This window comes from Ursus arctos, unplaced genomic scaffold, assembly GCF_023065955.2.
Source record: "Ursus arctos isolate Adak ecotype North America unplaced genomic scaffold, UrsArc2.0 scaffold_32, whole genome shotgun sequence".
In the NCBI taxonomy this organism is placed as follows: domain Eukaryota; kingdom Metazoa; phylum Chordata; class Mammalia; order Carnivora; family Ursidae; genus Ursus; species Ursus arctos.
This window is the reverse complement of record NW_026623008.1, coordinates 6,623,277-6,875,528: the sequence shown is the minus strand read 5'-3', so window position 1 is coordinate 6,875,528 and position 252,252 is coordinate 6,623,277. Positions and strand designations below refer to the sequence as shown.

The following is a 252,252-nucleotide window of genomic DNA, read 5'->3' as shown; positions in this document are numbered from 1 at the left end:
TAGCCTTTGCTCGAATACCCTCTCGGACAGGGGACTCGCTACCTCACAAGTCAGCCCATTCCACCTTCAGGTAACTTACGTTCATCTTTACATTGAGTTGACCTGCCTTTCTCTGTAACTTCTATTTCCAGGAAGGACTTTATGGTTCTTGAGAAACAGACCAAAAAAAAAAAAAAAAAAAAAGACAGTTATGTTAGTCAAACATCACAGAGACACACCAAGGGCTTGTGTTAGGTAAATTATTTGTGTTCTGAGTTGCACGGTCGGGGAGTTGACCTCGGAGCCAATCTGCTCTTCTAAGCTGAACCACAGAGCAGAGGGAAGGGCTGGCTGGCCCTGGTGCCACTGCCCAGCCCCCAGCAGCGAGCCTGGAATTGGAGCCAGGAGGGAGGGAGGCAGGCATCCGCTGGGGTTGTCTAACTAATGGGAATTAGGCCACCAGGAAAGAGGAGTCGGGACACCTCAGCAGGCCAAGGGAAAACACTGGGGGCAGCACGGAGTCTGCACTGAGTCTGGGAGGGTCCCTCATCCCGCACAGCAGGCAACCTTCTGGGTTTACCTTCCCAAGTACAGGTGCATGCAGCCAGAACTGACTACAACAGGTGGGACTGGGACTGCCGGGGCCTGAGACCAGCTGGGGGCCAGGCTGAGTCTGGGGGAGGCCAGGGATGGGCTGAGAAGGGGGGCAGGGCACCCTGCCTTCTGTTGGTGTTTCCCAGCCCTGGGGGGAGGGTGGTTGAGAATGAAGGGCAGCTTTTGCCTGATCCTGCAGGTGCGTAGCAGCTGGGAGAATCCAGGCTGCTCCAGCCTTTGAACGGGACCCTTTGTAGCAGGGAAACTGATCCCTCCATGGCACCTGGTTCGGTGGGGGGATAGGAGCCAGCTTCCAGGGCCGGGAGCTCGGGGGTTCCAGGGGACCCCACCACTACCCACCTGCCTTGCCTGCCCTGGGCACTCTCTCAGTTTGCCTGTTGCCCATGGCACCCACCCCTTTCCCAGAAGATGAAATAGTCCCAGACGGACCTGAGGCCATGCTTAGGAAACACTTCTGTGTCCAAGGAAGGAACTGACTTTTCTTGGGCAATAACTGTGTGTTTAGAAGATTGGAGGGGAGGGCTTGGGGGTGACTGTGGCTGCTAGTCCTGATTTAAAGAAAGGCCTCATAGGATAAGGGCAGTGAAATGCTTGTTGAATATCAGCCAGTGCTTTGCCTTCATTTTCCTCCTTGACCTTGGAACTGCTCCCTCATGGATGGTTTCCCACAGGGACCTGCCAGTCCTGCCAAGCGGGCAGGCCAGGGGAGCTGCTGACAGGAGCTAAGCCACACCCTGCCCTGCCTGGGCGTCTTCCTGAGTCCCCAGGGAAGGAGCAGGGTGTGCAACAGGTGGCCTCCCTGTTTGCACACCTGTGGGAGCCCTACCCCACATACACGGCCCCAGGAGGTGATTTCAGACCCAGAACCTTTGAGAGTTTCCACCTCCTTGAAGAGTTTGGGTTTTCACAAACATCTTTTATGCAGGTAACTGCCTTGTCCCCGTCTTAATAACACAAGGAATGTTGGGGCACCTGAGTGGCTGGGTCGTTAAGCGTCTGCCTTCGGCTCAGGTCATGATCCCGGGGTCCTGGGATCCAGCCCCGAGTCGGGCTCCCTGCTCAGCGGGAAGCCTGCTTCTCCCTCTCCCTCTGCTTGTGTTTCCATCTCTCTCACTCTCTCTCTCTCTGTCTGTCTAATAAATAAATAAAATTTTAAAAATATACTAACACAAGGACTGTGTGTTTGAGTACCACCTGTGTGCGGAGCACACTGCATACACACCAACTTCAGTTGTGTGTGAGGTAAGCATGGTATTATCCGCATTTTTCAGATGAGGGAATGGGGGTTACATAGTTTGCTAATGGTCAGCGTGGTACAGTCAGAACTTGGACCCAGGTTGCCTAACCCCAGACTCCATGCTTGAAGCCACTACTTTGGGGCGGGGGAGGCAGGAAGAGCGGGGTGGGGGTAGAGTAAACGCTACATCACCTGGTTGCCCGGTGCCCTCTCTGTGACCCCAAGACCAATCTGGGGTTTGTCCTTGTTCTCCTGTCGTGTCCGGCTCTTGTAGGTTGTTAAATATTTGTCAGGTGCTGGGTCCTCAGGCCAGTCCTCACCCTCCAGGGCGAAGCCGCTGCCTTTGCAGCCTGGGTGTGAAGCTGGCCTCCCACCAACTCACGGTGCCCCAGCAGCTGCCCGCAGCTGGCCATCGAAACTGCTGCCCTTCACCTTTCACCCACTCTGATGCCTCACATGGGGACATGGCAGTTCTCCAGACAAAGCTGGTTTTTCTAGAATAGGTTCCTCTTCCACTTCTCCCTGCCCCTTCCTGTTCACAGCCCGTGGCCCGCATCTGGCAGTCCAGCCTCAAAGCATACCTGTCCCCATGGGCGGTCAGTGAAAGAGCTCCGAGTTGGGGGACTGCAGGCGAGGCTAGGAGCCCTGCCACCCTACTGTGAGCTCTGGACTCTTGGGCAGGTCTCAGCCTTAATTAATGGGAAAATAAAACCAATTGTACCTTTAACAGATTCTGCACAAAAAATGCTTTGAATCCAATAAAACCCTAGATAAGCATGATTCTCTCTTGACCTTGGTTTATACTGTTTAGTCCCACAGTATAAATCTTTATGTCCATGTGGTTGGGGGCTGGGGAGACAGTGAGACCTCTGGAGGCCAGCTGGTGGGATTGAGAACTGGCCCTGCCACTCGGCAGCTGCGTGACTTGGGGCAAATTATCCAATTTATTGGAAAAATGGGAACAATGAGAGCATCTATGCCATAAGGCTGTTGCTGAGAATTATGATATAATGCAAATGACAAGTTTAGCAGAGACCTGCCCACAGTGGGTGGTCGGGACATATGGGCATCGTTAAGTCACATGATGGTGTCTCCCACCCCCATCCTCTCTACTTAGAAGTCATTCAGAGCAAGGCCTGCGTGCAGCTCCTGGAGGGGAGGAATGTGGTCCCAGGTCCAGGCAGGTGCTTGTTAAATGGTGGGTTTTTTTTAAGATTTATTTATTTATTTGAGAGAGAAAGAGAGAGCGAGCGAGAGAGCACGTGCGCCGGCAAACAGGGGGGAGGGGCAGAGAGGGAGAGAGAGGATCCCAAGCAGACTCCCTGCTGAGCACAGAGCCCAACGTTGGGCTTGACCCCACGACCCTGAGATCATGACCTGAGCTGAAATCAAGAGCTCGATGATTAGCCAACCGAGTCACCCAGGCGCCCCTGTTAAACACTTTTTTGTTGAGTAAGAAAGAGCTGAGATGATCCCTTGATCGAGGCTGAGGGAAGAGCTGCTCCCCTCCCCACCCCAACTCTCCCTCTGCTCAGCAGCTTTGTGAGGGGGGAGGGCGTGGATTGGAGCAGTCCCTCAGCCTTCGCTCAAGCCTGCAGGGCTGAGGGGGTCCCCCAGATCAACCTTGTCTTATCTGGACGGGCAAGGAGGGGCCTTGCTGAGCCAGAGGGTGGGAGTCCTGTCTTCCAGGGACCCTTCTGCTCACTAGCTCGTGCTTAAACTCCAAATAGAATCAGAGCCAGCCAGAGAAGGGGATAAAATTAAATCCTTGATCATGATCAAGTGGTTAAAAAAAACCCACCACAGCCAGAGGCTCCTTCCCACTGCAGCCGGCTCTGCTTCCGAGCAACCAGGAGGAGGAGGACGACAGGGGAGCTGCTGTGCCCTGAGGCCTGAGCTCCCAGCACCCTGCCCTCCCTGCCCTCCTTCAGCCCCTCCCAGGTCACAGATCTCAGCCCCCAGGGCCTCAAGTTACCCTTCCCGCACTGAACCCCAAGGAGTGGGATGAAGCCGCTACAGGCCTCAGGCAGTGGCTGCTGTCAGGGGAGGCCCTCCTGGGCTCTGGGCTCAGCTGCACACACCTGCGTTCCAATTCAGGCTCTGACAGTTATAAGCTCTGTGTGTGTGTGTGTGTGTGTGTGTGTGTGTGTGTGTGTGTGAGACAAGGCCCATCTGGGGGACCCGCTCAGCTCTGTGGTTGCTGGAGGGCTGAGGGACTGCTCCAGTTAATGCCCTTCCCCCTTGCAAACCTCAAGTTTCTCTCCTGTGTGGAATCCAACTCCAGGCTCCATGTCGACCCCGAGATCAAGACCCAAGCTGAGATCGAGAGTCAGATGCTTGACCGACGGAACCACCGAGGCGCCCCTAGTTCAAGCTGTTGGATGGGGACACAGCAGTCAACACCGTCAAGCCTGCTTCCCAATCTGGAACATGGGAGTAGTAACGTCAGTACCTCACGGTTGCTGCCTGGAGTGGGCACGTGAGCAGCCGGGGTGCCTGCCCCCCCTCCGCCCCCCAGCATCGTCAGGCAATAGGGGGTGCATTGGCTGGGGAGAATTTCACAGCCACAGGACTATCGGCAGGCCAGGCTCCTCCTTTCCGTCTCCAGGAACCAGCCGCTCGAACCCTGGGGGCTGAGGGAGGGGGGCGGCCCCAATTTCATCCTCCCCTGAGGCAGGGGCCGGGCTGCTCGAGGGGTTTCCTCTGAACAGGCCGTGGTGGGTTGAAACAGCCAGGTGTCGGGGGAAGACAGGCTGAGATGCCCTCCGTGGCCATGGGCGGGCCCCCAGGCCTGGCTCGGGCGCCCTCTGGGCCCCTTCCCGGCCTCAGGCCCCCTCCGCAGCCGGGCCGCCCGAGGGAGAGCCTGGTGGCCGCGCTGTGGGCGCCGGCGGGGAGAGCGGTGGTGGCCGGGCAGGCCCCGGAGCCGGGGAGGCTGCGAGGAGGGAGGACTGAGGTGGCCCTCGGCCTGGGAGCTAGGAGCCGAGAGCGGAAACAATGAGGCGGTCAAAATAGCTTTGGTCACCGCAGGCCGCACATCCTCGTGTGTGCTTGTGTTTGTGTGAAGGAAAAACACCGACCACCGCGGGGAGCCGGGGCAGCACACCCCGGGCCCGGGCGTGCTGGGGGGCTCAGCTGTGAGTGGAGAGGGGGCCTGGCTGAGGGGACAGCGAGACAGGTCCCCGGGGGGCCAGCCTCGCCCTCGGCTGTTCCCACACACGCTCCCACCGCCACAGTGCTCAGGCTCGAAATGGCCTCGCGGGCCTCGCGGGCCTCGCGGGCCTCCATGGGCCGCTCCTGACGCAGCTGCCTCCGCGCTCCCTCCGCAACACCCTGTCAGCCCGCTGCTCCTGCTGGCTGGGCCCTCGGGAACCGGTCTGGGTGTGGTGGTCCAGCATCCCCGGAGAAGGTGGTCTGTGGACTTTCCTCCGGCTGAATCACCCCCACACCCCAGCCGGAGCTGCCATTCCCTGGGAGGGGCAGCCTGGACTCTGGTCCCTCCAGGTTTCTATCCGGAACCTTCCTTCTTTGTAGCTCCCACAGATCCTCCCAGCTCACGCGGCTTGCTCCAGAGGTGGGCGAACCCTGAGCCATCTGGATGACCCCCAGACTTCTCCAGACTCCGGGGAGTGAACCCGGCCCAGCTGCACCGCTGAGCCAGTGAGGAGCTGCTGAGCAAGGACCCGCCGTGTGCGAGCTGAGGGGGCAGGGACGAGAGGGTGCAGCCTGGCCCTGTGGTGTCCGAGGCCGCCGGGGCTGACTGACCTGGAAACAGGCTGCAACAGAACAGCGTCCCGCGGAGAAGGAAAACCCTGGTCACTGAGGAGGCGGAGCAGGGCTGGCACCCCCAGGCTTGTCCGCAGGGAGCTGAGGTCGTCAGGAGGGCCCCTCAGAACTCCTGCACCTGCCCGTGGGCCATCCTTCTCCGGGCCATGCCGTGCGGCTCATGCTGCGGTCAGGGCCAGGTGGTGGCAGAGGCCTGTGTGTGCCCTGGCTGGTCCCTCGCTCCTCCCCAGTAGCCAGACCGAGAGAGGGCAGCCGCAGAGGCCCCTGAAGCTGCTTCAGCAGGAGAAAACATTTGGAGCGATGTGTCAGGGCGAGTCCCGGATTCAGGCTGGAGCCTGGGGTGGTGGGAAAACCAGCCACACGCCATGACCCGCCTGGCCTGGGGCGTTCCTGCTGGTGCCGGGTGGGCCTGCTCTTGCCACCCCCCTCCCTCCCCAGGCTGTGCGATCTCCTCAGGGCCCCGAGCATTTGTCCCTGGGGGAAGGAAAGACAAAAGGGGTGTCTTAGTACCCTGTCCCCCTCTGAGACGCCAGCAGGACAAGCTTGGGTGTGGAAGGCAGAGAGGCTTAGGAGATTAAGGTCCTCAAGGTCATTAGCCAGCAGAGGAGGCCGGGGCGCTGGGGGCGTGAGGAGGGGGTGGGGCCCTGCAGACAGAGCGCCGGGCCACCCTCAGTCCCCTGATCTTGGTTGATTCTATTCCATGTGTCCGAGCCTCAGTTTCCCAGCTGTAAAACAGGGTTGTGGGAGTCAGTGCTGCTCCTTGGATCCTCCTGGCTCCCTACCTTCCAGGCACGTGGAAGGGTTGTGTCCCCCTCTCCCTTTTTTTATAAGGACTGGCCTTAGCTAATGAAGTAAGGGTGGAAGTGATGGGTCATTGCAGGTAGAAGCTTGAAGAGCCGCTTGGGAATATTCCAGAGGCTGCTGCCCATCCTCCTGGGTCCTGGCCAAGCCCCAGCCAGTCCAGTGAGCCCCAGCCAGTGAGCAAGGAAGTGTGTGGTTTTGTGCCATGGGGGTCTTGGGTCTGCCTGTGTCTGCACCATCGGCCGGCCTCCCCTGACCACTACGTGGCCTCAGGGATCTCAAGCTTCTGAAGCTATGTGGCTTCTGACTCTTGTTGTACCTGAGAATACTCTGGTCCACTCCCAGCCCCACGGCTTCCCTGAAAGGTTGTGTCTGGGAGCTGCCGCTCTCTTTCTGGGATGTGAGAAAACACCAGTAACACCTCCTGCCCCAGTCCCCACCCTGGAGTCTGCCCTTTGCACTCAGGATACAAACCTCCCCTTCCTATCGTGGGCGGCCGTGGGGCCTCAGGGCCCTGGCTCCTGGGGATCTCTGACCTCCTCTCCCACCGCTGTCCCCTCGTCCTCACTCCCAGCCTCACGTCCCTCAGACACGCGAGCCTGCCCCACCTCAGAGCTCATGTGCGTGTCCTCCCGCTGCCTGCGCTGCTCTTCCCACACCCCTGAATCCTCAGCTTCTAGTTGTCAGCTTAAATGTCACCCCCTGCCTCAGACTCCTCGGGCTGCTCTGACAAAATCCCACACTCTGGGCGGCTCATAAGCAAGAGGAATTCATTCCTCGCAGTTCGGAGGCTGGAGGTCCAAGATTAGGGTGTCAGCGTGGTCGGGTTCTGGTGAGACCCACCTTCCAGGTTCTGTCTTCCCTCTGTGTCCTCCCGTGATGCGAGGGCCAAGCGAGCCCTGTGGGCTCTCTTTCACGAGGGCACCAACCCCACCCATGGGGCTCCAACCCTGTGACCTAATCCCCTCCCCAAGGTCCACCTCCTAAGACCGCCACATCAGGGGTTAGGATTTCTACAGGTGAATTTTGGGGGGGGGGGGGACACGAACATTCAGACCATAACACCCCCACAGAGGATTTTTTAAAAAGATTTTAGGTATTTATTTGAGAGAGAGAGCATGTGTGTGTGAGCAGGGGGGAGGGGAAAAGCAATGGGGAGAAGCAGACTCCCCGCTGAGCAGGAACCCAGTTGGGGGACTCGATCCCAGGACCCTGAGATCACAACCTGAGCCAAAGGCAGACGCTTAACCAACTGAGCCGCCCAGGCGCCCCAACCGCTCAGAGGATCTTAACTGACCCGCCCTATTTTGCTTTCTAGTCTCTGACTGCTCTGTTTTCTTTATCTGAAACATCTGCTTGTTTCTCTCTCGTTCCACCAGAAGGTAAGCTCGCGGGCGCAGGCCACCAGAGCCACGTGCAGGGGGCAGCAGCGGTCCCAGGGGAAGAATGCTGGGTGGTCGGGGACAAGCTGTCCACTATGGGGCTCTGGTGCTGGCTGAAACTCTGTGTCAGGAAACCCCGCGGTGACACCAACCCTGGTGCTCAGCCAGCCCGCCATGGGGGAGAGGAAGAGCAGGGGGAGGAAGGGGACCCTCCCGTGGAGCCTGAGATCAGAGCTTTCTTCTTCCCCATTCGGACCTGGTTATGCCATCCGAGAGCAGGGCTGTGGTGTCACGCAGCCCTGTCTGAAACGGCAGGTGTCCCACAAAAGTAAAAGAAGGCTGGAAGATGTTGCACGCTGTACAAGTTCATTTGGAGAGTCACAATATAGTGAAGGTTCTGAGAAGTCCTGCAACGAAGACATCCATTTCGTTTAGCTTCTACCTTACCTATTAGACCGCAGAACTCTTAAGTTTCTTAGGTATTCCATAGAATATTCCATAAGAACTGCTCTTGTAAGAGTACAAGGTGTAAAATCAGAACTCAAGTTCCGAGTCCTGCTCGTTACAGGTTGTGTGTGGCTTCTCTAAGCCTCAGCCTCCCCATCTGTAAAATAAGGGGTAATACCAACCCCCGCAGGGTTGTTGCAAGTGTGGAACAAGAACAGGCCTTTGGTAAGTGTCTCCCAGGCTGCGAAGCACTGTGCGGCTACCTGACCGTTATAACTGGCTTAACCTGGAAAATAGCATACACTACCTTGCAAGGTAAGGAGATGCCAAAGGGAAAGGAAGTGATTCATCCAAGATTGGCCAAGCGGGTGCCTGGTTAGAGATGCGCTCCGAGGGAAGGAGGAGCTCTAGCAACAGGACTGTAAAGAATGAAGGCCCAGGGGCCAGGAGGACAGAGATGACATTGATGGGTGGCAAGCCCTGGGAACAGGTGCCTGGTGGGAGGGAGGTGCTGACTATCTCTACTGATCCCTTCTTGAGACTTCTGAGCAGACAGCAATGCTGGTGTCCCCTCTCCTTGTCACCCTCCTGCCCCAGGGCGGGGACTCTGCCTGGAACAGAGTGGGTCTATGAGTTTGCTCGGGCTGCCTCAGTGAAACCCTGTAGGTACTTAACCAACAGAAACAAACCATCTCACGTTCTGGAAGCCAGAAACCCGAAATCAGGTGGGAGTCGGGTTAGCTCCTTCCGAGGGCCGTGCAGGAGAACGTGCTCTAGGCCTCTCTGCTCGGCTTCTCCCTTGTCTCTTCATACTATCTTCCCTCTCTGTGGCTCAATTTCCCCTTTTTATGAGGACTCCAGTCATATTGGATTAGGCCCACCCCAGTGACCTCATTTTAACTCAGATGATGTCTGTAAAGATCCTTCCTCCAAGAAGGTCACATTCCGAGGTACTGGGGGTTAGGACTTCAGCATACGGTTTTTGCGGGGAGGGGGGGCTCGCCATCCAACCCATAACAGTGGGCACTTTCCCCAGTGGGCACCCCCTCCATCTCACCAGCCCAGTTCCTTGGCCGAAAGCATGTGGATTCTGGCCTGCCGGAAGAGAGAGCCCATAATTGTGTTAATTGCCACAATACTAGATCTGCAATTAATATGCCTTGGGAACAAAGAGCAAATGCACTAATAGCACATAATTGGACCTAAACTACACCCTCGGCAGAGCAGTGCGACTGAGCTCTGCTGTTTATGCTCCTTTTCAAATTAGCAAAGATGAGCAAATTAACATCCGCCTCCTCTTCACCCTGCTCCGAGGGGAGCTATGGGGGGAACCTCGGGGATGGGGAATGGTTCGTGGGGCACCCCGGTCAGATCCTGTCCAGAGCCAAGCACCCGGGCCTTTTAGAACTGGAGGCAAGTGAGGACTTTGAAGGAGTGAGGGATCCAGACATGTCCTCAAGTTCTGACATCACGACAACCTGTCTGGGCCTCGGCAGATGCCCGGCCCCGGGGTGGCAGGGATTGCTGAGATTGGGGCGTGTGGAGTGACTCACAGAACACTGCAATTCTTTGGGGCCCTGGGGCAGGTTTGAGTCCATTTGGAGGCTTGAGGCTTAAGTGCTGCAACGTCTCCTCCTCCGTTCCTGGGGTGGCGGTCAGGTCCGGAGGCAGGGGGCAGACCCCCCTCAGAAGGGCCGATAAATGCTCTTGGCCTCTCTGCCCTCTCAGCGTGCAGGCCTGACTGCCCTGTGTCTCTGTGGCTCCGGGGACGGGCTGTCTGGGGCCTGCCCTGCCCACGCTTGCCTCCTTCGGCTGGAAGGCGCCCTGCTCAGGCCTGGAGGCGGCCGGCAAGAGCTATAGTCTCAGCTCGTCCCATTGTCTACCCAGCTAGTGCCAGGCAGAGCCTCCCCGCCCCCCACCGCGTGTCTGGGCCTCCTTGTCCTTGGTCTCCCCGTCTTCCTCTTCCCTCTTCCTCCAGCTCCCAGGCCTGCCACCGCGGATGCAGCGTGGTCTCAGCCTGCAGCCTGCAGGTCAAGCCCCCTTTCCTCATCCACCCATCACTGCGCCTTGCAGGGCCTGTGAAGCCAGGGGGCCCGGTGGCAGTAGGATTAAGACTCCTCTGCTGGTCCCTTCCCCTCCCCTCTAGGCCACCAGGTCGCCCCTGCCTCCCTGGACCTGGGCAGAGGGTGACGGCACTATTTGCTTGGCGCTTTCCTGCAATTTGCCTCCTTGCCCTTCCCGGGCTGTGCTGGCCTCCTCCCTGGCTCCTGCCAAGCCAGCCACAGCAAGGCTCACTGAGAATTCTCTGAGTCCTATCTGCCAGCCTCGAGAAGACTCTCTTCCTCCAGCAGACAGCCTCCTCATTTGCATCCCCGAAATCAATGCCCTCAGCTGATCAAAGCCCAGCACTGCTTGGCTTGGGAGGGGAGAAGAGGCAGGACTCCCCTCCCCCTCTCCTGCTGCCCCTTGAGCCCAAGGGGAACTGGAAATAGGAGGCTCTTGGGAGTGCAAAAAGGGGCAGGAGCAGAAGTCCTTCTCTAGGTAAGGTTCTCTTCCCCTGCTGTGATGTTCTGGGCCCTGAACGTGACTGGGCCCCTGAGTCAGGACTAGAGGGAAGGGAGGCTCTGGGAGGAAGCCACCTAGCAATTCCTGCCTGGTCAGACATGCAAGAGCTGAGGCCTCAGGGCCCTTAAAGAACCAGCAGGACTCGGGGAGGCAGAGGGAAGAGGGTTAATTCCCCTCCACACTCTTCCCCATCCATGTGTGACCAAAAACATCCTCACTGGTATGATAGCGAACATCGATTGAGCACTGACTACGTGCCGGGCACAGTGCTGAGTCCTTTCTGTGCATTATCTCATTTAATCCACACAGCATGTGTCATTCTGATCCTCATTTTATAAATAACAAATCAGAGGAGAGGCCACCAAACCAGGAAGTGGCAGACTTTGGGTTTAAATGAGAGAAGGTCCAAGAAAGGCGGAGTAATCTGAAAAGAGATATAGGTAGGAGAGCGGGCCCTGGCTGCAGGTGTGTGAGGGTGGGAGCCCGCCTGGGATGATAAGGACAGGACTGTCCTTACACAGAGGGGACATCTTGGCTGCCCTTTGCGATGGAGCAGGAGGCCTAGTCCTTGGTCAGGGCATCTGCTTCTCCTCATGGCCCACCGAACTTCTTGGCTCCCTCCTGACTACCCACCACACCATGAGCGAGATGGGGATCAGCCAAGCAATTCTCCCATCTTGATGTCTTCTGACCTTCCAGGGCCATGCAGAAACTTCCGCCATCAGACAGCTTCTGCGAGATAGTAACGTCATGGGTAAGAGCCTCTGTTTTGGAGCCAGAAAGATCTAGGTTCAAATCCTGACTCTCCCACTCAACTGTGTGGCCTTGGCAAATCACTTAATCTCTCTCAGCCCCTGTGTTGTGCTGTGTAAAGGAAGGATAATAACAGTGGTCATTGCTGTGAGCACGGAATCAGACCACGCACGCAGAAGGCTTCGGGCAGGGCCGGCCCACAGTAGACACTCCCTGTGTGAGTCCTGGTGTCTAGGGGCCGTTAATCCCTGCTACCCAGATGAGGAAGGAGGAAAAGGAGAAGAAATCCTGAGCAAGTAAATGAGCTAGAGGCTTGAAAGGACCAGAAAGTCTGAACTCTTGACTTTCATCGGTGCTTGCTGGCCCGGGGAGTTTGAGGGGCAAGGAAAAAGCACAAAAAGCCAGAGGAGCCTCACCTGAGGCCAGCCGAACTACTCCACTGACAAGTCACTTAACCCCTCTGAACTCCTGCTTCCCATCAGTTAAATAGGGATGAGTGAACACCTGTACCAGGAAGATTCCCGTGAGGCCCCAGAGCATATAGATGCCCTTCCAAAAAAAAAAGGAGGGGTGCCTGGGTGGCTCAGTCATTAAGCGTCTGCCAGAGTCCTGGGATCGAGCCCCACATCAGGCTCCTCCGCTGGGAGCCTGCTTCTTCCTCTCCCACTCCCCCTGCTTGTGTTCCCTCTCTCGCTGGCTGTCTCTCTCTCTCTGTCAAATAAATAAATAAAATCTTAAAAAAAAAAAAAAGGAGTATGCTGAAAAAATGCAAACTGTAAAGTGCTGTGTGAACGCAGTTTTTTGTTTTTTTTTTATTTTTATTTTTTTAGAGAGTGAGAGGGTCAGGGGGAGGGAGAGGCAGAGGGAGAGAGAAAATCTTAGGCAGGCTCCACACCCAGCTTGGAGCACAATCGGGGCTTCATCTCACAACCCTGAGATCATGACCTGAGCCAAAGGCAGGTGCTTGAGTGACTTAAGTGACACAGGCACCCCTGTGAAAGCAGTTATGACCATTATCATCTCCTCAGACTTTTCAAAGCATATTCACACATATTGTCATCATGGTGAGAAGAGTTACTGCTAATTGAGCACCTACTATGTGCCACACACAGAGCTAAACCCTTGATACGCCTCCTCTCATTCAATCTTCCCAATAATGCAAAGGCGGTATTATTACTGTATGCCCATTTTACAGATTACAAAACTGAAGCTCAGTGTAATTACGTTGTCCGGTCTTTTCTGCTAATAACTGGAACCCAGGTCTGTCTGAATCCAGACGATGTGAGTAAGACATTTCTCCTATATTTTTAAAACCACTTTATCCTACCACCACCAGTTCTCCCGTCCAGTTTCGGGAAATCTGATGGAACGATGGCTAGAACCCTAGGATTGGTGCTGCTTCCACGGAGCCCGAGCAATGGCCGCTCTCCGTCAGTGGTGCCGGGGAAGCAGTGCTCTTTCTGCCCCTGCCTTTCTCTCCTCCCTTGCTCCTCCCCAGACACCTAGCCCAGTCCTGTCCATTGGGATGTTGCGTGCAGACAGGGCACATCACGTTGGGCTTGTGCATCCACAGAGGGGCCATGCTTGCCCATGTGTTGTGTGTGGGTAGTGCACTGGGTGTATAATTCATGCTGCAGAATGACAGAGCCACCCCTCCCCTCCACCACACAGAAGAGTGAGGAGTAGGTCCTGTGCCTTTCCCAGCTGCCCATCCAAAGACAGTAGGGGACTATGCTTTGTGTTACCTTTGGGAAAAGCGTAAGTAGGAAACCCCAATCCTTGTCTCACCTTTTGAGGGTGCAAAAGCGAGCGGCCTGGCTTCTATGGGAAAGTGAGATTTTCCTTCTTTGGAAATTCTCAGCAGCTAGGGATAGCTGATGTTGCCTGCGTGGGAATGCCTACTTCCTTTGCAAATGGAGAGCCATAGAAAGCATCAGAGGGAGGCTGAAACAAACCGTCAGGCCTCAACCTGACTCCCTGGAGACCACAGGGATGTCCCTTCCTAAGTCAGGGTTTCTGCCCCTGCCAGAAAGGCACGACGCTCTGAGCCATGGACAGTAATGAACAATAATGATAGCAACTGCTGTGTGTTGGTTCATCTATTCCTCACCACCCCCCAGTGAGGCAGGCACCGACTTATCTGTTTTACAGATGAGATACTGAGATTGGAGAGATGAAGTGCCTTACCCAAGAGGTAGAAATCCACACAGTTAGCAAGAATCACAAAAAGGCTCCCTGCAGCTCTCTTTGTAAAAGCAAAAGACTGGAAACAGCGCATTAGTGTGGGAGAAAGAGTCAGGGCTGATTCAGTCAATTCCGGTATGTCCCCATGAAGGAAAACATGACATGTACACATGTTGGACGTATCAACATTATACGTATGTCACACTTCTGACACCACGTGTGTGGGGTTTCCACACCAAGCAATTCTCTGATTCTCTGCAGACACTGACTAGGAGTGCTACAATTAAATTCAGTTCCGACACTAACTACCTAGAGTTAACACAAACCCCACGGGTTAAGGGCTCAGTCTCCCCCTGCCCCCACTGCAGAAGCCAGTTGTAAGCAGCAGGCTCCCAGGTGACCTCCACTTCTGTCTAACTTGGCCACTTTTCCAGGGATCCCATGACCCCTCCTCAGGTTCACTATTTTGCCATAAGGGCTCACAAAACTCAGGGAAACGCTTTACTTAACATTTACCAGTTTATGCTAAAGACGATTATAAAAGATACAAGGGAACAGCCAGATGGGGAGCACCTAGGGTAAGGTGTGTGGAAGGGTCCCGGGCACAGGAGCAACGTTCCTGTGGAGTTAGGGTGCCCCACCCTCCCGGCACATGGATGTGTTCACCAGCCCAGAGGTCTCTGCACCCCTGTAGCTCAGGGATTTTGGGGAGGCTTCACACATTGGCATGATTGATCACTAAGTTGGTCTTCAACCGCCCCCGCTCCCCCAAATTGGTGGGGGTGGGGGCTGAAAGTTCCAAGCTTCTAATCGTGGCTTGGTTATTCTGGTGGCCAGCCCCCAACCAGGGGCCACCCAGGAACCTGCCTAGAGTTGTCTCATGCAACAAAAGATGCTCCTCTCGCCCAGGAAATTCCAAGGGATTTAGCAGCTCTGTGCTAGGGATTGGAGACGAAGACCAACTGTCTATTTCTTATCATATCAGAATATCACACCGCATAAGGGAGTGCGATGCAGCTCTGAAAGGGATACTGACATGGAGCCATCTCCAGGATAGTTTATTAATTGAAAAAAAGCAAGATGTGGATGTGATATGCTTCTTTTTACCTAAGAAAGAGGAGAGAAGTATATTGGAATACTTGCTTGTATTTTAAAAACCCACAGTGGAAGGATAAGCCAAAAACAGACAGAACGGTAATTTTAAAGGCAGGAAGGGACAGGGAGGAGCAGACAGGAATGGAACTAGACTTTTCCGAGCACCTTGTTTTCTGGATTTGCCTTTGGAGCCTTGTAAGTCTTTAATGCGGCTGTAAAAGAGAATTAAGTGGAAATTCTGCAAAAGGAAAGGAAATGGATAGGGATGGGTTTGAGCCCGGAGGGGCCAAGTGAAGGCCCGGCGGCTCTTGCCCCTCATAAACTATCCCTTCTCACAGCCATGGAGATACCTGGCCAGGCCACCAGAAGGCAGAGACGGGGCCAGATCTTGAACCTTCTGGGGCTCCAGAGGGAGCTGGGGGCTGTGGTTTTAGTATTTTGGAGGCATTTGATTGCTGGCTCTCATCAAGATTCCCACAGCCGCCTTCTGCTGCGTCCCTAAAGTGGGTTAACTTCCAAGCATATCATTCCTAGTGGCCACAATGAGTGCTTACTGCCTCTAACTCGGTCCCACCAACACTGGCCACACTGTGCTAACAGTCCTAACGCGCCACCTGACAGGGCTCAGCTTCCCGGCAAAGAGTTTTCCTTCATGCGACCATGTTTCCTCCTCTCGGCAGCTCTGGACCTGGGGATGACAGTCTTGGTGAGAAACCCAGGCTGGATAAGGATGCCTCCCATGTCTTCAGAAGAGCTGCCAGGTGGAGCCAACCCCCCCCCCCCCCCCGCCCCGACTGTGGTGGACCAGGCTGATGACTCCACGCTGCGGGATCCTGGATAGGGCTTCCCCCCCGCCTTTGGTATTTGAGGTGTCATTTCACATAGGGGCTGAGGCATTGTTTGGGGCTCAGACCTACATGACATTGAATCCCAGGTGTCCTGCTTTCTAGCAACGGGCTCTTCATCAAATGTTACATTTTTTCTCATCTAGCACAATCAGAGTACCTTCTGGAAAGGTTGCTGGAGGCATAAATGAAACGTCCCCAGTAAAGAGCTCAGTGGAGACTGTCACTACTAGCAAGAATCATTACAAAAGATGCAGCACCCTGGAAATTCCGTGTTCTTCGACCTATCTCACAGACAGGTCGACTACATGCCCAAGCGCTCAAGACTTCTTGGCCTGGTCACCAAAGCCTCCTCCTTGTCCTCCCACGCCTGACCCTGACTAGGACAAGCCTGGGGTGCTGCCTCATTTCCCACTGCTCTGGGACCCCTGGTGCTCTCTCAGCGGCTGGCTTAGCTCAGGAGAGGCCCCTCTCTGCTAACTGTTAAGGCTGGATCGATCCCCGTCTCAGGGCCATTTTGAGGATTAACTAATCCATCACGTGGAGACCTTTGAAAAGTGCCAATATGGCCGAGGCTATTGTCAGGCAGACTGCAAACTGAGTTCACTGCTTTCCCTGGCTTCCAAGACAGTCAAGCTGAGCCTTGCAGCTGGACGAACTCTCCTGTGGGCAGAATCTCAGCGTGTGCAGTTGCTCTGAGCTCACTGGCCGTCTGTCTGCCCACCTGCCGCTGAACCTTTTTGATCTGCCTCTTTGTTTCTTTAAGGGACTGTGAGGGTAAGAAGATAAAGGGATCAGGATTCCAGACACCAAAGCGCTTTTGTTTGTGTTTTTAATAGAACCGAATACATTACCTGTTCTCTCTTGGCATCAGCCTATTGACTCAAGACATAGTTCTGAGATTTATACCTTTCCGATTCTATGTTTTGTTAATGTCCCTGGAAACCTACAGGGTATGTTTTTTTATTCTCTGAGGTGTGATCTCCACAATATAAAAATGAATACAGGAAGTCATTGAGCTCGTCGCGGAGTATTTATTGAGTGCCTACTGTATGTTCGGCAGTACACAAGCAGCCCAGAAGGTTCCCAAGGGAAAAGGAGAAATTCCTATGTGTTTAGACCTACCACATATTAGGCTCTGGGAGGCACATTCATTGCATCATCTTATTTAATTCTGACAACTCCAGGAAATAGGTATTGCTATCCCATCTCACAGGTGAGGAAAGAGACCCAAAGTTCTGTGACTTGTCGAGATCATTCATAGTAGAAGCAGCCAGAGTTCCTGTCTGGTGCTGTCTGACTGTACTGTCTGGGTCCCTCCCCCTAGAACACAGTGGGGAGCAGAGAAGGACACACATGGGTTAGTTAGTCAATGGCACAAAGTAGCAGATTATCGATCCTGGACTGCCAGGTTCAGAGCAGGTGGCGATGGGGGAGGGACGGCCTGATGGTCAGGAGGACTTCCTGCAGGAGCTAGCCCAGGTGTGACTCAGAGCAAAGGTGGGGGAGGATATGCTATGTAGCGCTGGCCCCGGGTAGACATGACCTTGAGCACAGACTCTGTCGAGAGAGCAGGCCCTGAGGTCAGCAGGGTGGGACCCGAGGGAGAGAGGTGGGAAGCCTGGCAGAGCTGTCTGGACCAGATAAAGTGGCAACAAGGAGCTAGCAGAAGCCGGAGGGGGAGGGAAGCAAAAGGAGTGCCTGGAGAGGATGACTCTGCAGTGCTGGCTGGGAGGCGTGGCGTGGTGAGGCCTGGAGATGGTAGGGGCCAGGCAGGTACCTGGGAGGGGTCCACCCAAGGGGAATCCAGTCCTCCTGGACCCAGGGAAGGGGGGTGGCAGGGGAAGGACAGATGGAGTCTGCAGGCTTTGGTAGAGGATGCCTTTGAGGGACGAAGGACAGGGAGGAGCATATCCCATCACAGGATGTTCTGACACCCCCATCAGGTCACATTATGCCTCTGTTCACTGCTGTTTGAGGTCCTCCTGTGGCCACTTAAGGAACCTCACACTCTGGCCTGAGTCTACTTTTTGGGCTCTTCACCCACTACCCTCCTAAATAAGTCCTCTGCTCTCCTCTTACTTCTCGCAGCCTCCAAAGGGGTGCATCTCCTGAACCCCACCCCAAGCTGGCCTCCACAAAGCCCACCAGCCTGCCCTACCCTCTTAGCTCTCATGGCTATGACAATCACAGCGTTCCAATCACCTTCCACAGCTCTTCCAACACAGTCTTGAATAATTCACGTTTTATTGTTATCTAGCTTTTGCTGTTGGGGTCTCCCTAACGTCACCTCCCTGTCCTTGAGGGCTGAGTGTTCTTTTCATTGCAGTTGTCACAACTGGGGCTGTCATTTTGCCTTTTAGTCTTTGTTCCTTCATCTGCAAAATGGGGACAATAATGTCTCATAGCGCCAGGCACAGGAGCCCATCCATGACTGTGCCAGCCCTTTCCTGTAGTGTGGGGTGGTCCCAGGGGCCGAGGGAAGGCGGGGGACAAAAAGGGAGGGCTCAAGCCCCTGGGAGAAACCCTTCTTTATCCAGTTGGATCTCTGCATTTCTAAGGGACCATTGGCATCGCACTAAGATCATCCACAAAGGGCACGCACAAGCCGCCTTTAACAAGCCATCACAGATTTCTCCAGCAAAAGAAGGAATTCGGACTTAGAAATTCAGGACGGACTCCCTGGGGCAGCTAATGCCCCCTCCCGGGATTGAACCTTGGCAGCACGTGCTGCGCGGTCATTGACTGTTTACAAAGTGCGTTTCGCTGACCTCCATCTCCTTGAAAACCTTTCACGACCCCGCAGGCTCCCTGTCATCACCTCTATTTGGCAGAAGAGGACACCAAGACTCTGGGAGGCGACGTGCCTTGCCCGAAGCGGCCCGGCGTGTTGGCGCTCAGGCGCCCCGGGCTGCCCCCTCCAGCGGGGTCTGCACTCCGCGGGGCTGCGGTGCGAAGGGCTGAAAGGCCGGCGCCGGCCCCAGGGTGCCGCTCGCTTGGCTCCCGAGCCTGGGGCGCGCGGGAATGAGGGGTTGATGCTTTCGGCGGCAGCGCGGGCAGGGGGTGCAGCCCCCAGACACCTCGCCGCTGCTCGGGAGGTACCCCAGGCGCGGCTCCGCGGGCGCGCTCCGGGCTCCGCCGGCGACTCGAGGCGCGCGCCCCGCCCCCGCCCTCCCGCGCGCGCGCCTCTCTCCGCCTCTCCCGCGCGCGCGCGCCCCTCCCGCCGCCACCCCGCCCCCGCCGGTACCCTCGCCGGACCCGAGAGAGCGCGCCGCCGCCATCTTAGTTGCTGCCGCCGCCTCCAGCCAAGCGCTACCTCGGCGGAGGGGAGGGCGCCCGCGGCCCGAGCGCGCGGCCCAGCGTCGCGGCGGCGGCTCGTCGGACCCCAGACTCGCCGCGGCGCGAAGCAGCTGGTCCCGGGCCGCGAGAGCCCTGCTCGGCGCCCCGCGCGCGTGCCTGCCGCTCCCGCCTCGGGCCGGCCGCGGCGCCGGGAGCCGGAGCGATGCTGCGCCGCCCTGCGCCCGCGCTGGCCCCGGCCGCCTGGCTGCTGCTGGCCGGGCTGCTGAGCGGCGGCGGGGTCTGGGCCTCGCGAGGTAAGCGGCGGGCCGCGGCGGGCGCGGGGGACTCGGGGCGGGCGCGGGCGGCCGGGGAGGCCGGGCTCCGTCCCCGGGCGGGGCGCCGGACCCCCGGGTGGAGGCTGCGCGGGTCTAGGGGAACGTGCAGACGGGCCCAAGGGTCGGTCCCCTTTCCTCCGCAGCGCCCGCAGGCGGGGGTGCACCCCGGTGAGAGGCCGTGTACGTGTGTTGTGTGCTCAGATGTGCATCAGGCTGGGGTGCACGCACAGTTTTTGGTGTGTGCTTACATAAGAGCCCACTCCTCCGCATCCTTTTCCAGGATCCCGGTTTTCTGCTGCTGCACCGCGGACACCGCATCCTCGCCCCTTTCCGCCTCCTCCCGGGGTCCTTTAAATCTTGTCTGTTTTCAAAGGAGCAGAAGCTGAAACTTCTCTCGCTCCCCTCCCACGTTTCATCCAAAGGTGAAATTGTGACGAGGTTTACGATCGCGGTCTCACCCCGCGTTAGAAACCTGCATCTCCTCCACTCCCGACACCTTGGTGCAGTTTTTCTGACGGTAATTTAGATCGTTCGAGGGGCTTACATATCCTCAACAGAAACCTCTCTGATCCTTCAGGGCCGACATTATTGTACGGTTACTTGGCAAAAAAAAAAAAATAATAATAGTGAATTGATTGTTTTGTTGTTGTTTTAACCTTCATCCACTTAACCTTTTAAACAGTACCCGCTTTCTGATATTGACTGATCTTGCCAACGAAAAGCTTACGCATTGCAGATACATGCTTCCGAATGGATCTTGGAATCGTAAACCTTTTCCTTGGCCTTGGAGCAAAGTAATCTAGGTGTAGTCTATGGAAGACTTAGGTCTATTCTTCTGATTTTTGATTTTTAATAAAAAATCTTGGGGGGAGAGAGCTGATGAAAGTCTAGATGAAACGGTCATCCTATTAGCTGGCTTTAAAAAAATCCTCATTTTCTCTTCCTTGGCATGACAGACGGAGAGAAGTATGGTGCTTACAAATTAAAGGGCAGAAGAGGCAAATGCATCTTTTGTTTCATGTTCCTTTCTTCACATTGGGGATGATAAACTTTGAATACTTCATTTCTAACATTCTGTTGACTGTCATAGTCAAGTATCAGTCACTAAGTATCTATTGCTCTCTGTTTGAATTTTAAAAGTTACATCAAGCTGAGTTTGAAATGTTCTTTCCAGATGTGGAATGGAGGTCTGAAAGTCTAATATATCCAAGAGAAAATGTCAAAGTTCTGCTTCTCTTGGGGAAAACCCACACATTTCAAAAATATGTGCTTGGATTGAGTATTTTGGGAACAGCTCAAATATATTTAGTCAGTGATAACATTTCTTGTTCAAATCCGTATTTTCTTGTTTGTCCATTCACCTCTATTTGCTATTCATTATTGAATTACTTGGGTTATTCAACAAATATAAATTTCAGCTGTCAAGTATCTTCATTGTGGTGGACTAACATTAATCTTATGTGAAAGATGTGTTGAGTGCTGAGTCCTTTGTAATTTGCTGACTTTCTAAGCTTTTCTTGGTGCGTTTATAGTACTTAAGAATAATTAGTCTTCAAAATAAAAACACATTCTAAACATCATTCCGTTGCTTTTTTTTCTTTTCCCCAGCCTGCAAGGTAGAAAATGTCTTGTGAATATTACAAGAAATGCTAATAAAATGGTTTCATTTTGAGGGGTTATAAGTGGATTTTATGTGTAAATATGCAGTTTGTAGAAACACTTTCTGTGGGCTTATTTTAGAAGGTGATCATTTCAACTAATAATCTGACTTTTTTTAAATTGCTGTGAGACAGTATGACGTGAACTGCTGGCCATACTCTAGCTATCTCTAATAATTATTCATGGAATAAGTATCACATATAAATTGATGGAGAGACTGTTAGGTTTTGTAATATAAATTGCATTTTGACTTTTAATTGTTTAATAGAGAACTCCGAATTTCACTTTAATTTGTAGCTGTAGTTCTTAAACAACACCGAGTAAATAAAAATATTAGGCATATCCTTGGCATGCCCTAGGCTGCCTGCTTTCTCTCCAGTCAGTCAATGATCAGGAAACAGTAAATTGAAATAGAGCATATAGAAAACATACATATATATATATATATATATATGTATATATATATACATATATATATATATATGTATATATATATTTTTAATGCAAGCACAGACTGCATTTCTAAGCCAAAGAAATAATTTTCATTGTTATTTTCCTGTTCGCACACAGACTTCTCGGTGGGGCCTCTCCATACCGTCCTATGGGCAATTTCATCTCTCTCTGACCCCCTGAATCCTCCCTTCCCTGCCTCACTTTTTCTCTTTTCTCTTTCCATAGCACTTAATCCCATTCAAACAGCCTCATTTTGTTTATTGTCTGTCTCCCCTCCCTAGGACATAGGCCCCAAGATGGAAAGGTGTTTGGTCTGTTTGGTTCGCATGTGAATGCTAGCACGCCCACACAGTACCAGTAGGTATCTGTTGAGTGATTGAATGGATGGACAACTGTATCTCAGCTTCCACAGCATAGTATTATGTCCTAATTTTCATCTGGCAGATAAACGTTATATACTGAAAAAGGCATTACAGACTATAAAACAAACCTAAATTCTGCATTATGATATAGAAATTCATTAGCAGATAATTTTTCAAGGGTGTGTTCTGTTGATTGCAGTGTTGGGGATATTAGACCATAAAAATCCGTAGCATTGTGTGAAGGCTGTAGCGCTCTGGCTACCACTCTGAGTCTCATTGTTAAATATCCTGTCATTCTCTGCTTTTTTGGACGGTGGTTTCTTAATTTGTTACCTTGTTTTTCAGAAGTAACTTTGAGGAAAAGTCCTTTGACTATTAATCTAACAGTTGTATTGCTGGGAGTAAATGTCATTTATTTCATATAGGAGACCTATAATTACTAAAGAAATAAAAAAAATATATTTTTTAAATAATTTATTTTATTTTTTAAATTTTAATTTTTTTTCTTTTTGATTTTATTCTCGAGAGGGAGAGAAAGAGTGCAGGAGCAGAGGAGAGGGGCAGGGGGAGAGCAAGAGGGAGAAACAGACTCCCGGCTGAGCAGGGAGCCCGACGTGGGCTTGATCCCAGGACCCTGGGATCATGATCTGAGCTGAAGGCAGACGCTTAACTGACTGAGCCACTCAGGCACCCCAGAAATGATAAAATATTAATAATTCTGAATGTATTCCAGTTTAAGAGCTCTAACTCAGTTAACTGGTACCTTCAATTAACTAGAGTTCATCTTCTGACTGCAGACCCCTTTTAGGAGGAAAAGCATAAAACCAAGCAGTTTCATGGGAATTCTTTTGCAGAAGGAAGTTTGAGGAGTTCATGTCATACATTATCTATGTCAGTACTATTTGATTTTTTTAAACCAAAAAAAGCAATTAATATTTTGGTTTTAGATATGGAGAATATGACCCATAAATGAAATTTTAATGAAATATAACATTTTTTGCATTCAAGTTAGAAAATGCTCTAATTCCATGATACTGGTTTCAGGACTGGGCCGTTTATTAAACCACTTCTTAATGTCTAACGTGAGGATGTTAAAGTTTTAAGACATTTTAAAAAAGGATTGAGTTATTTTTATTATTGCTTCCTAAGGCAGGAAAATATAAATTCAGGGGCAAAGATAAAGTTTTCACTTGTAAGAGTTGAAACAAAATAGGAGGTCTGATTATCCTGGAAATCACCAAGAGTCTATTTCTCACATATTTTGGTTAACTGAGGTTTGGGATTATTATGCTTTTAAAAAAATGTATCTTGCTTTTTCTGTGGTCTTGATCTGGTAAGAGCAGAGGCATTTGAAGAAATGTGTCTTTTATAAACGGAATTTAAGATAATTGATTTGTTATAAAATACAGAGTTTGATACAGCTTCAGAAATAGGGATTCAAGATTGGGGGAAATGATTTATGCGGCGCTGTGTTCTAGCACTGTGAAAAACCAAACCAAAACAAAAGTGACATTTTGATAGCACTAGAGACTGTGCAAAAGCCAGAGATGGGAACCCTCAAACTGGCGATGTTCCCGTACCTGCTGTCAGGCTGGTGACGTGCCCTGGCCATCCGTTCGCAGGGCCGCCACCACCTCGCAATGGGGATACTGCATTTATTTGTCCCCGATTATAGAGATTCTTTCTTCTCTGTGTTTTAGGCATATTTTTGTTCATTTTCTCCTTTAGCTGCAGGATGATATCGTTATTCAAGTTTTTCACAAGATGTGTTGCTAAGGCTTTTTCATTTTTAAAGTTTAAATGAAAATTCATTTACTTTAAAGTAACCAAATTGAGGGGCGCCTGGGTGGCACAGCGGTTAAGCGTCTGCCTTCGGCTCAGGGCATGATCCCGGCGTTATGGGATCGAGCCCCACATCAGGCTCCTCCGCTATGAGCCTGCTTCTTCCTCTCCCACTCCCCCTGCTTGTGTTCCCTCTCTCGCTGGCTGTCTCTATCTCTGTCGAATAAATAAATAAATAAATAAATAAAATCTTTTAAAATAAAGTAACCAAATTGAGACCATCTTAAAAACCTATAAAACACATCTATTCCAGGGGCACCTGGGTGGCTCAATCGTTAAGCGTCTGCCTTTGGCTCAGATCATGATCCAGGTGTTCTGGGATCGAGCCCCGCATCGGGCTTCGTGCTCGGCGGGAAGCCTGCTTCTCCCTCTCCCACTCCCCCTGCTCCCACTCCCCCACTCCCTCTCTCACTGCCTCTCTCTCTGTCAAATAAATAAATAAAATCTTAAAAAAAAAAAAGTCTATTCCAGAAGCCCAATAAAAAGTAGGAAGAAAGAATCGTGTTTTTCTTTTTTACCTTAGGTCAGAGTGGATATTATCTTTCAGCCATCCTGTTTTGGACCAGTCTGATTCTCTTGTGACAAGAACTTTTTAGAATCTGCTGCTTTTCAAGTCTACCTTGATCCGTGCTTTCTTAAACTCATTATTTAGGGCAAAAAAAGACTTTCTTTTCCTTCGTTCCCTCTTTTATTTATTTTTTTATTCTTTTTAAAGATTTGTTTTAGAGAGAGAGCGCCCACGTGTAAGTGTGCGTGAGCAGTGGAGGGGAGAGGCAGAGAGAGAGAGAGACTCTCAAGCAGACTCCCCACTGAGTGCAGATCCCAATGCAGGGCTCAGTCTCAGGACCCCGAGATCACAACCTGAGCCAAAACCACGAGTCAGGTGCTCAGCTGACTGTGCCCCCCAGGCACCCTTCTTCATTCATTCCCTTGTTTTAAAGGTATTTTTTGTTGTTGTTTTGAAGATTCTGGGTTTTTTTAAATTTTATTTTTAAAATTTTTTTATTTTACTTTATTTCTTTAAAGATTTTATTTATTTGACAGAGCGCACAAGCAAGGGGAGCGGCAGGCAGAGGGAGAGGGAGAAGCAGACTCCCCACTGAGCAAGGAGCTCGATTCAGGACTCGATCTCAGGACCCTGGGATCATGATCTAAGCCAAAGGCAGCTGCTTAACCGACTGAGCCACCAACCAGATGCCCATAAAATTTTTATTTTTTAAACTTTTTTTTTTTTTTTAGAGAGAGAGAGTGTGCATGAACAGGGGTCGGGGGTGGGGTGGGGTGGGGTGGGGTGGGGGGGGTAGGGAAGGGCAGAGGAAGAGAGAGAATCTTAAGCAGGCTCTTATACCCAGTGCAGGGCTCGATCTCATGACCCTGAGATCATGACCTGAGCTGAAATCAAGAATTGGTTGCTTAGCCAACTGAGCTACCCAGCTGCCCCTAAACATTTTATTTTTAAGTACTGTCTATGCCCATTTGTGGGGCTTGAACTCACAACCCTGAGATCAAGGATTGCATGCTTTACTGGCTGAGCCAGCCAGGCACCCCTAGTAGGTTTTTTTGTTTTGTTTTGTTTTTAAGTAAGTTCTCTGCCTAACGTGGGGCTTGAATTCACGACCCCAAGGTGAAGAGGGGCATACTCTACTGACTGAGCCAGCCAGGTGCCCTCATTTCAGAACATTCTCATCACCCCAAAGAGGAGCCCCTGAGACCTTAACTGTCCCTCTAATTTCCCCTTTCCCCCAGCTCTTGGCAACCACCGGTCTACTTCCTGTCTCTATGGATTTGCCTGTTTTGGACATTTCGTATCAGTGTGGTCTGTCACTGGCTTCTTACACTTGATGTTTTCAGGGTTGGTCTATGTTGTAACGTGTATCAGCACTTCATTCCTTTTTACGGCTGAATAATATTCGCCATAGGTGTTTGTCCCTCCTGGATTCGTATGTTGAAACCAAATCCCCAATATCACGGTATTGGGAGGTGGCTTTTGAGAGGGGATTAGGGCATGAGGGTAGAGCCCTCACGAATGGCGTGAGTTCCCTTATAAAAGAGAACCCAGAGAGCTCACCAGCCCCTTCCACCAAGCGAGACACAGCGAGAACACGGCCGGCTGCAAACCAGAAGAGGGAGCTCACCAGAGCTCAAACACGCCAGCGCCTTGATCTTGGACTTCCCGGTCTCCGGATCTGTAAGAAATAAATTTCGGTTGTTCATAAGCCACCCAGTCTATGGTGTTTTGTTTTGGCAGCCCAAATAGACTAAGACAACATTTCTTTGTGTGGTTGGACCACCTTTTGTTGGTATGTTCATCAGTCGATGGACGTTCGGGTGGTTTCTGCCGTGCGGCTCCCGTGAATAATGCCGTCGTGCGTGTTTGTGTACGGGCTCGGTGTGCACACGTGTTTTCGGTTCTCGGGGGCGTACACCAAGAGTGGAGTTGCTGGGTCACATGGTCACTGTTTTACACGTTGGGGATCTGCAGAACCGTTTCCCAGAGTGGCTGCACCACCTTACACTCGCTCTTGACCTCTGTAATCGCTCCTGGGAGCTTTTGTCTAATCAGGACCCTATTTCACAGTTGTCTACGTTTTCTTACAAGGGTTTTAAATTGCTGACGTTTTCCTGCTCTAGGGATAAACCGGCGTTTCATCTAACCAGCCCCTTCCTCCACCACCCTCTCCCGCATCATTTCTAACGTTGAAAGGTCTGCCCTCTACACCTAAGTAGCCTTCCCTGTGAAAACAGATATTTCTCCACACTTCCCTGACATTTGATCATTCAGCCTGGGCACCTGCTAGCACAAAAAGCAACACTTCCATGAAAAACACTGAGACTTCAGTTGGCTTGGCTTAGGTCTGGAGTTTACCAATCCTTCAAATCTTTTTTTTTTTTTTTTTTTTTTTTTAAGATTTTATTTATTTATTTGACAGAGAGCCAGACAGCGAGAAAGGGAACACAAGCAGGGGGAGTGGGAGAGGAAGAAGCAGGCTCCCAGCGGAGGAGCCCGATGTGGGACTCGATTCCAGAATGCCGGGACCACGCCCTGAGCCGAAGGCAGCCGCTTAACGACTGCGCTACCCAGGCGCCCCACCAATCCTTCAAATCTTTGCCGCGTCCAGCCCTGCAGCTCTTCTGTTTTACCACCTCTCACTCTAAGGAAGGCTGAGCCCGTTTTCCAGCCTGCATCCAACCCCAGGCTCTGATTTCTGGTTGTGTTGAGGAATGATGAGCTCTCAGGGTGCAGACTCTGCGGTTGGGGGACAAGCAGAGTGAACCTCCAGCTTCCAGGATCAGGGTTCAACTTTTTGAAAGGAACTGGATGAAATGCTAGAATTCTTTTTTTTTTTTCCCTAAAGATTTTATTTATTTATTCCAGAGACACAGAGAGAGAGAGAGCCAGCAAGAAGGGGGAGGAGCAGAGGGAGAGGGACAAGCAGAATCCTCACGTAGCGTGGAGCCTGACGTGGGGCTTGATCCCAGGACCCTGAGATCATGACCTGAGCTGAGACCAAGAGTCAGACACTTAACTGACTGAGCCACCCAGGAACCCCCGAAATGCAAAATGCTTAAACAATTAGTTTATGACATTCCTTCATTCATTACATTATTCAGCTAATTGGCTAACAAGCATGCTTTGTTAAAGTTAATTATTTTGTCTGGTCCTTTGACTTTATTCTTTAAGTAACTATTTGTTATTTACCCAGTCTTTTTTTTTTTAAGATTTTATTTATTCATTCGGCAGAGAGAGAGACAGCCAGAGAGAAAGGGAACACAAGCAGAGGGAGTGGGAGAGGAAGAAGCAGGCTCCCAACGGAGGAGCCTGATGTGGGGCTCGATCCCAGGACTCCGGGATCACGCCCTGAGCCGAAGGCAGACGCTTAACGACTGAGCCACCCAGGTGCCCCGTCAAGTGGCTTTTAAAGAGCATAATTTATTCCATCTGAAATGCAGAATCCAGTCACATTTAATTTTACATATTTCAGATGTAGTTAATGATGAATATTGAGAGGACAAGCTGCATAATATGTGGGGCCAAGTGCAAAGTCAAAGTGTGGGCCCTTTTGCTCAAATATTATTAATAATTTCAAGATGACAGAGAGCATTAAACCAAGCATGGGGCCCAGCAAACCTAGAAGATTGTCTTGAGGTTTGATAGACTTACATGGCAGGGTATTCATAGTCGGAAAGTGGGCCTGGCCCTGGGATTTTCACCAGAGCGCTTGGTCCTCTAGACCTGCGCAGATGAATGAGCTGATGCCCCCCTCCTCGTGGCAAGACTGGCATTCTCTGGTGGCCTTAGGGTGGGGGGTGTGTACTCTTCTCTCCTCCACACCTAGCAAAGGACAGCGTATACTCAGCTCACAGTAGTGCCAGCAAATCAGAGGTAGGAGCTAATTGAGGAATAGGGTCACTTTTGATTTGGGGGATTAAAGCCTTTGCGTCAGCGGATTATGTTTACTTTTAAAATGCCTTGACTAATTCATGCCAGTTTCCTGTTACTTATGGAATCCGTAACGAGGACCACAGAAGTAATTAAAATTCTTGGATAATCCCTAATCTTTTTTTGCCACGCTTTTCAAACGTTTATCAGAGCAGCTAGTAAGTAGTGAAATGCACTGGCTTGAATTGAATTTTCTTCCTAGGCCCTACTCACTTGGGCTGCAGTTATTATAGGAACGGGGTAGGGATTAAAAGGTGGGCGGTGGCTGTTTTCGGTATGGGAACACCTCGGTTACTGGTGCTGTGATAATGCCAGGGTACCTTGATAATCCCCAGCCTGTGTTATAAAGCCCTGAATCGGCAATGTTCTTGAGCTTGCTTCTGAGATGTTTGTAAGATATCCATTAATATCTGCCCATGATTCCTGAATGTAGCATTTTCATTTGGCAAGGGTTTAAAAAGTCCATGCCCAAGTGTAGGAAACTGCTTGTTTAATTAAGAGGAGCAACTAAGAAGCATCTTCCAAACATTCAAAGCCCAGAATAGAAAATGACTTACATGCTTTTTTTTATATGAAATCGATCATTTTTAAGCCTGGAGGAACATGTGCCAGTGGGATTTTGCATAACGTAGTGTCCCTTTTCCCCTTGATGATGACTTTGGTTAAGAACAACTGCAGTATTGATATTTGTTTGATGAAATGTTTTAGATAGGTCATCAATGCCAGTCAGTGATCAGGGCGCCCGGGTGGCTCAGTCAGTTAAGCGTCTGCCTACCGCCCAGGTCATGATCCCAGGGTCCTGGGATGGAACCCCGAGTCAGGCTCCCTGCTCAGCGGTGAGTCTGCTTCTCCCTCAGCTCCCGCTCGTGCTCGCTCGTGCTGTTGCTATCTTCATCTTTCTCTTAAATCTTTAAAAAATTAAATAAATACCAGTGATTAGTATATATTTGCTTATTCAGTTGATAAAATTTATTAACCCCACTTTTTCTAGAATTGTTGGGTATTCTTGAAAGGTTTGAGGTTTTTACCACTACTTTAAAAAAGTAATGAATAAGGCAAGTATGTATTTGTTGTGTTTTTTTCTTTTCCTATGAAGTGTATGTTTATGTGGTTTTCAGTACTGATGGACAGAGTGAAACCAGGGGCAGTGAGAAAGGAAGTATGGGCCACTTCGACCAGGCTTTGATGGTTTAGGCCTGAAGGAAGAACACTAGAAGGGTTTCCTGAAGTTTCTGTTTTATCTGGAAACTCAGCTCCGTGGTGTGGGAGAGCAGACAGGGACGTGGGGCAAAAGCCTTGGCTTGGAACAGAGCAGGCCTGACTGTACCTTCTTATCTTCTGGGAATTCAAGTACAGGCAGGCACACTGAGGCAGGCTGGTGCAGGGAGCCGTGATGGAGCCCCAGCGCCCTCAGCGGTCGCTAACAGTTAGACGCCTGAGTACGAGCTCCTTGACTACCTCAGCTCTGTGCCGTCTTCTCGTTCAGTTGTTAACGAGCCTTGACAGGCTGTGTTGTTTCCTGGGGCCCATTTCTGATTCCCAGATGACCTGAAAAGGAATTTGTATCCACCTATTAGGAATTCAAGTTAGAACTCAAATTGCATTTTCCCCGGAAACATTGTTATACACCCTTTAAGCTCTAAAAGTGATCATCAGAAACCAATTTGACCCATAACACAAGTGGAAACAAGGCAAATTTGTAGTAAAATACAGCACGCCATTGCAGTATTAATTTTATAAACCAGAGATGAAGTGCTAGTTAAAATGTGGTAAGTAGGTCTTGAAGTAGGTAGAGTAGCTCTTAAAGATTTTGTGGGGAGCATCGGCTGTGATCAGTCACGCTCGGCTCACACCTGGGCCGAAGAGGGTGACTTCTAAGTGACCTGGCCCGTGAGAGGGATGGGTGGGAATGTGACCCCTTCACTGTGATCTTGGAGAGGAAGGAAGCAGAAGCGGGGAGACGTGGGCCCGCAGGCCGCCTGGCGACCAGGTGGCGGCACTGCAGGGGTGGCTGCCTGGGGGGACCCAGCGGCCGGCTGGGTGCCATTGGTCTTCCGCTCACAGCTGTGTGTCCACGGCGCGGAGAACCGCCGGAGTGTGCAGGTCACCCCTTGCAGAGAGTGCTTACCGATGTGCGTCACTTAAAGAGATGACTTACAGTCAGATGTACTTTGTGTTTTTCATCAAAGAAGATTTTACTTAAGAATTGCCGTTTAAAACCATTGCTTGAATTGTCCAAGTACCAAAATGTATACGAATTAAATTTACCCCTTGTAAGAGCTATTTTACTAAAGCAAATGTAAAAAAGGTGGTTTACATAACCCCCAGTATTCTTGATTAGATGTGTACGTGTTGTTTACTGGAGGTCATCCATTCCAAATAGTGGTGACCTGGTGACTTCTAACAGTAATGATAAAGGATGCCTGCAGACCCCCTCTCCAGATCATTGTTCAGGGTGATCTCTGAGGCAGTGTTTCCCTAAGGGTGTTATGTGGTAAAAGAGCTCTGTCGGTTACCTAAGTTTGGGAGATGCTGTCAGTGCTGTAGGACTTCTCAGAACCTTTAGCGGACTGTGTTGAAGAATTGCTGGGGATGGGGAGGTATAATCCACATTCATCCAGCTAACAACCATGGACTCTTTCGTGACACCACTATACCGTAGAACACAGTTAGGGAAATGCTGTCACCTCCATATTGTAGAAGAAGAAAAATCTGATTTCGTGCAAAAAGAATAGGTTAAAATGACCTAAAATGCTGCCTCTTTGAGATCACTAGTCTTAAACCTTTTGTGTATATCTCTAGATTTTTTTCTCTTGTAAAAATTTATCTATGTAGTCAAAGTTTTAAACAAAATGAGTTCATCTTATATGAGTTGTTTTGTAACTTTCTCAATGTCATTCATTAAACATTTGTCCCGGGCATGATGGGTATATCCATTAGAAGGATGTATGTGGTAGGATCTATTTAACTAATCCTGTTGGGTTCCAGACTCTTTGGTCTCATGGAACGTCTGTGCTCTCAAAAATTTTTTTTTTTTTTAAAGATTTTATTTATTTATTTGACAGAGATAGAGACAGGCAGCGAAAGAGGGAACACAAGCAGGGGGAGTGAGAGAGGAAGAAGCAGGCTCATAGCGGAGGAACCTGATGTGGGGCTTGATCCCAGAACGCTAGGATCACGCCCTGAGCCGAAGGCAGAGGCTTAACCGCTGTGCCACCCAGGCGCCCCTGTTCTCTCAAAAATTATTGAAGACCTCAAAGAGATTGTGTTTAAGTGGGTTTTATCGATCAATATTTACTCTTAGAAATTAAACTGAGAACCTATTAAAATATTTATTAATTTATTTAAAGTAGCAGTAATAAACCCATTAAGTGATAACATTATTTACTATATTAAAATTGAAATATAGTTGGGTAACATTATATTTTTAAGGAAACACTGTATTTTCCAAAGCAAAAAACAATTTAGAAGACTGGCATTGTTTTACATTTTTGCTAATCTCTGTAATGTGGGTTTAAGGGAAGTCAGCCAGATTTTGTATTCAACCCCTTGCTACCTGTTGTTTAGTTGAAGTCGGTGAAGAAAATTTAGCCTCACCAAATACGTGGCTGGAGAAGGGAGGACTTTGTGGACCTCCTGAAGGGGTCTTGGGGACCCCAGGAGCCCTCAGACCCACCACATTCTGATAACAGTGGTTGATGTCAAAATACAGTTGAGGGGTATGCCGCCTGTAATTTGCTTCTAAATAATAGATGTAGAAAGCACAGCTTGCAAAGGATTTGCTTAAAAAAGAGAGAGAGAGAAATTAGAGTTAATTCAGCTGATTCCTGTAATCCTGTCTCTCTCTTATTTACATTGTCGTTTGCTTTCTTGAGTGTAGAGGACAGTGCGGTTCTGGGGCCCAGGTGTGGGCTAGCCTGTGACATGCAGATGGACAGCACATCTTGCTGCCACCCAGTGTGGGGCCTTTACAGGTGGGCCGTTAATACCCTGTGTGTGAGGAATCGGGATCTTGTGTGCCTGGGCTTGATTACTTGGGTTTCCTTTTTAATTTTGCTACACATTTTTAATGAGGGAAAGGCAAGAATAGGTGAAAAAGTAGAGAAAGATGATAAAATCAGATTTATTTGGGCTTTTTCTTTGGGAGTATATACTTTATCAGTATTTCTAGAATGAGAGCTACAAAAAAATCAAGCTTTTTTTTTTAAGTTCAATATTTAAAAAAAAAAAGATTACCATCTTCCTTTTTCTTCCTAAGACGGCCCCTTTGAGACCTTTAAATGGCTGATTTCATTGTAAAAATGCTTTTCATAACGACCCGAATAAAGGAAGTCTCTAGTGCTATTTGCTTTCTTTTCCTAAAAAATCTTTTGTAGTTTTTTCAGAATCTGAAATAAGTTCTTCATCCGTACCTGTCGTGCGTGTCTTGGTGGGCCGTGGTCGGTTGGTGGTTTGGGCGGCACTCTTGGTTAACCAATGACCGAGTTCTCGGTGGCACTACCTTCCATAAATCCGGTTTCCGCTTGAAAGGTCATCTAATCCTTTCCCCGCTTTTACGATAAAGTCCTTTACTTTAATTTTTTTATTCTTTTAAAGATTTTATATTTAAGTAATGTCCAGACCCAACGTGGGGCCCAAACTCACAACCCTGAGATTAAGATTCATGTACTCTTACGACTGAGCCAGCCAGGCGCCCCAGTCCCAGTCCTTTACTTTTTAAAAAAAAATTTTGTTATTTTAAAAGATTTATCTATTTATTTTAGTGGGGGTGGGGAGGAGTAGAGGGAGAGGGAGGGAGAGTCTTAAGCAGACTCTGCACTCAGCACAGAGCCCGACGTGGGGGTCGACCTCACAACCGGGAGATCACGACCGAAGTGGAAACCACAAATTGGACACTTAACCAACAGCCAGCCAGGCGCCCCAGCCCCAGTCCTTTACTTTTAAAACCCGACAATTTCTTTTCCCACTTAAGTAATCTCTGGTTACTTGTATATTATTTCATTAGAACAAGTACTTTTTTAAACCTAGCCTAAAAACCTCATCTATCTAAAAAGTCAGTTTTTGAATTATATGGCTAGAATTCTAGAAATGTAAAGGATTTTAGAATCAATTTAGCTTAATCAGCCCATTTTTACCAAGGAAGAAACAGGTGAAGTAGTTACTGTTGTCAGGATGATATGTTATAGCTTATCCTATGAAAAGCAGAATTGCGGAGCCCCATCTACAGTCTTTAGCTGCATTTTTCTCTGTAATAAGGAATATTCAGAAAGCATAAATTTGAGTGACTAGTTAGGAACTTCTCATGTGCAGTTGAGTCAATGAGTCAGTAATGATTATGAAATTGGAGTAGAGTTTTAAAAATTCTGGAGAAAGTACATTGTATTAAAGTTACATCATTTTTAATTTTGTACCACTTGTTTGTGCAAACATGCCAGAAGTTTGCACACTATGCCCAAATCAGTGTCAGAGTTGACAGGGATTCTTGGCATGTGATTCTTCTCTACAGTGAGGACTGGCATCAGTTAGCTAGTATCTGCTGGGGTTCGTCTAATCTGAGAGCTCCTTTCATTTTGGGGGGCAGCCTTCGTTGCCAGATTTAAATTTCTTTAAAAGACTTTATTTATTTGAGAGAAAGAGTGAGCGAGTGAAAGAGAGAGCACGAGCAGAGGGAGAGGGAGAGGGAGAAGTAGGCTCCCTACTGAGCAGAGAGCCTGATGTGGGGCTCGATCCCCGGCCCCTGAGACCATGACCTGAGCTGAAGCCAGATGCTTTAAGTGACTGAACCACCCAGGCGCCCCTGTCAGATTTAAATTAATGAACTTTTTTTTTTTAAAAAGCGGTTCAGAGCAAAATTGTGCGGAAAGTGTAGAGTTCATATACCCTGTTCCTCACACATGTACGACTTGCCCCACTATTGACATCTGTAGTGTTACACGTATTACAATCAAAGACACATCATTATCACCCAAAGTCCATAGTGTACGTTAAGGTTCACTCCTGGTGTTTGTTGTACATTCTGTGGGTTTTGACAGATGTGTGATGGCATGTATTCAGCACTGTAAGATCAAGTGTCACTGCCCTAAAAATCCTCTGTGCTCCACCTGTTTGTTCCCTTCTCCCCCCAACCCATCATCCACTGACCTTTTTACTGTCTCCATAGTTTTGCATTTTCTAGAACATCTCAGAGTTGGAATCATATGGTATGTGGCCTTTTCAGATTGGCTCCTTTCACTTAGTAATCACTTAAAGTTCCTCCATGTCTTTTCATGGCTTGATAGCTTTTTTTTTTTTTTTTTTTTTTTTTAAGTGCTAAATAATCCTTGTCTGGATGGAGTACAGTTTTCCATTCACCTACTAAAGGACAGCTTGGTTGCTCCCAGGTTTTGGCAATCATGAAAAAACTTGCTGTCAACATCCATGTGCAGGTTTTTGTGTGGATGTAAGTTTTCTAGTCGTTTGGGTAAATACCAAGGGGTGTGATTGCTGGATCATATGTTAAGAGTATGACTCGTTTTGTAAGAAACTTGCCAAACTGTCTTTCAAAGTGGCTGTACCATTTTGTATTCCCACCAGCAACGAGTGAGAGTTCCTTATGCTCCACATCCTCCCCAGCATTTGGTGTTATCAGTGTTTTGGATTTTGGCCATTCTCATAGGTGTGTAGTGGTATCATTGTTGCTTTTTTTTTTTTTTTTTAAGATTTTATTTATTTATTTGGCAGAGAGAGAGAGAGAGACAGCCAGCGAGAGAGGGATCACAAGCAAGGGGAGTGGGAGAGGAAGAATCAGGCTTCCAGCGGAGCAGGGAGCCCGATGTGGGGCTTGATCCCAGGACCCTGGGATCACGCCCTGGGCCGAAGGCAGACGCTTAACGACTGAGCCACCCAGGCGCCCCTCATAGTTGCTTTAACTTGCAATTCCCTAATGACATACGATATTGAGCATGTTTTTACATGCTTACTTTCCATCTGTATACCTTTGATGAGGTGTCTGTGCAGGTCTTTTGCCCATTTAAAAAATCATACTGTTTTCTTGTTGAGTTTGTGTGTTTGTTTTCTTATTGTTTGTACATTTTGGATAACAGTCATTTATCAGATGTGTCTTTTGCAAATATCTTCTCCCAGTTTGTGGCTTGTCTTCTCATTCTCCTGACATTACGTTTTACAGAGCAGAGGTTTTTAATTTTAATGTAGTCCAGTTTATCAGTTCTTGACCATGCCCATCAGTTATCAGTGTCATGACCATGCCCAAGGTCATCTACGTTTTCTCCTACATTATCTTCCAGGAGTTTTGTAGTTTTGCGTTTCCATTTAGGTCTCCTACATGCATTTGGATTTAGTTGTTGTGACGGGTGTAAGGTCTGTGTCTGGATTTGTCCTTTTCCATGCGGAGGTCCACTCGTTCCAGCATGACTTTGTTCCGCTGTGTTGCCTTCGCTCTCTCATCAAAGATCGTTGACTGTCTGTGGATCTGCTTCTCGGCTGTCCGTTCTGTTTCATTGATCTATTCATTCTTTCACCCATACCACACTGTGTTGATCACTGTGGCTTTGTATAAAGCTTTGTTCTTCTTCAGTATTGAGTTGGCTGTTGGGGGTCTTTTGCCTCCCTTTATAAATTTTAGAATCAGTTGATTGATACCCACGATATAACTTGCTGGGATTTTGATTGGAATTACATTGAATCTGTAGATCGAGTTGGGAAGAATTGCCATCTTGACAATAATGAGTCTTCTCCATGAACATGGAATATCTCTCCATTTATTTGGTTCTTTTTTTGATATCTTTAATTAGATTTTTCCTCATATAGCTCTTATGCATAAATACCTTAGATTTTTACCCAAGCATTTCATTTTTGGAGTGCTAATGTAAATGGTAATGTGTTTTAAATTCTGTTCTGTTTGTTCACTGCTAGTATGTAGGAAAGTGATAGATTTTTGCATATTAATCTTCTATCCTGCAGCCTTGCTATAATCACTAATTATTTCCAGGAGGTTTTTTGTTGTTGTTGTTAATTCTTTCAGATTTTCTACATAGATGATCATGTATCATCTGAGAACAGAAGACGGTTTTACTTCTTCCATCCCAGTCTGTAGACCTTTTATTTTCTCTTTTAGTCTCATTTCATTAGTTAGGATTTCCAGGACAATGCTGAAAAGCAGTGGTCAGAAGGCATGTCCTTTTCTTGTAAGTATGATGTTAGCTGTAGGTTTTTTGTAGATGTTCTTTACCAAGCTGAGGAAATTCCTTTCTTTTTTTTTTTTTTAATTTTTGTTTTTAATTTTATTTTGAAGTAAGCTCTACGTACAATGTGGAGCTTGAACTCATGACCCTGAGATCAGGAGTTGTGTGCTCTACCGAGTGCAGTGAGCCAGTCAGGCACCCCAGGAAATTCCTTTCTATTCCTAGCTTGCTGAGAGTTTTTTTTTTTTTTTTTCATTTGTCTTGTTTTTTGTTTTTTCCCAAGAAAGAGTGTTGGATTTGGTCAAATGCTTTTTCTCCATCTTTTTTTTTTTTTTTTAGACTTATTTATTTGAGGGACGCCTGGGTGGCTCAGTCAGTTAAGTGTCTGCCTTTGGCTCATGTCATGATCCCAGGGTCGTGAGATCAAGTCCTGCATCAGGCTCCTTGCTCAACAGGGAACCTGCTTCTTACTCTTCCTTCCGCTTCCCCTGCTTGTGCTCTCTCTCTGGCATATAAATAAAATCTTTAAAAAAAAGATTTATTAGAGAGAGAGAGAGAGCATGAGCATGGTGGGGGGGGCAGAGGGAGAGAATCTCAAGCAGACTCCCCACTGAGCTCAGAGCCCATTGCCCCATTGCCCCATTGAGGGGGTTGATCTCACGACCCTGAGATCAGGATCTGAGCCTAAACCAAGAGTTGGTTGCCCAACAAACTGCACCACCCAGGTACCCTGCTTTTTCTCCATCTTCTGATATGATTGTGTAGTTTTTCTTCTTTTGCCTATTGATGTGATGGCTTACATTAATTGATTTTTGTATGTTGAAACAGCCTTACATACTTAGGATAAATCTGACTTGGTCATGCTGTATAATTTTTTTAACTTGTTGATATAGATTTGGTAATGTTTTGTTGAGGATTTTTCCGTAAGAGATATTGGTCTGTAGTTTTCATGTAATATCTTTGCTTGGTTTTGGTATTAGGGTAATGCTGGCCTCATAGAATGAATTAGGAAGTGTTCCTTCTGCTTCTGTCTTCTGGAAGGGATTATGGAGTACTGATAAAATTTTTTTCTTAAATATTTCGTAGAATTTTTTAGTGAACCCATATGGGCCTAATGCTTTATATTTTGGAAGGTTATTCATTATTGATTCAGTTTCTTTAGTAGATAATGCTATCCCCTCTTTCATTTCTAATACTAGTAATTTGTGTTTTTTCTCTCTCTTTCTCTCTCTTTCGTTATCTTTTTTAGAAGCTTATCAGTCTTTTTAAAGAACCAACTTTGGTTTTGTTGTTGTTGTTTTTGGTCTCTGTTCATTTCCTGTCTTCAATTTCATTGATTTCTGCTCTTTTATTATTTCTTTTCTTCTGCTTACTTTGGATTTAATTTGCTCTTCTTTTTCTAGTTTCCTAGGATGGAAGCTTAGAGTATTGATTTTAGATCTTCTTTTCTAATATATGCATTCCATGCTATTAATTTCCCCCAAAGTACTGCTTTAGCTGTACTCCACACATTTGATTCTTCTCTGATCTCTGTGTTATTTAGAATTACAATGTTTAATCTCCAAGTATTTGGGGCTTTCTCAGCTGTCTTTATGTTATTGATTCTTATTTAAATCCATTGTGGTCTGGGAGTAAATGATGTATGATTTTTATTCTTTTAAATCTGTTAAGGTGTGTTTTATGGCCCAGAATGTGGTATATCTTGGTGAATGCTCCGTGTAAGCTTAAAAAGAATGTGTGGGGCGCCTGGGTGGCTCAGTCGTTAAGCATCTGCCTTTGGCTCAGGGCGTGATCCTGGCGTTATGGGATCGAGCCCCACGTGGGGCTCCTCTGCTGGAAGCCTGCTTCTTCCTCTCCCACTCCCCCTGCTTGTGTTCCCTCTCTCACTGGCTGTCTCTCTCTCTGTCAAATGAATAAATAAAATCTTAAAAAAAAAAAAAAAGAATGTGTAATCTGCTGTTGTTAGATTAAGTAGTCTATAGGTGTTAATTATACCCAGTTTATTGGTGCTTTTCAGTTCAGCTCTGTCCTTACTGATTTTCTGCCCAGTGGATCCATCTATTTTGGATAGAGGGATGTTAAAATCTCCAACTATAATAGTGGATTCATCGGTTTCTCCTTGCAGTTTTATCAGTTTTTGTCTCATCTATTTTGATGCTGTGTTGTTAGGTACATACAAATGTGCCTGACATTTTTTTTTTTTTTTTTTTTTTTTTTTAAGCAATGAAAGTGATTTATTGGCTCTCAGAACTGAAAAGTCCAAGGGAGGAGAGGCTTCGGGTGGTTTGATTTGGTAGCTCAGCCGTGTCGTCAGAGGCCTGGCTGCTGCTCCTCTGCTCTGCTTCAGGCTTCACAGCCTCGCTCCAAACCTGGCTTCTCTCAGTGGCAGAAGGGATCCAGAAACCCAGGTTTCCTACCCATAAACCACTCTGCCCAGAGGGGAGAGTGTCCTTTTGGTGGCTCTTCCAGAGAAGTGAGAAAGCCTCTTTCCTAGAAGCCCCAGTCCTATGAAGGATACATTACATGTTACTGGACAGAATTAGTCTAGCTGTCCTTCCCGAACCATCGTCTGTGCTTGAGAACTAGCATGTGCTGTTTGGCTTTGGTGCGGGTCAAGTGTGCCTAACGTTTCATATTTAAGGGTTGTTAAGTCTTGGACAGTTGACTTTTTCGTCATTATGTAATGCCCCTCTTTATTCCTAATAACTTTCCTGGCTCTGAAGTTGGCTCTGAAATTAGTTAGCTACTCATGCCTCCTCTCGATTAGTGTTAGCATGGTATATCTTTCTCCATCCCTTCCCTTTTACTCTATATGTATTTTTATATTTAATGATTTTCTTGTAGACAACACATAGTTGAGTCTTATTTTTGATCCATTCTGACAATCTGTCTTTTAACTGGTGGATTTATACCTTTGATGTTTACAGTGATTATTGATTTAATTGGTTTAATGTCTATTGTCTTAATTACTGTTTCCTTTTCGTTGTCTTGTTCTTTGTTCCTCTTTATGCCTTCCATTATCAAGTACATTGTTGCTGTTGTTATTTTGAAAAACTGTATTCGTTAGATCAATTAAGAGTAAGAAAAAGAAAAGTTGTTATTTTACTTTATTCGTACTCCATTGCCCGCCCTTCCTTTCTTTGTGTACATCTGAGGTTCTGTTGTTTCTTGGGGTTTTGGGGGGTTTATTTATTTATTTGAGAGAGAGTACACTTGGACGCCTACAAGTGGGGGGGCAAAGGGAGAGAGAAACTTAAGCAGGCTCGCTCAGCTTGGAGCCCAGTGCGGGCTCCCTCTCACATCCCTGAGGCACAACCTGAGCCAAAACCAAGAGTCCAACGCTTAACCATCTGAGCCACCCAGGCGCCCCTTGTTTTGTTTTTATATTTATCCTGGTTGGTGTGCTCTGAGCTTGTGTGGTTTGGTGTCTTTGGGGGAAATTCTGTCATTGCTTCAAATATTGCTTCCGTGCCGTCCTTCCTCCTTCAGTTATTCCCCTTAGCATGTGTTACTCCTTCTAGCTGTCCTGTGGTTCTTGGATACTCTCTTCTTGTGTTTGTTTGATTGTTCAGCCTTTTTCTCTTTGCTTTTCAGTTTGGGAAGTTTCTGCTGTCATATCGTCAAGCTCAAAGAGCGTTTCCTTGGCTGTGCCCAGTCCAGTCGGAATGAGACCTTCGAGGGCATTCTTCATTTCTGTGACACTGGTTTTGACCTCTAGCATTTCTTTTTTATTTATGCATAGAATTTTCATCTCTCCTTACATTGTACATCTGTTCTTGCACGTTGTCTGCTTTTTCCATTAAAGCTCTCAGCATATTTATCCTAGTTTAAAAAACTCCCGGTCTCCTAATTCCCACACTGCTGCCGTATGTGAGTGCTTCTGATGCCCGTTCAGTTTCTTCAAACTGTGTTGTCCTTTCTTACGTCTTGTAGTTTTTTGTTGAAAAGTGGACATGATGTGCCGGGTGAAAGGAACTGCCATGAACAGGCCTCCCTTGAGGTAGTGGTGAGGGGTGGGGGGAGGGTACTTCTTAGTGCTGTGATTAAGTCGGTCTTCGAGTAACCTGTGCCCTGGGACTGTGAACGACCCGAGCACCTCTCAGCCATCCCTCCCCCGCTGAGGTGGGACAGGTGGTAGGGTGGGCCGGAGGTGAGTATGTGCTTTCCTCCAGGTGGCTTAGGCTCTGATCAAGTAGTTCCCCCCAAGGGCAGGCCCCGTAAAGCACAGAGTGCTCGGGTATATTTCAAAATGCTTCTTCTCCTTTCCCTCTGCTGGAAGCACTAAGGGATTTTCTCTGATACTCACTATGAGGATCTTGTAGGGCTCCTGGAGATAAAACTCACAAAACTGTGGGGGCCTCCTGAAGACTGGGTGCTCCTGGAGTTCTTAGCTTTCAGACTCATCCACACTGAGCCTCCAGCTCTCATCAGTTCCTGTTCTCTTACCTGCGCGCTGGTTCCTGCGGAAGTTGCTGCTCAGAGGAATTGTTAATTCTCTCTCTCTATTCCTGTCCCTACCGTTTAGGGGGGCAGTGGTCTGCCCTGTGACCTCACTTCTCTGGTGACATAAGAAGAGTTGTTGATATTTCAGTTAGTCCAACTTTTTGCTTGTTGTTAGGACAGAGTGGTGACTTCTTTTTTTTTTAAAGATTTTATTTATTTATTCGACAGAGATAGAGACAGCCAGCGAGAGAGGGAACACAAGCAGGGGGAGTGGGAGAGGAAGAAGCAGGCTCATAGCAGAGGAGCCTGATGTGGGGCTCGATCCCACAACGCCGGGATCACGCCCCGAGCCGAAGGCAGACGCCCAACCGCTGTGCTACCCAGGCGCCCCCAGAGTGGTGACTTCTAAATTCCTTACATGCTGGACCAGAAACCACAAGTTCTCAATATCACTTCTCTCTCTCTCTCTTTTTTTTTTTTTTTTTAAGATTTTACTTTTTTATTTGAGAGGGAGAGAGGGAAAGCACGGGCAGGGGAAGGAGGAGAGGGAGAAGCAGGCTTCCTGCTGAGCAGAGCCCAATGTGGGGCTTGATCCCAGGACCCCAGGATAATGACCTGAGCTGAAGGCAGACGCTTCACCAACTGAGCCACCCAGGCGCCCCATCAATATAACATTTTAAAGCGTACAATTCAGTGGCATTTAGTGTATTCACAGTGTTGTGTAACCACCACCTCTGTCCAATTCCAAAATCCAAAACATTTTCATCACCCCAAGTCACTTCCTCTGCCTTTCTCCCCTGAGTCCTTGGTAACCACTAATCTGCTTCCTGTCTCTGGATTTAATTATTCTGGATATTTCATGTAAATAGAACTATACGGTATGTGACCTTTTATGTCTGACTTCTGTCACTTAGCATAACTTTTTTGAGGCTTATTCCCAGTGGAGCGTGTGTTAGTACTCCGTTCCTTCTTAATGGCTGAATAATATTCCCCGGCATTTTGTTTATTCATTCATCTGTCAATGGACATTTTGGCTTGTTTCTACCCATTAGCTGTTGTGAATAGTGCAGCTGTGAATATTAGTGTATGAGTATTGGAGTACCTGCAACAGTTTTTTGGGTATGTACTGAGGAGTAGAATTGTTGGGTCGTACGGTAATTCTTTGTCTGATTTATTGAGGAACCAGCGACCATGCCTGAATTATCTTGCATTCCTACCTGCAGAGGGTGTTACTACCCCTCCACCCCGACGCACATCAACTTTTTACCTCTCAAAGTAAAGCATCGTCTATTCCTTCAACTGTCCTTTGTATCACTTATGACTTTATTTCCAAATTCTCTGCCAGCCTCCTCTCTTTCTCCTTGAGTGCCCCACGGTGTAGATACTACCTTCCAGATGGGGCAGAGGGTTGAACAGAGCTCTGCACACAGGAGCAGGGCTGGAGCGCTGTGGGGCTAGCACCCCCTGTCTGTGCTTTTCAGCCACCCGGTCACACCAACTTTATTTAACCAAGTCCTTCCACCATGTTGGTGTTGAACCACGCTTCTCATCTTCTAACTCGATGCTTTGTTTTAGTGCGGGTCTTTACATTACATCTCGCTGTGCGTGACCCACCACCCCATTCTGTCAAGTGAGTTTTGATCCTGACTCCACATTCCATCTTTTCATTCTCAAATTTGGTATAAAGGCTGGAGACAGCCAACCAAGTATGAACTTTGAAAGGTTACGAGAGACTGTGCTAGGTTTCCCCAGGTTCATTATTCAGTGACATTTTGGGGTGTCATTAAACCCATTTAAGTCCACCCATCTTTACTTCCATCCACTTTCCATTTGCCATCTTGTTCTTAGTCACAAGAAGATGAAAGTCTTCGTCAGATGCCTCGTCACAGTTTAATACACTCTTCCTGGAGTTTCAGTTGAGTTGTGGTAAGCATCGTTTTTATGGACGTGCTCGGCACTTCACAGATTGTAGCTGGCGTTCTTCCACCATCCCTGTGACTTTCCTAGTAACCCTCTCAAAAGAGGAAATGTGTAAATCACTTGTGCTTGGGAATAATGGTACCAGCTCTTTGTGATTTCTTTTCCTTCTCTAAAGGCACACAAACCAATCTAGAATTTTGTTCATGATCAATGTCACGCTCACTGAGATACAGTCTTGAACTGTCCATTTCTTCCCATTTTGAACATTCAGGTATTATGTGCTTTGCAATTCCTTCAAGTTAAACTGTAGTATAGTGTGGCAGTTCTGTTCATACGTCTTCTCCGTGTCCTGTGACTTAAAACACCCCTCGTAAATTAGGAGAAGTGTGTCCTTTTCTTCTTCGTCTGTATGTCTTCCCCAGTCTTGGACTGGGCATCTCTCATCATTACAGCGATTCTGCTCTTTCTACTATAAACGTGCTTCTTGAGACATGCGGTGGCAAAGTAAGATGGAACGGTTCTATTTTCTGTGTTTATCATAAAAATGTTACATGGATTTTTAAGTAATGTAAGAACTCTATGTAAAAGCATTTATGTTGCTGTGGATAGTATTGTAAGAATGTAAGCAATGAGCAAAAAATAGGGGAGCACGGAGAGAATCTTCATTTTTCTGACTAGCTGTCCTTGATTTATTAGGCAGGTCTAGTCAACTTATGACAGGACTTGGGGTAACGGCTATTAAGGACTCTGCGTTGATAGTGAATGTCAGCAGGTCCTGAATGCTAGGTGGCCTTTTCTGAACCACATATGATAAAGTTTTCCATTGTATATGAAGGTCAGGAGACTAAAAAAACACGCAGAACTTGGAAATTACCACCAGACTATTATATTACGATTCGGGACAGCGCCCTGTCCTATTTGAACTTGAGACAAATGTGGTGATGATAAAGAAGAAAGGAAAGGGCAAACTTGGCCTGTATTTTCTGATAACATTGCAGAATAGGAAATTTAAGGAAATCATGGCCTGCACTTTGTTGTGTCGCTAGGTTTCCGATCAGCGTGCGTCGTAAGGGTTAATTGATAAATGGATGAATACGAACCAACGACTTGAAATGTTCTGATCGTGTTTTGGCAGTGACTTTGTTACTGTCATGTTATATATTTAATTCTGTAGAAGCTGCATAAAAATATATGTACTCTGAATCCTTTCCATGCTCATAAGCTAGGAACTGAGAGGCGTGAAAGGGCTCTGTTCCAAAAATATTTTCCTCCAGCAGCTTGCAGCTTGCCTCCACTTCTTACCTTACTTTCTACTTTTATATTAAATCCTTGAAGTTCTTTGCAAAGTGCAGGTGTGGGTACCTTAAGTCATTGTCGTTGATCAGCACCCAACTCAAGGCCGTTTCTCAGACCAGCTGGCCAGTCTTAGCAGGACTGTGAGGAAGTGGAAAGTCGCTGCAGGTAAGTGTTGATTTGGTGCAAATGAAGAGGTCAGGAAAATCCGGAAGCACATACTGATGGGGGTGTGGGCAGTCGAACACCCTGGAAACTCTGGCCCGCCAGGGGAAGCTCTGGGAACCTGTTAGTAGCACATATAGAAAGGCAGGGGATGGACACCGAAGAGAAGGTTCGTACTTTCGCATCGCTTTGCCTGTGAGAAATGCTCTACGTTACATTTCCGAGAATTAATAGTCATGCGTGAGATGATTTTGCTTAAGTGGGGGGTTCTTGCGCTAAAATAAGGAGCCAGTGGCCATAGTTGGTACTATGAGTAAGTGTCCTAGAAAAGCTAAGCCGAAGACAGGTCCCTACCAAAATAGCTCGGAAGTGGGGGCGTTTTGGGGGGGAGGACAAAGGGCAAAAAAGCATTTAAGAGAGCAAAAGTGAAAATCGCCCTGTTTCTCTGACAAGGAAACTCTCCAAATGCCTTTATTCATGAGCCTTCTGTGATACGTTTGTTCTTTGTTGGGGAGTGCGTCAGAATCTCCTGGAGAATGTTCCATTCCAAACCTGCCCAGCCCCAGGTCAGCCTGCCTGACTCAGACTCCAGAGTGGGGCCCAGGAGCTGTATCTAGGGGATTCTGCCTCACGCCAGGCTAGGAGCACTGCTGTGGCTGATGAACTGACGCATTTTCTTTGCTCTCTGGTTTGGTCTCCCCTCCTCTGTTAGGATACTAATTTTAATAAATATAGTGTCTCCAGTTTCACACCTCCTCTCCTTGCTGCAGAGATAAACATCTGAAGGAGGAAGACACGTTCTCCAGCTCCATCTCTTCCTCCCTTTTCACTCCTCCTCATAAAACTTCGTTCTGAAATGCATACATCAACAGCCACCACCAGAGGGAACAGAGCTTGAGAAAAACTCAGGACCCTCTGGACCTAACCCAGCGCCCACCTGTGTTGGTCAAAGATCTCCAAGACCCCTGGGGATGTAGACCAGCAACCAGCGCTCTTCTTTCAGGCACCCATCTTTATGCATCCCTTCTGGGGTATTGCGGGATTCGGGCCAAGTGCCTGCTCTGTTGCCAGGGCTACTGTAGCTAAGGGCAGGGCTGTGGGCCCCAGGGCAACGGGGTTGGCTGCAGGGCATTAATTACCAGCGCCTGCGAGGGATCCTGGACTCTGGGAGCACGTCCACCTGGACCCCTCCAAATGGGACAGCCTTGTCCTGAGGGAGACCTCTTATTCCTTAAAAGTTTAAGAATGATCCTCCGTGTGCCCATTGCCCGTCACCTTTGGAACTTCTGGAGGGGTTATGTGAGAGCTTTTGCCTTTGGAAACCTAGCTGGACGCAAGGTTTCCATACTAGCGTGCCTGCCACACAACATTTGTGACATTAAAGAGAGGCTCTCCGTTAATACGTGGGACAGTGGCTCAGGAAGCTCAGGAGACTAAGAATGAAACGCGGACATTAAATTCCTATTAGACTTAATGGTTATGTTTTGGGTTAGTGTCTGGCCTTTTAATTTGATGTGGCAAATCTTAATATTGAGTAAAACAAAATTTGATTAGGAAAGTAATTGATTTCTGCACTTCATGCTAGTGAAATGTTCTCATTTGATTACTAGAAAAGTTTGTGAGTATGCTCCTGAGTTACTTTGGAAAATTAAGTGTAACTTGTTATGAAATCCGGGTGGTAGAAAAATGAGACAATAAGCCACTGAGGTGTGGCCTCTTTAAATGTAAACATAAAAAACTTTATTAAAGACTTCTTTAAAATATACACATTTTCCTGATAACAATGAATAAAGTATACCACCTGCTCTTCGGGTAGGTTGTTATTCTGTGCTCTGGTTGGGTGCGTACAGAGCAGAGCTTCAGAGACCCCTCTATAGAACGTACTGGAACTTGTTTGTTTGTTTATTTATTTATTTATTTATTTATTTATTTATTTATTTATTTTAAAGATTTTATTTTATTTATTTGACAGAGATAGAGACAGCCAGCGAGAGAGGGAACACAAGCAGGGGGAGTGGGAGAGGAAGAAGCAGGCTCATAGCAGAGGAGCCTGATGTGGGGCTCGATCCCAGAACGCCGGGATCACGCTCTGAGCCGAAGGCAGACGCTTAACCGCTGTGCCACCCAGGCGCCCCTTGGAACTTGTTTAAAGAAAGAAATCCTTATCTTGTCTGTCTGTCCATCTCTGTGTATATCCATTTACCCACCCATCTAGCTAGCTTCTGTTCCATCTTTCTCGTAACAGTGAAGTGAGAATGCTGAGTTAGATAACGTGCTGAATAAGGTAACGAAAATGTCCATCTATAAAATGAATTAGGGGAACTAAAAGGAAGCAACCCTCTTGGAATCGGGTTTTTTAAATTATTATTCTCAATTAAAGCATAATGTGTTTATTATTTACTTCTTACCATTATTCAAAGCATACGCTGTCATTTCAGCTTCACATTAACTTCTTTGTTGCTTTCCACCCTCCTGTGTCACTCGCCTATGCATCCTCTGGAAATGCAGCACCAGCGTCACACCTTATTTGTATCTCCTCCCTAGGGGGTCTGTTTCCCCAGAGTAGCACTTGGGGAAGTCTCCTGTGAACTGTGAAGATATTGTTGCTGAAGATAATACAAGTAACATTTGAGAACGGCAGGCATAAAAGAAACAGTGTTACAATTTGATTTCCAGTTAACGTTGAGGTGCCAGATGAAGATGCTAGATTTCTTAGGGTCATTAATAGAGATTTCACTATGGTTTAGAATAGTGATTCTTAACCTGGACTGGTTTCAGCAGGAATCTGAAACCCCTAAAAACTCCTGCCACGTGTTTTGTATGTTTGCATACTTTCCTTGGGAGGGGGTTTTGTGCCTTTCTGTAGGTTCTTAAAAGAGTCCATAATGTGAAAAGGTTATGAGCTTTGAATTAGGAGGTCATGCTACTTCCAAAACAGTTCTCCAGGTATTCGTCTGACTTTGGGGATGCTATATTTAAGCCAGATTTAATATCAGAAACATTCATTCCACTTGACTTTTTTTTTTTTAATCCTAATTTTTAAAAGCACATTTGAGATCATCACACTCTGATTTCTCAAAAACAGCATTGTGACTGTTGCTGTCTCTTGCCTAATCGTGTAGCTAAATCTCTTTTAGAAAATTAGTCTTAATGGTAAGCAAAATTGAGCGTACAAAGTGCCTGGAACGTGGCTGATATCAATGAGGACATGCTGTATTTGATATTGAATATACAAAACTGGGCATTGTTAAGCCATTATTAAGGATTTTTTTAAAGATTTTCCTTAATCTCTATACCCAACATGGGACTCGAATTTACAACCCCAAGATCAAGAGTCACACGCTCCACTGACCGAGCCAGCTAGGTGCCCCTCAGGCCAGTAGAATTTTCAGGTCAACACATAAGTGCATTGAAATATATTATTGAAATATGATTTTTTAGAAGATTTTATTTATTTATTTGAGAGAGAGTGAGTAAGCGTGCACGAGAAAGGACAAACGAGGCTGGAAGGGTGAGGCAGAGGGAAAAGCAGACGCCCCGCTGAGCAGGGCTGATCCCAGGACCCATGAGATCATGACCTGAGCCAAAAGCAGATGCTTAACCAACTGAGCCACCCAGGCGCCCCATATTATTGAAATACTTTTTAAAATGACAATCTCAGTAAAGCTGTTTGAAAAAAAAAATCCTCAATACAATATGAGCAGATCAAATCGAACAGTGTATAAGAAGAAGTATATAGCACTACCAAATGGGATTTATTCTAAGTACACAAGGCTATTTCAATATTCAAAAAATCAATAATCCAGGGGCGCCTGGGTGGCACAGCGGTTAAGCGTCTGCCTTCGGCTCAGGGCGTGATCCCGGCGTTCTGGGATCGAGCCCCACATCAGGCTCCTCCCCTAGGAGCCTGCTTCTTCCTCTCCCACTCCCCCTGCTTGTGTTCCCTCTCTCGCTGGCTGTCTCTCTCTCTGTCGAATAAATAAATAAAATCTTTAAAAAAATCAATAATCCACCATATCAGCAGGTTAAAGAAGAAAAATCACCTGATGATGTCGATCAAAGCAGAAATAGCATTTGACAAAAGCTAATACCTATTCATGACAAAAATTCTCAGCAAGTTAAGAGTAGAGGGGAGCGCTCAACATGATAAAGAATTGTAACAGAAAAACCTAGTTAGTAGACATAGGTGAAAAAAGTTGTGGAAACCACGGAAGCATTATTGTTTAAAGCTTTTTTCTTTCATAGCAGTAGACTTCATGATGAAATATGGCAGAGAGATGTATTGAGTTAAATCATTGCTGTAGCAAAACGTCCAGATAAATATGAATCCTGACTGGGTATTTGATGCTATTAAATAAGTGTGAATTATTTAGGTGATCATGCCCTTATGGTTTTAAAAAGAGTTAATTATCTTTTAGAGATGTATGTTGAAGTGTTGAGGGGTGAAGTGATACGAAGTTTGGGATTTGTTTCAAAATATTTGAAATTGGTGGTGGGAATAGGGGTGTAGAAATCAACAAGATTGGCCCTGTGTTCTAATTGTAGTGGTGGAGTCATGGGCACTCTGGGTTCATTATTCTATTGTGTCTACTTTTGTATCTTATGTAATATAAGAAGATAAAATTCCTCAATGTAAAACTTGTTTGGTCACACCCATTAGGATGGCTACTATCAAAAACCAGAAAAGAACAAGCACTGGCGAAGATGTAGAGAAACCAGAGCTCTGGTGCACTGGCGATGGGAACGTAAAATGGTGCAGCCAGTGCAGAAGACAGTATGGCAGTTCCTCCGAACATTAACAATACAATTACCGTACGATCCAGCAATTCCACTTCTGGGTATATACCCAAAAGAATTGAAAGCAGGATCTCGAGAAGATACTTGGACACACATATTCATGACAGCATTAGTCACGAGAGCCGAAAGGTACAGCAACCCAAGTGTCCATTGATGGATGAAGATAAACAAAGTGTAGATACCCACACAGTGGAGTCTTATTCAGCCTTAACAAGGAAGGAAATCATGACACAATATATAACATGCATGAGCCTTGAGGACATTATGCTAAGTGAAATAAACCAATCATAAAACAAATACCCACTTATTGGAGATACCTAGCATAGTCAGATTCATAGAGACAGAAAGTAGGATGGTCGCCAGGGGCTGGGGGAAGGGGGGAAGGGAGAATTAGTGTTTAATGGGGACAGTTTCAGTTTTGCAGGATGAAGAGAGTTCTGGAGATGGAAGGTGGTGATGGCCGCACAACAATGTGAATGTTCCTAGTATCATTGAATGGTACACCTAAAAATGGTTGTGATGGCTAATTTTATGTTGTAATTGACTCTACAGTTTAAAAAAACTTGATTGGAATTTGAAGGAATGATTAGAAGGCCCTCTTTAATCTTTGAAAAGTTGGATTTATAGAAAGTGTGATTTCGCTCCTTAAGAATTCTTTTGCAGAATGTGCTTAAAATTAATATATTTTTAAAGATTTTATTTATTTGAGAGCGAGAGCGTGAGTGAGTGAGCATGAGTGGGAGGGCAGAGGGAAAAGCAGACTCCCCGCTGAGCAGGTAGCCTGATGCGAGGCTTGATCCCAGCACCCTAGGATCATGACCTGAGCTGAAGGCAGACGCTTAACTGACCAAGCCACCCAGGTGCCCCTAAAATTAGTATTTTAATCATCCATAACATAAGCTCTACAAGGTCAGGGACTTCTTAAATCACCATTGTCTCCTCAGCGTGGAGGAAACTACCTGGGGCTTAGTAAAGTTGGGTAGACAAACGGATGGGTGGAGTGGACGGGTGGACAGATGGATGGAGTGGGTGGATGGATGGATGGCAGGTGGATGGGTGAAGTGGGTGGAAGGATGGATGGACGGATGGGTGGATGGATGGATGGATGGATGGATGGATGGATGGATAGAGTGGGTGGACAAGTGGATGGATGGACAGATGGGTGGGTGGAGTGGGTGGATGGGTGGAAGGATGGATAGATAGATGGATGGAGTGGGCTGGTGGATGGGTGGATGACAGGTGGATGGGTAAAGTGGGTGGAAGGATGGACGGATGGACAGACAGACGGATGGATGGATGGGTGGGTGGGTGGAGTGGGTGGATGGATGGGTAGAGTGGGTAGACAAGTGGATGGATGGATGGACGGACAGACGAATGGATGGGGGAGTGGATGGACAGATGGATGGGTGGAGTGGGTGGATGGATGAAGGAATGAAAGAAAAAAGAGGCCCCTTTCCCTGGGTTCTCCTCAGTCCTGTTGTCCCTCCTCACCTTTCAGCCCCAGATGGGATGAGCTGCCCCACCAGCCATGTGCTGCAGAAGCCTAGACACTAAGCCACAACCTTGGTTCAGCCCCTTAGTGTTTCTCATCTTGCTCCTGTAGCTGATCTCTAACTGGCTCAATGATTCCACTCTCACCCCTCCTGTCTCTTCTGTGAGGCAGCTAATCTTCCCTCAGGCACAACATTAGGTCTCTCCCTGCTTCCCCCTTCACTGCCTCCCCACTTTGCATACACTGTGAGATTTGAACTTGTAAAAAAGGGCATTGAGGCTCCTCCTCATTGCACTTCTGCTACCTCTCTGGTCTCATCTTGTGGCAGCCCCCGTGGGCCATGTTCCTGGCCACATGGAACCACGAGGAACTCCTCACTCTGCCAGCGTGGCTAACAGAGTCCACGCCCAGCACAGACCCAACAGTGCCCACCTTCACCCAGGGCCTATTTGAGGGACCAGCCAGCCTCCCGGCAGGTCACCATTCCTACCTTTTGTGAGATGGTAGCGCTTACCGTGAGTGCTCCTGGTAGCCACGTGCAGTACGTGGAATGCTTGTCAAGTGAAGAGTGAATAAACACAGGAGACTTTTCACTGTACCACTCAAAAGACTAATTGTTTGCTTAATTTAAGGATTTATTTCACACAGAAATGTTTTATTTTAAAAATGAACTTCACATTAATGTAATACACATAAATTATAAAGTTGGCTGTTTTGAAGTCTGCAAATGATTTTAATGTGGAGAACCTTGCTTTTCTTTAAGGAAGTGGGTATGTCAGTGGTTCTCAAGGGGTCTGGGGAGGACGTTTGCCTCCTGAGCACACTGGCAACGTCTGGAGACATTTTTGGTTGTCAGGCCTGGGGAGGGTGCTGCTGGCATCTAGTGGGTGGAGCCCAGCAATGCGGCTAAACATGCCGAGCCCAGGACAGAGAATAATCTGGTGCAGGACGGTTGAGAGACCCTGAGACCCTGAGCTACGTGATAGAGATTTCCCAAACGCTTTAGTATTAAAAATACTTGGGGTTGTGATGAAGCCCTTAAACCTGTGCTGACAGTTTTTGTTTAGAGGTTGTTTGGAAGTGTTCCATTTTAGAAAACAGTTAAGAGTAATTTAAAAAAATGTATTTTACAAAGTCAGAGGAAACCGATGCTGTGTTAACCAAACTATTACTGGGAACATGTCAGCTGAAAGGGGGAGCTACTGTTTGTAAATATCATGCAGTGTTACTTTGGTTAAAGTTTCTTCTTTCACTAGAAAAAAATGCCACTTTGTTTGCTTTTTGTTTTACACTTAACAGCGTAACTGTGTATAATACTCCTTTCTTTCCTGAATAAAAGGGATAAAGTGAGGCCCCTACAGGGTCCGAGACTGTAGGGATTTCCTGTAGCTCTGGGCTGTACTGAGGACGAGGATGAGAGGGAGGTCATCACGGGACTGCCTCCTGAGTCTTCTTAGCTCTGCCCTAGCAGCTATTGCTTATAATTAATTTATCCACAAATGTTTGTTGAGCCCCCGTGTGACAGGCACAGAGTGGGCTCTTCACTTATTTATAATCTGTCAAACAAGGTGTGGAAGGCGATCCCGTTCCTGACTTACGACGCAGAAATAGGGGTGGTTAAAGAATCCACACCTAGTTACAGAGTGAGTCAGAAACATAATGCACGGGGCGCCTGGGTGGCTCAGTCGTTAAGCGTCTGCCTTCAGCTCGGGTCATGATCCCAGGGTCCTGGGATCGAGCCCGCATCGGGCTCCCTGCTCCGTAGGGAGCCTGCTTCTTTGTCTCCCACTCCCCCTGCTTATGTTCCCTCTCTCGCTGGCTGTCTCTCTCTGTGTCAAATAAATAAAATCTAAAAAAAAAAAAAAAAAAAGAAAAGAAAAAGGAACAAAATTCACTTACTATGTTCCATCCTATCCCAAAGTTCCTGCCTTAGACTGCATGGTCTAAAACTTTTAACTGCATCTTGCTGTCTAAAGAATCAAGAGAGGGGCGCCTGGGTGGCACAGCGGTTAAGCGTCTGCCTTCGGCTCAGGGTGTGATCCCGGCGTTGTGGGATCGAGCCCCACATCGGGCTCCTCCGCTATGAGCCTGCTTCTTCCTCTCCCACTCTCCCTGCTTGTGTTCCCTCTCTCGCTGGCTGTCTCTATCTCTGTCGAATAAATAAATAAAAATCTTAAAAAAAAAAAAAGAATCAAGAGAGCTCTTTGGTGTAGCACTGAAGGGGGGTGCTCACCGTAAGTCAGGCCCCTCTCCAGCTACACCTCATTACACTCTTAGAGCCATACATTCAACAGTCTTGCTGGTCCCAGAATGTGCCGTATGCCTTACTACCTTTAGACCTGATACACGTTTTTATTCTGTTAAAATACTCCCTCACACTCAAGAGACCTCAGTTATCCCTTCAAAGATGTCCTTGGGAGATCTCCGCTTGTACTTTGATGGACCCTAGAGCCGATCTCAGGGATTTCCAGCCCGTCTCCCGGGCACATGGTAGAATGTCACTTCTCCATCCTGGTGGGTTTGGTGTGACTAGTTCTGGCCGAATGAGTGAAATGTGTAGCTCCCATGAGAAGACCCTCCAGGGTGCCACCCTTTCCCTCTGGCACAGGGCACGGCCACACTTGAGATGGTGGCTACTTGGTCATGGTGGTCTCTGCGGACTGATGAAGTTCCCAAGACTGCGTGAGTCCCCTTCTATAGTTTGTTGTTGTTGTTTTGTTTACCACATTGTATAACCCTTTAATTACAGCCACGCCGTTGTGGAACGTTTGTAGATGGCTGTTGCTATGTTTGTGTTCTCGGCGAGACTGTGATTTGATTCCCCAAAGCCCAGCACCTTGCAGCTTATGTATAGTAGATATTCAGGAAGGATCTCTTGGAACAAAAAGTCAGGGGGATGTGCTGCTGAAAGGACGTTTGATGTTAAGCTGATTTGAATGACCAGGCTTGGTCCGATTTAAGGAAGAATTTATGAGTGGGGACTGTATTTATGAGACTGCGAAAATGTATGCCTTTTTATATTTTGATTTGGGGACTGTATACTTATTCTAAACGTTTCTTTGAGGTAAAAAAGAATCAGCTGGACGTTGTATACTTACACAGTGTCGGACACTTGTCTGCACAGATCGTCTTCAGCGGAGCGCCTGGTGACTCAGGGACATTCCCTTCCTCAGTGAGGAGAGGGCCAGAGGCTCTCCTGCAAGCCGATCAGCGGTAGCTGTCGGCATCTAGTGGCAGCGCTCCTTAATTGCAGATTCTTTTGATGGCCCGAGATTAAAAGCTCATTCTGTAAACAAAACGTAACACCGTCTAGGATTTGCTGGTGAAATGCTAGCAGTCTCTTCGGACATTCAGCTGTTATTGTTTATTATGTCCTTCTTGGCCCAGTGTGACCAACCTGGGTTGCTGGGAATGAGAAGGGGCACACATCAAGTTCTCTTTCGAAAACAGTGGATGTCTCTTTATAGTAAAAGAAAAGAAATCAGAGGGGAACTGCTTGGTGCTGGGTTGATGTCAAGGCCACAGCACCCCAGCTCCAGAACCACCTCTCCACGGGTGGGTGACTTGTGTGGCCTGGATGAGGGTCCAGCCTCTCCTCAGCGCACGGAGTTGGGATGTACTGGGAAGGCCTAAGAATTATATTTGAAGTTAACCCTTAGATTGTTGCGTTCTTTTCCTCTTGATTTTTATTTTTTAAATTAATTTATCTTTTTTAAAGATTTAAAAATTTATTTATTTGACAGAGAGGGAGCCCAGTGCAGGGCTCGATCCCAGGACTCTGGGATCATGACCTGAGCCGAAGGCACACGCTCAACTGACTGAGCCACCCAGGCACCCCTCCTCTTGATTTTTAAATTGGTGGAAATTTCTAATGATTAAAATCTACCACAGGGTGCCTGGGTGGCTCAGTCGGTTAAGCATTCGACTCTTGATTTCAGCTCAGGTCATGATCTCAGGGTCATGAGATCGAGCCCGGTGTTGGGCTCCACACTCAAAGGAAGTCTGCTTGAGATTCTCCCTCTCCCTCTCCCTCTGCCCCTCCCTCCACTCACGTTCTCGCTCAGGTAAATAAATAAATCTTTTTTAAAAAATAAAATCTACCACAACCACAAAAAACTAGCCATGTCCTAAAATCATAGGTGTGTCCCCAGATGGAACTTATGTGTACGGAAGGTCTGATTGCCAGCCTTGCTGTTCCATGATTTCAATTAAGACTGTGCCATTCAAAATTGAGCTGGCTTTTTAATGATCTAGAATGTGGTGAAAAGAATCAGGTGAAGACTCAACATGGGTGACATGTTCCTTTATTTGTGATTTTTGAGAGGAAGATTACAGAAATATCATTCACTTGTTTCTATAAATATTTGATAAGGCCAATTGAATGTGATGAAATATTAAAAATATCATTTATTAAATATTTAAAAGTTCAGTCCTTGAAACTGGCTGAATCTCTTCATTCTACTGCCAGCTGAAAGGAGCAATTTATAAATTCTGAATTACAAAATTAGAATACTGGGAATATAGCTATACAATTCTTTTTGCCTTGAACCATTAGCCATTTTCAGCTACGGGTCTGTCTTTCTTTCTTTCTTTTCTTTCTTTTCTTTCTTTCCTCCCTTTCAAGATTTTATCTTTAAGTAATCTCCACACCAGCGTGGGGCTCGAACTCCCAAGCCAGAGATCAAGAGTCGCATGCTCCACTGACTGAGCCGGCCAAGCACCCCAGTACGGGCCTTCCTGTTAGGGTAGCAGAAGGGCACACACTGTGCTCCTTCCCATCACAGGCTTTCTGCAATTTGCTCTGCCTGGCATTTCCACATTCCTGCTGGGCTGAATACGGTCATTCAGTTTAAGTGTCAGGACTTTTATGGACTCGCACACTGGAATAATCCAGCTTTATTTGCTGTGCTTATAACTTTAATAAAACCTTAAGTACGAAAACAAATTGGAATCAAATATTGCTATTAATGGTGCATTGTTAATAATAGGTCGAACTCACATCTTCTGTGTTTTAAAATGAGATTAGTGACAAAAAATGGAGGGCTTTGCACTCCCTCCTTGCAGGTGCCTATCTCTCGGTACTGTATCTGTAACTGCAGGCGGCCTTCCAGGCGCCATGCCCTCGTGGTTTAACGAGGTATCTGGGGAGGATGGGAGTCTCGGCACCTGGGTAAAACACCCAGCCTGACTGCAGAGTGAGCTTATTTCCTGTGTTCGGTGGGACCTTCTCTGACCAGCGGCCGCAGCCAACTGCGGTTACTCCCCTGCAAGTTACTCCCCCAGGTAACTCACCTCTGTCCTGGGGAGTATTTCTGAGGAAGGGCAGGTGGAGCATAAGCACCTGAATTCTCTTTACCCAATCTCTTGTCCCGGCCGCAGCTTTGGTGAGGGGAGGAGATATTTTCCAAAGGCCCCTTGAATTTTGGGTCTTTATGATCGGGGTTTGGTTTCACATCATATCCGCCTGTCGTCTGACTGCAGCTTACCTTTCCAGGCAGATCCCACAGTATTTTGATGTATTCTGTGCCTCCAGATTCTCTAGTTTCCTTTCCTTGGAAGGAACATCCACATGCCAGAAACCAAAAAAACAAAAAGCACCTTCCCAATGTCTAAAATATCACATATCACATTATACCCGTTTTTCAGTTCTCAGCACCCAAATTATCTTCTCTGTGAGAGAATTTACAAACCAGAGCACTGACTTTAATCGCACCATACATGAGATTCCTTATATAGTCACCCATCTACCCAGTAATCCTGAGTAGCGACAGTGCTGGGAATTAACAGAGAATAAGAGGTCTCCCTCCCCTGGAATCTGTTTTCCTTCACCTATGAGTGGAGAAGAAGTCACAGCAACACCTCATGGCATTTACTGAGCGCCAGACTCTGTCCTAAGCATTTCACCAAACCAGCCTATCAGGTGGGTACTGTTGCCGTCCTCAGTTTATCAGTGGGGAAACTGAGGCCCACGGAGGAAGCCAAGTAACCTGCCCTGAGGCCCCAGGCTGGCACCGCTGCCCCCTCCCTTACAGTGTGGCGAGTAGCAGAAGAAAAGGAAAAGAGGAAGTGGGGACCAAACCAGCAGGTGCTGTAGTTAGAGGAGGGAACGTCTGAACAGACCTGAGTGAGGTGATGAGTCCCCTGAGACCCTGTCGGGTTTGAAGAGGTCAGAGCTATTTTAATAACGTGAAGCCGTTACTTGCCTTTTTCCTCCTTCTCTTGTGTGTCTGCTGGAGCTCCCTAGAGGCTGCGTGACATGTGACAGTGTGGCCCTCTGGCTGCATGAGAAGCTAGGACTCGGCTGACAGTAGAAAGCTTTGCAGACATGTAACACATTGCCACTCTTCTTCGTAAACTCTGTTTTAAAAAATATAGTCACTTCCACAAAAATGTTTTTTATAATAACATAATAGGCTATTGTTTTTAAAAATGAACTGATAAATAATATCTCTTGATTTTGATTCCCAGTGCAGTAAATGCTGATTAGGTAGCCAGATAATAGATAGATCCCACAAGAAGAAAAGCCACGTGGGGTCCTCAGTAACATGTGGTGTCTGCGGGCTCGAGAGCAGAGCTGGAGAAGCGTCCTTCTGGCTGCCGTGTGAAGGGCACGTGCTGGGGGCAAGGATGAGGTTGGCTAGATTTTGTGAATGGTCCAGGCGAGCAGCACAGACGATGAGAAATGGCTCCGTCCGGATTGATTTTGTGTGTGGATTTTTTTTTTTTAAAGATTTTATTTATTTATTCAACAGAGATAGAGACAGTCAGCGAGAGAGGGAGCACAAGCAGGGGGAGTGGGAGAGGAAGAAGCAGGCTCCCAGCGGAGGAGCCTGATGTGGGGCTCGATCCCATAACGCGGGGATCACGCCCTGAGCCGAAGGCAGACGCTTAACCTCTGTGCCACCCAGGCACCCCAGGATTTTTTTTTTTTTAATTGTGGTAACATACACTAACACCTGCCGTCGGAAGTGCACACTGTGTCAAGTACATCCATTCACGTTGTGGCCAATCCCGGACCTGTGTTCCTGTTACAAAACCGAAACTCTGTATCCATGAACCCACAACTCCCGTGGGCCTGGATTTACTTGGAAAGTGAAGACAACGGGATTTGCTCTTGGTTTGGATGTGACTGTGTGACTGTCTGGTAAATGCGCCGTCAGTTAGCGAGGCGGTAGCTTCTTGTCCGCGATCGCTCTAGTTTAGAAGGCGCACGTGAGCGCCGCTCCCCCCTGCGCCTCGTCAGAGTAAATGCAGGGAAGCCCAGGCTCCGTCGTCACGTGACCGCAGACACGTGACCGCAGACACGTAATATCACATCATGACTAAACATTGGATCTCAGTTTTAGCTCCTTCTGAAGATGGCCTTACGGAAAAGAATCGGGTAGTTCATTCAACAAATAGGCACCATCTACGTGGAAATAAAACTTCATACCATTTCTTCTGCTCAGATGGGCTCAACTGGGGCGCTCCGCGGTGAATACCACACGAGGTTATAATGTGAGCGCTCGTAAGGTGAAGGTAAAAACAAACGCCCAGACCGTGCTGGGGGAAACGGGGACTCAGAGAGGGCCCCGGCTCGGAGCGGGAGAAGGTCTTGCACAGGCCCGCTGGGAGCCAAGACCCAGGCAAAACGAATGGAGACGAACGAAACTTGGATTTCATCGGGTGAGCGGACCGCCAGCACGGCAGTTCTTGCCTTAGGAACCGGAGCATCCGTGCCAGTGCCCAACCGAGAAGGACACAGGTCACTTCTCCGGTGATCTGCCCCAGCCTTGTGGGTCGTGCGCATGTCCCTGGTGTACAGATGAGGAAACTGAGATTAAGAGGCCAGTTATGTGCTCAAGGTCATGTAGCCGATAATAGAAGGGAGCTGGAGTCTGACCTCCACACAGCCTGACCCTCAAAGTGGGTTATTTGTAAACACTGTTTTCACTCAAGTTTTTCAGAAATTTGCTTTCAGTTTTATTTATACTCTGTAATTTTACATTCATAAATTTTCTTTTACATTTTTATTTGTAATGCTAGTTTTAAATAGGCAGTACTGTATTATTATTGCCATAAGGAAGTGATAGTATACTTTTCTTTGTAACTTTTCTGTGATGGGTTAAAACATGGTTTGTCTATAGCCATCAGTCTCTTTTCTTTTAATTTCTAGAGCAGTTTATTTCTTAATTCTGATTCCTTCATAGACTCCGTTTCTACAGTACTTACTCTGGAATTAAGAATTTCATCCCATTAGGGTCTCGATATCAAACTTTGCAACAAAAAATACAACTGTTGGGGTATTTGGGTGGCTCAGTTGGTTGTCTGTCTTCGGGTCAGGTCATGATCCCATGTCGGGCTCTGTGCTCAGTGGAGAACCTGCTTCTCCCTCTCTGCCCTTCCCGCTGCTTGTGCTCTCTCTCTCACTGTCTCTCAAATAAATAAATAAAGTCTTTAAAAAAATACAAGTGTTGCCTTCCAGACTAATGAGTGTTTTATTATTTTAGTAATAGATGTGTATCTTTAAAAGCAGTGGAGTTTAATAATTCTAATCTGGTCTGTTTCTTTTTTTCTCTTTTTAAACACAGTTAACAAGCACAAACCATGGCTTGAGCCCACCTATCATGGCATAATCACAGAAAATGATAATGCAGTGCTCCTCGACCCTCCTCTGATTGCCCTGGATAAAGACGCACCTATGCGATTCACAGGTATGAACGTGGCTTTTATCTTACGATTGATAAATGTGGACTGGATGGGAAGCATTTCACATATCCCATTCAGATTATAGCTGAGGCTTTCTGAAAATGTGTTAATAGCTAAGAGGGGTTTGTGGCTTCTTTGTACGACATTTTTTCCTTTTCATTTTAATAGTTGGAGTAGCTGAAAAAAACCCTTGTTGAAAAGCAAAATATTTATTGCATCATTGTATTCCTCGGTGTGAGCAGATAGAGAACACCTAGCTCAGTGTATCTCAGACTAGCGTGTGCACAGAGCACCTGAGGGTCATTGTTAAAAATGCGGATCTGGGTACAGTGGGTCTGGGGGGACCTGAGATTCTGCCTTTCTGACCTGTTCCCTGGTGCCGCTGGTGCTGCTGCTTCGTGAGTGGCTCGAGGCTGTCCTTGCATCACCCAGACATCAGATACCAGGAAAGACCGAGCTGAAAAAAACGGAGCCGTGTTTATAGAGGAATCCTTTTGGCTTAGATTTTTACTTTTAATAAATTTTTAACGTGAGTTTCTTCATAAGATTGTAACCTGAGTATTTATAAGAGACAAATCTCTGGGATTGCTTTGGAGGTTTTCTGCTTTGTAACATTTAATAGCACTTCACGGATCAGAACTGTGCTTGCTTTGACGTAGTGACCATAGTAGCTTCCTTAGCGGGGGGGGGGGGGGGGCAGTGCTGCTTCACCCTTTCTTTGCCTCAGAGTCAAAACTGACGTAGTGACGTTAATTTTTGTAAAGAGTAGTTTTTGCAGGATGTTTTTCCCGAACACAGTTTCTCATATTAAAGAAGGTATTCTCTTTGCCTCGGGACAGATTGGGACAATGATTCTGTCGTCCGTTAATTTTACTGTGGTGGATCGAGGGGAGTGAATGCACGTTGTTTCCGAAGAGCTGTTTACAGCGAACGTGTCCTTCGTACTCTGTCCGAGTGCCACATCCCGGGCTCAGGAGCCTGACCTGAGAGCCAGTTTGCACGACTGGAGTCGGTGGTGGAGACAGACCCATTCGTTTTCCTTGTTTATTGGTGTTTGCGGAGAAACCCGATTAGATGGACAGGAGAGGAGACACTCTGTGCGGTGAACACACATAGTGTCTGTCAGCTGAGGTGGTTTGTTCCGTTTTGTTTCCCCCTCGATTTAAAACGACTGGAGCATTGCATATTGCTTTTCTCTGTAAGTGCCTAGGTCTTGGGGGCTGTCTGTGTGTGTATCTACACGGACATCCCGCGTGTACCGCGTGTCCAGTGCGGCCGCGGGAGCGGGCCGTGTCGTGCTGTGTAAGTAACCTTACCGGATCGTCCAGCTCATGTTTTTGAGCGGACTTACACATTTCATGCATGTTAAGGGGTGGTGCAGTCAGGAGTTCTAGACTCACTCGCCTGGGTCTCTGTGGCGTTTCCGCTGTAGACCTGTCGTGTCTGGAGCGCCTTCCTGCCGCGTCACTAACAATGCGGAACGCGTGGAAAGCCTTTGCCATGTTCCAGGCGCTGTTCTGAGTGCTTTACAGATTCAAATTTGTATGTCATCTCCACAGTCTTACGAGGTAAGTACGCTTCCTGCCATCCCTGGTTTGTTTCTTTTTAAAGTCAGTACGTTACTATGTAAGGAGTTTCACATGTGATTCCTTCCACTCCCGATCACCTTAGTTCCTCCAAAGTCCGAATCGTAGTCTTCAGAATAGCCCTTTTCAAAAGGACTTTTGTTCGGTCCCAGTTGCCACTGTCTCCGTCCACAGTTCTTGCGGTTGGGCTCCTTTGACCCCCGCTTGAAGATGGACATACTTCAAAAACGCCCTCGTGTTTCGGGTGAAAGTAGATGGATCTGCCTGGTGCTCAGTTTCGGACGCCTTCTTAACGTGAGGAAGGTCAAACCATGTTCACCCCGGAACTCTCACCCCCTAGCGCTGGACAGATCTGGGGGACACACCAATACCTTGATGTCCAGACATTGTGTTCTCAAGGGAAAAGTCTGAAAAAAGAAGGCGTCTTTGTTTCAGGCCGACATAAAAATTAGAATATTAAATTCAGTATAGCTGAGATTTCCCTCACGTCCTGTGCTTTTAGTCATTCTGGGGTCCTGGTACCAACCTTCATGCCGATCAGTACCCCCGCCGTCACTTCCCCCCGTTTTAGGTGTCATGTTCCTTCTTATCCGTGTCAACACTCAGAATGAACAGTGAGTTCTGGGCTGCAGGACGGGACTCACCTTGGGCTCTCGTCTAAGTCTTTGTCCTCAAACGAAACAAAAGCAAACACAGTGCTTTCTTGCCATACCCGTTTTAAGGAGAGAAGCTGGGACACAGGGCAGTGGCCTCATCTGTCGGCATGTGTCGGGGGCAGGGTGGCTCTTTGCCAGGATGAGGCCCGGCGGGCACCGCAGGAAGCTGCAGTGGAAGCAGGAAGTGAAATACACTTTGAAGGAAAAAGTCATATTAGTAAAATGTCATCTATTTTTTCTTTCTCATTGGGTTGAATGTTATTGCAGATTTATCAAAACCTAATGTATTATCACAAATGAAATTATACTTATTTTAAAGTCATATGTTTTTAGGGGTTCCCAGCTGTTTGTTATTGATATGCAAAAGTTAACATACTGACATTTAAAACACTGTAAGGAGAAGCAGTTGAGAGCCAAGTCACAGTGCTAACGTGATTGTATTTGCCATAGTAGACAGGTAAATCAGTCCTTTCCTTCTGGAGATTTTCATGGGGGACCAGTTTTTCATATGTTCCTTTTAAAAAACATAATTCACACAGCATAAAATCCGCATAGCATAAAAGTATACCGTTCACAGGGTTTGAGTATATTCTCAGGATTGTGCAGCAGTAACCCCTGTCTAATTCCAGAACGTTTTCGTCACCCTCAAAGAAATCCTCGCACCCGTTAGCAGCCACTCTCCACTTCCCCCGCCCCTTTGGCAACCATTAATCTGGGTCGTGTCTATGGATTTGCCTGTTCTGGATTTGCTGTGACTAGTCTTCACTCCCGTGGTAATTTGAAGCTTCACCCATGTGCCAGTAGTCACATGCGCCCGTCCTTTGTTTTTATTGCCAAATAATATTCCATTGTACGGACATGGCACATTCCCGTGTCTCCGTTCATCAGGTGACACGCATCAGGATGGTTTCCACTTTGTGGTGATTAGGAATCATGCTGAGGTGAACCTGAGTGTACAAGGCTTTGCGTGGACGTAGGTCTTTGGTGTGCTTGGGTGTACACCTGGGAGTGGAGTTGCACCAGCGCTCTTACTGAAGCACACCGCTGGTCCCCTGCCTCCAGGGGAGCCGTGGCAGGGCCTGCCTCCCTCCTCTGTTGCCACGGCACCCATCCAGCCGCAGCACGGAGCACTGCCCCCCTGGGGCCGTAGCAGGCAGGTACGTGGGAGCACAGACCCCAGCCTGGCCTTGACTCCTGCCTCCGCCAACTCCTGGCTGGATGGCCTTGGGCAAATGACTGGACGTCTCTGTGTCCCAGTTTCATCCGTTGTAAAACAAGGGTAGTGACGTCACATACCTCAAGGGTTTGGGGATTATTCGCTTACTTAAACATTTGAAGAGCTCAGAACAGTGCCTGGTATGTAGTAGGTGCTCTACACGGCGTTTCTGCTGCTGGTGTTATTCATAACAGAAACTTTCAGAAACATCTTTTTATTTAACATTCTGCGAGGAATGTTTTTCTGTCTTTCTGTAACAGTCTTCATAGTGTTCTGTTTTCGCACTGGGTTTCTTAAACAGCTTTTCGCGTAAGGCAGAGGCCGCACCTGGAGGCTTACAGTGGTCTTAGATTGGTCTCAGTGATGACTTGGGGGTTAGCTTCCCGCCAGGATGGTGCTGGTGCTGTGGCGGTGGTGGCATCTGTCACGTGCTGAGCGTGTGGCAGTGGTGGTCCTCAGGGCTTCACATGGCTCCCTTTCTCGGAGTCTCTTCCGCAGCCTCCTGCCGTGGGCGCTCTCGCTGCTGCTGGCTTTCCGGAGGAGGGGCTGGAGGTCCGAGTGTCAGCAGCACCTCCCCGTACTCCCCGCGCCCAGGCCGGCATGGGGAGTAGCAGATGCTGCACACAGACTCGCAGAAGGAGCGAGAGGCTTTGCCCAAGATTGCCCAGCTCAGAAGCCCAGCGTGGATTCATACGCCGCTGTGGCCCCTTCCCTGACGTTACCTTTAAAACCCTGTAAGTGTCCCGGCTCACGGTCCTGTCCCATCACGGGACATGAGCGTGGGCAGCCCCCAGAGTTTCCTTGTTGAAGCCACGAGATAAATGCACATAATGTTGGAAGCTTAGTCGCCAGAGCGCGTTGTAAACGGTCCCCAATTAGATGCTCATGTGGAACATAGAGGGCCCAGGCCGGATTGTTTCCTTGGGGGAAACCCAGAGACTACAGTCTTGGTACTTGTCAGCTATTCTAGGAAATTAAAATGAGTTGATTCCTTACTCAGCCCCCTTTCCGGAATCTGCTAATAGCCTGAGTAGACGTGGCTATGAAAGTGTGTTGCATGTTTTATGTATCTATGGGCAGTGAGGAGCCCGCACCCCTTATACAGGCCCCGTTCCGCTGTTTTGACAGCCATCCCCTCCTCACTGCCTGGAGGAGAAGCCTGAGCCTCCCCTTCGGCCCCTGGCCCCTTGTTTGCAAGCTCTTCCCTTTACTATGTGGTTCCAGCCCAGCGCTCATTGCCCACCTCCCCAGAGTTCAGATGGTTTATAAGATGTTAAACAGTTACGATACGAAGAGAATCCAAAAGAAATTTCAGGGCAAGAATGGGAACTTTATCTTTGTTGATATTTAGTTAGAACCAGCTCCGATCTGGGATACTTTTCTCCATATTCTGTGTAATTTGTGTGACTCATGTGGCCTGAAGATGGCCAATGGGCTTGACTGCCACACATCGCCACCCAATGCTGGTTTTTTAGCATACGCAACTGGGCAGACATTGTGTGTGCCACAATGAGTTGGATATATTCAGTTAAGCCACCTGAAATCGCCATTGTTGTGTGTTGAAAATGTCAAGATATTTGAAAAAATAGAATGCCAGAAATTGCATGTGGTTCAACGTTAGGGCAGGACTCCACTGAGTTAGCAGATTCAGTGTCTGGATGTGAGGCCAGAAACTCCACGTTAAGTTACAGACTAGAGTGGATTCGTTTTGAGCTCAGTTACCTTCAGGAGGGGTTTGAGATAGTAACCCTGAAATATGAGGTAGCCATGCCAGGTCTCCTAGAGAATAGAAAAAAGCATAAAAGTTGGTCCCTCTTCTCAAAGCACCGATAATCTCGGTGGGAAGCAAAACCGGCATCGACCAAGAGTTAAGTGGGGGTACTTGGAGTTTATAATTTAATGCCAAGTGAGAGCGGCGACACACAGTCTGGACGGGAGTTCCTAAAAGGCAAGATGGTGTGGGTTAAAGCAGGTGCAGAGGTGACTGGGCGTAAAGGATGAGCGGAACTACATACCCAGTGAAGGTAGGGGAACAGTCGAGCAGGGGTGGGAACCGGAGGGGCTTCCAAGGGAGAGAGGGATAGTCAGCTCGTGGGGTGTGTGGAGTGAGCATGCAGTGTGGGAGCGGAGGGTTGGAAATCAGCTTGGCTCACAAGGTTTCTGTTGCCAACCTGAGTAGATGGGATGTTTCTGCACATGTGGAGTTTAATACTGTGTCCAAATCACCCAGGCCTGCGCATTGAGTGCGGTCATTGAGGTATGGGCTCAGCTGTCTGAGTCTCTGCCTCCAGGAGGAGAGCCTAAGAAATCTGTCTCCGGCCAGCGAGGTTTGGAAGCCACTGGCAGGCCGGACTCAGGTGTGGACTGCGTGCTATCTGCATTGGAGCTATCTGGTGGCCCTTGTTAAAAATGCAGATTAATGGGCTCCACCCCAGCGACGCGGAGTCAGAATTTCTGGGTATGCAGCTCGACAAACCACATTTTTAACAAGCTTCTTAGGCAGTTCTTGGCACACGGAAATGGAGAGTCGTGGCTGTAGCCAGTGAGCTTGGAGGGGGTAACGCTTGGGTTGCTCTGCTTGGGTCGTGCGGGGTAGCCCTTGGGTGTGTGGTGGCGGTTGCTCTGCTGCGGGTTTAAACTGGAAAACTGCTCTGACTAGAGCAGCACGTGAGCTTGTCCCAGAAATTAGCCTGCACTAGTCAGCAGGAGTCAGAAGTCACTGAAAATAAGGGTCAGCCTGGACATCCAGCTGGCGAGCATGGGCCCCAAGGCTGTGTGGAGAGAAGTGGGTTAGGGACCAGAGTGGGACTAGCAGGGACATGGTAGTGGACACTTGCTGCTCAGCAAATGTCTGTTTTTCCTTCTTAACAGCCCCTGACTTCTTTCCCACTGGGTCCAGATTGGTGGGTCTGCAGTCCATTACCACGCCTTCCCCAGCCAAGTGCACGCACAACCCAAGCTTGGCCAACCAGATGCTCCGTCCGTGGATGTGAATATTGAGCAGAGGGACAAAGATGCTGGTACAGTTTGCAGTCGCATTCCATCCACCCAGAACGTTTTGCTCTGGGAATGTTATAGTCCGTATTCCTGCCTTGGTTTCTGGCTCTTTCCAAGTCCTTTTCTCTGGCTTGTAGTCAATTTCATGAGCTCCTGATGGCTTTTCACCGAAGTCCCTTTTTGCCTGAGTTAGCTAGAATGGGTTTCTGTTGCACCCACAGGACCCTAACTGTCCCAGCCAGCACTAGTGACCATAAGGAGTGCATATAAGGGCAGGACTACCTGGGAGCTGAGAGATCGTAGGATAGACCTTAGAGACACGCCTTCCATTTAGGGAGGAGCCGTGTAGTGTGGGGCCGTATTCCGATTTGGAAGAAGACAGGGAGAAGGCAGGGCCAGCCTGAATCTGAGGTTTCTCAAACAGACGGATGAGGAAAGTGAGAGCTACCACTGTCAGCTGAGCACCCTGGACGTGACTTTGGACATTGAGAAGTCAAATCTATACTTTGTTGGTTTAACCATTGTTATGTTTTTATGTTTTGCTTTTAAAAAATGCCTCAGCAAAGTTCTTTTGACTATTTTAGGTGCTCTTGGGGAATGAGAGGAGAGACTGGGGGCAGAGGGCTGGTGTATTTGGAGGCCAGCGTAGCTGGAGAGGTCCTCTGGGAAAGCCGGTGGGGCGTTTCGCACATGAGGAGAGCGAGCGTTTCCGTGCACTTACCCAGCAGAGCGGTAGTAGGTGGTCTGAACTGGGTGGGAAGGCGCAGGGCAGAAAGTAGAATAGGAGAGGTGATTTTGAGAGGTCTTCCTTGCGAAGGCTGAGAGAAGGCTGCGTCCAGGGGAGCAGCCTGGGAATACAGAGGGGCAGAGATGCTCCTTGATACGCGGTCACCGTGATGTGACCCATGGGATGGATGTGATACACGTGTGTACCTGTCGTGCGTGTAACTGATAGAGCTGTAGGTACAAGGATGGAGGAGAGAGTGAAGAAGAATGGGTTACGATGATCTCAAAGTTTAAAAAGTCAGCTCCTGGGAGAATGGGCACAGAAAATAACAAACTGGCCCCGGTTGTGGGGAGGAAGGTCATAAACGAGTGTAGTTGGAGAGGCGGTAGGGTCCTCACGAGGAAGATTCCTAAGGAATTGTTAATCTGTTGGCCGTGTAATGTTACTGTCTGTTAACTGTCTGCTAGAGATCTCTAATGATCGATGGATGGAAGTCTGGCTTTAAAATACTCCAGCAGACCAACCAGCAGGCAGCTGGGGGGTAAGGGAAGCAAACCCCAAACACTTCCCCTTTCTCTGTGCCTTAGTTCCCTAACTGGTACCATCAGCCACACTCGGGGGGTTGCCCCAGACTCCTGTCTGTCTGTCCAGCCGGCCCTGAAGGATCCCTTCAGTGTTTCCTCTTGAAACTGCCTTTGTTTTTTTTTTGTTTTTTTTTTTTTTTTAAAGATTTTATTTATTTATTTATTCGATAGAGATAGAGACAGCCAGCGAGAGAGGGAACACAAGCAGGGGGAGTGGGAGAGGAAGAAGCAGGCTCATAGCAGAAGAGCCTGATGTGGGGCTCGATCCCATAACGCCGGGATCACGCCCTGAGCCGAAGGCAGACGCTCAACCGCTGCGCCACCCAGGCGCCCCTTGAAACTGCCTTAGATTCGCCCTTTTCAGATCCCGTCAGACAGACTGCAATATTTTAACTTGTTTACTTGCCCCTCCCTTGCTCCCCCGGGGCCCGTCTTCCTCACTAAAGTCAGGGTCGTGGATGGAAGGAGGAGACGGTCTGCTGCCACATCTGCAGATGGTGGCTCGGCGGGCTTAGGGACACATAGGGTCGCGCAACTGGTACGGAAAACCCAGGTCTGCCCGCGTGTGACGCCGGCCCTGCTCCTGCTGCAGCAGGCATCACCTGGCGGGACGGGGTCCAAAGCCGTTCTAGGCGAAAGGACCCAGGCTGCCAGCGATTTAATAAGTACGTGGATTTGAGACACCGAATCCTTTTGATGCAGCCCATTATTCAGGTAGCCCACTTAGATACAATAGGTGGGAATATGTAGGAAAGACAGAAGTACACCCTTTTGCTGTTCTCATTGTAAATGGGTCCAGTCTTTTAGGGAGCAGCCTGGGAATACAGGAGTTGCAAAATAATTTATGTTCTTTTATTTGATAACCATACCTTTTGAGACGCTATTGCTTAACAAATTGCAATACAAATGCGTGTTCAGAGCCGAAGTATGCATTCCCATTCCCCCATCCAAACCTTCAGTCCATGGTCTCTCCCATGTCGGCTGAAAGGAATTTATTAATCCTTGGGTTTCTCACTCGTAATCCCACGGCATTGTCCATACTTTCAGAACACACCCCGAATCTGACCACTTCTCACCACCCCATGCACCCCCTCGTTCTGACTTTCAGCTTCTCGTGCCTGCGTTACTCCAATAGCCATCCTTGCCTGCTTGTAGACTTATTTCTAACACAGAAGCTGGTTGAATTCTTTCAAAATATAAACCATTTTTTTTTTCACTACATAAAACGTTCCAGTCATTTCCTTCTCACTCGGAGGACAAGCTGCAATTTTTGTAGCAGCCACTGTAGCTTCAGGTTACTCGTCTTTGTCGGACCTCGTCTGCTGGCCTCCCCTTTGCCCAGCCACTGCAGCAGCATAGGCCTCCTTGTTCCTAAGCCAGGCCTGGCCCAGGCCTGCCTCAGGGCCTTTGCACTTGCTGTTCCTGTTCTGAAATCTTCCCTAGAAATCACGTGGCTTGCTCCCTTAGTTCCCTCTGGTTTCCAGTCAGACATTATCAACAAAACCTCCCCCGAACACTGAAATGTAAAGTTGAAACACCCCATTGCCTTCCTACACACTCCGCGCTCTCTTCCTCCCACCTCCCAGCCTGGTATGCCAGAGGAGGGAATTAGGGAGTGTACCTCTTTTGGCAAACAGTTCCACTCCTCATGATAATCTCCGTCAGAAACAGTCTCAAGGACATTGCTTGAACGAGCATCTTTATCCTTTTACTCAGCAATGCACTAGTAGGCGGCATGACCCCCCTCAGCATCCTCATTGCAGGGTCTTAAATCTGCCCTCAACGCGCGCAGCGGCCTTTGCCCCAGAGGCACCCTTGGTCACCGTCAGGTATGCCGACTCGGATAGTGTGGGTCTGAGTCACTGTTTTCTCTTTAGAAGAGTACACTCTGAGTTGAAAACTGAGCAACTTGACTGATCTTAAAATGCGTTATACGGTATTAATATACACCCCAAAGAAACGTAAGCATAATGGAGTGAATAGGACATTCTGAAAATTGGACGTGCCTGGTCCTCCGCAGTTCTCTACACAGAGGTGTATCTGTGAGGGATCAGCAAACGTCTGTAACAGGCTGGTAGTGAATGTTTTAGACTTTGTGGCCCATAGGGTCTCTCCTGCAGTGCCCTGGATTTGCCACTGTCGTAGAAAAGCAGCCGTAGACCATATGTAAATAAAAGAGCATGTCTGTAGGCCAATAAAACCTTACTTATGGACACCGAACTTGGAATTTCAAATGGTTTACTTGTGTCACAAAATAATATTTTATTTATTTTTATTTTTTTAAAAGATTTTGTTTATATATTTGGCAGAGATAGAGACAGCCAGCGAGAGAGGGAACACAAGCAGGGGGAGTGGGAGAGGAAGGAGCAGGCTTCCAGCGGAGGAGCCTGATGTGGGGCTCGATCCTGGAACGCCGGGATCACGCCCTGAGCCGAAGGCACTTAACAACTGAGCCACGCAGGCGCCGCCACAAAATAATGTTTTAAAAAGTAAAAACCATTCTTTGCCTCAGGCTATTCGAGAACACACAGAGGCTGGCTTTGGCTTGCAGGCCGTAGCTGGTCTGCGCGGACTCTGGGCAGCTCTGTCTGGTGGAACTTGACTGTGGTGACGGAAGTGTTCTGTGTCTGCGTCCCCCTCAGTAGTTACTCGTCATGTGTGGCTACTGAGCACCTGAGGTGTGGCCGCCCGGGCGCTTCAGGAACTGATTTTCAGTATTATTCAATTTTTTGAAAAGATTTTATTTATTTATTAGAGCAAGCACGAGTTGGGGGGGAGGGGCAGAAGGAGAGGGAGAAGCAGACTCCCCTGTGAGCAGGAAGCCCGATGCGGGGCTCGATCCCAGGACCCTGGGATGGTGTCCCAAGCTGAAGGCAGATGCTTCACGTACTGAGCCACCCAGGCGCCCTAATATTATTCAATTTTAATAGGAATTTTAGTTTAATTTTAAACAGCCCACGTGGGCTAGTGGCTCCAGTTTTGGGCAGTACGGGGTCTACAGTGACTGTGAACGTGCAGCAGAAAGCACGTTTAGAAATCTCCATCACGGCGTCGTTCAGTAGCAGAAAGCAGGAACGGTGCTGCACCCACACGGTGGAGGATATGGTAACAGCGAACCCTTGGTGAGTGCGTTCTTTAGGCCAGGCCGTGTTCTAAGCCCTTCACCTGCTCTAACTCCTTGGATTCTTGCTGCATGTAGTAGTGAAAAGGAAGGAACTGTATTCCGTATCCTCCAGCAGGGATGAGTGAATCTTGGATCCACAAGGTTGAGTGAAAAAAGCAAGTCACGGGGCATCTGGCTGACTCAATCGGTAGTGCACGCAACTCTCGATCACGAGGTTGTGAGTTCAAGCCCCATGTTGGGCACGGAGCCTACTTAAAAAAATAAAGTAGTGGCATCCGGGTGGCTCAGTCAGTTAGGCGTCCGAGTCTTGATCTCAGCTCAGGTTTTGATCTCAGGGTTGTGAGTTCGAGCCCTTGCATTTTAAGTAGGCCTCCACCCAGCATGGAACCTGTTTAAAATGAAAACAGACAATGAATAAATTTTAAAACAACAACAACAGCAACACAAAAGCAAGTCACAAAAATTGCACACCATGTGACACCATTTTTCAAACCTCAAAAACAAGCAAAATGAAACCATGCTCAGGGATATATAAATATATGGTAAAACCATTGGAAAGCAGGAGAGATCGGGGAAGTTGCCTTTGGGGGAGAGAAGATGTCCCAGTGAGGCCGGCTCTGTCTGAAGAGGCAGTGGGACTCCCGACCTCCTGACCTCCCGACCCCTACGTGCTGGCAGTCCTCGGTGGTAGCCCTGGGGGGCGAGGAAGCAGCACTTCTGTTGACTTCAGAGAACAGTGTTTCCACTACAAGCCCCGGTCATTGTGGCGTCACTGCAGTTAGGCTCGAATCCGGTTTCAGTTCACGTTCAAGCAGAGATGTTCCTCAGACGAGGGGTTTATGTGCGCTGCCTTGGTCGGGTCCTTTAGCTTAGAAAATGTGGTTATTTCTCCAGCTCAAGAACAAAGAGTGAAAAAACCCTTTGCTCCAAATGTTTGTTTTCAGTTTCATCAAATCTCGTGCTGAGTTGAATGTTACCAGAGTTGAGCCGCAAGAACTTAGCCTGAAAATGAAAAGTCTGAAAACTGTAAAATAACAAATAGGTTTACTTATTAACAGTTACCGTGAAAGTGGTCATTAAAAATGGTCCCGGCGACCCCTGAGGGCGTCATGAAGTTTTATAGTAGATTTCACCTCCAGGCCGGTGTGATTTCAACGTTACGTGGTGGTTTGCGGTGTTGGGTTCAGAGATGTTTGTGCCCGTGAAGATCGTCCTGCTCTGGCGATTCTAGCGAGTGGCTACCGAGCTGATTGTTGAATTATGTCGAACTTTTCTATGTAATATGTGCATCTTTGACTTTTTTCCTTATTGTTCCATCTTTATTCTTTCCTGCATTACTGACATGGGTTTATCTTTTCTCCCTTTAGAGAGTTTTGAGGTGACAGTCACCAAAGAAGGTGATAAAGGGTTCTTTCTATCCCTCTTATGAATATTAACCCACTAACTTTGTTTATAAAATTGGGAATCAGCCCTTAAACAGAAGAAACTGTCATGCTTTTTTACCCTAATTTATTCTCCTACTTTGTTTCTATTTTTAAATATATTGATGGAAATTGTATGTAACCAAACCCTTGGTTAGAAATATCTGGAAATCAGACATCCATTTGAACTGTACGGATAATACTGTGCATTTTTTTTCTCATTTAAACTTCAGAGATTCACTTTGTAACCGTTTTCCGTGAGTTGTAATTTTGGAAGAGGGCAGTCTTATTTTTATGTGAAATACATTTTTCTGAAGTTTTATGTGTACATCAAAACATTTATGTTTGTTCTCCCACAGGCAAGAATGGAAACCTAGATTTTTCACCCCTAATTAAGCTTGTAAGCCAACTTAGAGGTACTGATGTCCCCCAGGCAGGCTTCTTTTCTAGGTCTGATAGTCTAGTGTTAGAAACGAAGGCAAGTCTAGTCAATCCCTCCCCGTGACACAAGTGATCTTAATAGTAGACTCTAGCTGTTGAAATGGATGCCTGAGAAGTTGGTATTTCTACCATTCTCATTCAGCGGTTTGTTTTGATTCCCTAATTTTAGCCAGGCTCATTGCACAGGAAGACTTGTATCTTTTGATTTTTCTTTTTTCTTTTTTTTTTTTTTTTATGGACAGAATTTCTGTAATTATGGCGCTGAACCTATATGTCACACTTCTTCCTCTCTCGACACTTAACTGCATTTTAGCCTTCTCTCTGGTCCAAATCAAAATCGCTGCGCGGCTGTCCCCAGTAGCTGGGGACAGTTCCTCCATGTTATCAGGCCACTGCTGTTTGCTAATGAAACTGCTTTTACCCTGGAGCTATCTTAAGTACTCCTGTGAAATGCCTGTCTATATTTTCTCTTTTTCTCTTTTTGTACTCCTGCATGAATGGATGCAAAGTTAAGCAAGTTGCTTGGAAAGCCAGAACATGCTTCTTTTTACTAAAGCCCCGGAACTTACCCCGTCAAAGCACAGTGCCCTTGCTTTGTCCACAGACCCTCTAAACCCCTGGCTGCTGAACTGTTGTCGTTTCTTTTCTTTTTGGGGGGCGTGGGGCCGGGGAGGGCAGGGGTGGGGGTCCGTGCAGACTCATGGGGCAGAAAGTCTAACCTGCGCTGCTTTGACTCCCTAGGTGAGATTTGTGGATTTAAAATTCATGGGCAGAATGTCCCCTTTGATGCAGTGGTAGTGGATAAGTCCACTGGCGAGGGAATTATTCGCTCAAAAGAGAAACTGGACTGTGAACTGCAGAAAGACTACACATTCACCATCCAGGCCTATGACTGCGGCAAGGGGCCGGACGGCACCAGCACGAAAAAGTCTCATAAGTAAGTTAAGCTGGGCAGGGAGAGGGCATGTGAAAGCAGTAGGGACCGTTGTCCCTGTCCCCAAGACTGTGTTGGGTTTTGTTGGGTTTTTTTTAAGATTTTATTTATTTAATTTGAGACAGAAAAAGAGAGAGAGCACAAGCCCTCTTTTTAGGGGGCGTGGGGCCGGGGAGGACAGAGGGAGGGGGAAAAGCAGACTCCCTGCCGAGCAAGGAGCCCAACATGGGGCTCGATCCCAGGACCCCTGAGCCAAAGGCAGACACTTAACCGACCGAGCTACCCGGGTGTCCCCCAAGGCTCTCTGTTTTTAAAGATGAGGCAGAAGGTATTTCTGGGTTGTCCCCCATGACAGCGTAAGCTCTTTTGAGAGCAGGAATCCTGTCTGTTTGCCCCACAGCATTAGATGTTGAATAAATGAATGAGTAATTTTATCCCACCAAGTACTCTGTTACAGTAACTAAGGCCCTACGCTGAAAACTGGAAAAGGCCACTTTTTCCTGAGGGAAGTATTTTGCTGTTAGGTTTCTTTTTTCTGTGAATTCTAAGGGCGCAGAATTCCTTGGTGCTGGCGGGAGCAGACTGAGTGCTGCGCCCCCTCCTGGCTGTGAGAACTACTCGTGTAACAGAGGGACTCTGGACTAGACCTAGATTTAGGTAGAATCCGGTCTTTTCTCTACCACTTGCTATCCCTTCGGCATTAGGCCAGTTCCGTTTCATTGAGTCTCAGTTTTTACTTAGCGCCTGGGCTAAGGAGAGAGGGACGCGTGGGGGATGATAGCACGTGACCCTCTGTGAGGGTCCGGAGGGTGCATGGCGCTGGGCGTGGAGGGTCTTAGTGAACGCTCGGGGGCTGAGAGCCAGCGAATCGCTCCTCATCCCTTTCGCATGGTGTGACCTTCCTGTTGTCCTTGAAAAAGGCCTTATTTCAATCAGAGATCTTGTCTGAGTCAGAAACATGCCCTAAGACTGTTTCCTCTCTTTGCAGCCAGGTCTGATGGCGCCTTCGTTGCCTCTTGCCCGAGCTGGGGAGGTGGAACGTGGCAGCAAGCGGTCTGCTGGGGGGGAGGGGGATCGTTGAGGTCACACTGAGGTCCCTCGTTTGTTGGATCAGTAATGGGGGATGGGCAGCAGTGGGTTGCTAGTGGTCCCCGTTCCTTAGAAGCCAGACAGAACTTGTTTCCATGCTCCCACTCAGGCTCCCCGTCCATGTTTCCCATCTTCTCTCTATGTCTTGCTACTTCTTCCTTAGTCTCTTATTTTGTCTTCTCTAGTTTATCTCCCTTCTGCATCCCCTGTCCCATACTGTCGAGAAAACCCCTAGCCCTCTTCTATTTTACATTACTGCCTTTTTTTTTTAAACCAGCTCCCTTTCTCTTGGGACCTGGAGGAATCAACTCAAATTCCTATTCTAACTTTCTGAAGTCATCTCCACATGGAAGTAAAAACAGTGACTTGTTTCATTTTGCTCTCCATCATTTGAACTTCATGAAACAAGATAGTAGCCAAAGGAAATTTAAGGCCAGGGCAGAATTGGTATCTCTGGGTAAAAAAACCAAATCGACCGCACAGCTTTTCTTCTTCTTCTTCCAGAGCAACTGTCCACATTCAGGTGAACGACGTGAACGAGTACGCACCGGTGTTCAAGGAGAAATCCTACAAGGCGACCGTCACTGAGGGCAGACAGTATGACAGCATCCTGCGAGTGGAGGCCGTGGACGCAGATTGCTCCCCTCAGTTCAGCCAGATTTGCAGCTATGAAATCGTCACTCCAGATGTGCCGTTCGCCATCGACAAAGACGGTAAGTCAGAGGAGCAAGCCTTCCTTACCGGGGCGACGGTCCGTGGCAGGTGCCGGCGAGACTCAGATTGGACACGATCTTCGTCCGTACCTTCAGGCTACTGTAACAAAGCACCACAAGCCGGGGGCTCAAACGACAAGACGCTTACTTCGCATGGTTCTGGTGGGGGGAGACCAGGATCGAGGTGCTGGCCGATTTAGTGTCTTGTGAGGCCTGAGGCCTGGTTCACAGGTGGCCGTCTTCTCGCTGCGTCCCCATGTGGCGGGGAGAGAGAGAGCCCTCTGGGATCCCAGTGTGGGGTCCCCACCCTCACAACTCACCTAAGCCTAAGTTCCTCCCCGAGGAGGACCTCCTCGTGACACCGTCGCATGGGGTGTTAGGACTTCAGTGTAGGAATCTGGGGGGACACAAGCGTTCAGTCCATAGCAGAGCCCTAATGGTGTGTGTGTGTGTGTGTTTCACATTTTTTTTATCCTGTCCCTTGAAAGCCTCGCTTCTGGCACCTAAAGTTGTGTGTTCTTTATGGGGTGCCCTTCTTTTTCCTCTCCCACCAAGGTCTAAAAAAACCCCCACCAAGCATGTTTTTGATCTGTACCTTCTCACCTGCCCGTCAGTGTGCATTCGAGAAGACCGACCTTCGCTTGGCCTGTGTTCTGTCCCCATTAGATTTGCATCTTCTGCCTCGTCTGCAACGTGAAGGTTTATGCCTTCCTGCCGGGTCCTCCCAACCTTCGTCACTGAGCAGAATGAACTCATGCTGAAACTCTGCTTCTTGATTAGGGTTATGGCTTCTTGACGGCGATACAGTGTCTCTGTTGCTAATGCACAGTCCAGAATCTTCTAATGAAATCATGGACATTGCAAACACTTTGCAGACGTACGCATTCAGATGCAAAAGCAGGCTGCTGTTCTAGTGGGTGGGGGTGGGAAATCTCTCTGTCTCTCGGTCTCTCTCTCTCACACACACACAAAGTAGATCTTTTAGCAAGAAATATTTAGTGCAGCTTGATTTTGTATTTCATATTTCGGCCACCTGTGAACCAGGCCTCAGGCCTCATGAAATTGCTTAATCTTAAAGCAAATATATAAAACCAAAAAAGAAAAACCGTAAGAATAAATGAAGTTGAATTGTGTAGACTCGTTCCTTCTGTTGGAACAATCCTTAAGTGTGAGTTCAAGCTCGGGACAGCCAGACCGGGTGTTAATTACCTGCAGCCGAAGTTTTATTTCCCCGGCGGTGTTTATGACGCCCGAAGCACGCGCACTTTGTGTCTCAGCCCGGCTCTGAGTTCTCACTGTTGTTTCTGCCCCTCTGGAAGGTTATATAAAAAACACAGAGAAGCTGAACTATGGGAAGGAACACCAGTACAAGCTGATGGTCACCGCCTACGACTGCGGGAAGCGGAGGGCGGCGGAAGATGTCTTGGTGAAGGTCAGCATCAAGCCCACCTGCACCCCGGGGTGGCAAGGTGAGCTTCGTTCTCCTTTCTGCTCTCGCACCCGTTCTTAAACGCCGTCTACCAGAGAAAACTAACGTGTGAGTTTTCCTCCTTTCTTCCCACCCGGGTTTGTGGACCGACCCAGGATGGAACAATAGGATCGAGTATGAGCCTGGCACGGGCACCTTGGCCCTCTTCCCCAACATCCATCTGGAGACGTGCGATGAATCCGTGGCCTCCGTGCAGGCGACGGTGGAGCTGGAGACCGGCCACATCGGAAAAGGCTGTGACCGGGACACCTACTCAGAGAAGTCCCTTCACCAGCTGTGCGGTAAGGGTTGGGGTGGTCTTCAGGGAAGGCGAGAGACCCCCTCTCAAATGGAAGGGAATGCGTGCGTGTGTTGCTGGTCAGAATCAGACTCTCTGAAGTGGCCATTACTGCCTTCCTGGCTAATGTTCCTGCTGGATGGGCTTGAGGACGTTCATAAACCCCTGAAAAGTCTGTTCAAAATGTTACGCACGTGCACACTTTAAGAACCAGTGATTGGAAGAAAGTATTTCTCTAACCCAGGGAATCCTCAAAAGAGGGATTATGTAAGCGGAGTGAGTTTGAAACGAGATGAGATGTTTATCTCAGGACCGAAGGAAAAAACAGGTAACGCGATAGCTTTAGGCAAACAGGCAGAAAATCAAAACTAGGGGCGCCTGGGTGGCACAGCAGTTAAGTGTCTGCCTTCGGCTCAGGGCGTGATCCCGGCGTTATGGGATCGAGCCCCACATCAGGCTCCTCCGCTGGGAGCCTGCTTCTTCCTCTCCCACTCCCCCTGCTTGTGTTCCCTCTCTCACTGGCTGTCTCTATCTCTGTCAAATAAATAAATAAAATCTTAAAAAAAAAAAAATCAAAACTAAGGACACTCCCGCCTAATTTCAAGTTTCAGCACATTCTGTTTACCACAAGCATTACGTGAAGTTGACCCGTGGTTACAGATCTGAGCAAAGCCTCGAGCTCTGTCTTCACCCGCAGTTGCGGGCATTTTTCTGGCTTACCTACATGAGGTAGAGGGGAGGGAGGGTGCCTGTCGTGGAAACTGCTGAGGGAGAGTGTTTCGCTTCGTCAGTGACAAGAGACCCGTCACCCGAACGGGCTTCGTCCTCGGAGAGTGTTCTGTGCCTCGAGAGCTGCTCAGTGTCAGCTCTGCAGGGGGCGTTCGCCCACGTTTGCCTGTCTTTCCTCCGGCCTCGTAACAGCCCGCAGGTTTCGGACTTCTTACAAACCTGGAATAAGCAAAAGCAAAAAAGCGTACCCTCTGCTAGCTTGTCCCCATGATGAATACACTCTGGTGTGGCGTGACTCAGTCCACATACTCGTGTACTGAAATATATACGTACAGTTAAGAGCACTGGGACATATTCTGTTTTAAACGATGTGTGGGGAGGGGTGGGGCAGAGGCAGGCTCCCCACGGAGCAGGGAGCCCAATGTGGGGCTCGATCCCAGGACCTCGGGATCATGAGCTGAGCCGAAGGCCGACGCTTCACCGACTGAGCCACCCAGGCGCCCCTGTGTCTATTTAAGTATAATGTTTAAAACTCATTTTCTCTCTCATAAAAAGTGCCATGACTTTTTATGGTATTAAATGAACATTTTCTCCGCAGAACAGTCTAAAGTCATGAAGAATGGAAGGAATTTCATATGCGAGTGCTGACTCTATGCCCTGCATTTCCATACGTGCCCATCAGGCCTGCAGAGGAGGTGGTGTTGACCTCATTTTTACTGAGGAATGAACGGTGACTAGAGGAGGATAAGTTCACACTTTTAGGAAGTGGCAGGTGCTCGTGCCTGACCGAAGTTATACATTAGGTCACGTGGCTCCAGGGAACAGGGAAGGGCCAGGTGACTGGGGGAGCTCAGTCAACTTCTGTGGACACGTTTAAAAGAAGATTGAACTTGGCAATACATAACGACAGCTGGAAATTTTTTTTCATGTTCTTTGGCTTACTAATTCCATTTCTAGGAATTTATGCTAAGGGAATAATCATTGAGTCACACAGAGATCCTGATAAAGGCAAGGTTTGTCATAGAAAAAAGTGGGACAGGAGACGCCTGGGTGGCTCAGTCGGTTAAGCATCTGCCTTCAGCTCAGGTCATAATCCCAGGGTCCTGGGATCGAGCCCTGCGTCAGGTTCCCTGCTCTGCCTGTCGCTCCCCCTGCTCATGCGCTCTCTCTCTCTGACAAATAAATAAATAAAATCTTTAAAAAAAGAAAAAAGTGGGGACAACCTCAGTGCCTACTACGGAGATCAGTTAAATAAGTCGCAGTGTATCTGTGCAATGAAATGCCTTTCAGACATTAGAAGTTACGCTGTGGAAGAATATTAGTGGGAGTGTATGTATACCTATGTACATTGCTTGACTCCACTCATAATGCGTATATATTCATAAAGAAAAGACTGGAAGTGTTTATACTCAGATGTTAATAGCGGATATATCTGGGTGGGATTGCAAGTAAGGCTTTCTTCCTTTTTTCCTTTTTAAAAAATATCCACAGTTATTATTTATGATTTTTTTTAATCGAAACCGGTATTTTTGAGGGAATGTAAACTGGGACTAGCCAATTGTGTGAAGTAAGGATGTTGCCTTAGTGTCACTTCGAAACCATGCCTTTTAAGTCCTTCACGTGACGTGTGTGAAATGTGACTCTGTCGGCTTAGGTGCTGCGTCTGGCACTGCCGAGCTGCTCCCTTCCCCAAGCGGGTCCTTGAACTGGACTGTGGGCCTCCCCACCGACAATGGCCACGACAGCGACCAGGTCTTCGAGTTCAATGGCACGCAAGCAGTGAGGATCCCCGATGGTGTCGTCTCGGTCAACCCCAAGGAGCCTTTTACGATTTCTGTGTGGATGAGGCATGGGCCTTTTGGCAGGAAGAAGGAGACGATTCTTTGTAGTTCAGACAAAACAGGTAGGTTAATTTGCCGTCAGGGCGTCCGTCAGACTCGAGCGGCCCCCGCAGTGGTTGCTGGAGGTGGGGCACCTGACCTCCCTCAGAGGCTCCCACAGGCTGGTTGGCGACAGACAGCGTTCTGCGCTCTGGGCCAGGGCGCTCTGTCCTCAAGATACTGCACTGGTATTTGGTTGTTAGTTTTACTCAGTGAATTGGGCCCCACGTCTCAGTAAAACCCAAGCATGTTTGTTTCTAAACCCTGCCTTGGCCCAACTGGAGAGTTCACGTAGGCTGATAACACTGTGTCTTCAAAATCCATCAAGGAAATGGCTTTTACTTCTCCTTTGGGTCTCAAGTTGGCAATTTACCAGTAGGTTTTCTCTCTGCAGACATGAACCGGCACCATTATTCACTCTATGTCCACGGCTGCCGGCTTATTTTCCTCCTCCGCCAGGATCCTTCAGAAGAAAAGAAATACAAACCTGCGGAATTCCACTGGAAGTTGAATCAGGTATGTGCCTGGAAGACACACCGGTTCTGATCTTTCAGAGACTATAACGAGGTATTGCAGCTTTACACGGGACCGGCTGTATAGGGGCAGTGTGTATTTATATTTATGAATAAATATAAAAATATAAAACTTTTTGCAACTTACATAGACATTTTAGGCACAGTTCTATTATAGTAACCATAGTAACCATGTTTAGTTTGTTCCGATGACATTTAAAAAAACCTTTATTATATTGCCTGTGGGTCATAGGATAGCAAATTAAATCCTTTGAACTCCTTTGCACTGGAAGCCTAAGTTTCTCATTTTTCTAAGTGTGTATTTTATATATCCATTATTAATATAGAGAAATTATATGCTTTAAATTGAAAATGGTATGTTGTAATTTATTGAAATAAGCAGCACTTGCTTAAAAATTGGGCTTGAGATCCTTTATTGGTTTATTCATTACTTAAAGCCAAAGCCTGGGCTCCTGAACTGTGCCAAGGAGCCCCCGGGGGCCTCAGCAAATGTAGGGGTTCCACGGGATATTTTAAATTGTCATGGAGCCAGCAATCTTGACATCTTCCAGAAACCACACCATCTACTAGCTTGCGGAGTTTACAGTTTCGACATTAGGTCACGTTATAGCCCTTTTGATGATAGCATATCTCTGCAAAGCCGCTTTCCCAACAGTTTCTGTGATAAAAAGCAAGTATCACGTGAAAAAAATTGACGTGTTGCAGGAAACAAGGGGACTCTGTACGCCGAGGAAGCCTGTCCATTAAAATCACAGCAGGTCACTTCTCCTCTCGATCTCGGGTTGGGTCAGGACGGAAACCTGTGTCCTGAGCTTAGCTCTGTCTCGTGGAGGTAGCGGGCCAGAGCTGACGAATGTGCTCCTGTCGTTGCTGGAATGCAGCGTCGTCCGTAGCACGCACAAGATAGGTCGATGTGTGCGAGCATGAACGAGACAGGAAGGCCGCGTGTGATCGAAGACGAAGCGACAGGCCGGCTGGCAGCGTTCATCTCTTACTGGTGTCGTTTCCATTTTCATAGAGAATCTGTCTCATAGAGAATCTTTTATACATACAGTTTTTCAAGAAACTAAAGAAAGGTACAGTCCCGAAAACCCCTTTGTGGTGTACGTCGAGTTCGTAGGCACAGTTGTGTCCTAATAACCGTAGTCTGTATTTACATATTTAGTTTCTTCAGATGATATTAAAAAAACCCACTTCATTATGGGAAATTTCAGATGTACGTAAAAGCAGACAGATTAGTGTAAAGAACAACCCCACGTACCCTTCACCTAGCTTCACCAGTTAACACTCGGCCAGTGTGGGTTCGTCATTACCCCCACTCACTGTTAATGATTGCTGTTACCTCCTTGAGGTAAATCCCACATGTGGCATTTCGTTCTCTGTGGAGATAATGCAATATGTGTATCTAAAAGATAAGCATAACCACAGTTCTTTTTCACATCTTAAAAAAATAACAGAGCACCTGGGTGGCTCAGTCAGGGTAAGCATCCAACTCTTGATTTCAGCTCAGGTCATGATCTCGGGGTCGTGAGATCGAGCCCCGCGTCAGGCTCCATGCTCAGTCAGCATGGAGTCTGCTTTGATTCGCTCCCTCTGCCCCTCCCTGGGCTTGTGCACGTGTGCACTCTCTGTCTCTCAAAAAAAAAACCAAACAATTTCTTAACATCGTTGGATAGCTAATTGGTGCTTAAGTTTCAGATTGTCTCGTAAATTGTTTTTTAAATTTATTTGAGAGAGAGAGAGAGCATGAGTGGGGGTAGGGGCAGAGGAAGAGGGAGAAGCAGGCTCGCCACTGAGCAGGGAGCCCCATGCGGGGCTCCATCCCAGGACCCCGAGATCACAACGGAGCTGAAGGCAGATGCCCAAGCGACGGAACCACACAGGCGCCCGTCTTGTAAATATTATTATGTTTATAATCTGTTTGAATCAGGATCCATATAAGGATTGGTGACTGGTTGATAAACGTTTGACTTTATTTTATAATCTGTAGATTTTTCTCTTCTCTCCTGCAATTTATTTGATGACAAAATCAGGCTGTTTGTCCCGCAGAGTTTCCCATAGTGTATATTTGGCTGGTTGTATCCCTGTGGGGCCGTATATTCCACTCTCTCCTTTACAGCCTGTAAATCAGCATTGTGGCCTAGAGGCTCGATCGGGCTCGGGTTTGCATGTTTCTGGTCCCTTTAGGCTCTGTGTCTGGGTGTTTCTGTTTCCGTGCTGTAAGGAGCCATTCATGCTCGCTCTGTCTCAGTCATCTGTGTTGTGGGTAGTGTGTACTCAGGAGGGATTCACGGGAACAGCCTGAGTTCCTCCATGTTTAATAGTGTGCCTGTGGCCTTTACACGGAAGGTCAGTTTGGCTAGATATAAAATCTCTGGCTCCCATTTGAGATTTACAAGAACAGAAGATCTCTCTGTCCGTTTTCTTCTGACACAGAATCTGCTGCTGCGGCCATCTGATTTTCTTTCCCTCGTAAAACACTTGGTCCTTTTGTTTGGGTGACCAAAGGATGAGTTTCTTTTCTTTTTTGAAGCCAGTTAATTTTATGCCTACGTCTTGATTGTTTTGGGTCTGTTTTCCCAGATATGTGGTATGCCCGTTTTCAGTATATAGTTTCAAGCTGTTTGGTATTTCAGGCAAGTTTTTGGTGTCATTAAGAGCTCTTACTAAGCCCCCCTAATCACTTTGCTTTTTTTCCCTGGGAACCCTTCACCTTTGGTTGGTATTCCTTACCTGTTTTCTGTGTCTGGCACTTTCTTTCCGAGTCATTCCTTTTTTGTCAGCTCTTGTCTGAGTTGTTGTAGTCATAAGCCACATTCTTCCGTGTTTTGTGTCACTTTCCTGGCGTTTCTAGTGCATTTTGAGACAATACATGATCATTTTCCTGTTTGTGGCCAGTGTGTCTTGAAAGGGGGTCTGGAGGGATATTATTCCAGCAATTCTCTTTCTTTCTCTTGAAAAGTTCACATGGGATTGAGCTGTGATCCTTTCCCCTCTCCTCATTCTACGAGAAATTACTTTTCCTGTGCTTTCAGAGGAGGGAGTTGGGGAGCATGACCTTTTTCCTAGTTTCTGGGCTCTGCCTCCCCTTTCTGTTGTCATAAATCATCTCAACAAGTAAATACAGTCTCACCGCCCTCTGCTATCCCCTGGACTGGGAGCCCTGTTGCTTTTCTCCACCTGCGTGCGTCTCAGGGGGCACCCGGGGATCTCGGGGTGCACCCAGGCACCGAACTGAGAAGTGTCATGGGTGTGCCTGTGGCTTTGGGCTTCGCTATTCTGATCGCCCAGTTTTCAGGGAAATCCAAAAATTATGCCAGTTCTACCCCTGTCTTCCCAGAATACTCTCAGGGACTTTTGACTAAGGTCAGATGGACTTACAGTATCATTCTGCTGGTGCCCCAGAAATGTGAGGTAATTCAAGAACCAGGGAGACAATAGAAACTGCTTTCTGAAGGAGCTAACACTGCGAAACTTGTTTTAAATAGAGACAAGCTGAAATTAAGATACTACCTGCTTCAGAAGTGACTTGCTGTGCAATTCCTTCATTTAAAAATGTTTCATGTAATAAATACACGTACTTATCTAGTATGCATCTGAGATATGAGATACGCATATGTGCACCATATTAGAGGTTTGCATTTCTTTCTGTAATAAACTCATCAGGAACAGCCGCTTTTCTCTGGGGGGTATTCTTTGGTAATTTCTTCATTTATTGTGATGTTTCTGGTCTGTTGACGTTCTCATCGTTTCAGTTTTTTAGAATGTATAAATTGGGCAAGCTTATTTAGAAATACCTTTTTAAAAACTTTGTCCCACTCCGTCTCTTTCTCTGCCTGCCTCCGTTCTGGAGTGCCTGCCTCTTCCTCCGAGGCCAAAGATCAGGGAGTGCCAGACTGAAGGGGCCTCGGAGGCTGCCGACCAGCGCTTTCCCTCGGCCGCGAGGGAAATGCTCGTTCACGATGGGGAAGGAACGCGGTCTAATTTATCATGCCCTCTGAGCCGTGCGCTCACGTTTATTTAGATCCGCACCTTTGAATTGAAAAAGAAAATACGCGCGCTCCAGCTTGCTTCTCCTGAGGTCGCAGGTGGTGTCCGTTTTGATGCAGAAACGGAGGCACGGTCCGTGGGCGGGCGAGGCTGGCTCGATGGGAGGCCGTCCGCCTGCCGGTACAAGAATCCCTGTCAGACCGTTGGCAGAAGAGAACTGGGCAGCTCCGTATTCTGAGGCCCTGTCACATGATGAGTGAGCACTGCCCCCTGGTCTGGAGCGTCCGAGTGGGGATAATGTTGCTTTGGCCCTTTTGGGCGAGTTGTGGTTGAGTGAGTGAGATATATTTTGCTGTTAGATTTTTTAAAATTGGTTTCCTTTTTCAGAAGACATTATTCCTTATGGGCGACTTGCTGTCCGTATCCAGTGGTGTGGCTCTCATTGTTTCTGGGTGAGAGGGTAGACCTCTCAGGCTCTGCTTCTCCCCTCGTAGGTCTGTGACGAAGAGTGGCATCACTACGTCCTCAATGTGGAGTTCCCAAGTGCGACCCTCTATGTGGACGGAGTGTCTCACGAGCCCTTCTCTGTGACCGAGGATTACCCGCTTCATCCAACCAAGATTGAAACTCAGCTCGTGGTTGGGGCCTGCTGGCAAGGTAGCGGTCATTGGCACCCTCTCCCCAGTCTCGGGAATTAAATCCTGCCTCGTGGCCTTAGCAGTGGAAGCAGGCTCATCTCAGTGTCTTACCCCCTTACCCTCCCGTCCTTCCGCTTTTCGTCCCTTCTCCTGGGCGTGGCCTTTCTGGGGACACTGCGGGTGCCACGCTGGGGTGGGCACTAACTGTGTATTATACAACTGAAGCAACCAGCCCCCTTTGGGAACCTGGGAGGGAGCGTTACATGGAGGGAGAGTGCCGTTGGTGGAGGGATTGTTTTATAAACTAAGCTGTTTATTGAAAAGTTCTGAAAACAAAGAGGTGGCAGCTGATGTCAGGCCCAGAACTGTAAGTGTCCTTTGACCCAAGGACACTTCTAGAACGTTTAGTGCTGGCGAAGCGGCCAGGAGCTCTGCTAGAGGGGACTCCCAGGACATCTCTGCTGCAAGACCAGGGATGGGATGTGACAACCACCACCGAAGCAACAATACCACTTATTCGGACTTTCTAACTGGCAGGCCGCGAGCTGATTACTTTACATGCGTTCTCTCACTAATCCTTAACGGGAAGTTTAGCCCCATTTTACAGCCGAAGAAACTGAGGCTCAGAGCCCAGGGTTACTCCGCTGGTTAATCTTGGCATCAGGATTTGAACCCTTAAAGCCGGTGCATGGAGAGCTTGTGGTCTGATGGGGACCCCTTCTCAGGATAATTTTTTATTAATCTATGAAACAAAATACTAGGATTTCCAAGGTAAGCAATTAAATGGAAAGAGAGTTATCAAAGGACTAGAAGCCCAGCGTTTTGAAATGGTAGCACCTGTGCTGCTTCTCTAACAAGCGGACAGCAAGCTCTGGCCGCAAGTTTCATAACTGCCGTAGTTTGAAGGTAGTGACGGGCGTTGTAAATGCGGCAGCGCGGCCCGCTGGGAGAGTAGCGGTGACAGCCAGTGGTACTGTGCCTTGCGGCGACATTCGTACCCGAAGGAAAAGCTCACCTTCAGAAGTTCACGTAAGGAAGCATGTCATCTTTCCTGCCCAAGTTCACGGGACCCTCCGTCCGCCCTCGAGGTTCACAGCCTCACGTGAACCCTCACACTTGACGGGGTCGCCGTCACTGCCTGTACCTGCTAAACAGACCTTTTGAGTATTTTTTCCTCCCTGTGGAAACATTGTACCTCGAGGTCGGCGAGACATTTATAAAACAGCCTGATTGCCTCGACAGTGTTGGTTTAATTTCAGAGAATTTGAATTTCATCATTTTCCTGCAGATCCTTTTAAATTAAAAAGGTTAAGACAGCATTTTAGAGTGAACTTCTTTAGCTGACTCCTGGATTTAATTTCGGGGACAGTTCATCTATGAGAAAGTGGAACTTGAGGCCAAGGAACAAGGAACAGAGTACCAGGGAAGTGGGAATTGTTTTAGGTGCTAAGTCTTTTTTTTTTTTTTAATTGTTATTTATTTATGTGATAGTGTGAGTACAAACATGGGGAGGGGCAGAGGGAGAAGCAGACTCCCCGCAGAGCAGGGAGCCTGATGTGGGGCTCGATCCCAGAACCCTGGGATCATGACCTGAGCTGCAGGCAGATGCTTAACCAGCTGAGCCACCCAGGTGCCCCTTAGTTGCTAAGTCTTAACATTTTAGTCCAGAGTTGCTTCCCAGATTAAACAATAATTTGTGTCGTTTTAAAAATAAGAATAAAAATATGAATGCAAACCCAAGAGCTTCGCTGCTTGGGTCAAAGTAAAGCCCTTGCTCTGGGCTGCCCCCCGGGGCCTGTTTGGGCCACAGCGTCTGTCACTCAGTGGCCATCAGCTTCATCTCTTTCTGCCTCAGCCTCTCAAGATCCTCAGCCAGAAAAACCCACTTAAGCTCCCAAACCAAGCACACGGTTTATAAAGTGTAGCTACTCGGGGGAAGATCTCCTTCCTCCCTTCAGCAGATCTGAGCCCACTTTCCTTACAAATCTGTGGTGGAGGGCCCGTGCTGTAGGCAGCAGCCTCACACCCATCGGCCGAAACGTCATCCCTAACGGTGTTCTGGAGGCATCGTGGGGCCCGCACACTGGGCCTGTCCCCAGCGCGTCCCAGCATGTCCCCAGCATGTCCCCACGCTGCTGCGGCACAGGTGCTGTGGGGGCCTATGCCGTGGGCTGTGGAGTGCACTCCGGAAAGTGGAGGTTCTGGGCTCAGTCACTGGGCATGGGCCTCCCTGGCCTGGCCTTATGTCAGAACACCGGACCGGGGCCCGTGAGAGGGATCAGTGGTTAGAGGCCCCAGGCCCACCACCGATGACTGAGTACCTGTTTCTGGGTGAGTTCCTTAACCCCGGACTCTCCCTTTCAGTTTGGAAAAAGTGGATAAAAATAACCTTCATTTCTCTGTGACTTAGGGGTTGAAGTCTAGACCAAAGTGAACTTGTTTTGAGCTCAAAAAATACATATTTTTATATGTTTACTGTACACATACCAGGCTTTGGATGCTTACTGGTGCTGTCCCATTTCGTCTCTGCAAGTGTCGTCCCTGTTAGGGAGACAAGTGCTGTTTGCCCGGGGTGTGGTTGTGTGTGTATCTGGCTGCCTCTGCCGTCTGTGTGAGCGGCCTCTTTGAAGGCCCCGCCTGGTAGCACAGGCCGAGGAGATCGGGTGTTCCGTGGACATGGACGTGCTTTTGCTCAGCTTACTTTGAATTGGGCCTGTGTTTTGGCAAGGGAGACGTGCGAAGATGGGATAAAAGAGGAATGCAGAGAGCAGTGGGATGGTAACGACAGCTCCTAGGAAGAGGTGATCGAGTTCGAGCTAGCTTGGGGTGTGGGGGGCATGTCCCCAAGGGGGCCAAGACGGGAATTCTTCTCTTTGTGTTTTATATTCGGTAGCTTTTCAAAACTAATTTTCAAGTTCCGATGTGAAGAGCCTAACCTCTTGGTCCTTTTCTATTGTCTTTGTCTTGCTTTTCTGCAGAGTATCCAGCATTTGAAAATGACAATGAAACCGAGCCTGTGCCTCTGGCCTCTACAGGTTGCTGGATCTTTCCCTACGGTTCTCTCTTGTGTTTCATTTAAAGACGAGACATCAATTCATTCCACATTTCGCATGAAATGCCCGAGTTGCATTTTGGTCCCAGACACCACTTGAGCTGCTGCTTTTCGCATTATGCTCTCCCCACCGCTTCACGGAATTGACCCTTTTTTTGCCCAACCTGATCCCAGTTGAAAGTGAGGGCAAATGACTCATTAATGCACTGCGCTAATGGGACTCTCCCCCGACCATCAAATTTGACCCTGATCCGCCTGCATGAGGCTCCCTGCCGAAATCCCACAGGCCACATCAGGGAGGCCACCTCCTGGTTCCCCTGTGGCCGAGCCACGAGACAGGAAGAGACTCATTACTAGATACTCTATCCTGACCAGTACTAAATTTTAGACATATTTCTTAGAAATCTCAGTCCTCAGTGATGGGTCACAGTGTCTGACGTCCTTATCAGGAACCAGACATGCTGTGGACATTGGTCTCCTTCGTCATTGCGAGAATAAGTTCCGTTTCACCTGCTTTGGGCTCTTGGCTATGGCCCGTCAAGAACCACTTTCTGGGTCTCCATTTTCCTTATAACACCATCGGTTCCCAGATATCCTCAGTGGTAGGGGCTGGGCACGATGGGACTCAACCAGATGGCAGCCACGCAAGGCCTCTCACGGACAGGCTGGGGGAGTAAGCGTCCCTTTTATCTTCGTGGCCCCATTGGTTCATTCCCAAGTTTGCACGTATCCCCGAGTGCACTCAGTCGGAAAGAGCAGCCCGAGCAGGAGCCAGCTGGTCAAGAAGGCAGCGACCCAGGAGGCTGGCAGTGCTGGAAAATGTCACCAGTGCACCAGGGGGACGGGGGCAGCATCGGCCACCCTTTCCAGGGAGTGGCGGTTGCGCGGGGACTCTCATGGGATCTCTGGGCTTCGGGTGAGGGACCCCCAACACCTCTTTTCTCCAGGCCATATGCATGATCATAAACGACTTAATTTCTCCATTGCGCTTCCATGTAGATTGCAAGGCTAACAGGGTGTGGTACGAACTAACCCGCATGTCCCTCCATCCAGCCGCCACCACCGGTAACACTGCACTGCGAAGCGAAGCAGGATGGCCCGGGCCGTGCAAGTAACTGCCTGCTTTGTTCCCCATGTTCCTAAGGTGGTGACCTGCACATGACCCAGTTTTTCCGAGGTAACCTGGCCGGCCTGACCGTCCGTTCTGGGAAAGTCGCCGACAAGAAGGTGATCGACTGTCTGTATACCTGCAAAGAAGGGCTGGACCTGCAGCTCCCTGAAGACGGCGCCAGAGGCGTGAAGGTAACCTTGGCATTTGCTCACACGACGCTGCTGACCTCGAGCACGAGCGTGTGGGCTGCTGGCAAAGGACTGATATGTGATCGATCCTGACCCGTGTTTACTCACAATACCTCTGCCCCCAAACGTTGGGGGTGGTTTTCCACCAACCGGTTCCCCAACTCTCCAGACACCTGCCAGGTGTCCTACAATTCAGTTCACTTCTGACACTGACAGCCGGGAGTTAGCACGGACCCTGCAGGAGGGGAGGCTCAGTCCCACCACGCTGCCCCCACTACAGATGCCGTGTGCAGGTGCTGGGCCCCTGGGTTACCCACACTTCTGTCCAGCTTGGCTACAAAGTTGGGGACCCCCATTGTTCCCCCCTTTTGGGTCTCAGTAATTTGACTGAACTACTCAGAAATCTGCAGAAAGCACTTTGCTTACTACTGCTGGTTTATTATAAGGCGCCACCCTCCAACACACGGGAAGCTCCCAAGCCCTGTCCTTCAGGGGAGTCTCCGGAGCTTCTGTTAGGTACGCACAGCCGGTTAAATCATTGGCCAGAGGTCAGGGTTGGGGCTGAAAGTGCCAGCCCCACAGTCACACGCCTGGTTTCTGTGACAGTCAGTCAGCTTCATCCTGGAACCATGTCAGGGCCCAGAGTCTGCTCATTAGCACCCATGCTGGTGTTCTTGGAAGGGGCTGACGATGAGTAACAAAAGGGGCTCCTATCGCGATATTTCCAAGGTTTGGGGGGCTCTGTGCCAGAAACTGGGGACAGAGGCCAAATATATGTATTTCTTTCTTTTTTCTTTTTTTTTTTTTTAAGATTTTGTTTTTAAGTAATCTCTGCACCCACCATGGGGCTCAAACTGACAGTCCCACAGTCAAGTCACACACTGCACCGACTTAGCCCGCCGGGCGCCCCTGTATTTCTTATACCACAGATACATTTGCGCCTTGGGCGTTGACCCGTGAAGAAGAGGGTCTTGTCGCTGCAGCTCTGTGAGGTCTCTGATCGGACCGGTCCCCAGCTGACCCTCTTTGCCAGAGTGTGTGTGGTTTTAGCTTCTTGCAGTTCGAACCCTTTTTCTGTCCCCCTCTGGCCCGATTTCAGATCCATACCAACCCCAGTCAGTTGGCGTTGACCTTAGAGGGAGACGACATCGGGGAGCTGGATAAGGCCATGCAGCACGTCGCCTACCTGAACTCCCGGCAGTTCCCCACACCGGGGATCCGAAGACTCAGAATCACCAGCACGGTCAAGTATGTGCTGATTTTTAACTCTGGAGAAGAAACCGTGTATGTTTAGGTTTTTAAGACACCGCAGCCGTCACTTACTGGAGGGCGTGGACGGGGTCCGTGAATGGCACTGGGCACTCTGTCCCCCCAGGGGCTTGAGGAATGCATGGGCCATGGCGCGTGTAGCCTGCAGAGCCGCTCCTCGAAGCCCTGACCTTTGCCTTCCCCGTCGCTTGTTGGCAGGTGTTTTAACGGGGCCTCCTGCGTCTCCGTGCCCCCGGTGGACAGCGGCGTGATCGTGCTGCAGCCCGAGGAGCCCAAGATCAGCCTGAGCGGTGTCCGCCACTTCGCTCGAGCGGCTTCCGAATTTGAAAGCCCGGAAGGGGTTTTCCTTTTCCCTGAGCTTCGGATCATCAGCACCATCACCAGAGAAGTGGAGCCTGAGGGGGAAGGGGACGAGGACCCCACAGGTAACAGCTCTTCGGCTGGGCTAGTCGCCCCCTTGGCTCGAACCCGGGTGGCTGACGCCCCACAGCTGCTGCTTACTTCCTGAATTCTTTTTCCCTGAGATTTTGAGAGATTTGGATGTTTTAATGTTATTCTTGGGTCTACTCCTGGGATCTGACCCATGGTCAAGAGCTCATCGTGCTCTTTGGACACCCACCTGGAGAGTCCTTACCTCCTTTTCCGGTGTGATGTCCGGATCTGAGGTGCCCCGTGGAGGCCGAGACGATCCGGGGCCGACTGCAGGGAACAATGCTGCTCCCGCTGGCTGCTCAGGGGCCCCGCATTCTTGGGCCTGCCTGGGGGCCAGTCCTCCCAGACACGTAAGGCACCCCGATTCTTAAAAGGGCCTCTCCTAGGGGTGCCTGGGTGGCTCAGTCCATTAGGCATCTGCCTTAGGCTCGGGTCGTGATCCCAGGGTCGTGGGATGGAGGCCTGCATCGGGCTCCTTGCTCAGCCGGGAGTCCGCCTCTCCCTCTCGACTCTGTGATCTCTCTCGCTTTCAGCCTCTCTCAAATAAATAAAATCTTTAAAAAAGAAAAAAAAAAAAGATTCTTTCCTATCTTTCTGTCTTTGGACTTTGAAAGGTCTCTGTGAGCTCAGGGACAGCCAGCAGGCTCCCCAGTGTGACTGGCCTCCCGGGGCTCTGCAGTTGGGGCTTGGTCTGTTTCCGCAGTTCAAGAGTCGCTGGTATCTGAGGAAATCGTGCACGACCTGGATACCTGTGAGGTCACGGTGGACGGGGACGAGCTGAACCCGGCCCAGGAGAGCCTGGAGGTGGACGCGGCCCGTCTGCAGCAGAAGGGCATTGCAGTGAGCGCCTCGGACCTGGGCACGGTCTTCACAGGTGAGCGGGCTCAGTGCAGGTGGGGGGCGGAGCGGGAGCCTCAGCCCTGCCCCTGTCCTCTCTGAGCTCTAGGAGAGTCCTGGAGGCGATGGCGGAGGAGAGGCTCAGCATGGGCTGCTCGCCTTCTCCTGGCAGGAAGAGAAGAACAGACACTGCCCTGCCTCCTGTCTGTACGAGGGGGTGGAAGTCAGGCACGAGTTGGCACCCCACCCCCTGGGGAGGAACAGACGTGCCTGCACACTCGCACTTCTCCCCACAACTAGAAAGCCAACATGTGTGTGTCAGCTTGGTCCAGCCGCCCCTGGGCCTGACTCCGGCCTCCCCTGACCCTGGCTTTGACCCCAGCCACCGGGCGGTCTTCTCCCCTCTCCCTGCAGGTGTAGACACCATGGCCAGCTATGAGGAGGTGCTGCGTCTCCTGCGCTATCGGAACTGGCACACCCAGTCTCTGCTTGACCGGAAGTTCAAGCTCATCTGCTCGGAGCTGAATGGCCGCTATGTCAGCAATGAGTTCCAGGTGGAGGTGGGTGATTGGGTGCCCACCTGCGGCCCTGATATTTGCAAACACTGTTTTTAGAGCATTCATGTGGCAACTGTTGGGGTGCGTCTCAGGCGTGCTAGCCTGTCCCAGCCCGGGAGCTGCTGCAGGTTTGGGTGGGCCGGGGTGCAGCTGGTGTGCCCCTTTCATGGGCGTCTGAGGGGCCTTTGGAAGGAGGTGGTCAAGAGTTAGAGGCTCTTAATACCTCATGAGTAGAGCCAATGTCATTTGACACTGCTTGAGAAAGAGCAATTCCCAGGGAACCAAAGATTCTTGGCGGACTGCTGGCCTGGGGAGATGGGTCCCGGTGCGGGGCCGGCCCGGGCAGAGGGGTCCCGGCACGGGGCCAGCCTGGGGGAGAGGGGTGCTGTGCTGTCTGCCGAGCCCGATGGTGGCAATTCAGGGCACGGTGGTCAGAAGGTGCTCACCGCGCTCTGAGGTCTTCCACAGGCCTGGACAGCAGCCCCTTCATCACTCAGGGCTTCTGTGGTCTGGAGAAATGGGCCCAGAGTTATTCTCAGCAGTCGAACGTCTGCACGGTGACCTCAGAGCAGCAGAATGCTGAAGTCCCAGTGCTGAAGAATCGATGAGAGTTTTGTCTGAGCCAAAGGCTAACAGATTTGAAAGGAAATAAATGGTTATGATTTGTGCTCTTTCATGTGGCTGTGGTTTTGGGGAAAAGCGGGGAAATGGGCTATGCTGGTGCTTCTCGAATGACCCGCAGTGAAGGACGGTGGTGGCGGTTTTTCTACTCTTTTGTGGACAGGTTCTTTTATGGAATGCAGTAAAAGGGAATTATTAGAACAGTGCTCTATTTCTGGGATGGATGACAGTATCAAGCAGTTATGATGGTTTCTAAGAGCTGACCCTTGATTTTTCTGTTCTCTTCTCATCCGCTCAGCAGTGCTGGTCCAGGGACCCCTCTGAGTAGCGCTAGTCCCGGGAGCTTGGGAACCGCCCTCCCGCCCCCGGGCCGCGCTCAGGCCGCTGTGTGTGTCTGTGCTGCAGGTGAACGTCATCCACGCGGCCAGCCCCATGGAGCACGCCAGCCACATGGCCGCGCAGCCCCAGTTCGTCCACCCGGAGCACCATGCCTTCGTCGACCTCTCGGGTCACAACCTGGCCAGCCCCCACCCGTTCGCAGGTAGGACTGTGGGCAGAAGCAGGGTCATCTGGGTCAGGTCTGTGCGGGGGGTATGTCGTCCTGGGAGCCCAGCACCCGGTCCGAGCAGCCTCGGCTGGCCGGGCTCTGTGATTCTGTGCCACCCGCGAGGGACGAAAGCACCACCGGGGCAGGAAGTGGCTAGCCTGGGGCTCAGAACCTGTGCTGAGACTCTCCTCACATGTCTTCCTGTTCTCCGGGGTCAGACGAAGCAGCCGTGGGGGGGGGCGGGGGCTCGAGGGCATGACCGCGTCTGGGGCAGGCGTCAGCCTCACCGCCCCGTCTCCCCTCGGTTGCAGTTGTCCCCAGCACTGCCACGGTGGTGATCGTGGTGTGTGTCAGCTTCCTGGTCTTCATGATTATCCTGGGAGTGTTCCGGATCCGGGCTGCTCATCAGCGAACCATGCGGGACCAGGACACCGGGAAGGAGAACGAGATGGATTGGGACGACTCTGCCTTGACCATCACCGTAAACCCCATGGAGGTAGGTGCCGACAGGCGGCCCCTGCGCCTGAAAACCACTACAGGCCAGGGCCAAAGTGACATGCGCCCCAGAGAAGTCGCATGGCCGTGGCACGTCCACGTTTACGTGGCTTAAACATCACGTGATCCACATGACAAGTCGGTGAGGTGCAGGTGTCCCCATTCCTCAGGTGGGCAAACTGAGGGCCCAGAGAGGCCTTATCCCAGCTCACGCCGCCCTGTCAGCTTAGAAACACACTCCCCCCCATGTGACAGACCCTGTGGGTAGCAACCAGAGCTGTGTTGTCCCTTCCGTCAGGGATGAGGTGACTTCCGGCGTGGTCCAGCCCTCCCCCGATGTGGAGTGTGCTGCGGGCAGTTCCCTTCCTCTGCGGCTCCCACGGGGTGAGCAGCCGTGGACACTCGGCTCGGGTGCCGAGGCGGGGCCCAGGGCCTCGGTTCACGTGCTGTCTCTTCGTCAGACGTACGAGGACCAGCACAGCAGCGAGGAGGAGGAGGAGGAGGAAGAGGAAGAGGAGAGCGAGGACGGGGAGGAGGAGGATGACATCACCAGCGCCGAGTCCGAAAGCAGCGAGGAGGAGGAGGGGGAGCACGGGGACCAGCAGAACGTGAACAGGCAGCAGCAGCTGGAGTGGGACGACTCCACCCTGAGCTACTGAGCCCCGGGCCGCAGCCTCCACCCCTCTCCTTCTGCTTCAGGAGACTCTGCTGTCATCTGTCCTCCCAGTCCCAAGGGTCCACGGTGTACAAAGTCATTCTGGCCAGTAGGTCTGCAGACCCTCCCCCTCGCTGAGCGTCCGCCTGCGCTTGGTGTGCGGCCCCCGCCCTCCACCCAGACCGCTCTGAAGTATGTGACGAGCTGACGCTCGATGTCCGCGGCCCGCGCTGCGCGGCCCCCTCGCACCTCCAGACACGCTGCAACGACCAGACTCGTCGACAAAGGGTTAAAATTGCTCACTCCCACCTCGTAATCCTTTTTTCTTTCTTTTTTTTTAAAGTTTTTATTTTTTCCAAACTAGTGCATGTATAAAAGGGCAGAATGGGAGTTAATATGTAGATGACGAACTGACTTTTTAATATTTTGTAAATAAATTGGGATTTCTCATGTCCTCCGTGCTAGCGTGACCCAGGACTGGCATGCAAAGTGAAGCTTGACACAGTGCAGGAGAGACCCCGTGGGCTGCCGCCCCACCCCCATCCGGAGAGGGGAGGGGCCGCTCGGGCCTTGCTGGGTGCACCACCTCGGCAGGTGGCCAGGCAGTGAGAGGGCCACGGACCTGCACCTCTCCCCCTGCCCCCCACCCTGCACTGCTCAGCGGGAGGGCACCGGATCAGGGACCCTCTCTGGAGGCTGGAAACGGCCAGGCCTTTGCTTTGGGATTCTACCCGTTTCTGATCTGGCCGAGGGGTGGGGGTGCGGGGGTCCCTGGCCTCTTGCACACACTCCTCCGATGACCGGCAGCTCCTTGCGCAGGAAGCTGGACTCTCGTGTGCAGCCTTGGGTTCAGACTACTAGATGTCCGCTGCCCTGCCGGGGAGTGTGCGTACACATGGTGCAAAGCGTCCGGCCACTTGGTGTGGAGAGAGAACAGGCCTGGGTGGTCCATACTCAGAACGTCCAAGGACAGACGCACTCCAAGGATGCCCTGTGCCCCGAAGGCAAAGGGCTAGCTTTCCCCCCAACAGCCCCAGAGGTAAGCCCACTCGCCAGGAGTGGGGAGCCCTGCTGCTTGGCCAGGCGGGGAAGGAAAAGGAGAGGCCAAGTCCTGAGCTAAAACCCCTATGGCACTTTGTTTTTAATTTACATGTAAAATTTTAGATTTCTAAAACTGGGGGAAAATCATTTTGAATCCTGTTCTGTGATCATAACTGCTAGTTTCGAGGACACTGCGGCTGTCCTGCGTCGTGTGTGGCTGTCCTCCACGTACTGTCACTGTAGCTGCTCCGTGTAGACAATGATAGAGGCTCACGTCCCGGATGTGTATATTGCTGAGGTCAGAGCGTGTATACACTACAATAAAGAGCTGGTTCTAACCCGTGGCGGACTGTGTCAGGTTTGGTCCTGGGTTGGTTTTAATCCTGCATCTTCTTTGTTTGTTTTTTGTTTTTGTTTTTGACCTGAGAACACGACATAAAAAGGCTTTTATTTCTTTCAGTATGCTTTTACCTCTCCGTCCAGCCTTCACAGGGTGCCCGTCTTCAGCCCACACTGGTTGTGTGGGACTCACTTCCCCATACAGAAACATTAAAAGACTAAAAAAACCCAAAAAACAAAACAAAAAAACAAAAAACCTTTTCTCACCAGGCGCACAGGCCACGTACCCGAACCAGAACGCCAGGACAGACTCGTTTAAATAACATAACGTAGAGACATACACTCGGCTTTTCCTATTTCCAAACCGGCGAGGTGGGGCGAATGAATTCAGCACTTAGTTAGGGACAAGAGTGTGGTCAGTGGTGTTCTGGGGGCGGCACTCCCTGCTTACGGACTGCACCTCTAATGAACCAAAGAAGGTTGGCACCTGGGTCCTTTTTTTTTTTAAAGCCATGCACCTGTCCAGAGGGCAGCCATTCCTGGCCCTCCCAGGACTTGCAAGGCCTTAGAGAGACCAGTAGTGGAGCTGGGTGGGGCCCAAGGCGGCTGCTAACACATGAGGCTCACCCGTGGGCTTCGAGAAGCCCAGATTCCTAGCTCCCTCTCCAGAGTTAGTTTCACATGGCCGGGAGGGGCCCAGGAACCTGGCATTTCTAGAGCTCTTCAGGTCCACCGAAGGCGAAGCCTGAACTGCTTCAAGCCAGAGAAAAACATTCCATCACAGACCAACCCCATATTTCTGATACCTGATTGCTCACAGCAGGTTAAAGGGGAGAGTTCTGGAGATCAAGTCCCGTCCTCAAAACCTGCTTCACGAGGCAGGAGACACATAATTGCACGAGTACTCTGACCTGCATTTGCCTTGATCCATAGTTGAGCTCAATCAAGCTCAAATCTTTTTAATGTCTTGAGGACCAGCATATATTATACTTTATGGGGCTGAGGCCATTCTGAGCCATTGAGGTTCAATGAGTAGTCTGGCTATTTTCTTTCTTACCCGCAAAACAAAATCGCTTTACAGCAGAGAGATGAGAGGATTCCCGTACCCAAGAGTCACTTTAAAAGTGGAAAGCAAGCATCCCTGAATCTAGAGGGTACCCAGGCTTCCTCTGGGAGCTGCCCAGCGCTCAGTCAGTGGAGAGCACGAAGGTGGAGGGGGGGACGGAGTCGTGGCGCCCTGTCTGCACGGCAGGCACCAGGGTGACCGCCAGCTGCCAAGCTCCGTGCAGCCCGGCAGGAGCCCAGGAAAAAGGCAGGCTTCCTGGCGGCGAGGAGAGCAGTCTTTGCTGGGGCCTGATTCACCAGCTGGAAGACTCTGGTTACAGTCCTTAGCACAATGCAGCCTCGGAAGTGCCCGACTCACAGTATCTCCTCATCAGAGCCCGGGGCTCGGATGGGGGGGGGGTGCTGGAGGATGGGGCCCCTCCCCTGCACAAAGGATGCATTTCCATTTATGGCTGTTTAGCTCCTGAACCATTTCAAGTCATAAATAAATAACCAGTGTAAACAAAAGGCAGTTGTGTACGTTCTTGCCCGAGGGGGGCCGGGCAGGCTCTCCGCCCCCAACGGACAGCGGGGGAGCCTGGTGCCCGTTCCCGAGACGGCGGTTCGAGGGCTGCTATTGCCTGTTATCTTTGGACACATTGTGGGCCAGCCAGTTCACTTTGGTCTTCCAGCTCTCCCGGAGGGCTTCGTTGAACTTCACTCGGAAGTGCTTTAGGGCCTCCTCCTCCGTCTTTCCCAACGCCAGAGAGTCCTGAGGCAAAGCCATCAAAGCACTGAGCTCAACCCCAACCCCGGGGAGGGGACAACCCTCCCCCCCCAATATTGTAAATTTCCTCCTGAAAGAATTGCAGGAAGGGAATCTGGAGACAGCCACCAACATCTCCCCTGGGAAAAGCTCTCTGTTCTGATCCCAAACCCAGACGGGCCTCCTGACCCACCCTCAGGCAAGATGCCGACTCCACCCCAGAAGCCCAGGGGTGCACAGGTGGCCTCGCCTTCTGCACTGGAAACTAACTCCAGGGGGAGGGGAGGAGGGGGCAGCTTCGTTCTGCATGAACCGGGCACCAAGGAGGGGCTCGTGGCTGACCTGACCCCCCAGCTTCTCCCACACTGAAAAGACATGGAGGGAAAAGCATTTTTAAACGAAGAGGGAATATATCTAATTCAGCCCTGTTGTCCGAGTGGAACCACTGCAGCCCGTGGGGACGAGAGGGTCAGCCGAGGGGGCGGGGGGGGGGGCCGACACATCAGCAAGGAACCAGGCTGACGCCCCCAGACCCCGCGGCTGGGTCCCGGGGGGCATGAGGACTGAACACCGGGAGTGCCCTGTGGGGTCCACCGTGCTCAGGGGCAGGCCTCGGGGACTTGGGGGCTACCAGGTGTGCCTGGCAGGGCCCTACCCTGGCATTTACCTTGAGATACTGGATGTCTTTGGAGCAGCTGAGCTCAGGCAGGCCGGCGGCCCGCATCAGGGCGAAGAGGTGGAGAAAGAGCAGCCCGTGGCGCCTCAGGATGGTGTAGGCTCGCTCACAGTAACCCCGGAACCTGCAGGGGTGAGGCGGGGGGGAGGCGGGGCTCTGGGTCCGCCCACAGCCCCGGCCTCTCCCTACAAGACCTGCCCCCACCCCGGCCTGGGACCCTCCAGCACCCTCACCTTTCAAATTTCTCACTGTTATTCGTTTTCCCCTGCTGGATCACGTGCACAAAGTCATACGTGAGGATGAACGGGACTCGCTCACGGTTGATTCCAAACTTGGTCTTGAAATTGCCCAGAAAGTGGCCGAAATCAATGTGGAAGAGCTAAGAAGAGGGAAGTTGAAGCGGTCAGAGAGGAAAGTGCCCCGGTCGGGGAAGGGGGTGCGGGGGGTGGGGAGAGGAAGCCTGGAGGGCGATGGGCACGTCTGCGTGGCAGCGCGCTCTGCCCCTACCTGCCCGTTCTCGCGGATCATGATGTTGTCGCTGTGCCGGTCTCCGATGCCCAGCACGTAAGTGGCCACACAGTAGCCAGCACAGGAGAGGGTAAACTCCTCGATGGCTCGATCCAAGGCCTCCCTGTGTATGTGTTGGTGGGAAGGGGGATTCGAAACCGTGACCACGCCATTTCCCAGCAACTTCTACCAAGAGGTGGGGTCTGTGTCCCCTCCCCTTGAATCTGCCTTATGACTTGCTTGGACCGACGGGACAGGGAGGAAGCGGTGTTGGATTCATCCCACAGCCTGGACCTTAACACACGTGGCAGCTCTCGAACCTAACCCGTTGCCAGGGAAGGAAGCCAAGGCCGGTCTACTCACGGAGGGGAGGCCACGGAGAGACATGTGCCGGGGGCCCAGCCAGGCCGGTCAAGAAACTAGCTACGAACAGCTGCATGAGTGATTCCAAAGAACCACTCTGCTCAGCAGCTCAAACTGCAGATTGGTGAGCCCAGACTCACTGGTGGTGGTTTTACGTCCCTAAGCTGAGAGTGGTCAGCACGGGGCAACACGGTTCACGGACACCTGGTGGAATGGAGACCCGACCCACCCCCAAAGAGCAGACCTGGTCCTCGGCTGAGCCAGGAAGCCATGGAGACTGTCACGGGCCCTGCCCCTCCCCTTTGACTCCTAAATGGCACTCTTGGAAAGGAGAGGGTGTCTGTCCCCAGAGCCCAGAACCTACCCAGGGTTCTTGGACTTGAGCCAGTTGAGCAGGGCATCCTTGTTGAAGGCAGCTGTGGCCGCCATGTTGCTTTTGTTCAACTGGATGTTGGCGATGGTGTCTGAGTGAAGCACCACCTCGATGAGGCCAGTGCGGTCCCCGGTGGAGAGGCAGCCGTAGGGGGTCATCCTAGCCGGGGTGGGGGAGGAGGGGCAGGGAAACGCTGAGGTCATGGGCTGTCCCTGGGGCGGCTTGACAGCCCACCCCACCCAGACGAGCCCAAGAGAGCCAAAACAGCCCCAGGAGATGCCGCAAGGGAGGAGAGGTGCTGGCGAGGAGTCCCTGACGCCCAGAACGCCGGGGGAAGGCTCCTTGGACAGGTCAGCACCAGCACCCAGGACGCGCAGAAGGAACGGCGGCACTTTGGCCGAGCTCATGTTTGCTCAGAGAGAAATCCAGGTGGCCTGGAAGAAGATGCCACCGCTTCCCGAGATGGGGCAGGAGGCCAGGGATGCGTGGGGCAAAGGAAACAATGGAGCGAGACAGACGCTGAGCGCCAGGCCTGGCCTTCCCCTCCCTCACTCTGTGGCCCCATCGCCCCCCTCGGCCCTAATCTTAGACTGGTCTCCGCTCCTCTTAGAACAACCCCTTTCCGCACGGAGGCGGCAGTGTTGGCTTTGACAGAGGACTCCTCCAGGGCACAGGGTCCTAGGCGTGCCGCGAGCGCGAACGGATGACAGGAGGGCCTCTCACCTCAGGTCCAGTCCCTCCTGCTTCCACAGAACGTCCATGAGCTGGATCATCTGCAGAGTCAGCATGTCCTGGCGGAGGTCTGGGCAGCGCCGCGGAAGGAAAAGCACGAGCTGCGGGTGGGCTCTCCGCGCCCCGCCTGGCCCAGGCCCCCGCCCTCCCCATCTCCCGAGGGCACGTGGGGGGGGCCCCGCCCGCTCACCGTCCCCGTTCTTAAAGATGATGCCCACGCTGCCGTCGCTGCCCGCCTCCTCGCTGCTGTACACGAGCCACAAGGGCTTCATCTTGGAGTCCATGAAGGTGCACTGCTCCACACTGCGGGCCGCACAGCCGTCAGCGGGGGCCGCTCTGCGGGGCCTCCGGCGGGGGGGGGGGGGGACCCGGGGGGGTGCTCACCAGACTTCAGCCAGCAGGGTGCTGGGGTCCAGCGGGGACTGCACGTTGGAAAGGGCCTCCAGGTAGGTCTCCTGACGCATGCACACGTGCATCAGCTCCTTGGTCTGGGGCTTGGTGGTCTTCTGGGAGCTCACTTTGACAAAGTCATTCAGGGCCTTCAGTTTGCTCAGCGCCTCCCCCTGGCAGGGAGAGCGGGACGGTGGCAGTGGCGGTGGCGGTGTGTCGAGGCCAGGAGGGGCAGGCTCTGAGCCTCGCCGCCCCCCCTCCCCGGGGGCTCCAAAGGGGTCGACCCGCTCAGACAGCGCCAAGGGCGGGGCCTCACCTGCTTCATGAGCACCTTCATGTGGTGGGTGCTACCCCGGCAGTAGGCCTCCATGATGAGGCCGAAGCGCAGGGCCACGGACGGCACGTGCATCTCGGAGCTGGAGGGACGGATGGACGGACAGACGGCTGAGCCGCAGGCTCTGCGGCCGGCAGGAACGGGAGGCCGCCAGGCCAGGGTCCCTCCCCCCCGAGGCCCCGGTGGGTCCAGTACCGGAGGTGCCAGAAGAGGAAGTGGCCGATCTTGCGGTTGGCCAGGGCCCGGGCCAGCAGGAACTTGGCCAGCTCGCAGTCCAGGTAGGACTCGTACTTGAGCACCTGCACCAGCTGCAGCAGGTACCGGAAGAGCTCGTCGTCCCTGCGGACAGGGGAGGCCGGCCTCACCTGAGCAGACCCCAGGCAAGGTTCGGTCCTCCCCGGGCCGGGCTCCACCATCTGGGGTGGGGGGGACCAAACCGCCCTCCGGAGGAGAAGGGAGCCCTGGGGAGGGGGGGGGGGAACGCACGTCAACTTCCGCAGAGACTTGATGGCGAAGGAGCCCACGTGGCGGTCGGGGAAGCTGCAGTCCAGCAGCTCCAGGGCGCTCAGGACAGGCAGCTCGGGCCAGGAGCCCAGCAGGTAGAGCATCTGGGGGCAGCGGTCGAGGTGCCGGTCAAGGTGCGGGCCGGGCGGGAGGCCCTCCCCCCGCCCCCACCCCTCCCCACTCCCCACGTGGGCCACGCCCCCCCACCCCACCCCTAGCCCCCCACCTGGGCCACGTCCTCGTGCTTGTTCCACTTGGTGACCAGCAGCAGGCGGGCCAGCGCCTCGGGAAAGCGCTCCTGGACCTCGTGCCGCATCTTCCACACCAGGTCCTTCTCGTGCTCGTACAGCTCGCCGGACCCCCGCCGCTCCAGGATTTCCCGCAGCTGTAGCTGCTGAGAGGTGCAGGCGGGGTGAGCTGTGGCCCAGCCGGGCGCCCCGCCGCCCACGGCCCCCGGCTCACCTCCTCCTCGCTGAAGCGCCCGTGCTCCCCATGCCGCCCCAGCTCCAGAATCTGCAACAAGTGGCCCTATCTTAGCGGAGACCCCGCACCCCGGGCCAGCCCTGGCAGGGCCCCAGGGTGGGGGCCTGCGACTCCCACCGGTGCGGGCCGTCCTGTGCACCGCGTCCCCGGCCTCCACCCTGTAGATGCCAGGAACATCTCTCCCACCAGCTCTGACAACCAAAAGTGTCTCTGGGCATTGCCCCAAGTCCCCTGGGGAGCCTAGTGGCCCTGACAGACAACCATTGCTCTAGAGCACAGGAGGGTTCTAGAGTTAAGGAAGTCCCCAAACGTGTGTGGTGACCAAACCCCAGCCCTGGGCAACTCAGGGGATGGGCGGGGGGGAAGCAGGGTCAAGACAGTCGTCTTCAGCCCCACAGCCTCTGGACCCTCCCAGACCCTGGACGGCGAGGGGGCTGACCTTGTCCAGGGTGGGGTAGTACACAGGGTAGGGGGCCACCTCGGGGAGGCAGATGACGAGGGCCGCAGCGCTCTCCGTGTTGGGGTTACTCCGCACTGTCCCCGTGGGGTTCAGCAGCTCCCCTTTCTCGTCTGGACACAGGGACACACGGGAGTTGCCTGGGGAATGCCACCATCCGGAGCCCGCTCCCCCGCGCCTCTCCCTTCCGCCTGGGCGGACCTGGGACGGACGGCCACATGTACAGGCAGCATTCACCGGTCTTGAGCTGGTCCTTGTAGTCAAACAGCATGAGGTTGGCCCAGGCGATGGGGCAGTCCTGGGAAAGACCACGGGCAGGTCAGAGCCAGCCGCCGCAGTGCCTCCGTGTGCTCGGCGGCAGGACGGGCGTCACCTCCAGGCCCAGCTTCCCTGCCCTCACCCAGACTCCCTGTGAGGAAGCCAGCAAGGTCAGCCCCCTCTCGGCTACCCCTGGCTTCTTGAGAAACCCCCAAACAAACCACACCAGCCCCAGGAGGCTGGCCCAGCTTGGCGGTGGGGTCAGTCGGCGGGGCTCAGTGGCCAGTCACATCCTGGGCCTGGTGACTCAGTGCCCAACCCCCATTCCTTCCCCGCTGGCTGCTGACTCAGGACACCCCGCTGCCTGTGAGGACAGTGCGTTTGTCCCTCCACCCCAGAGTGCGGCCTCCAGCTTCCCAGGTGCCTCCGGGTCACCTGCTCATCAGCCCTGGGACCCAGAGCCTGTCACCTGGCAGGGTGGAGGGAGGGCTGGGGAGGGAGGGTTGGCCCCATCCCCATCCCCGAGATGCCAGCCTGCTGGGAGTGGAACGGGAGTGGCCCTGGGCCGCAGGGTGCCCGCTCCCGGAGGCCTGGCCCCAGCCCCCCAGCCGGGCCCACTCACCGCCTTCTTGGACTTCTTCTTGGTGGAGCGAGCCTTCTTGGCCTTCTCGATCACGGCGTAAAGTGCAAAGCAGAGACGGGCCATGCGGGGCAGGTCACAGATGTTGATGTCAAACTCCAGCCGCTGTTTCCACACGGGCTCCGAGCACACGCTCACCTCCGAGCTGGACACCGTCTTGCACAGCGTCTCGTTGCCGTGGAACAGCCCCGCCTGCACGACCAGCTGGGGGAGGTGTCGGAGTCGGCGCCAGGTGGCAGAGGCCCAGCCTCCCGCTCCCCCCGAGGTCCTCCCGCTCCCCCCCGAGGTCCTCCTGCTCCCCCCAAGGCTCAAAGCTCCTGAAACGTCCTCATTTCACATGGGAATCCCACTTCCCACTCAGAAGAAAGCGGCGCCAAAGGGGACAGCTGACGGCTTGAGCGGGACGAGGGGCCACGGGGTGAAGGGAAGGGCACCATGGGCTATGCATGGGCTCCCCACGACTCTGTGGGACCCCAGGGCATGCCTCTTCCCTGCTCGGGGCCTCAGTTTCCCCACTGGGGCTTGGGAACTCCAGGGGCCCTTCTCGCTCCGATACCCACGGGCTCCCCCCACTGCTCAGAGTCATATGAGCCCCGTGAGCAGGCAAGGATTCCATGCCACCTGAACACCCCGACCCTGCCTCCTCCAGCTCCACCTTGGCAGCCCTCAGGTCCCGGCCAGAAAGCTGCCTCCATCCAGGGCTCCAGGATGCCATCAGGGAAACCCAGCCCCGCCTGCTTGTGAAACCACCCCGACAAAAAGTGCTTCACAAAGAGACCAGGCCTCTGTGGACCCGGGTGTAACGTCCAGCAGATGGGACAATAAAACAAGCACCTCGCAAGCTGTCCTGGGGATGGAGGGAGATGCGGTGTGGCCTCCAGGGGTCCAGGAGGGCACACCTCCCAAGTGCCCCCTGAGAGTCCCAAGGCCCCGGGGCCCAGCCGGAGCTGGCTCTCTCCCGCACCTGTCACCTCCCAGACCCTGCAGTTCCCACATCCCTGGGCCTGGGCCTGGCCCCACAACTTCCACCCAAGTCAAATACCCAGAACTCGCTGGGCCTGGTTTCTACGAATTAGCCTCTCTGGCCGGCCAGCCGGCTCCCCTCCCCCCTTCCTGTTTTGAAGTGCTCACAACCACCCCGGCAGGGATGCTGGGTAATGTGGTCAGGTGGCTTTCATGTGACCCCCCCTTCTTCCTCTGCCACCCCTCTAGACCACAGCCACCTTGTTTGTGCAGAAAACATCCCCCTCCCCCAGGACCCCTCTACCTTCATCCGCTCATCGGCATTCACTTTGCTGCCCTGAATCAGCTCCACGCAGAAAGGCTGCTCCAGGGACCACAGGGACAAGGAGGAAGGCTGGGGCGAGCCAGAGGGGGAGAAGCAGGGCGGTCAAGGCGGAGGAATCCAGGGTAGGCGCCGGTGGCTAACGCCCTGGCCCCTGGCAAGGTCCGTGGCCACTCATGGGTGGGGTGAGTGTTGCAGGTGGTGATAAGGCTCAGGGGCCCACCCACAATACCAGAAAACCTGCCATGCAGTGTCCCAGGACCCCTGAGCTCCGCCAGTCATGGAGTTCTGCCTCTCTCTCCAGTGCAGGGGGCAGGAGGAACATGAGAGGGGCAGCCGGAGGGCCTGGGGGCTGCCCCGAGAAGCTCAGATCGCACCCTCCCCCCCCCCGCCCCCTGGCACACTGGTGTGGTGGCCGGCCAAGCTCAAGGCCCAGCTCTCAACACTGACCCACCAAGGAGCATGAGATGAGGGGCCCTGGACCCACCACCAGCCTGCAGCATTGCCACTAGGCTCTAGGGTGGGACGTCGCGGGGGGGGGGGGGGGGGGGGAGGAAAGGACGGAGGGGAGGAGAGGCGGAAGGCACTGGCTCACCTTCTTCATGGGAATGGGGGGTGGTTTGGTGCGCGGTTTCTGGACTTGGGGGGTAGGGTCGCTCTGCTCGTCCCGCATGGCAAGGATGGAGGACGAGTGCACCATGGTCAGGTGGGGGGTCAGCCCGCTGTGCAGGCAGCCGCATATGTACTGGGGTGGGGAGGGGCAGAGTGAGCGGCCCCAACCGTTCCCTGCATAACGCCCCCCCCAGGACTCCCTGGTGCTGACCACCCCCCACCCCAGGCCTTCCAGGCCTCTCCTGCTGACCCTTCGCCCCCACCCACTTCCTGAAGACTGGGGAGAGCAGCCCCACAGGGGACACTTTTACTGTGACCCCCAAAGGCCCATCTCATCGCGCTCAAGAGGGGCCAAAGGCCCAGCTCCCCATGCCCCTCCGGGCCTGGCCAGGGCTCTGGGGACGGCAGGAGCGCAGGGCCCCTCCCCGAGCGCGCGCTTACCTGGAACTGGCAGAGCGGGTAGCCGCCGTACAGGTACTCCTGCCTCCCGTTCACCTGCAGCGTGTAGTCCTCGGGCTGCTCCACCAGGGGCTGCCGGAACACGGTGGCCTTCTTCCGCAGCGCGCACGCCATCAGCGCCAGTGGCACGTCCTTGGTGGACACCTGGAAGGTGAAGCTCTCCTAGGGGGAGGAGGGAGGGTCAGGCCTCCACCCTGAGGGCCCACGGGTTCTGGGACACGGAGGGGGGCGCTGCCTCTTTGTCTGGGATAGGTCCCCCCTTCCCCCGGAACGTGATGAAGGCACACGGCTGACACCCCAGAAATAGGTATCGAATGAATGCATGGACCCATGACCCAGGCCATCTGGTCATTCGGCCTTGTCCAGCTTGCCGGGTGGGACCTCTGCCCGAGCCCCTCGCAGGCACGGATGCCCCACAAATCCCACCCGGTGCCACCGGGAGGAGAGCGAGCCTGGGGTGCTCGTGGGGGGCTGGGAAGTCTCCCGGGGAAGCATCCCCGGGGGCCCCGCAGTTCGGACGCTGTGAACGGGCCAGCGTCCCCCGCAGGAGCCACGGGCTCACCTCGCTGCCCTCGAACTTGACGTTGACCAGGAGGGCCCGGTTGGGGACCCGCAGGGTGCCGGCCCCCCAGCTCCGCGCCGAGGGCTCCAGCTGCAGTGGGAAGCTGTACTGTAGCCAAGCCTCCCAGCCCAGCTGCTGCCGCCGGGCGGCCGCCTCCTCGCAGAACTGGCGCATCTTGGTGCGAAAGGCGTTCACTTCTGGGTCATGCAGGGAGTCGAACTCGTGGAGGCCTGAGAGGCGGGGAGGCTGGGTCAGCGCGGGGGCGCCCGGGCAGGCCCGGGGCAGGCCCACCTGCACTCGGGTCACCTTTGCCGATGAGGAGGCTGATCTGAGAATTGACCAGCTTCTTCACCCTGTCGCCCTCTCGGGCCACGAGCCGCAGCACCGGCAGGAAGGGCTGGATGTCGCAGAGCCGCCGCTGCTCGTCCTCCAGCTCTTGCTGCTCGGCCGTCTGGTTGACGCAGGTGAACACATAGGCCTCGGGGTCGCTGAGCATGTGGAAGAGTGGCTCATACTGGGCCCGGTGCCACAACACCTGGGGGGACAGTGGCCGGTCAGCTTCTCCAGCCGAGGCGAGCGGGACCACAGGGAGCCGCGAGGGCGCTGGGGGCTGGCCTCAGTCTGGGTATCCCACCCTGCACGACCCTGACCAGAGGGCAAAGATCCCCACACCCTGTCTTCTCCAGACCCCTTGAGCGCTGACCTCATGGGTCCCCAGGGTCACCGTGGCTGCCCTCCTGTGGAGGGTGCCTGGTACACGCTCGAAGCCTGGCCACAGTCCCCCCATGTTACCCTGGAGAGCCGGCCGGCTGGACAGGACCTCCAGGCACCCCCCCAGCTAATCACTCTGGGGTTCATCACTCTGATTTCTAAATGTTGGGAAGGAATTCAGAAAAGCTGAACACAATGAGAGAGCCGTCAAACCCTCTATGGGCTGTGTTCAGCTAGGGTGGTCAGCGCGTGCCTTCTGGGCGAGGCGTCCTCAGGGACCCCTGGGAGAGCCATCTAATGGTCAAGCTTTAGTGCAAAGGTGTTGATCACTAAGTCACAGAGAAGACCGAGAAAAGAATATCCCTGTTTTTCTTCCATGCGGGATGGGTAATTATGGTCCATCAGCACAAAGGGATAGCACTGGGGCGGGGGGGGGGGGGGATGACCCAAAATCTAGGGATACCTGTACGAACAGGCCCAGAACTCTCCAAGAGACATGCTAAGTAGGAAAAAACCCCAAGGTATATAACAGCAGATATAATGCAAGCCCATTTCCATAAAAACAACTCGAATAAACATAGTAGTGAATAGAGACTAGGATTTGACCAAAGGAACTAGGGTTTGCAGGCAAAACCTGGTCCACTCCCAAGTTACTAGAATACGGCCAGTCCCACTCATTCACAGGTAGCTCCTGGACCCACTCTGGCAGAGCTGAGTGGTTGCGATAAATACCAGATGGTCAGCAAAGCCGAGAATATTTACCAGCTGGCCTCTCGGATAAATAAAAGTATTTTAGAAACTGAAGGCAAATTGGGGTGTGGGCAGGGCCCTCTGTGTTTTGCATTTCCGCACTGTTGGAATCATAGTAGGATGCACGTATGGTTGGAAAAATCAGATTACCTTTAAAATAGAGTTAATGAAAAAGATGTTATAATGTTAACTCAGGAAAAAAAAAAGATCTCAAAGTTCGTAATCAGAATTATCACAAAAAACAACACTCCATAGAAAACAGGAAATAGCCGAAGTGCTAACTACGGTTCTCTCAGAAGGGCTGGATCACAGGTGAGTTCTTTCCTTCTACTTTTGCCTGTTTTCCCCGATCAATGCATCCATATTACTTTTGAAATGGAAAAAAAAAAAAAAGAAGAAGAAGAAGAAATTTAATTTTTAAAGAAATCTCCCAGGAAGGAGAGATTAAAAAGCAAAAAAAAAAAAAAAAAAACCCTCAAGGATGGTCCATTGCTTCTTTCCTTTTTTTCGTTCCGCCCCCAAGTATAAGCTTTTAAAATTCTGAGCTGAGGTCTTGCCTTCTGGCATGACCCACTAAATCCCACACTTCGCAAGTGGGACAAGCAAGATCACAAGCCAATCTCTGCCAAATACTTTCCAGATGTCTAACCCTTTGACTCAGTAATCCTCCCTGAAAATTATTCAGCAAAACCCAAAACTATTTCCAAAGATGATGTTTACTATGATGACAGCTCTACAGAGAAAAGACTGATAAGACTCTTTAAAGTGGCCGGGGCTGGGGATCGGTTCCAGAAATGATAGCAGAGTCATGGAGAGAAGGAAAAGCCACCATGGGAACCCCACCCCAGGCTCCCACTGGAATCTAGTGAGTTTAATCCTGCCCTGATAAAGGGGGGAGCTGAATTCAAAATGCTAGCTGGGCTCTAACTGTAAGCTTGTCAACAATTTTAGATATTATTTATCTTTTGAAATTTGTTTTATAGGATCTCAAATCTGAGCCTGAGCGTCTGTTTGTCTTTCCCTCCATGTTCCCAGCTCGAAGGTCAAGATCGTACCTTCTTGATGGTGCTGAGGTTGGCATTCCGGGACACAGGGAAGTTCAGATAGACCCCCGTGGGCAACAGGAAGTCAACGGCCACACTCTGATTCTCCTCCTTGGTCCAGAATTCCATGGGGCAGTCAACCCCAGGGGGCATCCTGTTCTTTCACTTCTCAGACCCCGGTTGTCCTAAAAAGGAAGGAAAGGCAAAATGAACCATCCCAAGTGTGCTGGATGAATCCTCTGAAAGGATCCTCTGGAAAACAGAATGTCAGGACCTTTGGCGGCAGAAGGTTTGGGAAGGAGTCTCTCCCGCGGGCGCCCAAAGCTCGCCTCCCTCTGGGCCCAGTCCTGCCTGGGGTGGCTCATGGCTCCTGCTGCCCCCCAGACCCCACCTCACCTCTCATCACACCCTGCATCCCTCACCACAGTGGCCCAAATTTAAGACACCCAAAGACCCATTCCAAATCATTTTTTCTCAGAAGCACACACATGTGGGAGACCCCGCCACGGCCACCAGCTGGCAGACAGAGGTAGGGATAGTAGGGTCGCTGGTCAGACAACCCAGGACTTGAGAAGGACCAAAGGCTGCAGTTCTTGGAAACTCACTCTCCCTTCCTTCCCTTTCCCTTCCTTTCCTCTCCTCTCCTCTCCTCTCCTTTCCTTTCTTTCCCACCCTTCCTCCTTCCCTCCCTCCCTCTCTCTCTTTCTTAAGATTTTATTTATTTATTTGACAGAGCACAGGCAAGGGGAGCAGCAGGCAGAGGGAGAGGGAAAAGTAGGCTCCCCGCTGAGCAGGCAGCCTGATGTGGGGTTCCATTCCAGGACCCTGGGATCATGACCTGAGCTGAAGGCAGATGCTAACCAACTGAGCTACCCAGGTGCCACTCTTGGAAACTTTCTAACCAGAGATCAAAGTGGCTTACAAATGGCTTTGCCATCAAACAATTTGTTGAAATAGCTCAATCACACCAGACGCCCTCAGGCCTCCCCAGACCTCAGTAACAAAATGCTATAGACACAATTCAGGGTCTTTTGAGTATCTCCCCCTCTCCGGGTTACCACCATCTGCATTCTGGTTGTTTGTAATTTCCATGCATGTTTTTATACTTTGATTATACTAATATGTATCCACGAACAATTCCCAGTATTCCTGCATGGTTTCAAACTTTGAGTCTTCTGCAAGCTGCAATCCACACTCCCCGCCGATACACGGAGTGCCCGCTCCTTCACAGTAACTCCTGTGCTGTGTCGCTGGGTCAATAAACCACAATTTATTTACTCCTTCTCTTGTTGATGAACCTCGGGGTTTGTTTCTACTCTTTTGGTTATTACAAACAACGCTACAATGTACATCCTTACACACCTCACTTCGTGTGTATGCGGAGCTGGGATGAGTGTCGTCCAAAGAAATACAGCGCGAACACATGCCTGATGTCAAAGTTGCCAGTAGCCACACTCCATAGAAGTAAAAAGAGAAATACTTTTAGTCTCCTATTTTGTTTAATGCAATATATCCAAAATATAGTCATTTCAAAATGTCCATCAACGTGGCAAGATTACGAAGAAGTTATTTCGCATTCTTTTGGGGGCACGAAGTCTTTGAAATCTGGTGTGCGTTTTCACTTAGAGCACTGGCCGCTTGGATACTAGATTTCCATCAGAAATACCTCATCTGTATGTTGATGTCATACACTTTACAGATGAAAAAGGAGGGCCATGGACTCAAGTTGTTCCAAATACACCGAAAAGTTTTCCAAGAAATGAGCTGAGTATCCACTCTTACATTTGAATGCATCAAAATGAGAGAAAATGCTTAGAAATGTTGTTCCTCCATCACTGTCCGCATTTCCAAGTACTCTAGAGCGACGCGTGGCAGGGGCTGTCCAGGGGAACTGTCGGATCACGGCCACAACCTCTGACAGCCAGAACAACCTGAGCTTTAGTGAAGGAAGCCAGTGGGCCCGTTCGCAAGGGCACGGGCGCTGTCCGCCGCTGATCCCGCACCTCCGTCAGCCCTTGCTATCGTCCGATTCACTCGTTTCTGCCAATCTGACGGCCACGGAATGCTCTTTTGTCGTTTTAATTTGCATTTCCTTGATTAGCCATAAAATGTTTATCTTCTGCAAATAGCCTGCTTATAAATTTTGCCCACTTTTTTCCTGCGGGGGTTGTCTTTTTCTTATTGGTTTATAGGGTTTTTTAAAATATACTCTAGATTCCTCTGTTGATTAAATGAGTTGGAAATATCTTCTTTTGGTCCAACTCATCTTTTCACTTTGTTTATGGTGCCTTTTTGGGGAGGAAAAGTTTGTAACGCTGATGTAGTCAAATATCGTCCTTTATGTTTTATGGTTTTTATTCTTTCGAAAAGGAGTTCCCTACCCTAGGGTCACATCCTCCTAGATTTAATTGACTTTGAAAAATAATTGAAAGGGATTGTTTAGCTGACGAGAGAGATTCTTTTGGGGGCTCTGCCAACAGGGCCCAGACCTCAGCCTGCAGAAGGGGGGGATGCAGAGTTTGCTCGGAGCAGCAGGACACGCGCATCACGCTGGTGCGACCATGTTACCACTGCTGGGATCCACTTCCTCTGATTGTAAAACCACATCCTACTTTGGGTTCCTCTTTCTGAGAATGGCCAGGCCAAAGGCTTTCCTTTTGATTCAAAGTGTGGGGGGCAGGCAGGAATCCTCGAGAAGCCACTTACCATGCTAAATGTGCTTTGGCCGCACTCGGGAAGTCAGGGGCACCTTCGGCCACTCGATCCCGAGGCCAAGAAGAGCACATGTAGCATCAGCTCCTTGGGACGCCAGCCAAAGGGACGGCGCCTGAGACAAATGCCCCCCCGTTGCTCTTCTGCCCTTCAGTGCTGTGGAATGCAGCCTTCGACTACGCTCACCCTTCTGGGATGCACGGACATACTTTCACGTACAAACCTCATGCCGGGGGAAGGAAGACCCAGGATGGTGCGGGCAGGACATAAGCAAATGCCAGAGATGCGACAGGAGGAAGCAGAAACCCTCTCTCTCTGTGTGTGGGCCCAGAACCCAGGTGCGGCTGCTCACAAGCCCCAGCTCTCTATAAAGCTCAGACTCATCACTCTGCCATGTGTGGGACAAAGATGCCAACTCATCCAGGGACTTTAGACCTGCTCCAAGAATGCAGATGGGTACAACCGCTTTGCAAAGTACCTACACTTGGCAGCATCTACTAACACGGAGCACGTGGTGCCCTCTGACCCAGCAGTTAATTGCACGCCTAGGTATACACTCGCCAGAAACATGAGTTCACGTGCAAGGAGAAACACAAACCAGAGTGTCGACAGCACTGCTATTCCTAAGAGCCCCAAACTGGAAACTGCCCAAAGGCGCATCAGCAGTATAATGGAGAAATAAATGATGGTCTCTTTTCCCAAAGGAATGTTACATAGCAATGAGAATGAATGATCTCCAAATACAGACAACAGTATAAACGAATCTCGTCAACCCGAGGCTGAACAGAAGTCAGGCACAAAAGAGTGCGTGCTCCCCATTCTCATTACCCAGAGAACACAGGCAGAGCTCATCTGTATTGGCTGAGGAAGAGACACACAGGGGTGACCCCAGAAGGAGGGCAGTTACCCCAGGGGAAAGGGGTGCGAGGGGCTTCGGGGGCTGGTCATTTTCAGTTTCTTGATCCGGAAGCTGTGGACTTTTCACAAACTCAACACACCCTCAGTCCAAGTGGTAGAGCCGAGTGACTTCACTCCTGGCCACTAGCATGGCTGGAGCCTCAGGACCAGCCAATCAGAGCCCTGAATTCTCCCCCCCCCCCCCCCCCCCGTCCCCGGCCACAGGGATTGGATAGGAACCAGGAAGGGGGCTTGGGCGCCGCCCATCACTGTGTGTCCTCTGCGGGCCACAGTGATTCCAGCATGAACATGAGAATGGCAAGTCAGTGCAGTGCGTTCTCACATCTGGACTTCTTTGGGTACTGCCTCCTGGGGTAGCGGAAAAGAGAGAAGATCCCCCTCGAGCTGCTGGTGACCACTGCCTGCTGCACTTAGGGGTGAAACCTGAGAAACGAGCACCATGAAGGAGAGCAGAGCTCAGCGTCGAGTGGTGGGTCCTGAAGACATCCTTTGAGTCCCTGGATCCAGGCATGCCTGATGCTACACTCTATCCCTGGACTTTTCAGTTCTATCAGCCAAAAAAAATCCCCCTTTCTCCCCTCCCCCCACTTTTTTTTTTTTTTAACTTGAGCAGTTTGAGTTGGTTTTTGTTTTGTTTTTTTTTTGTCACTTGCAGCTGTAAGTTCCATTTTAGGAAGCTTCTGTGGTTTAGAAAGTTCTTTCCTTGGAAATTGGCCTGCTGCTAGGAGCCAACCCTGATCTTTATGTTGTCATCTAGAGGCACCGAGAGCTGTCTGTCATCTGATGGCTCTTTCTGCTGAACGATGGCCTTACTACCTCTCACTGTTCTCCCTACAACACAGTTTTTAGACTCTTGCCAAAGTTCGATACCCCGCGAAAACAAGATGATGTGAATGGGGCCTGACAGGCCAACTGTAGAATGTTCTGGGTACCACACTCCCTTTGCTTAGCCTAATAAAAGCGTATCAGCCTCTTCCCCTGAGAAAGTTCTTCAGCGGTCATATCACTGAGCTCACTGGCCGCCAACCTTCTAGCTATTTCTCCCAGGAAGGCAGGTTCTCCCAATGGATCTCCTGAATCTGAATGCAGAAATTCCCAATCCCTGTTGGTGATTTCATCTCATGGAAATAATTGGCACCCATGTATTACTGGATTTGATGTCTTGTACATATGACTCAGTCTGAGATATACGAGTTTACACTACTATTTATTAAGTGCCAGGAGTGGTGCAAGGGGGAGACAGTAATACCCGAGCCCAGAGTAAGCAGGAAGAATGATCACAATGATAGCGACATGGTAAAGACAGCATGCCACGTGGTGATGTAATGGAGAGCAGCCTCCACCCTGGGGGGAGGCCGGGAAGAGCCCCTCTGAGAAGAGGACACTGGAGCAGAGAACCAGAGTGGGCCAGTCATGGCCAGCGTGGACGGAAGGCAGGCCATTGCCACTGGAGCGTATGGGAGGGGCGGGGGGGGAGGACATGGGATGAGATGGGTTGAAGAGGTCAGCAGGGACCAAGGCCTGTGGAGCCTTCACAGGCGAGACTTGAAGTGTGATGGGCAGTCTTCGCGAAGGAGCCATGGGACCCGATTTGCATCCAAAACGATGCTGGTGGCTCAGTGTGGAAGGACTGTAGAGAAGCGAGCATGCCCACGGGCAGTGGGGGTGGGGGGCTCGTGCCCCTGGGGATGAGAAAGGCGGGAATCAGGGTGTCTTTAGGAGCTTGGCAGATGAGATGGGGGGTCGTGCGGAAGAAGTAAGGATGACAGCCAGCTGCGGGCTTGGGAGACTGGAGGGGTGGTGGGGAGACACTGAATGGGGAAGAGTGAGGGAGAAACAGATCTGGCGGCAACAAGACGGCAAGCGGTCCGTTGCAGACACAGAGCATCTGGGCTGCTCGGTGAATATCACCGTGGAGACAGCCGAAGAGCAGCCCCAAGTGCGGAGCTCAGGGGAGAGGTCTTTGCGGTTCCCCAGGGATAACTGGGGGTCAGTAGGCTACCCACAGAGACACGTGAGCGGGCCTGGAGACAGAGGGTGAGGGAGGGCCAGGACCACCTGAAGGCGTGAAAGGCATCAACCAAAGATGAACTGTGAGCCATCCTTCCTTGCTCTGAGTCAGCCAGACTCAAGGTCAACTTCCCTGTCTGTCTCCATCTGAACCATTAATAAAATAGCAAAGAAACTGGACAAGAAGGAGCACAGTCCCTCGTACCTCCCCACTCAGGCCAGCGTGATCCACAGAACAGCTGGAGGATGGCAGGGCAATCCCAGCTGCGGGGCTCCGTCCCGGGGGCGCCATCCCTCTGCCAGCTGTTCCGACACGCGCCCAGCTGGACGGCTTCCTCCGGCCGAGGCCAGAGCCCAGCTCCTCCGGCTGTGGGTGTCTGAGTCCCGAGCAGCCCACAGGGGAGCTCCTCCCAGGAGTTTGCAAAAGCGTGTACGTTCCTCCATCCTTCCCGGCCAGCAGCACGGGGTGTTTCAAGGGCCTGAATATCTTTTTTTTTTTTTTTAAACTGGTTTATTTTTATTTTTTTTTAAGTCGGGGGGAAGGGGAGAGAAGGGGCAGAGGGAGAGAAGGAATCTTAATCAGGCTCCACTCCCAGTGTGGAGCCCAACGCGGGGCTCGATCTCACAACCTTGAGATCAAGACCTGAGCCCAAATCAAGAGTCAGACGCTTAACCGCCTGAGCCACCCAGGTGTGCCTAGGGTCCTAATTTATTTCTAAGAGAAGAGGGCAAGCAAGGGATGTAGCATCCCAGAGCCACAGCGCTTCCTCTAGACTGGGAATGAGGCAGCGGCCCATTACTAGTCCCCCTGGGCTGGCAGACCTGCCGCTGGTGGCTTGTGCCACGCTCGGGACCCCTGAAGCCTCCCTCTCGTTTCTTTGAGGTTCCACTGTGTTGGGGCTGTGAGCTGGTGTCTGTCTCCTGGGTCGGCTAGGGTTCCACATCTTTCTCGTGGCCATCGCAAGTGTGGCCGCCCCTGAGTAGGAGCCGCAGCCCAGCATTTGTCAACGTAAAGACAGGCTTTTTGGGGCTAGAGTCACATGCCCTGGGGATCAGCTTCCCAATGGAACACGTGAGTCACTCTCAGGCGGCTCAGTGCAGGGGACAAGCAGCAGCGAGCAGGGAAGTTCTATCCTGCTTATCTGAGCAATAAACACCGTCCTCCTCCCTGAGGGCGTCCTGAGCAAGACAGGCCCTGCAACTTCACCTGTTACTCTAGAGCGAGAGTCTAAAGGTCCCCCTGGGTCACTGCTATGTGTTCAGCTATAGAGATAGAGAAATGCTCCTGTTCTCGGAACTCTAGGACAAAACAGCTGTTCAAAACCCGAATTTCAGAGCTGAAACTTACCACCCCAATAGCTCGAGTCTCAGAAACATCTCGAAGGTGGTTACACACATTATCCAGTATCTGCCATCGACCCAGGCTGGGAGGATACGAGACCAGCAGCCACCGGGACAAGGGACGGGGAGCCACGTGGGCTGGCCTTCTGCAGCAGGCCGGACAGAGCACAGTCCAGTCAGGCCTCCTGACCTGGGCTGATTTCAGGTGCTTCTCAGCCTCAAAAAGTCCTTCCAATAAACGTTCTGTTTCCCAGCCTCTCTTCCATGGAGAATGAAGTGGATGCTTTTCCTGTTGCCTAACTTATGTGGAAAGTGGGTGCACGTGGGCAACGTGGGCACTTCAGAGGTGAATTCCAAAGGTGCTTTACCCAGAGGCCCCACTTCCCAGGGGAGCTCCTGGATATTTGCCTTAAAGGAGCTTTCTAGAAACCACACCCTGCTCTGGCATCCAGGGAAAGCCCAGAGATCATTCAATAACCACATCCTCCTGGAGACCCTGGGGCGGGGGGTGGGGGTGCCCAGGAGGCTGCAGGCTGTAAGTCCTGTTCATTCATTCATTCAGCAAAAATCGATTTGAGCATCAGGGAATGTGCCCATCGGGAATGGGACAGGCACCATCCCTGATCCTACAGAGTTTTTAGTCTAACAGGAGGAAATCAAGAAAAGAAAAAGAAAAACAAATACACAAAATGACTTCAGATAAGAGTTGGAATGGAATAAAACAGGCTTGCGGGGAGAAAGGGTCTCTTCTGGATGGTAGGTCAGAGGACGGTGCTCAAGCGAGATCGTATTGGAGCTGAGACCCAAAGGATGAAAAGAACAGGCAAAGATCCATGAAATAGGGTTCAGGCAGCTGGAACAGGAAGTGCAAAGGCCCTGAGGCAGGAGACCAGGTAGCTGGAGTCAAGGACCCAGAGGGGAGATGACTGGGAGAGGCAGTGAGGCCGACCCTGCAGGGGCTTCGTAGCCACAGTGTGGAGCCAGATTTTGTTATCACTGCAGTGGGAAGCCACTGGAGGGTTTTAAGCAGGAGATCCGATAGGGCCTGACTTTATGCTCGACAAAAATTGCTTTGACTGCGGTGAGGTAAATGGAAGTGAGGGAGGCAAGAATGAGGTGGGAAAGAATTAGGCCAGGGCCCAGGCAAGAGCTGGCAGGGCGAGACTGATGAGGGAAAACTTGGGCCCTCCCTGCCACCAAACCCCCAATCCTTTGCTCTTAACAGCTGAGAAACAGGCATTCCAGCACCCCCCCTTGGAACTCCCTGTCCGTAAGAACCTTCATGACAAAGAACTGAAGCTACAGACCAGACTGAACACGGACTGGTCTAGGGTCCCCCCAACAGGTGCAGTTTTAGGGTAGGTGAGCTGTTCTCCCAGAACACAGAACCTTTCTTGAGACCCGCGTCAGTGTGTCCCCCCCGGAGACCCGGGAGCCACAGCATCCTCGTCCTGGCGCCACCCCCCCCACCCCGTTTGTAGGGCAGAGTCTCCGCACCGCAGCAGAGGAACGGCAGCCACAGCGAAGGGGACGCCTTTGCCATGCGGGCGGCCCCGGCAGCCCTCTGCTGCGAAGCTGCTGTCCAGCACCGGTCAGGTGGAGGAGGAACCCGCCTCCGGAAAGGGAATGGGAGGGAAATCTCCAGAAGGCAGAGGCCAGCCCAGGAGGACATCCCCCAAACCTTGCCCAGGACTAGGAAGGAAGGGCTCGTCTGGAGGGTGGTCTGACACCCCAAGCTCCTGCCACAGGAGGAAAAAGATGGGAGGGGTGAAAGCCGAGGATGGACGAAATAACAAAGTGACATGAAATCCTGCAAAAGGCGTCCCGATGTAAGCTGAGGACATGGGCTGCCTTACTCCTTTTCTATCTGCGCTGCCTCCCTCTGTTCTTTCTTTGTTTCTTCTTCTTTTTACTCTCTACCATTTTTTGTAAAAGATTTCATTTATTTATTTGCGAGGGAGTACAAGCGCAGCGAGCAGAGGCAGAGGGAGACGGAGAAGCAGGCTCCCTGCCGAGGGGGGAGCCCGACACGGGGCTCGATTCCAGGACCCTGGGACCATGACCTGAGCCAAAGGCAGATGCTTCACCGACCGAGCCACCCAGGCGTCCCATACTCTCTCCCATTTTAAATGTGTCTCCCTTGAAGCCATATTATTTAATAGAAGGGTAACTTTTTATTTTGAATATTTAAAAATGAAAAAAAAATCCTCAGTGGAGGAAAACCAAATAGACAAAAGGCATCGAAGAATGAGAGGCAAAGGTCTCTGGAAATTCTCTTCTATAAAAAAAGAGAGAGAGAGGGCGAGAGGGAGAGAGAGAGAGACTCCTGACTTCTGTCATCAGAAAAATGAGCCAACTATCCTACCAAAAAAAATTCTATCCCAGCTATCTCCTTTGATGTTCAGTTCATGGCCCACCCAGGGAGGCCATGGGCCGGTGCCCAAGCGGAAAATCCCCTGACACTACCCACCAGAATCAAGAGAAAGATCCATGGTCTCAGGTCTGGTAATTTGGGGAACTCGGGAATTGCCCGACGGAAGCAATGCAAAATAAAAAGGGGGGGCACCTGGGTGGCTCAGTCAGTGAAGGGTCTGCCTTCGGCTCGGGTCATGATCTTAGAGTCCTGGGATCGAGCCCCACATCAGGCTCCCCCCTCAGCAGGGAGACTGCTTCTCTCTCTGTGCTCTCCCTCACTCTGTCTCAAATAAATAAATAAAATCTTTTTTAAAAAAGCTGTATTTACAAAAATATTCATTTGCGGTATTCACGAAAGTGGAAAATCAAAAATAACAGGGAAATTCTGATAATTAACTTAATAGGAGTGAAGACAGTCCTTACAATGGCACCCGCATACAGCACAGAGCACGGCAAATAGTCCCCCCATGAAATGGAACAAAAAAGTGCCCCCCCGTTTGCCATGGCAACATCTGTTTGTGGATAAAACATTTCAGAACGCATAGAGAGAATGAAAACAGCTATAACATGGGTGGATACGCATGCTGTAATAGTGACTTCAAAATTTTGTTATCTATGAAAATTAGGGAAGCACATGGTTTTAAAAATTAATTAGAGCTGGGGCGCCTGGGTGGCACAGTGGTTAAGCGTCTGCCTTCGGCTCAGGGCGTGATCCTGGCGTTATGGGATCGAGCCCCACATCAGGCTCCTCCGCTATGAGCCTGCTTCTTCCTCTCCCGCTCCCCCTGCTTGTGTTCCCTCTCCCGCTGGCTGTCTCTGTCTCTGTCAAATAAATAAATAAAATCTTTAAAAAAAAAATTTTAAAAAAATTAATTAGAGCTAAACTGTTTGCAGCAAAAAAAAGGTAGCAGCCTCCTGCCCTGCACACCCTACCACTCCCCACTGCCGACTGCAGTCGTTTCTTTGGGTATTTATCTAAAATTTTCTAAATAATCGATTTAGATGGATATTTCTCGATTTTCAACTTTTAACTTCTGATCTCAGGAGATGAGTTTGTGTCTCCCTGCACACACACACAAATCCTCTCCCCCATCTTCTGAACAGCTAGGTGATAATTTTTTTGTTAATCAAGCTTGAGGGCGCCTGGGTGGCTTAGTCGGTTGGGCATCTGCCTTTGGCTTGGGTCGCGATCTCAATGTCCTGGGATCGAGCCCTGCGTTGGGCTCTCTGCTCAGTGGGGAGTCTGCTTCTCCCTCTCCCTCTCTCTCAAGTAAATAAATAAAATCTTTAAAAAAACCCAAAACTTGAGTGCTTCCGTTATTATGACTACATAAATACGGTTCAACACCCAACCACATAGTATACTCTGGTTTCATTCCCTTTCTCGTTCCACTCTTTGTTATTTTTACAGTTAATAGTTGCCTCACTTATAATTTGCTTCATTTTCTATGTACAAATATAATTCCTTTGTTTTCTATGTACAGATACGTACATAGAAACTTCCTCACTCTTTAACAGATCTATAAAGCTCTTCCTAATATGGCAAATATGTCAGATAGTCCATCAGCTTCATTTTTTTTCTTGCAGATGTTCCTCCTGGGGCCCTCAGCCCTACTGCTCCCAACTCGCCTGGCTGATCCCTAGAAGAGCTGTGCAGCTTCACCATTACTGTGGGAATTCTCCTCACCATTCTCTCTCCCAGTCACGGTTCTTGGTTGCAAGTAAAGGAGCCGACTCCCACTGATTAAGCAGAAAAGTTGCTGACAGATTATTTGGCTTATTTGCTGCACTGTGAGGAGTTTTACAGTTCTGTTGGAGAGTTTGAGGAAGAATCGGTGATGAGGACATTGCAAGCATAGCAAATAAAGAGATGAGGTGCTTATCAACTCCAGGAAAAACAGAAAAGTTGAACAAAAAAAAAAAGAAACAGAACTTAGGACACTGGATTCCATGATGCACGTCTGATGGCGAAATGACCTCTCCTGCCACTGAATCCTGAATGCCAGTTTGCACCTCTGCCCCAACAAGTTGACCTTGCAGCCCATCACTGCTGCCACTGCCGTAACCATGGAGACAGCACATGCTTCATCCTTCTCCTCTGTCAAAACACAGCATCGGTACATCTCATCCGTGGAGTCTAGGTCACAGGTCCCGGCAACAGGGAAAGCTTGAAGTCAGTTCTTTTCAGTTCCCATGGTGGGGTAGGTGTTTGGGTTTTTTTCTCCGCACTCACAAAACTCAAAGTAAGGTAACAGCTGAAATACTGAAAGCCATTTGGAAACGGAGCCAAATGAGAACAAGAAACAATTACATATTGTATCACTTGTTCCTCTTTCTTAGTTTACTCTCATTTTCGGAGAGCACAACCTCCACTAGTTTCCTTGAATAGCGATACAAAGGTGTGTGTGCATGCGTGCGTGCACACACACGGAGCTTTGGGAAATTCTCATCTACAAAGGTGCCTTTATTCTATTATTTTGCCTGAATGACAATTACAGAATTCTTGCTCAGGAATTAATTTCCCTTGGAAATTTGAAGGAGTTCCTCCTTTGTCTTGTAGCTTCTGGTGTTGCTTTTGTGAAGTGCGGTGCCATTCTTTTACCGGACCTAGATGTGGTCCCTTTCCTCTTGGTTGGCTTTCGGCAATTTCTGTCTCTGGAGTTTTGAAGTTTGTGATGATGTCCTGTAGTACATGCTTTACTTTTTTTTTTTTTTTAAGATTTTATTTATTTACTTGACAGAGATAGAGACAGCCAGCGAGAGAGGGAACACAAGCAGGGGGAATGGGAGAGGAAGAAGCAGGCTCATAGCGGAGGAGCCTGATGTGGGGCTCGATCCTGTAACGCCGGGATCACGCCCTGAGCCGAAGGCAGATGCTTAACTGCTGTGCCACCCAGGCGCCCCCATACTTTACTTTTATATAGTATGTCTTTTATTATTCATTGTTGAGTACTACTCAGAGACTCTTCATGTAGAAACTCCTTCACCTCTAGAATTTTCTTCCTGTACTTTGATAACTTTCCCTTCTTCATTTTTCTCTTTGTCTTGAGTTCCTGTGAGGTGGACATCAGGCTTCCCAAACTGATTCTCCGTTTTCTTGTATTTTCTTTCCTATTTTCCATCTCTCAAGTCTTTTTGCTCCACGTTCTAGAGATTTACTTTTCAATCTCCAGCTCTATTCTATTGACATTTTTGCTTCTCCTATTCATTTTTTTTTTTTTAACATTTAATTTTTAAGTAATCTCTACACCCAACATGGGGCTCGAACTCACAGCCCTGAGATCAAGAGTCACACGCTCTATGGACTGAGCCAGCCAGGCACCTCTACTATCATAGTTTTTATATCCAAGAGCTTATTATTGTTCCATGAGTATTCCTATTTTTAAACAACCATGTTTATGACTTCTGACTCCCTTTTTTCTGTTTGTTTGGGTCTCTGTCTTTCATGCGAGAGGCTTCGTTCTATGTGGAAGGATCCATAGCTGCCCATCCAAACTTAAGACGGAGGCACTCAAAGCTATTTGTGCACTGGTAAGGCCAAGTTGCTTGGCAGGCATCGCTGTGAAATGACAAAGTAGCAAACTAGCTTTCCAAGAGGGTTCCTTCAATGTCAGTATTTGAGGGTCATTTTTTCTTGTGAGCTCAATTTCCTCAGAGAGAAGTTCTTCGAGGCCCTGACCGGAGAGGGGTATAAACTAGGCTGCCGTGTTCTGGAAGCCAACCAAGAAAGGATCTCCCTGTTCAGTATACAAACTTTCACTGCATCTTTCTGTTCTCAATACAGTGCCTCTTGCCCTCGGTTGCTCCCCAGACAGCCTCCTTTCACCCCAGGCTGGGCCTGAGCTGCTGTGGTTCAGGAATGCCTCTGGGAAAACAGGCATCCTCTTCTGGGATGGAGGAGGGAGCCACCTGACTATGTGGGCTGAGAGAGGGGTCTATTGCTCCTACATACACCTCCAATCAATCTTCCTGCTTCCAGCCCACCCTGCAGCCCATCATCAGGAACACTGTAGCTCCCACTCTTGAGTCTTTGGTGGGCCCTTAAACACACCAGCCTTCCTCCACCATGGCACGGAACACACAAGATTCTAAGCTTTGCATCTCTTTTACTGACCTGCTTTCTGTCTCTCAAAGTATTTGCTCACTCCTCCTCCTCCTCCTCAATCACTTTCTTTTCTGTTTTCTTAAGGATTTAGTCCTTTTTTATTCCTTTACTCTCATGTTAGCGGACTTTTGAAACAGAGCCAGGAGAAACATACGCATTCAATTAGTTATGTTTTCATGGAAGTTCATAATGATATTTAACAATACATAAAAATCAAGTTTCCAAAGATAGGCACATAGGAGGCTTTCTGGGGCATTTGAGGGAGGACATTCCATCAAGGAAACAGTGGTTCTCTGGGGGGTAAGGGAGGGTAGATTATGCTAATGTTTTGTGAACTTTCAAAAGTAAATGGGTGGTTGTTTGGGGTTTTTTTAAGATTTTATTTATTTATTTGAGAAAGAGAGAGAGTGAGAGAACACGAGAGGCAGGAGGGTCAGTGGGAGAAGCAGACTCCCTGCTGAGCAGGGAGCCCGATGCGGGACTTGATCCTGGGACTCCGGGATCGTGACCTGAGCCAAAGGCAGTCGGTTAACCAACTGAGCCACCCAGGCGCCCCTAAATGGGTGTTTTTTAACAAATAAAAACATATGAGGGTTAAAAATTATTAAAAGGCATCTGCTGAAACAAGAATCAAGATACTGTTGGGGCATCTGGGTGGCTCAGTTCATTAAGCATACGACTATTGGTTCTAGCTCAGGGCATGATTTCGGGGTCGTGAGATCAAGCCCTGCATCAGGCTCTGCATCAGCGAGGAGTCTGCTTGGGATTCTCTCTCTTCCTCTTCCTCTGTCCCTCCCCCGTGCTCTCTCTCTCTCAAGTAAATAAATAAATCTTAAGAAAAAAAAAAAAAAGAGGGGCGCCTGGGTGGCTCAGTCCGTTAAGTGTCTGTCTGCCTTCAGCTCAGGTCATGATCTCAGGGTCCTGGGATCGAGTCCCACATCGGGCTCCCTGCTCGGCAGGGAGCCTGCTTCTCCTTCTCCCTCTCCCTCTGCCTGCTGCTCCCCCTGCTTGTGCCTGTGCTCTCTCTATCAGATAAATGAATAAAAATCTTTAAAAAAAAAAGAGAGAGGAAGAATCAAGAATTGTAAATAGATGTGTAAACAGGTGAGCAGAAGAAACTCTAATCCCCCAACAGAGGTCTGCACCATTCATGGTTTTTTACTATGTTCCAGGGGGCCCTGGGGTTCCATAGAAGCACCCCAAGGTCTTCAGAGGGTGGCAGAAGTGGGACAGGGTGCTGAGCGGAAGTCCTAGGCCAGTCTCTCCCTGGACCACAGGTCACTCTGCTTTTATCTACTCTATAGGTCAAAATTCTAGTTTTAGAGGCCCCTGGGTAGTGCAGTCGTTAAGCGTCTGCCTTCGGCTCAGGGCGTGATCCCAGCATTCTGGGATCGAGCCCCACATCAGGCTCCTCCACTGGGAGCCTGCTTCTTCCTCTCCCACTCCCCCTGCTTGTGTTCCCTCTCTCGCTGACTGTCTCTCCATCTAATAAATAAATAAATCTTTAAAAAAATTGTTTTTAATATCTTGATCTTTTTAAAGAGAGCCACACTAACAAAGAGGTTTGGAAAGTATTGATGAAGGCCTAGAGAACATGAGGTTGGGGTGGAGCCGGGGAGAAGCTTCCAAGGATGACACCAGGCTGTAACCCTATGCTCCTTTCTATCAGAAGTGACCGGAGCTGCTCAAGCATCCAGATCAGGACGAATGTGCCCTGCCACCAGAGCACGGCTGTGTACCCACAGGGCTTGCAAATGCGACTGCGGCCTACCAGTCTGGCAGGTTGCTAACCATACCCGCCAGCCCCAGACACCAAAACCAGCGCTCAGCCAAAGTCAGTCTCTGGCCTCAGTTTCTTCATTTGCACAATGAAAGGACTGCATTCATCTCCCAGCGAACATCCAAGACATGCCAAGGGGCATTGTCTTACTGATACACTGACTGCCAGCTCTCTGGAGAAACAGAATGTCCCTACCTAAGGACTCTTTGAGAAGCAATGCCGAGTTATAAGAATTCAATCCACTCTCTTTGGAAGAATGTTTTCGTTTTTCTCTCCCCAGATAGGCTGGCCCAACTCTACCATGACTGATGGTCAAATAGCGTAATAATGAGCTCCAGGGCTCCTGGGAGCAGAGCCCCCCTTCGTTTCACAGCTAGCAGCACCCCTCTCCTGGGGAGCTGGCCGAGGTCTAGTTCACCACCCCTTGTTGGCTCATAGTACACACTTGGGTCGTTCTCTTCCTCTGCGTAATCTAGTCCTCCATGGGAAGTTAGAGAACTCCTCCTGTGGCTGGATGGTCAGTGAGGACAGAGTCTGTTCAAATTCTTAAACTGTCTACAAAATCACATCTCTTCTTCCCCACACACTTGTCTCCTTCACCCAACCTACCTCTCTGGAATGGTCCAAGAAAGACCAGCAGCAAAGGCCCCTCTGTCTGGCAGATCAAAGATGCTTTGGAATCAATGAGCACCATTCCGTCCCTGCCTGACTCTGAGCTCCTTATCTGTCTGGGGGAAAAAAAAAAGAACGAATGAATGAATGAATGAAAGAATGAAATTTTTAAAAGAGAAAGTCTCTCACAACCTTCTATGCATTCCCTCACAAGACTTTAGCTCAAAGCGACTGTTTCACCTAGGCTCCCGTTTTGCAAACCAATCACATTCTGCTGAATGGGCCCTTCTCACCACCGTGTCGGTGCCACTCCCTTCAGTGGTACTGAAGCAAACCACCAGGGCATTTCCAGAGCCTGAAACAGGAATATGTATATGGAGATAACTCAGCGATTCTTAGTTATTTGTTGGTTTTGTTTAGTTTTTGAAGTCAAAAAGAACGATCTGTGGCAATCCTGGGTTCAAGTTCATTCAATGGCTGTAAAAAGCAGATTCCTGGACTTGAGGTCCCTACTCAAGTACTAAATTGCATCATACAGGAAGACTCATCCCTGCCTGCTGGAGGTGAAAAGGGTGGGTGTGTGGGGAGAGGGCTGCCCACTCACTGCATCCGTGGTGTTTCTTTCCCCCCACTGCCGGCCACTCCTGGAAATAATCTGACCCCAGAGACAGGAAGACACCTGAGCTCCGGAAGCCCAGCTGGCTGGATTCTATGAGTAGGACCCGCCCCTTTCTCCAACCCGAGGCCGAGGGCACAGCTACCTCCACAGCGGGGAACCCACCCCCCCCCCCCCCGCAAGGCTAGGGAGGGCTCTTGAGGATCAGGAAACCTAAATCATTTGCTTCTCCATAAGCAAAAAGCCCAGTTCTGGGAAGCCGTTGGAAAAGGTGTCCATGCCACGAACGCATTTCCCAGGGACCAGGCTGGAGTTCTCACTGCTGAGAGCCTAATCCCTGGAAGGACACCCCATGGACCCTGCTGCAGGAGCCCAGGAACACGGGCTTGGGTGGTCTCTTCACTCAGCATCCAGGGGAGGGTAGCAAGGGCTTCCCAAGAGAAATGAGAGGTCAGTGCCAGGAGCTAAGGAAGAAAGAACTCCCGCTGCTGACCAATGGAGTTAACAAGGGGACAACCCAGCAGTTTAGTCACAGGGAAATGAGACACGATTACAGAGAAAGCACTTTCAAAACGAGGAAAGACAAAGCAGAAAGCCTGATGGAGCTGAGGGAAGGAAGAGTTAGGGAAAGCAAGAAGGAATCAGTCCTCAGGAATTCAGGTCAGGAAACAGGGAGCTGGGGCAGAATTCACAAGAGGGCGGCCAAGAAGGAGGCTCTTCCCGGAGGAAGGTGCGTCTTCTGCTCTGGCCCTCACGCTGCCCAGGACCTCAGGATCTGGGTCGGCCGCCCTCTAGCCCTCTGGGTTCAAGGGCAAAGCTTGGGAGGCAACGCCAGGAATGGACACAGCGCAGGATGCTCCGTCCCGAATCGGGGACAGGGGGAGGGGAGGATGCGCACGGCAACTGCTGGGTCTCTCTGTCAAGTAAACAGCTTGCCCTGGACAGGCGCGTCCACGTCCGGAGCCCGGCTGAGGGCCCTGCTCAGCCCATCAAGGGCGGCAGCGGGACACCCGGATCCCCGCCCCCCGGAGGCACAAAAGGGATGCATGGAGATCGGGAGAGGAGGAGAGCATGAACCAGCCCACCACCCGAGAATCACAACGCGAGCGCGGCCCCCTGCCTCGGCCTCCCCAGCGGGGTCCGGTCCGCCCCGGGACGCGCGCGCCTCCCCCAGCCCCCACGCCCCTGGACCCCGATTGCCCCAGGCGGACAAAGCCCGGCGCTGGGCGGGGCGGGTTGTGCACAGGGGGGCACTGGGACCCCGCAGACGCCCGCACAGGTGGGCTCCGTACCGGGTGTCGGTGCCGGGGGCGGGGCCCGATCTCCCTGGAGACGGTTGCCCAGGGGACGCGGCGGGCGGGTCCCGGAGCTACGCGAGCCTCCCGGCGGCGGCGCCGAGCCCGCGGGGGCCTGAGGGCAGGCCCGCGGCGCGGAGCCGGCGAGCCGGGCAGCGGCGGAGGGGCGCGGCCCGGGGCGGGGCCCGGACAGCGGGCCGGCGCGGGCGGGGCCGGGGGCGGGGCGCCGGTCGGGGGCGGGGCCGGGGCGGGGCGCCGGTCGGGGGGCGGGGCCGGTGGCGGGGCGCCGGCCGGGGGCGGGGCCAGGGCCCGCCGCGCCGCGGGCACCGTCCGCAAATTCTCGCAGCCCCAGCCAGGCGGAGTGTCGGAGAGCCCGCGACCGCGGGGAGCTCCGCGGACGCCGCTGCAAATCCTCCCCGACCCCCGCTGCTCCCGCTGGGCCGGTGGGGTGTGCGCCTGGAGCCGGGAGCGCCGCAGCAGCCGCGGGACACCGGGCGGCGTGCTCACCCTGGCCCTGACCCCCCTCCCGCCTCGTAACCGGAGGATAGAAGTGCCGTTTGCAAAGGGAGCGGGGCTGGTGGTCCGCCAAACCGCTGTCCCCTCCCTGCTTCCCAGGGAGTCACCAGAATCGACGGGCCACTGGACCTCCGTCACTGATCCGGAGCAGGGGTCACCCGCGTAACTGGCCATCCTGGGCTCTCTAGGCTCCCATCCAGCGTGCGGGCTGTTCCCCAGCCGCTGGGCCCTCCTTTCAATCGGGGTTCCCCTTACAGGTCTGATTCAGAAGGTAAACGGGTTTGCTAGGGACCTTTGCTTCTACATCCATTCATTACAATGAACCACGTGCGCGCTGGCGGGGCGTTGGCGCAATAAAGCAGTAACCCCCTCGCCCTGCACTTCGTACAGGGGTCCCGTGAATCCACGCATTCCCCTGCGAGGCGGGTGCTGTTTTCTCCCGGGTTGTAAATGAGAAACCCGAGGGCAAGCAATTCACCCTCACAGGCACACAAGTCCGCACGCAGCGGCAGGGCTAGCTTCGGAACCCCCTTGGTTTGGTACCGGACTACTATGCTTCTTGCCACACAGTGTCCCGTGTCCCTTAGAATGTTCTTTGGGGTCCACAGCCCTAGACTTAAAGGTTTGCCACCGTGGAGCGCAAGAGGAGGGGAGCGTGAGTTCAGAATCACCCCGGGTGTCCCAGCAGGTGGACGAAAGTGGTTTGAGGACCATTCTGGTGGTCGTCGCCGCCAGCATCAATTGTTCCAGGTGAGGCGCCCCGGTCAGGACCCGTCCATCCGAGCCCCCAGAGCCTCCCTCGGCTCCAGCGTCGCCCAGTGCCCCCCAGGAGGTAAAGGAGAAAAACAGCCCTAAGCTCCTGGAATCGTGAAGAAGCCTGAGAGGAGAGGACCGGGTGGCCGGGTTGTAGGGGGTCCCGCCACCCTTGATGACCTTTGTGTCCCCACCTCCAGTACCCCTCAACCCTGTCAGGGCCGGGGTCCGGAGTCCCTGGCATCTCAGGGTGGGAGGAGGCAAGCCCCCTCTGCATCCCAGCCCAGGATGTCACAGACACACTCACAAAGACAAACACTCCCATACACGTTCACACACACACACACACACACACACTCAGGCACACGCCAAGTCACAGACTCCCTCACACGCAGGCAGACACAGAGATCAAAGGCACACATGGGGGCCCTTTCACAAAGACACACTCCCACACACAATTATGTAAACTGACACACGATGACACAGACACACAGATCTCACACACACACACACACACACACACATCCATCGCGCACATTCACACACCGAACCTCACCCAGCCACCCACGCGGCGCAGCGTGGCTGTGCACTTGGCAGACGACGTCTGGAAAAGGCGGAGCCTGAGCCACCGGATGGGGACCGCCCAGCGTGCCACCCCGTCCACCCCAGGGCTGCACCCGGGGCTGCTTCTTTGCCTTTCACTCCTCCCACCCCCAGCTGGGAAAGGGAGCGGTGCAGAGGAAGACAGTCCGAAGGAGGTCAGGGTGGTGGAGGGCGGGCCTCCTGCTGAGCTGCCCTTGACTCACAGGCCGGGAGCCTAGGGGAGGGGGTGGGGTGGGGTGGGGTGGAGGTGGAGTACCAGGATGAGACATAAGCCGCCTGAAGTCACGGCGGGACCTTAGATAGGCTGACTGAGCTGAGGGTTCTCTCTGACAGCCGTCCTGGCCGGGGGTCGGTAGTATCCTCAACAAGCCCCAACCAGGAAAGGATAATGACCCCATGCCGCCAAGCCTGGGGACAGATTCTCGAGGGGCAGACAGACAGCCGGGTTAAACTCCCCCAACCTCACCGTGCCCGCCCTTCTCCTTGGGGGCGCAGTCCTGCAGCCTTCCCTTTCTTTCCAGCATGGAAAGCCAAGTGCAAAGACGAGGTCCATTATCAGCAGTGGAGCTCAATGACATGGCTTGGGGTTCAAACTGGGAGTGTCAGGTACTGGCTTCTCTGGCGGCCAGAGGAAAAGCCAGCATTCCTTGAAATGGCAGAAGCCACCGAAAGTCATCCTGCCTGTATGAGAACGATGTACTGGAACTGCCCTCGCAAATCCAGAAAGGCACGTCACGTAATAATTGGGGAGGGAATGAAGTGAATGACTACAGGTGAGTGGAAGTTCTCTAGAACAGTGCCCGGTGTGTCCAGTCATTGCTCGAAAAGCGTTTGCTCTCACAGATGGGAAACATGTGAAGAGACGGAGTGACGTGCTCAGCGTGGTGGAGGGAAAGGAACACCAAAGTGCCCCGATTCCTGCCTCATTTGGGGCTCAGGTATGTTAACTCCTTTCTGAAATACAGATGAGGGTCTAAATAAATTAGTTTTTACCACTCTTAGGAAATCCGAGTAAATAGAGAAATTAGATTCCCACCCTTCTACTTGCTACAGCCAAAGGACTGGATCCTCTTTCTAAGTTCCCAAGCACAGGCCACATGAGCCTCTGCTCCCACCCATGAGAACCCTTTGCTACAATCAAAAACCCCATAAGAGGGAAACTTCTCTGCTCCGTTAGTCACTCCTCCTCCTCTCTCCTGACACCTCCAGGTAAGCTCACAGTGAAGAAATGTCAGCTTCTCCCAGCTGCCCACCGATATCCCAACCACCAACCTTCCTGGAATTCTGGTGGGCTCTTCCTGTTCACCTTTGGCTGGGAGAAGCTGACTCTGCTTTGTAGGGATTTCGAATATGTCACCCCCAAATATGCCACTGTGGCATACTGATTATTTTGAATTAAAGGTATTTGAGAAACAGCAGTGCGAGAAGGACACTCTGAACCTCCTTTGTCCCCCTGACAGCAGGAGATAAATCTCGAAAGTGAAAGGTACCCCTCCCTGTACAGGGGCGGGGCTGGGGTGGGGGGATGGGGAGGGCAGAAGGCATCTTTATCACCAGAGACAGGGAATTTAGGGCCAAGAAGGCCATATAAGCAAACCTTGTTACTTCACCATTTTACTACCCCAAGCCCGAACCCCTCTGTCTTGTGAATCCTTCATACATTTATTGTTTCTTTGTCTAAAAAGTACAAAGCTTCCTGCTCTGGTGACTTCTTTGAATCTCATACTTTTGTGGGGCTCCATCCTTTAGTAATTAAAATTGTTTTTCTCCTGTTAATCTGTTTTTTTATCTTAGGGTGGGGGATTCTCAGCCAAGAATCTAGAAGGGTAGAGCGGAATTTATTCTTCTTGCCCTACAGCATTTTTAGGTGTGATCAGATAAGATGCTGAGTAGAGTTGAGAACAGGAATGCCACAGTCGGTAAAAATAAGATGCAACTAACAAGAAAAAAAAAAAAAACCCACCCAGCTAAATGCTTTTAATTCTTTTAGGAAAAACAGGAGGACTCTGGAAAATAATCCTCCTCAAAGGGGAGAGATAGTTTCCCTAGTTATTCACATAATCCCCCCATGGCTTTGTCTCCTTGATCTTTTTACTCTCCAGGCACACAGACGAGGGAGCCTAATTACAGGAACTGGGGCCCCTGCCCTCCTGCCATCTTCACATATTTCCATTAATCTTTCAGACTCTCACCCTCCATTAATTCAAAAAGTGGCTCATCTGTAGTTAAAAAGCAAAGTTAATTAGAATCTGGAGCTTCTTTCTTTTTTCCTTTGGCCAATTCCCCAGGCTTCGACCAAAAGTCTGCCTTAATTGAGGCTTTTTGAGATTGCGACCTGGGGTGGAGAGGGGAGAAGCAGAGGGAAAAAGTGATGCTTGTGTTCACGGGCTCCCTCTTTCAAGTGTATACCAAAGGCACTCATGCTTGCAGGAACTCTCTGGCAGAAGGCAGGAGCATGAGCCCTGGCGTTAGATCTGGATTTGAAGGGGTCTGCTAACCACTGTGTCCTCAGCTGTAAAAGCAGGTGCCCTCCCACAGTGCCCAGCTCGGCCAGCAGAGGCAGACACCGAGGGGGCAGCCTCTGGAGGGGGGCTCCTAGCCAGGACCTCGCCGCAGAGCATCCGGTGACACGGTGCGTTCTGCCACCGTTTCCTGGAGTCTGAGGTCTCTCCGGTTCCGGAATGTGATCCCGTGGGAGGGTGCCCCGTCTTAGACGTCTTTATATCTTTTATAGAAGGAAAGCTATTCCTTGTTTGTGGGGAAGATCGGTTGTGAATCCGTACTGGGAGAAATTAGGGACTAAGGGGGTAAATGGGACCAACAGGGCTTTCATTGTGTGAGTCACCCATCAAGGCTCCTGAAAGATACCCTGGGGACTCCGGAAACGGATCTGGCGGCCGCTCCGTGACGCTTCTAAATGCGTTTGAACCTAAAACCGCTTCTCACGACAAAGATTCCAACTACTTTAGGGTACGAGGCTCAGTTGCCCCTTCTAGCAAGACCTGATCCAGCCCCTCAAGATAGTCTCATGGGCCATCTGGGAAAGAAGGTGTCTCCAGCGACTTCTGTGAGATGGTGCGACCCCGTGCCATGGAGGGAAGTGTCAAACCCTCTGGGATGGGTCGCGGGGACGGTTCTAGTCAACACACGAATGAAAGGAAATCCCAAAGCTGGCTCATCCGTTTGATAGAAATGCACACGGAATTCACAAATACCGGGAAAATCATCTGTAAAAATTATCCTGTTTGAAGTGGATAAATCAGGCGGCACCAAGTACAACGTTTACACACACGGGCTCCGTCCCCTGGTTACAAACACAGAGCGGGGACAGGCGGGGGAGGCCCGAGCGGAGCATGGAACCGAAGAACTCACGGCTGACCCAAGGCTCGCTCAGAGGCGGCCCGGTGGGCCCTTCACGAACGAGCTGGCCGGGAGCTCGCTAACAGGAGGACCGTTCTCCATATGAACCATATCCAGTCACTCGCCCCTCTTGGTACTCATACCTCTTTGCAGCCCCCACCACATGATAGCAGGATTGCTCTGTGTGACCAAAGGAATCTGGCGGAGTGATGGCAGGTCCCCTTCAAGATCAGGCTCACAGAAACGGTGGGCTTTAGCCTTGCGCTCTTGGTCTCTCCCATCTCTCTCTAGGAGGTAAGCCGGCCACCATGTTGTAAGGACGCCCCCGCTGCTCTGTGAAGAAGCCCACCTGGGGGGGGCGGAACGGAGATAGCTGGCCATCAGCAGGACAGTCACTGAGACCCACCGACAGACCGTCTCCAGACACCTGCGGCCCCAGCCCCTTCCAGATCCTGGACCCACAGCCGCTGTCAGATGGTAATTAGTGTTTGTTGTTTCAGCTGCTACGTGTTGGGATCATTTGTTACACAGCAGCAGATGACTAATACACCATCTGCGGCTGCTGTGCTCCTTGCCGTGTGGCCCCGCACCTGCTCCAGGCTTAGTACGGCAGACGCCCCATCAATATTTGTGGCAGAGTAAATGATCAGTACAAACAACTCCTCTACTGTAACTGTATGAGTCAGACATGTTTCTAAAGAAGAGGCAACAAGCTGAGTGAAAGAAACTGGCCACAAAAGACCACATCCTGTATGATTTCATTTACTCGAAATGTCCAGAATGGGCAAGTTCATAGAGACAGAAAGTAGACTCATGGTCGCCGAGGGCTGGGAAGACTGGGGAGAAGTGGGGAGTGACTGTGAATGGGTATGAGGTTTCTCTTTGGAGTGATGAAAACATCCTAAAATCAACTCTGGTGACAGTTGTGCAATTCTGTAAATATAGGGAAACCGAGGAATTGTGCACATGAAGTGAAATATAAAGCTTGTTTTATTAAAAAGGAGGAGGAGGAGGAGCTCAGGCAAGGTCACTGGTCCCGAGTAAGGAGTGGCACCTAGGGAGGCTGGCCCCGGGCAAGGCTGGGGAAACGAAGTGGCGGGGTCTCCCCGAGCCCGGAGCAGAGACTATGGGGTGAAGGATAGCTCACCAATGCCTCGGGTGCCAGTGTGGGATGCTGGGTGCCAGCCCCCCGAAACCTGGTAAAAGGAGGTTTGCCTGCTAATCTTCCAGGGAGACCCTACCTGGTTTCAAGCTGCCTGGAGCCCAACGTGCCGAGCCTGGACATGGGCTCTGCCTTCCCATTCTCCGTAGATAATGCCCCCCACCTGCGATGTATGCCCACCTCTCCTTGGCCCTTCCACCTGCCAAGCCAAAGGAGGGCCACAAAACCACAGGTGGCAACAGTCCCAATGGTCAGCCACCCCATAAGTGAGCTGACCTCACAGGAGAGAGTCACCAAATGATTCGGGTGAGTTGGTCCTTGCTGAAAGCTCCCCAGAAGGAACAGCAAATTTAAGACCAAAGAAATGATTTAAACAGCATAGAATGACCTTGTACATGGTACCTAAGAGGTGGTCAAGGCTGAAAACAGAAGCAGCTTCAAAGCAGACCTCTTTTTTTTTTGGACAGAGAGCACATGAGCAGTAAGGCGGTGCGCAGGCAGAGGGAGAGGGAGAGAGAGAATCTCAAGCAGCCTCCATGCCCAGCGTGGAGCTCTGTGTGGGACTCGATCTCACAGCCCTGAGATCATGTCCTGAGCCAAAATTCAGAGTCGGATGCTTAACTGACTGAGCCACCCAGGTGCCCCTCAAAGCAGACTTTGAACAAGTTGTAGGGCAAGCATGTTTTAAGTTGGAATCTTTTGTCCTTCTCTGGCCTTCGACACTGGTTTTGGAGGCAATATCCCATAATGCAGAGAAGCCAGTGGTTGGACCCAAACAGTCCTTTGGTGCACCCTAATGTGCCTAGGATGAACTTGGGGGACACCCAGGAACCCCCTGACATTATACTGGAGGAGAGGGCCATGATCTTTAGCAGATTTTCAAAAGGATTTAAAATCTGAAAAAGATTAGGAACCACTGGGTGGTGGGGTTTTTCTAGGATAGGTAGATGATGAATTTTTTTCTTCTTCATTTGGCAAATCTGTATTTTACAAACTTTACTAACTTGCACTGATCCTGTACAATTAAAAATATATAGCATACATGCATACACACATTTGTAAAACATAGCACATGTATTTAAAATGCCCACGGCAAGATCCCAGCCTATCATACCCAGAAGATCCAATATCAAGACCCCCCCAAAATTAATATCTTTTCAAACTGCAAAGTCCACTTCCCTCTTCTGTCCTGACTCCCTAAGCTAATCCCCCCCCCCCCACACACACACGGTGGCAGTGGAGATGGGTCCCCTTCTCAAGGGTCTCAGCTAAGTGGTGGTTTACCCCCTTCTGTTGGGGTCTGGCTCTGCAGTGCCTACCCAGGCACTCACCGCTCCGGTTCCCCATCCGGCCATGGGCTTACATGTCCTCCTCCCCTCCTGTTCTCTCGAGACCCCAGACCTGCAGACTACTTGTACGTGTTGGGACGACACACAGTGCTCAGAACACCTCCCTCCATCCTCCATCGTCCGGTCAGTCTCTCCTCGGCAAGTGTCCCCATGTCACCTCCTTCCCCTCCTAGAGCAGGTCTCCAGACCACTTCTGCCCCTGGGAGCTTCTGGGATACGTTCAGACTCTGTCCAGAACAAACAGCCTTGTGTGGTTTATCAGGGTAGAGCCCACACTGGGCACCTGCCATCAGCCGGCAAAGCCTAGATGCCTTCTGTCTCTTTTCTCATTTATTCATCACGCCAGGCCCCTAAGGCAGGGCTTCTGTTTTGTGAAGGAGGAAAGCGGGACTCAAGGAGGCTACAGCTGCATGGCTACTGAATGAGAGAGGCAGATTCAGACCCAGGTTGACCTCGGAGGCTGCTGTCACTGCTGTGCCACACCGCCTCTCCCGGGTCAGTGCAAAGGAACTGGACTGGGGCCATTGGCTGAAGAGACACGGGAGTCCTGTTGCCCTGATCCCGTCACCCACCAGCTCGAGGACTCGCAGATGGACTTCCTGCAAGAGTTGGGCAAGAAGGGGACTGAGGTTTCAGATACCAGGCCCTGCTTCCTCGGGACAGTGGGGGAGAATTGGCACTGACCTGGGCAGATGGGTACAGAAGCCGTATCCTCCTGGCCTCTCTCACTGTAGAGAACCAGAGCCCAGGATGCCAGCTCTCCCAGAGATGCAGGACCAGCAAGAACAGGGAAGACTGCCTGGAGCCCAACTAAGTCCTGGGGGTGGAGGGGACAGGTGAGGATGGGCAGGGAAGCCCCTCTGCATAGTCACGGACCCCCAGAGGCCTCGCCCATCCTCCTGTCTGGGGTCCAGATCGCCCTGCCCCAGCCAAGTGCTCCCTCCCAAATGCAGCCACATTTGGAGACAGCACAGGGGTGAGGAACAGGCCCTGCCACTTCCTCGCTGGGCAACACCTAAGTCAGTTACCAAGTGTTTCCGTGCCTCAGTTTCCCCTTCTGTAAAGCAGGAATCACAACAGCACTTAGAAGAAGAAATCTGCATTTTCAAAGTGCCCGTAACCCCGCCTAGCACAGAGTGGGTGCTGCAAGAGTATTTGTTGCCATTATAATGATCGGACAAAGAAATAGCCCGGTTAACGAAGGTGGCAATTCTGCGCTGGCTGATGGGGAAACTCCAAAGTACGAATGCTGGCTGATCGGTTCCACAGAATAAGACTGGTCTGGGTGCATCCCCTCTAGAGCTCGTGGTCCCCGTTCTCAGAGTGAGGGGCTGGTGAATTTCAGCCGGAGTTCTGACCCGCCTCCAGCCCCTGCTCTGCAAGTCCTCCCATCCCTCCATCTCACCTGACCTCTCCCAGGAGACTCAGGGGCGAGGTGCTCCCCATCCCCTCTCCAACACGTCCTGGCTGATGGCCTCAGCGTGCTGACCACTGGGAGCCAGCAGTCTCCTCCTTGCAGCCCCAGTCCCTGTACCCTAACAAGAATCGGCTGTGCTTGGTTGGGCCCACAGAAGCTCAGGCCAGTTGCTCACCTTAGTAATTACATGACGCCGAAGAGGAAAAGCAGATGAACGATGGGTGTGTAAAGAAAGAGCCGTTTCCATGACAACGAAGCAGAATGCTTTAGACACCCAATGAAGAGGAGTCATTAAAACAAACTTTCCATTGCGGTGGAATGGCCAAGGCATGAAAGACTGAGGGGAAGGAGCAAAGTTTACAGGGACCGTCCCTGCAGTGGCTTTCTGCAAGAATGTCGAGCCAGGTCAGGCTGAAGCCCTTGGCCTTGCCTCTGGGCATCAGAACCACGTACATGGATGCGTTTTAGGTTAAAATGTCTGGATTTAAGGGATAACAGTTTATTTTATTTTAGTTCTTTTTTACATAGACACCGTGCCCAAGGTGGGGCTTGAACTCACAATCCCAAGATCAAGAGCGGAGCTGAGATGAGTCGGAGGCTTAACCAACTGAGTCACCCAGGCGCCCCTGGATTGGAGGGGTAGCATTTTAATACTCTCAACACGAACCGGAGTTTCAGCGACTCAACCAGCAAATCACATAGGAAAACAGGGCTCCTTTTAAACCGTGCGTTTCTTGTCATGATTGCGGCCAACCATGCTTCAGGCTGTTTTGCCCCAGTCCACTCTTTCAAACTATGGTGGGAGACGCTGTCCTGGGAGTAGCAGAAGCCACCGAAAAAACACAGACATCTTCCCAGAGCATCCATCTGACTCAAAGTTTAGGGGGAACTATGCCTCCTAGTAAAATAAACACGGGCTTATCATGGAATAGAATGTAAAATTAACATTAGTGTTAAAAATAAAACTGGAAGCTTCCAAGCAAGGTCATGGCTAGAGTGGGCTGCTGCAGGCCAGGCTTACACATCCCATCGCCTCTAGGAGAGGCATGGTCCGTGAGGGCCAAGGTCACCTCCAGCCGCCAGACCTTCCCCCAACCACTTTCCCACACACTGGCAGCGCAAGGGCTCCTGCGCTGGCTGCCTCCAGAGCACCTCGCCCACTTGGTAACCCCCGTCTCGCTGCTGGCACTCACAAATGACCGGGCTGACCCAAGGTCCACTGCCACGGCCACGGTCACTGGATGGCCGACCTCACTGGCAAGCTGCTCTTACCTGCCAGTCCAGGCCAAGCGGGCTAGTCCAGGGGCTGCTCCTGCCACCCCCTCCCTGCGGGAAGGAAGAAAAGGCCCGGAAAGACCTCACCCCCTCAGCCCTCCGCTCTTGTTCCCCAACCTCCTTTAGACCCTGAAGGATTAGAAAAAGCTGGAAAAAATAAACTTTGGGCTTTGACACATCTGAGAGGAGCAAGCTAATAACAAAGGACAAAGCTATTCCGACCTTTACCTATAAAATGGTGGTGTTTGTTGCCATGGGCTCTGTGCCTTTCCATAGGGGTCAGCCCCGGGAGGTTCAAAGAAGATGATGGGTGGATAGACCACGACGCAAGCAGACCCCAACAGTATGTGACAGAGACACCTGTCATTTAAAACCCATTTGCTCCCACGATGTGGGCTGCAAGGATTCATTCACCCAATGGCAAAAATAGCGATTTTTTGAGAGCCCGTTACTCATGACGGGTTTTTCCTTATTTCTGATCTTTGCAATAACCCAGTAAAAGAAGTACTTGTTCCCACGCATCAGAAAAAACCTGGAGGGTCACAAAGGGAAACTTGCAAGTTCATCTGCGTCTTCAGCTTCAAAGCTAAGGCCTGGACTGCCATAGAATTCTAAAGTTCTGGCTTTTGACACTAACATTCACTAACATTAAGCTTCCTTTCCACTCTTGAAACACTGTGCCTTGCGCTGGGCTTCCCACTGGAAATATGAAGACACGCATGTCTTCAGAAACTATCGCATTGTCCATGTACTGCTGCATTTCATTTTAAAAAGACCGCAGCTCATCACGGCTTTCCAAATGACAGAAGATGGGCTGTCCTACTCAATAGGGAGCAAAGATTCAGGACCTGGCGATCCCAGCGCCTGGACCCAGGAACCACCAGAAACAGGAGGTATGGTCTTGCTTGTCCTTCCCTTGGCTCCGAACACAGAGACAGGTGATGGGGAAAGTTGAGGGTTTTCAGTGTTATTTCCCCCTACAAGAAAACTTCCTGAGAAAAGGTTATTTGAGACCCAGACCCCAGTCTCATTACCTTCCTCCTCAGCCCCAGGTGGGCAGCAGAGAACGCATGCATTAAGCGTGCCCCAGCACTGCCTGCTCCGCTGACGTCACCCGGGGCTCCCGGTGGTCTACTGGAAAGGAAAGTGGCCCCCACCTTCTTCTAAGGGTCTGCAAAAGCAGGCTCCATGGGCAGCAACCCAGGCTGGCGCCAAAGCCCAGGGGTCCCGCCCTTGAAATGCCTGCCTCAGTTTCCCAAGCTGTTTCAAGGAGCATCTGGATATCAACAGTGAACAGCCACCAAGATGAGCTCTGGCCTCAAGCATCTAGTGGTCTTTATTTGCCCGCTACAGGGGCTGCGGGACAGCGGGGGGACAGGGTCCTGGAGAAACAGCCCTGTCGGGGGCTCAGGATTCTGGGCAGCCCATCACAGCTCTTCTCATCTCCCAGGAGGTAAACGTCACGTGGCATGGGCTCATCTGCTTGCCTTAGGGAGGCTCACCCCCAAATCCAGCCAGACAGCCAAGGACACTGTCCATTTCACCAGAGGGCGGCTGTCAGCTTCCTTCTAGGACCGTCTGTGTCTAGAGCAGCACCTAAATCCCTTTGGCGTAAGTGTGTACCATCTCCCCTAGTTGAAACACGATGAATCTTGAGGGTGAATGGAGACTTTTTGACTTAAATTAGAATAATGGTAAGGACAATAACAGCTAATATTTCCTGACTGTCGACTATGCGCCAGCTAATGTACGTTATCCAATTATCTCATTTAATCCTTGAGACAACCGTAGGAACAGGTCGCATTAGCTTCATTTTACAGAAGAGGAAACCGAGGATCAGAGAAGGTAAGTAACCTACTTAAGGTCACACAGCTGGCAAGTGGGGAAGCTAAGGTTTTGAATCCGAATCCATCCAATTCTAGAGTTCAGGGGTTTAACAGCTGCATCACACTGCAGCAAAGCTCGTGTCATGCACACAGCTACAGCCAAAAAGAAAGCTATTTAACCTCATTAGCAATAAAAGAAACACATTTAAGATGATTACCTTTGGGGCCTATGAGTAAAACATTTTTTCCCAATATTATTCAATACTAGTGAGCCTATCGTGAAACTATATGTATCACTGGGATAAACTGGTCCAGTCTTTCTTGGAAAACCATTTAGCAGGAAGAATCATCAAAATGTTCAATGCCTTGGGGCGCCTGGGTGGCACAGCGGTTAAGCGTCTGCCTTCGGCTCAGGGCGTGATCCCGGCGTTATGGGATCGAGCCCCACATCAGGCTCTTCTGCTATGAGCCTGCTTCTTCCTCTCCCACTCCCCCTGCTTGTGTTCCCTCTCTCGCTGGCTGTCTCTGTCTGTCAAATAAATAAATAAAATCTTTTAAAAAAAATGTTCAATGCCTTTGATGCAATAATTCTTTTTTCCCCCAAATTTATTTATTTGAGAAAGAGAGAGCACACATACACGACTGGGAGGGGCAGAGGGAAAAGGAGAGTCTCAAGCAGACTCCCCGCTGAGCATGGACCCCACCCACCCACCCCCCCCGCCCCCGACGTGGGGCTCGATCCCATGACTCTGAGATCATGATCCGAGACAAAACCAAGAGCCAGACGTTAAGCCGACTGAGCCACCCAAGCGCTCCTGATACAATAATTCTCAAATATGGGATAATGTCAATGACGGTATTTTGAGTCTCATGTGCGTGTGTGTGTGTGTGTGTGTGTGTGTGTGTGTGTCTGGAAGCAACATAAATGTCCCACGATGGAGGATCCTTGATAAAATGATGGTGTCCCTTAGGACACTTACAGTGCCACTGGGAAGGATGGCTTGGTTGCAAAGCAAAGTGGAAAAATGCCAAGGAGCCCACATTAAGGGAAGAAAGCAAACTACAGAAACACACACCTTGCTCGCCAAAAAATTAAGCATAGGATTACCAACTATATGATCCAGCAAATTCCCCTTCTGGGCACGTACCCAAAAGAAAGATATTTGCACACCCGTGTTCATAGCAGTATTATTCCTAGTAGGCAAAAGACAGAAGCAACCCAAGTGTCCGCGGACAGATGAATGGATAAAACAAAACGCGGCATCTACACCCAACGGAACGTTATTCAGTCTTAAAAAGGAAGCGCATTTTGACACAGGCCACGACGTGGATGAACCTCGAGGACATTATGTGAAGTGAAATTAACCAGTCACAAAAGGACAGACATTGTAGGATTCCACTCATTAGGTACGGCAAGCAGTCAAATTAGGAGAGACAGAAAGCAGAATGGTGGTTGCCAGCCGGAGGGGGGAGCGGGGGAGAGGGAAGAACGGCGCCTTATTGCTTAATGGGGACAGAGTCAATTTTGCAAGATGAAAAAGTTGTGGAGATGGCAGTGCTGGTTGCACAACGGCGTGAATGTGCTTTAATGTCACCGAACTGTACACGGTCAAGATGGCAAAGTTTTTTTGTGTATATTTTACAATTGAAACACAAAAATTAATATAAAAACCCACATGCTTACTAGGTCCAACAGTATTACAAGCGCACCCCCCAATAGAAAAGATCGTCCAGTTGGCAGTGGCTGCATTGGGACAGTGGGATAATGATGCTCACGGACCCCCCGCTGTACCCCCAGCTCCTTAGAGGCGTCGCGTGTTCCACCGCGGGGCTCGGTGCCTGGCGCTAAACACGTGACAACATAGGAACTCTTACAGGCAGATGGTATTACTGTACCCGTGATACCACGGGGGATTCGGAGTCTCAGGAGGGTTAAGTGATTTGCCACAGGTCACTCAGCAGATAAAAAGAGGTTGAGATTAAAACCCAGTCTGGCTGGCTCCAAAGATAATGTTGTTTCCTCCATGCAGCGATCCCTCCATCACCTCGGTACCCAGCCCCATCCCACCATACTTAAGTGACTTTTCAAAGTTTCAATAACAGGGCTATGACCTTGCTTCCCTGTTGATAAGAAAAGACTTCTCCCAGATTTCACAACCAAAGCAAAGAGTAGCAAGGCACACACACCCCCCTCTCCTGCCCTGGCAGGGGTGGGGGGGGGGTGCAGGGGAGCTAAGGGAGGGGGAGGGGATGCAGGGGAATGGTCCTGCCCTCCAGAGAGCCCTGGAACACTCTTTAATTGTACCCCCAGGTCTGGGGAGCTCCCCGATCTCTCTCAGTACCACCAGCCCCATCCCACAGCAGACACAGCAGCAAAACCGAGCCCTGCCCCCACCTCTCCTGGTTGGGGGGGGGGGGTGCTGCTCCACAGAGGAAACTCCAAAATGAGAAGTGTCCTGTGGCCCCAAACGGGGGTGGGGGGGGAGCCCTGGCTGGGAGAGGCCCTGAGCTGCAAAGGAGCTGTTCTTGAAGGGAAGGGGGAAGGTCAGGAGGGAGACCAGAGGACTGCCTGGAGGCAGGGGCAAGTCTCTGCAGGTGCAGAATTTAGCTTGTGGGCAGCTTCTTCAAGCTTGGGAGTTATCTTTTCTGCTCTTGGGACCCTCAGGAGGGGGCCTGCCATTGGCAGAGCCCACTACTAAGATGGCTACCAATTCACAAAGCCAGGAAAGGGAAACTGGAGATAGGAGAGGAACGTTAGAGACTGGGAAGCAGTAGCCCAGGGCCCAGATGCAGGGGACGGCTTGTTCCCTGCAAAGATAACTGTGTTCAACACCTTCCCAGGAGATACTGAAAGAAACGTGTTCCTGTCCGTCTGCCGAGGGCTGAATGGTGACCCCAAAAGGATGTGTCCGTGTCTCAACCCTCGGAACCTGGGGATTATGTGGGAAAATCATTATCCAGAGAAAGGGTCACTGCAGACATACTTAAATTAAGGGTGGGCCCTAAATCCAATGACAAGTGTCCTCTAAGAGACAGCAGAAAGACACAGACACAGAGGAGAAGGCCACGTGAAGAGGGAGCAGAGAGTGGGGTGGCGTGGCCACAAGCCAAGGTCAGCCCAGAGCCACCTCGAGCTTGGAGAGGCAGGAAGGATTCTTCCCTCGGCCCCTGGAGGGAGTAAAGCCTTGCTGACACCTTGACTCGGAACTTCTGGGCTCCAGAACCATGAGAGAACACGTTTTTGCTCCTTGAAGCCACAGAATTTGTGCTAATTTTTTACAGCGGACCCAGGAAGCACACAGAGCCTCGTTCCAGAATGTAAATCTGACCCAGGCACCGTGCTCCCTTTCGGTGGCGGCTCCTCTCCTCCACCACCCACCCCCCACCTCCTGGCATCTTCTCTAAGTGGAAAGCATTTCCCCCAAAGTGAGTGAGTGAAACAGAAGCTAACTGAAACATCACTTTAGAAGTGCCACTCCCATTCCTCCCATCACTCTCCCTCTCGGCCCAGAAAGTAGGCGGCCTTGAGAGGCACCGTTTCTAGGAGAAGTCCTGACCCCCCCCCACCTTATCTGAGGGAGCCAGGTTATCACCTCTGGGGAAGGGGTTGGGGGTTCTCACAGGCCAGGGCAGCTAGAGCCTTCACTGTGCCGACCTCAGGCCCCACGGACTGTGCTGGCCCCCAGGGAGGGGAGTGGGCCATATTTTGGTAGGGCCCACAGAAAGTCACCGTGTGTGTCTGCAAGGGAAGAGTGGGGAGGGAGGTTCCCGGGTTTTTAATTTTTTTTTTTCCATCTTGAAACTGGCAGCATTTCTGATATGATTGCGGGGGATTTCCACCAACCAAATTAAAGAAAATTCAGTTTAGCATTAGCTGCAAGGAGAGAGAGGAGGAGTTTTGCAATACTCGTCATTTATGAAACACTGGCCGTGGCACAGAGGAGAACGTCTCCCTACCTTCCTGACAAGTCAGGCTCCTGCCATCCTGCAGCCGGTGGTCAGTGACCACATACCTCCACCATCAGACAGGGAGGCACCCCGGCCCCATCCTCCGGGAGCACTTCCCTCTGGACCTGCCCCTCCAACAGCTTTGCTGGGAAACATGTTTGTCCCCTGGGGAGTGGCTGAAAGAGCTTTTCTAAGGTCCCACGGTAAAGAAACATTTGGTGGGGCCCCACGCCCCATACCAGACCCGCAGAAACAGCTGGCTTCTGGAAGGGAGGAGACTGCTCTCTAAACAAAAAATCGGTTTGAAAAATAAGCCAGGCAAAGGGGAATTGCTTCATGAGTTGCACATTCACTTCTCCCTTTAACTGTGCAATTGAAGAAAAACAAGGTGAAGCAGGAACTGACCCCTCACACCCCCATTCACATCCCCATGAACTCCCTGGACACAGCAGGGCTGGGAGGGAAACTAACCAGGCCTGAGGCTGGTCTCTAGTTACGTGTGGACCGCCTGTGTCTCGTAAGCCCCCTACCCACCCACCGGGGGCTGGTACCCTCCCGGCCTGCCTGCCTCGTTCTTAGCGGATCCTCTGTGAGGGTGATTGCAATAAACACTTGTTAGACGTAGGAAAGCCAGAGAAAAGTCCTGGTGGAAGGGGACCATCCGCGGGGCCAGGAGCGCCTCTGGGGCACTTGCCCTAAGTCCAGAAACATGTCTATTTGCAGAGTGGCCCGCACTGTTTCTATACGTGGGCAGAGGAGGTCGGGGTAGTGGGGCTCAGAAAGAGGTAAGCTCAGATGTCTTAGAACAGGCAAAGGCCAGCTAAGTTTCAAGAGCCCCCCCTCCCCCCCAGAGTGTCCGCTGCTACTTGTAGGAGTTTGTGAAAGCAGCCAAAGAATCAGCCTCAGCATGTGATGGCAGTGTTCTCGTGAGGCACGATGGATGGAATCCTCAAGTCAAGAAATCAAACCACAGCAGGGCATGGACGTGCTAAACAGTTGGCAAGTTTCTGCTCTAGAGAGCAGAAGAGAAAGTTCTATTCCCATCTTTTTGTATCTGGTGACAGCCTCCTTAATCAGAAGATTCTTTATGCCCACTTAAGCACCGCAGTCAAACCTGGTGGTTGATCTAGGGGCAGCTTCTACTGGGGATTACCAAGGTGGATCCCTTAGAGGCTGCATCTCAGAGAGGACACCCCAAGGGTCCCCGTCCCTCCACCAAGAGAACTATTAGGAAATGTTCTCCTTAATGGGCAAGCCACAGCACCTACAGGTGCCGGCACACTTCGGCGGGGGAAGATGCTGGGGTTCTGGATCAGCTGCTTGCAAATTGTGTGGGTCCACAAGTTATTTAACTTTTCTGGGCCCTAGTTTCCTCCACTGGAAAATGGAGAAGACATCATTCGGCTCCTATAACTTAACTGAAAACACGTATGTAAAAACGACGGATTCTTTGTGAGGGGGCGGAAAGAGTCCCAAGGGTGCCATTCACCAGACGAGAACACCAAGGCACCTCCAGGTGCTCCAGCCCCCGCCTCTCTCCTGGAAGCGAGCAGTGGCATAAACCCTCAGTTTCGCGGTCCCTTTGGAGCGGCGAACTTTCCCCTCGAAGCCCCTGAAAGAGGACCTCCCACACACACAGAGACACAGCGAGGGCACACCTGCCCCGCAAACACCCGCGACCGTGCAGCACATTCTGTGGGTGGCGCGCAATGGGGCTTTCTGCAGGAGCCCAGGGGAAGCAGCCCCACTGGAGAGTCTGTTGGGGTTTGAGACCTTCAGCTCTCTCCTTCCAGGGGACCTGAACAAGTGAAAGCTACTCGGTCATTTCAGGCCTCCCGAGCGCTCCATCTGCAAACTGGGCAGATCCCAAGGGTGCCCCGGGACCACCTGGTACGTGGACCGCCAGCCTGGGCGCCCCAGGCGCCCGACCCCAGTCCGGGAAATCCCATCCCCACCTTCGTCCCCTCCGGAGCGCGCTTTTCGGGGCCTCCCATCAGTCCTTTCCTGGCTCTCTGGCCCCCCATCTCCGCACCCGGGCAGAGCACCGCCCGCTCTGTGCTCCCGCATCCTGGTCCCCACCAAAGTTCTCCCTGCTCCCCTCTCCTAGATTTCAAGGGAGGTGGAGAGAAGGAAGACAAAATAAAAACAGGAAACCCGATTTAAAAAAAGAAGCCTCATTCTGGCTGAATTACGGGTAAGAGTATTAAAAAGAAGGGGGGGGGAAAAGTCCGGAAATGCAAAGCTGGAGGCGGTTTTGCCGCCGTAACCCAGGCTCGGCCGCAGATCCGGGGGCTGGTCTCCGCTGGCGGCTGCAGTAAACACGCGGCAAGCGGCGTCCAAGGCCCGGGGCCCCCAGGGGCGCTGGGCGGGGCCGGAGGGGGGCGCCCGGCAGACTGGACTCCGGCGGCTCCCCAGCCCGGTCCCCGCTCGCCGGCGCCGGGGAGGGCGCGCTGGGCCAGGGCGCAGGGGACAGTGCGCGCCCCTCTCCCCGCGCCAGGGCGGGAGCACGGGCTGCACCGCTAGTGGGAGCGCGGCCAGAGCGCCCCCTCGACCCACTAGCCAGCGCTCGGGGCAGGGCGCACGCGGCCGAGCGCTGCCGGGCTCCATGCCCCGCCGCTGGGAGCGTAGCCCGACCGCCTCCGCCGCGCCCGTGAACTCCCCGCAGGGCGCGCAGTAGCCGCGCAGGGGAGCTGTGCGCGCCCAGGTCCTGGCGGCCACCCCGGGGGGCGCCCCTTGCCGGGCTCTCTCCAGACGCGGGAGGCGCACCCGGCCAGGGCGCACCGCTTGTGGGCACCGGGAGACGCCCGCGAGCCGGTCCCCGAGGTCCCTGAAGCCCCGGGTCCCGGAGTTCTCCCTGACCTCCCCAGACGCAGCCAAAGGCGAGCGCTTACCGGTCCCGGCGCGGCTGGCAGGGGCTGGGCCGCTCGGCCCGGCGGCCGCTAGCAGCGAAGACTCTGGGCGCGAGTGAGCCTCGAGGGAGGGAGGCGGGGCGCGGTGGGGGCGCCCCGCCCGCTGACAGCCCGCACACTCCACTTCCCACTTTGTTTCCTTTTTACTTGCAACAGGAAAAACAGCAGGTCCTCCTCCCGCCAGTCTGCCCCCTCCCCTCCACCCCTCAAATCCGCACCCCGTCTGCGGCTGCAGGGGCATCACCCCAGGTGTCTCTGGAAGCTGCATCTTGCCCTTCTTCAAAACAAGTTTTCTTTTTATACAAAGGAAAACAACCAAATAAAGGTCCTAAAGCCCATAAAACCCCCACGCCTTCCCCATTCACACACCAAGAATTTCCACAGTGGTCAGAGAAAGCCTGGAGGGTGGCGGCCTTGGCTGCAGCTCCAGGCACCCGGGGGTGCCCCCCAGGGACAAGAACGTGGTAGCTGGGCCAGAGGGAGGTACGGGAGGCCAGAGAGACAGACTGGAGCGCAAAGTCCCACGGGCTCAGCCCTGGAGGGAAGCCGTGGCCTCCACGCTCAGGGGAGTCAAGGGTAAGGAGGGGATGTGGGAGTAGCCAGGTCACAACAGTGGCTTCAAATCCTTCCAGGGTGTGATGGCAGAAGAGTCAGTCAATTGCTTAGATAATAACTTAAAAGACCCCCTCCAGTCAGGTCTGGGCGATAAAGCACCTGTTTGGGCCCCTTGGAGATATGAGGAACCTGAAACTTGGGAGAGGCTCTTTCCACCAAGCAATGCCCTGGCCTCCCGGGCCCAGCGTGGGCCCAGCTCCGGCTGCAGCAAAGGGAGCAGAGCAGAGACTTCTGTGTCCAGCCAGGAGCATTTTGAGGCAAGACCCATTGGGTACTAAATGCTTCCAGTGTTTTCAGATCCAGGCTGCAGGCTCTGGATTCTCAGCTGGACACGGGTGGAGGAGCCAGGAGGCACCCTATTGTCCCTTTAGGGAAGAATGTTGGGTCTGTCCCCAGGAATGTACCCTAACATCCTTCCCAACAAAACATTCCAGGCTCACAGCCTCACTCCTACCCCGGGTCCGGCTCACTGGTCCTTGGCAGAGGTCTCCAGCCCACTCCGAGGAGGTACTGCCAAGAGCCCAAAGAGAAATGGGCACATCAGAGAGGAAATCTGATGTTTCCGAACACCTGTCCCAGCCCGGCTTTTGCTAGTTTGCAATTTAAACAATGTACTCCCTGGCTTTCAGAGTTTGGTGCAAGAAGCCGGCGGGTGAGGAGTGCTTTTTTGCCTCATTCAAAAGAACTCTTCACTGAATATTTGCTGACAGCCCTTCACATCACGGTTTGTGACATGTGCGACGGGGAACCGAGGCATGCCAAGTGCTCAGATGCGCTCGCCCCACTGTTATCTCCGATCCCTACAGCAGTCTCCAGAGGGAAATCTTAGCCCCACTTTACAGGTAAGAAAACCGAGGCTCAGGAAGGTTTAATCATTTGGGGGCCACACGGTCAGTGTCTAACAGCACCTCTGACCATGTCACACTGGCTATGCCCCAATCTTAGAAGCTTCACTTTCCTGAAAACCCGGCACATTTCCTTTCTGAGACCGCACCAGAGGACTTATCTCCCTCTGTTGCCTGGGGTGCCAGGAGAGTGAGGCCGCCGGTAACACGAGGCACAGCCATCACTGGCCCTCGTCTCTCAAGTTCCCAATAGACTTGCCTTGTGCCTTCCTCTCTATGGTTTCTGATCTCTCTTTCTCACTTTATTTTTAACTGTTGTCATGTGTGTTTGGAGGAAGCTACTTCAAGTTCCCTTTGAATTGTAAACAAAATAGAGCAGCAGTGGTGGGGAATTTATAGCAGTCCTGGAAGACAAGGAGCATCTTAGCTGCATGGAAGCCAACGCCTCATGACTCATGTGACCTCCTGAGGGGGCAATCCTTCCGCCCCATTTTATGGAAGGGGAAAAAAGAGGTCTCGGCTCTTCAAGGGGCCGCTGGTCAGCGGAGAACAGGCTCGGGGCGGCAGAAGGTGCCTTGCAGCCCGGAGGAGCACACACAGCCCTCCAGCCTGGTTTCCTTCTGCCCCCCTCTCCTGCGCAGCTTCCCCTCCAAAAGCCATCCAGCGTCTGCAGCTTCTCGAGGATGCAGTAAGCATCTTTGTTCGACCTTGAGCAGCTTCACCGCTGACACCCACACATGCCCTCAAGCAGGGTTATCTCAGGGCAGCCGGAGCCAAGCTCAGAACCCCGGGGCAGGGGTGCGAGCACGAGGAGCCCACTTCCTCAGCCCCTCCACGAAGGCTCTGGGCACCTGCCTCCGTGCCCCGTCCTGGCAGGAAGCCCACTTTGCTGTGGGTCTTTTCCTCCCAAGCAAACGTTATCCAGCTCAAATCCTTGCCCTTTTGCCTTGGCGGAGAAATGCAGGAGGAAGCTTCGAGAGCACCTTCCCTGGAGCCGACCTCCCAGCACCGCCCCCTGGGTGCTTCAGGCAAGCGGCTTAATTCTTCTGAGCCTCCTCTTCTCATCTGAGGAAACGCGATGCTGATCCTGGCTTTCGGCGTTTAGAATTGTTCTTAGAGGGGCGCCTGGGGGGCTCGGTCGGTGAAGCGGCTGCCTTCAGCTCAGGTCATGATCCTGGGGTGGGACCAGGACTGAGCCCTTGGTCGGGCTCCCTGCTGAGCGGGGAGTTTGCTTCTCCCTGTCCCTCTGCCTCTCCCCCTGCTTGCTCTCTCTCTCAAATAAAATCTTCAAAAAATTGTTCTTAGAATTACCCGAGGTAATACATGGAAACCGCTTCTAACGGTACTGACAGAGTGAACCCCCAGCAACCGTTAGTTCTCGAGCTATCCGAGAACAGGGTCTCTGTGCTCCATGGGACTGGACATTTCTGCTCTAAAGCAGCATTTCCCCCACAGCAGCAACAGCAGGCTGTGACAGACGAACCCACCAGTGGACTGGAAGCCCGGTCAGCACGTCAAGTTTACCAAAATGGAATAGAAGAGAAATGATCAGATTGCATTCCACTTGGGAAGGGAGAATACCACTGCCTGCGGCTTTTCCCCGTTTTTAGGTACGTGTGAGTGTGCATTAACTCAAGACGTAAAGTGCATTTCTTACTGCAGCCCCAGTCCGCACGACGAGACCGCTGCGGCCTGCGGCAGAGTCATGGTGGCGGTGCGAGGGCGTCCAGACCACGGGAGAAGCCGGCCAAGGTCAGAACTGACTCCTGGAAAGTCTGACTTCTGGGGACACAGGCTTGGAGGAGCCCAGAGAGCTGGCCGGGTGCAGGTGCCTGAGGAAAAGAAGACAGGGGTCTTTGTAGCCCCCGTCCCCAGGCTGTGCCCTCTGGAGAAAGACGCAGAGGTGGACGGATCGTGCCCCTGCGCTTCATGGAGGGTCTCAGCGGGACCGAACGGTCCAGAAAGACCCAGATGGCTCAGAGGTGGCCCAGGTGAACCAGGCCCTTATGGGACCAGCGCTGAACTGCTGGAGATTGAGTTTCTCGGCCCAAGTAAATGGCTGCCCCAAACAGAAGTTGAGTTATCCTTTTCGTAAAACACAAACACTCCAACCCCAGGATGCCTGCGTTCCAATCCCAGCCCAACCCCCTACCGGCTGTGCAACCCTGGGGGAATCCCTCCGGCCCTCCTGACCCGGGGCTAGGGGAGGGTCCTGCCCCTGTTACCAAATCAGTGTTCCAGAAAGAGCATTTGGCTTTTAAACATACCTTCTAATGCACTTCCTAGTCCAGGGTGTGGGAGTATTGGGGAAAGGGGGTGGTGGGGAGCAGCAGGGTTTGGGGTCATGAGGCTGGATCCAAACTCTTGCCTCCATACACTGGGGGTGACCCAGGCTTTGCAACACTGACTCATTCAGCCCCCATGCCTGCTGCAGTCGGGGCCCTGGAATACAGCACTGTCCAAGCCAGGGGCCCGCCCTCCCGGGGCTTATACTCCACAAAGAGAAACTATGGAGAATAAAAATAAGATACAGTGTCGTGAAGTAGTAAGTGCTGCAAAGACATAGGAGGTGGGGAGGAGGGGAGAGACGGAGGAGGGACAGTGGGGTCTACGAAAACACCTGACCAGTCCTCAGACGGTCAAGGTCATCAGAGACAAGGAAAATGAGAGCAACTGTCACAGCCAAGAGGAGCCTAAGGAGAACGTGACAAGTGAGTGTTACGCAGTGCCCTGGCTGGGCGCCTGGAACAGAGAGAGGACAGTAGGTGAGACCTAAGGCAGTCAGGATTTAGTTAATAATAAAGTATCAATGTTGGTTCATCACTTGTGACAGATGTACTGTTAGTAGTTAAGATGTTAGCAATAGAAGAGACTAGGTGTGGGGTGTGTGCGGACTCTCTAGCTTCTTTGCAACTTCCCTATAAATCTGAAACTGTGCTAAAATTAAACATTTATTTAAAGAAAAAAATAATAGGGCACCTGGGTGGCTCAGTCGGTTAAGCATCTGCCTTGGGGCTCAAGTCATGATCCTGGGCCCCGGAGGGGGGGGGGTTGGTGTTGGGCTTCCTGCCCAGCGGGGAGTCAGCTTCTCCCTCTCCCTCTGCCCCTCCCCCCTGCCTGTGCTCTCACTCGGGCACTCTGTCAAATGAATAAATTTAAAAATCTTCAAAAAAATTAAGAAAAAACAATAGAATGGGGAGGTGCGGGAGGAGGAGAAGGCCAATCACTCCCCCGGGCTGGAAGCAGGGCTTTCCCTTACAAGCCTGGAATACTGTGGTTTGGGATGGGGGGGCAGGGTCACAGAAGGGGGACTGCAGAGAGTAAGAAGAAGTGGCCTCATTCCCCGCCCTTGGAGTCTGATGGAGGAGGGAGTGTATTTTTGAACCCTGTCTGGGGACCCTGAAACCCAGCCCTGCCCCCACATCCTCTGGTCTGTCCCCTCCTCCATAAGATGGGGTTTATTACTCCAGCTTCAGAGAGCCTGTAAGACTAATAGATCTTTCAGTGAAAGTGGTTTGGGGACAGTCACAGCTTTGCCAACAGGGCGCAGAAGAGGGAGTGCTCGCAGGACCTGGGGTTTGCTGCAGTCCTGCGTCCCACCACACTACCACCTGCCCTGGAAACCTCCTTCTATCTAGATAAGTACCCCTCTAGATAGATATTTATCTTTAAAGGCATCAATTCTGAGGAGCACCCCCATGTGAAACCCCAAAAACCTCAACGAGAAGGCATAAGTCGGGTGACTTCTTCTCCAGACAGGAAAAAGAGAACAAAAGAGCATAAATGCTGAAGAGAGAGAAGAATTAGAAGGAGAAGGAAAGCCATTTTCTACCTGGAGGGGGCTGGCTGGTGACCTCCAGAAGGGTATGTCCAAGTCCTAATCCCTGGAACCTGGGAATGGGACCTTATTTGGAAATAGGGTCTTTGTAGACATAATTAAGTTAAGGATCTTGAGGTGAGGTCATCCTAGATGGTCTGGGTGGGCCCTCAATCCAATGGCAAGCGTCCTTATGAGAGAAAGACAGAGGGGAAGTCGAGACAGACAGAGGAAAAGGCCACGTGCAGCCGGAGGCAGAGGTTGGAGTGACGTAGCCACGAACCAAGGAACGTCAGGAGCCCCCAGAAGCTGGAAGAGGCAAGGAAGGCTTCTCCCTAGAGCCTCCGGAGGGAGTGGCCCTGCTGCCACCTTGATTTTGAACTTTTGGCCTCCTGAACTGTGAAAGAATAAATTTCTGGTGTTTTGGGTTTTGTTTTTTAAGTCTATTTATTTTTATTTATCTATCTATCTATTTATTTACTTATTTATTTAGTAATCTCTGTACCCAAAGTGGGGCTCAAACTCACGACCCTGAAATCAAGAGTCGCACGCTCTTCCAGCTGAGCCAGCCAGGGGCCCCAAATCCCTGTTTTTTAAGCCACGGGGTTTGTAGTGCTTTGTTATAGCACATATGCGACCCGTAAATGTGGCCTCGTGGAAAGCGTCCGGGCTACACAGCGAATGAAAAAACGTAGAACTGTAGTGAGAACAGCACGCTGTCGTCATGCATTACCCCGTCTCCTTCCCTGGGACCCCTGGATGGTGCGTGCTGTTCTTACCCCCACCTTACAAAGAAACTGAGGCAATGCCACAGGTAACTCTCCCAGGTCACCCATCTGGCAGGTGGGAGTTCATTAGGTGGCCGCCTTCCTAGGACGCTGAAGTCAGGTGACGGAAAGGGTGTGGGGTCTCTTGGACCAGCAATGGCAGGAAGCTGGACCGTGAACCAAGTATGGGAGGAAGAAAATGTGTCACCTTAACACTGTGGAGGGTCTGCCTTCGTCCCTTGGCCAGAGGAAGGCACGGGACATCCACTTCCTGGAATACTGTGCAGCCATCGACAGTGGTGACCCTGGGGCACCTGGGCGGCTCAGTAGATGACGTGTCCGACTCTTGGTTTCCACTCAGGTCATGATGTCCTCCTGGGTTGTGGGCTCGAGCCCCGCGTCAGGCTCCATGCTCAGCGGGGAGTCCGCTTGAAGATTCTCTCCCTCTGCTCCTCCCCTGATTCATGGGCACACTCTTGCTCTCAAATAAATTAATTAAAAAAAAAAAAAAAGCAAAGAAAGTGGGGATCCTGAAGACCCGCAGCATCATGGGACATGATGACATCAAGGGGACCACGTTCAATGCAGAATTCCCTCCGTGCAGGACCGCCACCGTGTAAGCGTTACACACGCACACGTGTGTTGTAGGAGCTGACCGAACAGTGACAGGCTCTGGAGAGGAGGGTTACGGAGGTTTTCCTTGCCGTTTTTCCTTCGTGTTCACATTTTGCCAAATGTGCACTAAAACTGCAAAAAAAATGTAAAACTTTGTTTCCCTTCCCCAAGTCAGAGCTAATCCCTCTTACGGCCGTTCACACCCGTGCCTTGGATGAGTCATTGTTCCATTCTGGGCTCCGGTCATGCTGTATGACCACATGCATCCCTCACGAGCAGGGATGAGAAGCCCGGAGAAGGACTCCCCTGGGAATACAGGTGGCGTCAGGGAAGTCCCCCAGTGGATAGTAGGGCCTCAGCCAACGGGAGCTCCGGGGTGGGGAGGGGCCGGATGGCAAGAGCACGGTGCTGCTGGGGTGTATACCAGCTCCCATCTCTAGGAACACGGCCCCTGCATCCCCGTGGCCATACCTGCAGTCCCCAGGCAGATACCCTGCCTTTAAGCATGCCCAAGTTGACTGCCCCAGGGGCGGCCCCCTGGCCCCCGGTTGGCAGCCAGTGGTTTCCTCGGGGACACAGAATGAGAACCAAGAGCGTCGTGCTTCCTCAGGTACCTGGAGCTTGGGTGCTGTACACACACGCTGGGGAGCGCTGGGCCACTGACGCCTCTCGACAACGACTAAGGAAATCGGAGAAGCTGCCGTGCAGAGAGCGAGATTGAGAGAAAACCGGCAAGCAGAGGCACAGAGAGGAAGAGAGGATCCCAGGTGAGAGAGAGGATTTTGGGCAACTTTTCAGTTCCTTGTCCTTGCATCGGTGTGAGGCTCCACTGCATTCTTGCCCTTGGGTTCCTCTGAAAGTCCCCTGCACCCTTATGCCCGACTCCTGTATTCTGCTCAGGTTTATATCCGTTTCCCAGGACCGAGGTAACAAATAGCACAATCCAGATGGTTTGAAACAATGGAAATTTGTTCTCTGGCAGTTCTAGAGGCCGGAAGTCTGAAGTCGAGGTATTGGCCAGGTTGGTTCCTCCCAGAGGCACTAGCGAGAATCTCTTCCAGGTCTCTCTCTCTCTTCTCTTCCGGGGCCGCCTGCAATTCTTGGCGTTCAATGGCTTGTAGAAGCATCCTTCTGATCTCTGCCTCCATCTCACTGGCGTTCTCCCTGTGCGTCTGTGTCTTCGTCCAACTCCCCTCTTCTTATAAAGACACCCTAATCCAGGATGCCCTCACCTTCACTGATTAGATTGAAAAGACCCTATTTCCAACAAAGTTTCCATTTTGAGGTTCCATGTGAGCATGAATTTTGGGGGGATAATATTCAACCCAGTACAAACTCTCTTGAGTTGATTTCTGGTTTTCGAAACAACACTCGGAATTAATATGGAAGTTGGTATCAGAAGTGGAGCGTTGAAAGAAACAGCTTTTCAAGGAAAGGTTTGAACCTAGCTGACCTGAGGCAGAGTGAGGGGTGATGAGGATTCCCTACCCTGGGATGGAACCCAGGAGGCTCCTGCTGTGTGGTAACAGATCAGTTGAACTACCTTCAATGGTCTCATGGGACTCAGAACACGGTAGCACAGTGTCCACCGTATTAGTAAATAGCTTACTTCTCGCAGCCTTCAGAACGTGCTACAAGAGGAGCTTTTGTTCAGTTCTGCACAAGACTGGGGGATAACAGGGCAAGTATTTATTCTGCAAAGGGAAATCCCTTTTTCTCCTGTAGCCAGTGACACCCAAGCGTCAGATAATTGCTGTATAGCCCCGGCCACGTTCTCTGCCACACCCTGTGTCTAACACTAAGGTTAGCACACAAAACAGAAAAGTCTGCGAGCTTAGCATTGGAAAGGGATATCTGGGAAGAGCCACAGGACCCTTAACCTCTGGTCCTTTAGCCTCTCTTTGTCAAGTGGTGTGAAGGCAAGTAGGGGTAGTATTCTAAGAGAAATTAGATAAAAAGCCTTCTTTCCACCCAAGTTAGATGATGATTTCCTCTTCACCTTTAGGCTAAAAGAAGAAACTGAAGCCACCAAGCTTGCTGCTCAGACACCCTAGCCCTGGGGGACGGCCCAGCCTAAGGCCAAAGATTCAAGCAGACACGATTCCATGGCAGTGGTTATTGGTAAATGACATGACCCAAAATAAAATCAGCAGCCAGTCCGCTACGCGTCTGTGGGGACTGAAACTCCAAGAAACCCTAAAACCTGCACACTGGGGCTTGGGATGTCTTACCCTCCGGGGGATTCCTAAGCCCACGTCCCAGCTCCAATATGAAGCAGGCTACCAGGGCAGCTGTGTCCCTCCTAGAAAAAGGTTTCCCAAGAACCTCTCAAGGACAGGCCTGAAAGACCGCTAGAGAAGGGATCTCTTCCCGGCGGGCAGAACCTGGGACAGCCCTGCTGGCCAACAAAGAAGCCAGAGAAGGTAACCAGCCGAGCACACCCCATGCCGTATCTTGCTCCTGCCGTCTCATGTATTCCTTGCCTGGCTAGAAGACCACGGTGTGCTCTGCATGGTGCTTGCATCTTCTGCTCCATAGATCAAGCAAGGAAGGAGAGGTGAAACCCGTCAGTCGGTCTATAGATTGAGGGGGATCCGGGGGAGCCTTAGAGGAGATTCAGGAAAAATAGACGGGGGCGCGTGTCTGCCTGAGATGACGGCTCTGAGAATGGAGTCCCGGAGGCAAGAGTTGGACCTGACGTGGACTGCCTCACGTTCGGCAGGGCGAGGGATGTTTGTGGTGGACTCTGGGGTCTAAGGATGAAGCAACAGTAACTGGAATGGAGCTTTCCGGGGAAAGTCGGAGGAATAAAGCACGTGGATGTGTGGACGTGTGTGCGGGGGGGTGGGGTGGGGTAAAACGGAATGGCCTAGAGTGGACACTGCTGGCTTTTAGGCTACTAGGCTGTCCCTCTGTCCCCCTTTCCTGGTAGCTGTTCCTCACATAGTTACAGCATAGACGCCTGAACGCTGGCCGTAACTGACTCCTGCTTCCCGGGGCTTAGGACCTAGTTCTCTTTGGGTGAGGGGATCCAGGCCACGTCCGCTTGGCCGGTTTGATGAAGGTGGGTGAATGGGGACAGGCAAGCAGTGCTGCAAAAGTGTCCGAGAGCTCTGGTTCCAGGGCTCCAAGCAGGGCTGCATCTCTGGGTTCCATGAGAACACCCCGAAACTTTGCTAAAAGCCCCCTTTTCAGCTTTAGCTACCAGCGATTCCTTCCTCCTTCCTTCCTTCCTTCCTTCCTTCCTTCCTTCCTTCCTTCCTTCCTTCCTCTCTCTTTCCTTTAAAGACTTTTTTATTTTAAAGTAATCTCTACACCCAGTGTGGGGCTCAAACTCCCAACCCCGAGATTAAGAGTTGCTCTCTCGGGGCGCCTGGGTGGCACAGCGGTTAAGCGTCTGCCTTCGGCTCAGGGCGTGATCCCGGCGTTATGGGATCGAGCCCCACATCAGGCTCCTCTGCTGGGAGCCTGCCTTCTTCCTCTCCCACTCCCCCTGCTTGTGTTCCCTCTCTCGTTGGCTGTCTCTATCTCTGTCGAATAAATAAATAAAATCTTTAAAAAAAAAAAAAAAAAAAGAGTTGCTCTCTCTACTGACTGAGCCAGCCAGGCTCCCCTACCAGGGACTGATTTCTGATCCTTGGAGCTGCTTATTGGCTGGGACAGTGACCTGCACTGGGGTATGGAGTCAGCTGTGGCTGGAGAACAAGCTTAAGACATCTAATAATCAAGGGAGCCAACCCGGCCAGCCCCCCACTCCCCCACCCCACCCTTCATGCTGCACCATGGGCTGTGCCTTGCAGCTCCAGACCACCCCAGGCTCTCTGACTCTGGGCCTTTGCCCATGCTGTTCCCTTTGCCTGGAGTGCCCTTCCCAAACTCTTTCTTTGACCCTCCCCCTCCTTATTTGCCCGGCCAGTCCGTACAGATATTGCCCACTCGGCCCTCCTTGTCTAGAAGGGTCTTTATTCCAGGCTGGGTCTGCTCAAGTGTGCCAGCCTGGGTGCTCAGCTGCTCGGGAGTGGGGCCTCCACACGGATCCAGGCTGGCATCCGGGCCCTGAGCTCTGTGTCGGGCACCCAGAGTGGTACGAGTGAGTCTGTAGGAATGTGGAACCAATGAATGAATGAATGACCCAGTCATGGCTAGACAGGCCTTGCCCAGTGGAAGAGTCAGGGGTCTGTAGGCAGGGGGGAGGAAGGACACACTCGTCCTGCCAGTGTGAGAGCAGCACCTTCATTCCCTCCCAGCAGGAGCCCAGCACCCAGTGACCCGGGAGCCTCAGGGAGTCCAGCCTCACCCTTCAGAGTGGCCCCTCCACCCTCATCTCACCAGAGATGCGGCTTCAGCCTGGATCCGTCCATCCCTAGGTCCCGCCCCACCCCACCCTGTCTAGGAGAAACCACCGCTTCCCGATGGAGGATGGGAACAAGGACCCCCCCCCCCCCGGCTTCTACCCCCCCCAGCCTCCCCACCTCCACTGCGCATGTGCTCTGAGCTGGAGACCACAGGGTCCAGAGCTTGGCGGCTGGATGGCAAAGCATATCCCCACTCTGCTCTCCTGGGGTTCTGACGCCCCCCTGGGATCCTCTGACCCCCAGGGCTCCTTCCCAGGCAGGCCTCGGCCTTCACTTCACCACCCCCCAGCCTCTCTGATGAAAGAGCAATGGTGCAAAATTCGTTGGGGAGAAAAACAGGAAGTGGAGCCTGAGAGCAGGTCTGCCGCAGCGCTACCCGGCGAACGTGGCAGCCCCGGCACCCGCAGCCTTACAGGAAAGCGGTGAGGGGGCAGCCCCAGCCTGAGCTGTGGGGGCACAGCGGGGCGGGGGGGTGCGGATGGGAGAGTCCAGTAAAGACCCTTCGGCTGTATTTTTAGGGGCCTTGTTTACGGACCAAACGTTACATCTGTGTTCGGCATTGCGCGTCTTCTCTCACCTGCTCACAGCAGCTCCCCAAGGTTAATACCGCCACCCTAGTTTACAGACGAGCAAATAGACTCAGAGAGGTTAAGTGACTCGGCCAAGGCCACACAGCCTTTCCCACGGCCGGGTCATGGCTCCTTGATTCTTTCTCAGACTTTGATTTCTATTTGTGGCGTGTTTTTGTTCTGGGCCTGTGAGCGGACAGGGGGCGGGGGGAGGGCAGAAGGGGGAACACTGTTGCTGGCTCCTTCGTCTCAGCACATCTAAGCTGGTGGTAAGAAAAGGCTTCTGAGGGCTCATCCCTTGAGATTCGGTTTCCTGCAATGTGTGAGCTGGAAGGCCCAAGGGCCCTGGTCCCTTTGTTAGAGAGGGGGTGGGGGTGCCCTGGGGGGGAAGTCAGCCAACTGACAGTCATGGGGGGGTGGGCATCGACCCCCAATAAAACCAAGTACTGGTAACCTCAGTTGGCTGACAGCGCAAAGGACTCAGAAGTTCAGGGGAGTCCAGAACCCTCTTTCCCTTCCAGGCCTAGGACTCAGGGTAGTCCCAATCCTATCGCTTCGGGCCTGAGAGTCCAGGGAGAAGAGGGGAGGCCGGCTCTGCGTCTCCAGACAAGAGTGAGGTGACGAGGTGGGGAGAGGACCCGCTGAAGGCCATCCCGCCCAGACGCACTTGGACCCTAGCTCTCCCAGCCCAGGACATGACGCCCAGTTCACCCAGCTCCCCATGCCAGGACCAACCACAGCAGGCAAACCAGGACGGCTGGGGACCCCCCCGACAGAGTTCCACCCCAAGCCTTTCCTGGCCCTGGCTCCACAGATCTGAGGCCTTGAGGCAGGAGATCGCCCTTCCGGCCCCCGTTTCTCCCAGGCCTTGCCCTGAGCTTCGGCTCCCTTTGCCACCCACACCTGCTTCCTGACCATCGCGTCTTTACCTCCAGCTACCTCTGGGCATCCTCCCACGTTCCACAGAACTCTCGAGTGGAGTTTCCCAGGCCCACCAGACCTGGCTACCCCCTAGACAAGGCACTGCTCCTCCCCACCCCGGTCTCTGAGGTTGAAACCACAGTGTGTCGTGCTGTGGCCTTCACTCACCGGCCACGACAGGGGTGCCTTTCCCAGAAGCCTGGGGCTGTCAGACTACCACAGAAGCCAGGTACGGCCCGGACAGGAGGCCCGGTCTGCCTCACTGGTCCCTCTGCTGCTCTCTGAGTGGTGGGTGGACTCTGCAGGCAGGATCGCTGGGCTGCAGGACTGGAAACAAGAGAGGCTCTGGGCCTTCAGCGTGAGAAGCGTCCCTGTCTCTTTCTGCCCTCTTGGGGTAGCAGTCCCCCCTCGGTACTGAGCAGCACCCCAGGGTCAGCAGGATGTCTCCTTTCCTTTGCAGAGAAGACCCAGCCTCTGCCCCCACATAAAAGGGAGCTATTAAAATGAGGTGTTATAGGGGCGCTTGGCTGGCTCAGTCGGAGCCTGTGACTCTCGATTTCAGTCAGAGTCGTGAGTTCAAGCCCCACATTGGGTGTGGAGCTTACTTAAAATAAATTAATTAAAATAAATTAAAAAATAAAATGAAATGAGTTATTCTATGTCAAATGGTTAGAACGATGTCCAACCCTTAGTAAGATAAGAGCTCAATATATGTGTATTATCATCACCGTCTAATGTAACCTTTACAACACTCCTGTGAGGTCAGGGTTATGCGCCCACTTTGCAGGTGAGGGAAGTGAGGCCGCCTGCCTACGTTTAGGCAGTATTAAGTGGCTGAACAGGGATTTAAAGCTAAGTGTGTCGGAGGCTTGGTCTGGAGGCCGGCTTTGGATGCACACCACCCCACACACCACCCCTGGGCTGCCCCCACCCCCGCAGGAGGACAGGATGGGGTGCGAGGCTGCACCCGACGAAGACGCAGAGGTGGAGCCCGGGGCGGTTCCTCCCGGCTGGCCAGCCCCCCTTCTCTCGCGGGGCGCCAACCTCGGGACCTCCTGTTGGGCTCCCGGGAAGCACAGGCGCCACCTGGTGGTCAACGCCAGCACTGTCCCAGCCGCGCTTAGCCGCGCTCAGCACGCGCTCCCTGCAGCGCGTGTGGCTAAGGTGTGCCGGGCGGGACTCTGCCAAGCTAATGATCCGGTGCCCACGGAATTCCCTTTCCTTCCTGCCCAGCTTCCTCCGGGGGTGGCGGCGAGCGCGGAAACCCTTGCGTTGCTGCGCTGGGGCCGCTGCTGGTTTGCGGGCAGGTATCGAGGTGGCAAGCTCATTTGCTGAAAATACTTGTTTCTCCACGCTTCCTATTCCTTTCTCAGTTCCTGCACGCAAGAGGCAGACTATTCCAGAGCCTCATTCTGGCTGAGGTTGGGGCTCGCAGCACAGCCCCAGCCTCTACCCCGTTCCCCAACCGCCAGCCTCTCGGGGCTCCTGGGCCCCGGCTGCTGCGGCTCCCCGCAGGGCTGCCCTCCCAGCTCCCCAGCTCCTCCCTTGCAGCCCTGTGCCATCTCTACCGGGGCATCTGGCCGTCCCCTCCAAGGGAATGTGACCCCGGCCCAACTTCCCGCCCAGCCTCGCCCGGTCCTTCACTTCCTTCCTGCCTCAGTGAAAGTGGTCCCTCTTCACCCCGTGGCCAAAGCAGAAACCCGCCTCACGGTTCACTTCTCTCTCCTCCCCACCACCACTGCAGGTGTCACCAAGCCTTGTGGTCTGTGCCACCATCAAGGGGCGGGGCTCTAAGTTTCACCCATTCAACATATGCTGTCAAATGCCACTAGACAGGGTCCTGTGCCCTGGGGATACTGCGGTGACCAATGTCCCTGCCTCCAGGACATTGGGGGGGGCGGGGCAGATGATTCAGAAATAAGAAACAAATGCATTCATAATACCTTGCAAGGTGGGTGGTACTTGGGAGAACAAAGCAGAGTAGGGGGCCACCAGACCAGGTGCCCCCCTCGCCCCCCCGCTTGGTCTCCACACCCCACCTCAGGCAGCTGCTGGTTGCCTCCCTGACTCTCTGGGCTACTGACCCCAAGCAAGGATTTCCCCTCCTTTCTCATTCCTCCCTCGGGCTCTGATGTTTCCTCACTGGGCCTGGGGTCCAACACCCCCACCTGGCCATCCAGGGCAGCTGCTGGCTGGTTCCCTGCTTCCTACCCCGCCCCCCCCCCTCCGCCCCGCGCCCTGCCCCATGCACTTTGGACTGAATTGTAAAGGAGGGAAGGGAAGGAAGGGGAGCAGGCAGACAGGGTAGTGATCCCTCAACTGGATATTTTGAAAATTTCAAACCGTCCAAAAAACAGAAAGAGTTCAGTGAACGTCATGCACCCTAAAGAAAGGTGTCTCCCGATAACAGAGGAACAGTCTGGTGGGAATTGAATGCAGTTGAGGGGTAGGAGGGAGGGGGATCGGGTGCTGGTGGAAGGGTGGGGCCTGGAGGGCTGTGTGGACGGTAGGGCAGGGGCAGGGAAGCTCCTCCATAGGCTGGTAGCTCTAATGGTCGAGTCTGTGGACTTCTCTCCTGGGTTTTGTGCTTTTGTTCTGTGCAGTAAGAAGCAAGCTCATTGGCTGACGGAGGAGATGCTGAGAATGAGGGCAGGAAGTGAGGGTGTGGAAAGTGTCCACAAGAGCCCCTAGCAACCCCCAGGAGTGGAACTGCGGGGCTGCAGAAGGCCCCTTGAGGTTTGGTGGCCATGCAGCCAAAGTGAGACCCATCCCCGTGGCTGCTTTTCTCCCAACTTTGGGCTTTGGTCTGAGTGGGTCTGCACCTGCACCCCTCCATCATCTCTTCCTGCCCCTTGGGCTGCTGCCCCTGCCCACCTGTCCTCACCCACAGAGCAGCGCTTGTTCTGAACACCCAGCCCAGTTACCTGTCCCCTAGCGACAGGGGTCACGTCCCAGGCTCCCTGTCTTTGGGATCTGGGCCAAGCGGAGTGGAGTGAGCCGGGTAGCTGGAGGCCTCCTTCCTGGGCCCTGAGAGGCACAGGGACAAGTGGTCCAGCCAAGTCTTGCCTGGGGGGCTTCCGATCCTGGCACAACCAGGGTGGCTCCTCACCTCCCCCTGCCCAGGGCTTCTCTGGCTGAAGCTGATCTGAGCTGGATTCTCCCACTTTGTCAGCTGGCACATTTCAGTCAAGGCTTCTGACCCCAGGGTCTTCTCTCTAATCTGTCCTCCGGCGCTCTTCTGCCCCTTCCCAGTCATGACCACTAAGTAACAAGCAGTGGTTTGCTCCCCGTGTTACAGATGAGGCATCTTTACACTACGGACTTTTCCAGCTAACAGCAGCTCTAAGAGGTAGGAAGCAATTCCCAGGTGTTGGGTTTTTTGTTTTGTTTTGTTTTGTTTTCCAGGAGGAAACAGAGTCTTGGCAGAGTAATTAATTTATCCAAGGTGGGTGGACCAGTAACTCACGGGTAGAGGCAGGATTCCACCCACTTCTGCCCATCCTGAGCCCACATTCTTTCCACGGGGCGGCTGGATTCTCCCTGAACATCTCTCGCGTTCTGGACGTGCATACATAAGTTACCAAAGTTGGAGTGCTTGTAACACGGACACGGCACAGAAGCTTACAGGAGATGCTTGCGGCGTTTACTCTGCCGGGGTCCTGTTTCCCAGGGATAGCTGTGGTTGCAGTCAGGTGGCAGTCCATTCCTGCCAGCACCGGCTACATAATTGTGGGGCCTGGTACAAAATGAAAAGGTGAGGCCCCAGGTTAAAAAATGATGAATAATTTCAAGATGGTGCCACAGACCAGTAAGTGGAGCCTGGGCCCTTCTACGTGGGGGGGCTCTGTCAGGGCATGGGCCTCACGCCGCCACGGCCAGCTCTGCTCCCTGGTCTGCTTCTTCAATACACTCCTCAAATACGTCCAGGCCTTTAAATATGTATGAAAAGCCAGCGTCCTAACGTGCTGTTCTGCAACTGGCATTTGCTTTTGTATTTATGAAGAACGACACCTGATGCCGTGGCCCAGGCACTTTGCGTGCCTATCTGCTTTTCAGTGAGATGAGCAAGGGTCACAGGATATAGGCAAACTGTCCTTGTCCCCATTACACAGCTGAAGGAACAACAGGCAGAAGAGGAACAGCGGCTCGTCCAAGGCTGCAGTGTGAGTGGCGGACGGCAGACTGGAGGACAGGAGGTTTGGTCTGGGGTTTGCCCAGCGGACCTCATCCTGGTTCCTCCTGGGGCAGAGACTGGGTGATGAGCCGGCTTGCAGGTCAGCACGCGCGGGGCTCTCTCTCCTTGCTGCCAGCAGCTGCCTGATGCTTCGCCAGCGGGGCATGGGCCACGTTTACTTCATCAGTCTTCCCATGACCGACAGGCAGGTTACTTTCCAATTTCTCCATCTCATGACCAACCTGCGTTTCTGGGGAAAGGATGTTTCCATGCGGTGGGCTGGGAGCTTGCAGGCTGAGCTGAGCCCCAGCCAGTGGGAACGAAAAGTCCTCGGGAGAAAGAGAGGGCAGCGCCAGGGAAACGTTCCCCCTGGAACATGCAGGCCGAGGATGAGAGTGTGGAGGGTGCCGGCAGGTGCGGGAAGCTGCGGGGGGCCCCGTGTGTGTGTGTGTGTGTGTGTGTGTGTGTGTGTGTGTGTGCTCTGCGCAGGGGGGCTGGCTCTGGTCTGGGGGCCAGTGCAGGTGGCAGGACAAAATCACAGGAACTCTGGATCTCAGCTCCACAGCCGGTGAGAGAGAGAGCCAGCTCGAGTGCAGGGGGGTCTGGCCTGCTCCCCGTGCATCCACGCCACCAGCAAGGTCTCTGGGGTGGCCCCCGCAGCTTCAGCGACAAGTAACCACACACGTGCATCACGTGACAGTTCCACAGGTTAGATGTGCCACGGGGTCTCACCAGGCTAAGATCAGTCACGGGGTCAGGGCCGCGTTCCTTCTGGAGACCCCAGGGGAGAATCCGTGGCCTGGTCTGTTCCAGCTTTTAGAGGCGCCCGTGCCCCTTGGCTTGTGGCCCTTCCTCTATCTTCCAAGCCAGCAGCAAAGCACCTCCCAACCTCTCCCCATCCAACGGGTTCCAGGAATTAGGGTGCAGACATCTTGGGGGCCATTTTATTCTGCCTGCCACCACATCCCCTTAATCAAGTTGGGGGCCACACATCTGAGACAATGAAAGAATTTTTAAAAACCTCTTAAAAAAAATAAACCTGTTGGAGTTATAATTTATGCAGTGCAAACTACATCCATTTAGAGTGTCCTGTTGGCTGAGTTTTGACACATGTATTTACCCTTGAAATATGGCCTCAGATTGAAGAACATTCCCGTCGCTCCTCAAGAGTCCTTGGGCCCCTTTGTATCTACCCTTCCCTCTGCCCCAGTCCCAGTAACTACTGATCTGTTGTTGTTTTTTTTGTTGTTTTTTGGGGTTTTTTGCTTTTTGTTTTTTAATGACAAAACCCAGTATTTATTGAGAACAAAGAAAACCAGTTTGCACAGAGGCCCAATTTCAGTTCATCAAACTTCAGCTGAGGATGGGGAACAGGGGGGTGTCCAGCCCTGAAGACACCCTCGCAGGGAGGAGCCAGTGCTGGGAGAGGGGCTGTCCCACCTCAGGACTGGGGGGGGGTGGCTCTCCGGCCCAGGTACGTGTGGAAGGAGGAGGGCGCGAGAAGACAGCAGATAGAGGCAGAGGGGGCTGCAAGCTGGTGGCCGGCAGGGGCGAGGAGGGGAGAGTGTGGTCTGCCCTCAGGGATTGACTGGGGGCAGGGAGCTGAGCTCAGGCCGCAGCTCTGGGAGGGGGTTTGTTCTGTTGCTGGTGGTTAATTACTATAGATTAGTTTGCGTTTTCTAGAATTGTACTACTCCTTTGTGTCTGGCTTCTTCGGCTTAACATAGTTGATTGGTGACCCGTCCATGCTGCTGCTGTGTGAGCCGCCCGGTGCTTGTTTCTAGGCAGTGGTCCGTTCTGCGGGTATCTCAACTTTTGCTTATGCCTCCACCCAGTGACGGACACTGAAGCTTCTCTGTGTCTGGCATTGTGAATAAAGCGGCTGTGAATTTCATGGGTGAGGCTTTGTGTGGGGTCTGTGCCGGGAGTGGGGTGCCGGGTCACGTGGTAACTTGGTGCTTAGCGTTTGGAAATCATGAGGGCTGCAGTTCCTCCAAACCCTTGTCCACACTCGCTGCTGTCTCTGTTGTTTCTGGCCGTCCCCAGGGGGTGGGAGGTGAGGTCTCACTATAATTTTTATTTCCATTTCTCTAATGACTGCACGGTGAGCGACTCTGATGGGCACGGGGTTTCTTTTTGGGGTGCTGAAAACGTTCTGGAATTAGACGCTGGTGATGCGTACACAGTGGCGATCAGTTAGGGACCAAGTGCAAGGGTGAAGACATTTATTAGGGGGATGCCTAAGAAAAATATTCAAGTGACTATCCCATTAAGCAATGTTATTATAAAATGACCAGTTCCCCACATTCTGTCATTTTTAAAAAATAACCTGTTTAGTTTAGAATCGTTTTAGACTTACAGAGAAGATAGAACAGAGCTTCTGTCCACCCCACGTCTGTTTTCCCTGTTTGCCACCATCTCACATCGTTGCTGGGGGCCCTCTGTCTCAGAGAATGAACCCGTAACACTATTAGCAAAGCCCCATAACAAGGTTCTGAATTTACATAGGCTAATATTTAGGAACTGCATACCAGCTGCATGCATGTTAATGATTTTGTGCAGGAAAATGCAAGTTTAACACAATGTGTTTAAAAGCCACCTGGGGCACCTGGTGGCTCAGTTGGTTAAGCATCGGACTTTGGCTCAGGTCATGGTCTCAAGGGATCAAGCCCAGAGTCCTCAGCCTCCCTTCTCCCTCTCCCCCACCCTCGCTCATGCTCGTGCGCGCTTTCTCTCAAATAAATAAAATCTGAAAAATAAATAAAAGCAACTTGGGGCACCTGGGGGGCTCAGTCGGTGGAGCCTCCGACTCTTGATCTCAGCTCAGGCCGTGACCTCAGGGTCGTAAGATCGAGCCCCACGTTGGACTCCACGCTGAGCTTGGAGCCTGCTTGATGTTCTCTCTTTCCCTCTGCCCCAACGCTTGCACTCGCTTTCTCTAAAAAAATAAAATAAAAATAAAAACAAAAATAAAGAAAAGCAACATAAGCCGACTGTTTACTGAGCATAAAGGCAGAAGGGACCTGCTAATTTGGTCGTTTTCTAGATTGTTCCATTGTACCAGGGTCACTTGGGGATACTTATATCGGCCCTTTCGTAAAGTCATCAGGGGATGCAGTTGGTAGTTTGGCAGGTTTGAGTGAAGGGGCCAAATAAAAATGAAGTATTAAATTCAACTGCCCCCTCCTTTACTATTTATAAAGTCGAAATAGAGAAGTCTGTTCTTCAAGCCAGACCATAGTGAGTTTGGAAGCTGCAAGTTCATGACAAATGTCAGTGTCTCGGCAAAAAGAAAACGAAATCTTTAGACAGAATCCCAGCTCAGCAAACCTCTCAGCAGCTGTGGGGAGGACTCAAGGTCACAAAATGCTCTGACCAGCGACGGCTGCTCTGTACTAGCCTTTGCTGTAAAATCGAAAACACGTGCGGCTGGGTAGCTCCGTTCTTCCTGCTCTTCCTTCCCTCCGGCCACAGCAGGTGGAGAAGGGGAAACCCCGCCTCTCCTCGCTGGGAGGGAACACCCCACAGGTCCTGGGCGTGGGGGCCCTGCCATGGGGATTTGTGCTAGTGTGCAGCGGTTGGGTGCATTAATCTGGAAATTTCCAGCAGCGGCGAAAGGAAGCGTTAAATTCATTTACAGGAATTATTTCTGTTAAAGGCGCCAAGGGGCCCAGCAGCCTGTCTGCCGCCCCTGTGATCCACGCTGCCTGATTCAGGCTGAGAGGCCCCAGGCGTTAGTTTATTGATTCCCACGTGGGATTCAGCTAAGTAAGTGACTAGCTGATTCGGTTGAGTAGAGGGAAACAACAAACGTGGAAAATGCTTCTCTGCACATAGATCTTGGACTCGGATCTTTTTGGTTCTCCAAAAATTGAACAACTTTTAAGTTCAAAAAAATTCACCACCTGAAAACTCTCCCCATCTTTAGAATCCATGGGAACAATGAAAAGACCCCAGTAAATTTCGCCCTGCACCCTCAGCCCTGCACGCAGCAGAGAAAGCCCTGGGAGCCACACCCAGCACTGGTCTCTGTCAACCCAACAACGTATAATAAAGGCATTGCCTCTTCTGGCCCTTGGGACTCTTTTTTTTTTTTTTAAGATTTTATTTATTTATTTGACAGAGAGAGAGAGAGAGCAAACACAAGCAGGGAGAGTGGCAGGCAGAGGGAGCAGTAGAATCCCTGCTGAGCAGGGGAAGCCCGATGCGGGACTGGATCCCACAACCCCGGGGTCATGCCTGAGCTGAAGGCAGATGCTTCACCGACTGAGCCGCCCAGGCGCCCCGAGGGGACTCTTTCTTTGATATCATATGTACTTTCTCTGGGCAGCAACTCATTCAGTTTTTGGAGGCTCCCCCTGACCCCAGAGCCTGCACCCAGGCCCCAAGCAGCTCCTAAGCATTGTTAACATTAGGTCCTTATTCGGCTTTAGGGGGCAGGACAGATACCCCAAGGGTCAGCTGCAGCTTTGTCCCTGGTTCTGTGCAGGTCCAAAGCAAGCGGCTTCGCACACATTCGCCACGGTCTGCGTGCTTCTGCTGAGGTCGGAGGTCCATCCCTGCGGTGGCAGCCAGGGCAGTGACCTTGGGCCCCCGGGAGGCCATCCCTTTGTCCCTGCACTGCTGTGATGGCCTCCCTGCTGGCCAGCAGACCCACTGTCCCTTGAGGTCCCTCCTGCAGCCCCAGATCCAGCCTGACATCCTTCTCTTTTTTTTAAAGATTTTGTTTATTTATTCGACAGAGATAGAGACAGCCAGCGAGAGAGGGAACACAAGCAGGGGGAGTGGGAGAGGAAGAGGCAGGCTCCTAGCAGAGGAGCCTGACGTGGGGCTCGATCCCATAACGCCGGGATCACGCCCTGAGCCGAAGGCAGACGCTTAACCAGCTGAGCCACCCCGGCGCCCCTGAGATCACTTCCTTTGTTAGGGTCACAGCAGGTCGGTGGCTAGACTGGTCAGGACACTCACAAATGCTTGTCTCCCCTTCCTCCTCCTGAGAATCACCCCCTTCCCTGACCCCCAGTCAGCAATGTGCCTCACCTCTGAATGTGGGTGACAGGCACCTTCTCCTGAACGGACCCAGGAAGTCAGACCGGCTTCCCCAGTGACTTCCAGTAGGAGACTGGAGCTGGGCTTCCGCCCTGAAACACCTCTCACCGACCCTCGTGGACTGGGGGCCCTCTGGCATGCGGGTGCGGCTCAGGGCAGGGGGGTCAAAGCTTGTGTCGCTCAGGCCTTTGCAACCTGAAGTGCTACAAACCGTCAGGACCCTTCCCTCAGACCAGCCTTCTGCCCCCTTCTGCCCCCACCCCATCCCCTCACCTCAAACAGTGCCCCCTCCTGGGGTGGCGGATTTTGCGGGGGGAGGGGCTTTGGCTACCGCCTGGCCTCTGCTGATGTTCCGACAGTGGTAGTTCATTATTTGTGACTGTTCCTTTAATCCTGTGTCCCCTGGCCCCCCAGCACCGAAAACCCTAGGAGGACAGGCACCTGCCCCCTCATGGAGGTGGGATATGTGTAACCTCAAGCCTCCCTGGGGACCTGGTCTTGGTCCGCCCCAAGCTCACCCCCATCCGCTCCAGTTCCGTGAGCTAGCATCTGGCCCTCTCGCCTGGCTTCAGGGGGGACCTGTGTGTCTCTCCTGTCACCTTTCCTCGGAGCTGAGACCTGGAAGCCTCGTGGACATCTCGTGCGTTCATTCAATTCATTCAACAGTATTTCGTGAGCCTTCGCTGTGAGCCGAGGTGTCTGCCCCGCTGGCGGTTACCTTCTGAAGACTGAATGGAAGCGACAGGACACTCAGGGAGGGAGTCACGGGGCGGGGGGGCGGGGATCCAGATAGGGGAGGCCTCTCAAAGCAGGGGCCTTTGAGTGGTGCCCAAGGCTGTGCAGTGAGGGGAGGAGGGCTGCAGGCAGGGCGCCCAGTGGCAGGTGTCAGCCGGCTGTCTCCAAAGCAGCCAATGCAAAAGCTCAGAGCTGAATTTCACAGAACCCATGCTCCACCCTGCCCCCCTCCTAGTTTCCCTAGATCAGGAGCCGCCCTTCCATCCAGCCAGCTGTGCCTGTCAAAAGCCCAGGGGTCAACCTGGACATCCCTCCACCCCCACCTCCCATTGCCGAGTCCTGTGGGTTGTCCCGGGAATCCGGCAGTGTCCTCCATCATCCTGTTCTCACTGCATCTGCTCTCCCCTGAACCAGGCAGCTGCCGCTGCTGGCTCCCTCCTTCCGTTCTTGTGCTCTTCCAACCCTGTCTCCATATTGTGCCAACTGATCTTCTAAAAACGCACATTTGGTCCTGTCACCGCCTTGCTTGAATGCAGCAATGGCATTCCCTTGTTCTTAGGATGAAATTGAAAATCCCAATGCACCCTTCATGGCGGTCCTCCTGCTCTCCTGCCTCCCTGGGCTCTTGCCACACTCTCCTGTCAAGTCCTTGAAAGCTGGCACCCGGGCCTTTCCATACGCAGACTCCCCGTACAGTGATCTCCATCTGGTCCTTGAGCTTCCTCTCCGGCCTCCTGACTATTCACGCTGGAGACACTGTACCCTGTGACCTCACAGCCTTCCGCTGCGCGTGCACAGACCGCACGCTGACCTAGGCCTGCCTCCCTGCGCTGGGCAGGGCTCCGCGGAGCAGGGCCATCACCACTGCGCTCACGTTGGAGCCCCAGCACCTGACACGGCCCTGCACACGCTAGGGGCACTGTAACAATTATTACGCAAATCTGGCTGGTGACGGAGGGATGAAGACAAGAACGTACTGTGGAAATCCTGGATTTTTCCCTTCTTTCACTGTGATCCAGCAATCCCACTAGCGAATGGGGGGCACACACAACTCCAAGCCAAGTGTGCACAATCCCACGTTGGCCCTGAAGCCAAGCTGGCTGTACCCCAGCTGTCCCCAGGTCCCCCCCAGGTAGCAAAATGTCCTCTGAGCTGCTACCATAAAGAACGCTTTGCAGTGTGGAACCACTCTGGACCCCCGCAGATGCTTCCTAATGGGGGGGGGGTGTCTTGCATTTGCGCCTAACCATCTCCCAGAAGGGCCAGATCAACTAGGTCCTTCGGCTCCGGCTGCATGGAGAGGTCCCAGTGTCACATGGCTTATTGGTAAGGGGGTGGTAGGCTGGCCGTGGTCTTGAAATTTTTGAAAAGATCAGAACTTTTCCTGTGCATAGGCCGGTCATGGCCTCAGGGGGCATCACAAGGACCCTCACAGTCAGTGAACTCTGGGGTCTGGGGTCCACCTGGGAACAGCCTTGCCCTGCCATCCCAGAGGACCAACTTCTGTGCCACAGGTGACTGGCCCAGCCCAGCTCCCTGCCGAATGCCCCTTGGGAGCCCCCCACCCATCACCCATCCTCCCCTCAGGCGCTCACATGTGCCGGGCTGCCCCTTGGCAGCCGGCTGTGCTTTAATCCCCCCCACGCCTGCCACTTCCGAGTTCGACTGAGCCCACAGAAATGCAGTCCCCGTAGTCACCAGGCAGCCCAAGCAGGGCTCGTACAGGGGACACTGACAAGGGCCACTCCTTGGCTCCAGACTCAGCGTGGGTCCAGTGGGGCGCCTTCGAGTGCTTTCTCTGGATCCAACCTGCACCTGCTCTCACGGAAGCCGGTTCTCACCAGGCTGGGTAGTGTCGGGCTGCTCACCCGGAGGGGCCAGCGCCAAGCCTGGCTGCCAGGAGGGTCAGCGGGCCAGTGGGAGGGGGCTCAGGAGAAAACAGGGTCTGTCACTCCTGCAGCTCTGGGGGTGGGGTTGGGGACTGCTGGTTGGGACAGGCTTTCTGCCTGAGCCCTTGCTCACACTGTCCTCAGGGACACCCTCCTTGGTTCTGTGCTCAGCAAGTCCTGTCTGTCCCGCTCCCCCCAGGCAGTGGGTCTCCTGGTTCAAATCCCTTCGCCTTCTGGGGTCACGGGCACACTGTACTTGCCACGGCCACCATAAGCCCCAGGACCCCACTCTCAACTCTGTAATGAAGAAATGAGTGAAATCGCTTCCAACTGCAGCCAGGACCCCTGCCCACCCAGGCCTGAGCCGCCGGAGTGAACAGAATAAAGACAAGATGGACTGAAGTATATAGTTCAAAGGTTGGCATCTTTTTTGGTTTCCTTTTTTGCTTTTGTAAAGAAAAATAAGGTTGTGTTTTTTGTTTGAAAGAAAACATACGTAAGCCCCCCTCCCCACTCTGCCTCACCCCTGCCCCTGCGGGGTGCTGGGACCTCCAGTCTGGGGCAGGAGTGGCCGAGCTGGCCAGGCCGAGAGGAAAGGGGCGGGCACTCTGTGTCAGGGCTTCCTCAGAGCCACAGAGGAAGGGTATTTGGGAATGGAGTTTGGCTTTGTTAGGCAAAAAACGAAATTAAAAAACTCGACACACATGCCCACTATACAAATGGGGCCAAGAAGCACCACCTCCAAGCTGGAATCATCTCCGGCAGTCGGACTCAGGGTCCCGGTGTGGCCCCCGGCCCCCCACCCGCCATGTGCTGGGGTGGGAGACAGGGCAGGAAACAGCTCTCAGGACAGGAGTGGGGGGAAGGGGAGAGAGGGGAAGTCAGAGCAACTCCTTCCCCGCATGGTAAAAAAAATTACTAAAAAAGCACCCAAGGCTTAAAAAAACGAACCCTCCCTGGAAGGGAGAACCGGGGGCGTCCTGCTTACCCGCAGAACGCCTTACCTGGCAAAAATGTGTAGAAAAATAAAATTAAACTTTATCCCTGAATGATAAAGACCCTTCCTCCTGCCCTCATGACCACCACCCCCCCCAGCCAGCAAGTCTCAGAAATCACCAAGACCGCCATCCCTCCCCAAGGGGCACGGGTACGTGCAAGACACACACGCGGCCCATGCCCGTGTCCGAGGCCACATCTGAGGGCCACACGCACACTCATTCCTCACAGCATGGGGGGGGGGCTCCCTGTGCCAGACCAAGGGCTCTCTTTCCTCTGCTCAGGGGCAGGACAGGACGCTGGCACAAGGCGGGGGGGGGGGGGGGGGGCGGTGGCGGGAATCTCTGGTAGTGGTTGGAAGGGCAATGGCAGGGCCTGAGGGGAGTGGGATGGGACAGAAAGCCAGCTGAGGTGGCCTGGAGACAGAGGTCGCACTGAGCCCCCTGTGACAGCACAACGAAAGGGAGGCAGGAAGTAGGGTCTCGGGGGCTGAAAGGGACCAGGTTTGTGCAGGGCGGGGGCGGGGTCCGGTCTCCTCGGAGACCCGCAGGCTGCCTGTCCAGGCCTGTCCTGCAGGGCAATGCAGGCTGAGGGCCAAGCGAGGCCCCTGCGGGCAGTGCATGGAGGGACCCGGAAGCGCAGGCCTGGAAAGGGGGTGGGGTGCCCTGGGTAGTGTTCTCAGTGTCATGGGGCTGCTGCCGGGAAGGTCACTAGAGGTAATAAAATGGGGGCACGAGAGGGCAGAAGGGAGGAGAGGCGCTTACACTAGAACTCTGAGGGGCCCTGGGCTGGGGACCCCAGGCACCCACCTGCCCATCCAGGAGAGCAGAGAGCACGCAGGCCTGGAGCTGACAGGACAGGGCAAGACAGGGGCAGGAGATGCCCGTCCTCGAGAGGGCCCGCCCAAGGGGTCTGTTCTTCACAGGGCAGGACTGAGGGTGAGTGACACAGGGACTGTCCCTCCCTCCTCCCCCAGGGAACCTGAGGCAGCTGCGTGGGACAAGAATACAGTACAGAGACGTGGTCCTCGCCCGCAGCGCAGGGTCGGGAGGCAGCCGGCTCCTGCTGCAGTTACAGTAGTAGTGGCCCTCTTGCCAGGCGGGCTGGGCAGTGGGGGAGAGGACCCCAGGGTCCTGCGGCCCCTCGGGGACCCCTGGCTTCGGGATCAGGGTCAGCACCAAACACAAGTGATGTCAGGCAAGGAGACAGGCAGGGAGGAGAGTGACCTCACGGGCCGCGCTCAGCCCTGCGGTCTGTCAGGTGAGGGGGAGGGATCCCGAGGACAGGACGGGCCCAGCGAGGTCCAGGGCCCTGGAGAGGGCAGCGGAGGCAGCCCCTTGGGGACAGCTCCGAGGCCGGCAGTGGTGGAAGCAGCATGCACCTGGGCGCCCCCGAGCCCCTCTGGGCACCGGGAGGCTGCAGCCCGCAGGTCAGCGCAGGACCTGGTACAGGTAGGCCGAGGTGAAGAGCACGTTGGCGGCCAAGCTCACAGCCAGGAGGCCCCGGACCAGGGAGGGCCCGAAACGACCTTCAAGAGAGAGCGAGAGACACAGTCAGAGGGACAAAGGTCAGAAGAGGGACCTGTGGGTGGTAGGGTCACTGTGCAGCGGACCACCAGCCCAGCCCCCCAGGGCCTCCCCGTCCAGGAAGACCCCTGCACCTGGGGGTCACTTGGTCAAGTCCTGCCTCCCCAAAGGAGCCTCATTTCCTGAGCCCGCGCTACCAGGCAGGTACTGGGCTATGGCGTCCCGCACTTGTACCCCGGTGAGCGGGTCAGGAGGGCGACCCCCGGTGTACAGACAGGAAACGGGGGCTTTAGGGGAGTGAGCAGTACCCTGCCCAGGCTCCAGTTCCCCGCCCCAAGTCTGTGCTTGGGGTCTCGCGGCTGCTGGGTCACACTGCAGACCAGCCGGATTTGGGGCCAGCACCTGTTTCCGGTCAGCTCAGAATGATCTGTACAGAAAGACTCCCCGTACACGTGTCCACCCATCGTCTCCACACACGTGTCCCCGGGTTCTCCTGGGCTGACTCGTGTGCCCAGTGTGTCACAGAACCAGGACCTGCTCTCATGCCCCGCCCCGCGGCCCGCACGCAGAGGGGCCGGATGTGAACCCCCCAGCTCTGGGCCCGCATCCTCCCTGGGGACTCTGTGAGAGGGCGGAAGCGCTCTGCGTCTGTGGGGCGAACAGGAGCCCACACGTGGCACTGGAACATGTGGCACTGGAACACGTGGCACTGGAGGACTCGAGGGGCGGCCGGCACAGCTGAGGAACTACGTTCTCACCGGTACTAGATGTTACTGCTGTTAAATCTAACCAACTCCCTGCGGCCAGGGGCGGCCTACTAGTGCAGATCCAGACCCCGAGCCGAGGGTGGGCATCTGTCTGTCCGCCCAGTGGTGGCCAGACCCGGAAGGTGCTGGGTGGGCTACCTCACTGTCCTCTGCCATTTGAGGGCCCTGGAGGGCTTTCTCTCCCAGGGTCCCAGACAGAGTAGGAGGGGATGCGGGCTGCAGTCCCGTGGCCCCCACGCCGCCCTGCCCCGCTCCCCCAGGTCGGAGCACAGACCTTTCCAGGCGGCGGCCTCCTCTGTGCACCCTTGGGTGGTGGTGTCTACCACGCAGGTGGATGACTGAGATGAGTCGTCCTCTTTCTTGATGGACCGGCTGCTGCAGGCACTGCCTCTTTCTGGCACTGACCTCATGTCTGCGGAGAGAAGGGGTGTCTCAGCGACAGACGTGGGGCAGCTCGACCTCCAATCCCATGACCATCCTTGGATGCGGCCAGCCAGCCCTGCCCCCCCAGCCCACCTGCCCGACGCTGGGCAACGGGAGGCCAGGGTCCTGTTCCCATCCCAGCTGCGCAGCTGCCACGAAGGGAGTGGGTTTTAAACCAGGAGCAGCAAACTCCATGGCCAAGAGGCGCAGATGAGGCCACGAGGGAGGCTTCGGGAGGTGGGGCGGGGCGAGGGGGTGGCCAAGGCTGGGACGTGGGGTCTCAACCCGTCCTTCCACCTGTCTGGCCAGTATTCAGACCTACCGCGGCCACGTCTTCTGACATTGTAAGAGGCACTGTAAATCCACACATTCGTGTGAAAGTTCTTAATTTTAAAGGTTGAGGCCTAATTTAAAAAATTTTAAAAATGCTTGGCAGACCACCACCGTTTGAGCAAAACAAAAATATCTGCGACCAGACAGACACAGGCTAGCAGGGCACGATGCATTTCTGATCCATCCCAAGAAACAAAACCCTTAAGGTCAATTGCAAAAGAAGAAAATAAAGTCAGCCAACAGAGGGCAATGTCTCCACGGTTCAAGGTCACCAGAAGCCAGGCCGGGAGTGCCTGGAGCTCGGGAGAGCGGCAGCACGTGCCCGGGTGAGCGCAAGGACAGGCCCTGCGCGGCCTCTTGTGGGTCGTCCCACACCTGCACATGCCCAGAGGCACTGTCACAGCTCAGCTGGGCTCTCCCATCTCCCGGGAGGACAGTCAGAGGGTCGTACCCACAGTGAGCTTCGTGTCCTGTGCCGGCGATCTCTGGGGCACCGGGGGCGGCTCGATGGGGAAGAGGCTGCCGTTGTGGGGCGAGTGCTCGTCTGAGCTGCTGGGTGTGTTGGGGGCCTCCCCGGGGGGTGATGGGAACAGCAGCAGCTTCTGCCCCTTCAGGTTGAGCCGGGCCGGGCTGATGAGGGGCCTGCGGTGGCGCAGAGAGCCAGAGCTGGAGGCCACGGAGCCGGCCACGGAAGGCGCCGGGGAAGGGAGTGGGGAGGAGGGGCAGCACCCCGACAGCAGAGAGAAGTAATCTGGAGGGCAGGAGGAGGACAGAGACTTCTGGTAAGAATGGGGGGTGTGCGTGCTCCCCACCGTCGCAGCTATCCTTGCTACGGCGGCCTTGTTCCTGGGGCTTTTCCTCTAGCAGCCCGGGAAGAAAGGCAAGGCTGCACCAAGACGGGGACAGAGGGAAGCCTGCCGGGGGCTGAGGGAGGGCAGAGGATCACAGACCCTTCGCCACATGCCCTCTGCCCGCTGAGGGCACTCCTGACTTAATTAAGGTCAGCGAACCCCAGCCCTGCTCGTGGCGGGATCCTGGGTGCGTGTCTCCGTCAGTCATCACTGACGACGGTGACAGCATGATATCGAATCCTGGAAGCCACCGCGCCCATTTCACAGAAGAGGAAAGCGAGGCACAGGGCTGAGTCACTTGCCCAGAACTACACAGCTGGGAGGCACAGGGCTGAGACTTGAACGCAGGCCCCTAAAGCTCACATTTAGCCACGATGCTGTCCCACCCACAGGACGCTCTGGAAACCCAGGCCCACACGGTCCCCGTTGAAAACAGCTCCCCGTCCTCCTTACCTGAAACGGGAGCCTCTCCAGATCGAGACACCTGAGACGGGGGGCGGCTCCCGCTGAATAGATACCCCGAGTCTGGAGAGGAAAGAAAAGGGTGACACATGTCAGGCCCGTGGTGACGACAGCCGCCCACCCCCTCCATTCTCCAGTCCCCACTCTGCTGACATTTAACCTTTGTCACTCACGTCAGGCTTTCACGAAAACACGGGCTCTGAACCGACTCCCTGAACCACCGTCCGAGATCCACGTGGCCCGCTCTCAGTTCGTGCAGAAAGAAACCCACAACGGCCCCCTCCCCCCAGAGCCTCTCCTTCAGCCTTCTGGGGTCCCGCCTCCACTAACCTGCACCTGCCGGCCGTGCTGCACCTCAGGGGGCACCGAACATGCTGCTTTTCCTCAGTCAAGTGCACCCCAAGGGCAGAGACACCACCCCACGTAACCTGTGTTCCCCCAGCACTCGGCTGAGAGCAGAGTGTGGAAAGACCCAGCGGCCACTGCGTGCCGTCCTGAGCCGCTGCTGCTCCATCCCCCTAGGGGCGCTGGGGGCCCTCGGTCACAGCGCACCGCCTGCCCCGTCCCCCACAAGACCCAGGGATACAGACCCACGCCAACCCGTGTCTGGGTAAGGGTGGCCATGCGGCCTTTCCGGAACCTGTTCTATGGATGCTAGGAGAGCAGTCTCTTTGCTGGGCATGAGCTGTAGGGACGCAGGGATGAGGCTGGAAGCAGGGAGGAACAGAGGCGAGTAGGGCGAGAAGGAAACACAGGAAACAGGAACCCAGCCTGGCACCTGAGCCCCAGACCACCAGCGCCTCCTGGCTACCTGAGCCAAGGAGCTGCAAAAACTCCTTCTCAGCGCCCCCGGCAGGGAGACCCTGGGATCCCACCCGGCACTGGACATTCCGAGACCAGCCTGTGTCCCACAGAACTGCCCTGCCGCCCTTGCCTCCAGCCCCACAGGGCAGCAGGGAGGCTGCGGGTCCTCCACGATGGGTGGGAGACGCAGCCTCAACAGCCGGCACTGGCTCTGGGATGCCACCCACCGCTCCCAAGGCGCTGGAAATGGAAGCCCCCAGCTCGGCCCCCCGGGGTTGGCGTGTGCGGAGAGTCACGCACGGAGAGTCATCCCAGGAGTGTGCGGCCCAGGGCAGGGCTGCTCCTGGCGCCCTCAGCAGTCTGCCCACTCCCTCCTCAAATTCTCTTCCAGGGCCACCAGGAACAGGCAGGGACATCTCTGCTCCAGGGGAAAAGGAAAACCATCATAGTATCAACTCAGGATACAAGCAAAATGGCCTTTACGTTGGAGGAGCTAAGCCTCTGGTCATTGCTGTTATCGGTATTCCCATCCCATAGTAATAACAGCAGCCATGTTTGCTGAGGGCCCTGTTCTAGAAGCTTCCCTGATGTCATGCCCACCTTGGCCCTGAGGCACAGCCTCTGGTTCTAGACCCTCCCAGGGTCATGGGCTGGGGGCCTGCTTGGCTGCTCCCAGCTGACGATTCCTGGCACTTCACTTGCCCGCATCAGGTGCTCACAACAGCCCCACAGCGTGTGTATTATCAGCAGCCTGCTAGAGATGGGGGCGTCTGAACACCCCCATTTTGCCTCTATCAGACCGGCAGCTAGTGGACTTTTCTCCAGAGGGAGGAGCGGTGGCAGGGAGCTTGGGGCTCAGTTTTTCAACCCTGTGTCTGCCCTACAGGGAACAGGAGGGGCAGGAAGGTGCCCCTCGGAGGTCAGGTCCCTGCCTTTCACCTTGTGGGACATTAACCAGAGTCATTTCTGTTTTGGGGGCTTGAACTCACGATCCTGAGACCAAGAGTCATATGCTCTACTGATTGAGCCAGCCAGGGGCCCGAGTCATTTCATGTTTTAAAGAGCAAAACAAGAGGCAGCCTTCCCCCGCAGTCTGCACCTCTCCCCCCAAGATGGCCACCGGAAGGCTCCGGCAGGACCCCAACTAAGCTGGTCCTACAGAGGCCTGGGAGCTTGGGCCCCTGTCCCCACCTTGGCCCCAGCTAGCCCCACCTTGTTTGACACTCACCCCACCCAGAAGGCCTGACGGCCAGCTCCAGAGAACCCTCTAGGGGAAGGGCCCAGCTGCTGGGCCTCCCACATTCAGAGAATTCCAGGGTCCCCCCCACTCCCAGGGCCACAGGCAGGGGATCAAGAGCTCTGCTGAATGACCATTCCCAGAGGAGGGCGGCTTGCCCAGCAAGCCAGCTCACTTCTGCTTACACAAAACTATCTCGAGTCCAGGCATCTGTACTCAGGACAATCACACCTTCGGCCCTACCCCAAAGGCCTTGAACCCTAGGGACCATGTGACCCAACCCTCTTGCAGTGTGACCCACCCTCTACCCAAGAGGACACCTGAGCTCAGGAGCCAGATGACTGGGCACAAAGCCCGGCTCCAAGCTGCAGTGGGACCCTGGGCAAATCATGGGGGGAGACTGAAGCTCAGAGAGGAATCTGACTGGAGCTGGAGCCCCCAACCCGGTGGAGCAGCCAAGGGGCTCAAATGAGACACGGACTGCAGGTCACCAAGCCTGGATTAACTAAGATGGCACCCATATTCTTGGAGGCTGGGATCCTGCCTCGTGGCTTCCCACTGCCAAACCTGCTACCAGGGAGCCAGCCCCCCCAGGACACAGCCCGAGGAGGAGACAAGCCCAGTCCGCCCGGGGTAGCTTCCCAAAGCACTGAGGGCCATCAGAGAGCACTCGCTGGGCTCCGAGGAGGAAACACCAGATTTAATTTATAACTGACTTCCCAGAAAGATTCTGCCGGAAAAGGTGAAGAATAAGACAAAGTCCGTCGCGCCAAGGACCAGATCTCGGTCGTGCCAGGGCCCGCATGCAGCAAGCACTCCATAAATGTGGGCAAATTTTCCAGCCCCCAAGGTCTCAAAACCATGGCAGTAATAACAACAGTAAGACTGGTGGTAAAAGACAACGCCCAACGTAGCTGCAAGGTGCCAGCTACGCTTCTAGAAGGTGCTTTGAATGTGTCACCTTGTTTGACACAAACACCCACAGGCAGGTTCTCCTACTAACCTCGTTTTCTTGGAGGGAAACTGAGGCTCAGAGTAGTAAGGCAGCTGCCGAGTGGACTCACCAGGATTTGACCCCTGTTCCGCCCTCCTGCCCCGCGTCCCGCCCCGCGTCCCGCCCCGCGCTCGGCTGGCGTCCCCGCGCCCAGCCCCGCTCTGCCCGCCCAGGCGCCAGCACCTCTTACCTGCCCGCGTCAGGGACGGTATGGTGCCCAGCGAGAGGGCCCGGCTGAGGCGGCCTGGCAGCGAGGAGGGCGAGGCCCGTCGAGGAGACCGGAACAGCTGCTGGTTGGCGAGCGGCAGGAAGCCGGGTGGGGTGGGGATGAACAGAGACGGCGAAGGGCCTGCACTCGGGCAGGGCACAGCCAGGCTGGGGCTCGTGGGGAAGAGGCCGGCCACATCGCGTGGGAAATACCTGCAAGAGCCCGTCGGGCACGGGAGAGAACAGGAGAGTCAGCCCCGGGAGGCTCTGGAGGTGGCCTCCGCACAGGTCCCGTCCCCTCTCCCCTGGTGCCAGGTGGGGCCGGAGTCGGGGTCCCAGGGAGGCGTGCGTTAGTTGAAGCAGAAAAGCAGTCCGACCACATTCACGCCATTAGGAGCGGGTGGCTGGGAGGTGCCAGCGTGACCCACCCCTCCCTGCATGCCCCCTCCGATCCCCCTCAGCTTCACAGCAAACTAGTTCTGCTACTAGTCTCGGTATTAAAGTGACACTGTCGCCCTTGCCAACCTCACGCCAACCCTTCGCCTTGAAGCAAAAATGCCCAACCCCGTGCCAGGCACTCAATGAAGTCAGAGGACTTGGGCTCCCCTGGCCTCTTTGTGCTCCATGCCCAGAGCCTCCTGCCAGGGCAGCTGAGCTCAGGGAGCCCCCTGCTCCCCAGGGCCCGACTCCGGGAATCCCACTGCTGCTCTCTGGTCTTGGACACTCATCTAAAGCCCCTTGCAGAGCGGAGGGGGAGGCGGCCAGCCTCAGGGATCCCTGGGAAGAGGCTCTTGGGAGACACAAGCCTAACTCAAGCTTAGAAAAGACCGGTAAACGATCGCAAGGCTGCCCAAAACACGGAAGGTGACAGTGTCTCTTTAACTCGAGAATGGGGCAAATCACACAGGACCTGGTGGCCCCAAGCCAGATTGTCAACCATGCTTCTGATTAAGGCAACCGATTACAGAGGGAGGGGAGGGACAGAGGCAGTTAATACATTAGTCCGCCGTCTGGACGGAGCTGGGGGAGGTCCGGCCTTACCTCAGTCCCAAAGGACAATTGGGGCCATGGACAAGGTGCTGATGGATGGGCAGGCTGGTCAGGCCCTGCAGCAGAGCCGGGGGCCTGCTAAGGGACCCACCCTGCACCCGTGTGACCAACACTCAGGGCACTGCTAGCCAAACTACACTCGGCTGATTTCTCTATTTTTTACTCCTAGCCCTCGCTTTAAACAAGTTCTATGAGGCAAGTGTGGGGTCCACCACTGCCCTCCTAGAGAATCATGGGAGCTTTTTAATGCTTTCCAAAGTGCCAGGAGGCTACCTGGATGTCAGAACCAAAGGCAGGGCCCCTGGGTTTGGGGGACATGGGGAAATTGTGGCTGGAACTCAAGCCAGTCGCCAGAAGGCTCTGGCCAACTCCAGGCTGGCTGTGCCCGCACTCCACATGCTGACTTGTTCTGCCCAAGCCTGTCAGACACCCACCTCCTTGCCCCCAGACACCCGAGGAAAGTTCTATCTCTACACAGATCGATTTTGTGTTGTCACTGTAGTACTGGGGTCCATTTGGCAGGATGGCGCCACTCCTGTGGGGGAACAGCTGGAGGTGGGGGGGCCACCTCACTCACTGTAGGGGCAGGGAAGGTGCACTGGGACCTTTGGCCAGCTTGCTCTGATCGCGGGTGAAGTTCTGTCCCCTGCCGGGGCCTGCACCTCCTCGAAGACCCAGTCCCCAGGCAGGGGATGCCAGGCCTGTCCAGCAGATGGCAGCAGGACTCTGCACTGGGCCTCCTGTGCCCACCCCTACCGCAGAGCCCACGACACCCCCTCACCCCTCCAACTGGCAAGTGAGGGGAGAGGCTCCACATCGGGCTGGGGGTTTTGGAGGTGGTCAGCTGTGCCCAGGAGAAGCTTCCAGGGTCTTTCCAGCTCTTCCCTGCTTTTCCCAGATCCTGCTCACACCTGGGGCCACCCCAGGTCTTAAAACGCAAGTCTCTCAGCATCTGGCACAGGAGCTGTTCCCAATCTCTGATTCCACTAAGACTGTTGGCACCGAGGAGCCGGTTCTTTGGTCTGTCCCCTCTTGCTGTGACACGCAGTGACATCAATCAACTAGCAGATCCTCGTAAAGTGCCAAGGGAGCTCCCATCACGGCTCTGCAGCAGACGGTCCCTGGGAACCTCTGCCAGGCCCCAGAGAGCTCAAAAGTATCGACGCTTCCTTTGGCAAGCACCCCCCCCAGACCACCCTGCACCCTCAACCCCCATCTCAGAGAGGCACTCAGCCCCGAATCCAAGTCTGTACGCCCACTGGGATAAACAGGTTCTGGGACGGGGCAGGCGGCTGTACCACGTCCCATCTGACACTAAGGGAGGCTGGCTGGTCTTTTTCAACCCAATCCCAGTCCGAGACAGGAACGGAAGTAGAGAAAGGACTACATTTTAAGCAGCAGTTTATTGAGACGGGGGAAAAGAGGACCCAGCAGGGCACATTGGACAGCCAGGCCCGGAGCCGTTTGGGGCCTGCGTCACCAACACCCAAACCTGACTCCTGTGGGCACGCCTATGCCCCGAAGTCCCCTGCCCCGGCCCAGAAGCCTCCGAAGGAACGTGAAAGAACAAACAAAAAAGACATGGTACCCGATGCCCGCCGGTGAGAGCAGAGCCCCGGAGGCATTTATTGAAAATACAGCATGAAAAACACGACATCTACGGCCAGGAGTTACGGTTACAGCAAAGAGAGAGTCACCGGCCAGTCCTCCGCAGGTGCACTACACAACCAGAGAGGGCGAGACACGTGGCAATAGTCGCGGACTGAGGGACACGGGCTCCTCCCCGGGCGGCTGCGTCGAGGCCGTTGCTCAGCCCGTTGGCGGGGACCCCAGACTCGGAGAGAGAAGACAGCCACGTGGGCCTCCCTCACGTCTTGGAGATAGTCACCCCGACCCCAGGTGGTCTGATAGTCGTCCCCAGTGGAGGGGACAGAGGTCCCGGGAAAGGAAACACATTTCCAGTTAATAAGCCACGATCCCAGGGCTGCCTGCACTTCCTCAGCTGTTGCCAGCAAACATCAGAAGGTGCTGGAATACGCTCCAGGTAATGAACTTTAAAGGACAGACAGGTAATTTTAAAAAGTCACACAAAACTCTTAAAAAGCCCAGGAAGCCGTGCTCTGCCGAGGCTCCTCTCGTGAGGGCGTCTTTCCCTCCCCGCTAGAGCCTCGGCAGGGGCTCCTGGCCAGCAAGAGAGCTGGTTATGGTTATTATAAATAATTTAACTTAAATACACACATACACACAGATGTCCTGCTTCTAGTCAATGCCAAGAAAAGCAGTAATTAGCATCACACTGTCAGTTTCCTTGAGAACGGGAGACTCTGTACAGGAGGGCATGCATGGCCAACAGACCACTGGATCTTGGCCTGGTACCTGCCGCCTCCTCCCCTCTCTGGCAGGCTGACTGGGGGTGAAGGGACAGGCGGGTGGGCCGTCCCCCTTCTCCCCCCATGACAGCAAGGCCAGGCCAGCAGGGTTCGCTCCTGGTTCAGCGAGGCTCCCACTCCTCCTTCCTGGTCAGTCATCTTGCACCTCACCCCCCAGAGAACAAGCCGAGCCCAGCCAGGCGGGGCCTTGACGGGGCCACACAGCTAAGGGGGCAGCTCCGGACCCAGCCAGGTGCCAGGGCAGGGGACCGGCTGCCGCACACGCATGGGAGTGGGGTGGGCTGGCTTCTCAGGACCCGGTGAACATATAAGGGCCATGACGGTGGGGCCCAGGCCCCATGAAGGGCCTGACCAGGGTGCTCTCCGACCTCCCTCTCAGGTTCGGCTAGTCGGTGGCCCCTTGCTGAGCATGACCCTCACATGCCTGTCATCTGCTTTGCCTTCCCCCAGCTCCGATGTGTAAAGGGGAGTGGTTGGCACCCTTGGGGTCCCATCTGGAGGGGCACGGCTGCTCAGAGTGACGAGTGGCAGGGCACACCGGCCCTGGAGGGAGTCATCAGAGTGCAGAATGCAGGAAGGAGACAGCCATGGGCCGCACGCCTGCTGGGACGGCACTTGGACACGACACCCTAGGCTAACTACTTCCTCTGCATGTGGGTGGCACTTCTGCGTCCACACCAAGGTCAACACTCAGGCACCCTGGAGAAAGGTCCACTCTCATTTCACAGACGGTAAACTGAGGCTGGGAAGAGCCGGGGCCTGGCTAGAACCAGCTAATGAGCAGCAGGCGTGCTTCCCCGAGAGCAGAGGCTCTGTCCCTACCCTCCCACCGGCCCCACAGAAGGGGAAGCTGCCCCACAGGGAACTGGAAAGCAGGAGGCTCGACAGCCTCCATGAACGGTGCCAGGAGCCAGGAGGGTAGTGACAGGCCAGAGAGGAACAAGGTGACAAATGACCCAGTGTCATATGTGTCATTCTTGGCCCCTGCCCCGTGCTATCCTGAAGGAGTGAGAACTTTCCCCAGGCATCATATGGGAGCTGAGTGGAGGAAATGGAACATCCCAGGCACACGGTAGGGGAGCAGGCCGAGAGCACTCAGGCCTCCACCGCCAGCCAGGCGGGGCAGCCTTTGCTCGGCAGCCCTGCATCCCAGCCCCTGCAGGGGTGGGTGGAGGGCTCAGCCACCAGGATTGGGCCCTGGCTTTAAAGGCAGAGCCAGGTGCATCTCAGAAGAGGGAGCAGTGCGTGCTTGCCCTGGTTAAGTCTAGCCCTCAGCAGTGCCCGAAAAAGAGATGAATAAAGGAAAGACTGCTCGGATCCCCACCTGGGCAAACTCCCACAGCAGCTTGGCTGCTAAGACGACACTTGCTGACCATTGGAGCAGCAGGGTTCTTGCCTGTCCCCCTCAAGAGCCTCCCCCATACACTCACGGTCAGGCCCAGTCGGGACCCAAGAACTGCGTTCTCCATTCCCGGGGAAAGAGGCTGAGGGACCACGGATCTCAGGAAGGTCTTGGAGCTGGGACTGAACTGTAAACCCAGAGCGGGGGGTGGGGGGCAGCCCTGTGTCTTCTGGGTTCCCCGGCTCCGTGAGGGTTGGCCAGACCGCAGTCAGGACCAAAAGGATAGACCAGGGAAGTGAGGTGGGGACAAAGTGGGGGGCTCTGCTCGGGCCTCTGCTCAGCAGCACCTGCCCATGCCAAGCAGCCCAAGGAGGCCATGCGGCAAGGGCCCAGCCCGCAGCCACAGTCACCAGCCTGAGCCAGGGGCTCAGGGATGGAGCGAAGTGAGAGGAGCAGCAGACAGCAGGGACCTGCCCCTCACCCACAGTGTGAGAACCCGGAAAAGGGCACGGCCAGGGTGGGGGCTCCTGGAGCTGCCAGCTGGAGGCCCAGGGTCAGAGGCAGGCTGTGTGGGCGCCACCCGTGATCCAGTCTCTGGGCAGTGACGGGGTCTTTGGCCAGAAAGACGGCGGCAGTGATGGACAGCTAGAGGGCACTTGGGAGGGTGGCCTGGTGGTGCCAGAAAGGACAGGGGGCTCTAGGCTGGGCAAGGGCAGGAGTGAGGCAGGTAAGACGCAAGTCAGAGGGTCCCCGCTCCGGGCCTGTCCGTCCGTCTGTCCTCCCCCCGCAGTCACTGCTGCTTCTCTGACCTTCGGGGCCGGAACCTCCGCGGACCCGTCGCCTTCCTTGTGGCCACGGCTGCTGTGAAGCCCACCAGGCAGCACAGGGACGTGGTGCTGAACTTGAGTGTGTCCAGCCAGCTGGGTGAGGCGGCCTGCAGGTACTGCTCAGTCAGGTGCAGCCCCAGCAGCAGGGCCCACAGGCAGGTGGAGAAGGCGTCGATCCTCCGGAGCCTGCGGACAGAGGAGGGGCGACGGTGAGGGCCTGGGGCGGGCAGGGTAAGAACCTACCCTCTCCCGCCACTTCCAGCCTCCCATGTCCATCTCTGGCCCTGCTCAGAGGACAGAGTCCAGGGCCAAGAGGAGAGCAGGGGCCTCTGACCCCCCACGTCCAACACCCATGCGCTGAATGACTCTGAATGGGCTAAGGCCCCTTCCTCAGAGCCCCGGAGATGATGCGGACACCACTGAGTACGTTCTCCAAGTGCACAGGGGAGAAGGGCCCCACCTGGTCCCCCAACAACCAGACAGCTGGGTGGGCATCATCTCCCCAACTCGGCAGATGAGGAGCCTGAGGGGACAAGAAGCATGCCATGTGGCCGAAGCTCACAGCGGTGAGGGGCAGCCCAGCTCTAAGTGCCACCACGCCCTGGGCAGGCCGTTGTTTTCCTCGCGCCCCACACCCCCCCGACTCCCAGCTGCCGGAGAAGAGGGACCATGTCTTGTTCCAGCCACACCACGGAGCTTCACCCAGGCTGCGTGCCCAGCAGAGCCTCCTGGCTTCAACTCCGGGCACTTTTCCTCCCACCCAGTCCCGCCCCGCCTGGCTCCACACGCACCTGATGCGGCCAGCCAGCAGCATGGCCAGCAGGCAGGTGAGCAGGCCCAGGGCCACGACGCCCATCTGGTGGCTCTTCCCGAAGGCCCAGGCCTCGCGCAGCTTCTCGGCCGCGTGCTCAGGCAGCAGGCCCAAAAGCTGTTGCCAGCCCTCCGCCCCCGGGGCAGTGCTGTTGTCGGGTGCGGCTGAGCCATTGCCACCGGGCGGCAGGGCTGGGGGCAGGGTGGCCTCTGGGGCAAAGGGGTTGCTGGTGCCACAGAGTGCGAGGGTCAGCAGGAAGGTACAGGCCAGGAAGGCGAGGGCGCGGAGCACGATGACCTGGACCGGGGCCTTCACTGAGGATGAGAAGCTCTGAGGGAGAGAGACTGGTTAGCGAGATGGCCAGCGCCCCTGACAGCCATCCCCAGTGCCTGCTCTGTGCGGGGGTCGGGCCAGGGCTCCACAGCACTTGCTGAAGAATCCACCTGGTTTCAGGGATGACTGGGTGGCTCAGTCAGTTAAGCGTCCGACTCCTGATCTCAGCTCAGGTCTTGATCTTAAGAGTCCTAAGCTTCAGCCCCGCTTGGAAAAAAAAAAAAAAAAAAAAAAAAAAAAAAGCCACCTGGTTCCTGATGGTCACAGACAGTGTCTTTACTAGGTCTTAAATCCTCACCTACTCCCAGCTTTGTTTCTAGGTTTCCTGCTGTGCTCCACTGACCTGTCTCCTTTCTCGGCCTTCCCCCACCCTGGAAGTCACTACGCTGGATAAGCTACTGCTCTACCACGTTCTTTAGAAAAACCCTTTTGATATTATGGTGACCGTTTTTTTCTAGGAAGTTTTTCATTTTGTCAAGTTCTCATCAAAAGCTCCTATCGTGATCTTAACTGGAATTATAATACACATAGAACTCAGGCCAAAATGAAGGTAAAAAAACACAGCAATAAGTTGTTTGGTCTAACACGGTGGTGAGGAGGAAAGCCAAAGGTCAGTGCGTCTGGCTTCCTGCTGTGCAGAAGTGGGCGTGCAGGCCGGGGCTGTGGCCTTGTGGTCAGGGGCCTGGGTGCAGCCTGAAACCGCACACCAGCTGGACGCAGAACCCATCTGGGCACCCGAGGGGGTAGGGAGGAATATCTCTGGGGTGGATGGGTTGTTTTTTGTTTCTTTGGGTTTTTTAAAAGATTTTACTTATTTATTTGTCAGAGAGAGAGAACACAAGCAGGGGGAGCAGCAGGCAGGAGGAGAAGCAGGCTGCCCGCTGAGCAAGGAGCCCGATGCGGGGGCTCAATCCCAGGACCCTGAGATCATGACCTGAGCAAAAGGCAGACGCTTCACAGACTGAGCCACTCAGGCACCCCTGGGGTGGATGGTTTTTACTTCTAATCCACCTATTACATCAGAGTTTTTAAACCAGAACATTCCATCAACCTAGTACAGTGATAATACCTAAAAATAGTTTTAGCAAGACAGTCCCAGGTTCAAATCCTGGTGTGTGGCCCTCTGCAAGTTATTTAACTCCCCAAGTCTGGTTTCCAGCTGTAACTGGGGGGTCCGGGGCCAAAGGGTGGACCCCCCCCGAAGGGTACCATGGGGGACGCATGCCAGTGTTGGGGAAAACATCCAGGTACAGCAGGGCCCTGACAAACCCCCGCTCTCAAGAGCACAGACATAAACGCAACGCGATCCTGAGCCACACTTCCTGGGACCCCTGCTTGAGCTAAGGACACGAAGGGGCCTGGGAACAGGTGGGAATGGGGCCCCCTGGGAAGGCTCCTGCCTTCAGGAAAAGGATCTCAGCTCTGAAGACCTGCCCTCCACTCACGGGGGCTCAGCCCTCTATCTGGGGGTTTCTTGCTCCATCTCAAGGGTGTGACTCCCCGAACGCTCTTGGGGGGGGCGCTCGCTCCAACCTGTGTGTGGCCCTGGTCCGCCTCCCGGCGCTTGAACTGGTGGCTGAGCAGCAGGGCGCGCAGCTGGCGGTTCTGGTGCTTGATGTAGTACTCGACGGCCGCCTGGCACGGCCGGCACAGCTTGTACATCTGCTCCAGGTGGTGGCGGTACACCTCGATCTCTTCGTCATACCTGCCCTGGGGGGGCGGGGGGCACGATAAAGGCTCAGCGTCCTCAGGGGGCCGGGGGGGGGGGCGACCACGAGCAAATCGTCCCTGCTTGGAACCTGCTTGCGGTGCTGCCCGAGCGGACACACGGCCTACTGCGTGCAGTGATGCCGACTCCCGAGCGGCAGGCCCGGCCCAGAACCTGGCATATGGCAGGACCCACGGGCGACAGGCACCTCTCTAGTCCGATTCTGTGGCTGCACGGGACGCACCCGGAGGCCAGGAGCTCAGGCCGTGGCCCCTGCTTCAGGCTCGAGGAAGGCAGGTGAGTCGTAGGAGAAATAGCTCCCGGCTACTACTTCGATGCAGACGGAACCCACCCAGAGGCAGGGTCTGCCCCTCCCCTTAAGACCAAGGGTCCAGAAAACACTACAGAGCCAAGGGCTTTCGTGGGAGCTGAAGGGTCCTCTGGGCTTCAGGAAGAGCCCAGAAGATTTAAGTCTTACCCCTTCTCCCTCCAGAGATGAGGCAACACACCTCTCCTTCCCCAGGGGAGTCAAACGTTTCAGTCTGCGGTGGCCAGGAAGGTTATCAGTTTGGTCTCTCACTGGGACTGAATATGCCAGAACAGCTGCTCTGGTTGCCAAACTGCACGTGCCTTCCCTTCCTTAGGCACGTTGCCCGTCACCCCCGGCCCGGCCCTAGCTCCTGCCGGCAGAACTGTGGGAAAGCCAGAGTCTCTGAGCCCCAGGCGGGCTCTTCTCTGGTGGTCAGGAACCCCCCGACTGGGAGAGGCTTGGCAGGGGGCAGGCAGCCAGGATATGCGAGCTGACCAGGGCCTAGCGCTGGGCCGCTCGGCTGTACCTACTTTCCCGTCCTAGAAGCTGGGAGCGTCCTGCGCCAACTCCGGAGCAGATCACCTGCCCAGCCAGCGGACAAGACTGACTCGGGGACACAGATGGGACGGGTCCGACAGGGCCTGTGCGGGAGCCCAAGCACCCCACCTCCCTGCACGGCACAAACCCCTCCAGCAGGCGCGGGCCGGAAGCCCTGACGGCCGTAAGCACGAGCAGGACGGGGAGCAAGAAGCGTGCTCCAACGGAGGTGGAAGAAATCATGCGCCCAGGATGCGGGGCTGGCGCGGGGCAGGATGAGGAGGGGCCCCCCCCACGGCCCCCACGCCCTCACCTCGTCCCGCGGCGCGAAGGCGGCCAGCTGCTTGATCTTGGTGGTCTGATGGTGGCTGCATCTCCGGCACAGCAGCACCTGGCTGCTCACCCACTGTGGCTGCGCCGGGGCGCGGGGGGGTGCGCTGCTCACCACGTGGTTCAGGTGCTCCAGGTACTGGGCGGGGATGGGCTTGTTGTAGTCGCCATTCTGGGGGACGAGGGGGGAAGGGGACCAGAGTCAGCGGGGGAGCCCCACCCCTGCGGACAGGAGAGCCGGCTGAGGCCTGGCGTCAGGACGGAGGCCCCATCTAGCGACACTCCAGGGAAAAGGTGGCGGATCTTAAACCTCTCCTTTCTTTACATGAGCGACAGAAGCTTCTCTTCTGAAGAAACTTCCCATGGAGCCCTGAGCGTGCAGCCTGCCCCCCACCCCGTACCCCCTGGCACCCTGCCACACCTGGGAGCTCAAGTGCAACCCGCGGGCTGGCTGCCTGGGTCTGCGCAAGTTTCTCCGCACCAGAGCCCACGCGCGCTTGTGTCCGTGTTGTCTGCGGCGGTGGGATGACAAAGCCGGGCGGTCGCAGCAGAGCATGGCCCACAGGGCCGCTACCCGGCCTCTGCAGAGAGCCTGCTGACTCCTGGTCTGACACAAGGCAGGGAACGGGCTTCGGAGCCAGAAAGATCTGGGTGTGAACCCCGATCCGCCACTTGTAGTGGTGTGACACTGCCACCCCAGCGCCTTGGGCCCGCGTCCTCCTGCCGGGAGGAGGGGAGCCCATACCTCCTGGAAGCCGTTGTACTGCTCGCAGTGGGGACAGTCCCAGCAGTTGCGGTTCCCGTACGGCACGACCGTGTCCTGGTTGCAGAACCAGCAGTTGACGATGGTGTGCGTCGGCTTCATCCTGTGGACGAGGACAGGGTCGCGTCAGCCAGAAGAGTTCTGCCACCCGTGCTATGGGGACTGGAGAAAGAGCATGGGAAGCAGGCCGGGGGACCCAGAGCCGGAGACGCAGCAGGCCGGAGGAAATAGTCGGTGAGGGGCTCGGCTGCATGCTCAGGGCTCACCAGGAGGACCAGCAACGAGGCCGAGGTTGGGTCGAGCTTTTCCTCAGGCCTCCAGGCAAAGCCTGCCCGCCTGTGCTCCCCATCCCCGATCCACCGCCCCCGCCCCCCGCCCTGGGGAACAGCTGAAGATGGGAACCCACATGGGAACCCAGGGCCTCCAGCCCCCGGGGGCTCAGGCAGAGGGGCAACAGGGGCCGGGCTCTAGGACCACCCTCCTGAGGCCTGCACACCCTGGGCCTGTCCCTGGGCTGTGGAAACAGGGCTCCTCTGGGAGTTTCCAGATGGCAGGAGCCTCCTGTGCGCCACAGATGAAAATCCCAAGAGAGCGAGGCCAAGGAGACGGAGGGCCAGGGACTACAGACAGCTGCTCAGACTGGAGCCAAGAGTCCCTGCTGGAGGGGACAGGGCAGGCAATCCACAGGGGCCCTGGTCGGCCACACATGCAGTGACAGGTGGGGTCTGCAGGATAATCCTGGCCCAGACACTGGCGGATCTGTGCTCTGGGCCCCTCCTCCCACCTCACTGGCCATGGGGTGGAGGAGGGGGGAGTACAGCAACTGCCCAACAAACCCCTCCAGTCCCAGGGATCTAGAAACCATGTAGGCAATGGGTGGCAGCTGCTTGAGCCCTGGGGTCCAGGCCTCACGGCCTCTGTCCCCCCTGTGCTCCCCCCGAGGCCACCTCCAGCTCTGGGGTCCTGCCTGGGCCCCTGCTGCAGTGGGCAGCCACACCACCCAAGTGCTGACCACAGGGTGGCCACAACCTCGCGCCTCCTCAGGCCAGAGGCCCTGGCTCTGCCAACTTCTAGACGTGAGCCCCAGGAAGCTCCTCCTCTCCCAGCCTGGCCTGAACCTGCTGAGTGCGAGCGATCACAGAATCCGTGCATCCGTGTGTTACAACGATCCAATGACACAAGACACATAAAGGCGCTCTGTAATGCAAAGGGCCAGCTCTGTCACCCTCCTGTCCCTGCGCCTGCCAGGGGCCTTGGAGGAAGCTCCTAGTACCGCAGCTGCCTCCTGGCCTTACCCCTCCCTTGCCCTCCACTGACCATGAGCAGGCTATGAGGGGTGTCCAGGCCTCAGTCTTACCACCTGCCACCTGGAGACAAGAGAATGTCAAGGGTGGGAAGTACAGAAGAACAATGATGGCCTAAGTGCCTACTAAATGGTCTTTAGGCTAGGAAGGGGGTGGGGGAGAACAGGATACACAAGGAAGGGCCCCAGGGTACACAGAGGGCACCCTGGGTCACCCCGGCAACCACAGCAGTACACTCCCTGCCCCTGTTCAGGCCAAAGCCCTTGTGATGGACAAGGGACCACCACATCTTGTCAACGGCAAGAGGCCAGAGCAAGGCCTAGAAACGGCAGTGCCACAACGCACTGCGGTCCCGGCTGTGTGATATGGCCTCTGGGGAAAGTCACCTAGCTCCTGGAACCTCCACTGCTTTGGGGATAATGGGGATAATGATAATCCTTGCCTCAAACGGAGGCCGCTGAGAGGATCGAACCAGGGCATTTAGGAAAGTGCTGAGCCTGGCAGGTGGCTGGCGCGAGGCGCTTGGACAGCGTCCCTGGGCTCCACGCACAGAGCGGGAGAAGGTGGTGCCAGGCAAGGCGAGAGGTGTGGAAACCTGCTCCGCCCAGATGCTGGCACTTGGCTTGCCTTTTCTTAACGTGTACCTGCTTTACAGGCGTCTCTGTGATGGCGCAGGGAGGCACGTCCCAGTGAGTGATGACGCAGGCCGAGAGACCTCTCTCACCTGCCCCCGGGACCCCCATCCTCACCATGGGCCTCCTCCGCCCCCCACCAGGCCACACCTGGCCTCTGGAGAGAAGCCAAGCAGAGGAGCCGGCAGCCTCAGCATAAAGGGCGAGCCAGGCAGGAGATAAAGGCGCCGGCCCTGGGGACCCACGTGGGTGAGCAGGACGTGCGGCTTCGGTCGCAGGGAGCCCCTGGACCCCCTCCTGCCCCAGGAAGCCATCATTTCCACTGGGAGCCTCCAGCTCCGCTGCTCAGGAAATGAGCTTGGCCTGGAAGCGGGTAGCAGGAAGGGGGGGCGGGGGATTAGCTCTGGTCTCCCGGGCCAGCCAGCGGCTCTGGCTCCTTTCACTGTCACCCCATGGTAATCCCTGCCAGGGGGGGTGAGGGTGGCGGTCCGCCGGCTCCTATGCGGCCAGTCCTGAAAGGGTCCAGGGCCCGGGAGCAGCGGATAGGCTAGCGAGCACTGGGGTGCTGGGCACGGGTGTCAGCTCCCCACCAGCGCAGCTCCTCCCAGGGCTGCACCCACCTCCACCTCCACCTGTACCAGGCTTGACAGAGGAGGGTTAGGGGCTCTCTATTCTGAGCCGGCTTAGCGCTGGTCCTGCTCTTGCTCAGGGAAAGGCCCCCCCGGGGCCCCTCATAAAACCTCCAAACCCCTTCTGCGCTGTGGACAACGTCTGAGGTAGTAAGATAGCACGTCCCTGTAACACAAGCAAGAGCGAGAGGGCCCTGGCCAGGCCGCCCAATGGAGGAAGGTCGGGCCCCAGCAGGTGGGCGGACGGGAGGGTCTGGAAGGGTTCACCCAGCTTCTGACCTCCTGGGCTCTGCTGGAGCCAGAGGAGACCTGCAGCAGCCAGGAGCAGGGAAGGCCCCGTGGGAGAAGCGGGGGCAGCTACGTGCTCCCGGCCCACCCCTCCACAAGCCCTAAACACACATGCTGGGGGGAAAAAAATGGACACACGCTCTCAACAACAGTATCACCCCGTCAGCTCGGATGGACATTTAGTGAAAACGAGGCTCGTGCCCTGACATTTCCTAGAGATGGGGGCGGGGGCGTCTGTTCTAGGAGTGAGCCCACCCCTCTGAGGGCTGCAGCTCTAGGTCCTCGGCACCTGCTGGGAGCCCAGCACCGTGTCACATGGAGGAGACACAAGGATGGGGCTTCGCCCTATCCAAGCAGGCTTGGCGTCTGGGGAAGACGTGTGTTCATGTTTCCACCAGGCCCAAGACGTGCCCAGCCTCCCCTGAGAGGGGCCTGGCAGACAGCTTATGACTCTGGGCCCTGTGTGCTGGCTGCGTGAAGTGTGCGAGACCGTCTCTATGAGAGTCAGGCTGGTTCCCTTAGGAACCAGGAGGTTTGTCTCTGGCAGGGCCCCAAAAGACAGCGCAGGACAGCCTCACAGGTGAGGAGGGCCTTGCTGGACCCCAGGTGGCTCCTCACTTGCTCCTCCGTGCCTTGAGTGGACAGCACACGCTGCGCTCGCCAACCACGAGAATCTGAGTCGGTGTCCCCGGGGCCACAGCACGGTAGCACCAAAAAGCAACTTGGTGCCTCCCGGCCTCCCGCCCAGCCTCAAGCCAGAAAGCCCCCAAATCCACCTGTCTGGGGGCAGACCTGGCCTGGGGACGGCGGACTGCCCTCCTTCACCTCAGCACAACCTGTGTTTACTGAGCACACGCCAGGCTTGTAGGGAGACAGAAACGAGCAGGCTCTCCGCTTCTGACCTGGACGCGAGATGAGAAAAGTTCACAGGGCAGCTGGTGACAGATGTCACAGGAGAGGCCAACAAGCAGAGCACATGTGCCGTTACCCTAAAGAATGGGTTTGCTGGTCAGCAGGGCACAATGAGCAGATGGCATTCAAGCAGGCGGGACTGCTGGGCCGAGGGGGGGAGGGAACACCCAGCGTGCATCCAGGGGGTGGTGGCCCCTTGGCCAGTGTGCAGCAGCAGGAGAGTGCGGCCAGAGGTGGGCGGGAGACTGGGACTCTGGACGCCAGGCCGAGGCTCTGCTACGACCCAGGAGGCTGCCCTTCTCTGTCTCCAAACCCCAGAAAGTAGATACTCCAATAAACACCCACGGGTGCCACGGGAGGCCCCGAGCAGAGATGTGCCAGCAGGAGAGAAGATCCTGGACACAATGCTGAGCAGGAGAGTCCGGAGATGGGTGTCTGGGGCCGGGCAGGAACAGGCAGCCATCACAACCGCCTAGGGGCAGGCTAAAGCTAGCCCAGGGAAGTGTAATTCCGGCTCCCGGCCCGTGGGGACAGTGGCAGCTTCCCGCGTGTCCTCAGCGAGGACACAGAGTGTGGGGCTTGGTCAGAAGCTGAAGGGCTAGAGTGGATCTGCGGTTCCACAGAGGCAAGAGGAGGGTACGAGCCCAAGCCCTCCAAGCCCCGTTTCCGCATCCGGAGAGTGGGTTTCTGGAGGTGGCGCTGTGCAGGTACTTCGACGGGTGTGTCGTCAGCACGAGCTCCTAACAATCCAGGCAGGACTGAGGCTCGGGGAGGGCTGCAGCCCTTCAGAGAAGTGGCCTCTTCCCCAGGCTACTGGGCCAGTCTGCTTTCTAGGTCTCTGCCACCTCTATGCTGAGCCCAGCAGCACGCCATCCGACCAAGTCACTTTCCAGAAACTCTCCTTACACACCCTCCCGAGGGTTACTCAAAACCCATGGTACAGCCAAAGCCAACGTTCCTCACTGTCACAGTGTCTTCCCTGCTGGAGGGAGACAGGCTCAGTCTCTACAGGGCTGGTCTTGCTTCTGGCTCAGCACAGTGGCCAATTTATGATGCCCAGACAAAAGCCAATGCTTTCCAAAAATCTCAGAGCATCCTGTAAGAGGTCTGGTCCTTCTCAGCCCAACCAAGAGGTCCCCATGCCACACCGTGACTCTGGCGTCGTGCCACTGGAGTGAAAAGGCCTTCCAGGTACCCTCCTGGCTCCCCTCCAGCCAGCTTGCCTAACACTGCCCCAAGTCCCCAGATTCCTATCTCCGGGAGAGGGAAAGTTGCGGCCAGCAGCCCAGGAGGGGAGAACAGGACCCCCTGAGAATAGCCACAGCTGAAGACACAGGAGCCTGAGGCACAGCGAGCAAACCCAGTCCAAACTGGGCCACACTAAATACAACTGTAGCCTGACCCAGGCTCTGACCCTTGGTGTGCCCTTCCCCACCCCAGGGCAACCGGGAGGCAGCAGTGTCCAGGAGACAAGCCGGGCCCTGGACTCCCGTCCGCTGTCCAAATGCTCTGGGAATCAGAGCAAACTGCCACGTGCCCTTGCATTTCAGTGCCCTCATGTATAAAACGACCACTTTGAACCAGCTGGTCCTGGAAGCCCCTCCAGCTTCCAGAAATTGGGCAGGAACTGGAACGCTGGAAGACATGCAGTGTAAGGGACCCCTTGAATTGGGAGCTCCTTCAATCCCCAGCCATCCTCCCCTGGGAGGCCACCCCTTCCTCAGCCCGCCTGGCTGGCTCACCCTGCAGACACAGCTGACGTCCCTCCTACCCTTCCTCCTCCAAAAAGCCTGTGACTCAAGTCGCCCTCACTTCTCTCTCTCTTGGGTGAGAAGCAGCATATGGTGGCAGTTAAGGAAGAACCACCAGACTGCCCAGGTTCAAATCCCAGCTCTGCCACTTGCTGCTGAGGGACTGCAGGCACGTTTCTTCTCTTCTCCTACCTCATATCTGAGCTTTGCGGGTCCGTTGCTGAAACGACAAACCCACCCACTCTGTTCCTAGGATGTGTTCACAACCCTATCTTTTTTCTCTGTCCTTTGAGAGGCTGGATCAGATGCAGAAACTGCTGGGCTGCCCCTGAGGCCCTGATGAAACAAGAGGCCCCTCAGCTTTTATCCCTGACCACGGAGGCTCCTCAGAGAGGCCAGCTCTGAATACGAGGGTCACCACGATCTTTGAGCCCTGTCAGGGCTGGGGCAGCCACTGAACCAGCTCAGCAGCAGCGGCGGCAGCAGCAGGGGCCCAGCCCATTAAAGAATATCAGGCTTTCCTGCTCTTGGGAGATAGTGTAGCCCAGGGGTTAGCAATGCAGGCTCCAGTTCACACGGTGGCTCTTGTAATTAATGACAATTTACTCAGCTCTTTTGTCCCTCTGCTTCCTTCTCCAGGGACTGCTAGGGTCGTGACTCTGATTGGGTCCCTATGAAATGAGAACAACGCCTGAGCCGACCAGAAAGTGCCAGCTAGTATCAGTCCATCCCAACGTGTGCCCGCGGAGCAGGGCTGAAGGCGGACAAGAGCGCAGTCCCACCTCGGCGGCACTCTCCCGCAGGGTGTCGGGGGCCGGGGTGGGCGTGGGGCGGCCCCGCAGATCCCGCGGCTCAGCAGGCACGCGTCTCCGTGGGGGAGGAAGTTTGTAACCCACGCGCTGGCCGTCCTCGCCCGCCCCGCATTCCTGGGATCCCCGAACCCACTCCGCGGCCGCTCCCCCACCACGAACATTCCCAACCCAGCCCCCAGGGGGACGCGGGCATGCAGAGCGGGTCCCCGCGCGTGGGCGCACAGGCCGGGCCCCCATTTCCACGCCGCGGCCTCGCGGGCAGGGAGGCGCCGTGCGGCCCCGGAGCGGGCCAGAGCGGGGGGAGGGCGGCGGGCCGAGGCCGCGTGGGCCGCGCGCACTCACCTCCGCGCGATCCGGTAGAGCAGCACGCCGGCCGCGGCGCACGCTGTGACCCCCAGGCCGCCGGCCAGGCCGGCCGTGGGGCAGCGGGCCAGCAGCGCGCTCACTCCCTCCATGGTTCCCCGCGCGGGCGCCGGGCAGCGGACGACTGGCGGTGGGCCGCGGGGCTGGGGGCCCAGGGCCACAGGCGGGACGCGGGGCGGCGGCGCGCGCCTCCTCGCGCCGTGACCTTCGCCGCTTTGTAGCCGGCGCGGGCCCGCCCCCTGACTCGGCGCGCTCCCGCCGCGCAGCCAATCGGGGCTCGGGGCGAGCCCGGGGGGCGGGGCGCCGGCGGAAGCTGCGGCTCAGGGCCGCGCGCGCCCCCCCGCGGCGGGAGGTGGGAGGTGGCGCAGCGCCGAGTACCCCGCCCTCCTCCGCGCCAGCCGCCTCCACCAAAGTCGGCCAACCTTAGCACCATGGGGCACAGGCCGTAAGTGGTCTTTCCTCCCGCTAGTCCCGCCTGCCCAACGCTGGCTAAGCCCAGCCTGTGCTCGAACACCTGTTTTGCTGCAAGTTGCAGCTCTTTTAAGTCACTCCACTGGACAAAAATTTAGTTAATGGAAACATGAACGTCCATCCATAGGGGCGAGGTTGAACGGGTCACAGGACAGACCTACCTCGGAACTTCGGAAAGTAAGGTGGGAGCTATTGGCCTGGAGGGAGGATACTGTTCAAAAATAAACGGAACATGCCCATTGATTTGGGTAATAACTAAGTTAATAAAGACACTCCTAGAATATGTGTAAGCTCGTAGTAAGTCAGTAAGGACTGTTAGCACTGAGCTGCAAAGTTACCCCAGGGGCGTGGATTTAGAGAAGTTCCACTTTATGCCAGTTTCAGTATTATGGGCTTGAGCTAAATTACTTTCATACTAAAAAAACAAAACAAACAGCGGGTTGTAAATATTCCTATTCAGTTACACGATACCTGTCTCAGTGTCCACGCTTTTCCAGTGTTTCTGAGGTCAACACGAGTTCTTCTTGTGGTGGGGCAGTGTCAGTGTGGGGTTATTTCGCAGCAAATTTTCCCGCTGTTTCTTATTGCCAGTTACTCTGTCCTGCACCCTAGGCACCAGCATTCCTAGGAGCTGCGGAGAGGACAGGGAGCAGGGCACAGGACCCAGGGGCTGGTGAGAGAGGCCGCTCCTGTTTCTGCCGCTTGGGTCAGGGCCAGAGCCTTGCCTTGGTTGTGTGGCTGCTCTCACCAAGAATGAACAAACATCAGTGAAACCTCCTTCAAAATGTGTGGCACTGTATTTCAATACTGTTTTCTTTCCAAGGAAGATTCAGAGACCGCAGAACGCACCCAACAACTGCGTCCTTCCTGGGTGTTACCAGCAGAATCTCACCTTTGGGGTAGTGCCTGCGGGCTCCTGATCCCTGAGAGAATGGGGTGGTTTGCTGGACCCCGGCCTCGGTCAGACCATTCCTCAGGCTCAGATGTCCCCTCTACCTTATAGTCATCTACCCAACAAGCACTACAAACCCACTGCTGGCCATTTTACAACTTACCATCTCTCAGACCTCAAGCAAGTCATTAAACCTGAGCCTCTCTTATTTGTAAAATGTGGATCACGGTTAACACCTGCCTCATGAGGTTGCGAGAAACCATTTCCATGAGAAAATACAGAACGTCTTACACACTGGCACCCAGTGGGTAAGCAATGAGGGTTTTCCAAGTCATATATATGGCTACTTAAAAACAATGAAATGCCGAAGACTGAGCTTGTGCCCAAGAGAGAAATCAACCATGGGACCCCTCCATGGACAGCTCAAACAGTGACAATGCCCATTTCAGATCGGACAAGCCCCTTTATAGAGCTTCCTGCTTTTCTTCCTACTTCTGGTGCTCAACCTTTCTCATCTCAATGTCCTGGTGCAGGAGAAGCAAGCAGAGGACTAAACGATCCTAGGTCAGCATCAAATTTATTAATTCAAGAATGTAAAAATGAAAATTATTTTCAAATAATTCTCATATCCAACTAGCGAGTATTAAGCAACCTAATTTTTAAACCTTCAAATCTTGAGGAAAAATTCAGGTTTTAATATGAATACTAAAATAGGAAGATGTTACTAAACACTACTATTAAACAGTTAAACTGAGCTCCTGGAACAGAAATCTCTTGACTGCCATGCGGTTTACAAGCACCGATGCTTTGACTAAGATGATTTATTTGGACTTCTACACAGCTGTTGAAATGGAAGCGAATTCTGCCAGTGAGCTCGGGCATGGCAGCTCGCCTCCTTCATGCCGAAAGGTGAGCAAAATTAAACTCCATTTAAATACAATTTGAAAATATCCTATTCTCATCCCCACCAGCGCATCTGAATCTGAAATGACAATGCATCAATTATTAGAATCCAGTATCTTTCTAGATATTCAGATTGAAAACCTCAGCGGACAATAAGCAAATTCCAGCGGCAGAGCTAATTGAAGACCGTCCGTCCTACCTGCCTTCTGCGTTACCTTTGTCCTTTCTTAAATTTCCTTCAAAAGTAGGGATTGATGGGGTGTGGTTAAAATTCTGGTCATCTGTCATTTCTAGGTTTTTTTTTTGTTTTTTGTTTAAAACACAGTGAACTAGGGTATTTAAACACACCTCCTGTGAGAATATAAGTGAACTCTCTGAGAGGTGGGCAATGAACCCCATGTCATGTCCCTCTCCTCCAGTGCTAGGGACCCAAGAACAGGGTTAAAGACCTGACAGGAAAGGTCTATTATTCACCCTACTCCACATTCACAGCCGACACTTACAAGGTACCTGGGCTTGACCAGGCTTAACTTCTGGAAATTGGTCCAGGACTAAGACGATCGGTAAACAGTTCATTAAACTCCTGTCTTTGGTTCAAACTGGGGATAAAGGATAACTTTAGAAACATGTTTACAGTTTAAAATATTTAGTATCAGAAAGTTGTAATTATTTTTTAACTCAACAGCTTGAAGGCTTCAATTTTCAATCTGCACAAGACTTGGAAATGTACAGGTAAGAAAAATGGCTGGCAAGTGTGTCCCGGTCCACCCAGTGCCACCAAAACGTGACACATCTTACCTATACAGCGGTGGAGTGTCAGATGAGAAAACAAGTTGTAGTTTGATTTTGCAGGTTTTCTCTGCATTTCTAGGGTCATGATTCACTAAGTACTTACTTATGGCACAGTGAACATAAAAGAGGACACAAACCAAATTTATACTTAAATTAAGTAGCGTGATTTAATTTAGCTGCTGCTTAATCCTGAATCCTCTTAAGTTAAAAAAACAAAAGTTATAATTAACTATTAACGTTAATGAATTTAAACCTTCCAGAAAACATGAATCCAAAAGGAAATGTCCAACGGGTGATACGGGCCACATATTTTATGGCCTTTCCTGTTTCAGTCTCAAACATTCTAAACATCAATGGAAAAAAAATTTCTCTAGACTTTTTCAATTTTATTCCTCTAGAGCACAATTTTCTGGCCCGTTACTGGGTACGGTCTTCTAACAGGTACACAATTAACTCATAGGTAGACAACACAATGGCAGTATTTGGAATCTGCCGGATGAGCTGGGCAAAGAGTCCTCTATAAAAGGCAAGGTAACCTTCTTCCCGGAAGACCAGCCGAGCAGTCTGGATGAAAGACTTGTACTTGGTGCCTTCCTCCCGGAGCCGTGTCCTTATGACTTCTGCAGAGAGAAACACATACTTTATACTACAAACGAACTGTATCACCAAGCGATACAATGAGCGATTTCAAAGCACACAGCTCTGTAACCGCCAATGCACATCTCTGGCTATTTGCCATCGCAGCTCTACTTGGACAGCAGAGTCCTTTACGACAATGAAAAGTTGCGACCTTTTTAGAACATTTTCTAACTCTGGGAAATGGTAATTAGGGACATTACATATACAAACAAAAGTACAAAATAACTTTTAAGGGATTGTAAAAGCTTACTTTGAATGGGACTTCATTTTAAGATAGTTTGTGGTTTTCTACTCCCAATTAAGCGAACGCCGTAATTTCACTGAAGGTGTAATTTGTATTAAGCATGGCAAATCATCAAGATTTTCTTTTCATGTACTTGCCAACCTCCTCTCCTACTAAAACCCTTCTCCACCGCTCTCTCCAGCTCAAAAGCTGCCTCCTGCATTTTCAGACCTTTGCACACCTGGCCCTCCCCGACGCAGGCACCCCGAGCATGACACCTGTCACTGCTTGACATGCTCCCGTCTCCCCACCCCACCATGGGAGGCAGCCCAACCTCTTTTCCCTGAGCCCTGGGGGGCCGCTTAGTGCCCCAGCACGTGACGGGGGCTCAATTACCTGCTTTGGAGTTGACCATGTACATTCGTCAGAGCTGACAGTGCAGCAGGCTTTTGAAAACAAAACCTGTTTTTCGTGGTACAATAAACTAAGCTATTCTTTTTTTAAGTAGGTCAGTGGAACATTAGGTCTCTAATTCCTTAAAAAAAGACTTAGCAAAGGAGCCTCACTCAACACTCCATTCAAAGTGGAAACTGAGGGGTTTTTTTTTGGTTGGCACCCACACCGTTTTTTTAAATCGAGGAATTTTAAATAAAATCCAGATTTTTGGCTTCTCTGAAAACATCCGAAGTTCTACAACACAGGGCCTACATTCTGCACAGTACGTTCTGGCCACGAGATGCTGGAGCTGAACGGGCTTGAGTGCCTGCCGCTGACATAACCGACAGCAGAATGCAGCCTCACTTGTACTCCGTCACCTTAGCACGTGCAGGGACTTGCGTTCACTGTGAGCTGCAGAAGCCCAGGTATACGGACGATGACACAAACCTCACAGCTGTTCTACTGTTTGGAAGAAAAAGCAAAACATACCGTGTGGATAAGCGATGCAGGAAGCACATCCCTTAGAAATCGCAGCAGCTGCCATAAGTCCAAAAAAACTTGTGGAATTTTTCTCAGTCCCATTTGTAGAAGAGGCTAACGGAGCTTCTTTCAGATACTTCTTCAAACTTTCATAAATAGCAAAACAGATGATAGTTTCTGAAATTCCAGCATATGAGGCCGTTAATCCCCGGTAGAAGCCACGAATGCCTTCTGTCTGGTAAACATAGCGAGCACACTGGACCGTGTTCATCTGCTTGGAGCCTCTCACTCTGTGTAAAGATCAATGAAAAGCCATTAAAATGCACACTCAGGAGGAGCTTGGCTCGTCTATCAGGCTGCAAAAAATGAGCACTGAGTATAAAGAGAAATTATACGGCAGGTGAAATGTGTCTTCCCTGTCCTGTGCTCACCGAGCCCGGGGGCTGGGACACCTGCTAAGCCACAGAGCAGTGTGTGCATCTGCACCGAGTCATGAAAACACGTCCATAGCCTTTGACCTAATTTTGGAAAGAGCCGGACGAAGACATTCATCACAGAGGAAAATATAACTGCGATATAATCAAAACAATCCAAATTATCTAAAAATAGGACTAGCATAGATAAGTAAACGATGCTACCCGTACTAGATTAACACAGTTGTGAAGGCAGTCAGCTGTGTGAAGTGCCTGTGTGGAGAGCAGGACACAATTGTGTGTAGAGCAGAATTACAATCATGGCACAAACCTGCTTTCAGAAAATGCCAAGGAAAAGCCTCACCAACATTCCGACTGGGCAGTGAGCGCGAGGTGCTTACACCAGTAAGCCTTCCTAACGCTAGTCTCCAGATGGCGTGTTTTGATTTCATTATTTCTAAATTTATGAAATGATAAAACATCGAATAAACCACACTATAACTAATAGAAGGCCTCAGGTTCGCTGCTCCTGGCTCGTGATGGGAAGTACTCTGAACAGCCTGATGCAGAGGGAACCCCAGAGCCCTCCCTCGGGGCTGAAGACAAGCGTGTCCCCTGCTCCAACCAGCCACAACAGGCTCTCCCTTCTTCACTGTGTCTTTCCAAGGCTGCTTCTCTACACCCTGGCTGGAGCGACCAGCCACACCACTGCCCTGCTTAAAAGCCTCTAATGTGGAGTTTCTCAGTCTGGGCACTACTGACACTTTCCACCAGATGATTCTGTGCCGCAGAAGCTGTGCTTGCAGAGCTGGGAGTTTAGTAATAACCCAGCCTTTACCCATGAGATGCCAAAGCATCCCACCTAAGTTGTGACAACTGGACGTGTCTCCAGACACTGTCAAATGTCCCCTGGGGGGGACGGAGTGTTCCCCACTCCCACCCCAAACCACGGCTCTAATGGCTCTCCATGGCCCTCAAATTAGAGCCCAAAGCCAAACTCCAAGACCCTCCCAAGCTTTGAAGGATGTGGCCCCACCCCCATGCATTTCTGCAGCCTTGGCTTTCTATAATGCCCCCCCCCCCGTACACACACACACACACACACACACATACACACACACACACACAGAGAGAGCACACCCCAACCATGCTTCCCTTCCTTCGGGTCCCCAGAAACGAATGCTTCTTGTCTCTCGATTTTCCTCATACTCCATTCTCAGCCTGAACCATGTGCCATAGCCTCCTCCCCTGTTATTTTTTGGATGGTAGGGGTGGACATCACTGCCGCAGGAGGCCCTCCTATGCCCGCCCTGCCTGGAGGGGTCCTTAGCATTTCTGGCCCCTATTTCACCAGCCTGCAATTCTCTTTATTTTCTGCAAAGCTGTGAGTTTCTGGAAGGCAGGGCCTATGGCTTATTCCCTGCTGTTTCCCCAGTGACTACTGCACAGCAAGCATGCAATAAATATGCACCATTGCAGGACCGGTTAACGGAGCCCACCCAAACAAAGCTTTAAAATGTCCTGAGGGGCGCCTGGGTGGCTCAGCTGTTAAGTGTCTGCCTTCGGCTCAGGGCATGATCCTGGCGTTCTGGGATCGAGCCCCACATCAGGCTCCTCCGCTAGGAGCCTGCTTCTTCCTCTCCCACTCCCCCTCCTGTGTTCCCTCTCTTGCTGGCTGTCCCTCTCTGTGTCAAATAAATAAAATCTTTAAAAAATAACAATAAAAAATAAAATGTCCTGAGCATGGCACTGTCCAGGTGGCTCGGTCGGTTAAGCATCCAACTCTTGATTTCGGCTCAGGTCATGATCTCAGGGTCCTGGGACCCAGCCCTGAGGTGGGCTCTGTGCTTAGCGGAGAGTCTGCCTGAGGATTCTCTCTCCCTCTGCCCCTCCACCCCCTCACACACTCTTTCTCTCTCTAAAATAAATAAGTAAATCTTAAGAAGATAAACAAATACAATGTCCTGAGCACGGACGCTTACGAGGTAGATTGGAAAGAGCGCACGTCCAGGCTCTTAGCCGGCTTGTGCGTGCACCTGCTGCTGAGCAGGGACGACACCAGGACTGTGTGGGGCACAGAGGAAATGGGGAGTGGTGGCCAAAGGTTTCCAGGAGAGGACGCTGATCAGCAGCCTGAAGGACAAGCACGTGTTCTTGAGCGACAAGAGGGGGAGAGGGATTCCCGGGGAGGGACAGCACACTCAAGGAGATGGAAGTCTAAAAGCACATGACAGTTTTAGAAAATTGCAAAGGACCTTGAATGTTAAGCCCAGGAGTTAGGATTTGACCGTGAGCGTATGCAAGATTCATCGAAGGATTATGAGCTAGCCATCTGTCCAAAATGATGAGATCTGATACATTCTCTAAGGTTCTTTGACACAGAATGGAATCCGAGACCAATTCAGAGATTTCCATGGTCATTTAGAGAGAAAAAGCAAATTAAGGCAGATCCCTGGCTATACATCCAGGGGGGCATTCTTGCTGCTTCTCTCTTTTCAGGCTGCCTACAGTTTGGCTCAACTAGCCGAAAGCTTCCAGTGCCCGCACCTATTTCCAGGCCACACAGTTACACAACGGTTCTTAGAATTCAATGACCATGTCCCTTATCACCATCACGTCTTTGAAATTAGGCTGATTATTGGGCCACTGCTTGATCTTGTTATTTACTGTATTAAAGAAGTATATTACTATACTGCATCATTTTAAAAAACAATGATAATTGTACTTCAACAATTGGTTTCCACTTTCAAAAATATTATTCTGAGAGGCAACTGCAGAGGCCTCCCCAGACTGCCAAAGGGATCCACAGCATGAGAATGGTAGGAACCACGGCCAGGGCCAGAGGTTCAGGGCAGAAACCTAGTACATCCAAGGGACCCTTTGGAGGCCTGAAGGCATTTGCCACTTTACCTTACTGGCATCTTCCCACTTGTAAAAGAGAGGCCATCTGGAGGGGCCCCAGCGCTTCAACTGAGGGTGGGGTCAGCCAAGAGCAGAGACGCACCAACTATCTGAGAGAAGTCAGGAGCAGATCAGGGGTCAGGTGGGCAAACTTCCAACCTCCCCCTGGGTGTTACTTCTGTTGGTCCTCATCTCCCCACAATGGCTGGCAGCACACATCTCAAAACAAGAGGCGTTTCTATATATAGCTTATATTCAGAAAAAAACAAGGATGGGGATGCCTAAGGGCTCTGTACACCTCTTTTCACAACTGCAGTTGGGAGGAAGAAGAAAATCTCCACGGACATTAAGGAAAGACAATTAATAACTTACTTCCGTTCTAGCTGCATCCGGGTTTTAACCATCCATATAGGATTCATTAAGGTATTTGTGACAAAAGCTGGAAGGAAAAAAAAAAAAACCAACAGACAATGTCATCACTCAACACAGTCCATGCTTATTAAAGCTATTTCGTATGATAAACTTAGATCAAGATTTAAACAGCTTAATAGTAAAAATGGATAGTATGAAGCAGTTACATTTCCAGACTGCAGATGGAAGTTACAGTCCCCTAAAATGTAACATCTATTGATACGTTGGACCTAAAACAAATCTCTCAATTTTCTAGAGCCCTGTCTAGTCTTTCCAACCTGTAGGTGGTGCTGTTGATATTTCTGTAAATGCAATTCCTGTAATAAATATGGAAACTATTCTAAAATTCAATTTATAAGCTTCAGGTCCAGAAATAATTTGGTTTTAAGTTGGTGATCTAATCCAAAAGGTTAGCTTATATCAAACTTAAAATAGAAGCTGCTAAATCTCCATTTACCTGAATTTGAACATACACAGTTTAGTATCTCACTAATCATCTCAGGGAATTGGAAGTTTTAAAGACTGATCTGCTTACAGGAACCATTTTTCAAGTCTTCCTCATCTTAACATTGCTCATTGTTCCAGACCAACCAGAAAGAGTAGTACCATGGCATCAGCCTGACACATAGTGAGTTCTGAACACCTCGTCCCCTCCACAGTCCTAAGCAGATTAATTAGGAACCCAGAGAGTGGTTTATTTGCCAACAGTTCCTCTAAGTTAATTTTGCAAAGTCACAAATCTGATGACCAGCTTAGAGCTTATGGCTCACTCACAACCACCCTCGTAAGTGAGGGCTGATCCGTTCATTCTGCCACTCCGCATTTCTTCCTCGGAGCTCCGTATTGGGTAGAAACTCCTTTCTCGTGTGAAGCAGCTTTGCACACGCTATCTTCTACTTGGGATCTAGTAATTATGACTTATAACTACTGAGATAGGTTACCAGAACCTATTTGGAGCGACAGAGGCAAACAAAACCTTACAGTCTGGCAGGAGGCAAAAATACTTCACAGAATGCCTGTTTAAGTTCTCTAGGATCCTCTTCTATTACACAAGACACAAAATGATACCTAAAAAGACAGAGACTTCGCTCAGCAATCTATAAGTCCGTGCTTCTTTGCCAAGTATTTCCTGGGGAACAAACCCCATTATGAATTTTCTACAGTAAGTGGAATAACTCCCATTCTACCTGATCTGGACCAGCCCTCCTAAAAGATCTCCTCCACAGCCCCGAGCCCTCATCCCAGAATCCGGCTGTGGACAGAAATGCCAGCTGTCCACAGGGTACACTGGACACCATGGGGAACCACACAAAAGAGCTCCATCTTTAAAATAACTTAATGAAACAGGAAGACATGAAAACGCAAGAATATTCCTTTAAAAGAAACATAACACTCACCAGTAGTATGCACGAGCACAAGTAAATTCTGAGGCAGAGTAAAAGTTTTAGTTGTCAAAGAAAATGGAACCAAGTTACAAACTATTCTCAAACATTCATGTTTTATTAGTTCTAACGTAAGTGTTAGAAAAATGCTTTTAGATGCAAAAGAAGCAAAGAGCTAATTTCTAATTCCCGGAAAAAGCTCTTTGGGACAACACATGCTTTAGGAAAGTGAGAAACTTATCTCCACTCACTAGGGTAACATACCTGCAGAGCCAGCTGAGAAAATATGCACAATATTACTGTTAGGCACAAAAATGCCATTGAACTGCTCTTTGGCTTTGGAGTAACACGCAAAGTACACAGCCCTGTTTGAAGAAAGAGAGAACGCTACAGACATTGGCATGGCACTAGATATGCCCCTCCACAACCTCTGAAAAATTTAGGAAAACAGGAGAAAGTAGGTTAACATGTAACCAAAACCTCGATCTCATCTGTAAAACCAAAAGCTGCCGCAGGCCCCTAGAGAAAGGTCCTGCGTATCCCTCCGGAAAGTATTCAGTGATGGCAGAAGTCTCCAGAATAATGGCAGAGGAGGACATTTTGGTATTATACAAAATTCACTGATATACTTCATTCTGGATGTCAATTCTCTAAGCACCAAAATCTATACTAAAACTTTCAAAATTTGTAATACTTCTAAAACATACCACACTTGTCCTGCCTTACACCACAATGGGTATGTCAAATATAATTTGACTTTTTTTTTTTTGGGTGACTCAGGGTCACGTAGGAACAACCATCACAGGTTTGTCTTCATACAGTTTCCGCCACTGAATACGCCCCTGCCTCCCTCAATCCCCGTAGTTTCTGTAGCCCCGTCCTAAGCACCCCCCACCCCTCATCGCCACCCCTGGCTCTGGTCTGGTCTTTGCCTGCTTTCCCTCTTTTGACTTCTTTCTTACTGGGGCTGGGGAGTAGGGGCTGGTTGGTGTTTTCCCTGCTCCTTCACCAGCAACGCGAGGGAAAATGGTTCCTTATTTTGGCTGGCCAATGCATCAATCATAGAATGTATTTTTTAACTTAGGTTCTGGACTACTTATCATCACTGCGTTATGTAACAGTATTGTTTTCCTAGGTGCCAACTGTTCTAAATGGGTGTGGCAGCCAGGAAGCTACATCGGATTAACAGGGTTACCAAATTAGCACCGTCCTCAAGGAGATACAGCTCAATTTTATTTACTACACATATGCAGTATGTCTGCCATCTATTAATAATGCGTACCCCATTTAATCTCACAGACCAGTGCTTTTATTTTAAAATAGATGATACACATATGCTACAAAATTCTAAAGGAACAAATGGATTTACTAAGAATCTGAATTTTCACAACACCCTCAGGTGTATGTGTATAAATTGGAGCACAAATCTGCAAGAATTCTAGGAAGCTTTAAGTCTTCACCTTATAGACAACATTTTCATTTTTGTTATAAAGAGTAATTCTCTTTAAAGTCCATCCGAGTATTCCATACAGTAATGTAAGTATCCTACCCCTGCTACCAGCTCCTCTTCCAGGAGGCAGTTTCTAGGAGCAGTTTCTTACCTACTTTTCAGAGGCATGCTACACACACACTGACCTGTTCACTTTTACCAAACAGGCTTTCAAGAGATTTAAGCCTTGTAACAGAAATAAGGATGTTTTAAATAACGCCTAGAAGCCTTTAAAATTGCTTCAGATCAGTGCAACCAAGTACATATGAGTCACCTGTGGACCTTGCAGAATGCAGATTCTGACGCAGGTCTGGGGTATGTCTCAGAGTGTGCAGTGCTAACCAGCCCCGGGGGAGGCCAATACTGCTGGCCACGCACCATATTTGAAGTAGCAGATACTTGTTTAGAGAAGATTCCATGTGATGAGAATAGATGGATCTTCACTGAAGAATAAAATAACTAGAATCTCTGACACACGCATACACACACACACATCAAAAGACACACTGGTTGTCACTATTCTGTTTGTCAGAGCATCTAGACAAATCCCATACAGAAGAAGAAACTGGCCAACCTAGCAGTACTGCCCTTCAGGAAGAAAGGAGTACCGTGTACCACGTGAGCCAGCGGAACGTTCAATGCTTACCTTGATGGTGCAACTCCAACCAAATTTGGACCCAAGCCTCTAAAAAGTGACTTTGGTCCCTCCTTCTCCAAGATTGACCTGAATAATAAGAGAAGATCTTTAAAATCCTTAGACAGGGCCTATACAAACAGTGAGGTGTCGGCCTTCACACTAGCTCCGTGAATGCAGAACGGAATGTTTACCAGACCCCAGACTCTTATCTGATTATATTACGATACAGCTTCGGAAGGCTGAAGAATACCGCTTTCGTTACTACAGTGAAAAAGCATGCTCCAAAAGCATCAGTTTGACCTGTTTTCAGGAAGCCTTTTCCCTGGTTCACGAAGGACCGAGATGTTCAGGGTCTGTACTACGCGCTGTGAGGCAGGAGGAGCGTCTGGCAAGGCAGCTGATCCAGGGAATCGTGTCTTCATTATAACAAGACCCACTGAGAAACAGGTTCTGAGATGTCTTTGGATCGTATTTTTTTGGATTTACTCCTTATTTCTAATAACCCTATCTTTCAGATCTTTACTTATTACAGAAGGGCCCCAATCAGGGATCTACAGAATAGAAAAACCAAAAGATTTTCAAGGGCTGGGTGAATGTTTTTTAAAGCCAAAGCACAGGGGGCGCCTGGGTGGCTCAGTCGTTAAGCGTCTGCCTTTGGCTCAGGGTGTGATTCTGGGATCCAGCCCTGCGCATGGGAGCCCGCTTCTTCCTCTCCCACTCCCCTTGCCTGTGTTCCCTCTCGCTGGCTGGCTCTCTCCCTGTCAAATAAATAAATAAAATCTTTAAAAAATAAAAATATAAATAAAAATAAAGAAAGAAAGAAAGCCAAAGCACAGAGACACCTGGGTGGCTCAGTCAATTTGGCATCTGCCTTTGGCTCAGGTCATAATCCCGGAGTCCTGGGATGGAGTCCCTCACTGGGCTCCTTGCTAGGCGGGGAGACTGCTTCTCTCTCTGCCTGCTGTTCCCCCTGCTTGTGCTCTCTCTGATGAATAAATACAATCCTTAAAAAAAAAAAAAAAAAAAGCCAAAGCACAGTATCTCAAGCTGAAAGAGAATACTGCTTTTTCTTTTTAATTTTTAAGAATCATGGCAACATATACACATAAAAATGTACCACTTTAAAGTGTACAGTTCAGTGGCATTAAGTATTTCCACAATGTTGTGCAACCATCACCATCCATCTCCAAAACTTATTCACCTCCTTGAACGGCGATCCATACCTGATAAATACTAACTCCCCATTACCCTCCCCCCACCCAGCCCTTGGCAAACACCACTCTGCTTTCTTTCTCTATGAATCAGACTACTTTAGGGACCTCATAGGAGTGGAACTGTTCTGTATTTGTCCTTTTGCAGCTGGCTTATTTCACTCAGCACGGTGCCATTAGCATTCGTCTATGCTGTAGAATGTGCCAGGATTTCCTTTCTTTAAGGCTGAGTAATGCTCCACCGTAGATGGGCCACATGTTGTTTACCCATTTAGCTGGTGACAGGTCCTCGAGCTGCTTCCACTTTTGGCTACTGTGATTAATGCTGCTGTGAACATGAGTGCCCAAATATCTGTTCAGGTCCCCAGTTTAAATTCTTGGGGGCACATGCCCAGAAGTGGAATTGCTGGATCATATTGTAATTTCTATGTTTAATTTTTTGAGAATCTGCTGTGGTACCTACCACAGCAGCTGTACCACTTTACATTCCTACCAATAATGCCCAAGGGTTCCAATTTTTCCACACCCCTGCCAACGTGCTTAAAAAATAAAGTGTTGGGGCGCCTGGGTGGCACAGCGGTTAAGCGTCTGCCTTCGGCTCAGGGTGTGATCCCGGGGTTATGGGATCGAGCCCCACATCAGGCTCCTCCGCTATGAGCCTGCTTCTTCCTCTCCCACTCCCCCTGCTTATGTTCCCTCTCTCGCTGGCTGTCTCTATCTCCATCTCCGTCAAATAAATAAATAAAATCTTAAAAAAAAAAGTGTTAATATGTTTTCTCATTGAAAGTGACTAAGAGGGGGATGCCTGGGTGGCTCAGTCGGTTAAGCTCTGCCTTAAGCTCAGGTTATGATCGTGGAGTCCTGGGATCGAGACTCGCATCGGGCTCGCTGCTCAGGGGAGAGCCTGCTTCTCCCTTTGTCTCTGCCTGCTCCCTCCCGCTCCCCCTGCTTGTGTGACAAATAAATAAATAAAATCTTAAAAAAAAATGACTAAGGACTGTCTAGAGCATTTCTTTTTAAGACTTTATTTGACAGAGAGAGAGACAGCCAGCGAGAAAGGGAACACAAGCAGGGGAGTGGGAGAGGAAGAAGCAGGCTCCTAGCGGAGGAGCCTGATGTGGGGCTCGTTCCCATAACGCCGGGATCACGCCCTGAGCTGAAGGCAGACACTTAACAACTGAGCCACCCAGGCGCCCCTGTGTAGAACATTCTTTAGAGGCATTTTTCCGCTCCAACATAAAGCTTCTTCAAGTTTGCTTCTTCAAGTTGTTTACATTTATTCTTTTCAATGGCTCAATTTTCATGGTATCCAAGAGAATTTACATTATGACACTGAGGTCCCCTCTAATTTCATTTCCTTCTCTCACTGCAGATTTTTCTGCACTTGGTAATTAGTACCTCCATCCGATAGCATTCTAAGTTTATCTGGCTCACTAATAATCATACTGTTGTCAAAAGAGTTTCTACAATGCTTTACCTTCATTACGACACCGAAGGTAAAATAAAATGGTGTCTTCCCTGGTGAAGTGAATCCTGCCAATTTTATTTCTACCACCTTCCATTTTTCCCATAAAGTTTCTAGAAACAAAGCTGAAAGTTTTGGTGAAGAGGTTAAGTTGATGTTTTGGTCCCTGGCATGCTGGATAATGTTCAACTTTTATCCATTCATAGTTTTCTTTCCTGTTCTTTCCTTTTTTTCCAGGTCAATGTAATTTTTCATGGTCTAGAGTCCCTGAATGTACAAACTAAAAAATGTGAATCTTAGCTTCTCTTCTTCAAATTTCTGGATGTTCGTAAAATATTTCAATTGCTTGAAAATCAAAGAATATATGTAACTGTAAGAGCTATCCTCAAAAATGTCAGGCTAGCAACTAGATAAGAAGTAAAACGTATCGAGAATGGAAAGGAAAAAGCAAAAATTTTTTGTTTTTTTTTTTTAAGTAGATCCCATGCCCAGCATGGAGCTCAACATGGGGCTTTTGAACTCAAGACCCTGAGATCAAGACCTGAGGTCAGATCAAGAGTCAGAGGCTTAACTGACTGAGCCACCCAGGTGCGCACCTAAACTACCTTTATTCACATAGACAACACAATCTTATACATGGAAATACTAAGCAATATACACTAAACGATTACTGTAACTAATAAACAAGTTCAGCAAGACTGCAGGATACGAGATTGATATACAAAAATCAACTGTATTTCTACATAGTAGCAATGAACAATCTGCATACAGAAATAAAAACTGATTCCGTTTATAACAGCATCAAGGAGAAGAACATTCCCATCCACAGAGATGGGAGTAGATCAGTAGTTGCCGGGGGGGGGGGGGCTGGGAATGACTACTGATGGGTACATGTTTCCTGTGGGGTGATCAAAATGTTCTAGAATTAGATAGAGGCTGTGGTTACATAACTCTGTGACCATACTAAAGCCCACTGAATTGCGTACTTTAAAAGGATAAATTTTATGGTATGTGAATAATAACTCAATAAAGCTATTCTGTTAAAAAGTAATGAACTAGACCCTAGTTCCATCTAAATAATTATTTCAGAATATCAGGGAGACAATAGTCTTCTTCTCTCTCTCTTTTTTAAACAATGGTCTTATTTTCTAATCATAGAATGTTTTCCTTACTGGCAGTTATCAACCCAGGCCCTTTCAAGTGATCCCATGACACACTCTTGTTTGGGTGGCCCAGCCTAAACCCTCTGGCCACCCCCGAGTATCACATGAAGGGCCCCTGTCTGAGATACTACACAATTAGAGAGCACATCTACTATAAGTAGAGTGTACCTTTCTTTTTTTTTTTTCCCCATGGCATCTGGGGAATGTAAAAACAAGGCATTTAAAATGACACCTAGCCATACAATGTAACATTACTTGGCAACAAAAGGGAAGGAAATACTGATAAACACAACAACAAGGATGACCTTCAAGAAACATTAGATTAAGTGAAAGAAGCCAGACACAGAAGGCCGTATGTTGTTTCAACTCATGTGTATGAAACGTCCCGAGGAGACAAATCTAGGGACAGAAAGCAGATTAGCGGTTGGTTGCCTAGGCGGGGGGTGGGTGATGGAGAGTGACTACAAAAGAGAAGTTTCTCTTAGTAGGGATAAAAATGTTCTAAAAATCAAATTAGCAGTGTTGGCCACACAAAACTGTGCGCATAATAAAAAGAGCTGAATGGTATTCTTTAAATGGGTAAATTGTATGGTATGTAAATTATATCTTAATGTTAAACAGACCAAAAACAACCCGGCAAGGAGAAAAGAAAGGCTCCTTGAAAAAAGTCTAATACCAGAGTGGGGGCGCGCCTGGGTGGTTCAGCTGGTTGAGCGTCTGCCTTCGGCTCCGGTTATGATCCCAGGGTCCTGGGATGGAGCCCTGCGTCCGGCTCCCCGCTCAGGTAAGTCAGCTTCTCCCTCTGCCCCTCCCACTGTTCATGCGCGCGCTCGCGCTCTCTCTCTCTCAAATAAATAAAAGGAATGAATATGGACTGCAGATTAGTTAGAAAGCAGTATATGAATATTGAATTTCTTGAGTTTGAAAACCGTACCATGGCTTTAAGAGAATACCCTTGTTCTTAGGAAATAAATGTTGAAGAACTCAGGGTAAAGGGGCATAATATGTGTAACCTATTTTCCCATGGTTCAGAACGAATTTGTATGTATACAGAGCAAAAAAACCAGGGGCGCCTGGGTGGCACAGCAGTTAAGCAGCGTCTGCCTTCGGCTCAGGGCGTGGTCCCGGCGTTCTGGGATCGAGCCCCACATCGGACTCCTGTGCTGTGAGTCTGCTTCTTCCTCTCCCACTCCCCCTGCTTGTGTTCCCTCTCTCGCTGGCTGTCTCTATCTCTGTCGAATAAATAAATATAATCTTTAAAAAAAAAAAAAAACACCAAACCAAAACAAAACAACAAATGTGGCAAATGTTACAAACTGGTGATTTGCGGTAAAGAATATAACCAAGTAATCTGTACCATTTCTGTAACTCTTCTGTTTGAAATTATTTCAAAGCAAAAAGTTTTTTTTTTTAAAAAAGGTACAGGTCATGGGTTATAAAAATATTAAACTCATGACGACAGCCCACAAAGTCACAGAAGCAAGGGGTGGAGTAAAGACAATTCTTGGTTTCTATAAGCCTAACACGCCAAATGAAGCTCTTGCACTTTGAGTGAACTTTCATACTGGCTCAAATAAGCCACTTGGCTCTTACTAGAAGCATGAGAATTTAGTGTTTTCAACTGTAAATACTTTACTTTTACTTTCTCAAAACAGGACTGTGCTTTCAAAAAGCCAAGCTCTCTGAACAAAAACTTCTTTCAAGTAACACCTTGAAGAGTATATAAAAGACTTCGAAAGGTCAGTATATTCAAACTTTTTTAAAGTTCAGATTCTGTCTGTGGTCCATTAACGTAGGGGGTGCAGAGCCAGGCCGGGGAGGCAGTCAAACACAATTAAGGGACTCTGGCTCCAGGAAGCCTGAAGCCTCTCATCTATAATGCAGTAGGGAACTTGTGTCCTCAAGTGACTCAGGCCTTTTAAGAACGGCGGAAAGACGGTCTCCATAGCTACGCATATTAACGGTGGGCAAAAAGTCAAATCTGTTACATAATTCAAACTTCTAACCTATCTGGATGTTTACAAAACTCTTCTGGAACAATCAAGTTCCTACTATAAATGGTACGCTTCGGCTTCGTAAGAAAGCATGTTAGGATCCAGACTAATTTTCCCACAGTCATTTCAACTTTGATTTAGAAAAGAAATGCAAAAGGAAATTAGGGTCTTGTTTGGAGCGTTTGATTCTCTTCGCTAGTTTTAATCACATTCCGCAAACTGCAGACTAATTCAAGACGAAGTTCTGATCTGAACGTAAAAGCTTTTACAAGATGAGACTAGCTCGCTAATACATTACTTTTCAGATTAAAAAAGTACTTGATAAAACAAAAACAAGGCACCTGAGTAGTTTACGGAATAGGAGCTCTGAGAGGAAAAAAAAAAAGAAAAAGATGAACTCCTAAGATTTTTTTAAAGCAGACCCCAGAGATAAACTGATATATTAATAATCCCTATGGCAAATCTAACAGCAACAGCCTAAATATGGAGCATCTTGCCTTTTTTCTTGTTAAGTAACTACATTCAAAATGTGAAGGTTACTGGTGCTCCAGCCGAGGATTTTTTTCCCTAACAGGTTACCCCCTAACATTTGCATTTTGAAAAATAAACTTCCTGTAAAGCAATTCTGTCGCCTGCTATGTCGTTTAAAGTAGTACTGCCTAAAAGAGGAAGACTAGAAATCAGCTGCTTAGTTTTAAGTGAATAACCGTTTTTCTTCACTTGGGTTTTTGGTAACCCAGCGTCCTCTGAAACTGTGCACAGACAACCTGATGGGCAGCTTTGTGGTATAGAGAAGAGGCCTGACTCTCGTCCTCCTTTTGTTATTTACCAGATAAAAAGCCCTTTCTGTAGACACCCATCACTGCCCTTGGCTCAGCCATGTTAATGGGAGGAGGAGAGAGCTGCTAACAATCTCGGTCCAAGAGGAGGGCTGTGGCACCCAGGGTGTGGGGGAGAGAAAGAAAAGCAGTCATGGTCTATTACAGCACCCTGAAAGCGAGCCTCCCATGCCCGCACACTCTTCTTGTAAGTGCTGAGTAACACGCTGCTTCTAGAACGTTTAACAGAGAAAGACATATTTCCCCTGCAGAGCAAGTATGCTTTCTTCAGATGAGAATTATGTTTAATAGAATATTCCCCTTTTCTGTTTTGGCCACCAAGAAACTCAGTTATAAATCTTATGTTTAAAAAGCGCAGAAAGTACAGATTATGACAGCAGCTAATATTTATTATTTACATGGTGCGGTGTGCGTGCTGAACCCTTTATATTCGGTATCTTACGACATGCCCAAATTCATCCATTCGTTCTACTGGTACTGAATGCTTACTACTATGTGGTAGGCAGCATTCTACGTATGTGGGGACACCTCAAGGACCAAGACAAATCACAGTCCCTGTGTTCAAGGAACTTCCATTCTGGTGGGGGCAGAGAGAAAATAAACAATATAAATATGTCAGCTACACTGTATGTTGGATGGAGGGTAAGTGCCAGAGATAAAAACAGCACAGGAAGAAGGGATGGGGCGTGAGGGGAGGGCTCAGTTTTAAATAGCATGGTCACTGCAAGGCCTTTCCGCAAAGGTGACAACTGGGCATCAGCCAGGCAGACGGCGTCCTGGTACAAAGGCCCTTCCTCAGCAGATGTTCCACTGCTCCCAGGATAAAAGGCTGAGAAGGAAAGGCCAGGGTAGCTGGGTGCGGGAGAAGTTGGCGAAGTCAGGGGAGGGGAGGGGTGGCAGCCGTGGAGAGCCTAGTGAGGGGCAAGCGCAACTCTGGCTTTTCCTTGGCAGGAGAGGGCAGCCCCTGGAGGGAACTGAGCAGAAGATCTCTGAGCAGAACACGCTGAGGACGCGAGAGACAGTTAGGCTGCCAGTCCAGTAACACAGGTGACATATGGTGGCTGCTGTCACGACAGCAGCAGAGAAAGCAGTGCAGAGGGGTCAGGTTCTGTACATGTTCTGGAGGCAGAGCTGGGAGATCTTCCTGCGGTGCCGTGAGACCTAAGATCTCAGGATGACTCTGGGGCCTCAGATCCGGAGGGGGAAGGACAGAGCTGCCTTTAACAGACACGGAGACGACTTTGGGAGCGGCAGGTTTGGCGAAGTTCCATTCTGCACAAGTTGCACTTCGGATGCCCAGTAAACACCCCAGCTGAGATGTCCAACAGGCCGCTGGACTAACGTGTGAGGCTCAGAGGACAAACGCTGGAAGCTTAAAGCCACAAGACTAAAGGTGATCCTGGAAGGGGCAGCGGGAGCGAGGGCAGAGGGTCACCCTGGGAGCCCTGGGGCCCTCCAACACCAAGAGGTTGTCCCGGAGACTTAGCAAAGGAGCAGAAGCAGCAGCTGGCGCGGTGGGACTTTGAGCTGGAACCACTGCTGCTTCCGCGCGGAAGAAGGAGAAGCAGAGCTTCGGGCTGGGGCGGGGCGGGGGGGGGGGTGGCATCTACCCTTACCTGCTTCAAATCTGTCTTGGAAACCTATTTTAAGGTGAATATACATTGAAATGACATTGAGCAAGTCACTTAACCTCTAATTTGCATTTCTTCATCTATAAAATGAGAGTCTATAAAATAATTTCACACCTGAGCGCTGAGCTCAGGGTTCTTGTGAAAAATCAATGAAATAATACTACAGAAACGTGGTCATTTTTTAACTCGGAAACTAATAAAAATCACTTGAGAATCTTAAAAATGTATATATACATCAAGCTGAGGAAATAAAGCCTCATGAAACAGATCTTGGGTGAAAAATGCCACTTTACAAACACTCTTCTGACAAAATATGATGACAGAAATTTTACTTTATACTTCCATTATTCATATTTTGTTTTGTTTTGTTTTTAAAGATTTTTTATTTATTTGACAGAGAGAGACAGCCAGCGAGAGAGGGAACAAGCAGGGGGAGTGGGAGAGGAAGAAGCAGGCTCCCAGCGGAGGAGCCTGATGTGGGGCTCGATCCCAGGACCCTGGGATCACACCCTGAGCCGAAGGCAGATGCTTAACAACTGAGTCACTCAGGCACCCTACCATTATTCACACTTTGATGTGAATATAGAATAGGGGGTTTTAGATAGTATTCATGCATCGGTCACGTCTCACGATTGTGTAGCTGTGGCTGCGTGAACCAGTGACTGCTGTGGGTCCACAGGGAAAAGGAGTTGTCCTGTGTGTGGTGTGGGCACTGTTCCTGTACTTTCCAAGATGGAGAGGCTTTGTCTTCTTTGACTTACATTTTAATAAACAATTGTCCTCGCTGGGGGAAAATATGTACATATATAGAGAGAGACAGAGAGATTTACAGGAGACAGAGACACAGAGATACTAGGAATGTAAGAACATGCATCCTAAAAACTTCAACTAGAGAAACATCCCCATTTACCTTTATTTACCTTACAAGCTTGGCCCTGTTGACACTGACAATTTCTGGGTAACAGTTTCCAGTTACAGTAAATAGCTAAATCCACTAGTCATGAGTTATTTGGCAAGCACGTAAGAGGAAGTTCTTTTTGGATGTCAGTGAAGTTGGCAAATTACCTGTCTGTTTCATTATGTTCAAAGCACTTTGTGTTCCTCAGAAGAAAGGTGTCATTTGAGATGCTGCCACTGCCTTAACATGTAAAAAGGCAAACCAGGATAGGGACGTTTCCATAGTCATGGCTTTTTAACGACGTGGGCTTGTCTCTCTTGCTACTCAGATCAAAGTGTGCTTCCGCATCTCTGTTTCCCTTTCCCGGGCCTATCTCCGGGTAGGCTTTCTGCCTTTTGTGTCTCCAAGCCCCTTGTCGGGGTCTCACTGAACTGGCTGATCATCCCGGAGTCCTGGGTACCAGCCTCCTTTCCCCTAGCTGGGTTTCTGATTCTCTCACTTGGGACTTTGCCCTGAGCGGCTGGTTTGCTGTCCAGTTTTGCTCAATAAACTCAGAGGCACTCGTACACACATCTGGCATGGAGGCCTGGGTGACTCATTGGTAGACTTTACAAACAAAACGTGCCTAAAAATAAATTAAGCACTCTACAATTCATTCCACCTTATCTAAAATGTGACTGAATTGTGTCCAAAGTGTTAAGTGATATGGTTATTAAGACAGAACATTTCCATTTTATTGCATCTTTTTCTAACGTTTCCCAACTAAACATCCACGTTGCCGAACCAGCAGTGTCCTTCTTGAGCACACCCTTTTCTGGTGGTAAGTTTCAGAGATGCGAGTGTCATGTTTAGCTAAATCCAACTACTATTTATTGAGCACCGCTTCTGTATTTATTTTTTTTTTTAATTTTTTATTATTTATTTAAAGATTTGTTTCTTTTGTCAGAGAGAGCGAGCACGAGCGGGTTTGTGGGGTGGGGGGGGGAGGGGGAGGCAGGAGGAGAAGCAGGCTCCGGGCTGAGCAGGGAGCCCAATGCAGGACTCGATCCCAGGAACCTGGGGTCGTGACCTGAGCTGAAGGCAGATGCTTCACCAACTGAGCCACCCAGGCGTCCCAAGATTTTTTATTTTTAAGTCATCTCTACATCTGACATGGGGCTTTAACTCACAACCCTGAGATCAAGAGTCAGGCGCTCCAACTGAGCCAGCCAGACGCCCCTGTTGAACACCTCTATTAAAGTACACGGCCCCAAGCTGAAACTCAGGGACACCTCCCAGCGCCCTTCTGCATTTCTGATTCTGCCTTAGGCAGAGACTGATAAGCCAAATTCAGCCTGTGACTATTCAGCCACTTCATAAGCAAATGGGACATTTTTAAAGCAGTTAAAATAACACACTAAGCAGGGAGCCTCAGTATGAAACAAATATTTAAAAAAAGATTTCACTAAATATATGTTGCAACTTTTCTATGAATGTAAAATCATTTCCAAACAGCAAGTAAAAAATATCAGAGTATTTTGTCTCTATATAATGCGCAGTCTTTAACTTTTTAATGTCACTCCACCAACCCACAAAAGATTTTGGGCAATAGCAACACTTTGATGCAACAATTTAAACGGATTTTTGATTTGCTTTGTGAGGTTTACTCTGACTGTCCCTGGATGACGATCACACGCAGCCCTGCTGCCAAGGGAGGTCACAGCTCAAAGGTTATCAGTATGGAAACCGAATTCTCAAGTTTGGACAGAGACTGCAAACAGAACACCCCATCTGATGGGGCTTCAAAGACCTTCTGTACTCATAGTGGGGGTCAGGGTCCAGCATGGGGACTGAACTTACTTCAGAACCTGGAAGAGTCCGGGTGTCACGGGTGTTGGTCTCACCATCCCAGCTCCACTAATGGTCCCCAGATGAACCTGAGGATAATAGACTGTCCGAAGAGCTAATCTTGAAGACTGCAACCGTGTCTTAATGACTTCTAGTGGACAAGTGAAAATAGCACCAACCGTGCCCCCACACCTGTAAGAGAAGAAATCATAACAGGATCAGGAAAGCAATAGTATTCCCTAGACTGATAAGTGTGAAATTGCAGTTTCCTCTATTTAGAAAAAAAGCACCTGTTTATTTCATAATTGGAACATACTAGGAGGTAAAAAGAATTTGTCAAAGTCTCAGCAGCTAAACAGAGAATCACTGTTAACATTATGGTGCACCCTTTAGGGTTTTTATCACTGGCTTTTTAATCTCCTCCCCCCGCTTACGTGGATGCTGTGGACGTCTCTCTGTGGCCGCATCTACACCTACAGTACCCTCTGGGATGGCCACATACCGGTACTCTGTGCCGAGGTCTACCGTTTTAACCTATCAGTACGGTTAGCCATTTCCAACTCTGCTGCCACGCTGCAGTGAATATTGTTTTTTTAAAAGATTTTTATTTATTTGTCGGGGGTGGTGGTGCAGAGGGAGATGCAGGCTCCCCACTGAGCAAGGAGTCCGATGTGGGACTCATCCCAGAACCCTGGGATCGTGACCTGTGCGGAAGACAGCCACTTCACCGACTGAGCCGCCCAGGCGCCCCTGCAGTGAATATTCTAGACAATACATCTTTGCACAGTCAAAAGTTACTCAGGTAATGCTATTTTGAGAAATCAATGTTCAGTACAACACAGACTTCTATCAAAATACGATTAATTTGGACTCCACTGAAAATTAAGCTAAAGCTCCTTTTAAGGATGAAGTCCTCAAGCGTCCCTCAGTCTCCCTGGATCAGGGTTTCCCCTAACCACACTTTACAATTTGTTCATGTCAAAATATCATCTGAATTAAAAATTTAAATATTTTTACTCAAGACAACCCACTTATTTATCCTAAAATACCCACTTTCATCTTTTTTCTCTTTTTTCTAAGTAGGCTCCAAGCCCAGCATGGAGCCCAGTGTGGGTCTTGAACTCAGGACCCTGAGATCAAGACCCAGCTGACTGGCACAGTCAGTTCATCGTCTGACTCTTGGTTTCAGCTCCGGCTGTGAGACTGAGCCCCACGTCCAGCTCCACGCTCAGTGTGGAGTCTGTTTGAGATTCCCTCTCCCGTCCCCCCACAACCCCACCCCCGGGCTCTCATATGTTTGTGCGTGCTCTCTCTCTCTCTCAAATAAATAAATACATCTTAAAAACAAAACAAGACCTAAGCTGAGATCAAGAGTCGGACAGTCCACTGACTGAGCCACCCAGGCACCCCTCATCTTTTCTTAAACAGTAATATCCATGAAATTGCATGTTTGATGGACTAGTTGTAATTAACAATGTCAGGTACCATCTAAAACCATCCCACCACCACCACTAAATGTTTTACTCTTTGGAAAACACTGATGATAAGGACCTGTGTCTTACTCTTTATATCCCTGACATCAGGACTTGCAAGTGCACAAACAGCATTTGCTAATCGAAGGAATTATTAAATTGGGATTTGAAGGACAATGTCTTTCAGGGATCTAATGAAAATAGCATACTCTCTTGGGTCGCCTGGGTGGCTCAGTCAGTAAAGCATCTGCCCTTGGCTCAGGTCATGATCCCAGGGTCCCGGGATCGAGTCCCACATCTGGCTCCCTGCTTCTCCCTTTGCTGCTCCCCCACCTTGTGTCAAATAAAATACAATCCTTAAAAAGAAAAGAAAAGAAAAGAAAAGAAAAGAAAAGAAAAGAAAAGAGCACATACTCTCTGCCTTCTGTCATAGGCTCCCCTACCCGGGAGTTCCATGGAGGGAGGGGCTGTGTAGTCGCATACTCTTGCACTTAGAGAGAACAGCACCTGGCAAACAGGTGGCTCAATAAAAATGATAAGCACCAGCACCTGTGATTGGGAAACGGTTAACAACAGGAAAGGACAGGCGCTGGCAGACACAGAGTACATGCTGGAAATCTGGAAGTGAATCTAGCACCCAGCACACACCCTGAAGTAAGGGATGAAGTAAAACTCCACGGAGTATTTTCGAATCAGGAGCCCGAAGTTCCATAGAGCAAGTAAAATAATGATAACTAAGAGCTGGAAGCTATCAGTTTAAATAACAGCATTGCTGCCAATGATTATTTTATGACAGGCATTCGATCCTCCAACAATCCTATGGGGTAGGAGCTATTATGCACCCCCAATATACCATGAGGAGTATGAATGTCAGAGAGAGAGAATGAAATGTACACCCTGGGGGAGGGTGGAGAGGAAAATAATTTTTGACTACTTAGGCGAACGTGCCTTAAAATCATGATAATACACCGTAAATTGAACTGTTTACATAGCACAGTGTTTTCTGAACTGTGGGCCAAAGCCCATCAACCACGAAAGCAACCGTGGGGATCACAAACAGAATGGGACGGGAGAATGGCAGGAAGGACCTGATGTGCATCGGACAACTACCGTTCAACCCTCAAGGATTTTGCCAGTAGATCTGTCTTTACTTTTTAGATGGGGAACCCTGGTCTCAATGAGGTCATACACTTTCTCAAAGTCACAAAGTGACTAAGTGGCTAAATCGAGACCCAAATCCAATGTTCTTCCCACTATACTCTTTGGGAGGATGATGGACAGATAGTTTTGTTAGCTAATTCAGACTACTTACATTCACACTCTACTTGACAAATTGCTGGTTTGACAACAGGCCTCTAAAACGGTGTTTGGGGCGCCTGGGTGGCTCAGTCAGTTAAGCATCTGCCTTCAGCTCAGGTCATGATCCCAAGGTCCTGGAATCAAGCTGAGTGGGGCTCCCTGCTCAGTGGGGTGTCTGCTTCTTCCTCTCCCCAGCTCATATGCACTCTTGCTCTCTCAAATAAATAAAATCTTAATAAATAAACAAACAAATCTCTGTGTTCTTCTGCACCAAGGAAAATTTGTGAGCCTAACTGATGACTAGTCTGTATAATTTGCTAAGCACTAGAATATGTCTAAAGAAAATGGGACGTAGTGGAGAGTGTTTAAAAAAAAAAAGGTAAAAATTAACTAACTCATGTCCATTCACGCGAAATAAATTACCCTTACCTATTAGAAAAATAACCATGTGCTTAAAAGGTTTAATATTTAAAAACACTGGAAAACTCACACACTCCAGAGTAAGATAAAAAAAAGTATCTGAAATTTATTTATGTTCAATAACATGATTCCACACTGCTGATGAAGAACAGAACTTCTGGGTAGTCTTTCATAAGAAAGTCAACAAGTTCAAACATGACATAGGTCAACCACCTTTGCTTTGTCCCCATGTCAGTTACATTCCTCACTCTGGCCAACCATCAACCAAATCCATGCCACTGATCAAAGGATGACCCACTGGACGGTATGCTTGCCCCACAAAGCAAGTGCCCTACTGACAGCAAGTCAGTGAGCTCTTTGAGGCTGGCAGACCACACTTACTACCACGCACCCGCGTGTATGTTATACCCTGGGCCCATGGCAGGAGCGGTGGTGGTGAAAAGTCTCGGCTGGCCTTCTAGACCACTCACCAGGGGACAAACTAAGGCACTCTCAGGCACCTCTTATACAAGACACAGTGCTGCTGCGTCAGTGTTACAAGAAATGACAAAACGGGAAAACACTGCCAACCGTAACCAGTGTAAGAAGTAACTCGTCAGCAGGCGAGCCCCTCCCTACCTACTAGAAAACCTAGATGAGAAACAAGCAACGATTTTCAGTCATTTTAAATCATTTTTCAATTCGTTAAAAAATACTTTAAGTTATTAAGCTATGTTGGATACATCGTCACTAAAATACCCGATTAGAAGGAAAGAAGTTCTGATAACTGAACTAAAACTTCTAGACAAAATTCTTCCTGAAATTTAAAACATTTCATAGCAGAATTTTTATTTATTTATTTACTTTTAAAGACTTTATTTTTGTCAGAGAGAGAGCGCACACACACAGAGGGAGCACCAGGCAGAGGGAGAAGTAGGCTCCCCGCTGAGCAGGGAGCCTGATGCAGGACTTGATCCCAGGACGCCGGGACCATGACCTAAGGCAGACACAACCAGCTGAGCCACCCAGGCGTCCCACAGCAGAATTTTTAAAGTATCTTTCAGCTCAACTGTTTTTTCTTTCTCCATAAACCAGCATGTGTAAGACGTTCATCAGTCTGGGAGTATGAAGAGAAATATGGACTTCTCTGAATTAGCTTTCCAAGTTTTTCTAAAAATACTTAATCACGCTGGGTCCAAACCACTTGTGATCCTAACAAATTAGATTGTTTGTAGAAAAACGTTACCGTCAATTCTCAGTTCTTTGATATAAAAACCACCTTCGTTATTAGCTTGGCTCCTTACCGTGGTCACTCAGCTCAGATAAAGCCCTGTCCACCGTGACTCTGGGCAGTAGTTATTAACTAAGCTTTTTGTGAGTCTCAATTCCGAAAAAGACATTAGCTCTGTCTGCCAGTCCTCCCCTATCTCTGCTATTCGGTTGTCCTCTACTGAATTCCCCCTTTCTTAGCAATGACACTAAAGACAGATTTCTGGTAACTTCCAGGTCTTCAAATTCAGGCCGCTCTAAAACTTCAATCTCAAATCTCATTCAAAACTTCCCTCCAGCACTGCCAGCTAGAAGTATGGCTTGAGGGGTCTTGGTCTGCTCTTTTTCTTCCCTTCTTTTAAGGGTTCTCCAGGCATGAGGACACAGAGGAGTGAAGTGGTCTTATGTAATTGGCTTCTGTCTTGCTGTGGGTCCACCTGGCTCTGTGTTCTATGAACAGCCTTGCAAATGTTATGATTTCAGTGTAGGTGGTGTGCAAGCCTTGTTGGAGTGGTGTTCAAGCTAACTGGGAACCCCCATACTGGTCCCATCAGCAGTCCATCCTGCAATTTCCTTTCAGCCTCACTTGCCTGGGAACCCTGCGGACAGCACTAGGTGTCCTTCCTTCCTCTGGTCCCCATACTCCTTGACACCAAACCAATGGGCCCACTAGAGTATTCTATGTCCGTCAGGAGGCAGCAAAATTGGCACTTGGTGGCAAGTCACCCCCATGTCTGTCCTAAGCACACCACCCAGCTCCTTCTCATCCACCTGGCGTGGGCTAATGCAGCAGCCTCCCAGGTACCAGTCTTTCATCCTTGCAAGGTCCTTTAATCTACAGCCCAGACCGGTAGACTGGGAACAGAGTACGGGATAGTGACAGCAAACCCTTCTCTCAATACTCCACGTGCCACAGTGCTGACAACTATAACCCGTCTGCTCTGTATATACAGGCTGGGGTGAAGCAGTCAATGGCAGTCAGACAGATTCTGCCACCTATGTCTTAGGGTAGAGTCTTCTTGGTTCAGCTAAGGGCCACAGCAGCCAGTGCACGGCCAACAGGAAAAGTCCCAACCAACATCCAATTCATGGTGACAGTGTTGGCATCACGTTGCTGGGAAAGCAAGTCTGACTGGATACCAGTATTTCAGACCACGTGTCTCCAAAGTGGGGGATATATTCTTAAGTGTGTGCAATGGAATACTGGATAGAGGGGGGAAAATTACAGAAAAAAATAAAATTTCAACTCATTTATAAGCTCTACCATTTAATTTCTATTTTTTTAAATTTTTTATTATGTTATGTTAGTTACCATACAGTACATCCTTAGTTTTTGATGTCGTGTTCCATGATTCATTGTTCGTGTATAACACCCATTGCTCCATGCAATACGTGCCCTCCTTAATACCCATCACCGGCCTATCCCAATCCCCCAGCCCCCTCCCCTCTGAAGCCCTCAGTTTTTTTCCCAGAGTCCATAGTCTTTCGTGGTTTATTCCCCCTTCTGTTTACCCCTCCTTCATTCTAACTTCTATTTTGTGTATATGCTTTACTATAAATAAAACGAATTAGGTAATATAAACATACATATAAGCCGATATGCATAAACACTTTAATCATAGGACTGTGTGATCAAAGTCTGCACAGCACTACTCTAGACCAGTAGTTCTCAACTGTGGCAGTTAGGCCTCATCCCCGATGACATTTGGTAATGTCTGGAGACATTTTTGGTTATTGCTATTGGGAGAGAAAGTACTAGCATCTAGTGGGTAGAGACCAGGGTTGCTGCTGAACATGGTACACGGGATGCACAGGAAACCACACAGTAATACCCTGCCCCTCCCCCAAACACTTATCTGGCCAAGGTTGAGAACCTCTGTTCTAGAGCAATAGAACAGACAATCTATTTGAAGGCAGTACAACCAATGTGGAGGGCACTGCGAGTTGCCTCCCCAGCATCCATTCCCCTCCTCCTCTGTCTTAACAAGACCCAAATTTCTTAAGTCATATAGTTTGGATAATTTTGAACCCATTTCTAGTTTTAGCCCTGACTCATTTAATCAACATAATACCATCGATGTTGCCATGTCATCTGTTCAGAGATGGGCACATGATTCAGCCCAAAATAAATAGCATAATCTCCTGGGAGCAGTGACTGGTTTAGAGATGGGTGCATGTCCAAGTCGGTCCAATCAGATTAAGCGTAAGACTTTTCAATGGTGGAGAAACACTAGGAGCTGCTGGAAGCCATTCTATATCTATGCAGGGACTAATCTTGGAATCATGCAGATATTTCTGGAACATGGGAATCAATAAGGGGTCCCACAGTAACACTGCTGAGCCATTTAAATAAGTCCTCACCAGAGCCTGTTCTCTCTCTAGAAGTTAGGTATATGTGCCAATAAGCCAGTTGGAAGTTGAGTCTGTATTACTTACAAACGAAAGCCTCCTAAATAAGCTTAGTCAATAAAAAAAATTTACACCCTCACTCTCCAAGAAAGCACTTATAGAATTTTACTATTATCAATAATCTTCCAAAAGTAGCTAGGACTCATGATACTAGTAAGCTTTGTTTCCAACAGCTCTGAGAAAGCTCCCTGGATGTTAATGTAATTTTGCTCCTAAGGCAATGCTGCTCTAACCACGGATGCCGGAAGTTCAGAGAGAACTCTCTGTGGGGTAGTCCACTCAGTGAAACCATGGAAAGGGTTTGAACAGAGTAGCAGAGAGACCATGAACAGCAAGCCATTAAATTACATGTCTGGGAGCGGTCTAAGAGTCGCTCTCTGAAATCTATTTGCCCAATTTTCTAAAAAAATCTATTACCTGGATTTTTCTGTGCCTTTTCCCACTCTTAATACTTATTCCTGAATGCCCCCCCCTTTCTCTCATTCCTTCTGCCCAGAATTGAAGTCATGTGTTTAGTACATAAACATGGATTTAACCTTTTCTTTTTACCCACCTAAGCCTTACTTGGTATGCCCCCTACCCCAATGGATTAGGCTCCTCTCCTCCAGTTTACAGGAGAACAAAGCTAGACTACCACTACTACAACATACAGACTTGGATTTCTTATCTTTATGTGACCAGAGACACAAAAACTTTTCATTGTGCACACAGATTTTTGCCTTTTAACTCAGTGTCAAGTAACAAGGACACCTTTCAAAAACTGGATGTTGTCAACAAGAATCTGTTTTCTATATATACACTCACACATCTTCGGCACTAAGGCCAAGACCGATGTGCTCTTTATTGTAATTGATCCCCAGTTGGTGGTAAACTGTTTTCCAGATGCACAACTTCCACGTAACTACAACATGGATTCCACCAACAAATGATACTGTGAGTCAACCTGTGATCCCAATCCATGGAGTTTTCAGTAATTCCCCCTTTCATCTTCTAACTCTACAGTCACTACTTGAAAACACTAGTGCCTCTTTATAATTTTCTGAAATGCCTTATTTGAATACCTGGCATAGGGCTTAGAAGATTTTGATTATGCAAATTCTGTATTTACACAGCCAAAGCAAAATGCCTAGTTTCTATGCAGCTAATTACCTTTTAGATTCTATTTCCTATATTCTACCTCATTTAGAAAGAAAATTTAAATACCAACCTACAAATGAATAAAGAAACCCTATAGTACTTTCCAAACCTGAAGAGAATCATTATTTTTCACAAACACACAAATCCAAAATAATGTTACCTTATGCCAATAGTTTCAGCAAATCTTCATGTAGACCCATGTTCACAATTCATAAATAATCAAAGTACCGCTTCTCTTTATTTGGGACAATTTAACAGGCCACATAAATCTAAAGGCCCAGATAAGACACACACTACCTTTTATTCACTTAGTTAATCATTAAACAAGTATTGTTTAAGCATCTGTAACAAGTGCAACACTGTACTTAAGATGTACCAGTGATGAAAACAGACATGGCCGCTATTATAGGAAGCTTACTGCTGGCGGGACTCTTTCATACAAACATCACACAGCATTTAAAAATGGTTGTCACATATAAAAAATACACCGATGAAATAAAAGTCAACTTAGATTCTTGATATACATAAGCCCTATATAAAATATTATGTGCATACTATACTTGTCTTACCAAAATTTCTTAAAGCATTTCAGTTAAGCCTTGCATCTTCTCTGCCTTGCTCCCCTGGCCAATACATGGACATAGGACTAACACTCCCAAAGTAACCATTAGCTGACACAGATTACATCTGCAGAGACAAGCACCGTACAGAAGTGTACCAGGTGATAGGTGTCCATCATGGGGGGAGGGCACGAAACACTGAATCTTGAAAATATCTTGGATTATGTATTTTAAACCTTAAAGACATACCATGTTCCCAATAAAATACATTTTAAAAGCTATGTGAGTATATTTGATGACAAAAGAAAAAAATCATGCCACAGAAATAGCACAAAAGCATATAATCCATGTGTCCACCTTCAACTCCAGTCCAGCTTAGCCCAGCTCCTTCAGGTGCTGAGCAAGTCTACTAAGTTGTCACCCGGCTGTCACTACTGTGCAGCAGGTGAAGGGCGTCACTAACACTACATGGACTACCAGAACCCCGAGACATTTGAGAAGGAAAGTTTAAAGAATTTTTCTTAACAGACATAAGGTCTAGTCCCAGAAGGGCCACTTCAGAGGATTTCAGTGTCTCTCTGAAAGAGCCTAAACAGTAGAAAAGGAACTCAAAAAAGTTTGAGTATGTTTTTTATTTTGACAACAATATTGCCCAGATTTGGGGACAGGAGGGCAGAAAGAAGAAAACAGCAGAATCCCTGAAGATACTAAAAATCAACATCAAGTGAACGGTGTTTGCTCGTGAAGAAGTAACACACCCTAAGAACTGGTTACGAAAGTGCTGGGAGGTATCAGAAGCCTTCAAAATGTGTTTTGAGGGGCGCCTGGTTGGCGCAGTCGTTAAGCGTCTGCCTTTGGCTCAGGGCGTGATCCCAGCATTCTGGGATCGAGCCCCACATCAGGCTTCTCCGCTAGGAGCCTGCTTCTTCCTCTCCTACTCCCCCTGGTTGTGTTCCCTCTCTCGCTGGCTGTCTCTCTCTGTCAAATTAATAAATAAAATCTTTAAAAAAAAAAATGTGTTTTGACTCAGTGACTACACCATTAACGGTTTATCCTAAGGAAGTAATCAGAGAAATACATCGGTACGTATGTATGTTGGCAAGATATCAGAAACGAGATTAAATACAAATTATGTCATCAGAATAAATCAGGCAGCCCTGTCATAAAACTAGTATAACGTCCTCACTCCACATTCCAGTCCCTGGGCTTGGAAACTGTTTGCCTTCTTCACTGCAACCACTGAACAGCAAGGATTGATTAAAGGTATACTTAGAAAATTCACTAGCATGAGGCCATAATGTCTTCTAAGAAGAAAGCAATTTAAAGACTAGGAGCCTATTTTAAAAGTAGCTATGGAATTACATTTGGTACACACACACATGCATAGAACCTTTTCTAAAGTGTTTTTAGGTGTTGGTTTGTGGGTGGTTTTTCCTCCAGTTCACTTCATGGGTAACAGTGTTGAAAAGATGACTATTAGAGATTAAAGGAGTATTTTTGCCTTTGCAAAGAGCCCAAGAAACAGTCTTTAAAAAAAAAAAATTAAAGAATTTTTAAAAGACTAGGAGTTGTTTGGGTGTAGTTTTTATTTCCCAGACTCTAAAATTCATTTTCAACGACTCCTAAGTCTCTTACACCTGCTAAAAATCATTATTCAGTATTAATTAGTGATAGCATTAAAAACTTGCTTGATGTTAGTTTCCAATGGCTATTCAACAAACAGGAGAAATATGACAAATTTACAAACAAAGGGCTCTGACTTCTTTTCAAAGATCGTGAATTTCAGTTTCCTGGAAAGATGCCAGCATAACGACAGTGGGAACTAGTTACTTAGAGCAAAGCAGTGCGTCTGGCATCGGACCAGGTGGGACCGCTGGGTTTACTGATTTTAACTATATGATATACTAAGCACTCAATACTTAGCTCCTTTTAATGCTCTTCCCTAAAAGAAATGGAAGTAATATATTCTAGGCTACTGGGAATGAATCAAGATCCAATTTCAGAGTACGGAAAGCATCCTGTTCAAAGACTTATTTTCCTTCCTGAGTATCTGCAAGTAATCCTGAGCTGCTGCTGAAGAAGGAACCTATTAAATACAAATGGCTTCAGGCACCACCTAATAAACCCTCTACATTCTAATCAGTCCTCCCGACTGGTGCTGGCTACTGCAGTTTTCCTCCATCACAAGTGAAGAGGCTGCTGCTCAGTAGAGAATTAGCAGCCAGAGGGCACTGTGAAGGGCGGGTAGGGCGATTTCATCAAGACAGGGCAATGGATTATGCAGCAAGCTGCACGGAGGCTGCTCCCGAGCAAGTAACTCTTCCTAATCTGGAATACAAAGAATTTTTTAAAAGCCCACCTCACTTATAACATAGAATCATAATCATGGAGTATAAAATCATTTTTAAGTTACCCTTCTTGGCTTTAGAAATGACTTTAACGTGGCCAACTTGTTTACAACTCCCCAGAATGACCAATTAATATACTGTATTAATTTAGGAATGCTCCCCCCTCCCCTGTGACTTTCAGGAAACACTGGGAGATGAAGTGAAAGGCTGAAGAGGGAATGACAGGGAAGAGATGAATGAGAAATTCTCCCTATGTATGAAGCACCAAAATTTTTGATTGGAGAAACAGAGTGGGTGATCACCTACAATTGGAAGTACAAACACTTTCATCATAGTTATTTTGCAGGTAAGTTCTCAACCATTACTCATTTGTAATAAAGAACATACCTCAGTCAAAGCTGCATCTAAAATACTCAAGTCAAGATGATAATCCAGAATAAATTCTATTTTATGCAGAATGTCCTACACTTAAAAAAATTGCTGTGCCAGGCTTGTGAGGTCCTCAAATAATACAAAATACCTGGACCACTCCAGAAGGAACCAAAGCCACTGGCTGTATTAAAAGAAAATTACTAATACTCATTTTCACTACTATTTTCTCAAGAAACAAAAAGTCACCTCCCTTCCTAAACCCCCTACCGCCCAACTTCCCTAAAAATGCGTTGCCGCCACTGAAAAATACCAGGTGCAAGATGATCAAAAAAATGCAGCTCTCAAACACAGGGCACATCTTAAGGTGGATGCGTCCACTAGCAGGTGAGAGGCATTTCTTTTCTTTAAGATTTACTTATCTGACAGAGAAAGACAGAGGGAGGGAGCGAGCGTGCAGAAGCAGGCAGGCAGCAGCAGAAGCAGACTCCCCGCTGAGCAGACAGCCGAATGCGGGGCTCCATCCTAGGACTCTGGGATCACCACCTGAGCCGAAGGCAGACGCTCAACCAACTGAGCCACCCAGGCGCACTGAGAAGCATTTCGACACACCTTCCTGACCTCATCCCCTACCCCCCACGTCCCCCAGTTGCCCTCCCACAGGTTGCTTGCTGGCCAGCATCACGGTTCGCCAGAGCTTTCCAGGCCCCTGCCGAAGTCCAACACCCGCAGCCCTCCAGACTGTCTGAACTCGCCGCTGCGCTACCCCGAGAAAGTCCCCCTCCCCCTCAGCATTCACGAGACTGCCCAGGGCCTTCGGAAAGAGGCCCTGACGCACAATCCAGGCAGAAGGACAGCCGAGTGCAGTACGACCAGGGCGGCCAGCTGGGAGGATGTGGGGCGGACCGAGACACAGTGACCAGGCAGGACCGCCCCCGAGTGACACTCGTCACATCGGCCTCTAATTGTTTAAATGGAGAAAAAGCAAGAGACGCCGCGGGAGAGAATGGGCGTGGGGGCGCGGCGGGCGCCGGGTAAAACCAGCCTCGGGGGATGCGGCCCGGGGCAGGGGAAGGCCCGTGTCCCCGGGGCCTCCCCACACCGGAGGGACTTCCTCCTCCGGGAGCCAGCACTCCCGCCCAGGGGAGGGCGGGTAAGCCGCCGGGGCGCCCGAGGGCGCTGGGTGGGAGAGCGGGGTCGGGGTAGGGGGCGCGGGGTCCGCCCGGGACGCTCACCCGCCGGCGAAGAGGTGAAGCAGCGTGTTCTCCTTCTGCTGAGTGCCCGTCGCCATGGCCGCGCCGGCTCCGCCGCCGCCGGGTGCCGCGGGCACGAGGTCGCTCGAGGGATGCGCGACAAGGCCCGCTCTGCTCGCCCCGCTGCCCTCAGGCGGCTGCCGGCGCCGCCTCCATACGCGCGCGCCCCGACACCCTGCGCCCTCGCACTGCGCCCTCCGCGGCGTGGCCGCCGGCGCCTCACCGGCCTCTGCGGCGCGAGCCCAACACCAGCCAGAACCCGGCGCGCGGCTGTCACGTGGCGGGGGCCGGGCCGTGTCGTCACGCGGCTGCGCGAGTCCGGGGCGGCACGCGGCGGGGGTGTGGGCCCGGATCTCGTGCGCCCATTGGCCGGCGTCGGACGTGGGCGGGGCGACTGCGCAGTCTGGGCGGGCGTCCGCTCCGAGCGCACGGCTGGGCGGGGCCGACCTGGGCCAATGCGCCGGGAGTGAGAACCGGCCAAGGCTGCCTGGTCCCCGCTCTGATGCGGAGAAACCCGGCTTGCCAAAACCTAGGGAGACCCAGGGCCTGGATTTGCCTCTCATTTCGTAGTCTATTTTTAGTTCCGTTTACTTTTTGTGATACCATGTGCAAAAGGGTGTAGAAATTACAAATTACATCTCACAGCTCTGTACTCAACATCCAGCTTAGGTAAAACACATAATCAAAACAGCCTCGACCCCCCCCCCCCCCCCGCCCCGTGGACCCCTAGTATAATGTGTATTTTTTATTTTTCTATGATTCTGCAAAAACGCGTTTGGTCTATCCTTTCTGATCATCTGCGACCCAGACTTCTGAGCTCCAAGCTTGTACGGTCAAGCTGCTTCTCTACTTGCATGTCCTTGGGTCGCTGTCAAACTCAGCCTGGCATCTTACCTCCAGGTCTGACAGGCAGGCCTTCCCTGGCCACCCTGCAGCACACTATCACATGATTCCATTTAATATCCTCACATAGGCTCCTGCAGTCACTTTGTTGATTTATTCCCTTAAGCTGACCTTTTACCCCCGAAGTGTAAGCTTCAGGAGAGCGGGGATCTTCTTTTATTTCTGTTTGTTCCCGGCAAGGCACCTGGCAAGGCACCTGCCGCTAGTAATGCCCAAGAACGTAATGAATAAATGTCCCGAACTAAACTCATCTTTCCATTCTTCCCCCCGCCCCACACACACACACCTGCCCCGCCTGTGTATTTCCTATCCTGGTGGCGACACCACCATCTGCATAGCCACTAACACCAGAAACTTTCCTGTGACGGTGGACTCTGTCCTCACCCCCTTTTCTCAGCAGCCCATCACTCACCTGGCACTTCCATCTCCTGAAATTCTCCCGAAGCCATCTCCTTCTCTGTGTTTCTGCCCTTACTGCTGCTGGAAGTTTTCATGCGGCTACTTTGTAGCAAACAAATCTGCCTGCTCTCACAGGCCGCCCCTTTTACCCCCTAGTCTGTCATCCCCCACTCCCATCCCCCTCCAGAGGCACAAGATACAGAATATACCAGCCCCGTGTTTTCAATCTCCAGAGCTGCTAAAAGCAGTACCTTGATCAGACCAAACTGCTAGATGTCCAGTGTGTAAACACAAAGAGAGCTTAAGCAGAAGGGAAATTGTGCGCAAACACAAGAGCCAGGTATTTGATTGCTGGGACTCTTTAAAAACAGCTCTTAGGAGCAGTCATCCAAAACACAAGCGCAGTGAAAACTCCATATTAAAACCATTACTCCCAGGCTTAGGACGGGGAAAAGGCACACTAGTGCTCCATGATATGGGAAAAAAGAGAAAAGGAAGGAAAGAAGGCAAACAGGAAAGAAAAAAAAGTGAGTTTCTGTTTCCCAGATCTCCCAAATCCCTTGCTTTAGCTGCTGGTGAAGTCGGCGTTGGTCTTAGCTGAAGATGATTTATGAGGCCATGAATACAAGGAAGGAGAGAGTAACAGGACCCTGTTAACCAGGGCATCTGGGCAGGGTCCTAACCCAAGGAGATGCCATCCTTGGAGCAGAGCCCTACCTATTGGCTGCTCTCAGGGAGGTGACTGAGTTTGGGACATAGGCTTCTATCACCAAGGCAGCACCCACGCTCTTGCCTGCTTTTGCTAAGCTAGTCTGGGCTATGCAGGATGCATGAACAAGCCTACCCACCTCCTTGTTAATAGTAACGCTGCCTTCGTGTTAGAGCTTTTCCAAGGTCTTTCACACGTATTATCTCGTTGGATACTCACAATGTTTGGCAGCCCTGTTGTTTTCGTTCCCGTTTTATGGATAAGCAGGACAAATTTGCCCAAGGTTACACAGCTAGCTAGTGGCTGATGCAATGATCTTCATGCCTCTGTGCTTTGGAACATGTTGTTGCCTAGGATGCCCCCTTCCTCTGCTGGACCTGCTCACCAGCTCAACAATCAGCTTTTCTGTAAAGCCAGAGAGCAGCACCAGCATTCATTCCCCGACTCATGTGTTGGTGGGAGTGAAGACTGGACAACATTTTCCGAAGGAAGTCTGGACATTTTGCCAAAATGTTGAAATGGGCACATCCTTTGACCCCCCACACTGAGGAAGATGTTTAATTCATTTATTCAACACATATTTATTGAATATTTGTTCTGTTTAAGGTTGTTTTCTAGGCTCTGGGTGTACACCAGGGACTAAAATGGATAAAAATCCTTACTGGAATAGTAGCACTAAAGTCCAGCAATACAGGGGCGCCTGGGTGGCACAACGGTTAAGCGTCTGCCTTCGGCTCAGGGCGTGATCCCGGCGTTCCGGGATCGAGCCCCACATCAGGCTCCTCTGCTATGAGCCTGCTTCTTCCTCTCCCACTCCCCCTGCTTGTGTTCCCTCTCTCGCTGGCTGTCTCTGTCTCTGTCGAATAAATAAATAAAATCTTTAAAAAAAAAAAATAAAGTCCAGCAATACATAAAAAGGATTATACGTCATGACCAGATGAGGTATGTCCCCGGAATGAGAGATTGGTTTAACATTTGAAAGTCAATCAATGTAATTCAGCATACGAACAGAATAAAAAAGAACCAGAAGATCATGTCAACAGATGCAGAAAAACATTTGACAAAACCGAATACCCATTCCTGAAAAAAGCTCTCAGCAAACCAGGATTAAGAAGGAATTTCTCTACCTGATAAAAGGCGTCTACAATAAATCTATAGCTAACATCATACTTGGTGGTAAAAGATAGCTTGACTACCTCCTTGAGATCAGCAACAAGAAAAGATGTCTACTCTTACCACTTATTCACTATGGTACTAGAGGTCCCAGTCACTGCAATAAGGCAAGAAAAATAAATACAAGATATAAAGATCAGAAAGGAAGAAGGAAAACTGTCTTTAGTCGCAGATGATGTCATAGTTTACTAGGAAATCCTAAGGAATCTATGTAACAAATGCTAGAACTAGTTAGTGAATTTAGGAAGATCCTAAGAGAGAAGGTCAATATACCAGAAAGAAATAACTTTGGCTAGCAGCAAACAGCTTCAATATGAATTTTTTATTTATTTTATTTTTTTATTATTTTTTCAATACAAAATTTTTTTAAAATTCTATTTATGACAGGATCTGAACAACGGCAACAATAACAAAGAAGCCAGACATAAAGGAATACATAATTCCATTTATATGAAAATCTAGAAAAGGCAAAACTGTACAGAGAGTGTGAGAGAGAGCAGATCAGTCGATGTCTGTGGCTGAGGCATAGGAATGGGAAGGGGACTGACTGCAAAGAGGCCAAAAGAACTTCTTAGGGTGATGAAAATGTCCTCTATCCTGACCAGGGTATAGGTATTTGGCAAAATTCAGTAAAAGAGGTGCATTTTATTATATGTAAATTATATCTCAAGAAAGTTGATTGGAAAGGAAAAAAGCGAAGCAGAATCCATGTATAAATATACGTAGAACATATCAAGTTTAGGAATGAGGAAGGGTGCAGACAGGTGGTTATGCAGGCAGCCCCACTTAGATGCTACCCCATTTAAGCCACCACTCCCAGGCTTGGTAGATGAGGGAGGAGAGGCTTGTTTGGGTTTTTTGCAACTGTTTGAATTTTTGAAGGGCCTGAGGCTTCCTGCTGACCTGTTGCTGGTTTCTTCTTGCTTTCTGCCTCTGATTATTGGCTGTCAAACCTCTAATTGCTTCTTTAATCCTTGTTTTTCTGCAAAGCTGTCAGCTGCCTGCCAGCTACTGGGAAAACACCTCTTCCACCGCACCCCCAAGGGCTGCGATTTCAGATCTTTGCAGGGAATTGTAAGGAGCATTTCAGTTTCTCATTGAGCCTAAGGCCAGAACAGGGCTGGTTTCTCTCCTTAGAGGCCTCACCCAGAGTGAGCTGATGTTCAAGGCCTCTGTCTGTCCAGGGTACGGTGGGGGGCAAAGGACAAATGCCCAGCAGGCTGCTGCTCTCCCTCTTTTTGTTTCTCCTTAAGAGATCCAGCCTGAGCCAAGTTTCTGCCACGGTCCAAATGAGGCTCTGTAACCCAGCCCTCTCCCTAATGAAAGGCCTGTGTTGTCCCTGCTCCCGCAAGGATAAGCCATTGCGGGCGAGTTGCCCTCTTTAGGCCCGCCAGGCTGGAACCTGTTTGTCCAAGCTCATTGTGAGCCCGTTGTCCCTGCCCCCATGGTTCCCTGTTCATTTCTTAGAAGGAAGGCACTGTGGGGGAGGAAAAATAAATTTACTTCTACCCTTCTAGGTTCTTGGCTGAGACACCCCCTATAATCAAAGAGAGATTAACAGGAGAAAAACAATTTAATTGAATTTCACATGTATGGGGGCCCTGCAATATTAAACCCAGAGAAGTGACCCAAGCAGGTAGGTTTCATACCTTTTGAACAAAGAAACAATAAAATTTGTGAAAAACCGGTAAGACAAAGGGGTTTGGGCTTGGGGTAGAAATTGGAGAGGAAGTACCAAGGTTTGTTTATATGGCATTCTCAGCCCAAAATGTCTTTCTTTCTCCTGGTACAGGGAGGGTAACTTTCACATGAGAGATTATTTCCTGCTTTCAGGGGGACAGAGAAGGGTCAGAGTGTCCTTCATGCACCAGCTGCTTCTTAAGTAACTTTCATTCTAAATAATCAACATGCCAAAGTGGCATATTTTCGGGCGACCTGCCCTGAGCCCCATCAGCATCTTCGGTCTAACGTCGACTCCAATATATTTTCAGTAACGCCTGGAACTTGACAGAGACTGGATATTAACCTGCGGCACTTGTAACCGGACTGCCTGACCGGCCAGGCAGGCCCTGCCCTTCTTCCTTCCTTGTCCTTCCCTTCCACGCTTCCCTGTGTCCCAGCTTCTGAGCCCAGGAGAGCACAGTGTGAGCTCTGGTGCCAAACACCAAGTGACTTCATCTCTCCATGCCACTTACGGTACATGCTGGGAATGGAGCTGAATAATAATAGTTCTGCTCACACTGAAGGTGTGCCGGGCACCGTTCTCTGTCCTGCGAGGCCTCTCTGAGTTGGAGCTGTGACCGTATCCGCATTCACTCTATCACAGAGATGTCAAACAGGAGGCCTGGCTAGCAAGTGGCAGAGCTGGCATTTGAACAGCTCTGGTGGGAGGGCATGGGCGTAACCACCCAGCGACACGGAAGGGCTCAGAGCCGCGTCTGCGGTCAGTACCGAGCACACGGACATTATTCCCCGGATTCGTACTCAGACCCATCCGCAGCCATTGAAATGCACAGGAAGCCTTGTTTCCAATATGGAAGAGCGGAGTGGGCTGGCAAGAAATGAGGTTACAGAGCTGTCTAATCCTAGAAGAAGGGAGAACTGTCATTTATTGAACACCTGCTGTATGCTACCCTTGAGAGGAGGATGTATAAACACAACCCCTTTTCCCGAACCCCTGGGGCTGTGTTTCACGAGTCAGAGCTGTTCTGATGACTTCAGAGCCTATAGGCTAGAGACTACCCGCAGGGCATCAGTCCCTCTTCCAGCACAGAACAATTTTGAATAGTTACACTTCGAGGGACTTAAAAGCACTCTGTGAACAGCCTCATGGTCAGGCAAGGTCAGGGTTGGCTACCAAACAAGGCGGAGTCGGGTCAGGTTCGGATGCTGTGGACGGTAGCCTCTTGTCTTCAGGGCTTTTTGGATTTTGGGGTTGTGGGTGAGGGACGGGGGTGCTGGTTCATTTCCTCCTCCAGCAAGCGGGGCAGGCGGGGCATCCGCCAGGCCAGGGCCAGGTCCTCCTAGGAGCCGTGGGCCCTCGTTACGCCCCTTTCGCCGATGAGCAGCCCGAGCTTGGGAGAGCCTAAGTCGGCTACCCCAGCCTGCAGAATGCGAGGGCTCCCCCGCCAAGCTGAGGCCCGAGTAAGAAGGCCCACCCTGGCATCAGGCCGCGGGGGTTCAAATCCCAGAGCCTTGGACAAGTCAGCCTCCCCGAGCACCTGTCTCCCCCACTGTGAAAGGATATGAAGGTACAGCACCCACCAGGCGGGGCTGTGGTGAGGATGACGTGAGGTGACTGTGTCTGGGCCCAGAAAGTGCAGTAAACAGGAGCTGTGTGACTGTCATGCTTTGGGCTCCGCGCCCCCTCAGTATGAAGTGAAGCCGCATTACTGGGAGGAGGTGGCTGGCGGTCGGGAAAGGCTATAGTGCCGGAGTCTTTGAGGACCCTCAGCAGAGGAAGTGAGGTCTGGGTTCTTGTCCACAGCGTGTGGCCCTGACCTGAGGAAATGCCCGTTGCTCTCCTCAGCCCGACGGCCCTGAACCCGGAGGGATGCCGGGCCGGGAGCATCGACGTGGATGTGGTCCACTCACCGGGAGAGGCAACAGTGACTGGACCCACAGTGGCTTCCAGCCATGGAGGAAGGGAGGGCAGAGCGGAGAGAGAAATGGGGTTGACACCACCCATTCATTGATTCACGTGACCAATACTGACACCCCCCCCCCCCCCCCCCCCCGTTGCAGACCTGAGTATGGCAGGGGGCGTCCGTGGTGGGTGGGCCTCACAGAGTCCTGCCTGCCTGGGGCTGCCGTCTTGTAGAGAAGAAAACGCCGAGTGGGGGAGAGCTCTTTTTCTTGGGGAGGCTTCACCCCAGGTGCACCTGACAGTATTTTGAGAAATAACAGCTCTCTCTGGCTTCCTGGAAGACAACGCCGAAGTTGGTAGACAAAGGACGCAGAACAGGCCTGGGAGTCCCAGCAGCTCAGGGTAGACATGCAGATGGACATAGGTCCCCACTTCGGGTCCCCGAACTGTTGCTGAAGCAGAGAAGCGTCAGGCTTGGATGGGTCACTTTTCAGTAGGCCCTTTTTTGGGCCTGCTTGCCCACGGAGGCAGAACCAGGACACCCTTCAGATGGTTGAAGAGGTAACGTGCCAACAAGCCCCAGGGGTTTGAAGAATTCATTAGCTCCTGGAAACTATCCCATGGTCACTGTCGTCCCTGGGGAGCTGGCTCCGGTTGCAGGCCTGACATCGCCACGGTCTAAGTAGGGCAGAACCAGGATGCAGCTGCCCGGGGCCCAGGTGAAGCGAGGGAGGCAGGTCGGCACAAGGGATCCAGAATCCTAGTTAACATTTAGAGAGCACCTGTGCTCGTATTAACTCACCCAAGCCTTTCAACAGCCCCGTCAGGCAGAGACTACTATTATTGTCCCCATTTTACAGAGGAGGACACTGAGGCACAGAGGATTTGAACCAATGTGGTTTGGCTCCGGGGTCTGTGCTCCAGCCTCCTCTCGGGACTGGATTAGAGGCTCTAAGCAGCATGCAAACCCAGACTGTCTTACCTCCGATGTTCAAGTTAAGCTGACCTGTGACCCACCTTCCCCACGGATCACTCCCCTTTTATGCTGAGGCGTAAACCTGTTACCAGTGAGGGAGGAGGGAGGCAGGGACAGGAGAGGAGGACAGGCAGGGTTCTCAGTACTGCCGGCTTTGCCTGCCCCGGCCCTGGCAGTCAACATCAAAGCTAATGATAACGGAGCACGAGGCGGCTGTGTGCTCAGCCACTTTCAGACTGCGTGACTTTGAGTGAATTCCCTGCCTTCTCTGAACCTTTCTTTTTTATGAAAAGGTGCTTAAAATGCCTCCTTGAGGGGCGCCTGGCTGGCTCAGTTGGAAGAGCCCAGGACTCCCAATGTTGGGGTCCTGAGTTTGAGCCCCACGTAGGGTGTGGAGCTTACTTAAAGTAAATAAAATAAATAAACGAGTAAAACGCTTACATCATCAGATGGTTCAAAATCTTCCCAACTCACACCCTCTCTGAGTTTGAAGTGGCCCCTCCTGATTCCTTGGAACTCGGCCCATTGTTTCAGGCCTCTCCCATGAAAGGGTGAGGCCCAGGACAGGGCGTATTGTTCCCCAAACCCGTGCTCAAGGGCACTGGGGGAACGTGGTTTTATTGTTGATAAATAAGGTATGTCCTCTAGCCCAAGGCAATTTTACAAACGGGGAAACTGGGAGAGGTCACCTATTGCGCTAGTAGGGGCAGAGATAAGAGGAAACCTGAGTCTTAACATTCCAGACTCCATGCTCCTAATGCCCACCACCAAAAGGGATGTTCTGGGTGGTTGACCCCGTGGTATAAATGTGGTTCCTACAGCTCAGAAAATGCCAAGCTTCCTCACCTGTGCTTGGGGGCCATACCCTCTCCCTAGGTGACCTCCCCCAGCCCCAAGACCTTTAAAAACCATCTATATGGCAAAGGTATGACTCCCCATTTCCATATGTAGCTCCGCACTGTCCCCAAGATGTGTTCTGGAACATTCATCCACCTACCTGCTTGACACTTGCGGACGGGTGCTGAGCAGGCCGGCGGGATTGCACATTGACAAAGCCCCTCAATGGATCCCTCATTCCATCCTCCCCTGTATCTTCCGTCCCCGAAGCCTTCCTTATCTTCCCCACTGGACGGTTTCCATTAGAAGGACATTGCTGCCCACAGGTTGATTTCCAGGCTTGGAAGCAGCTCAGGGCTTACTGGTGTCCTCGAATCATGAAAAGTCTGAGACACATACATAAGTTTTTTGGGGAAGGGAGGTACACATAACTTCTGCCTGAATTCCTCCTGGTCTGGGCAGTAGGGACTCAGGTAAGAACAAGGAGGGGTTCTCACCCTCTTGGAGCTCAAATTCCAGTTGGGGAGACTGTCACCAAAGAAAGAAAGAAATGATACATTAAATCATTACCTCGTGTCCAACGCCGTGAGGTAATAAGTGGGGTGCGGTGAAGGCTCAAGTGTGTGACCCATCAAACCTTCCCTTTGGAAAGGGTGGCCAGGGAGCCTCTCTGCAGGAGTGCTGAGGGACGTCAGGGCCCTCCCCTCTGGTCCCAGAACCTCTGCTTCTGGAAAGTGGCAGGTGTGGGATCCCAAAAGAATGAAACATAACAAATAACATTTACTTATTTAGGTATTTGTTTATTTATTAAATATTTTTAAGTAAGCTCCATGCCCAGCATGCCCAGCACGGGGGGGCCTGAATTCGATCCTCAGATCAAGACCTGAGTCCGTATCGGGGACGCTCAACCATCTGAGCCACCCAGGCGCCCCCACAAATAACTTTTATTTTTATTTTTTTAAAGATTTTATTTATTTATTTGACAGAGAGAGAGACAGCCAACGAGGGAACACAAGCAGGGGGAGTGGGAGAGGAAGAAGCAGGCTCCCGGAGCAGGGAGCCCGATGCGGGGCTCGATCCCAGGACCCTGGGATCAGGCCCTGAGCTGAAGGCAGAGGCTTAACGACTGAGCCACCCAGGCGCCCCCACAAATAACTTTTAAAACACAAAGCTGAGTGATTCTCTGATTCATTTATTTATTTTTAATTCTAATGATAGAGACATAACAAAACTTACCATTTTAACCATTTTTAAGAATACGGTTCAGGGGCACTAAATACATTCACATTGTTATACGACCCCCACCACCATCCCTCTCCAGAACTTTCTCATCTACCCAAACAGAAACTCTGTCCCCAGTAAACACTAACTCTCAGTGCCCCCTCCTCGAGTCCCTGGTAACCACCCTTCCACTTTTTGTCTCTATGAATTTGACAACTCTAACTAATCCATGGACGCAGAATAATGCACCATTTGTCTCTTGTGGACTGGCGCATTTCCCTTAGTATCATGTCCTCAAAGTTCATCCACGTTATAGCAGGTGGCAGAATGTCTTTCCTTTTTAAAGCCGAATAATACTTCATTGTACGTATAAACCACATTTTGTGTGTCCATTCATGCACCGATGGCCACTTGGGCTGCCCCCCGCCTTTGCTATTGTGAGTAAGACTATTACGAACATGGGTGTGCAAATATCTGTTCACAATACTGCTTTCAGTTCTTTTGGGTGTGTGCACGGAAGAGAAATTGCTGGATCATGTGGTCATTCTATGCTTAATTCTTTGGGGGAAGTGCTGTGCGGTTTTCAGTAAATCCCTGAGAAATCTCCAGGGGTCTACAGACAGAGAGTTGCGGCTACCCTCTAGCTATTTGAGGAACTTTATAACCCAGGTGTTTGGGGTCAGATGGCTGAGGGAATAGGGGTGCAGGTGGGGCCCTCCAGGGGCCACAGCCTCTACGAAGGGTGGACTTTAACACATCCGCCAGCCAGAGAGGGGAGGAGGCTTGTCTGTCATGAGGATGCAAGGAGGAGGGGGAAAAAGCGTCTCTGAAAATACGTGCTCACCGGCCTGCCTCCCTGTGAGTTTGGGATTTGAACTGATACCACCTTGTGATCCAGAAAGAACCAGATGGGAAATTTATACTTGCTTTTGCTTTTCCCCAAAGCAGGGACTGTGACAGGGCTTGGGTGTAACTAGTTTGTCTGGGAGGTGCTCTCAGGCATTGCAGTGAGGTGAGGGAAGGGAGGAGAGAGGGCCAGGGTGTGCTAATGAGCTGATACCATTGTAGGGATATGGGGCCAAATCCTCCTGGGACCCCAGGATGGCTGCATGGGACACAGTTCAGACTGCCTCCCTGAGGGGCATGGAAGTGGGGTGTCTGTCCACCAGCTCCTATTCCTTCTTTGGGGGCTAACTCCTGGATCCCTCAGACTGCCATGGTCCCATAGCCGGGGACCGTCCTCATGGAGGATTCTGGAAGCCACAGGGCCCCGCCAAGGAGGTATCTGCCATGACTTCTGGGGCTGGCTGAGGGGATACAGGTGGGTCCCCGACAATGTTTAATCTATTAACTTAATAGCCCCAGGTGGCAGTGCTGGGGGTCTGACAGAAGTCCCACACCCTCCACATGGTTTTTCAGGACTCCCATCCTCCAGTGCCCAGCTGAATGTGAGCTCAAAGCCACCACCTCAAAGCACAATCTGCCCCTGGCACTATTTCCAGATTCTTCTGTCACGGGACACTCCTCACGCCTCGTGCCTTTGTCCATGCTGTGCCCTGTGCCTGGACGCCCCCCTTTCCCTGCGGGTAGATCTGCCTCAAATGCCACCCCCCTGGGGAGCCCGCTGCTCTTCTGGCCCGGCCCCAGCTAAGCAATCCTCCCTGGGCGCCTCTGGGCACCTCCGCCCGATGTTCCCAAAGAGAAGCGTTCGTTTACATTTGTCGTCTCTGCCCGTTTTCACTGCGTGCCCTATGCCCCAGGGAATACGTGGAAAATGAAGAGACATCAGAGTTGCCCGGTCCCTTCCTCGGGAGAGCCCTGCTACGGCAAAGCCGGTCCACTGTTTCGATAACCCTGTGTCCTCGAAAACAAGGACGTTTAGTTCTTTAAAGCAGTCTGTGAATTTTAGATCAGGACTTCCTTCAAAGTGTGCATGTTGGTGTTTTTGGTTTTGTTTTAAACGCTGCTGATCTCTACCTCCTTCCCCTACAGAGGGGTTTCCAACGCACCTCTGCGCGCGGGGCTCCGGGGACCCATCCCTGACCCACTGGCTCGTCCAGGCAGCCGGCAGCGGGCGGGAACTCGCTGTTCTGCGACAGTGCAGAGATGCTTCCTTCCTCAGTCCCCACCCCCCAAAAAGGGCTTTCCCCTGGGGGAGCACAGGGAGCTGAGCGGATGGACCTGGGGTGGCCGGCACCTCCTGGGCAACCTCAGGGCCAAAGCCAGTCTTTCCACCGAGAAGCAAAGCTAGCACTTCAACCCTGGTTAAGGACACGGTGCAGGGACTTGGCCCCCATCTGTGCCTCACCGACAGCCCTCGCAGTCACAGATCCCATTTCCAACCCAAGGCCTTTAGAAGTTCCTAAATGGCAGATTCGGTCCCAAGTCCCAAGTCTTTAGTGAGGAGTGAACTGGGAAAGTGACTTTAAGTGGATGTTTTTATTCCAGGATTAACTCCCCAGGTGGCAGACGGAGGTGGGGGGGCTGGAGGTGGGGGCTCCTCTCCCAGGCAGACAGCCCGGCTTAACTGTATGTTTTATAGCTCAGACTTGGCATCAGGAATCATATCCATCAGCAAGAATTGAAACAAAGGGGAAAAAATGATGAATCAGTTAGACTCAGGGTCATTTTATTATTAATCTGATGGATTTTTTTTTTTATTCGAATAAAGGTCATCAAACTACAACCCAAAGACCCATTTTTGTATGGCCTGGGCTCTAAGAATGGTCTTTACATTTTTATTCTATTTAGTTATTTATTTTTAAAGGTTTTATTTATTTATTTGAGAGAGAGAGAGGATGAGAATGAGGGGGGGCAAAGGGACAGAGGGAGAGGGAGAAGCAGACTCTGAGCAGGGAGCCAGATGTGAGGCTCAATCCCAGGTCCCTGAGATCATGACCTGAGCCAAAGGCAGACGCTTAACCGACTGAGTCACCCAGGCGCCCCTGGTTTTTACATTTTTTAAAAAATATTTACTTATTTATTTGAGAGAGAGAGAAAGCGTGCATGAGCCGGGGGAAGGGTAGAGAGAGAGGGAGAAAATCTCAAGCAGACTCCACGCTGAGTGCAGAGCCGGACTCCGGGCTTGATCCCACCACCCGGAGATCATGACCTGAGTCGAAATCAAGAGTCGGACACTCGACCCACTCAGCCACCAAAGTGCCCCGGTTTTTACATTTTTAAAGGGTTGGGAGAAAAATACAAGAAGAATAGTGTTTCATGACGTTAGAAGAATAGAAATTCAAGGTTCCCCATTCCTAAATAGTTTTATTAGGACCAGCCACGCCCACTCATGTCCATATCGTCTGTGACTGCTTTCCCTACCACGGCAGAGCTGTGTAGTTGAGACAGAGACTGCATGGCTGCAAAGCTAAAAATAGTGATTAGTTGGAACTTTAGAGACAGTTTGCTGAGTCTTGGGTTCGAATACTGATGATAAAGCAGTTAATAAAGCCACCCATCGGTAGCACCTGGTAAAATTCTGGGCAACACCAAGCATTTGTACTTATGTGATGAATGCATGAATGCATGAATGAATGAATGCATGAATGAATGAATGAAGTGAGTGGACAAGGTAACTTGGTCTCCTGCAGAGGTTTACCTGCGGCTGTTCCCAGATCCGGGCTGTACCAATGCCAAGGCTTCCCAGAGGAGTGGCGGTCATGGACAGCACGGGCTGTACCCATGCGCTGGGACTCAGGGCGTCAGCACACTGCCCTCCGGACCGCCACCAAGCCAGCGGTCCTCAGGAGCACACCTGTCCCCCTGGAAACACCACTCCCTTATTCTCAGAGCTAGCCGTGTCAGGCTACCTAATGTCTCAGTCTACTCAGGCTGCCCTAACAAAGTGCCCCAGACTGGGGGGGGGCTTACACCACGGAAACGTATTTTCTCCCAGTTCTGGAGGCTGGAGTCCCAGATCAAGGTGCCAGCCGGTCTGGCTTCATGGGAGGCTCTGCTCTGGCTGTGGGTGGCCTCCTTCTCCCTGTCTCCTAACATGGTCTTTCCTCCATGAGTGGGCATCCTGGTGTGTCTCTCTTTTTACGAGGACACCAGTCCTACTGTCCTACTGGACGCGGGCCCCCACCCAAATGACCTCGCTGAGTCTTGATCACCTCTTTACAAGGCCTCTCTGCCTGTACAGTCACATTCTGAGGTATTAGGGATTAGGAGTTCAGCATATGAATGGCGGGGAGGGAGGGATACAGTTTTCCTTATTTTTTAAAAGATTTTATTTATTTATTTATTTGAGAGAGAGAGAGAGCGCCCAAGCAGGGGGAGGAGCAGAGGGAGAGAATCTCCAGCAGACTCCCCTCTGAGCAAGGAGCCAACTCAGGGCTTGATCCCAGGACCCTGAGATCATGACCTGAGCGGAAACCAAGAGTTGGATGCTCAACCGACCGGGCCGCCCAGGTGCCCCCACACCTAAATTATTTTTTTTAAAGATTTTATTTATTTATTCGACAGAGATAGAGACAGCCAGCAAGAGAGAAAACACAAGCAAGGAGAGTGGGAGAGGAAGAAGCAGGCTCATAGCAGAAGAGCCTGATGTGGGGCTCGATCCCATAACGCCGGGATCACGCCCTGAGCCGAAGGCAGACGCTCAACCGCTGTGCCACCCAGGCGCCCCCCCCCACACCTAATTTTTTTAAAATCAAAATGTATCTTCCCTGGGCCCTGTCACGTGGCAGAGAAGGGAAATTCGTTATCAGGCACTGCAGCCCCCGCCTTCCCACCTGCGGAGATCCTAAGGTGCCCTGAGGCCCAGACACAGGGACAGGACCCAAGGAACGTGGGCCTGGCTCGTTGCTGCTGATCGGCCCCGCCTCCGAGCCACCCTCTTCTGGCTGAAGCCGGAGTGCACCTCTTCCAGGCAGCTGTTCCTCCAGGGCCCTGTTCGGCCCTTCCTTGCTTCCCTGAGCCCCCAGCCTCAGACAGTTCAACTTTTTTTGGAAACTGAAAAGGCCGAACTTTGTCCCAGAGCAGAGAGTCCCTGAGTTTTAGCCTCAAAGCCCAGACAGTATGTGTCAAGGAGAGAAAGAAAGGGAAAAAGTTGTGTGCTTTCTCCCAAGAGTAGGAAAACAAAATGCTCATTATTCCACAGCTCAGTGGGTGATGCCGTGTTCTCCACTGGGGGCTCTCCTCCACCCAGCAGTGGCCTCCGCAAACCTCATTTTGCTCCGGCCCCACCAACCCTTTCCGCCCCCAAAGGATTCTGGCTTGGCTTCAAAGAGAACACAGATGTTGGGGCTGTGTGCCTCGAACTCCCGGGGCTTCCTGCTGGGGAACCGTGCCACACCGCCTGCTCCCTCCCTTCCGTGCACTGGGAGGGGGTCCTCCCTGCCTCTGGCCGAGTGCCCCCCACCCCCCTTCAGCTTCCCTGATGACCTCCTCTTCTGCATTTTAGTTTTGTTTTTTAATAAAACTTTTTAGAATCATTTTAGATTCATGGAAAAGTTGCAAAGATAGTGCGGAGAGTTCCCTTAACAACACTCCCCTCCCAACCCAGTTTCCCCTCCATTAATATCTTACAGTGAGTATGGTGTGTTTGTTATGACTAATGGACCAATATTGACACATTATTATTATTATTATTATTATTATTATTATTATTATTTAAAGATTTTATTTATTTATTTGACAGAGATAGAGACAGCCAGCAAGGGAGGGAACACAAGCAGGGGGAGTGGGAGAGGAAGAAGCAGGCTCATAGCGGAGGAGCCTGATGTGGGGCTCGATCCCATAATGCCGGGATCACGCCCTGAGCCGAAGGCAGACGCCCACCCGCTGTGCCACCCAGGCGCCCCTTGACACATTATTATTAACTTCGGTCCATACTTTATTCAAATGTCTTTAGTTTTTACTTAATACACTCTTTCTGTTCCAGGAGCCCATCCAGGACACCACATTATCTGGTTGTGTTCTCCTTTGGTTCCTCTCTGCTGTGACAGTTCTCAGACTTTCCCTTTTTTTGATGACTTTGACAGTTTGTGTTTTTTAAAGATTTTTATTTATTTATTTGAGAGCGAGAGAGAGCATACGTGTGAGCAGGGGGAGGGGCAGAGGGAGAGAGACAATCTCAAGCAGACCCTAAGTTAAGCACACAGCCCGGCAGGGGGCTCGATGTCACGACTCTGAGATCCTGACTTGAGCTGAAATCGAGAGTCAGATGTTTAACCGACTGGGCCACCCAGGCGCCCCATGACCTCGACAGTTCTGAGTACTGGGCAGGTGTTTTGTTGAACGTCCTCGGTGGGGAATCATCCAATGTTTTGCTCAGGGCTAGACTGGGCTTGTTTGTTTTTTGGGAGAAGACCACAGGGGGGCGGTGCCTTTCTCATCACACCCTATCAAGGGTACCTGCGGCCGACATGACTCACCACTGCTGGTGTCAACCTTGGTTACCTGGCGGAGCTGGTGTTTGCCAGGTGTCTCCACTGGAGAGTTCCTCTTTGTCCCCCCTTCTTTGGTGTCATTGTTGGAAGGAAGTCACTAGGCACAGCCCGCACTGAAAGGGTGGGAGTTGTGCTTCACCGTCTCGAGGGGTCACATCTACGTTGTCATTTAGAATTCCTCTGTACGTGGGGTTTGTCTCTCCGATTTACGTACTTATTCTATCATTTGTTTGCATCGGTATGGACTCACGGACATTTATTATACAATTTGAGTTATTATCAATACTACAGTATTTAGGGGCGCCTGGGTGGTGCAGTCGTTAAGCGTCTGCCTTCAGCTCAGGGCGTGATCCCAGCGTTCTGGGATTGAGCCCCACATCAGGCTCCTCCGCTATGAGCCTGCTTCTTCCTCTCCCACTCCCCCTGCTTGTGTTCCCTCTCTCGCTGGCTGTCTCTCTCTCTCTGTCAAATAAATAAATAAATAAATAAATAAATAAATAAATAAATAAATAAAATCTTAAAAAAAATACTACAGTATTTATTTTGTTGCTCAAATTGTTCTCGAGTTAGCCACCAGGGGCTTTCAGGTGGCACCTGTCCCTTTGACACAGCCCCACTGTTTAGCTTTTCGAGCGTTTCCTGACTCCCTGGGTCGAAAAGTTGCTGCTCTTATCTCTTCCCTCCCCCATCCCGGCATTAGCCATTCCGCCAAGGAGCCCTGGTCCCTGCTGTTGAGAATGGGATCGGAGACCCAGATCTGGGTCATGTGTGTCCCGTGCCCCTGGGTGCCATGCTTCTAGCCCTGTCGGGGGACAAAACTGGAAATGCACACACAAATACAGTAAGCTGTGCGTCTCTGCATGTCGATGGTTTCTGTGTCCATCGTCTGTACTTACGTTAGGCTGAACATGAGTTCATACTGATGTCTCCAACTCTAGACCCACATCACATGGCTCCTTCTAGGCTTCCCCGTGCTTGTCTGTCACTCCCGCTCCAACATCGAGAACGTGGCTTCCGCCGTGACCATCCACCGGCTTGTTTATTTAACCCCGGCACACACGCGTGGGGCTGCGGAACTGTCCGCCCGCACGCAGGGATCACGATGGCACGAGCCAGAGAGCGAGGGCTCCTGTGCATGTCCCCCTGTCTTCATCTCCCCCTGTCTCCACTCAGCCCCTGTGTGTTAGGTGACGTCGGGTGGACACCTCGTTCAGCGAGGCCGTGTCACCCGTTTGTAACGCAGTTAGGATTCTTCGTCACGGTCTACCTCCCAACCTCTTCACTGACTTTTTTAAAAGTTTGCCTCCATTACAGGTCACCGCTTGTGCCAGGGACTTTGAAACGCCCAGTGTCACACAGAACAGGTTTGCTGCCCCCCAAATCCCTGTGTGTCACCTACTCAACCCTGGCAACCACCGATCTCCCTCTTCTGCATTTTAGCTGACCTTGACTTTCCCTGTGGGTTCCGGCCCTCTGGCGCTTAGCATCTTTGAAAAACCTTCTCCCCAAGCGCCTTGGGTTCCTCCCACCATGGCAGCCCGTGGGTCCCCCCTTCTGTAGCCACTCTGTATCTGTCTTCAGCCTGACGTCTCTCCCAGCCACTGAAACTGCTCCCGCCACGGTCACCAATGGCTTCCTTGTTGCTAAACCCAGAAGGCCCTCCGTCCGCCCTGTGGCCACCCCTGGTGAGGAAGCCAGCCCGCCCTCGTCGCTCGGCACGGTCTGTCCTGGTGACTCATTTCCTCTCGGGCGTTAATAAGCACCGGCGAGCTGGGGCTCCCACGTGGACACCTCCGCCCAGACTTGTTTTCAATGAGCTCCTCCTGCTCTCGCCTGGACCTCCCGCAAGCCGTCCTCGCAGGTGCCTCCAACACCACGGGACACACACCAGCCTCCTTCTCTCGCCACCCACCGCGATGCTAGGAGTCACCCCAAAGTGGGGGGACAGAAAAACGTTTTGTTTAAATCCAGAAATTAAAAAAAAATCATTTAAAAGCGAGTCAGCTGGCCGGCAAGCTGCTGGCATTCTTTCCCCTGCATCTGGCCGCATGCCCTCTGACCCCGCACCTCTGTTGCCATGTGAGGTGAGCTGCGGTGAGTGGTGGAAGGATTTCTGGAAGCCTTGGCGGCAGACACTTAACAAAACGGACTTGGCTATGGTCCATATAAATGCGCTCCACGAAACCCAGCTCCCTCCTCCCCTCCCCAGTCCCCAATCATGGCCCATAGCCATTGTCACACAGGACCCTGTGTGGAGGGAGAGGCACTGGGGGGGGGCACTAGAGGGGGAGTCTAAATGGAAAGAAGCAATATTTAACTGAGCTGTCGAATAGCTCACTTTTGCAAATTTTGCGAAAACATCTGACCACGAGAGGACCGTTTTGCTAGGGTCCCGGATGCTGAAGAGGCAACCCCCTCTCTGTGTACAAAGGTCCCTTCTCTCTCTGGAAAGAATTCATGACCCAAGCTCTCCTGGTGAGCAGGCCAGACGGTGCCCGTGCTTCTCCTAAGGACATTTGAACATTTTCTGCTTGTGGTCCCCAAAGAAACGCAATACTTTACAAAATTGCTGACACGAACACTCATAGCAACATTATTCATAATAGCCGAACAGCATAAAAACCCGAATGTCCCTCAACTGATGAACAGATAAAAAATGTGGTCTATCCAGACGATGGGATATTACTCAGCATAGAAAGGAAGGAAGCTCTTGCCACCTGCTACGATGTGGATGAACCTTGAAAACAGCAGGCCACGTGAAAGAAACTAGACACAAAAAAAGCCACATAGTATATGATTCCGTTTATATGAAATGTCCAGAATAGGTAACTCCGTAGAGATGGAAAGAAAGTAGATGAGTGGTTATTGGGAACTGAGGGGAGGCTGAATGAGCGGGTGATGCCGAAGGTTCCTTCTTGGGGTGAAAATGCTCTAGAATTGATTGTGGTGATGGTTGCACCTACCTGTGAATATCCTAAAAGCAGCCGTACACTTTCAGTGGGTGACTGTACGGTGTGTGCATTGCGGCTCGATAAAGCTGTCGCTAAAAACTGAAATAAAGTACAAACAGCCTGGGTGGAGCCGCGTTAGACCAACTCAAGACCGGCCGAGGAGGCCCCATTCAAAGTGCATGAAACCGAGTGACACGCAGGGTTGGTGGTGCACATCTGTGAGGTCCTGGAAACCGAGGGGGAATGAAAAGGGAACAGGTTGTGGGGCGCCCGGGGGGCTCAGTCGATTCAGCATCCAACTCTTGGTTTCAGCTCGGGTCGTGATCTCAGGGTGGTGAGATCGAGCCCTGTGTTGGGCTCTGCGCTCAGAAGGAAGTCTGCTGCAGGTTTTCTCTCTCTGTCCGCCCCTCCTACTTGTGCGCGCGCTCTCTCTCTCTCTCTCTCTCTCAAATAAATAAATAGGGGCGCCTAGGTGGCTCAGTAGGTGAAGTGTCTGCCTTTGGCTCGGGTCAGGATCCTGGAGTCCCAGGACGGAGCCCGAGATCAGGCTCCCTGTTCAGCGGAGAGTCTGCTTCTCCCTCTCACTCTGCTCCTCCTCCATGCTTCCTCTCTCTTGTTCACTCTCTCTCTCAAATAAATAAATGAAATCTTTAAAAATATACATATATTTAAGATTTTATTTATTTATTTGACAGAGAGAGAGCACAAGCAGGGGGAGCAGCAGGTAGAGGGAGAAGCAGACACCCCCCGCTGAGCAAGGAGCCCGATGTGGGACTCGATTCCACGATGCTGGGATCACGACCTGAGCCAAAGGCAGATGCTTCACTGACTGAGCCACCCAGGCACCGCAGAAATAAATAAATATTTTTAAAAAAGATTTTAATTATTTATTTGAGAGAGAGAGTGACAGAGAGCACAGGTGGGGAGGAGAGGGAGAAGCAGGCTCCCTGCTGAGCAGGGAGCCTGGTGTGGGACTCGATCCCAGGACCCTGAGATCATGACCTGAGCTGAAGGCAAACTCTTTACCGACTGAAATAAATAAATCTCACAAAAAAAAAATTGGAACAGGTTGTGCACAAACCAAAAACAGTCACATGATTCAGCTCCTAATTATCATCTCTCTCCACTCTAAGACACCAACTCGGGATTGCAACCTGGGACAGTTTTGCAAGCGACAGAATTTTCTCCCTGTCCACAGGGCTGTTGCGTGGATGCCAGGTCAAACGCAGACACGATTACAGCCGCTGAGTTAGGAAACAGCCGCCGAGTTAGGAAACAGCCACAAAGAAGCCAAAGAACTTGATGCCAGAAGCTAATCTGAGGGCAAGCGTCCCAGTGTCAGACGCATCCGTTCTCACTGAGAGTGACGGGGTCACGCGGGGGGGGGGGGGGGCTGAGGAGGGAGGCAGACGGGTTTGCAGAGTGATTACGCAGAGTTCCCTCTCCCCTGAGTCCAGCTCTACCTGCGGACTTCCCGGCCTCACTTGGGACCTCTCGGCAGATTCGTGGTGAATCCGGACACTGTGTGGATCTCCTGCTCCCCGGGTGTCCCTGTCCACCACCAGCAGACCTCGAAGGAGCTGGTTTTCGCTTCCTTTTTGCCACTAACTCACCTGGGCATTAGGCCTTGTGCCAGGTTGAATGGTGGCCCCCCCAAAATATGTGCTCTTAGAACCTGTGAACGGGACCTTATCTGGGAAAAGGATCTTTGTGGCTGTAATTAGGATTTCTAGGTGAGATCACCCTGGATCCTCGGGGCGGGCCCTACGTCGAATGACTGGTGCCCTTATAAAAGACGGGGAGACACACCCAGTTCAGAAGGCCACGTGGAGAGGAGACGGGGGTTGGGGTGGCCTGGCAGAAGACAAGGATTGCCTGGAGCTACCAGCAGCTGGAGGGAGCTGGGTCCTGTGGACACTGGATTTCTGACTTCTGGCCTCTGTAACTGTGGGAGAATCCATTTCTGTTGTTTTAAGCCTCCCACTGAGTGGTCATTTGTTACTGCGGTCACAGGAAATCAATACGGTCCTTCTGAGTCTCTGTACCTCATCTATAATGTATTTATTTTAAAATAAAGCAGCATTTGCCACATGCCAGGAGCTATGTAGGTTAAGCATTAACCTACTTACGCCGTCTAATCCTTGGACTAATCCGCACGGCGGATTCTAGTATATTCCCACTTGGCCATCGTGAGAGGGAGGTGAAGCTGGGTTGAGCGGCCTGGCGGGGGCTGGATCAGGACATGCAGGGTAATCAGCTCCCCCAGGGCTCCTGCCCTTGGCTACGTAGTACCCAGGGAATCCAACGCATGCAACCTCTGTCTGGCCCGTCCCTGAGACCCGAGGTTCCTCGCACCAGCTAGCACTGCAGG

The 252,252-nt window shown here is 51.5% G+C and overlaps 4 protein-coding genes and 1 non-coding gene across 13 annotated transcripts; 1 reads left to right on the top strand and 4 right to left on the bottom strand.

The window, feature by feature from the left end:
* Window positions 1-18,965: 18,965 nt before the first annotated feature.
* CLSTN1 (calsyntenin 1) lies at window positions 18,966-95,208 on the top strand. Of its 4 annotated transcripts, XM_026519893.4 has the most exons (19): window positions 18,966-19,279; window positions 58,918-59,040; window positions 71,293-71,322; window positions 72,529-72,724; window positions 74,315-74,523; window positions 75,843-75,992; window positions 76,108-76,293; window positions 78,673-78,921; window positions 79,293-79,414; window positions 83,916-84,078; window positions 87,038-87,094; window positions 88,256-88,413; window positions 89,510-89,658; window positions 89,878-90,104; window positions 90,815-90,985; window positions 91,363-91,508; window positions 92,532-92,667; window positions 92,985-93,169; window positions 93,630-95,208. In XM_026519893.4, the coding sequence occupies exons 1-19, from the start codon at window positions 19,189-19,191 to the stop codon at window positions 93,825-93,827; spliced, it is 2,946 nt and encodes a 981-aa protein (XP_026375678.2). In that variant the 5' UTR covers window positions 18,966-19,188; the 3' UTR covers window positions 93,828-95,208. The 4 variants fall into 4 exon arrangements, with proteins under 4 accessions (XP_026375678.2, XP_026375675.2, XP_026375676.2 ...); XM_026519890.3 differs by lacking the exon at window positions 71,293-71,322; XM_026519891.3 differs by lacking the exon at window positions 87,038-87,094.
* Window positions 61,197-61,321, bottom strand: LOC113270711 (small nucleolar RNA SNORA40). Its single transcript, XR_003321910.1, has one exon. It is a non-coding gene; the product is annotated as a small nucleolar RNA SNORA40 (small nucleolar RNA).
* A 101-nt stretch (window positions 95,209-95,309) lies between the features above and the next one.
* Window positions 95,310-145,144, bottom strand: PIK3CD (phosphatidylinositol-4,5-bisphosphate 3-kinase catalytic subunit delta). 6 transcript variants are annotated; one of them, XM_048221714.2, is made up of 24 exons: window positions 145,057-145,131; window positions 124,043-124,161; window positions 108,165-108,337; window positions 105,955-106,183; window positions 105,649-105,878; window positions 105,069-105,248; window positions 104,611-104,760; window positions 103,998-104,087; window positions 102,713-102,934; window positions 102,034-102,130; window positions 101,815-101,945; window positions 101,355-101,405; window positions 101,119-101,286; window positions 100,875-100,996; window positions 100,584-100,727; window positions 100,371-100,470; window positions 100,049-100,227; window positions 99,855-99,967; window positions 99,656-99,734; window positions 98,924-99,091; window positions 98,197-98,320; window positions 97,923-98,068; window positions 97,681-97,813; window positions 95,310-97,019 (listed from the first exon to the last, which is right to left on the bottom strand). In XM_048221714.2, the coding sequence occupies exons 3-24, from the start codon at window positions 108,303-108,305 to the stop codon at window positions 96,882-96,884; spliced, it is 3,135 nt and encodes a 1,044-aa protein (XP_048077671.1). In that variant the 5' UTR covers window positions 108,306-108,337; window positions 124,043-124,161; window positions 145,057-145,131; the 3' UTR covers window positions 95,310-96,881. The 6 variants fall into 6 exon arrangements, with proteins under 6 accessions (XP_048077671.1, XP_057161149.1, XP_026375673.2 ...); XM_057305166.1 differs by having other exon boundaries at window positions 101,119-101,283; XM_026519888.4 differs by lacking the exon at window positions 145,057-145,131 and adding an exon at window positions 125,954-126,094.
* A 24,674-nt stretch (window positions 145,145-169,818) lies between these two features.
* On the bottom strand, window positions 169,819-195,343 carry TMEM201 (transmembrane protein 201). Its single transcript, XM_026519894.4, has 11 exons — window positions 195,097-195,343; window positions 188,409-188,529; window positions 187,647-187,835; window positions 186,312-186,488; window positions 184,426-184,775; window positions 183,617-183,820; window positions 178,009-178,238; window positions 174,775-174,846; window positions 173,922-174,221; window positions 172,989-173,126; window positions 169,819-171,949 (listed from the first exon to the last, which is right to left on the bottom strand). Exons 1-11 carry the CDS (start codon window positions 195,207-195,209, stop codon window positions 171,852-171,854), a joined length of 1,992 nt encoding a protein of 663 aa, XP_026375679.1. The 5' UTR covers window positions 195,210-195,343; the 3' UTR covers window positions 169,819-171,851.
* A 2,327-nt stretch (window positions 195,344-197,670) lies between these two features.
* On the bottom strand, window positions 197,671-230,982 carry SLC25A33 (solute carrier family 25 member 33). The gene is made up of 7 exons (XM_026519895.4): window positions 230,714-230,982; window positions 218,229-218,408; window positions 207,198-207,275; window positions 205,327-205,427; window positions 203,642-203,708; window positions 199,965-200,245; window positions 197,671-198,795 (listed from the first exon to the last, which is right to left on the bottom strand). The coding sequence occupies exons 1-7, from the start codon at window positions 230,767-230,769 to the stop codon at window positions 198,593-198,595; spliced, it is 966 nt and encodes a 321-aa protein (XP_026375680.1). The 5' UTR covers window positions 230,770-230,982; the 3' UTR covers window positions 197,671-198,592.
* Window positions 230,983-252,252: the final 21,270 nt, after the last annotated feature.

Bases quoted from the DNA above. Each gene is read 5' to 3' on its own strand.
- CLSTN1 (XM_026519893.4), top strand. From the start codon at position 19,189: ATGCTGCGCCGCCCTGCGCCCGCGCTGGCCCCGGCCGCCTGGCTGCTG. The intron at 75,993-76,107 runs GTGAGCTTCGTT...GGACCGACCCAG, and splicing joins CTGCACCCCGGGGTGGCAAG to GATGGAACAATAGGATCGAG. The intron at 79,415-83,915 runs GTATGTGCCTGG...CTCCCCTCGTAG, and splicing joins TCCACTGGAAGTTGAATCAG to GTCTGTGACGAAGAGTGGCA.
- PIK3CD (XM_048221715.2), bottom strand. From the start codon at position 108,305: ATGCCCCCTGGGGTTGACTGCCCCATGGAATTCTGGACCAAGGAGGAG. The intron at 100,471-100,583 runs GTACTGGACCCA...CCGTCCCTCCAG, and splicing joins TTCCTCTTCTGGCACCTCCG to CTCCGAGATGCACGTGCCGT. The intron at 99,092-99,655 runs GTGAGAGGCCCT...CACCCCGGCTAG, and splicing joins CAGGAGGGACTGGACCTGAG to GATGACCCCCTACGGCTGCC.
- TMEM201 (XM_026519894.4), bottom strand. From the start codon at position 195,209: ATGGAGGGAGTGAGCGCGCTGCTGGCCCGCTGCCCCACGGCCGGCCTG. The intron at 184,776-186,311 runs GTTGGAGCGAGC...TCTCTCCCTCAG, and splicing joins CGGACCAGGGCCACACACAG to AGCTTCTCATCCTCAGTGAA. The intron at 174,847-178,008 runs GTAAGAGGTGCT...TTTCCTCTCCAG, and splicing joins ACCGTCCCTGACGCGGGCAG to ACTCGGGGTATCTATTCAGC.
- SLC25A33 (XM_026519895.4), bottom strand. From the start codon at position 230,769: ATGGCGACGGGCACTCAGCAGAAGGAGAACACGCTGCTTCACCTCTTC. The intron at 205,428-207,197 runs GTAAGCATTGAA...TTCTTCAAACAG, and splicing joins GTTGGAGTTGCACCATCAAG to GGCTGTGTACTTTGCGTGTT. The intron at 203,709-205,326 runs GTATGTTACCCT...TTTTCCTTCCAG, and splicing joins TTTCTCAGCTGGCTCTGCAG to CTTTTGTCACAAATACCTTA.